At 45.9% G+C, this 285,758-nt stretch overlaps 8 protein-coding genes and 3 long non-coding RNA genes across 38 annotated transcripts; 7 read left to right on the forward strand and 4 right to left on the reverse strand.

Annotated features, from left to right (window-relative positions):
* Positions 1-10,376: 10,376 nt before the first annotated feature.
* On the reverse strand, positions 10,377-57,671 carry CCDC15 (coiled-coil domain containing 15). 5 transcript variants are annotated; one of them, XM_043873954.1, is made up of 17 exons: positions 57,592-57,671; positions 56,885-57,073; positions 54,498-54,647; positions 53,756-53,947; positions 48,897-49,010; positions 46,147-46,269; positions 43,899-44,015; positions 43,115-43,639; positions 42,070-42,189; positions 39,529-39,603; positions 39,105-39,227; positions 38,503-38,625; positions 31,972-32,064; positions 31,713-31,816; positions 12,460-12,636; positions 11,803-11,951; positions 10,377-10,525 (listed from the first exon to the last, which is right to left on the reverse strand). In XM_043873954.1, the coding sequence occupies exons 2-17, from the start codon at positions 57,062-57,064 to the stop codon at positions 10,404-10,406; spliced, it is 2,487 nt and encodes an 828-aa protein (XP_043729889.1). In that variant the 5' UTR covers positions 57,065-57,073; positions 57,592-57,671; the 3' UTR covers positions 10,377-10,403. The 5 variants fall into 5 exon arrangements, with proteins under 5 accessions (XP_043729889.1, XP_043729873.1, XP_043729898.1 ...); XM_043873938.1 differs by lacking the exon at positions 57,592-57,671 and adding an exon at positions 57,398-57,539; XM_043873963.1 differs by lacking the exons at positions 39,105-39,227; positions 57,592-57,671 and adding an exon at positions 57,398-57,539.
* LOC122675368 lies at positions 57,453-63,740 on the forward strand. 2 transcript variants are annotated; one of them, XR_006335239.1, is made up of 3 exons: positions 57,453-57,583; positions 59,907-60,101; positions 61,283-63,740. It is a non-coding gene; the product is annotated as an uncharacterized LOC122675368 (long non-coding RNA). The 2 variants fall into 2 exon arrangements; XR_006335241.1 differs by lacking the exon at positions 57,453-57,583 and adding an exon at positions 57,756-57,802.
* A 14,378-nt stretch (positions 63,741-78,118) lies between these two features.
* Positions 78,119-96,003, forward strand: HEPACAM (hepatic and glial cell adhesion molecule). 5 transcript variants are annotated; one of them, XM_043874031.1, is made up of 7 exons: positions 78,119-78,634; positions 89,119-89,460; positions 90,382-90,663; positions 90,958-91,057; positions 92,149-92,378; positions 92,477-92,591; positions 93,801-93,881. In XM_043874031.1, the coding sequence occupies exons 1-6, from the start codon at positions 78,550-78,552 to the stop codon at positions 92,581-92,583; spliced, it is 1,146 nt and encodes a 381-aa protein (XP_043729966.1). In that variant the 5' UTR covers positions 78,119-78,549; the 3' UTR covers positions 92,584-92,591; positions 93,801-93,881. The 5 variants fall into 5 exon arrangements, with proteins under 5 accessions (XP_043729966.1, XP_043729940.1, XP_043729930.1 ...); XM_043874005.1 differs by having other exon boundaries at positions 78,125-78,634; positions 92,524-92,591; positions 93,801-96,003; XM_043873995.1 differs by having other exon boundaries at positions 78,130-78,634; positions 92,521-92,591; positions 93,801-96,003.
* A 13,872-nt stretch (positions 96,004-109,875) lies between these two features.
* Positions 109,876-124,499, forward strand: ROBO4 (roundabout guidance receptor 4). Of its 2 annotated transcripts, none has more exons than XM_043874046.1 (18): positions 109,876-110,032; positions 110,601-110,930; positions 111,117-111,274; positions 111,453-111,573; positions 112,086-112,213; positions 112,306-112,534; positions 112,791-112,903; positions 113,599-113,767; positions 113,910-114,095; positions 114,226-114,268; positions 116,614-116,750; positions 116,874-117,137; positions 121,094-121,201; positions 121,395-121,533; positions 121,667-121,912; positions 122,068-122,426; positions 123,484-123,696; positions 123,834-124,499. In XM_043874046.1, exons 1-18 carry the CDS (start codon positions 109,969-109,971, stop codon positions 123,842-123,844), a joined length of 3,018 nt encoding a protein of 1,005 aa, XP_043729981.1. In that variant the 5' UTR covers positions 109,876-109,968; the 3' UTR covers positions 123,845-124,499. The 2 variants fall into 2 exon arrangements, with proteins under 2 accessions (XP_043729981.1, XP_043729990.1); XM_043874055.1 differs by having other exon boundaries at positions 116,614-116,738.
* Positions 124,500-126,149: 1,650 nt separating this feature from the next.
* ROBO3 (roundabout guidance receptor 3) lies at positions 126,150-144,686 on the reverse strand. 3 transcript variants are annotated; one of them, XM_043874068.1, is made up of 28 exons: positions 144,264-144,686; positions 140,984-141,310; positions 140,532-140,689; positions 139,703-139,823; positions 139,466-139,604; positions 139,032-139,159; positions 138,518-138,642; positions 136,684-136,855; positions 136,177-136,382; positions 135,557-135,638; positions 135,085-135,250; positions 134,720-134,886; positions 133,744-133,865; positions 133,340-133,565; positions 132,994-133,115; positions 132,583-132,754; positions 132,290-132,475; positions 130,403-130,426; positions 130,270-130,312; positions 129,917-130,056; positions 129,180-129,374; positions 128,876-129,014; positions 128,491-128,703; positions 127,967-128,115; positions 127,728-127,838; positions 127,380-127,547; positions 126,722-126,906; positions 126,150-126,403 (listed from the first exon to the last, which is right to left on the reverse strand). In XM_043874068.1, the coding sequence occupies exons 1-28, from the start codon at positions 144,421-144,423 to the stop codon at positions 126,392-126,394; spliced, it is 4,158 nt and encodes a 1,385-aa protein (XP_043730003.1). In that variant the 5' UTR covers positions 144,424-144,686; the 3' UTR covers positions 126,150-126,391. The 3 variants fall into 3 exon arrangements, 2 of the variants coding, with proteins under 2 accessions (XP_043730003.1, XP_043730010.1); XM_043874075.1 differs by lacking the exon at positions 129,180-129,374; XR_006335251.1 differs by lacking the exons at positions 126,150-126,403; positions 126,722-126,906; positions 127,380-127,547 and having other exon boundaries at positions 128,491-128,498; positions 128,639-128,703.
* Positions 144,687-165,329: 20,643 nt separating this feature from the next.
* Positions 165,330-168,812, forward strand: LOC122675410. Its single transcript, XR_006335252.1, has 3 exons — positions 165,330-165,482; positions 168,147-168,276; positions 168,633-168,812. It is a non-coding gene; the product is annotated as an uncharacterized LOC122675410 (long non-coding RNA).
* Positions 168,813-188,989: 20,177 nt separating this feature from the next.
* MSANTD2 (Myb/SANT DNA binding domain containing 2) lies at positions 188,990-220,501 on the forward strand. 16 transcript variants are annotated; one of them, XM_043874126.1, is made up of 6 exons: positions 196,392-202,513; positions 204,998-205,076; positions 209,149-209,284; positions 213,103-213,202; positions 214,883-214,943; positions 218,966-220,501. In XM_043874126.1, exons 4-6 carry the CDS (start codon positions 213,127-213,129, stop codon positions 219,816-219,818), a joined length of 990 nt encoding a protein of 329 aa, XP_043730061.1. In that variant the 5' UTR covers positions 196,392-202,513; positions 204,998-205,076; positions 209,149-209,284; positions 213,103-213,126; the 3' UTR covers positions 219,819-220,501. The 16 variants fall into 16 exon arrangements, 11 of the variants coding, with proteins under 11 accessions (XP_043730039.1, XP_043730050.1, XP_043730123.1 ...); XM_043874135.1 differs by having other exon boundaries at positions 209,149-209,238; XM_043874157.1 differs by lacking the exons at positions 196,392-202,513; positions 204,998-205,076 and adding an exon at positions 205,175-205,364 and having other exon boundaries at positions 209,149-209,238.
* LOC122675459 lies at positions 210,688-227,292 on the reverse strand. Its single transcript, XR_006335278.1, has 3 exons — positions 227,150-227,292; positions 222,145-222,228; positions 210,688-211,059 (listed from the first exon to the last, which is right to left on the reverse strand). It is a non-coding gene; the product is annotated as an uncharacterized LOC122675459 (long non-coding RNA).
* On the forward strand, positions 224,945-233,656 carry ESAM (endothelial cell adhesion molecule). The gene is made up of 7 exons (XM_043874229.1): positions 224,945-225,176; positions 228,639-228,835; positions 230,142-230,346; positions 230,504-230,659; positions 232,058-232,180; positions 232,474-232,600; positions 232,823-233,656. The coding sequence occupies exons 1-7, from the start codon at positions 225,107-225,109 to the stop codon at positions 233,136-233,138; spliced, it is 1,194 nt and encodes a 397-aa protein (XP_043730164.1). The 5' UTR covers positions 224,945-225,106; the 3' UTR covers positions 233,139-233,656.
* A 147-nt stretch (positions 233,657-233,803) lies between these two features.
* Positions 233,804-240,003, forward strand: VSIG2 (V-set and immunoglobulin domain containing 2). Its single transcript, XM_043874241.1, has 7 exons — positions 233,804-234,820; positions 235,177-235,340; positions 236,119-236,326; positions 237,112-237,270; positions 238,220-238,339; positions 238,682-238,826; positions 239,819-240,003. Exons 1-7 carry the CDS (start codon positions 234,757-234,759, stop codon positions 239,946-239,948), a joined length of 990 nt encoding a protein of 329 aa, XP_043730176.1. The 5' UTR covers positions 233,804-234,756; the 3' UTR covers positions 239,949-240,003.
* Positions 240,004-240,235: 232 nt separating this feature from the next.
* Positions 240,236-248,755, reverse strand: NRGN (neurogranin). Its single transcript, XM_043874257.1, has 5 exons — positions 248,649-248,755; positions 247,547-247,732; positions 241,709-241,935; positions 241,477-241,494; positions 240,236-241,066 (listed from the first exon to the last, which is right to left on the reverse strand). The coding sequence occupies exons 2-3, from the start codon at positions 247,559-247,561 to the stop codon at positions 241,714-241,716; spliced, it is 237 nt and encodes a 78-aa protein (XP_043730192.1). The 5' UTR covers positions 247,562-247,732; positions 248,649-248,755; the 3' UTR covers positions 240,236-241,066; positions 241,477-241,494; positions 241,709-241,713.
* Between the last annotated feature and the right edge of the window lie 37,003 nt (positions 248,756-285,758).

The following is a 285,758-nucleotide window of genomic DNA, read 5'->3' on the forward strand; positions in this document are numbered from 1 at the left end:
AAAAAAAATCTTAAAAGACCACAAAATGCTGCAGCCTCTAGGTTCTAATCACCACCTGAAAATAACAATCATGTCAGAAGTCACACAACTACAAAAATTAATTTTTAAAAAGTCACGCAACTAAGGGATATTACTTCCCTACCTAAACTTCCTATTATTGGGGAGGGCGGTGGAAGGGGAAGGGGAAAGGGAAAGACATTTTATAAGGCTAACAAGTTTATTTTAGTCCCAAGTTTTTTTTTTTTAATTACTTTAAAAAAATTATACAAAAATAGAGTGAAGAGCACAATAAAAACTCAATATACCTGCCCCTTAGATTCACTATTATCTAAGTTTTGCTGCACTTCATCTATATCTTTTGTCCCATTTTGCTGCACTATTCCAAAGCAAATCTCAAACATAATTTTATTTCATCCCTGTATACTTCAGTATCCATTCTTGTATAGATCTTTTCTTATATAACTATAATACTACTGTTATCTTAACAAAATGAATAGCTTAGACTATTCAAAATTGCTTCATACACACCTTTTTCAGACTCTTTTGTTTTGTTTTACATCAGGATCTAAGCAAGGTCCATACATTATATTTGAGGGTTGTAATCTCTATGAATCTGTCTTAATCTAGAGCTACCTTCCCAATTTTCAAATTCAAGCCATTAACTTGTTGAAGAAATTGGGTCAGTCTTCCTACAGAGTGGTCTCTCCTCTGGATATCTGCTTTCTCATGGTAGAATTTGTTTCCCTCTCTCTCCCTATCTCCTATAAAGGGAATTTTCACCATTTTCCTCTTTACATATTCTTTTCATTTAAACTAGAAAACACAGAAAATGATTTGAGACTGTTTTCTCAACTCTCCCAAGGAGGGTACACAGCTCGTGCCATTTTAAGCGTGTAACTAAAGTGAACTTGGGTCTTATTTGCCAGACAAGGAGTTGAGCCCACTCACTAACACCAGGGTGTCTTGAAGGAAATGACAGCATTTGTAAGGTGCCAAGCAAAGAGTGCAGAGTAGCTGGTGCTCAAAAGACCTGAATTCCCCAGTGGATTTCAGGGACTGATTTTTCAAGACAACCTTAGGGGTGGAGGTTGCAGGGAGCGTGATCAGCTCATGGACTTTCTTCTGATTGGCTGGTGATGAGGTAACAGGGTGATGTTTCAGGAATCTTGATCATCAATCTTCTGGTTCCAACCAGTCTGGGGTCTGTGTGCCTATGTTCAGCATTTAGTTACCATCCTCCACCTGGGTGGGTGGGGGGCTCTAAGCCCCAGCAGAACAACTCAAAAATACATGTCAGGAAATAACGTACCTTCCTGGAGAAGGAACTAGGACTCTCTTTTATTGCTGAACTACTGGTAGACTGCTTTTCCTTTGTTTCTGTGCTCCCTCACTTCCCCAATTAGCAACTGATTGAGTCTGCTCATTAGAACTCAGGGAAGTTTTAGTAGATGAAAACCTTTTTCTACAAGAAACCAGGGACACAGAGGGACTTTTGTGCCCGGGAGCACCCCACCATCCACAGTTTCAATCCCCTTTTCTTTGATACTCTTCAGTTGTATCCAGTTCCCCTAGGGGACTAGAGGCAGGACAAGAAAGGGAATAACATTTTAGATAAAGAGGTAAATCATAAACTCGTCCAGAGAACTCAGTTTTAGGGGGACTTTGTTTCAATTGAAGGATTCCCTGGTGGCTCAGCTGGTAAAGAATCCATCTGCAGTGCAGGAGACCGGGGTTCAATTCCTGGGTGGGGAAGATCCCCTGGAGAAGGGAAAGGCTACCCACTCCAGTATTCTGGCCTAGAGAATTCCACGGACTGTATAGTCCATGGGGTCGCAAAGAGTTGGACACGACTGAGCAACTTACACACACACTGGTGGCTCAGATGGTAAAGCATCTGCCTGCAATGTGGGACAGCCGGGTTCAATCCCTGGGTCGGGAAGATTCCCCTGGAGAAGGAAATGGCAACCCACTCTGTACCCCTGCCTGGAAAATCCCATGGACGGAGGAGCCTGATAGTCCATGGGGTCGCAAAGAGTCGGACACAACTGAGCGATTTCACTTTTCCTAGAGAAGGGAATGGCTACTCATTCCAGTCTTCTTGCCTGGAGAATTCCATGGACAGAGTGAAGAGAAGTTAATTTATTATACATAGTAGATTCCTTAGGGCAGTAGAACTTAAATTTAGAACCCAAATGAAAAAGGTTTAAAGTCTTGATTATTTTGTTTCAATTTTTTTTTTTTGCAGAAATACTCCATTGAAGGCACTGAATGCTTCATACTGCAGGTTATCATGAGGTACAATGTCTATTCTCACTTTTAGTGACAGGAAGATGAATTAATGGGTTCAGATGATGACAATGACTAATAGTTTCATCCATTAATGATTGCCATAGATATTTTGAGGGAGGGGGAGGAACCTAAGACAAGAATTGAGTGAAACATTTACCAAAGGTGATCTCATCTTAGGGCCTGGACAGGATGATGACTCATGCAGCACACAAAACACCAAACTGTCTTCATCAATCTTAATCAAAAGAAATCAATCTGACTTCTCCCCATCAGCACACCCAATAATAGTGGTCAGTAATACTGAGAGCAAGACTAGACACAAACCATTGATTTATACCCTAAAAGAGCTTAAAAATCAAAATCAACATATTCAAAGTTTTTTACCCAGCAGAACGGGCATAGCCGGCCAGGAGAACATTTGTGTTTATCTTCCTCTATAGTATTTTCTGGGCTTCCCTGGTAGCTCAGCTGGTAAAGAATCCGCCTGCAGTGCAGGAGACCCTGGTTCAATTCCTGGGTCAGGAAGTTCCCCTGGAGAAGGGACAGGCTACCCACTCCAGTATTCTTGGGCTTCCCTGGTGGCTCAGACGGTAAAGAATCTGCTTGCAATGTGGGAGAACTAGGTTCGATCCCTGGGTTGGGGAGATCCCCTGGAGGAAGGCATGGCAACCCATTACAGCATTCTTGCCTAGAGAATTCCATGGAGAGAGGAGCCTGGCGGGCTACTGTCCATGAGGTCGCAAAGAGTCAGTCATGACTGAGTGACTAAGCTCTGTACAGTGTTTCCCTGGTGGCTCAGATGGTAAAGAATCCACTTGCAATGCAAGAGACCCAGATTTGATCCCTGGGTGGGGAAGATCCCCTGGAGAAGGAAATGCAACCCATTCCAGTACTCTTGCCTAGAGAATTCCATGGACAGAGGAGTCTGGCATGCAAAGAATTGGACCCAACAGAGCGACTCACACACACACACACACACACACACACACACACACACACACACGCATGCTTTCCTGAGAAGCAGGGGAGAACACCCAAGATGGGACACACAGTAAACTGTGATCACTACACTTAAAGGGACACTAAAGGAAATATTTTGCTTCCAGGAACCAGAATCTAAGTAAGTAAACAAAGAAACAGCATACCTGCTACCTATCATACCATAAATTGTTGGAAGATACAAAAGAAAGCAGCAGTTTCTAGCCTCTGCACTAAGTGGGTAGTCAATAAAGTTGTTGACAATCTTATTCCTGCCCGTCATAAAACAGCTAAGAAAGTAAGGGTAAGTGATACTGGACAACTTCCAGTAACACACTGGAGCAATGCCAGGGAGAGGACACAGAGTTCATTAAATCAGAGCAATTTGAGAAAGCTGTTTTAGGTTGAACTGCCTAGGAAAATATGTCACGCATCAGCTTTTTGATCATTATTGCATGAAAACGAGTACATGAATATCCTCTGCAACTACCATAATCCTGGAATTGCCTCTATCACATACATATTCCGTCTCTTGGCCTGAATTCTCTAAGTTGATAAAGGTCTCTCTGGGGAACAGCACAGCTGAGCTCTGGGGTACTGAACCCCTCTTACCGGACACACACTGATAGTGTCCTACACCCTCCTGTCCTGCTGTCCTAGTCCACTATGACCCTACTGAACATGCATTTACTCTGACAAGATTAATATTGGAGTCAGAGTTGAAGAGAGTGAACTTGTCTAACACCATCGTGCTATCTACAAGTAAAATGTACCACGAGTCCACAACTCGTCATGAAGAGCAAATGAAATGGAGAATTAGTGAGGTCAAAGGTGTAAAACATAATTAATGAATTTGTAGGATGTTAGAGCTACAGGGGAGATTGAAGTTCACTTAGTATAACCCTCTTTACAGAAAACTGTAGCCCGGAGAAATTAAATTACTTGCCCTGAATTACAGTCATAATTATAGAATGAAAAACAAAGTAAAATGATGTCTGTAAGGACGTCAAAAACATTAGGTAAGACTACTAATCATGTAGGAGCATTTGGAATTTAAAAAATTCAAGTCTGTGTATTTATTTAACATTTACTGAGAGCTTGTTACGCATCAGATACAGCATTGAACAAAAATAGGCAAAAATCCCTGTGTCCATGAAGTATACAATCTAGTAAAGAAAATAAACATTAAGTAAACTATACAGTATGCCACACAGCTGTGGAGAAGGAAATGGCAACCCACTCCAGTGCTCTTGCCTGGAGAATCCCATGGGCAGAGAAGCTTGGCTAGTTACAGTCCATGAGGTCACAAGAGTCGGATACAACTTAGTGACTGAACTATACAGCTGTAAATATCATGAAGAAAAATAAGGCAGGGGAGGGGAGACCTAAGGGGAGCAGGTGGATAGCAGGGTCACATTTTAAAACACGTGGTCAGGGGCTTCCCTGGTGGCACAGTGGTAAAGAATCTGCCTGCCAATGCAGGAGATGCAGGAGACACAGGTTCGATCCCTGGGTCAGGATGATCCTCTAGAGAAGAAAATGACAACCCACTCCAGTGTTCTTGCCTAGAAAATTCCATGGACAGAGGAGCTTGGCAGGCTACAGTCCATGGAGTCACAAGAGTCAGACACAACTGGGTGACTGAGCGCGCGCACACACACACACACACACACAGAATGTCATCTAATTAAAATATACTTGATAAGGTAATAAAGTGATCCAAAAATTATCTGAGGAAGTGTCTCCAGACAGAGAAAGAGCTAATAAAGAAGACGTGAAGCAAGAGTCCCTGGAATGTCCATCCAAATACCAGGTCAATGCAGCTCAGCAGAACAAGCAAGGAGGAAAGCAGTGGGAGATAAAGTTTGAGAAGTAAGTGGGACCAGATTTTGTGTGTGTTGTGTGTAGAGAGTGGGGATCATGAGGTTTGGTTTTGGATGTGTTAAGTTTGGCTGCTGTATTGAGAAAGTGCACAGGTACAAATAGAGATTATTTTGTTGTTGTTTAGTTGCTGAATCATGTTTGACTCTTTTGTGACCCTTTGGATTGTAACCCACCAGGCTCCTCTGTCCATAGGATTTTTCAGGCAAGTACACTGGAGTAGGTTACCATTTCCTTCTCCAGGGGATCTTAACAGCCAGAGACTGACTGAGCCTGTGTCTCTTTCATTGTAGGCAGATTCTTTCCCAGTGAGCCACCTGGGAAGAGATTACTTAGGAAGTCTTAAGTTAATCTATGAGAGACGATGGTGGTACGGACCAGGCATCTCACGGCAGGAGTAACGAGAACTGGAAATGTATTTTGCAGGTAGAGCTGACACAGTGTGCTGATGAAGTGAAGGATTTTGAAAGAGACAAGAGTGGGGAAAATCAATGATTTCTTCAAGGTTCTTGACCTCAATAACTAGACACATGGAATTGCTAATTAACCAATATGGGGAAGACTATAGGAAGAGCAAATTGAGGGGAACCAATGATGAGGAAATGTTAAGTAGGCAGTTAAGGTTAAAAGTTTGGATTTTCAGAGAGAGGTCTATGCCAGATATATAAGTGTAGGAGTTATCAGTATATAGATAACAGACCCATGAGACTAAAACAGATCACCAGAAGAGCAAGTGTAGATAGTAAAGGTGGTCGAGGGACTGAGCCCTGGGATACTATTAAAACTTTTGGGGTTGTGAAAGCCAGGTGTAAGATATTTCAATAAAAAATGGAGTGATCAATTGTGTTTAATTCTGATGGCAGGTCAAGATAAACTTTGAGAATGACCATTGAATTTAGCAATGTGGAAATCACTGATGGCTTTGAAAAGCCTCTTCACCGGAGAGGTAAAGGCAGATAAGTCTTACTACAATATATTCAAGAGATAATGTGATGAGAACAGGAACAAAGACATTAAAAATTAGTTCAGAAAGGTTACAACATACAAGACTGAAAAATGAAAGTCAAAGTTCTCAGTCGTGTCTGACTCTTTATGACCCCATGAACTATAGAGTCCATGGAATTCTCTAGGCCAGAATACTGGAGTGGGTAGCCTTTCCCTTCTCCAGGGGATCTTCCCAACCCAGGGATCGAAACCAGGTCTTCAACATTGCAGGCAGATTCTTTACCAGCTGAGCCATAAGGGAAGCACAAGAATACTAGAGTGGGTAGCCTATCCCTTCTCCAGGGGATCTTCCCGACCCAGGAATTAACTGGGGTCTCCTGCACTGCAGGAGGATTCTTTCCCAACTGAGCTGTCACAATACACAAAATTCAACTGTATTTCTATACACTTATGATGCACAATCAGAAAATAAAATTAAGGAGATAATTCCATTTAAAATAGCATCAAAAAGAACAAAATACTTTGGAATAAATTTAACAGAAAAGTACACATTATATGCTCTGAAAATTAAAACACATTGTTGGAAGAAATGAATGGAAAGACATCCCACGTTCATGAATCAGATGACAACTCCCAAACTGATTTATAGATTCACTGTGACCCTTATCAAAATCTCAACTAGCTTTTTTTGCAGGAAGGTGATCTTAAAATTTCGTATAAAAACGCAAGGGACTCAGTATAGCAAAACAATCTTTAAAAAGAACAAAGATAGAAGCCTCATGCTTCTCAATTTCATAACTTGCTACAGTAATCAAAACAGAATACTTTGGTTTAAGTATAAATACATAGATTAATGGAATAGAAATGAGATTTCAGAAATAAACCCTAATATTAATGGTCCATTGATTTTTGACAACAGTGTCATATCAATTCAGTGGAGTGAATAATAGTTTTTTGAACAAATGATCCTGGGACAACTAGTTATCCTCATACAAAAGAAGGAGGTTGGATGCCTATCTAATGCTATACATAAATATTAACTCAAAACAGATCATAGACCTCAGTGGAAGAGCTAAAACTACAAAACTCTTAAAAGAACACAGAAGAGTGAATCTTTGTGAGCTTGGATTGTGTGCACAGGTGCTCAATCACTTCAGTTGTGTCCGATTTTGCGACCATATGGACTGTAGCCCGCCAGGCTCCTGTCCATGGGATTCTCCAGGCAAGAATACTGGAGGGGGTTGCCATTCCCTCCTCCAGGAGATCTTCCCAACCCAGGGACTGAACTGGTATCTCCTGTATCTTCGGTACTGCAGGCAGCTTCTTTACCCAGTGAGCTACCAGGGAAGCCCTGAACTTGGATTAGGTAATGACCAAAGCAACTAGAGAAAAGGCAGATGAATTGGACTTCCTCAAAATTAAAAAATTGTGTCCTGCAAAGGAAACCATCAAGAAAGTGCAAAAGCAATCCCCAGAACAGGAACTGTTTGCAAACCGTTAAGTCTAATAAGGGACCTTATGCAGAATATATTAACAACTCTCAGAATTCAATAATCAAAAGATAAATAACCCAATTACAAAATGGCAAAGGATTTGAAAAGACAGTTCTCCAAAAAAGATATACCAGGGGCTAATAAGCACGTGAAAAGATGCTCACTATTGTTAGCCATCAGGAAAATAAAGACGCTCACCATTGTTAGCCATCAGGAAAATCAAAATCACAATGAGATACCACTTCATACCCTTTAGGATGATTATAATCAGAGAGATAGATAAGGATAAGAGTTGGAGAATGTGAAGAAAATCTGAACCCTTATACATAATTGGTGTGAATGTAAAATGATGCAGACGCTTTGTAAAAGTTTTCAGTTCCTTAAAATGTTCAACATTAGGCTACCATATGACCCAGCAAATCCCCTCCTGGGTATATAGCCAAGAGAAATAAAAACACAGCAAAGCGTGTCCACAAACGTTCATAGCAGCATTATTCACAGCAGCTAATTGGTAGAAACAGCCCAAATGTTCATCAACTGGGTAAATGAAATGGAGTATATCCAGAGTGGAATATTATTCAGCAATAAAAAGCAATGAATTACTGATATAAGCTACAACATAGATAAATCTTTAAAACATGATACTAAATGAAAGACTCTAGTCACAAAAGACTATTTATTACATGACTCCATTTATATGGCAAGTCCAAAATAGGCAGATCTATAGAGACAGAGTGGGCTGGTGATTGGCTGAGAATGGGAAACAACTGCTAGTGGGTATGGGACTTTTCTCTTCTATACCAAAAAATTTGATTATTGTTAAAAAAAGCAACTATAAAAATTACAGTTGTAACCAATTTTAAGGATACTTTTCAGTAGTGTATCTTAAGTGTATTTATATTCACACTGTTGTGAAAGAGACCTCTGGAACTTCTTCATCTTGCAAAACTGAAACTCAACTCATTAATAACTTCCCATTTCCTCCTGACCCCAGATCCTGGCAACCATTACTCTACTTTCCTTTTTTAAATTTTGGCCGCGCTGGGTCTTTATGCAGCACATGGGCTTCTTCTCTAGTTGCGGCATGCACACTTCTCTTGTTGCAGAGCACGGGCTCTAGAGTGCGGGGCCTCAGCAGGTGCAGCCCGCGGGCTTAGCTGCCCCGCAGCATGTGGGATCTTAGTTTCCCAACCAGGGATCGAAGCCGTGTTTCAAGCATTGGAAGGTGCATTCCCAACCACTGGACCACCAGGGAAGTCTCCATCACCCTACTTTCTAACCGCTTGAATTTGATTACTCTAGGTTGCTAGCATGAGTGGAATCACACAGTATTAGTCTTTTTGTTCCTAGCTTACTTCACTTAAGACAATGTCCTTAAGGCTAATACAGGTTACACTACATGACAGGATTTCTTTCCTTTTTAGGGCTGAAGAGTATTCCACTGTATGTATACACCACATTTTGTTTATCCACCCATCTGTTGATAGAAACTTAGGTTATTTCCACCTCTTGCCACTATGAACATATCTGTTGAAGGTTCTGCTTTCAATTATTTAGGATATATACCCACAGTGGGATTGCTGGATCACACTGGCATCTCCTTAGAGTGACAAGTGTTCTAAAATTTGATAGTGGTAATGGTTGTACAACCATAGAGTATAATACAAACCACTGAATTGTACATTTCAAGTCAGTGAATCAAATGATATGAATTATATCTCAATGAAGGTGTTAAAAAATACAACTCAGAAAGGCTAAAGCAAGGATTTAGTTGCATAAAGATTTTGACTGAACTGGATAATTAATCTGATTAAATAACCAGTCAATCTTGTCACACGAGTAGTTCTGACACTAATTTTCAATGACCTAGCTAGACGTTTAGGTGTTTTCTGAGACATAACTTAAGTGCTTTTTCAACACTGACCATTAGAAGCAGGAAAAAGAAAATGTCAGTACCTCTCAATTCACAATATTAAAACTTTTCATATTTTGTGTCAAGAAACACTGTAAACAAATAACAAATTGATACTAACTATAGCAATTTTTATTTCACCTGCTCTGTAGGTATGGCATTCACCAGATTTTTTAGAGATAGGAAAATACAGTAGGACTTTACTCTCTTTGACTTCCGATTTACTTTTTGAAATGTCGCTCACAATTATTTCACATAAAAGATGCTCAAAAGGCAGAGGGTTTATTTGCCTTTTTTTGCTATAAAAATTATAAAAGTAAAAAGTCCTGTGTTCATCATCACTGAATGGGGAAAGAGGTAATAAATTTAAAAACAAGAGAGAAAAAATTTTGAGGAATAAACATACATCAAATTCAGATTATTCTCATCTCTAACTACTGTACACAACCAGAAAAGCTAACAGCAATATGGCCACTGGTGCTCAGAAATTCATTTCTTCATCTTCTCTTCTCCTTCATCCAAACATTTTTAATTTTGTCAAGATTCAAGTGGTACAGTTATATAAAGATAATAAATGAGATAACCTCAAAGATTTTTAATAATCTCTTCTAAGCAGAGCAGAGCAAAGTGAGAGAAACCTCACCAGTCTGAGTGATCATTTTTAAAACAATACACACCAGATTGTTTACAGTAATGAGACAAGTCTGGAACCCAATTTTCAATCTTGGTCCCAAGCACAGAGTGAAATAATGGTCATGATTTAATTAAAAAGATACCAATTGTGTGGGACAGTCTTTCTTTCCAGATTACACATCTTATACACTTTGACAATTTTTCCTAAAATAATCTCTTGGGGTAGATTTTAAGTGAAGGTTGAAATACTAACAGTTGATTTCAGATTCTTATTACAGGTTTTTCAAAGTCCGTCTATGTGCAGAAGCAAAATTATGAATGGCAACTCGAAGATCTGAGTTCCCCTCAGGGATGTCACAGGAATTGATGACTGAATGTAGTGCCCGGGTATACGCTGCAAATAAAGATTAACATAGTGATGAATGAAGTAGGATTCTAAACAGTTCTCCCAACCTCTTCCTATTAGTACTGCTTCTCTGCCCAGTCTCATAGGCATTAACTTTAACAACCCATTGAGTAAGTATTGAGTATTTACCACATGCCAAGTACTCTATGATTACAGAAAAGATCATGAGAGGATGGACACAAAAATTAAATTGCAGTGTACTATTTCTAAACCAGAGGCATATACAAAATGTCATCACAGCATGAAGTTCAAAATGAGAAAGAAACTAGGAGAGGATGAAAAAGATTTCCAGAAGTGGCAACATTCCAAAAAAAAAAAAAAAAAAGAATCAGTAACATTTAAGATGGTCTTGAAGGATTAATAGAAGTAAAGAAAAGAAGGTCTTCTAGGCAAAGAAATGAGTGTGTGGGGGTACAAGGATATATTAAAAAAAAATGTGGTGTGTACTGACAATAGCAGGTTCGATATGGCTGGAGTGTTGCCTGGAGCCAGAGAGAAAATATGCTGGCTATGCACTGTATTTTGTACTTCAGTGGTAAGTCCTACAGGTCTGATGATAGGGGAACGGCACAATCAGAAGTGTGTTTTTAAAACATAATTCACAGGACTGATAAGAAACTCATATCGCAGATGGAACATTAGGAATACAAACACCGCCAATATTTTCGGTGTGTGTATGAAGCCTCTATAATCTCTATACTATGTAAATCAATACATTTAAGAATGGACAGGAAAGAGAAATATTAGTGACAATAGGAAATGACTCCATTTCTTCTAGCTGGTATTCCTAACAGAGTTTATATTGGTCCTCATGTTTCTCAGTGACCCCTAGCAGAACTGGCAGTCTAATGTGGATATACACACATTATAAATAATATACAGATGATAAGTCTATGTTAGATAACATTCAAGAATTTGGATAACAGGGTATTCAACTGGACAGAGGCCTAACTTAGATAGCTATAAACCTCTAATCTTCTTCATTTACAGGAGGACCTGCAACCCTAGTCTCATTACTGTACAATGGGCTAGAACTATTTCCCCAGCATAAGTGAAGACAAGAAGATAACATATCTCAAAGAGAAATATAACTCACTATAACTATTTTTATTGCCTCAGAGTTGTTTTGTAAAGGGGGTATAACAGTCTTTGATATATAATAAGCACTTAAGTCAATAAATGCTAATTTCTACTACAATCACTTCTTTTACTCTTGTTATTTTTTATCTGCCACCAGGCCCCAACCATTCCTTGAAGACACTTACCTTTGTGGTTTTTATAGAAAATACAATTGTTGGCACAGGTATCAGGATGAGCATCCCAAAAATCAGGACCACAGCAGCAGAGTGGAGGTAAAGTAATATTATATAGCCGCATTTTCTCCTGGATCTGGGCTCTTAAAGCTTCTACATATCTACAAAAATACAGAATGACCAAGCAAAGTAAACCACTAGGAAGAGAATGAGCATGAGTCCTTATTTGACTCCTAGCTCGAACTGTTAAAACTATTTCGTATCACTGTGCCTCAATCCTTCCTCTGCGTACTAGGAAGCAGTACAAGGAAAAATGTAGTGCTCTCTGATTCCAGAGAGGTATCAGGCAATCAAGAAATCTGTTCACCTTCTGATGCACAGGGTGAGGGTTCGATCCCTGGTCGGGGAGCTAGGATCCCACATGCCTTATGGCCAAAAACAGCCAAAGAACATAAAACAGAAACAATATTATAACAAATTCAATAACGACTTTAAAAAATGGTCCACATCAAAAAAAAAAGTCTTTAAAAAAAAAAGAAACGTGATGAAGTTCTGTACCTCCTAAAGCATAAAAAGACATAGTCAATTCATTTTAAGGAAAATGAGAATACCGACTTCCTAACAAGTCTCCTCCAGGGTCAAAATTTCATGTAGAACTTTCCAAAGTACCTTTGGTATTCTTTTTCTTTCTGCTGTTGTTTTTCTCTGGCTCCTTTTATTTCCTCAAGCTGTAGTTGGGCTAATATATCACTCATCTTCTCCTCTGAACATGGTTCTTCATGGGATTTCATTCTTAATATCCTCTGTTCTTCAGCATAACGTTGCTGCTCTTTCTTTTTCTTAATTCTGAGAATAAAATCATAACATGGTTAGGAATTTCATCAAATCATTATTTAGAATTAGCTTTTAGATCCAAATACCTCAAGAAATTCCCAGAAACAGGGGAGTCAGGAAATCAGTTTAACAACCCTAGAAAAGCTTCAAAACTCCCTGCTGGCTGATTTAAGTTTATCTCATTGCTCATGCGTACACATAGTCTCTTGAATGGAAATGACCAATAGTTACTACTAAAAGAGTGTTCCTGTAAAAATTCTAACACAAGAACTTTCTGAGGTTAAAATTACAAGTAGACAGGACTTCTGCTTTTAGCTAAAATGGATTAACGGGGATTGGATTTGCCCTACCACCTTAAAAAACCAAATAAATAAAACAACAAATCAACCCAGAAACCAACCAGACCAAAAACAAACAAACAAAAAAAACAATGGTTTGCTAGACACTGGATATTCAGCAATGAAAGACAGTGATCTTTGGCAGATGGAGAACAAATGCAGTGAGTCCTACAAGTGCCCCAGCTCACTGCCTTGGAAGTTTCCAGGCAGCAGCAGCACAGGGCAGGCGAGTTGAGGTGGGGCCTGGTAGATCTGCTGAGCTGGGGAGACGACGCTGAAAGTGCAGGGACACAAAAGCAACCAGAGTAAACCCAGGGGAGAGAGCTGCTCAGAGAGAGAACCCCAGAGATCTGGGGGGGCTCCTCCGAATACACAGCAGAGCACTGAGCATGCATGTGAGGACAAGATCTGAGACCAAGGACAGAGCCTTCCAAGAGAGGAACAGCGAACAGTGTCCTGTGCTCACACGGCACAGAATGGAGACTGTTCCCACCACGTTAAGCCTTGAGAAACTCACCATGTACAGGCATTGGGTAGAGTTTTCAGGAAGACTCTACCTCAGCAGTGGGGAATAACGATTGTTCCAGACACAACCAGCACTGTAAAAGCAAAGCCCCAAAGCAACTTAAACAAAAGTGCTCGTTGTTCAGTCGCGTCTGACTCTTTGCGACCCCGAGGACTGTAGCCCACAAAGCTCCTCTGTGCATGGGGTTTTCCAGGCAAGAATCCTGGAGTGGGTTGCCATTTCCTTTTGCATCCCTAAACAAAGCTCAGAAAAATTTTACAAGAATACAAAGATAACCAGTAACCAATGAGGTAAATTCAATGTTGGACGTCTAATCAAAAATTACCAGGCATGCAAAGAGGCAGGCAAATACAATTCATAATGAAGAGAGTAATCAACCACTCAAAATCAACCTAGAATAGACAGCGATTAGAATTAGCATAGAAAGACATTAAAACAAGATAGTAAAACTATTAACAGATCCTGTATGTTCAAAAAGTTTAGACATAAAGAAGACTGAAATCAACTTATCAAGATGAAAACTACAATTTCTGAAATAAAAAATACACTGGAGAATAAGTCTATGTATTAAAGAAATAGAATTAATAATTAGTAACCTTCCAAAACAGAAAGCCCCAGGCCCAGATGGGCTCACCAAGCAATTAAGGAAGAGATTACACCAAACCTCTTCAATCTCTTTCAGTGGACAGAAGCAGAAAGCATGCTTCTTAACTCATTCTATGAGGTCAGCATTACTCTAAAATCAAAACCAGATAAAGATATTAGAAAGTATTACCAATATCTCTCATGAACAAGAGGCAAAAATCCTCAAAAATATTAGCAAATCGAATCTAACAATGCACACATATATCACGATCAAAAGGAATTTAGGCCAAGAATGAAAGGCTGGTTCAACATGAAAAAAATCAATTAATGTAATAGATCACATCAAAAGCTAAATAAGAAAAATCACGATTCTATAAAAAGATACAGAGAAAGCATTTGACAAAATCAAACACCACACAATCCAGCAGTACCCCTTGGTATTTACACAACTTACACCCACACAAAACCTGCGCATGGATGTTTGAAATAGTTTATTTGCCAAATGCTGGAAGAAACCAATATGTCCTTCAGTAGATGAATGGATAAATAAACTGTTGTACTTTCAGACAACAAAATATTATTCAGTACTAAAAAGAAATGAGCTATCAAGTCATGAAGAGACATTCAACGTAAATGCCTATTACTAAGTGAAAGAAGCCAATCTCAAAAGGCTACATACTGTATGATTCTAACCATATGACATTCTGGAAAGAGTAAAACAATGGAGACAGTGAAAGATCAGTGGTTGCCAGAAGCTGGGGTTGGAGAGAGGGAAAGAAGGTGAGCAGGCAGAACATAAAGGAGTTTCAGAGTAACTGAGGAAACCAGATCTGAAAGAGACACGTGCACCCCAATGTTCATCGCAGCACTGTTTATAATAGCCAGGACATGGAAGCAACCTAGATGCCCATCAGCAGATGAATGGATAAGGAAGCTGTGGTACATATACACCATGGAATATTACTCAGCCGTTAAAAAGAATTCATTTGAACCAGTTCTAATGAGATGGATGAAACTGGAGCCCCTTATACAGAGTGAAGTAAGCCAGAAAGATAAAGATCATTACAGCATACTAACACATGTATATGGAATTTAGAAAGATGGTAACGACAACCCAATATGCAAAACAGAAAAAGAGACACAGAAGTACAGAACAGACTTTTGAACTCTGTGGGAGAAGGTGAGGGTGGGATGTTGCGAAAGAACAGCATGTATACTATCTATGGTGAAACAGATCACCAGCCCAGGTGGGATGCATGAGACAAGTGCTCGGGCCTGGTGCACTGGGAAGACCCAGAGGAATCGGGTGGAGAGGGAGGTGGGAGGGGGGGATCGGGATGGGGAATACGTGTAAATCTATTGCTGATTCATGTCAGTGTATGACAAAACCCACTGAAAAAAAAAAAAAAAAAAAAAAAAGGAGTTTCAGAGTAGTAAAACTATTCTATGTGATACTTAATGATGGATACAAGTCATTATACATTTGCCCAATCCCATAAATGTGCAACACCAAGAGTGAACCCTAATGTAAATTATAAACTTTGGTTGATAATGATGTATCAGTGCAGGCTTATCACGTGTTAGTTGTACCACACTGGTGGGGAACGTTGATAATGGAGGAGGCTCTGAATGTCAGGGGACAGTACATATGGACAATTGCTCTACCTTCCTCTCAATTTTGCCATGAACCTAAACTGCTCTATAAAAATAAATTCTTTATTAAAAAAAATACACTGGATGGGATTTCTAGCAGGTTAAACATTGCAGAACTAAATCTGAAAGCATAATGATAGAAATTATCCAAAATAAACCACAGGGAGACAATCCAAAAATTTAACACAAAAAAGCAATGAATCCAATAAAAGACTGGAATAGATATTTCTACAAAGATGATCTATAAATGACTCACAAACATAAGAAAAGCTGCTCAACATCACGAATCTTCATTCAAATGCAAATCAAAATCTCAATGAGATTATCACCTCATACTATATTCACAACAATATGGATATGTTTATTTGTTTATGAACACTACTGAACTGTACACTTAAACATGGTTACAATGGTAAATTATACATGTTTTTTTACCATCAAAAGACAAAAAAAACCACGTCACATAAATAAATGAATAAATGAAGGGAAAAAAATGAAATCAGGTTGTTTCTAGATGTTCAAAACCTGAAAGAATTCATCCCCAGTATGGGCATAACCCAGAGACAGTACAGGCGTGGTTCTGGACCACTGTAATAAAGGGAAGCTTGAGATAAAGCACATCACATGAAGTTTTTGGTTTCCCAGTGCATATAAAATTCTGTTTACACTGTAGTCTCTTAAGTGTGTGGTAACACAATGTACATGCCTTAATTTAAAACTAATTGGCACCAGCAGACTAGCTCAACACAAGGTTGCCACACACCTTCAGTTTGTAGAAAAATGCAGTATCTGCAAAGTACAGCAGAGCACAGCACAGGAGAACAAGGCATGCCTGGAGGCCCACAGCGGCAGGGAATGTTGAAGGTTATCTTTCAGACAAGAACGAAAGGACACTTTAGGGAATATGTGTAAGGTTCTTATTAGTTAAATCTCTTTTAAATAGTAACAGACTTCTTTAACAAAAATAACAATGTATTTCATATGTAAAAGTTAAATGTATAACAATAGTATAAAGGTTGGATGAGAGAAATGGAAGTACACTACTCTAAGATTCTTACATTAAAATGTTTACATTATATGTGAAATAGTATAATATCGTTTAAAGGTAGAGTGTGAAGAGTTAAGAGATGTACAACTATAAACCCTAGTGTGTGCATGCTCAGTCTCTCAGCTGTGTCCAGCTCTTTGCAACCCCATGGGTTAGAGCCTGCCAGGCTCCTCTATCCACGGAATTTCCCAGGCAAGAATACTGGAGTGAGCTGCCATTTCCTACTCCATGGGATTAAATCTGAGTCTCATGCACTAGCCGGTGGATTCTTTACCACTGAGCCACATGGGAAGCCCTATAAATCCTAGAACAACCAATAAAATAACAAAAATGTCATACATAGCTTACAGGCCAAAAAGGGAGATGCAATAGAATCATAAAAATATAAAAGTAATTCAAAAAAGGTATAAAAAGAGAACTAAGGAGAAATGGGACAAACAGCAAGGTAACATATCAAACCCTACCAATAATCATGTTAAAAGTAAATAATCTAAACACCCAATTAAAAGGAAGAGATTGTCAGATACAAAAAAAATTGTAGGATTTGGTTTTTGTTTGATGTTTTTTCATTTATTTTTATTAGTTGGAGGCTAATTACTTTACAATATTGTAGTGGTTTTTGCCATACACTGACATGAATCAGCCATGGATTTGCATGTGTTCCCCATCCTGATCCCCGCTCCCACCTCCCTCCCCATCCCATCCCTCTGGGTCTTCCCAGTGCACCAGCCCTGAGCACTTGTCTCATGCATCCAACCTGGGCTGGAAAAATTGTAGGATTTGATTCAACTACACACTGCTGACAAGAAATGCACTTTAAATACAAAGAAACAGATTAAAAATACAAGAAATGCAAAAAATATGCTAGCACTAGTTAAAAGAAGGTTGGAATAGCTATATTAATATCCGACAATGTAGATTTCAGAAAATAAACTATCAGAGATAAAGGTCATTTCATAATTACAGAGTCAATTAACTGAGAAGACGTAACAATCCCAAACTTTTATGTATCTAATAAAAGAGCTTCAAAATACGTGAAGCAAAGGCTTATGGAATTGCAAAGAAGATACTATAAATCCACAGTTAAGGCAGAGATTTCTAATACCCTCTCTCAATGATTGATAGAAAAACCAGGCATAAACATGGCAAAGATACAGACTTGATCAATATCCTCATGAAATTAAAAGACGCTTGCTCCTTGTAAGAAAAGCAATGACAAACCTAGACAGTCTATTAAAAAGCAGAGACCTTACTTTGCCTACAAAGATCCATATAGTCAAAGCTATGGTTTTTCCAGTAGTCATGTATGGATGTAAGAGCTAGACAATAAAAAAAGCTCAGTGCTGAAGAATTGATGCCTTTGAACTGTGTGCTGGAGAAGACTCCTGAGAGTCCCTTGGACTGCAAGGAGATCAAATCAATCAATCCTAAAGAAAATCAACCCTGAATATTCATTAGAAGCACTGATGCTGCTGAGTATATTTTCAAATGCTTATTAGCCATTTATATATTATTTCCTGAGGAGAAATGTCTATTTAAATCCTTTGTCTACTTTTTAATTGGGTTATCTTTTTATTACTGAGTTGTAAGAGTCCTTTTATATATTCTGACTCCAAGTCTCTCATCAGATAAATGATTTGCAAATAATTTCTCCCATCTTTAGTTGTTTTTTTCACCTTCTTTATAGTTTTTAATTTTGATGAAGTCCAACTTATCAATCTTCTCTTTTACTGTTCGTTGGACAATTGACTTTTGACAAATGCACTAAAGTATGCAGTGGAGAAAGAATAACTTCAGCAAGAGGATATCCATAAACAAAAAACACCACTTCACACTACATATGAAATGAACTCAAACTGGATCACAGACTTAAATGATAATCTTTCTAGAAGAAAATAACAACAAATTTTTGTGACCTTGGGTTAGGCAATGATTTCTTGACTATGACACCAAAAGTACAATCTCTTTAGTCATTTAAGAAATGTAAACTAAAACCACAATGAGGTATCACTACATACCCTATTCAAATGGCCAAAATGAAAAAGACTGATCATACTAAGTGTTGGCAATGATGTAAGGGAACTTGAACACTCTTACACTGCTGGTGCTAACATAAAGTGGTACAACTACTTTAGAAAACCATTGGACAGTTTCTTTAAACACTGAAATATATACCTACCATGATGATCCAGTCCACTCTCAGGTATTCACCCAAGAGAAAAGGTAACATATTTCCAAAGACTGCAGCTTTATCTGTACTAGCCCCAAACTGGAAACAACCCAAATGTCCATCAACCTTTGAATGTATAAACAAATTGTGGTATATCCAAACAATGGAATACTGTCTTATAAGAAAAAGGAATAAACTCTTGATACCACCACAACAAAGACAAATCTTCAAAATAATTACTCTGCATAAAAGGAGGTAGGCCAGGACTTCCCTGGTGGTACAGTGGATAGGAGTCTGCCTGCCAATGCAGGGGATAGGGGTTCAATCCCTGGTCCTGGAAGATCCCAACTGCAGCAGAACAACTAAACCCATGAGCCACAACTACCGAGCCTATGCTCTGGAGCCCACAAGATGCAACGACTGAGCCTGTGAGATGCAACTACTGAGCCCGTGTGCTGCAACGACTGAAGCCCTCACACTGACAGCCTGTGCTCCACAACGAGAAGCCACTACAAGGAGAAGTCCACACGCTCCAACTAGAGAGTAGTCCCCACTCTCCGCAACTAGAGAGAGCCCACACACAGCAATGATGACCCAGTGCAACCTCCACAAAATAAAATTAATTTTTTAAAAAAGGAACTGGGCCAATCCCACTCCTAGGTATATATCCAGAGAAAATCATAGTTTGAAAGGATGCATGCACTCTTGGTGTTTATTGCAGCACTATTTAAAATAGTCAGGACATGGAAGCAATCCAGATGTCCATTGACAGAGGAATGGATAAAGAAGATGTGATACATATATACAACGAAATATTACTCAACCATAAAAGGGACAGCATACTGCCATTTGCAGAGATGTAGATGGATCTAGAGACTGTCACAGAAGGTGAACTCAGTCAGAAAGAAAAAAACAAATATTGCATAATATTGCTTATGTGTGGAATCTAGAAAAATGACAGAGATGAACTTATGTGCAAAGCAGAAATACAGTCACAGACACAGAGAACACACTCACGGGTGCCAAGGGGGATGGGATGGACTGGGAGACTGGGACTGGCATGTACCCTACTAAGTACAGAGCAGGTGACTTGAGGAGAGCCTGCCACACGGCTCAGCGGGCTCTGCTCAGGGCTCTGTGGGGGCCGGGGGAAGGGAGCCCACATAGGAGGGGGCACGTGTATGCGTGTGACTGACTCACTCTGCTGGACAGCAAGAAGCGAACACAACACTGTACAGCGACTACAAGCCAATGTAATTTATTTAAGATACAAGGCGCTGGGCACAGGAGTCCACGCTGCACACTGGTCTACAGACACACAGCGAGCAAGCAGCTGCCTGAGGAAGCGCGGGCTGCGCAGGGAGAGGAACCGCCAAGGGCACGCGGAAGCCTGAGGGTGATCGGCGTGTTCACTGTCCTGACTACGACAGTCATTTCACGTGTGTGTCTGTGTACGTGTGAAACTGTATGTGTGCAGTTTACTGAACATCAATTATACTTATTTTGAAAAAACACCTTCTAGCAGAGAGCAAAAAACACCTTCTAGTTGTACAATGAGAAAATTGTCAGAAAACCTAACTTTAGAGCTTTTGTTAAGAAATATAACTAATTCAGGACTTTCCTCATGGTTCAGTGGTAAAGAATCCGCCTTGCAATGCAGAGAACACAGATTCAATCCCTGGATGGCAAGCTAAGATCCCACATGCCACCAAGCAACTAAGCCTGTGCCCTGCAACTACTGAGCCTGTGCCACAATGAGAGAACCCACGTACCTCAACGAAAGACCCTGCATGCCACAACTATGACCTGACACAGCCAAATAAGTAAATATATTTTTTTTTAAAAGCAACATAATTCAAGACTAGAACTTACAGATGTATGCTGATAATGTCAATTGCTAAAAATGACTTTGAAACAAATGAGCTGCTATTTTCTGAACACTAGTATTAGGTCAACTCACACACCTCTTCAACAAAGCATGGTCTGCTGAAAATTCTGGGCTTCTATCCATTTGTAGCAGCCTGTTTACTCCAGGGGAATTCTGGGCTTCCTTTGTTAGATTAATACAGGTATACAGTAAAAACCAGGAAGCTGTCCTACAAAGGCTCAAAGATCAGGCACTGGAAAAGTACAAGAAACTTGATGTGCGACTAAGTTCATCCAGATTCTGTCACCTCAGTAGAGGTGACAAGTCCACTCTAAACAAAGATTTTCTTATAACTGTTGGGCACACTTGCCATTCTTTCTTGAGCTATAAGTCTACTAGGAGTATTCCTCAAACAGTCTACAACATAAAAATAGCTTTTATGGTATGTTGTTGTCATTGTTTAGTTGCTAAGTCATGTCTGACTCTTTGGGACCCCATGAACTGCAGCACACCAGGCTCCCCTGTCCTTCACTGTCTCCTACTGAGTCGGCGATGCTATCTAACCATCTCATCCTCTGTTGTCCCCTTCTCCTCCTGCCCTCAATATTTCCCAGCATCAGGGTCTTTTCCAGTGAGTCAGCTCTTTGCATAAGGTGACCAACGTTTTGGAGCTTTAGCTTCAGCATCACTCCTTCCAATGAATATTCAGGGTGGATTTCCTTTAGGATGGACTTAGGATTGGACTTGAGGTTTGATCTCCTTGCTGTCCAATGGACACTACTCAAGAGTTTTCTCCACACCAGAGTTCAAAGGCATCAAGTCTTCAGCGCTCAGCCTTCTTTATGGTCCAACTCTCACATCTGTACATGACTACTGGAAAAAGCATAGTTTTGACTATACAGGCCTTTGTCGGCAAAGTGATATCTCTGCTTTTTAATACACTGCCTAGGTTTGTCATAGCTTTCCTTTCAAAGAGCAAGTGTCTTTTAATTTTAAGGCTTCAGTCACTGTCTGCAGTGAGTTTGGAGCACAAGAAAATAAAATCTGTCACTGCTTCCACTTTTTCCCCATCTATTTGCCATAAAGTGATGGGACCGAATATCATGTTAGGTTTTCAAATGTTGCGTGTTAAGCCAGCTTTTTTACTTTCCTCTTTCACCCTCATCAAGAAGCTCTAAAGAGCTTCCTTCATTTTCTGGGACGAGGAAAAAAGTTCCTCTTCAATTTCTGCCATTAAAGTGGTATCATCTCCATATCTGATGGTTGATATTTCTCCTGGCAATCTTGATTCCAGCTTGTGATTCATTCAGCCTGGCACGTCACATGATGTACTCCACATAGAAGTTAAAAAAGCAGAGTGATGATATATAGTCTTGTATTCCTTTCCCAGTTTTGAACTGGTCAGTTGTTTCATGTCCAGTTCTAACTGCTGCTTCTTGACCCACATACAGGTTTCTCAGGAGACAGGTAAGGTGGTCTGGTATTCCCATCTCTTTAAGAATTTTAGACAGTATGTTGTGATCCACACAGTTAAAGGCTTTAGTGTAGCCAATGAAGCAACAGTACAAATTTCTCTGGAATTCCCTTGCCTTCTCCAATGAATGTTGGCAATTTGATCTCTGATTCCTCTGCCTTTTCTAAATCAGCTTATACATCTGGAAGTTCTCAGTTCACCTACCGCTGAAGCCTAGCTTGAAGGATTTTGACCATAACCTTGCTAGCATGTAACATGAGCACAACTGTATAGCAATTTGAACATTCTTTGGGGTTGGAATGAAAACTGATCTCTTCCAGTCCTGTGGCCACTGCTGTGTTTTCCAAAGTTGCTGACGTACTGAGCACAGCACTTTAACAGCATCATCTTCTAGGATTTTACATAGCTCAGCTGGAATTCTATTACCTCCGCTAGCTTTGTTCATAGTAATGCTTCCTAAGGCCCACTTGACTTCACACTACAGGATGTCTGGCTCTAGGTGAGTGACTACACCATCATGGTTTTCAGGTCATTAAGACGTTTTTCGTATAGTTCTTCGTATAGTTCTTCTGTGTGTTCTTGCCACCGCTTCTTAATCTCTTCTGTTTCTGTTAGGTTGCTTCTGTCCTCACTATCGTGCCAATCCTTACATAAAGTTTTCTCCTGATACCTCCAATTTTCTTGAAGAGATCTCTAGTTTTCCCCATTCTGTTGTTTTCTTCAATTTCTGTGCACTGTTCATTTAAGAAGGACTTCTTGTCTCTCCTTGCTATTCTCTGGAACTCTGCATTCAGTTGGGTACATTTTTTCCTTTCTCTCCTGCCTTTCAGTTTCTTCTTTCCTCAGCTATTTGTAAAGCCTCTTCAGACAACCGCTTTGTCTTCGTGCATTTCTTTTTTTTTTTTTTGGTAATGGTTTTGGTCACTGTCTCCTGTACAATGTTAAGAATCTCCATCCATAGTTCTTCAGGCACTGTCTACCAGATCTTATCCCTTGAATCTATTCGATCCTCCACCGTACAATCATATTGGATTGGTTTAGGTCATACCCAAATGGCCTTGTGGTTTTTCCTACTTTCTTCAATTTAAGCCTGAATTTTGCAATAAGAAACTGATGATCTGAGTCACAGTCTGTTCCAGGGCTTCTATTTGCTAACTGTATAGAGCATCTCCATCTTTGGTTGCAAAGAATATAATCAATTTGATTTTGATATTGACAGTCTGGGATGGCAACCCCTGGTGGGTCAGACGGTAAAGAATCTGTCTACAATGCAGGAGGCCCAGGTACGATCGCTGGGTTGGGAAGCTTCCCTGGAGAAGAGCATGGCAACCCACTCCAGTATTCTTGCCTGGAGAATTCCATGGACAGAGGAACCTGGCTACAGTCCATGGAGTCCCACAGAGTCAAACATGACTGAGCATGCACAGAGACCATCTGGTGATGTCTATGTGCAGAGTCATCTCTTGCGTTGTTGGAAAAGGGCGTTTGCTATGACCAGTGTGTTCTCTTGACAAAACTGTTAGGCTTTGTCCTGCTTCATTTTGTACTCCAAGGCCAAACTTGCCTGTTACTCCAGGTATCTCCTGACTTCCTACTTTTGCATTCCAATCTCCTATGATGAAAAGGACATCTTTTTTTGGTATTAGTTCTAGAAGGTGTTGTAGGTTTTCACAGAACCGGTCAACTTCAGCTTCTTTGGAATTAGTGGTTGGGGCATAGACTTGGATTAGTGTGACACTGAATGGTTTACTTTGTAAATGAACTGAGGTCATTCTGGTGTTTTTGAGACTGTATTCATGTCCTGCATTTTGTACTCTTTTGTTGACTATGAGGGCTACTCCATTTTTTCCAATGGATTCTTGCCCACAGTAGTAGATATAATGGTCATCTGAATTAAATTCACCCTTTCCTCTCCATTTTAGTTAACTGATTCCCAAGATGTCGATGTTCACTCTTGCCATCTCCTACTTGACTACGTCCACTTTACCTTGATTCATGGTCCTAACATTCCAGGTTCTTATGCAATACCGTTCTTTACAACACTGGATTTTACTGCCACCACCAAACACATCTGCAACTGAGCATTGTTTCTGCTTTGGCCCAGTCGCTCCATTCTATCTGGAACTATTGGTAATTGTCCTCGGCTCTTCTCCAGTAGCATACTGGACACCTTCTGGCCTTGGGGGGGATCATCTTCCAGTGTCATATCTTTTTGCTTTTTCATACTGTTCATGGGGTTCTCACAGCAAGAACACTGGAGAACTGGCAAGAATACTAGCTATTCCCTCCTCCAGTGGACCACATTTTGTCAGAACTCTTCACTATGACCCGTCTGTCTTTGGTGGCCCTGTATGGTGGCTCATAGCTTCACTGCGTTACATAAGCCCCTTCACCACGACAAGGCTGTGATCCATGAAGGGGATCACAATCAAACGCAAATGCAATATAAAGCTGGAACAAGGTAGAAGTAAGAAATCTCAATACTCCAACTTGTGTAGAAAGATATTTTATTCCTAGTAAGGATCAAGATATAAAGGCGTATCAGGCAGTGTACTAGGAACATGAGAAAGGTAACGTGGAAAAGAGCCACAGCACACATAATTATTCACATCTGAATTTTCTTTTTTTGGCCATGCTGCTCAGCATGCAAGACCTTACTTCCCTGACCAGGGATTGAACCTGTGCTTACTACAGTAGATGTGCAGAGTCCTAACCACTGGACTGCCAAAGAATTCCCCACAATTGACTTCAAAATATACATTAATTTGTTCTCTTAAAATATAATGCATGATATAAGTAAGAGAACAAAAGGAAGAGGTTAAATAAGTATAAAAGTTTAAATACGAGCCTAGGATCATAGGTGACCTTCACTAAGGATCTATTTACATAAAGATCTTTTCCCAAAGAGAGCCAGTTTAAAAAAGTAAATGTTTTGAGGACATTCATATGTGATTAATTCAATAACTCCTGAGCTGGTGAAAAATACAAATATGAAAAGATTTTTCTACAGATGAGAAATCGAACTGAGGTTTTCGATTGTTGCTGTTATTTAGTTGTGTCTGACTGTTTTGCAACCCCATGGACTGTAGCCCACCAGGCTCCTCTGTCCATGGGATTTCTCAGGCAAGAATACTGGAGTGGGTTGCCATCTCCTTCTCCAGGGCATCTTCCCCACCCAGGTATCAAATCCTCATTTCCTGCATTAGCAGGTGAATTCTTTATCACTGAGCCACCAGGAAAGCCTCAGGTTTTCAAGAGTGAAACTTAAATGGAGCCAAGTGACTAAAAACAGACAGTTTAGTTGCTGGTATAATTCTCCACAGGCTTCCCAGGTAGCAGTAGTGGTAAAGAACCTGCCTGCCAACGCAGGAGACATGAGACGCTGGTTCGATCCCTGGGTCAGGAAGATCCCCTGGAAGAGGGCATGGCAACCCACCCCAGTATTCTGGAGAATACTGGACAGAGGAGCCTGGAGGATTGCAGTCCACAGGGTCACAAAGAATCAGACACGACTCAAGTGACTTAGCACACACACACACAATTCTCTATACCATTTATTCTCTATACCTATAAACTAAGAGCTAAGGAAACATGTCAGCGTTGTTTCTCAAACGTGGGTAACAGGAAATTACTCGAAATTGTTGGTAACAGGACAATCACTAGCAGTGATGGACTCAGCCCTTTCCCCTTCTCCCCACTACTCAGTCCTCTTCTTATAGTCAAACATCTTAAGAGTTCAGCCTTTTCCTCTCTGATCTCCTCTCCCCTCCAATATGGCTTTTAAGACCCATCAATCACTCCACAAAAAAACTCTCTCTAAGGTCATTGGTGGCCTACAGGTTAATCCATATAGCATTTACATTCTCAACAGGGGTAACATTATACCCAAGGCAGCAAAAATTGATTCGAGGGAGCAAAACATCTTAGATGTTAAAATAGTTTGTGGCCCTCAAAAAGGTCATAGTACATAAGCAGAAGTATACCATGTCTATTTCTTACCCTAGAAGAAGGCATTCTCCATTTCTTATTCTATGACTTCTCCCTAGGTGACTTTTTGCATACTATCTGCTTCTGTGACCACCCCTATCATCTGTAACTCATTAAGCTCCAGCTCCAGCATAGACCATTCCTCTGAGATTTAAACCTATTTAACTGCCTGCCAGTTTGACATTCCACTTGAGTATCTCAAAGGTATTTATCTGGGAAAAGGATCCACAGCTTTGGTTTGATTCTCAAGTGAAGAACTACTGCCACACAGCAGTTTCAGAAAGGATCATAACCACAAAAATTGGCAAAACCAACTTAAAAAGTTGATAAAAACAATTACTTTATAAACCTCTCAAATGTCTTTAGAGCTTCTTGCATAAATATACCTTTTAGTTGATACACACAACAGAAACTTAATTAGGTTGGAAATCAAAATGTCAACATAGGGGTTTTTCCCAGGGCACTGACGTGAATACAATTACAGTGGTTCTCAGGTCATGCTAAACCCAGTGTCAAACTTTCAGTAAAAGAGAATTAGAATATAAAACTCTGCAAATTGATTTGTCAACTTGCTACACTGAGTGTTTGCATAACAGCAAGTAGATGGCAATATTTACATTTTGAAAAGAATCCTTAAGAGAAAGCGGTATCACAGGCAAAGTACACTAAAAATACATTCTTATAATTACAACAACTCAAAAACTCTCGTTAGTCATCTTTCATATAAGGTCATGCCACTAATCCTTTACAAAGTTAAACTTTGTAATAGAGATTTAGAACTAAAATTGAAGACTTTTTGGCTCTATGAATTCATACTTCTTGAGCAATCACAGAAATCTGCCAACACTAACACTGTCAAATAAAGGGAACTCTGCATTCAAGAATAAGAAGTAGCTTTATTTTAGGGGTTAAAAGAGGTGTCTGCCAGAAAAATAACTTCCTAAGGAGATGAAAGAAATCTTCCTCTTCGGTACAACAGGATTAAAGTCTAATCTAGCACAGTCTAAATCTCTGCCTGCCAATCCTGTTTTCCTGTTCAATCTTTTTCTCTCTTTCTTTATTCTGATAGTATTCCTCCTTAGTGATTTCTGAAATCATTACTAAAAATAACATAATATTTCCTACTGGATGCTCTACTTGAATTTCCTTTAGGCACTTCAAATCCAATTTGCCCCAAACTAATCTTCTCCACCTCTACCTCCTTGCTGGAACATCTGTTTCAAAGCAGTTCATTAGGTAAATGGGCTAAGGGTGGCCTAAGCCATAAACCTGGAACTTATCTTTGAATTCTCTAGCAGTATCTTATCAATTCTATGTCTTTTGCTCTTAAAACTGCCTCCTCCTCACTGCCTCCCTGGCCCTGGCTTATAACTTATTAAAGTTACAAACTTCAAAGCAATTAGGTGATGGAATTGAATAAATTCAGGATTGAATCCCAGTTCTGCCACTGTTAAGTATGATCTTTATCTTAGGCAACTTAGTTAACCTCTCTGGGGCTCATTTTCTCATCTGTAAAATAAAAAGAATAATCTCCTAACATCTAGTCTCAGCCATTTTACCCATTCCTCACAATGTGTCTAAGTGGCTCCTGTTTTCAGGATAAAATTCCAAATCCTTCTTATAACATACACAGTTCTTTATACTCTTTCCTCATTTTATAAGGCCTACCTCTTGCCATTCTATTAGCTCCAATCACATCCACTCAGACGGGTCATATTCTTTCTTTCGTGTTACGCCTTTTACAGTGTGAGTCTTTCTGCTGGAGTTCCTACCTTCTCTTGGTCCACTCAGTCCCAGCTGTCTCATACCCTTCCGCTATCCCTTCACAGCTCAGCCCGGGAAGTCTTCCCTGTGCTGCTATACCAGGACCCCAATTTTGAGTTCAAAACAGTCTCTGTGCTCTCGTTCCTTCTTATAGTTTTTTCCTTCTACTGACATTAGAAGAAAGATTTTATTTTACTTGATATTTTTACATTTATGTTGATCAAAGAAATTAGTCTGTAATATTGCTATCTTTTAATATCCAAGACAGGTTGATTTTAAGGTTATACTGGCTTCTATAATTATGTGGCAAGTATTCCTGTTTTCCATTCTCTGGAATATTTTATGTAAAACTTAGTGCTATTTTTTCCCCTTAAATATTTGGCAACTAACATTTATTGAGCATGTACCACATGCCAGATTCTACACTAAGTTCATTTGCCATGTTACCTCATTTAATCCTCACAGCAACTTTCTGAGGTGTATATTCCTCTTATACCTGTTTTATAGAGAAGAAACTAGGACTAATAGAAAGTAACTTTCCCAAAGTCACAAAGCTGGTGGGCAGCAGAGCTAGGACTTGAACACATATCTCCCCAGGTTCTTAATCACATGCTATATTGTCTTGTAATACTTAACATATCACACTATAATTATTCATTTATTTGCCTCTCCATTAGTCAGTGGAATCTATCTACTAAGATCCTTGAAAGATGTGATCATATCTTCCATATTTTGTATGCTTTAAATCTAGCATGTCTACCAATTAATAGATTCTCAGTAAACAGCTGCTAAATGAATAAATGAAGACATATCATTTGATTCTCATAACAACTGGGTGAGCTAAAGTGGTTACTATCAATTCCTATGTAGAAAGCAGGTATATGTTTATTTTAGAATGCTGCTAAAGTGGTTTTTGTCTTTAAGTTAAAACAAATAACCCCCATGCAAAGAAGGGCATAAATTTCATTTCTTCAACAGTAAAAAGCAAAAAATAATTTTATATTATTTGCAAACTGTCATTGACAACAGATTTAATGTTCTGATACCATCTGTAAGACAGAGACCTTCATATTTCTTCTGGGGTCAAGAGTATAAATCCAACAAGAAAAAGATTATCCATTGAGAAAATGGCAATAAAACAAAAGCCTTAAGCAGAAAAGCTTTCAAAGAAGGTCAGCAGAACAGCTACAGAAGAATTCCCCACTGACTATACCATGTGGTAGGCATGTCATAAGAAGATTTAAGGTAGACATAAAATACCCACAGCAGAGCTGTCTTGGCTTCAATTAGATGAACTACAATTTCCATTCTGTGTTTTGCCTGATAAGTCTGTAAAAATGCTTATATATGGGCACCACAGAATTCAGATTTTTTTCTTTTTGATGGAGATGAGATCATAATTATGGCAAAATGACTAAATTATAGTATGACAAATCTGGCTTAGATATGAGAATGGACTTCCTGAGAGCCAATGTCCTTAGATTCTGAAACTATTATCCAGGGTATTATATAATTACAGTCCCAAAGAACATTAAGAATAGAAAAGATCCTTGAACTATTTAAACAGAATTCTGCCTAAAAGCTACCCTACATAACTTCATGAGGATTGTTCCAAGCCTCTCTCTTTTAATCCCAATCCAAAACACACATACACATACACTTTTTTACTGCAGCAGCTTTTGCCAAGTCGCTTTTAGGACAACAATATTATAACATGTCTCAAAGGGGGAAAAAAATGTGAGAATAAAAACATACCAAAGGAACTACTAAACACCTCACAGGAAAACCATTCTCACCAGTGGACTGCCACATAAAAATTTAAGAAGTCTTTGTGGTCTTTATAGCAAAAAAACAAGACATTAATCTAGGGGGCCCTTACTGCTTAGGCTCCCAGAATCATATATATAAATAATAAAAAATTGAAATGCAGAAAGAATAGAAAAAAATTATTTATTTCTCCCAGTGAAAGACAATTCTTAAACATCCTGGAATGTTTAATCACTGTGTTCACCATCATTGTTCTTGCAAAAAGTTTTGCTTCCATTGGGTCCACGGCTTGGGAGAAGTTCAGGGGTAGTTAAGAAGCCGTCCTGGGGAAGAAGGCAGATGCCTGGGCAGAAGCCCTAAGGTCAGGGGCTAATAGGTGAAGCAGTGCCCCTAACAGGCCACCAGGTCTTCTTATTTTAATTTAAAGTAAAACTGATGTTCACGAGAGAAATTAAGTCTATAAATGTTGCTTTCTTATAAAGTTCTTGTCAGGTTGGTACTAAGATTATGTTGGCCTCTACAATTGTTTGGGAAGTATTCACTATTTTCCATCCTCTAGAATAGCTTAAATAAACCCCGGTGTTATTTTTTCCCTTAAATATTTGGGATCCCCTAATGCAGACATCTGAGTCTGGATCTAAACTTGAGTTTTTCTTTTTGGTAAGATTTTTTTCAAAAAGTGATTTAATTTGTTTACATTCCATAAATGATTTTTTTTTGTGGGGTTAGTCAGATTTCTATTTCTTCTTGCATTCATTTTGTTATTTTTAAGAGTTTATCTATTTCATCAAAGTGTTCAAATTTTCTAATGTCTTCTTATCAACATTTAATGTTTCCAGGCTCTGTAGTAATGGCTTCTTTTTTATTCCTAATATTGGTAAATGATGCCTTCTTTCAAGTAACAGTTTTAATTCTTCCGTTCCAATTTAATGTCTTTTATTTATTTCTCTTACCTAACTGCTCAGGCTAGGATCTTCCTATACTATGTTGAATAGAAGTGGCAAGAATAGGCATTCTTGTCTTGTTTCTGATCCTAAAGGAAAAGCTTTCAGCTTTTTACCATGGAGTATGATGTCAGCTATGGACTTGTCACATATGGCCTTTATTATGTCAAGGTAAATGTCCTCTATATTCACTTTGTTGAGAGCTTTTATCATGAATGAATGTTGAATTTTGCCAAGTGCTTTTTCTGCATCTATTGAAACAATCACATGATCTTAATCATTCATTATGTTAATCTGGTGTATCACACTGATTGATTTGTGGATCTGAACCACCCTTGCAATTGTAGAATAAATTCCACTTGATCCTGGTATGCAGTAGTTTCTTAGAAAAATGATCATCCTCTTACCATATAATCTAGCAAACGTGCTCATTATTTACCCGAAGGAGCTGAAAATTTATGCCCACACAAAACCTACACATGGATGTTTAAAGCAGCTTTATTATAACTGCCAAATCTTGGGGGAAAACGAAGATATCCTTCAGGAAGTGAATGGACAAATAAACTGTAGTACATCCAGATATTAGAGTATTATTTGTCCATATGTAAAACAGGGTCATGATGTGTCCGTGTAGGTTCACGAGTTGTAACAAATTCACCACTATGGTACAGGATATTGCCAGTGGAGGAAGCAGTCCATGTGTGCGGGTAAGAAGTAAACGGGAACTTTCTGGACTTTCTGTTTAATTGTGCTATGAATCTAAAACTATTCCAAAAAAATAAGTTTATTAAAAAATATATATATATAACTCTTAACCATCTTTTAACATTGCAACCCAGATCAAAAATAGTTGTTTCCACTACGGATAAGAAGGTAAAACCACTGTCTGACTCTTTCTAAAATTCAGCTTCCAAAATGATCTTAGCAGGTAATTTACAGCTCACAATGAGGGTCAAAGAACTTACTTTTCAATTTTCTTCTTATGTTCTTTTTGCCTTTGTTGTTCTTTCACTTGTTCTCTTTCAATATCCATGAAAAGTCGTCTATACCTCAGGTATTGCTTTTGACGCTAAAGAAGAGAAGTAAAAACTTTTAAGACTCTGCTCTCAGAGACTTTCCAAGAAAGGAAAATATCTTTAAACTACTAGCTCAGTATGTTAGGACACAACCAATTGCTTCCAGTCTCACATATACTGATGTCCAAAAGCCATGACCACTACATACCTCTTTCTTGTCTTCCTCTTGACTTACTCCAGACTGAAGTGCCAGGGGAGTTTGAAATTCAGTGTTCAATCTTGATTGATACTCATCACCAACCTGTTAGGAAGTCCAATCACACAAAGTGACAAGACTGCCAAAAGCTAGACCTGTGAACGCTTTTGATAATTTTATCTACTAATTCTTTCCTCCTGCAATCTTGAGCTTAACTAGATTTAAAAAGTTAAACATATATATATATAAAAGAATAAAATTTTAAGAAAGAATAAAAGGAATTAATCAAACAAAAACAAAAGACTCAGGTCAAAGACATGGATGAATTCATGACAAATCAAAATGTTCAGAAGCCTTCTAAAATAGTCACTTGAAATCATTCTATTATGACTGTGTGCTTGGGATCAAATATAGGATATAAAATTAGATCTCTTACTATCTCATATCTATAATAATTTTCAATTTGTACACATTCTTGATGGTGTGAATTTAGAGAATAAAAGTTTGAAAGAAAATATTATAGCAATCAGCTGTCATGGCAGGGAAGAAACTAGAGCTTATTTTCTCCCAAAGTACTAGGAAAGCCTGTTGACATAATTTAGTATACTTACTTTGACATTATATGGTTCAAATTATGATCTCTAACTTTTAGAAATACAAGTTTTAAATTACGTTGATCTTTTTAGCTGAAAAGTTATTTATCAAAAAGAAGTTATTTATCTGTTAGCAAAGTTGCAAGATACAGGATCAGTATGCAAAAATCAATTACATTTTTATGTACCTGCAATGAACAATTTGAAAATGAAATTAAGGGTAAAATCCATATAATACACCATCAAAACACACCTTAGGAATAAATTTAATAAAAGATATAAATTATATACACTGAAACCTACAAAAACATGTTAAAAGAAATAAAAGATCTAATTGAGTGAAAAGACATCTCTTGTTCACGAATCAGAAGACTTAATATTGTTAAGATGGCAAATGAATCAACAGATTTAATGCCGTCTGCATCAACATTTAAGTTGATGGGGCTTCACTGGCAGTCCAATGGTTAATATTTCACCTTCTAGACTTCCCTGCTGGCGCAGTGGTTAAGACTCCACCTGCCAAAGCAGGGGACATGAGTCTGACCCTTGGTCTAGGAATATTCCACATGCCACAGGCAAACTAAGTCCATGCCCCACAACTACTCAGCCCACGCTCTAGAGCCTGTGTGCCACAACTACTGAAGCCTGCACACCCAGAGCTTGGGCTCTGCAGCAAGAAAAGCCATGGCAATGAAAAGCCTGTACACCACAACTAGACAAAGCCTTCCTGCAGCACTGAAGACTCACCTTCCAATGCAGGAGATGGGGGTTCGATCCCTGTTCAGGGCACTAAGATCTCACAGGCCTTGCAGCACAAAAACCAAAGCATAAGACAGAAGCAATATTGGAAAGAAAAAAAAAAAAAAAACACCCCTCAAAAAAGACTTCAAAAATGGTCCACAGAAAAAAAAAATCTTAAAAAAAATTCAGTTTACTTCTCTGTAGAAGTTGACAAGGTAATCCTTAAATTCATATGAGGGACCCAGAATAGCTGAGACGATCTTGAAACAGAGAACAAAGGTGGAGAACTCATTCTTTTCAATTCAAAACTTATTTAAAAAAATAAGCTGCACTAATCAATGCAGTGTGGTATAGCGTAAGGACAGACCCACAGATCAGTGGAATAGAACTGGTAGTTCTATTATAAACTCGTATTTACAATCAACTGATTTTTGACAAGAGTGATGAGAACTCAGTGGGTAAGAAGAGTCTTTTCAACAAATGATGTTGGGTCACCCTGGATACCCACATGCAGAAAAGAATGAAACTGGACCCCTACCCAACACCATACATGAAGATTAATGCAAAGTGGATCACAGACCTGAATGCAAGAGATGTAAGACTCTTAAGAGAAATACAAAGGTGATGGTTTCTTAGATATGACATCAAAAGCACAAGCCACAAAACAGTAAATAATATGGACTTCATCAAAATTAAAAACTTCTGTGCTGCAAAAGAAACCACTTACAAAGTGAAAAGACAACCCTTAGGATAGGAGAAAACACTTGCAAATCACAAAATAAATAAGGGTGCTATGTGTAAAATATATTAAGAACTCACATAACTTAATAATCAAAAGACAAATAATCCAATTAGAAATTGGGCAGAGGACTTTAATAGTTTTCTAAAGAAAATACACATATGGCCAATAAGCACATGAAAAGATGCTCATCATTAATCATTAAGAAAATGTAAACCAAAACCACAATGAGATATTATTGCATACCCATTAAGAGAGCTATAATTAAAAAGACAAAAGACAATAACAAGTGTTCGTGAGGATGTGGAGAAACAGAAACCTCATAATACTGCTGGTAAGAATGAACAGCACTGTGCCACTTTGGAAACCAGTTTGGCAGTCCCTCCCCAAAGGTTAAGCATATGGATACCATAAGTCTCAGCAATTTCCCTCCTACTTATACACCCAAGGAAAATGGAAACACGCATCACAGAAAAACATACAAACAAATGTTCACAGCAGCACTATTCACTATTAATAGTCAAGAAGTAGAAACAATCCAAATGCCTACCAACTGATGAATGGATAAATAAAATATGCTACATGCATACAATGGAATATTATCCAACAAATACGAATGAAGCATTGCTACATGCTGCGAGGTCTATGAACTTGGAAAACATTATGCTAAGTGAAAGAACTCAGTGATAAAAGGCCATTCTATGATCTCTTTTATATAAAATGTCCAGAATAGGCAAATCTAGAGAGATAAAAAGTAGACTAATGGTTGCCTAGGGCTGGGGTTGGAGGTAAGGGGCAAAAGGGAATGAAAGCTTGTTAAAGGTATGTGACTTCTGGGCAGTGATGAAATATTCTAGGAGTGACTATGGTAAAGCTTGCACAACATTCTGAATATAGTAAAAACACTGAATTGTATATTTTCAATGGGTTACCTGTATGGTATACAAAGCAGCCAGGCTTCATTATTTGACTAGTCCTTATTTGTGAATTTGCCTATTCACCAAGATGTATTTATTATCACAGAATTAATGCTCACAGTGCTTGTGGTCACCTCTAGACATGAACAGTGTTGTGAAAAATCTGAGTCATCAGATGGACATGCTGCCAGCTAAGGTCAAACACTGCGATGCTCTGCCTTCTTGTTTCAGCCTTCATACTGTAAACAAGTATCCTTTCAAATGTACATTGAGTGCAAAGCTTTTTGCATTTTTGTGCTTTTTTTGTTGATTGTGCTATTTAAAACACCCCTCAAGCACAGTGCTCAAGTACTACCTAGTGTTTTTAGCATAAGAAGGTTGTGATGTGCCTTATGGAGAAAATACGTCTATTAAATAAGCTTCATTCAGGCATGAGCTATAGTGCCGTTGGCCCTGAATCCAATGTTAATGAATCAACAATACATACTAACAAGGTGTCTACACAGAAATTCACACAAAACAGTTAAGCAATGGTTCAGTATTGACTAAAATTCAGTTGCACTATTTATGGCAAGTTTATAGAACATAACTATTATGAATAAAGAGAACTGACTACATACCTAAATAAAGTTTGTTTGTTACAGATAAAATCTAAAAACAATATGTAGCAAAAGGTTAATGGTGGCTATCTCTGTAATTTGGGGTCTTTCTTCCTTTTTATTAGTTATTTACTTTTTGCTGTAATAAAAATGAAACTATTTTTTCTGCTTTCGTAAAAGTAAGAAAGGACTTCCCCAGTGGTCCAGTGGTTAAGAATCTGCCTGCCAATGCAGGAGACACAGGTTTGATCCCTGGTCCAGGGAGATTCCACATGCTGTGGAGCAGCTAAGCCCGCGCGTCTCAATCACTGAAGCCCATGCCCCTAGAGCCTGTGCACCACAACAAGAGAAGCCACCACGATGAGAAGCCAGCACTCCACAGCACCAGAGAGCCTGCGTGCAGCAACCAAGACCCAGTGCAGCCAAAGAATAGGAAAAAGCATTTTTTTAAAGTAAGAAAAATTGGACTTCCAGCACCGGCCAACGAGTAAGCCCATTCTGAGCCTCTAGCTCTCTCTCACTGATTCTAAGTAAAAATTGTAGGAAATGTGGCTCTAAGTATCTGGAGAGTATATGGGTGGGGTACCCTGAAAAGGGGTGAGTTTGGAACGCTACTCAATACTCAAAAAGAATCTAAAAAAGAATGCAGATATGTATACGCATGACTGAGTCACTTTGCTGTGACACCTGAAACTAATATAACATTGTAAATCAACTATAATCCAATAAAAATTAATTAAAAAAAAAAAAGAGGAGTGAGTCAGAAAAGTGGATTCCTTAATTCTGTGTATGAAATGGCACACACCCCAGAATCACCCCTGAGCTGTGCTGCCTGGGATGGACTTAATGGAGTATAAAGAAGTCTTTGAGAACTGAACTAACATTGGAGCTGCTGTTCACAGAAGATGAGAGAGAACTTGGAGCCTGAACTTAACCAAGTCAACTGCCTGCTAGAACAAAAAAAGGAACGTTCTTCAGGGGATTTTAACAGTCAGTCAGTCTCACATTATAATGTTCAAAACTGGACCCAGAAGAAAAACATGGAAAGCAAATCCAGAATATGGATCCAAAGAAAGACAACTCTAGGATGGGACATTCCTGGTGGTGCAGTGGTTAAGACTCCCCACCCCCAATGCAGGGGGCCTGGGTTTGATACCTGGTCAAGGAACTAAGATCTTGTGTACCACCCAGTCAAAAAAAATTAAAAAAAAAAAAAAGACAATTCTTCCTCTGAGACTAGTAGAAACAAGAATGACAAAAGAGTAAATGGTCAAGGGAGTTATTGAATTATGGCCTCTTTTTTAATGAAAATCAGAAAGTATAGGGGTGCAGAAAGAACTTTATGGAATATTTAAGGTTTGGAGTTATCAGTGTGGGCCATGTGTGAGGGAACTAACAAGTGGCAACTAGGAAAAACACTAAGCAGCACTGGGGATCCAGTAAAACCCTACGTATGAATGTGTATAAATCTACACCATTAAAGAGGTTTTTTTTTTTTACAATAAACCTGGATTATTCAGGAGTCTGAAAGGTGAAAGGACTGATCTAGGATTTTCAGGGCTGGTGTGACAGAAGGACAAGAAGAAGAGGTTCTGACTATTAAAGTGGCACCCTGAATCAAACAGTCAGGATTAGGTACCCCTCTTCCTGCTCAGTTAATGGCCTATCCATTCTCTACCACTAATTACGTTGCTTCATAATTATCGCTTATTTGCCAGTCTCTCTTCTTCAGACGGTCTGAAATTTGAGTGCTAAGTCTTATTCACAGCTATATCTTTAATATTTAAAACCTAAACAATGGCTAACATCAAACTGGTGCTCAATAAACGTTTGATTGACTGACCAATTCTTTCTAAACAAACTTAGCAAGAGGCAAGCAGGTACTAGGTACCAAGCTAAAGGCTGTCCACACTCCAATAAACAAAACAGGTGCACTCTCTCTCTTCATAAAGCTTACAGACTACTGGAAAACATGGAAGTAAGTAATTACCAACTGTCTTGTGTATAGAGAAGGAAACAGAATGCAGGGACAGAGGAAAAACACAAAAGGGGAGGAGGCCTAATCTTGATAAGGTGATCAGAGAAGTTGAAGCTGAAACCTAAAGGATGAGAAGGGACCAGCTTCGCAAAGAAAAAAAGAGAAGCCTCTCAAAAAGAGGAAAAAAATATGCAAAGGACCGGAAGTAGAAAGGGCTTGCAGAATACAGAAATGGCGATGCAGAATAAAACACAACAGCCTTCCCTTAGGCCAACCTTAGACCCGAACCAAAAATAACAAAGAAGCTGCAGCTTAGTCTGAAAAGCTCAGCCAAGTCCTTCTTTCTGCCTTTCTTCCTCCTTTTCTTTCTGCTCTCTAAAAGGACCAAGGGAAAATTTCTCTTTCTCTCTTTCATACATTCTAACAATGCTGGTTGCCTGAAGGCTCTGTTTCTAAAATAACAAAAAACCACGAGTTAAAAATTATGCAGACAGTGTAAAATTCTGATGGAAATAAACTAGACTTCAGCCATAGGGAAAGCTTAGTAGGCCAGAGTACCGTAACATTTTCTTGGAAAACATAACCCTAACAAGTTCCAGCCTAAATGTCTTAGTGATCCTGCCTTGTGCTCTACCAGGCTCCTGATGGGGATCTAGTCCTGGCTGTTGGGTGCAAGATCCTCCTGACCCCGACCCTTCAGGAACCACTTACTTCTTCGCTTCTCATAAAAGAAGAGACACTGAAAACACACCTTTTATAAGAGAATACACATGTAAAAAACACAATTTTCCCAATAGGCAACAAGTGTTTCTGACAAGACCCTAGCCTTCAGGGAGTAATCGTAGGTCAGGACAGGTTTCACACACCACGAAATAAACCAAGAACCTGCTTTTTGCTCAGCCTTACTGTTCCCAGCTCAGTAGGTACCTATGACCCTATCTAAATTCCACTGCTCACACTCAACAGTCTGCTCTACCTGTCTTCTGCCGGAAGCCTCTCTCTGCTGCTTGGGTGCAAGATGCTGATGGCCATCCAGAAGCAAATCTTCCTGCCATCTTTCAGCTGTTTCAGCAGATGGTTGCTGTATGGAGCATAAGCTCTGAAAGATACAAAGGGTTCACCAAATTGCATAAGTAGTGACATGATGCTTGTGAAAATACTTTAGGCTGCAGGGATAGCCCTGATGTAATCTAAACCCGTCAGAAGAATCTTCTGATGCATTAAAGCATGAAAGCAGACACTACACTTCTTGCCACTACTGTAGATCTTAACCGCATCTGCGAAGAAATCCTAAGTTTCTCTATTGGTAAAACAAGGATAATAATACCATCGATCTCCCAGGGTTATTTTGAGAGTTTAATGAGACAACGGATACAAAGTTCTAGAACCACTGTGGCTATGGTAAATGTTTAATGAATTTAAGCTGTTATTCATAATGACACTAATAACATTACTAATACTATTAATAAGAGATAACACTATCATCATTGCTTGCTAGCAGCGCAGCTCTGGCAAGCCCATATCAAACTCTCACTAATTGACTTTCTGCTGCTTACTCTTCACTACACTAAGCTCTACCTGCTCTCTGGCAGAGACTGGCTCCTGGATGTCACGAATGACACATTCACAGCGCTCCAGAAATAGCTCCTTTCTCCATTTCTCATCTGTCACATTATGCGAGGCCTGCCCGTAGTTCCTGTGCTAAAAGAAAAGAAACCTTGAACAACTGTCCAAGAAGTAGCATCAGGCCAGGGCCCTAGCAAAAGCTTCAGTGAAGAGGCCAGAACCAGTCTCAACAGGGCAGAACAGCCACAGAACAAGAGGACATTATACCTTTGCCCATTGTTACTGACCTTAACACTAAACCCCTGAAGCAGTTACGACTTTGCCCTGCCAATGTGGAATTCAAACCTAAGGAATCTACTATCACTTACTCCCCACTATATTCTGTTCTACTTACTCGCTTGGAAAAGCTAGGTCTTGAACACGGGGTGAGACATACCAACCACACTCCAGAAGCAATTCCTCTTCCAAGCTCCCATTTCTTGAAACATGAGGGTTGCTTAACACACTTGCTCTAATGGAACAACAAAATACAAAACTAATTGAGCAAAGATAATAGGTTAGTAGTGCACACTTCACTGACAACCCAAAATAATGATACTAGGGGAGGATAATTTAACAGGTGTGTGCATGTGTGTATTTAATATAAAATTTCCAAACATACATCAAAGTAGAAAAAAAAATAGTATAAGGAATCCAAAGATACCCATCACCCAGTGTCAGCAATTAGCAACATCATGTTTTTTCATATATCTTTTCTCCCACATTTTTCCTAGAGTATTTGAAAGCAAATCCTAGATTATTCTGGGTTTTTTTTTTCTTTTTTTGCATGGGGTAACTCTTTATTCAACAATACATTTAGAATAAGATAAGGCAACAAGAAAATATCTTTATAAAGTTGCCAACATTTTCTCAGGTAAAGCCAGGAAACAAGCTTAAGGACACCTACTCAATGTCCCCGATAATTCCATGTACAAACACTAGAAGTGGTGCAGTCTGGGAAGTTTTGAGTGGCAAACAGCTTGTTTTGTTCATTATCATAATTGGTCTGCAAACTGGATGTCTGGCTTTGGTGTACTGCTTCAGCTGCCCAAGAGTAGAATTCCTTCAATGTACAGAAGACTAAATGTCCAAACCCAAATTTACTGAAGGACTTGAGTTTACCAAGAACTATTTACTGACAATCAATCAATATTATGTAAGTAAAATCTATCTCTTATTTGGCCCAAATGACAGACATATGCTTTGTCACCTGGACTTTCTTTAGATCTGACACAGTTTGAAACAACTGATGACATCATACTCTTAGCCTAATGCCAGAAGCTTTAATTCTATGCAGCCTACACACAAGCTAGCTTGACAAGCTCTAGCCCAAATCTCAGTTCAGTCACTCAGTCATGTCCGACTCTTTGTGACCCCATGGACTGTAGCACACCAGGCCTCCCTGTCCATCACCAACTCCCTGAGTTTACTCAAACTCATGTCCATTGAGTCAGTGATGCCATCCAACCATCTCATCCTCTGTCGTCCCCTTCTCCTCCTGCCTTCAATCTTGCCTAGCATCAGGGTCTTTTCCAATGAGTCAGTTCTTTGCATCAGGTGGCCAAAGTATTGGAGTTCCAGCTTCAGCAGCAGTCCTTCCAATAAATATTCAGGACTGACTTCCTTTAGGATGGACTGGTTGGATCTCCTTGCAGTCCAATGGGCTCTCAAGAGTTTTCTCCAACACCACAGTTCAAAAGCATCAATTCTTCAGCACTCAGCTTTCTTTATAGCCCAACTCTCACATCCATACATGACTACTGGAAAAACCATAGCTTTGACTAGATGGAACTTTGTTGGTAAAGTAATATATCTGCTCTTTAATATGCTGTCTAGGTTGGTCATAACTTTTCTTCCAAGGAGCAAGCGTCTTTTAATTTCATGGCTACAGTCACCATCTGCAGTTACTTTTTTAGAAAGTAGACAGTGTTCCCACTGTCTTCTGCTCTACCTGCTCTCCAGGGGGTGGGGGGTGGTCTTACATTGTAGGTTTAATACACTGATGACACCCCAGCGTCAATTCATCTTTCTTCTCACATTAGAGATGACAGTTGCTTCAGAAATACATTTAAAAGAAACAACAAAAACAGAAAGCATATCATATAACCAGGGCAACATACTAACCTTAACACTCTGGGCTTCAGTGAGAACGCCAGGAAAATGGTACCACATGAGGGTATTCTGATACATTTTAGTTTGAACAAGGATGTTAAACTTTTAACCCAACTCTATAGATCTTAATTTTTAATCCCGAAACATTCACAGTACAGTCTGACAACCCCCTCAAAATTTAAGTAATTTAGAATCCGCTAATTCCCCTACATTGTTCATGTAAGAGCAGTATACCTGTGGGAACAATGCCTCACCAAAAGCTATAGCATAATCTTAATAAATTAAAATAGTCTGATTCCACAATAAGAATACAAGTGTGATTTATCAGCCTTCTGAATGACAGAACTGCTTTGACTGATACAGTCCACTAAACAAGGGTCTGATTCTATATTTCACATTACCAGTTGTTGGAAATGTGTAAAATCCAGTTGCTTTATTTTCCATCTATCTCTTTTTTTTTCTGCAGGGTGGGGAGGAGGGGCACACCTCAGAGCATGTGCGATCTTAGCTCCCCAATCAAGGACTGAACTGCACCCCCTGCAGAGGAAGTGCAGAGTCTTAACCACTGGAATAGTGTTGTCACTCAGTCGTGTCTGACTCTGTGACCTCATGGACTGTAGCCTGCCACGCTCCTCTGTCCAAGGGTTTCTCCAGGCAAGAATACTGGAGTGGGTTGCTACTTCCTCTGCCAGGGTATATTCCCAACCCAGGCACAGAACCCAGATCTCTCGCATTGCAGGCCGACTCTTTACGGTCTGAGCCACAATGGAAGCCCACTGGGCCGCCAGCGAAGTCCCCCATCTATATCTTTTTGATTGAGCTCTACCTGATCTCTGATGGAGGCCTGGTCCTGAAGTTTAGGAGGCAGATACTGATAACTTGCCAGAGAAAAGTCTTTTCTCTTCTCACTCATCATATCACAATATGTCTCCTTGAAGCATACCTTCTAAAAGACAAAAAAAGCATAAATTGTCAATTGTTCAATGGGAGTAACATGATAGAAATAATAGTCCAGGCTTTACTAGGAGCCTTACAGTAATTTTTTCAACTCCAGATAATGTGAAACAATATGGAATAAAACACAAACCGCACTTCTTGAAATCTATCTGAGAACAATCTTGGAAAGCTCCAAACTAAGCCCAAACAACACATTTCCTCATGTTCTCTCCTTTTTCTGCTCTACCTTGCCACCGATGAAGGCCTCATCTTCATGCCTGTGTAAAAGATCCTGACAGATATCCACAGGAAACACCTCTCCCCGACTCCTACCTATCAACATTGATACTGCTGGCTTCAAATCTGCTTTCCAAAAAAGAACAAATATAAAATAGCAATTGTTCAGTTAAGAAACACAAGGTAATCAATAATACTTTAGGTTGCAGTGAGAATTCAGAAGTTAACTGAGGCCATCATCTTACAGAATAAGTTAATACACTATACTCTGTGCCACATAAGCCTAGCCACAGCCCTAAGTAATTTACTTCCTGTTGATCCCTTTCTTTTCCTCTTAGTCTAATCAATCTTTGCTGGAGGGCTGGCCTTGGGACCTGGGTTAAAAATACTGTTGGACACTTGTGGTCTACTCTTTTTTCCCATCTTTCAGCTCTCAAAACAGATGATAGCTCTGAGAAATACTTTACCTAATGAAGAAAGTTTTTTTAAAAAGTAAATTGTCCAAACAGGGGTAATATGTTGCTGCTAAGAATTTTAACACTTAATAAGAATGCTGGACATGTGAGAAATCAATCAGGCAAGTTATTTTTTCCCCAACTACGACTCTCTAAATCTGCTGCAATAGTTCTTGCAAATCCCACTACAAGCCTTAACATGCTTCTTTCTTTTTGTTGTATCTTCTTTCCACTTTATTTTACCTGATTGCTGGGTAGAAAATCCTGGTCCTGACATTTGTGTTGAATATTCTGGTCTTTGGGGAGAACACACTGGTCTCTGGGTAAAACACCCTGGTCTTTGGGTAGAAAATCTTGGTCTTTGGGTAGAAAATCCTGGTCCTGACATTTGGGTAGAACATTCTGGTCTTTGGGGAGAATGTGCTGATCTGTGGGTAGAAAAGTCTGATTTCGGAGTGGAAAATCTTGTACTTCCAAGGCAATATCCCCATCTTCTAATCCAATAGTCTGGTCTTTCAGCGTAACACTCTTAGCTTTTGTCTTAACGGCCTGGGCTTTGGGCTCAACAGTGTGGCCTTCCAGATCGATATGCCGGGTACTGAGCCTCGGCTCACAGCGCTGGGCTTCCCACTCAGCATCGAGGACACTTGTCAAATCCCCCTGGGCTTCTGGAAGATAATCCTGGGCTTCCGGCAAGACGTCCTGATGTAACTGCTTTACTTCTTCCTCTTCCATCACATCAAATAGTGGGGTTTTGAACTGTACTTTCTAAAAGTGAACAGAAACATTGAATATAGAATGCCAAGTAGCAGTAACACTCAGGTTTTCTGTGAGATTCCTAAAATAATCTTAAAAGGATATGGTAGTCAAACAAACTACTAAGATAAAATGCAAAATTACAGTCTTTGCTCAACTCAACAGAACCTGAATCTACAAGACCAAACCAGGCACAAGAATACCAACAGCCCAAGTCCAAATCATAATTACTTTCATTTCTACTATACCATCTCCCTTCCCTCTGCTTTACCTGAACTCTGCTGAAAGGTATATCTTTGTCTTCAGAAAAGAGATCCTCCTGGTCCCCCCAAGACAAATGCTTTTTCCCTTTCTTATCTATCATAACAGATGAAGATTCCTCAGGTTCCTAAAGAACATACAAACAAAAATGGAAAAACAAACAAACAAACAAATGTATCTATTACAGGTAGAAACAAGAATGCATGTAAAAGAATCAAGTTAGAATTCTTCCTCACACTATATATAAAAAATAACTCCAAATGGATTATAATAGCTAAAATTATAAAATTCTTAAAAGAACACATAGAATTAAGCAATGGTTTAATAGATACTACACCACAGCACAAGCAGCAAAAGAAAAAGATAAATTAGACTACACCAAAACTAAAAATTTTGTGCTAAAAAATGACAGCATTAAGAAAGTGAAATGAATATTTACATTGATGACAATGTTGATGGAATTTCATTGTTACATTGATGGAATGTCAATCTTGTAAATATGGTTTTGGAAACAGAAATTTTTTATTGTTTTAAAAATATTTGTATTTTGGTAATTTTTTTTTGATGAATTGGTGGAGAGTCGTTTGAGGGCCTTTAAACTGCTTACAAAAAGGTGGGATTTTTGTATAGTGGATAAAATGAGTAATTGAAAATGTGTCCATAGAAATCAAAGGTAAGTGGGGTCTTTGTGAGTTGAGGAGTAGTTTTAATGTAGAAAGATATATTTACAATGAGTCTAAAATTTCAAAAGAATTGGAGGAAAAAATCTACTATGAGAATAAAGCAGTGACATGGTTAATTGGAACTTTTGTTCTCACACCAATGAAGGAAGGTACCCCAATAAAGAGGCTTCTCGCACATATACACACACAAAAAATGAAATAACCACCCAGAGAATGGGAGAAAATAGTTGCAAATCATGCAACTTTAGGGATTTGCATTCAGAATATATAAAGAATTCTTGTTACTGTTTATTCGCTAAGTAGAGTCCGGCTCTTTTTGCAACCCTCTGGACTGTAGCCCGCTAGGCTTCTCTGTCCATGGGATTTCCCAGGCAAGAAGACTAGAGTGGGTTGCCATTTCCTTCTCCAGGGGATACTCCCAACTCAGAGATCAAAGCTGTCTCCTGCATTGCAGGTGGATCCCTTATGGCTGAGCCACAGGGAAGCCCAAAGAATTCTTACAACTTGATAATAAAAAGACAACACAACTTAAAAATGGCACTACATTTGAACACAGATTTTTCTTCACGAGAGATAAACAAATGGGCAATAAGCACATGAAAAGATACTCACGACCACTAGTCATCAGGAAAATACAAACTGCAAGTATGGTGCGATACCACTCCAAACCTACTCAGGAGGCTATGAAAAGATGGGCAACAACAAGGACTGAAGAGGATGTGGACACACTGGAAGCCTCATATGTTGCTAATGGAAAACAGCTTGACAGTTCCTCAAAATATTAGGCACAGAGTCACCATGTGACCCAGAAACTCCATAACTAGAGAAATGAATGTTCACACAAATACATGTAACTGCTTATAGCACAATTATGCATAAAAGCTAAGTGGAAACAATCCAAATGTCTATTAACTGATGAATGGATATACCAAGTATAATATACTGATGTACTGATACATGCTACAAGGTGGATGAACTCTGAATACATTAAGCAAAGTAAAAGAAGTCAGTCGCAAAAGCCCCATTTTATATTATTCCATTTATATGACACACACATTTACATGAAATGCCCAGAGTAAGCAAATCTACAGAGACAGAAAGTAGTTTAGTGGTTGTTTAGTACTGCGGACAGAAACAGGAAGGGACTAGGGAGTGACAGTTAGTGGGTACAGTGTTTCTTTTAAGGACAATGAGAATCTTCTGAATTAGACTGTGGTGATGGTTGCACCATCCCCCTCCAGTACTCTTGCCGGTAAAATCCCACGGACAGAGAAGCCTGTCAGGTTACACTCCATGGGATCGCAAAGAGTCAGACATGACTGAGCAACTTCACATGATGGTTGCACAATCCTGTGAATATACCAAAAACCTCTGAAGGGTACACTTTAAAGTGGGTGAATTGTGTGGTATGTGAATTATAGCTCAATAAAAAAAATTAATAGATATTAATTAAAAAATTAAATAGAAAAAAAATTATTGGATATTATAATCCCAATACTTAAGTCCATCCTTAATTATGTATGGTTAGTTCTAACAGGGTGTCTTTTTACCCCTCTACTCTTTATATTTACCTACCTGATCATCCATAAATTTCTGGTAATCTGCAGGAGTTAAAAGACCTTGATGGATCTCCAAGGGCAGTTCTCCTCTTATGCCTATATTTATCCTGGTAAATGATGGCTTCCTACAAAGTGCTTTCTGCAAAAAAGAAAAATTAATACAAATACAAACCATTATGAGCAATACGCTCATAACACTAAGTTGAGTTTTTGTGAAATATCTGATACAATCTTAGCAGGTAACAGTAATCTAATACAGAACAGAGAGTTCTATTTCACGTATACAAACAAATCATTTACATAACAAACGTTAGGAGTGAAATAAGATGGTAGAAGAATATTTTAACTTACTTTACAATTTGCCCCTATCCTAGCCAGTAACAACTTCAGAAGGCTTATAATTTTGTCTTGGTGATCTAACAGTGGGCAAACAAAACTATTTTCTACGTGTATCTCTAAATCCAGTACAACATTAACAACCAGACAGATTCTAATATCAGTAAAAATAAGTCTAACAAGCAAATGAAACCAGAGCTCAACTGGGTTATAGGTGGTTCTCCTTTCTGACTGGCAGATTCCTCCTGCTCACAATTGAGTGGGTAGAAAACTGTTCAGATTTAAAACAAAGACTACATACTCGATAAGAAATATTTCACTGTCAATTATATGGCATAGATTTGTTTGTGATACTTTACCTGAAATAGCACATGCATTCTTTGAAAGCAAGCAGCTAGCCCAGAGTCATCATCATTATCATAATGAACTACACTTAAATGGCACCTTTGACGTATAAAATTGGTTTATACAAGGATTTTATGTCAGACTTAACCTCCTCCCTTCTACTGGATAATTATTTCAGTCAGACCTAGGAACAGTACTCTTCCTGGAAAAACACCAATTGAAAGGTTTGAATATGTTCTGCACAATATAAAGTTATCAGTCTCTAGGATCTGGTCATCCTTCTTTTTCTGGTTTAAATATACTGGGTCCAACCATCTCCTTTTAGCAGTACCAGGAAGTCAGTCTTATGGACCCAAACTTCAGTACTGCCAAATCTGTGGAAGAGGTATGAAAATTGTCAAGAAATCAAGTCAAGAATTTAGTTACAAAAGAAACTCTGTCTTGAGTCACAACAATGCAATCCTAGAGGTAACCACACTTAATGCATCTAAGATGGAATGCAATATTAAGCACACCCATGCCTACTTGCTTTTTATATTTAAATATGTGTCAGTCACTTAGCCATGTCCAACTGTTTGTGACACATGGACTGTGGCCCACCAGACTCCTCTGTCCATGGGATTCTCCAGGTGAGAATACTGGAGTGGGTTGCCACTTCCATCTTGAAGGGATCTTCCTGACCCAGGGATCAAACCCGGTCTCTTGCATTACAGGCAGATTCTTTACCATCTGAGCTACAGGGAAGTATAGAGGAAGTATTCTACTAACTACAAACATAGAGGCGTGTCTTTGATGGTTGCTGGTTGCACTGAGATACTTAAGGAAAAAATACAAAAATAAAATATAAACATACATGTAATCTAGGAAAATGTAAACAAAAAAAAAATACCAATTAGGTAGAAAAACTGAGAGAGAACTAAACAAGAGACAGCTGATAAAGGTACCAAAAAAAGTAAAAAAGACATTAATGATCCATTTTATCGATGCTACCTATCAAAACTTGAAACTATTGCCAAAATTAAGAAAACATAGGGAAATATATGGGTTTAGGATCCAAATTTGTGAACATGGAATAGGGAGACACCAAAACAATTTAATTTTATAAGCACAGCTTTAAATATTCTTTTAAACCTAACTTAATATTTAGGTTCCAATTCGATCTAACTTTATTCTATAGCTTTTCTCACTGCAATCACAGTCTTTATTTTCACTGTGGTAAAATATATACCAGGAAAAATATATACCAGGGACATCCAGAAAGTTATTCTATATTTTGAAACAAAAGGATTTCTTTCTGGACTTCCCTGGTGGTCTAGTGATTAAGATTCCATGCTTCTACTGCAGAAGGCACAGGTTCAATTCCTGGTCAGGGAAGTTCCTCATGCTGTTTGGTATGGCGAAAAAAAAAAAAAAAATCCAAAAAACTAAGAGAATTTCTTTCTTTTTAAAAAATGTCACTGACCTCTTCCTTCCTGATTAAAATTTAAAATATATAATTATGGAAAATTTCTATGATTTAAAAAAAAAAAAGAAAAAAAATCACTTGTAATAACACTACCCAGAAATAATCAGCATGAACCTCTTGGTCCATTTCTTTTCAGGCCTTTGTCTATGCATAGAGCATTCTCTCCCCATCTCGATATTTTGCTTTACACTTATCATTGGAAATAATATTCTGCATTTGTGTGCTTGTTTAAGAATATGCTTTCCTACTAGCACAGGAGCTCCTTGAGGGATCTTTTCACCAGTGTTAAGTTCTGCTTCTAGAACAATGCCTGGCAACTACAGGTAGTCCATAAATATCTATTGAATGAATGTTTTAAATTGAGCTTATACTGTATCTAATTTTATATCCTACTTTTTCCACTTACGTTCATATCACAAACACTTTCCCTAGGCTTCAAATATCCTTTGAAAGCATGATATTTTTGATAACAGCTATATATGGATATATCATGTTTGTAGACTACTCCCTACTATTGGAAAATTAAGGTCATTTCCAATTATTTTTTAGTTCTAAACAATGCTGAGATATAAATTAATCTTTATCCTATTTTTTACCTGTATTTTTAGAACTTAAATTACCTCCTGGGTGGGAAAGCTTTTCTTTATATCATCTGGAAACTCTGGTGCATCTTTCTGATTCACAGTTTTAAATGATGCCAGCTGATGACGTGCTTCTTTCATGCTTTGACTAAGCTGCCAAGGAAAAGGGGAAAAAAGAAAACAAAAACAGGCTAAAGTCTTAATATCAAATTCGCTAAGTGTTCCAACAGGAAAACAGGCCCCTATTATTAAAAAATGCCAGACCTGAGACCAGAGGATTACCTGCAAAGAAGACTTTCTGATGCGCTGATAAGCTTTTACAACACTTTTTATTATTCTAAGAGACTGCATTTCATAACTTGATTTAAGTGCTGTTACTCAAATCATTTTTTAATAATGTATGCTTTATATTAAGTAAGTACACAAAAATATTAGAACCTAAAGATCTGAATTTGGAAATGATTCAGCAGATATATTCTTTACCTTCTACCTATCTTCTTAATAAAGAGTTATTTCTTCAACTTGTCCTTGCATGCCTGATCACTTTTATCACTCCTAGTCCCCTAAAATTGTTTTTTCTTATTTATATGGGTTACTTCTTCACCTGTAACATTTGAAGACTGTACTTACTTGTCTTTTCTCAAATGTCACTTCTTCCAGGAAGCCTTCCTACATTAATTTAGAATACAAATTCAAACATCTCAACAGAACCAATTTGTTTCAAGTACTCTAGACAACAATTAGTAATAAATATTAATATTAAATATGTTAATTTTGTTTATTCCCTTATTTCTACCTAGCAATTTCAGTAAGCACCTACTTTGATTTCTTTTTCAGGGAAGCACTGCCTATTTCACACTTCCCATATCTGCACAGAATGTTCCTTTAAGGAAAATCCAGGTAAGCATATTCCTATACCATTCAGTGAAATTATGGCAAAGCCAGGACCAATTTCAACCCATCCAGTGAAAGTTTAACGACATCATTTCTCCCTTACAGAGAAATAATGATTATGGTTTACAGATATAAATAACAAATATTTTATGATATTTACTAATAGTGACTAGAGATGAAAATTCTGTTACCAGTCCAGTTTCCTTACAGCATATTACCTCTGTTTTGACCTTGCTTCTAAGAAGGTCTATACCTCTAGCCAGAGAAACCAGCTTGAAACATTATACTTTATTCTATTAAAAGGAGGACTTTTAATTTAGTTAGAGTAGCTAAATTTAGTTAGTAGAGTAGCTAAATGGGTCAAGATAGAGTTAATCACAATGCAAAAAGATACAGTATATTTGCAGCTGAAGTTTCGAAAAAATACAGAGCCACGAACACGCCTGCTTTAACTCACTGTCAGGTATGACAGACATAACTGCCCTGTATAATGGGACCAAGGATGCAAAATACTTGGTGTGACAGATTTAAATAAGAGTTACTTATGTATTCTTCATTTTCCATCAAGTCACACCTCTATTAGAATCACAGATTGATTTTAGTCCTTTAAGCAGGATATTTCAACTGGTCCAGCAATTGGACTATACCTAACATTCAGTTTCTCTGTCATTAAATCAACTCAAAAGCCCTTTCAATGACCTGCTATGAGGATGTAGTATGCTGAATAACAGTCACCCAAAGATATCAAGAGGCTTTCAGGTGGCGTCAATTGTAAAGAACCCATCTGCTAATGCAGGATGTACAAGAGATGTGGGTTTGATTCCTGGATCAGGAAGACCCCCTGGAGAAGAATGTGGCAACCCACCCAGTAATTTTGTCTGGAGAATCCCACGGACAGAGGAGCCCGGCAGGCTATAGTCCATGGTGTCCCAAAGAGTTGGACACAACTGAAGCGACTTAGCACGCACACAAAGGTATCAGGTCTTAATTCCTTAGACTTGTAATTGTTACTTTATAAAGAGAAAGGGCCTTTGCACATGTGATTAAGTTAAGGATCTTGAGATGATCTTGGATTATCTAGACTAGCACTAAAAGCCATCACAAGTGGTTTTTATAAAATATATTAGATATGAGGAAAACCAGACATACAGAAAAGGTGATGTGAAGATGGAGCCAGAGATTGGTTTGATGTGGTCACAAGCAAAGGAATGCCAGCAGACACCAAAAGCTTGAAGAGTCAAAGAACAAATATTCCCTAGAATCTGTGGAAGGAGCATATCCCTGCAGACACCTTGATTTTGGCTCAGTGAAACTGATTTTGGACTTCTGGTCTCCACAACTGTGAGAGAAAAACTTTTTGTCATTCTAAGCCACTAAGTTTGTGGGCTTACAAATCCCCCTATTTGTTAAATGTTCATTTTAACAATTTGTTAAATGTTCATTTAACAAATTATGTAAAATGAACAGGCATACAAAGAGGCTAAAGGAGTTTTAAGTATGCCAAAGTTGTGGAGCTGTGATGATGAGAATACCAGTTTGCAGTAGAAAAGTAAGTAAAGAAGAGAGAACACGTGTAGAGACAGGCTGACCAACTGTCGCAGTTCGACTGGAACTGTCCCAAAGGAGTTACTGCTTTGGACACTGTCTCACTGTCTAGTTCTTGGTGACATCTAGTGGATAGAAAGTGCAACAGAAACAGTAAGATTTAAAAAAAAAGTTGAGCTACTATTGTCACGGATTGCATAAGCAAAAGTTTATAGGCTTAGAGTAGTTTAAGTCACTGAATATTCCTCAGGAGCTCATCTTCTTTTAAGAAAAAAACAGGGTCGGGACTTCCCTGGCGGTCTAATGGTTAGGACTCCTTGCTTCTACAGCAAGCAGCATGGATTTCCCCTGGTCAGGGAACAGGAAGATCCCACAAGCCCCAAGGCCCAGCCCAAAAAGAAAAAAAAAAAACAGGGTATAAAAACTTTTATATTCTAGACTTTTTACTGTTCCTATCTTAAAATTCTTTTGAATTTACCAATTCAACTCAGTTTACCAGTTCAAAATATACAGCTCAATTTCACCTCCTCTAAGAATTCTTCCCCAACTATTTCTTTAGAATTAAAACATTTTTGAACTTCCACTGCACAAATTTATCACCAAATGCAGCAAATATTTCCATATTTTAACCAACAGATTAGGAGTCTGTTAGCTTTGTACCTCTACTTGGAAATGTAAACCCATGAAAGGTCCTATTTCACATATCATTAGTAACCGTACAATGCTTAACAAATGCTGTATATTCAAATATCTGTGGACTGATGTGTCCTATTTAAGTATTATACAGATGAAGTACAATCCTCACTACAATGGGATTTATAGCTACAAGCACCATGAAAGCAAGGGCTGTGTCTGTCTCGGTCAATGTTTTATCCTTTGTACTTTATGCAGTGCCTGGCTCAATAAATACTGGCTCGGTAAATTGTTCATAATAGTTAAAAGAAAATAAAAAATGATCACTACAAGCCAAACAATAACAAGAAAAAGTCATAGTCTGGCAAAGAGAAAAAAATCTTTTTAAAAAGTATCTCAACACAACATGTACTTATAATAAAGCTTTCTCTATTTATCCTAACAGCACAAAAAGATTTGCTCCATATTTATGACCAAGCATGTTAGCATCACACAACTTTTATTTTCACATAATCGTAATTTTCCACATTTTTTTCCTCCTCTTACTAACCCTTTGGATTACACTTTAAAAGGATAAGACAGGAGAAGGAAATGCCAACCCACTCCAGCATTCTTGCCTGGAAAAGTCCATGGACAGAGGAGTCTGGCGGGCTGAGGTCTATGGGGTTACATGACTGAGCACACATGCATAAGGAGGGTGGAGGGAGATGGGTTGGTAGCAATAAACTGGTAGAACTAAATAAAATAAAATAAAATGATAAGATGAAGGATTATTCCCACAACCAAGTTGAAGAACATGATCAACTGAACAAAAGCCAAGGTACACTAAGTAGGGTGGGGGTGCTGATTAGATGGCGTCAAGTGACTTGAGTGGATGGAGCTATTCATGGTGGTTAATTTTTAAATATTAGGTATACAAAGTGAATCACTGAAAAGTTATATTAAAAACTTGTGAGTACGTCAATTTAGAGTTTACTTATTATTACTTGACTTACAGACCAATTTATTGTGATAATCAGATTGAGGGACAGAAAAAAGAAACAAAAACAATCATTGAAAGTCCCATATATGTACTGAACCTTTGTGCAATAGAGGTTAGGAGTCATTTTTGTCCGTATGCTACAAATTGAGAGTCACTTACCCACAACAACTTAAGTATAATTGGAAAATCTACATTCTTTGACTTAAAGTTCTTTCTCATAAGTTTTGAACTCTAATACTTTGGTATCATAAGTGTCCAATCAATAAATAAAAATTTTTGTTGCTGTTGTTCAGTCACTAAGTCATGTCCAACTCTTTGCAACCTCATGGACTACAGCACGCAGGCTTCCCTGTCCTTCACAATCTCCTGGAGTTTGCTCAGACTCATGTCCATTGACTCGGTGATGCTATCCAACCATCTCATCCTCTATCTCCCCCTTCTCTTCTGCCCTCAACCTTTCCCAGCCATCAGGGTCTTTTCCAATGAGTTGGCTCTTCACATCAAGTGGCCAAAGTAGTGGAGCTTCAGCTTCAGCATCAGTCCTTCCACTGAATATTCAGGGTTGATTTCCTTTAGGATTGTCTGATTTGATCCCCTTGCTGTCTGAGGGACTCTCATATAATTTTAAATATAAATTTAAAATGTATATTAAAAATAAACATCATCCCATTAATCTTCACTTTACCAAGGTAAAAAAAGGGGGGGAGGTGATAAAAGTTGGGGAAGGTGATAAAAGTTGAAGTTGATGTGACACTTCCTAATCTCTACATCATAGGCCAGGTATGTCATATATCTAAAAAAAAGAAAAAAACCAGAGACATAAATAAAATGAATATGTACTTACAGCCTGGGCTTGTTGTTGGAACAGTTCATACTGATTCTCTCTGTCTTCTATTCCACCCTCAAGCATCTGGGGAGGAGGCAATCTGGCACTTCCAATAGCAGCATTCAAATTGCTTGGAAAAACGCTTGTTCTTTTAGGAGTTAAGTGTGCAAGATCTGAAGAGTGCATGGCTATAGAGCCTTCTTTCTCTGCCTACACGAAGGAAGAATGAGTGAGATTCCTCTAGTGAGACTGATTCCCCCCAGCCCAGTATAACCAACTGATATCTACAAGCAGTCCAAAAGTCTTAAAACCGGGGTTGGGGAGAGGGATGGGAAATTTTAGTTGACAAAGAAACTAACATTTACCAGGCACCTACTAGGTGCTAATAATCTATATTATCTAATTCTCAAAACAACACTGTGAGACAAGAACTATGTCCCCACTTCACAGATAAAGAAACCACAGCTGAGAGAATTTAAGCACTTCGCCCAAGGCCACATAGCTAATAGGGAGCAAAGCCAGAATTTAAACCCCAACCCAAACTCTGACATTATTTATAACTATCTGGTGAAAGCAAGAGGTCATCAGAACAACACAGGAAAACAGAAACAAGTTTCTCTGCCTACAAATCTACTGCCCTCACTAGTTAATGAAACAAAGCCTGGAATCAAGAAAGGTGATTCTGTTGTTTCCTAATTGCATTTCCCAAAACAAACACATGTTCCGTCCAATCTTTACTCAGGCTCACTTTTGAACTTACAGCTTCATAAGACCTCTGAAGTTGTTGCTTTTTTCTCAGCCGAACTTGCTGATTTACTCGGCTTTTGACTTGTCTCTGAAAACGCTTCAGAGCTTCTTGTTTCTTTCTTAGCTGCTCCTTCAGTTCTTCTTCAATTATATATGCTGAAGTCTTTAAAGATGAAAGATAGAAAATAAATTTAATGTCCCACTAGTTTTGCCTACTGTAAACACAAAGTGGTCAAGATACAATCCCGAAAAAATAATTCAGTTCTATAATCCAAAATTCCCTGTACAGTGAAGAAGTCACAGTAGTTCAGAGCTGATAATCTAAACATAGCTGTGCTGTGCTTAGTCGCTATGTCATGTCCAACTCTTTGTGACCCCATGGACTATAGCCCACCAGGGTTCTTTATCCATGGGGATTCTCCAGGCAAGAGCACTGGAGTGGGTTGCCATGCCCTCCTCCAGGGGATCTTCCCAACCCAGGGATTGAACCCAGGTCTCCTGCATTGCCGGCAGATTCTTTACCATCTGACCCACCAGGGAAGCTCAAGTGAGTACCAAGAACTGAAACCAAATCACAAACTAAAACTTAGAACCTGTGAGCACAAAAATCAAATCTTAATTTTTCATGTACTGAGAACTAAAAGTATCTTCATTAATTCTTAATGAACCAATTCAAACCTATCTTGTGCTTCAGTTTCTAAAGTGAGTAAAATAGTCCACATATACCAGATTGCTCGACTTCCCTGGTGGCTCAGATGGTAAAGAATCTGCCTGCAAGGCAGGAGACCTGGGTTCGATCCCTGGATCGGGAAGATTCCCTGAAGAAGGGAGTGGCTACCCACTCCAACATTCTTGCCTGGAGAATTCCATGGACAGAGGAACCTGGTGAGCTAGTAGTCCATGGGGTTGCAAAGAGTCTGGCATGACTGAGAAACTAACATTAACATATCAGATGGCTCACCACTCACCCACCATGTGCTATTATAAAATGAGAATTCTGCTGCATTTTTAACCAAGCATGCCCTTCCTGTCATCTCCACCTAGAAAAGGCTTACTCAGTCTCCATGAATATCCAATACCCCTCTGTTACCTTTCATTCTTGGAAAAGGAAATGGCAACCCACTCCATTATTCTTGCCTGGAAAACCCCATGAACAGAGGAGCCTGGCAGGCTACAGTCCACGGGGTCCCAAGAGTCGGACACAACTTAGTGACTACACCACCACCACCACGCACCACCTCTCATTCTTACTAACATTGAGTACAATAATTCTTAACTCCCTATTAGATTATGACTCCTTTGAGGGCAGGAAATGTGTTTCATTCTCCTTTGCTTCCCCTACTATAAGGGAGCCTAGAATACAAAAGTACTCAATATTTATATAAAGCTTAATTCCAAAACAATCTGGAACGTTTTATTACATTTGAGTCCTTGATCATTGTTCACTTCCTCTAAGTGTTCTGAATGGCAAAGAATGAAAATAATAGTAGTCACCATGATTAAAGATCTATTAGCATAAGCACTTTAACTTCTATCACTGAATCCTCAAAATTAGCTCTAATACTAGGTATTCTTATCTCTTACATGAAAGATGAGGAAATGGGCTCAGAAACATTCATCTTTAGTAGCAGCCAAAGATCCTACAGCTGGCAAGTAGCAACGCTAGAACATTCTCTGACTCCAACACTTACGCCCTATACTGTATTGCTTTTCTCTGGACTATGTTTCTCTTCCATAAGGAATCGCCAAATTAAATAAACCCATCATATACCTCCTGTCTATCCGTTCTTCTAACACCGTGATACCAAATTCTAATTCTGAGGGGTGCCTCAAATTATTTCACAGTCTTTAAATTCTCAAAATCAAGTGAATTTAAATTCCAATTAAAATTATGAGTTCCAAGAAATCTGTCCCATAAACTATTCTAGAACATATGTACCAGAGAGTAGAATGTACAAGTATCAATGATTAGGTAACACAATTCCAAAGGAGAGATATATACATCAAGTCTGGACAAGTGACTCGTTAACTCAAGCCCAGACAAACTGAAGCCACCTGCGCCTCTTTCCTTAACTCCCATTGTCTGCCTGCCCTCTTTTGCCCTCACCTTGAGATTACCAAACATTTTCCTGAAGTGCATGACTGGTTCCAAGTTGTGGCTCTCAAGTGTAAACCAAAGATAAGACTGTACCACATTTAGAAACAACTAAACATCTTTGTATAATTTAATTAACAACTACGTATTTGTTCAATAACCCTACAGCAAAAACGTAACTATTTATGACGGAATACAAACAGCATCCTCAGACTGCTTATGCGAGCACAAGGAATTAGGGAAGGCTAATAAAAAGAAAGATGGGAGAAGAAACCCCACCACATTGGCATCAAACTGACACTCACAGCTGCCGGGACTTCTGAACTATCTGGCGGGGCAGGCTCCACCCAGGCCCCAACGGGTGCTATGGCCTGGTTCCTCTCAGCCAGCACTGCCAACACGTCCTTGCTCTTCAAGGGGTTTAAAGCCAGGGGCAACTTTGTGGTATTTCGAGGCTTCTTGAGGGGGGCCATACTTCTTGGCATCTATGACTCCTGGTTAGGAGAGAGGAAAAGCTCAAAATCTTCAAACGACCGCCTTAAAAAACTCAATTCCCTAACACCTGTGCCACAGAATCCTGACAAAGACTTCCTTCTGGCGAAGGAAGAAAGGAAGAGGGACGATACAAATAAAGTGTTGTAAAGGAAGGAAATGTTTCAGGATCGCCCTCGAAAAGCAACACGGAGGAGCGCGGGGAAGAAATAAGAATCTGACTGAGAGAAGGAAACTGTGCCATTGGGGGCACAGCGACAAGAGAAAGGGAGGAAAGAGCGTAGCAGCGGGAGGGCGACGGGACTGGGAGGGTGCGGGGTGGGAACCTGGGTCTGACGCCGAAAGTTCAAATAATTGGTATCCGGTTATGGGGGCAGCGCTGAACGCCGGGGAGTCCCGGACCAGAGAAAAGCCTGTTTCTCAGGCCTCGGGGTCACACTCTGGCTGAGACTGCACCGGCCTAGTAGTATTGATCGCAGCTGGCCACAACTCAAGCTAACATGGATACTAAGGTAACTACCGCCAGTAAACCGCCGCTTTGGAGAAACCCGCGTCGCGCTGCCCCACCCCGCCCTTCGGCGCCCTAGTATCCGCCTCTACCGGGCTCACGTCATCTCCCGGGGACTGGAAAAGCGTGAGGGGCGGAGTTAGCGTCCAGATGTGCGTCACCTCCGCTTCGTCTCGCTGAGGGGGTGGGACTTGTGAATGCTAGTGGAATGGGTGCGGCCAGGGTGAGTTCCCCCGGCGGCTGGGAAACCGGCCAGCAGAAATGTGGGTCTGCCGGCGGTGCCTGAATATCCCAGCGCCGGGGATGTCCGGCATCTTCAGGCAAAGGAATACGTTGGGCTGAAAAGCAGGTTGACTGAGCGGGTTGTTGTTGATAAGTCGTGTCTGACTCTTTTGCGATCCCATGGACTGTAGCCCGCTAGGCTCATCTGTCCGTGGGATTTCCTAGGCAAGAGTACTGGAGTGGGTTGACATTTCCTTCTCCAGGGGATCTTCCCGACAGGGGGGATCGGACCGGGTGTCCTCCTTAGCAGGCGACTTCTTTACCACTGAGCCATAGAGAAGCCCATAACTGAGCAGATCAGGGGCCTAATTGAAGGAAGCACAGGAAAAGGGCGAAGGCGGGCCTGGCAGGGCTTCCTTCAGGAACGAACTAAGCCAGCAGCTCAGACCATAAAGAATCTGCCTGTAGTCGGGAAGAATCCCTGGGTCGGGAAGATCCCCTGGAGAAGGAAATGGCACCCACTCCAGTCTTCTTGCCTGGAAAATCCCATGGACAAAGGAGCCTGGCGGCCTACAGTCCATGGGGTCCCAAAGAGTTGGACAGGACTCAGCAACTAACACTTTTCAAGCCAGTTGTAAATCATGCTGATCCTTTGTACACCTCCCTACATTAGTAGTGCTATTTCATACATGTTCTTATACATAAATATGGTCTCCCTGCCTGCTCCAAGCTTTCATTATCCCTGTGAGATACCCATTCGTTCATTCATGTAACTTACAATTGAGAGATTTTTTGTATACCAGTACTGTTTTAGGCACTGGAAATGTATAGCAGTGAACAAAAGAGATAAATATCCTTTGTTCGTGGGAGTGACAATGAGAAATAACAAAATAGATTCATGAATAAGTAAACAAATGTGTTCAGGTGATGAGCATTGTAGATTAAAAGCTGAGGATGAGGATAAAAAGTGTGTCGGAGGGTAGGGGAGATGAAATTTTAGATAGGATGACCAGAGAAGGCTTCAGAGGTAATTTTGAGCAAAGAATCCAATGCACATTTCCATGGAATAATGAAACACTCCTAATTTTCACTGGAGAGCTTTCTAAAAGTTCAGGCAAAGTGAACTGCAAGTACAATCTCTCCAGAGTGGGTGCCTGCCTGGCTGAGAACCTGAGCCCTGGGGCTTCCTCACATTAAACAGACTGGGAAGAAGAGGGGAATGCAAAGAAATTGGAAGGATCAGCCTGTAAGCCTAGGAAGAAAACCAGGAGTGTGTAATACCTTGAAGAAAATGTTTTATTGAAGAGGAATTTAACCTGTGTTAAATTCTGATAGGTCAAATAAGATGATGACTGAAATTAACTGTTGGATTGAACAATATGGAGGTCATAGATAACTTTTATAAAAACAGTGTTTTGGGGGTAGTTTGAGATCAAAAGGCTGCTGGGTAGGCCTAGAGAGGGAGGAAGAATTGGAGACAGCCATTTTAGACAACTCTTACAATGAGTTGAATTGTAAAGTGACACAGAGAAAATGTGTATCTGAAAGAGATAGATCATAGGATTCTTTTCTTTAATATTGCAGTCCGTGTGTTCTGTTGATGCTAACTATCCAGTAAACAAAAGAAAACTGACAATGCAGGAGAGAGATGGAGGAATTTTTGTATCTGTGTCCTTAAGTGGGTAAGAGGGAATGGGATCTAGTGAACAGTTGAAGGCATTGGCCTTAGATAGCAGGAGAGAGAGTTCATTATAACACTAGCAGTGAAGTAGAATATATACTGGTAATTGGCTAATATGGCAGTGGGAGCTTGTGGAAGTTCCTTTCTGATTGCTCTGTTTTCTCCATAAAATAGTATTTTTGTTAGCCTACAGGGTGACTCTAATGATCCCCACCTCCTGGTATTCACACCCTGTGTAGTCCCCTTTCACACTGTACACACCATGTAGAATTGTTCTGTGTGACCAATAGTATATGACATGTCACTAGAAATTAGGTTATAAAATAATGCTGTGTTTCTCTCTCTCCACCATGTACTCTCATTCTTTCTATCTCTCACTCTTGCTGTGATTCTCACTCTTTCCCAACACTTGCTCTGGGGGAAGCCATTTATGTCATGGGAAGTCATATAAGAAGGACCACATGGCAGTGAACTGAAGGCTGTTGCCAACAGCCTGGTGAATGATCTTGGAAGTGGATCCTCCAGCCCCAGTCAAGTCTTCAGAGACCGTAGTCTTGGCCAACAACTTGACTGCAATCTCATAAGAGACCCTGAGCCAGACTATCCAGCCAGAAACTTTGTGAGATAATATTTGTTCTTTCAACATGCTAGATTCTGAGGTAACTGGTTACACAGAAAGACATAACTATTACAAATAGAAAGCAAATTCATCAATGAATAAAATAGAGAAAAAGAGATGCTGGACGTTTGAAAAAGGTGTACAGTAGTTGTCCAGAAGAGGAGAAGTATGAACTAGAAACATGTACAGTTGCCAGACAGCCTTAAGGACCCATGTGAGGTTCCTGATTATGAATTTAAAGTGAGACTAGTCAGCATGTTTGAGGGTTTTCCTTCAGTTGCGTGGTTACAGGCATAATCATAGGTGGGGGTTTTAATTTTAACCAGGGTTGAGTTTTTACCGAACTATTACTTACAAGCAAGAAAGGTGCAAGAGAGTTAAAGATGAGTGCAAGGGAGTAATTAAATGACTGGCCATGGTATTGAAACTTCCCTAGTGGCTCAGATGTTAAAGAAACTGCTTGCAATGCAGGAGACCTGGGTTCGATCCCTGGGTAGGGCAGATTCCCTGAAGGAGGGCAGGGCAACCCGCTCCAGTATTCTTGCCTGAGAATCCCCATGGACAGAGGAGCCTAGAAGGCTACAGTCTGTGGGATCGCAAAGAGTCAGACATGACAGAGTGATTAAAAATCATCTTACCTACTTGTCACCCTTTCCCATATTTGTTTTGTGTGCTCAGTCGCTTAGTCATGTCCGACTCTTTGCAATCCCATTGGCTGTAGCTGTCAGGCTCCTCTGACCATGGAATTCTCCAGGCAAGAATACTGGAGTGGATTGTCATTCCCTTCTCCAGGGGAATTTCCCAATCCAGGGATCGAACTTAGGTCTCTTGCATTGCAGGCAGATTCTTTACCATATGAGCCACCAGGGAAGTTACTAAGTAGATACGGGACCTGGTAAAGTTGGCAGGATCAAGACCTTGTAGGGTCCAGTGGTGGGGCTAAGGTTTGTTAGAGCGAGATGCACTGAAAAAATAAGAGCTGGTTGAGGGACTTCCCTGGTGGTCCAATGGCTAAGATTCCCAGCTCCCAATGTAGGGGCCCAGGTTCCATCCCTAGTCAGGGAACTAGGTCCCACATGCAATAGCTAAGAGTTCGTGGGTCTCAACTAAAGATCTCACATGCCACAACAAAGACCTGATGCAGCCAAATAAATAAATAAATACCTATTTTTTTAAAATAGGTGGTGATCTCAAGATGCTTGAAACTGCAGATATTGGTACTGTCCAAGTCTATGGTATGACCAAGGGAGAGAGTGCTGAGGTAGAAGAACAAAACTGCGGCAGAAGAAGTCACAGAAATGAGGGCAAGAGCACTTAATGGACTATTCCTGAGGTTATTGAAATCACCAAGATCCATGACCAGAATAGTGTTGGTGAGAGCCAGGAGCAACAGTCTTCAAGGAATTCCAGGAAAAGACCTGGAGGTTGGTGGATGACTGTAGCTGGCAAATTAGTACATGGCATAACCTAACATGGAGTCAAAGCGAAGGGCGAAGCAGAGAAAAAGGAGCTCCCTTTTTATAAATAATAGAATTAAAAAAACAAATGGTTTTAGATAGCACTGAGTAATGAAGTAACAAGAAGGAAACCCAACATTGTAGGGCAATTATCCTCCGATTTTAAAAAATAGTGTAAATTTTTTATGGTTAATTTTAAAAAAAAGAAAGTAAGGGGAAAAAAAGAAAACCCACCCCACATCCACCCAGAGTGGTGAGAAACAGAAAACAGCTACTGCTGAAGAGGGCCAGAGGGAGATGGATTTGTGCACCTACACACACACACACACACACACACACACACACTCCAACACTAGGAAGAAGTGTTATCAGGTAGCTTCTCTAACCTGCTCACTCAGGTCTGTGCCTCCCACTAGCTACTGTGGCTTCATATATAAATCTATATTCTTGCATTTCCAGAGAGGTCTCATCTTGAGCCCAGCTCCCATTTGCTGATGTTTTCACAAGGCTTATCTTCCATGGCCAGAGTTAGTTTCTTGGCAAGGGAACTGTTTGCTTAGAAATGTCTGTCTTCTTCAGAAACTTAAAAGAACGAGTGTTGCTGGCACCAGAGTCTTGCGGCCCTGCTTCAATCACTCCTCCTCGGGGGGACGCCCTCTGATGTGTGTGGCTGGCGGATCCCTGGCCATCAATGCGCAGAGCTCTGAGTCACTGGGTCCTTGGCAGCGGTCCACCCCACACAGAACTCCAAAATGTGCTGCTTGATCATCACTAACCTGTTTGTGGCTGACTGACACCCCCCTCTCCAACCTGTAACACATTGGAAAACGTGGTCACCTGTTCATCCCAAGGGTCTGTCCTAAGGAGAACCTTTCCTGAAGTGGGAAAAATGGCCTGTTCCCCCCTCTAGGGACCTGGAAGCTCAACTGCTGAGTCATCACCCACTTCCACTCTCTTCCTCACATTTGAGCAGGATTCCCCAGTGTTAGCATCCAATGTTCTGGGCTGTTTCCTCCAAGTCTTCTGTGTTCCTCCTCCCCTTTACCTAACTCTTGATGCTAAAAGCTCAATTCCTCTGTTCACTGGTGCCGAATTAAATCTTGGACAGAATTTGGGGGGAAGCAGAAAAGAGTAGCTTTATTGCTTTTCCAGGCAAAGCGGGCCACAGTGCACTCATGCCCTCAAAACTGTGTGTCCCCACTTGGGGAAGACAGTGACAAGTTTAACAGTAAATGTCAGCTCCTGACATTCTTCTGATGGGTTGGTGGGGAGGTAAGTGGGTGTCAACATTGTCAGCCTTCAGGTCCAACTGGTCTGGGGTCAACAGGCTTGTGGGGAGCATACCATAACTTCTCCCACCTGGAAGGAGTTTCCATAGCTAAAAAATACCTCCAAGATATTGTTGTGTGTCTTCTGTGATGGGGAAACAGAACCTTGCCCCAAGGCTGCTCTTGACTGTTTCTACCTGGTCTTGCATCCCCTCCCTTCCCTAATTAACAGCTGTTTGAATTTACCCATTGGAACTCTGGGAAGGTCATGAAGACTGAATGAAGGCTGTTTCCTGTGATCAAGGAAATGGGAGACACAGAAAGGCTCTGTCCCCAGGAGCCCCACATGGCCCAGCTTGGTATCAATCCCAAAATAACCTTTCTAACTGAAATCGTTGGCAAGGGTCCTTCTGCTTGTTTGTGCCAACCAAGTTTTTTACAAAGTGTTTCCTTGTAAATGGCATCAATAACAGATTGTTCCAATTAAGCCCACTTGTCTCAAGAGCATCTGCTGTACTCATCTTTGCAAAAAATTCTCTAAATTTATCAAAGATAAAGAAGCATTTTCCCCTTTCTCTTGGTGGGTGATTAAAAAAAAATTAACACAAGAATTTCATTGTCCTCCATATTACCAAATGCTCATCTCACATGGACATAGAGATGCGCTTCCCAGATCCTGAATCAAGGAAGGACTTGATGGCCTAGCTTCTGAGAGTGTTGTAGCCCCTTGAGCTGTCAGCTCCTTAAGGGACATTAGCTTCAGAGAGCAGCCTTGCTCTCTGAGGAGGAGACTCATCCCAAGACTGATGGTCTGGAAATGTAAAGACAAGGTGCTTTTTGTTTATTATTATTATTTTTTAAACTTTTTATTTTGTATTGAGGTGTAGCTGATTACCAGTGTTGTGATGGTTTCAGGTGAACAACGAAGGGACTCAGCCATACATACACATGTACCCACTCTCCCCCAAAACTCCCCTCCCATCCAGGCTGCACATGACATTGAGCTGAGTTCCCTGTGCTATACAGTAGGTCTACACTGGTTATCCATTTAAAATATAGCAGTGTGTACATGTCCATCCCAGACTTCCTAACTATCCCTTCCCCACAGCAACCCTACATTTGTTTTCTAAGTCTGTGAGTCTCTTTTTGTTTTGTAAGTAAGTTCATTTGTATCATTTCTATTTCGATTCCACATATAAGTGATATCATATGATATTTTCCTTTTCTGTCTGACTTGCTTCACTCAGTATGACAGTCTCTAGGCCCATCCATGTTGCTGCAAATGGCATTAATTTCATTCTTTTTAATGCCTGTGTAATATGCCATTGTGTATATATATACCATGTCTTCTTTATGCATTCCTCTGTCAATGGACATTTAGATTGCTTCCTTGTCTTGGCTATTGTAAACACTACTGAAATGAATATTGGGACGCATGTATCCTTTTCAGTCATGTTTTTCTGCAGATACATAAGGCGTGGGTGTTTCTGCCTAACTTGGAGCAATTCTGATGAGCCATCATTTCAGCTGCAGAGCTCCCCATGGACTTGGCTGAGGCTGTCCAGCCTGAATCACAGCTCAGTCAATCCCTCTGCCTCCTCCTATTTCCTTCTCCTCCCTTCAACAGGTGTCAATATCCAGTCCCTGATAAAATCCTGAACTTGAAACTTCATTTCAGAGTCTGCTTCCTGGAGAACCCAACTACAACCTCTGAGTGTTGTTGCACCTCAGGGACCAAGGCACGAACAGCTTTCAGGCCATATCACTCCCAGTGTAAAATCCACAGATAGTCTGTGTGTATGTGTTAAGTTGCCTCAGTCTTGTCCGACTCTTTGCAACCCCGTGGACTGTAGCCCCGCCAGGCTCCTCTGTCCTTGGGATTCTCCAGGCTAGAATACTAGAGTGGGTTGCCATGCCCTCCTCCAGGGGATCTTCCCAACCCAGGGATCAAACCCCCATCTTTTATGCCTCCTGCATTAGCAGGCATGTTTTTTATCACTAGCATCATCATTATTCTTTTCTTATTCATCAAAGAGACTGGCAACATTTCAAAGAGATGGTCTAACCACAATTTAAAGTCCTTCCTATTCTCTGTTGTCACTTTTGAGCCTGTGGATTAAGCTAACTCTCGCAGTTACCCCACCTCTAGACTATAAGCGAATGTGAGCCAATAAAGTCCCTTATCATCAATGCCATTTTGCATTAGGTTTTATGTTGTTTGTTAACATAGCGCCTAGGTGAGCAAAATAGAAGGATGCTATTGGTAAAGGTAAGAGAATGGAGCAGATAAGCAGAAAGATTCAGAGCTGCCCACAAAAACTGGTTCCAGTGTATGAGTGCTACAATTCTAAACCCATGTGGCATGCTTCGCCTCTGATGGTAACTTCCCTGGGATGGCTATTCTTTGTAGTCAAAGAAGCTTCACTAAGAGACTTCACCTTAACACAAAGGCAGTTTGGGCCAAAATTATTTTATCTGTCAATAAATTGTTGCCTATATTATTCACCATATTTTGACTTTTTTAGAAAATGTACTCCTAAAATACTAGTGGTAAAGGACCCACCTGCCAATGCAGGAGACACGAGAGGTGCAAGTTTGATCTCTGAGTCAGGAAGATCCCCTGGAGGAGGGCATGGCAATCCATCCTAGTATTCTTGTCTGGAAAATCCCACGGTCAGAGGAGCCTGGCAGGCTACAGTCCACATAGTTGCAAACAGTCCGACACGACTGAAGTGACTTAGCACCAAAATACAAAAATTGCTATCTTAAAAGATACTTTAAAAAGTATATTGAAGGGTCTAAAAACAATTTCAAAAGAAGAATTTCAAGAATGTTTTATAGGGAACTTCCCTGGCTGTCAAGTGGTTAAGGCATCAAGCTTCCAATGCTGGGGACCCAGGTTCTATCCCTGGTCAGGGAACTAGATCCTACGACTAAACTAAAAAATTCTGCATACTGCAACAAAGATCGAAGATCTTGAGTGCTGCAACTAAGATCAGGCACAGTCAAATAACTAAATACACATATATAAAGAAAAGAAATTTTGTCTCTCCCTACGTTGAATCCCATGTATCATACATTCATTGTCTTAGTGTCCTCAGAGTCACCACTGGGGACTCAGTCATTCTCCTCCTAAATCTTTCTTTTTTTCCCCTAAGTTCCTGTTGGTTGCCTTTATTCTTCCTTGTCTCATACCTTGTGTCAGAGACATCCTTTTTCCTACCCACTTTTTACTTCTGGGCCTGACTGGAAGCGACCTCTTTCAGGAGTGTAGGGTGTGAACACTAGAACAAGAAGCTGGGGCTGAGTGTACACTATGTTGACATAACCTGTGTGACTTGGAGCCGGTTTCTTAACTTCTCTGAGCTTCATGTCCCTCCTTGTGAAAAAAACTCTTGCCACACAGAGTTGTTAGAATAAGACAATATTCTAAAAGACAGTCTGGCAGAGGGATGGAAACAATCATTAGTTTTTAAGCCAGGGAAATTTGGGGATCCTTTAATCTTCTTAAAAAAGCAGTGCTATTCTAGATAAATAAATGTGTAATCCCCCTTTGTTTGGGGTTTTTCTTTTTTTTTTTTAGTTTTAATTAGCCCAAGGAAAAGAACATATCTGTGGCAAACTCTTTTCCCCTCTAATCCTCAGTTTATGCTGCAGGCTTCAGTTTCTTCGTCCCTTTCTGTAGTAAAGAACCTTAAATTAAGAGGCAATGGAGAAGAAAAGAAATCAGAAAAAGAGACTAAGACATCTAATTAGTAGAGTGTTAACAATAAAAAAAAAATAAATAAAGATAAAAAAAAAAAAGAACCTTAAAGTCACTGCAATCTTCCTGTGGGTATTTGTACTTTTAGACAAACAGCACTCTTTTAATTGGGGCAAATAACCCATGTAAAAAATGTACCTTTTTCCAAACTTGTAAATAAAAATAACCTTAAAAAAATAATAAAAGACAAACTGTAAGGGCAGTAGAGCTGTATTATCAACAGCATTGTAGACTTATTAATAGATGCAGCTTTCCCAGGTAAGGTTAAATACCTCCGCAAGGATTATGTTTTCTGTTACTTTCGAACGGGTCACCTGCCCCACATCCCACTCCTCTTACTAAAGTCTGGAACACCAAGTGCCTTTCACACAGTAGGCAGTTGACTTCCATCTCCGAGCCTCCCTCTTTGGGAGGAGGGCAGGGGAGGGAGGATGGGAGCAAACACTTTCCCGGATACCATTGGTGGGAGGACACCATTTGAGCATCTAGAAGAGAAACAATGAAGCCTTTGACAAACTGAGGGTAATCTGTGGCTTCCCCATGATTTTTCAACCTCCTTTTGTTTGAGCACTGAAACTTTGTTGTTGATTAGTCCGCTCAGTCATATCTGACTCTTATGACCCCATGGACTGCAGCCCACCAGGCTCCTCTGTCCATGGGATTTCCCAGGCGAAAATGCTGGAGTGGATTGCCGTTTCCTTCTCCAGGGGATCTTCCTGAAGCTTTACATGAACAGAAATCCAGAGATGTTTTCCGCTGCATCTTAAATAGGTCAGCGAAAGCTGGATATCTCCATGCTATAATGCCAGTGAATTGCTCCTCTTTGTTCCTCTGGAGAGTTGCTGAATAGGGCACGTTCATCGACTGTGGACACAAGCCTGAGTTCCTCTCAGCTTCTGAGGGGGCAGGAATTCTATTCAGAAATCAAATATTGACTCTCAGCATAAAACACTTGGATGCTTTTCAGTATTCTAGTTTGGAACTGGGAGCTCCTCCTCCCAGCCTTATGGAAATCTACCCCAGGACCCCATGCTCTCCCAGAATCACACACTTCTCCTAATAAGCCCCACGTCTTTTTGAGACACCCCATCTCTGCAGAGGGCTCCCCTGGGGGCGCAGACGGTAAAGAATCTGCCCACAGTGCGAGAGAACTGGGTTCAGTCCCTGGGTCAGGAAGATCCCCTGGAGAAGGAAATGGCAACCCCCACTCCAGTATTCTTGCCTGGAGAATCCTGTGGACAGAGAAGCCTGGTGGGCTATAGGCCATGGAGTTACAAAGAGTCAAGCACGATTGAGCGATTAACACACACACACATCTCTATAGGATGCTTTTCGTCCGGGTTAATCCTCACAGTTATAGACATCTGCAGGCAGCAAAACCAACCTGCAGGGTGCAGGCCCCAGGAAGGGCAAGGGAGTTTTTGACACCCACCCACCCTATCTCCATTCCTTTTTGATGTCTCTTAGAAGTGAGCCAGAGTTGGAGAGCTTTAAAAAGAAAAAGGAGAAGAAAAAAAATGTCCTTGGGGAGGGCCATTCCTCACTGTCCAGGCCCACAGAAAGCTTGTTTTGTTCCAGAGAGAGCTGGCCAGCTAATCTGTCTCTTGTTCTGCAGTTGCTGGAGCAGCGAGGCGCTGCCTCCTCCCCACACAAAGCCTCACACAAATTCCTCGTTTCCCAGGCAACGTGCCTCAGCTCCACAGACTCTCCGGTCCTCCCGCTCCCTCCACTCTGGCAAGCTGAACTGATGGTAGGGACAAGCCTGGCACCATTCACATACAGGTTTATGGAAGCAAGAATCAAAAGTAGCTTCAGCCACAAGAGAGGGCCCCAGGAGTGGGCAGAGAGGTCCACCTTACATCCTGGAGCTTAGTCAGAGGGTAGGTCCTGGGAGCAAAGGTTAGACCAGGAGGTGGACTTCCAACTGATGACTCAGAGAGGTGGTCAGAAGCCTGAACTTCGTTGGTGACCAACTTGCGTTTCTAATCCAAGTTCTTTTTTTTTTTAATTGGATGATTATTGCTTTACAATGCTATGGTCTCTGCCATACATCAATATATATCAGTCATAATTATATACATATCTCCTTCCTCTTGAGCCTCCCACCACCATTCCACCCTTCTAGGTCATCACAGAGTGCCAGGCTAGATTCCCCGTGTTGTAGAGCAGCTTCCCACTGGCTTTCTGTTTTACACATGACAGCGTATATATGGCAATGCTACTTTCTCAATTTGTCCTACCCTAAGGAATTGGAGAAGGAAATGGCAACCCACTCCAGGGTTCTTGCCTGGAGAATCCCAGGGATGGGGGAGCCTGGTGGGCTGCTGTCTATGGGGTCGCACAGAGTCGGACACGACTGAAGCGACTTAGCAGCAGCAAGGAATTGGCAACCCACTCCAGTGTTCTTGCCTGGGAAATCCCATGGACAGAGGAGCCTGGGCAAGGGGGGGGGCAGGTGGGGGGTGGCGGCAAAAGGGACTTAGCAAGTAAACAAAGCAACTGCTACTCTATGACCTCGGCAAGTTGCTGACTTCTTGAAGTTTTAGTCTTTCTTGTCTGTAAAACGGGGTGATGATGTCTACTGAGAAGAAGATACTGGGAGGATTAAATAAACAAATAGATATAAAGTGCCTGACACGAGGAGTAGCTTGCACACACACACACATTGAGAGCTGTTAGAGAAGGGGAGAAGGCTTGGACAGTATGCCTCTCTGAGAATGTCACCCAGAAGTCTGGGGAATTAATTTCTCCTTACCCATCAGAAGCAGCCTTCAGCCCAGATCTGATGGCAGTTGGTAGATAAACATTACAGTGGATAAATGCCCTTTGGGGATGATAACTCTGGGGCTTGTTCATTATTTCCCTCTGGATTAAGCTCTAGCTGCCCACAGTAGTAATCTGCATGATGTGCAGCCTTCCCTGGCTTCCTTCACTTTGCCTGTCTCATTCCCCCAATATCCAACCTGGTTTTCTGGGGTCAATTTTCAAACAAAATATCTATACTTGACTTTTAAAAAAAAATTAACTTGGCTGCGCTGGGTCTTAGTTGTGGCATGTGGGATCTAGTTCCCTGCTGGGGTCCAGCCCCAGCAGGATCCAGGGGAATCCTCAGGATGAACGGCGTCGGTGAGAGAAGACACATAGGACCGGCCTTAATAGGGCCAAGTCTGCGAGGGAGAGAGAGAGAAAGAAAGAGACCAGACCAGGAATGTGCAGCAGAGTCTGGCAGTTGCTTTATTTTTCACCGTCTCCTTTATACCCTAAGTTGGTACACTTCTAAGGGGCAGATAAGCATGCAGACTTAGTTTAACTTTACATCAGCTTGTCCTTCACGAAACCAGGCGTGCTCTGTATATTTTTTGTTTATGAGAGTCTTTTCCCATAGATTTTTTGTACAATATCTCCTGGCCTTGAGGTTAGCAGAAAACAGAAAAGTGGCAGTCTCATGGTACAGCAAGTTGTAACATAATAGAAATACAATCCTGTTAACATAAAAGTCAGTCTTTTTGCAGAAATTCTCAGCTAAATTTATCTAAAAAGTTTAACACACAAAGACTCTGTGGCTCTGGAGAGGCAGCCCCTGTTTAGCGCTCTTGGTTAAAATTAACAATTATTTTATTGTTTTCACACTAGGGCTAAACTCTTATTTTACTAGATCTCCAACTGTATTAACAATAGTTTCCAGTGCACAACCTCAGCACATTAACATCAACCAAACGTTGATCTAATAACCACTTTTAAAACAATATTTTTTGTATTTTCTAATAGGGCTTCCTCACCCCCCAAAGGGCTCTGTGCCTATTAGGGCCTTTTTTATGGTTAATCTCTATGTATAATATCTTTTGGCTTTCAGGCCTGTTGACAATTTATGGCTTGCACCTGGTGCAACTTTAAGCAACTTCAGTAGCCGACCCTGTCTTTTTTGTGGTTAATCTATTTTCTTTCTATTAGGTGTCATCTCCATGGGAACTAGATAGGATTACATTTTTTACAGAACAGAAATGCAAAGGATTGCAAAAACAGCAGATATGGCACAAAACAGGCTCTTAGTCCAAAAGTTAATTACCTGCAAGAAGTCACCAGCTAATCTCTATCTAAACTATTTTCTATTAGGCGTATATGTGGCTATAATATTTGTGGGCTTTTCTCACCCTGAGGAGGGACCTATGCTTAATAGTTTCTTTTGTTAGTGTACTGTGCTAAGGATGTTTAGAACAATCATGAGCATTTTGTGCAATGAGAGCACATATTTATCAAACAAGCCAGAATGCCAGCAAAAGGGTTTGAATTGAAGCATTTCCTTCATCCCTGGCCCCTTCATAGGGCAGCAGCATCCAGGAGATTTATTAATTAGGGTTTTAAGTTGGTCCTCATTCAGTGAAAGAGGAGCAGGAGAACTCTCGGCAGGCAACACAAGAATCTGCAGCAGGGCAAACAAGAACAACAGCAGAAAAAGGGGGGAGGATACAGGGTGGGGTAGAGGCCGAGGCCAACCTGGAGGGTCCCTTATCCTAGACGGCCTTGCCTGTCAGGTTCTTTCCTCGTGACCTCGTCATGGATGGGGTCCTGGACGTCCTTGCCTGCCCGGTATTTTCTTCATGACCTCATCACGGGCGGGACCCCCCATAACGGCTCCCGGCAGTTCCCTGACCAGGGATCAGATCTAGGCCGCCTGCATTGGGCCTGCAGAGTCATAGCCACTGGACCACCAAGGAAGGCCCTTGAAATTTAACTTCTTGACTCAGTGTTTGCCTCTGGAGGTTTGCTAAGATGCCAATATTTCTCCACATTTCTGAAGGCTATGTTCTCAGGACCATCGCTGACTCAGGACTCCTGCTTCAGCTGATTTAACCAGTTCAGAGATCATTTCACTGTTCTATATGTGCCGCCTTCCTACCCACAGTGGTGATCCAGACCAGGAACTCAGTCCTTGGTCTCAGTATATAAACACACACACACACACACACACCTGTATTAGTTTTCTATGCTGCATAACAAATTGCCACAAATTTAGCAGCTTAAAATAACATACATTAATTTTTTTAGTTTCTGTGGGTCAGGTACAGCTTAGCTGGGTTTTCTGCTCAGGGTTTCATCAGACTTCAGTTAAGATGTGGGTTGGTCTGCATTCCCTTCTGAAGCTCAAGGTCCTCTCCCAAGCTCATGTAGTCATTGGAATAATTTGGTTACTTGCAGCTATGGGACTGAGGTTCCTATTTTCTTGCCAACTGTTAGCTGAGGGTAGCTCTTAGCTACTATAGGCCCCTAGCTTTCCCTTGCCATTAGGCTGTTTCACAACAGGGAAGTTGACTTCATCAAAATCAGCAGAACCATCTGTCTCTAATGTGCTAAGTCAGAGTCTTAGATAACATAACCCAATCAAGGGAGTGGCTATTCTATCACCTTTGCCATATTTATTAGCTAGAAGCACACACACACACACTCCAATTGTGTATAGTAAACTTTTCTGAGAGTTTTGATGGAGACAGGGGAGAAAGAGTTTTATAGTATAACAATGTAAGCTGTTCTTTCATAAATGTATTTTATTTTGCTATTTTATTAATTTATTTGGCTACACCGGATCTTAGTTGTCGCATGTAGGATGTTTAGTTGCAGCATACAAACTCTTAGTTGTGGCATGTGGGATCTAGTTCCCCGACCAGAGACGAACCTGGGCCCCTTGCACTGGCAGCATGAAGTCTTAGTCACAGGGCCACCAGGAAAGTCCCCAAACTGTTCTTCAATTTTCTTCAGCACCCCACCCCTTGTTGCTCCCTCCCCCCACCTCATTCCTTGATTCTCTCTCTCTGCTCTTTCCCCATCCCCAAATTCCTGTCTGTGTCTGTTACACAGCAGTTTATCTTTTCATGCCTTGACTCCCTCAGCTTAAGACCTTGCATTCCATTCCATGTGGCATAGTCACATATTTTTCTTGCTAAAGACAATTCCCTCTGCAAGAATTTAGGTGCCATTTGTTAAAGTTTTTTTTTTTCTTTTCATTATGCTACCAAAGATTAATTACAATTTCGTGGAGGAGACAGAAATGACTCAATTAATAGCAGGATGTGAATGAGGGAAGGAGGGGGAAGACTCTAACTATAAAATCACCACTGATGTTAGGAAGGACTGAACCCACTAGCAGTAACAGTGCCAGAGCATTCTTCCTGGAGCCTGTAGACAAAAAAATAAAAAATAAAACAGGCCAAGTAGTTGGGAACATTCTTAAATCTAATGGTGAATGAAGTGAAGTTGCTCAGTCATGTCCGACTCTTTGTGACCCCGTGGACTGTAGCCTACCAGGCTCCTCCATCTGTGGGGTTCTCCAGGCAAGAATACTGGAGTGGGTTGCCATTTCCTTCTCCAGGGGATCTAATGGTAGGGTTATTAAAATTGGTATTTATTTATGCATGATTTGTGTATATGTGTGCGTGTTTTGCCTCTTCTTGCCTGTACTGTTAAGTAACTTTAGGAGTCCCAGATCTGTTGTTAAATAGCATTTTAACTCTGGGAAAATTCCTTAACGTCTCTGTCCCTTAATCCGTCATCTGAGAAATGAAGAAGTGAGACAAGGTCGTCCTAAGTGTCTCCTGCAATGTGGTGAGTCTGTCGCTCTGTGACTGTTCTGCCACTCCTACTAGACCTTCAGTTCTTCAAGGACAGAGATCATTTTATAAATTCCCCAGTCAGCTTGATTTTTTCCCCGAAATTCACAGAGGTCTGTATGAAGTGGTGACTCAGTCGAAAACGGTGCCGCCAATTCTGGAGAACAGAACACTTCTGAGTTTAAGTCAGCAGGGAGGGGTGTGTTTGTGTGTTGTGTGTGTGTGTGTGTGTGTGTGTGTGTGTGTGTGTGTGTTGGGGGAGGGTTTCCATTCCAAGCTGCAGGACCACCGGTTGCTCAGGACAGGGCCTGAGAACAGCAGGCCGGGGCCGCCATGAGTGCGGGGTGGAGGGTTTCGGGGGGAGGTCAGAATCCCAGAGCAGGTGCCGGATGAGAGTGGCCTGAAGTCACCGCGGGCAGCAGAAGGGCCAGAGGACTGGGTTGAGCCGCTCAGGAGAGGAAGATGCCCATGGAAATGCATCTGCTCAAGTGCTCAGAGGAGGGAGGGGCATGGGCCTTGGCCGCCATCAGTCAAGAGGTGTGTCTCCACCGTTGTTTAACAGCCACATTATGCAGCTCTCAGAACTGGGTCCCGGGAGGAGACCCATAAGAATGAAGAGCTACAGCCCGGGCCCTGAAGAGGTCTCCCAGGCTAATGAGAAGATGGCCACAGTAACCATATTTTCTGATTCCAGAGAGGGACATGATGATTGACCAGTACAAATATACTTTCAAAGTTAAAGTCATGTAATATTTATAATCAGGATATCCCTACCGATAAAACACAAAACCTCAGCCTGAATCATCAACAATTAGCTGGAACAGACACACCCGCAGGGAAAAACCCAGGCGACGCCCGGGAGGTTAAAACAGGGTCAGCCAGGGCAGGTGAGATCACCGGCACGTGTCGTGTGTGAGCCCAAGTTGACTGGGCTGTTAACTATGTCTTTGTGACCCAGTTGCCTAGTGGGTCAGTGGCCGCCCGCAAAGTGCGTTCCAGTTATTTCTGGGAATTCACCAAGGAATGCCTCCTGTGTGTTCACACCCCGCTCTATTCTCTGCAGTTGCTATTTGGTGCCCTCCTCGCTGTCACCCCTCTGGTCCAGCCCCAGCACACACAGCTGCCCCTTATTCCAGCCAGCCGCTTGAGAACTCCTGCAAGTTCTCTCCCGTTCCGTGTTCAGCTTTGTCTGCCGAGTACCTACTATGTGCCCGCCCTGTATAACACAGTAGGGCTTCAGAGGCCGATAAGACACGGTCCTTCTCTGTTCTTGAGGAGAGAAGAGCCCAGAAGCAGATGATATGAGGTTCTGTAGGGCTGTGTGTATGTGTGTATATCAGTCATTCAGTCATGTCTGGCTCTCTGTGACCCTGTAGACTGTAGCCTGCCAGGCTCCTCTGTCCATGGGATCTCCCAGGCAAGAATACTGGACTGGGTTGCCATGTTTCCCTCCAAGTATCTTCCTGACCCAGTGATCGAACCTGTGTCTCTAGCTTAGCCTCTGCTTGGATCCATCAGTCTTTTCAGTTTCCACCCCCAACCCAGCTCCTCTCTGAGGTTTAGGGTGAGCGTAGCTGAGATCTTGGCGAAGCAGCAGTGAGTGGTTTCGTGAAGTGAGATCTTAATTCCTTGCTCAGGAATTGAACCTGGGTAGCCTGGATGAGAACCAGGAATCCTAGCCACAAGACCAGCAAGGGCTACAGGCTAGAAGCTATTTGTTCCTGGATCTTTGCCCCCAGTGAAAAATGTATCTATCACGGAGGCAGGTACAAAGTTTATTATTAGAGACACAGCGCAGCAACAAGCTGCAGCGCTCACAGAGAAGCGGTTTGATTAGTTAAAACAGAAGCGAGACAGAGACGCACACCCAGAGAGGAAGGGTGTGGGCATCCCCTCCAGTGAGGAGGAGTGAAGTAAAGAGGTCATTTATATCAGGCAGTTCTTCCAGGTCTTTGTCTTCCTTCAGGCCAATTATCTGGTTTCTTTTTCTACACCTGACCTACCCTGGGACACTCCCCTGGGTGTGCACACTCCCCTCAGCCAAGATGGACCTCCAAGTGAAGGCTTCTGGGAGGAGCAAGACTCATTACGGCCTGGCATTGTCCTTTGACTTTTGACCCACAAGGAGCCTTTCGGTGCATGTGTAGTGTCTCCCTTGTCCCAAAAAAGGGGGACGCGGAGATCCCTTAATCATTTACTAAAACAGGGTTTTGCCTCTCTTTGTCCTTGCCATGACTATTACCTTGACTATTGCTGTGACTATTACCTTAAGGTGTTTATAAAAGACAAACATTGGCTATTTACCCTGTTTCTTTTGTTGCTTCCCTTTCGGAAGGCGAACAGGAGGCCGACTGTAAATACCTTAACTGGAGCCCACCCGTCTCTTGTCTCAAGAAATGCTGAAGAGCTGTAAGTATCCAGCCTGAAGCCCACTTCTTTGTGCCCCATGAAATGCAGATAGGAGGCCAGTTGTCAACGTCTAGCCTGGAGCCCATCTGTGTCCTGCAGCAGCTGGTGTGGCCTAGGACTCCTTGTGAAATCAGAGGAGGCAGTGCCTGAGGACCTGTGTGGCCTTCAGGACTCCCACTGGTCTCTGCTCGAGTCTAGGTTGCTCCCTGGTCTGAGGGGCAGTTGCTGGCCTGGCCTCGCCTTCCCAGTGCAGCCCCTTCCCTCCCTGTTCTGCCTTCTGCTGGTTCTTTCTCTCCAGCACCTCCGGGTCCCCTCAGGAAGCGTGTGGTTCTTTGGGGGCACTCGTGTACTCTGTGTGGGGGTAAGGAGCCTGAGGTTCATCCTGGGGTGGGGGTTGGAGGGAGAACTTATTTCCTGCTTCTGTCTTCTGTCACAGTTCTCTTTCCATAATCCTTCATGCTGAAAACGGCAGACTTCAGGCTTTCTATTTCCTGAACGTCATATCCTTTTGTGCTCAGTTGCTTCGGTCCTGTCTGACTGTTTCCGACCCCGTGGACTGTAGTTTGCCAGGCTCCTCTGTCCATGGGATTCTTCAGGCAAGAATACTGGAGTGAGTTGCCATGCCTTCCTCCAGGGAACCTTCCCAACCTAGGGATGGAGCCTGCATCTCTTATGTTTCCTGCGTCGGCAGGAGAGCTCTTTACCACTGAGCCACCTGGGAGCCCCTCATATCCTTTTACCTCAGACAATAAGCCTCCAGGTCTAATCATCACAAGCAAAAGAGGCTGTTTCTACACTATAGAAGGACGCTATGATCCGGTCCACAGCCTGCTCTCCATGATACATCAAAGGAACAGATAAAAGAAATTAAAATATCCTTTAGTTCCTTACAAAGACTGGCTTTCAAGCCTTTCATCTTACTACTGACTCTAAAATACTATTTTAAATCTCAGAAGATGAATATTGCCTTTCTCTTTTTCATTGTATTCCTGCTGAAACCCCACTAACTCTACCAGAGGCAGACAAGTGCCATAAGCTGTCTAGGAAGACGTCACAATCATAAGAGATGCAAAAGGGAAAAAAAAAATCTGATTTATGCATTTCAGAATATTTTCTGGAGTTCCTCTGTGATGTTCAAAACCAATACTATCCGCCTCTTTTGCCCCGTCCTTCGACTCAGATGGACCATGCGCTAAATCTTCAGTTCTAGAAACCTGACTTGATACTATGTATGAAATAGATAATAAGAACTAATAAGAATTAATCAGAACCTACTGTATACCACAAAGAACCCTACTCAGTGCTCTGTGGTGACCTAGATGGGAAGGAAATCCGAATAAGAGGAGTTATATGTATACATGTCACTGATTCTCTTCGCTGTACAACAGAAACGAACAGTGTTATAAGGCAGCTATACTCCAATAAAAATTTTTAAAAAATAGAAACCTGGCTTAACCAGGCTTTCTCTAGTATGTAAAAAGAATACTTTGAAAGATAACTTCTACACTTACAAAATTAAGACCAGAGTTTCAGTGTTTAGAGACAACTAAGAGGAGGCGTTGTAAACTTTGGTCTCACCAAAATATAAAAGTCCCCAAAAGAATTAAACAAAAGAAGAAGATTTTTCTTTTAAGTTTAAAATAGCACCTCTCCAGGGCTCCTCAGGTGTTGCTGGTGGTAAAGAACCCGCCAGCCAATGCAGGAAACTCAAGAGATGCAGATTCGATCCCTGAATCTGGAAGATCCCCTGGAGGAGGGCATGGCAGCCCACTCCAGTATTCTTGCCTGGAGAATCCCCTGGACAGAGGAGCCTGGCGGGCTACAGTCCACAGCGTCGCAAAAAGTCAGACATGACTGAAGTAATCAAGATGCACACACACACACACACACACACACACACACACATACGCATTCACCTCTTCAACAAAGAATTTTTTAGGCGCTCCACTGGACTAAATCTTCATCAATCCTCTCAACAGTTTCTACAAGGAAGCTACTGCCCCTCCCCCCATGTACAGATGTGAAATTAGAGAATTAACAAGGTTGTATGGCTGTCTGCCCCAAATCACACAGTGAGCAAGCAAGCGTTCCACTGACCACCCACAGGAGAAGCTGTGGACGTGGTAATGGGGGGGTCAGGGCAGAGCTGGGGTGCTTCTCTTCATCACACCTCAAGACTTGAAAAAACCAGCTGTAGCTGGTGGCCGAACTCCAGGCTCTTGGGGGTATTACCATCATCTTTGCTCTGACATGTTCTAGAAAACGGACTGGAGGCTGGGGATTGAGCAGAGTAGCTGCTGGAAAAAGATCCCCAGCATCTACAAGATTCTGTGATCGGAGAGAGAAGCCCAAGCTTGACAGCTATGATAATAATACAATTCAAGCCATTTTCCAGTCTTCTTGTTTTGGGGTAGAAGAGGGGTTTTCCGTGTCTTCAGCCGTTTCTGGAATCTCTCATTCCAACCCTTCAGAAAACTCCTCTCCCTGCCTTTTCAGAGTTTGTTGGAGGTGTGTCCGTGGCATGCACCCTCCCTCACAGGAATGAGGGGCAAGAGGTGGAGACAGGACTTGCTGGGACACACAAGGTCCAGTTTAGTGTGGATCCCAGTTCCCTCCCTGAGCCCAGATTCTCATCTCCCCCGGGGAGTGGGGTTCAGCTCAGGCAGGTGAAGAACTGCTGGGACCCCTCAGACTGGAAGCTGTGCTGGAGAGGGTCTTCCAAGCAGATACCCTCTTCCCAAGCCGGGATGCAGGGTTTTGAAACCAGAAAATGCCAGGTCTGAAAGAGAGGCAAGAACAAGTCCAGCAACACACAGACCTCTGTGTATTCAGAGGGAACTTGGCAGGGTTGTGTCCGGGCAGAGAAACTCCGAGTGGTACAAAGGGACGTGCCCGGAGTGGAGAAATCATGCTAATTGTCTGCACCAGAGCTGGAGAACGCCACCCAAAATGAAGAGAGAAAGGGAAGCCCCGTCCAGGGCCTTCAGTGCGCGGCGCCTCGCTCCTTTTGTCTACCTGCTTCTGATCCAGACAGGTAGGGGAACCGGAGGGTAGGACGGGGTCCGCAGGAGGGACCCGGGGCTTTCCAAGGAGAGGGAGGGGGGAGCTGCGGGCCAGAACGCCTCTGGGGCGGGAGGAGGGGAGAGTGCCCAGCCACCGTGGGAAGCGCCTCAGTGAATTCAGGCATTCGTGTTGAATGTATTTCTTCATTCTGTGTGCCTCCTGCCTGGCCCCTGCCCCCCAGCCCCCAAAGCCTGCATGACTTTGGAGCTCCCACGGCATTCAGTGCTTTAGATGGAGGGCAACGAGCCATTGCTTATGGGACGTCTTGTTGGCGTGGGCCTGTTGGGCATTCTTTATAATTCGCAGTCGGGATTATGGTGGGGCTTGGAGGGGTGGGGAAATCTTGGTTTTGTGCCTCCTCAACCCCCGACCCTGGCTTCTCTGGGTGTAAAACAGCAAGGGAGATGAAAGAAGCTTTGGAGATAATGAGTCTCCCGGCTTGGGACAGTAACACCAACCTATCCATAACTCAGGCACACCAGAGACACCTATCTTCTGTACTGCCCCCTACCAACTCCTTGGAGAAATGATCTGATTTTCAATACATGTGCTTATGTGCGCGCGCTCACACACACACACACACACACACACACACACACAGAGGGTTCTCAGGTGGCTCAGTGGTAAAGAATCCGCCTGCCAATGCAGGAGATGCAAGAGACTCGGGTTCAATCCCTGGATCAGAAAGAGCCCCTGGAGTAGGAAATGGCAACCCACTCCAGTATTCTTGCCTGGAAAATTCCATGGACAGAGGAGACTGGCAGGCTACAGTCCATGGGGTCACTAAGAGTCAGACATGGCTGAGGGATTGAGCACACACGCATATACACACACACAAACTATTCCAGAGAGCCTAGGAATTTACAGTTTCATTGGACAAATAGACGCAGAAACCATTTTAATAAAATACAGAGACTACTATGGGTCAGAGAGGCAGAGAGAGGTCACCTGCACCGTCAGGAAGCTGGTGCTGGTGGTACAGGATACGAGTAGGGGAATATCAGGGGAAGTTACTTGGGAGTGTCTGCACTGCATTTTAAAGGATGAGAAAAACAGGTAGGTGTGGGAGTGAGCATTATAGTTAGGAAAATGGGCCAAGGTCAACAGCTTGAAATGGTATCGGGTGTTAGGAGCAGCCCAGTCAGTCACTCCTTCTGGAGAGGAAAGAGTGAATGGAGTTCGGCGAGATATGTAAACCTTGCTAAGGAAATTGGAAGATAATCTGCAAACAATGGTGACCGGGAGGGCATGGAATGGTTTTCAGTCTGGGAACCAGCAGGGCCAGAGATCGCTCACCCTGCGTGGAGGCGTTGGAGGCGTTGGAGGCAAAACTGGAGGCAAGATGGGAAAGGAAGCCTATATCCGTTATCCATTTGGTGGAACCACAAACTGGATGACTTCAACAACAGATGTGCATTGTTTCACAGTTCCAGGGGGTAAAATTTCAAGATCAAGGTGGTGGGAAGGCTGTACACCCTCTGAAGGCGCTAGGCAGGGTTCTACTCTAGGCCTCTCTGCTGTCTTTGGGTAGTTCCTTGACTGTGACAGGTTAACTTTAATCTTCACATGGCATTCTCCCCGTGCTTGTGTGTATATTCAATTTCTTCATTTTATAAGGACACCAGTCATCTTGGATTGGGCTTCCCTGGTGGCTCAGACAGTTAAGAATCTGCCTGCAGTGCAGAAGACCCAGATTCAATCCCTGGGTGGGGAAGATCCCTTAGAGAAGGAAATGGCAATGCACTCCAGTATTCTTGCCTGGAAAGTTCCATTGACAGAGGAGCCTGACGGACTACAGTCCATGGGGTCTCAAAGAGTCAGACACAACTGAGCAATTAACACTTTCACTTTCATCTTAGATTGGGGGCCCGCTCCCTCCAGTATTAGCTTGTTACCTTGACAATGACCCCAATGCCAAATAAGGTCACATTCTGAGATACGTAGGGCTTCCCAAGTGGCTCAGTGGTAAAGAATCCACTTGCCAATGCAGGAGACATAAGAGATTGTGGGTTTGATCCCTGAGTCAGGAAGATCCCCTGGAGCAGAAAATGGCAACCCACTCCAGTATTCTTGCCTGAAGAATTCCATGGACAGGGGAGCCTGGCAGGCCACAGTCCACAGGGTCGCAAAGAGTCAGACACATTTGAAGTGACTGAGTACACACACATTGAGATACTTGGGATTAGGACTTCAAGACATAAATTTTAGGGGGCACAATTCAACCCATAACAAAGCTACTGCAATAGTTCAAGAGAGAAATGAACCAGGCTGGAATTAGAATAAAGAGAGAGGGAGGGAAGGATATTGAGATAATATTTTGGAGGGAAAATCAGGACCTAGTGATTGATAGGAAGTTAAAGAATCTAGGGAAGGAGGTAGGATTTCTGTGTGAAACATTAGCTTTAAAAATGGGCAAGATTGGGAGATATAATGATTAGTGTTACTCATGTTGAGGTTGAAATGGCTGTGAGACATTTGTGGGGAAATGTTGAACAACCTAAAACTGGAGGGTTGGGAAGTGGTGTTTGGAAGCTGTCAGCTAAGAGGTGAGATTTAAAACAGTAAGAATAAAGAAATACCAGCTTACAGGAGCAAATGAGCTGAAAATGGAACACTGAGGAACCCCAAGACTTTTTTTTAAAACCAATGCAAACTTTTTTATTTTTTTACCTTTTTATTTTTTGTTGGAGTATAGCCAGTTAACAATGTTGTGATAGCTTCAGTGGAGGGATTGGGCCATACATATACATGTATCCATTCTCCCACAAACTCCCCTCCCACCCAGGCTACCACATATCATTGAGCAGGGTTTCCTGTGCTATGCAGTAGATCCTTGTTGGTTATTCATTTTGAATATAGCGGTGTGTACATGTTGATCAAACTCCCTAACTATCCCTTCCCCCCAGCAAGCATAAGTTCATTCTCTAAATCTGTGTGAATCTGAGGAATCCCAAGATTTGCAGAGGAAAGCAGAGAACAAAAGCCTATTGAGGAGGCGTGGAACAATCAGAGATACAGAGGGAGATCTTGAAGACTGTGGTGTCCAGAAAGTGAAGGGAGTCGGGATATTCCCAGAGAGTCAACATCAAATGTATCAAGGAGCCTAGTGTAATAAGGACCTAAAAGAGCCCATCTGATGTGGCCATAAAGAGGTTACCATTAGCCTTAGTGAGAGCAGTGTCAGTGGACATTACAATGAATGGAGGAAATGAGAGCTGATGGTATGGAGACAGGGAACCGGGAATAGGAAATGTACAATGACATGTACAAATCAGAGGTGTCCTTAAGCTCTTTCAGGTCATCACATGGTAAAGAAAAAAAATTATGGAAGGATCTTGTCAGTCACTGTGATTAGGCAGAAACAAAAGGAACTTCTGTGAGAGACAGTGTAATTGAGTATTATTTAACAAGGGGCTTCCCTGGTGGTTCAATGATTAAGACTCCATGCTTCTGCTGCAGGGGGCACAGGTTCAGTCCCAGGTCCAGGAACTAAAATCCCACATGCTGCATGGCCACAAAAAATAAAAATGTATAAGAAAAAATTCTAACTATAAACTACGCTAATAAGATATTAGTTACAAACTAAGATAGGTAAGAGGTAAGTGTGGGGTCAGGCCATTGTACTGCTGTGGACTCAATAGCAATACAGGCTAAGATTCTATGAGGAATTTCTGCCATCCTCAATCTATTAGGAAAATGTCGGCTTCTGTGACAAATAAATTCCAACATTTAAGTTCTCCTGACATTAACCCTGGAGTAGCTGGTACCGTTTCAAGCAAGGCCTGGTATGAACAAAGACTGTTCCATGAGGTTTTCCAGAGACCAAGCTCATGGAGCTCTATCAACTTTCACATGTGTTTCCAATGGTCAGTCTGAGATTTATCTCTATTTCTTTTAGGTAGAGGATTAAGGGAAAAACAGAAGAAGTACACCAGCCTATAAGTGGAACCTACCACTTTTACTAGTACTATTGGGTAGAAATCAGTAGTGACACAGCCATACTCACCTGCAAGGGAGGCTGGGAGACATAGCTTTAAGGCTGGCACTAAAAGGGTGGCCTGGATCATGTGACTCTGGCTCCCAGAGATCTGCCTTAATCCCTTGCCATCAAGGAAATCAACCCTGAATACTCATAGGAAGAACTGATGCTGAAGTTGAAACTCCAATACTCTGACCGCCTGATGCAAAGAGCCAACTCATTGGAAAAGACCCTGATGCTCGGAAAGATTGAGAGCAGGAGGAGAAGGCAGGCAACAGAGGATGGGATGGTTGGACGGCATCACCAACTCAGTGGGCATGAGTTTGAGCAAGCTCTAGGAGTTGGTGATGGACAGGGAAGCCTGGCCTGCTGCAGACCATGGGGTCGCAGAGAGTCAGACAAGACTGAGCGACTGAATAGCAACAATACTCCCTTATGGCAGCAACCACCTTACTTGCCTCAGGCAAGTAGACTTAGTCCTTAGTGCTCTGAACCTCAAACGAACTAAGGAGGCTTCCCTAAATTCATCACAGCCCTATTCCTGGGACATTCAAACACAGTTTTTCTAGAGGCTAGAATACTAATTACAATCATAAACACAACATGCCATACATCTAGATAATCTGATTTGCAAGCTGTTACTCTCTGGGATCCTAGAGCCAGTCTGTCCTCTAGGCTCTCATTAGGAAGAAGTTCCTTGCCTAGGTTCCACTCTGAGTTCTAAGATCACCTTCCATATTTTAGGTGCTGTATTTTTTTTTTTATTGCAATTGAGAGTTATATACAGGAACATGCAATTTTACATAAGGATACAGTTTTATGAACCTTTAAAAGTGAATAAATCCATTTAATTAGCCTCCAAGGTCATGGAAAAGAACATTTCAGCACCTGAGAAATACCTTCTTACTATATCGTTATAGTAAGTACTATATAGTAAGTACTATATCTTACTCTATCGTTACTATTTTCTTCCCCCCAGGGTCACAGTGGTGTACTAATTTCTAATACAGATTAATTTTGTGTGTCTTTGAACTTCATAAAAGTGGAGTTATATCTATGCACTCTTTTAAGCCTGGTTTCTTTCACTGAACACCAAATGTGTAAGAGTCATGCATGTTGTTGAAATTGTAACTTGTTTGATCTCAGTGCTATATAGTATTCCATCATAAAAATATACCAAAAATTTGTTTACCTATTCAATTTTGATAGACACTTTGGTTGTTAACAGTTTGGGCCTTTATGAACAGAGTTGTTAAAACCTTTCTAGTAGATGTCTTTTGGTGAACAGATATACCCAGGAGTAGAATTTGCCGAGTTATGTGTATGCGGTTAGGCTTAGAAGACATAGCCAGAGTTTTCAGAAGTGGTTGTATCAAGCTACATTCCCACCAGCTCTGACTGAGAGTTCAGATGTTCTTTCATATATTCACCAATAACTGAATCTTCTGTTTTTCATTTTAGCGATCCTAGTATGAGGTGGCATTAAATTATGGTTTAAAATCGCAAATCTATGATGATGAATGCAGTTGTATCTTTTTCATATACTTATTAGCTATTTGAAAATCCATGTATTTGTAATCCATGTCTATTTGTAAATCCATGGCTGATTCACGTCAATGTATGGCAAAAACCACTACAGTATTGTAAAGTTATTAGCCTCCAACTAATAAAAATAAATGAAAAAAAAAAAAGAAAATCTTTTTATGTGAAATACCTGATCCAAATCTTTTGCCCATTTTCTATTGAGTTTCCTGGATTTTTTTAAAAGTGGTAATTTGTAGGAGTTTAAAATATATATGTTGGATACGAGTCATTTACAGGATATATGTATTACAACTATCTCCCTCCGTGTGTGCGTGTGTGTGTGCGCTAAATCGCTTCAGTTGTGTCGACTCTGTGCAACCCGATGGACTGTAGCCCACCAGTCTCCTCTGTCCATGGGATTCTCCAAGCAAGAACACTGAATTGGATTGCTATGTCCTTCTCCAGGGGATCTTCCCGACCCAGGGCTCAAACCCACATCTCTTTTGTCTCCTGCATTGGCAGGCAGATTCTTTTTTTTTTTTTTTAATTTTATTTATTGCTGGTTGCACTGGATCTTTGTTGCTGTGCAAGGGCTTTCTCTAGTTGTGGTGCTCAGGCTTCTCACTGTTGTGGCTTCTCTTGTTGCAGAGCTCAGGCTCTGAAGTGCGGGCTCAGTAGTTGTGGCACCCAGTTTTAGTTGCTCCGAGACATGTGAAATCTTCCCGGACCAGGAATCGAACCTGTGTCCCCTGCGTTGGCAGGCAGGTTCTTTTCCACTGTGCTACCAGGGAAGTCTGGCAGGCAGATTCTCTACAGCTAGTGCCACCTGGGAAGGCCATCTCCCACTGTACAGTTTGCCTTTCACTCTCTTAATGGTGTCTCTTGATGGACAGAAGTTCTTAATTTGATTGTCCACTGTATCATTTTCATCTTTTACGGGTACCACCTTTGTGTCCGTCGAAAAATCTTTGTCTGTCCTCAAGTCACAAAGATATTCTCCTATGTTTTCTTTTTAAAACATTGTTTTACCTTTCACATTTAGGTCTACAATCTACCTAGAATTGGTATGTGTGTGAGATGTGAGGTAAGGACCAAAATTCATTTTTATTCCAACGTGGCCCAGCAATATTTATTAAAAAAAAAAAATCCTTTCTGCACTTCACTGCATGTCACCAGTGGTTCAGTGGTTAGGACTCCAGGTTTCCACTGCAGGTATCATGGATTCAGTCTCTGGTTGGGGAACTAAGATCCCACAACCCTCACAGCAAAAATAAAAAGTCAAGCTATCATGTTTAAGTCTGTTTTTGGACTCTTCATTCTGTTCTGTTGATATACTTGTCTATTGTTGTGCCAAGGGTAAATATCTTGGGATTTTTATCAGTATTTTTTTTTTTGGATTTTTATCAGTATTATAATAAATTTATAAGCCAGCTTTGGAGAATTGACAGTTTAACATTAATAATTACTCCTATCCAAAACACGGTATATCTCTGTGTGCTGTCTTTATATTTATTAGCTAGGAACATGTTACTGAACACTGGCTTTCTTTACAGGGTAGGAAAAAAGCTACCCTTCTCTTCCTGGATCCCAAGGGTCCTCTTTACAATTTCTGTATCCTGATTTTCCCTTATATTCCTGAGTGATTGACACTTAAAATGAGTTCACACTTTTGTAGGCCTCAACGTAGTAACAAGAGAAAACTCTAACACAGTGACCCCAACAGTGAAGCTCCTCTACAATAGGGGCAGAGAAGGGGGGTTGTTTTCTCAGAGCATTTAATATTCATTATTATTAATTCGTTCAGAATAATAAAAATGAAAAGCGAAAAGTAGTATTTTTTGCTTTTAGAAAACCGTGATGTATGGGACTTCCCCCAGCAGTCCAGTGGTTAAGACTCTGCCTTCCAAGGCAGGGGATGTGGATTCACTTCCTGGCTGGGGAACTAAGGCCCCTCGTGCTGTGGAGTGCGGCCAACAAGAAAATAAAACCATGCTGTGTGCTGCCTTTGGGTTATTGTATGCAGTTCTGGTCACCACACCTCAAAAAAGAAATAATAGAATTGGAGAAAGCCCAAATAAGGGTATTTATACTAGCCCAAGGGAAGGAGGGACTTCCTATAGAGACAGATCCAAACAAAACAAAAAGCCCTTCAGGTAAAAAGGGACATAACTGCAGTCCGGGGTATCATAGAGTGTGGATTAGGTGTAACATGTTTCACAGTATCTCATGAATGCTTTTGAGATGGTTAGATAGCATCACTGACTCCATTAGACACTAATCTGGGTAAACTCTGGGAGATGGTGAAGGACAGGGAAGCCTGGCTTGCAGCAGTCCATGGGGTCACAAAGAGCCGGACACACCTTGGTGACTGAACAACATTTGGCTGCGCCGGGTCTTAGTTGCAGCACGTGAAATCTCTAGTTGCCACATGCAAACTCTTAGCTGTGACATGCAAACTCTTAGTTGTGGCTCATGGGATCTAGTTCCCTGTGCTGTGCTGTGCTTAGTTGCTCAGTCATGTCCAATTCTTTGCAACACCATGGACTGTAGCCCACCAGGCTCCTCTGTCCACGGGATTCTCCAGGCAAGAATACTGGAGTGGGTTACCATGCCCTCCTCCAGGGCATCTTCCTGACCCAGGGATCAAACCCAGGCCCCCTAAGAAAGGAGTCTTAGCCACTGGACCACCAGGGAAACCCCTCTCACTGATATGTTTAAAAGGTAAATTTAAGGCAAATACTGGTAATAGAAAATCTTTGCCCACCACAAAGGGCATATAAAAATGAACAGATGATGGTTTAAGGAAGTGGCCATTAAGGGTCCCCAAGGCTATTGGCAGGTACATTCTTATAGTTTAAGCTTGACATTCTTTGATGTCACAGCAGGTTTAAATCCTAGTTGATGAGGGCCACCTCCCTGGTCCAGTGTGGCTGTTTGAGTTGGCAGGGACATCTTGCAGCGAGGTCAATTTCCTTCTGTTCAGCCTCCAGCGGGAACAGAGACTTTTCTACCTAACGATGCTTCCGAGACTTGAGGACGATGATTAAGTTAATCGTTTCTCAAGGTTGAAGAGTTTTAGTTCCTTTTATTTGCACCGTTAGCCATTTCCTCGCTTCTATGTCCTTCCTTGGCACCTGTCCTAGTTCTCTATGTCCCTTGAAAGTTGTGGGACCCTGACCTTAAAACCAACTCCAATTTTGGCTAGATTTTGGGAAACAGTGTTTGCTCAGCAAAAATGCTCTTTGTCAGCTTCTGGAAGAGACTGCTCCCTCCACTTCTGAACATGCCTACATACACCCCTATGACTCAGGGGCGATATTCGTTTGCAGACCCGTGGAAGGCACCCACCAAGAGGAGGGGGAGGCCAAGGGTGATCCATATGCAGTAACTTCTCCAAAGGTTTTATCCAGAAGAATCATGTTTATTTTTGTTTTTTAAATATTTATTTATTTGACTGTGCCAGGTCTTAGTTGGCAGGCAGGATCTAGTTCCTCAACCAGGGATTGAACCCAGGCCCCCTGCATTGGGAATGGGAGATTTTAGCCACTGGATCACCAGAGAAAGTCCCCAGAAGGCTCAAATTTACACTGGTAGAAAGAGGGACTTCTCTGGCAGTCCAGGGTTGGGACTCCGTGCTTCCACTGCAGGGGACCCTGGTTCAATCCCTGGTCAGGGAACTAAGATCCCACATATTGCTTCATGCAGCAAAAATAAATTAAAAAATTGGTAGAAAGAGCAAACTTAAAGGGGGAAGGGCATCCCCACAGCACTACTGGGACCTTATATGGGACGAGACAGAGTAGAAGAGAGAGCAGGAGAAACTCAAGGGAGGGTCCGAGAAGACAGAAGTAGGGAGGGGAATTCATTCCACTTTTCCTTGGGGCTGGGACTGTCATAGCCCAGCCTCCTGGAAAGAAGATATAAGAACCTAGGAGCTTGAGGTTGCTAAATCCCAGGGTGGTTCTGCATACATCACCCTCATGTGCTGACGCCACTGCTTCAGACTGGGTCCTGAGAAGCGGGGTAGATGTTCCCATCCTGGCCCTTAATGAAGCTCACTGATTTTTTCCAGAGCCACTTCGAGTCACCTACACCAAACCCTATTTGCCTGTTTGGGGAAGTTTGAAAGCTTGTGTTTTTAAGTCAAACCAAGCCTGGGACCTAGCACCTGCTAGGCAGGAAATCCCATCTAAATAATCCCAGAAACCAAGAGCTGGAGAAATCTGAAGGATCATGAGGTCAAGCAGATTTCAGTCTGACATACAGAGCCATAGAGATTCCCCAGCAGCACACCAAGATCCCGGGAAGGACAGGACTCAGGTCCTCACCTCCTCTTTGACTAAATCAAGTGAGCTAGAACTAAATTTCATTTCTTTTCAATTTATATAGGGTTTTGTGGGAACAAAAATACCTTTAATAGGAAAATTTGAAAATACTTGGTTTTGTCCATTCTAACTCCCCGCCCCCCATGACAAGTATATAATATTCATGAATACGGTGGCTTTCATCATTGCAGTAGTGTCTTCCACACCTAAGGTTTTATGATTATAACATTCTTGACACATGATGACAGACTGTCAGGATTGCAATGTCAGGTTGCAGATTATCTGGTCCTACTACCTCATTATTCAAAGGAGAAAATGAAAGCACAGGGAGGGGAATGAACATTCAATTGGCCTTTCCTTGATTACTTCTAAAGACGGGGAGCTCACTACCTAACAAAGCACTTGTTCCCAAAATGGATTGGATATGTTTATTAAATTGAATTTGCTTCGATCTGCACAACTCACCTTTTCATTTCACTGCCTTTTGGCTTGGAAAAAAGGAAGAACTGTTAGGAAGGGAAGAGTCCAGTGTGGTGAGGCATGGAGAGATCAGAGGACTCAGAGATGAGAAGGGGGTAAGGAGCCAAGGCCTGACATTGCCCTCTCGCTGTGGGCTTCTGTTCACAGAGCCCCTGACAGGGGTGAACATCACCAGCCCGGTGCGCCTGATCCATGGCACGGTGGGGAAGGCCGCCCTGCTCTCCGTGCAGTATAGCAGCACCAGCAGCGACAAGCCCGTGGTCAAGTGGCAGCTGAAACGGGACAAGCCAGTGACTGTCGTTCAGTCCATCGGCACCGAGGTCATTGGCACCCTGCGGCCTGACTATCGAGACCGCATCCGCCTCTTTGAGAACGGCTCCCTGCTTCTCAGCGACCTGCAGCTGGCCGATGAGGGCACCTATGAGGTCGAGATCTCCATCACGGATGACACTTTCACCGGGGAGAAGACCATCAACCTCACTGTAGACGGTAAAGTCTCGGGCAGGGAAGGAGTGAGTGCCAGCAGCTGGGGTGGGGGCTAGGGTCCACCCGGTACCCTAGCTAGACCCCAGGAAAACCCACACAAGAGCCAGTGGGGAGCAGAGAGTGAGCCAACTGGACCTTAGAGACTGGCAGATAGACCACAGCTAACATGTACAGGGTGCTTACTGTGAGCCAGAAATGATTGTAAGTTTTTGCCTATGTTGACTCATTTAATGCTTATAATAATCTAGGGATAGTTAATGTCATTGGCCCTGTTTCAAGAGATGAGAAAACTGAGGAACAAGGAGGTTGAATAATTTGACCAAGTCCACACAACTAGTAAGTGATAGAGTCAATATCTGAACCTATTTGGAGCTTCCCTTGTGTCTCAGCAGTAAAGAATCCACCTGCAGGAGCCTCAGGAGACCTGGGTTCAATCCCTGGGTCAGGAAGACCCCCTAGAGAAGGAAGTGGCAACCCACTCTAGTACTCTTGCCTGGAGAATCCCATGGACAGAGGAGCCGGGCAGGCTACAGTCCATGGGGTCGCAAGGAGTCGGACACAACTTCGTGACTTAGAACGCACAGACCTAAACTTAGCCCAGTGAAAATATTTTCCAGGCTGGTCAGCTTAAGACATCTGGGAAAGGTATTTGAGAAGAAAGAAAGGGAAGATCCAGAAGGGCAGGGACCATGGGTGTCTTGTTCTGCATTGTATCCCCTGTGCTCAATTAGGTGCTCAATAAATAGTGGGTAAATAAATGAATAAATGGATGGATGGATGGATGGATGGGTGGGTGGGTGGTGGTAAAGCGCTATACTGAGACCTCTGAAGACCACAGATCGAGCTGGAAGGTGGGCAGTTAAGAAGGGGAAGGGAGATGCTTTTTGGCCACTGGCTCACAGGCTCCCCCACCCCCGGGCTCAGTGCCCATTTCAAGGCCGCAGGTGTTAGTAGCATCAACCACAGTGCTGGAGCTCAGCGAGGCCTTCACCCTGAACTGCTCACACGAGAACGGCACCAAACCCAGCTACACCTGGCTGAAGGACGGCAAGCCCCTCCTCAACGACTCTCGGATGCTGCTGTCCCCAGACCAAAAGGTGCTCACCATCACGCGCGTGCTCATGGAGGACGACGACCTGTACAGTTGTGTGGTGGAGAACCCCATCAGCCAGGGCCGCAGCCCGCCCGTCAAGATCACCGTGTACCGTGAGTCTCCCGCTGCCCACCCTGGGGACCCACCACCCTGAGAGGCAGGTGCCCACGAAAGGCTGAGGACATCCCAGACAGAGTGCCACCGGGGTGGGAGAGAGGCGGAGATGGGCCAGGTCTCCCTGGAGGACAGCATCGGTGGGAAGTGAGCTCCGGGGAAAGTCCACCACTGGCCAGCCCTGCTGCCGGGGGCTCCTTTTCTCTTCCTTCGGCCCCAGGAAGCTCTCTCCTGCCCACACCCACCACTTACCCTGAAACCTCTGCCACCTCTCTGCCTTCCTCTCTCTCTAGGAAGAAGCTCCCTCTACATCATCTTGTCCACAGGAGGCATCTTCCTCCTTGTGACCTTGGTGACTGTCTGCGCCTGCTGGAAACCCTCCAAAAAGTCTGGGTAACTCTCCAAGTTCCCCTCCCTGAGTATCCGAATCCTTCCACCCACTCCAGCCGAGTTCCGTTCTTTCCTTAGTCTCTCTCTCTCTCTTTTAAAATGATTTGTTTATTTGTATTTATTTTTGGCTTTGCTGGGTGTTCATTGCTGCACATGGGCTTTCCCTAGTTGCAGTGAGTGGGGGGATACTCTGTAGTTTCAGTGGGTGGGCTTCTCTTTGTGGTGGCTTCTCTTGTTGCAGAGCATGGACTCTAGGGGGCAGGGGCTTCGGTAGTTGCAGCCATGGACTCAGTAGTTGTGGCACATGGGATCTTCCCAGACCAAAGTTCGAAATCATGTCCCCAGCATTGCAAGGCGGATTCTTAACCATTCACTGGACCACCACTAAGCTCCTCTTGGTCTCTTTATTTATTTAAAAAAAAAACAAAACTATTTTTTTTTAATGTGGACCATTTTTAAAGTCTTTATTGAACTTGTTACAATATTGCTTCTGTTTTATGTTTTGGTTTTTTGGCTGTAAGGCATGTGGGATCTTAGCTCTCCGACCAGGGATTGAACCTACACCCTCTGCATTGGAAGGCAAAGTCTTAACCACCGGACCACCAAGGAAGTCCCCTCTTCTTAGTCTCTTTAAATGCCTTTCCTCCCAGGGCCCAAAGCTCTTCCTAGGAGATCCATCTTACCATTGCATGCATTGTATATGGAATTACATCCTGTAATTCCTCACAACCCCAACAATCCCAGCATTGTTAATAACGGTTTCACTTGCACATCACCTTCTGTGAATCAAGCACTGTATTTGTGGTTAGCACACTACCTTTCAGTGTGATTATCTTACAATGTGATTCTCTGCAGTTTACAGATACTGACTCTGGACTCAGATGAGTTAAGTGACTTGCCCACGGTCACAATGCCAGGGCCAGACTCAGGCTGCAAACCTAGATGGGATATACCCCATCCCACCACACCCAGCCCATCTTCCTATTACACGGCCTCATTGATGGCCATCAGATACTGCCCCACTGTGTCCCCACGCCCAGAACTTCTGCTCACACTCAACAGCTGTGTTCACCAGATGCTGGGTTGATTTACAGGAAGAAGAGGAAGCTGGAGAAGCAAAACTCCATGGAGTATATGGATCAGAGTGATGACCGCCTGAAACCAGAAGGTGAGCTCCCAGCCGCCCACTCACCCGTCCCATCGTCACTCAGAGCAGTGGGCTGCTGGGAAAAGGCAGATCTGGGCGACAAGGAAGCCAGCTCTGCAGGGCCCCTTCCTCCACCAACTGCACGAAGACTGCAGAGCTGGGAGAGGAGCACCCGAGGTAGGACCCCGGGGATGACGAATCCTTTGGTGGAGGTTGTGGCGGGACCCCGACTGGCCACTGGGAAGCAAAGAGCGTAGGTGCTGGCTGGTGGAAAGGGTTCTGGACCTGCGCCAGCCGCCCCCTTCTTTGCCCTGTGCAGCAGACACCCTCCCACGAAGCGGAGAGCAGGAAAGGAAGAACCCCATGGCACTCTACATCCTGAAAGACAAGGTGAGTAGCTCTGGGCTGAGTGCCCCACGAACACCCCATCAGCCCCTGCCGCGTTCTGGTAGTACCGTAGCCCCGCTATGCTGACATCCTTTTCTAGGACTCAGAACAACCCTGAGAAATATTTCTGTCACCCACACTTGAGAGATGAGAAAAATAGGGTAAAAATAATTTTACCCTATTTTATTTATAATAAAATACAGTAAAATGACAGGGGTAAAATGACTTGTCCATAATCAAACAAGTAAATCGGTGGTGGTATGTGTCTGTGTGTTAGTCACTTAGTTGTGTCCACCTCTTTGCAACCGCATGGACTGTAGCCTTCCAGGCTCCTCCATCCATGAAATTCTCCAGGCAAGAATACCAGAGTGGGTTGCCATTTCCTTCTCCAACTGGTGGCAGTACTAGCCTTCAAATCCAGATCTCTGGACATGGGGCTTTGGGTGATTTCCCAACTATTCCACAACCAACTCTGTACCACGCTGTCCAAGGCAGGTGGAAAGTGGAGAATACGTGGTCAAAGCACTCAGTTTAATGCATTTCAACATTTAATGAGCACCTATTATGTGCCAGGCACCATGCTAAGTGTCCTTCAGTTCAGTTCAGTCCTCAGTCATATCCGACTCTTTGCGACCCCATGGACTGCAGCACGCCAGGCTTCCCTGGCCATCACCAACTCCTGGAGCTTGCTCAAACTCATGTCCATTGAGTAGATGATGCCATCCAACCATCTCATCCTCTGGCATCCCCTTCTCCTCCTGCCCTCAATCTTTCCCAGCATCAGGGTCTTTTCCAATGAGTCATCTCTTCCCATCAGGTGCGCAAAGTATTGGAGTTTCAGCTTCAGCATCAGTCCTTCCAATGAATATTCGGGACTGATTTCCTTTAGGATGGACTGGTTGGCTCTCCTTGCAGTCCAAGTGACTCTCAAGCGTCTTCTCCAACACCACAGTTCAAAAAGCATCAATTCTTCAGCGCTCAGCTTTCTTTATGGTCCAACTCTCACATCCATACATGACCACTGGAAAAACCACAGCTTTGTGTCCTATGTTACAAGAGAAACCAGACCTAGGTCTGCAGCCTTCCAGGAGATCAGAGTGTGAAGGGGGCTGTGTCTCTTTCACCTTGGTATTACCAGGGCCCTGGAACACCGGGCGTGCTCCCAGCCCTGGCCAGCTGTCCGCTGACCCCTCCTGGCAACTGTCTTTGCAGGACTCGCCGGAGCCCGAGGAGAACCCCGCCCAGGAGCCTCGGAGCGCGACGGAGCCCGGCCCGCCCGGCTACTCCGTGTCCCCGGCCGTGCCGGGGCGGTCGCCCGGGCTACCCATCCGCTCCGCCCGCCGCTACCCGCGCTCCCCGGCGCGCTCCCCCGCCACCGGCCGGACGCACTCGTCCCCGCCCCGGGCCCCCGGATCGCCTGGCCGCTCGCGCAGCGCCTCGCGCACACTGCGGACTGCCGGCGTGCACCTGATCCGCGAGCAAGACGAGACGGGGCCGGTGGAGATCAGCGCTTGAGCCTCCTGGGGTCCCCGGAGGCGCCCGCACACCGAGGCCCCTGTCCAGGGGAGGGCGGGGCAGCGGGGCTGCGGCCCGCGAGGGGCGAGGGATTAGGCGAGGTCCCGCGGGGCAAGAGGATAGGGCGCGGGGGCCACTGTGAGCCTGCGGAGTCCGGGGACTAGGCGGGAATGGCGGAGGGTGGAGCAGATTGTGAAATCGGGGTGCGTTTGCTCCCTGATCACTGGCTGTGTTCTCAGTGGGTGTGGGTTGTGCCCTCTTAGGACCATATAGATTATTAAATTTACGGCCCAGTCCCCGGAGAGGCTTATGGAAACTAACATCAGTAACCTTACCCCGATGACTATCCCGTGTCCTTCCTAGGGCGCATTTATGCTTCCCACCCACCCTCTGCCCTTGCTATCCAGGAACGAACTCCCGGTTCCTGGGGAACTTCCTCGGCAAGTCCAGATTAGAGAGGCCACTTGCCTCAAAGGTACAACTGTTCTCAACTACGGGGGAGTCCAGAAAATCACTGTGAAGACAGGACCTTGGGGCACCCTTCTCGGGCATCTGGGACCTGGGTACCTACCAGTTGGCCAGGGAGGAGCTCAAGGGCATTTCTTTGCCACCCCCCCTCCCACAACCCGGGTCTAGCCAGAGCAAAGGATTCAAGCCTCCCAGGCGTGGCCTCCTCCAAAGCGTCCCTCAGCATCGTGCCCAGCATTCTTTTCATCTCTGGTCCCTAGAGAAGGGGCTCCTCACTCATTCCCAGACCGAGAAAGCTAAATCAAGTGAGGATCTGTCTTTTAACACCTCCTATCTACTGCTTCTCCCTGGCTTTGCACAAAATAAGCCTTTCAAACAATCACTGTCCCCGGGAAAGGTTGTCGAGCTTCCCGTAGGTTTAAGAGGATGAAGTTCAACTCTCCCCAGAAATGGTGGAAGGAGGAGGTAACTCACCGCTCTCCCCACCCACCACTGCGTCTTAGAGACCGGAGGAAGCCCTTGGTCTCCGGCCTCTCACCTGCCCTGCTCCCAGGTATGCAGGGCCCAGGAGACAGGCCAGGGCAGGCTCTCTAATTACACACACCTGCAGAATACGGAGAGATCGGTCCGCTGTGCAGCTAGGCCATGCCCGTGCCACCACCACTTCTTGCACAGTTTGGAGGAAAGACAGTCATCTGCCTTGTGAAGAGAGAGGGCGATTAAAATGATGCAAGAGAAGAAGGCCCTCTGTGTGTGCTGACCTCTCTTCCCTGATGCCTCTAGTGCATATCTGGTCCCTCCTCAGCTTCTTGAGCTCCAGCTCGGACCCTGCACCATCCCACAGAGGAACTCCCTAGGTCCCAATTCCCCACCACTCCATGTGGGACAAGTTTTGTCCCAGCCCAAAGGCAGCAGCATTTCCAGTTGATTCCCCCCAATAACCTACAGGTCGTGGTCCTCCCAGCTCCCTGCCCCTATGCACTGCTCCAGGCTCATCTGCACAGGTATGCCTTTGCAGCTCTGCTTCCTCACCCCAGAACTGCTCCCCTCACTTCCCCAGGTGCCTGATCTAGGAGACAAGGCATGTGGGGGCGGGGAACACCCACACCCACACCCACCCCACCCCCCAAGTTGCTCAGGCAGGTGGGAGACGCAAGATGTGGTCTCAGACAGGTACATCCCAGTCAACCTGGAGAGGCAAGGGTGAAGATTGAGGTGAGATGAGGGCAAGCTGTACTCTAATCCCCAATGCTGCATCCCTGAGGGGCCTGCTTCCCAGGCTGAAGTCAAATCTGCCTTAAATGGGGGGAGGGGGGTGGAGCAAGGAAGTGGTTTTGTTTTTGTTTTGTTTTGATCTTTATCTTTGTATTACTGGCATCTAGCAGAGTGCCTAGCACATTCTGGATGCTCAATAAACTTTTGATGAAATGAAGTGATAACTTGGTTTCACTTAATCAAGGAGAACAAACAAATCGCCTAAAAATACCAGTCGTTTCCCTTTTCTGTTTTCTTCTCATCTTCCTTCATTATCCTTCACCCTCTCTGGAAATCCCAGATTGTTGATTCCAAAATCATCCCACACTCATTCATTCATTCTGATGTTCTTTCTTTTATTCAGTAAACATGTCTTCATGGACCATGAAGTATGCTAGACGCTGGGGAGACAGTGTCCTGGAGGAACACAGATAATAAACAGATTATCATAATACAGTGTGGAAAATGCAATAACAGAGGTAGATACAAGGTGCTCTAGAAGCATGTAAGAGCAGCATCTAACCCAGATTAGGGGTTTTCAGCAAAGGTATCTTAGAGGAGAAGAAGCCTGACTTAGTCTTAGAAAGATCAGTTAATCGGGTGGAGGAAAGAAAAGGATGAAAGGACACATATTCCAGACAGGAGCAGTATGTAAAAAATGCTTAGTAAGTAGAGTTCTTACTTCTTAGCACTTATAAAATGTGGATCAACCACGGGCAAGTGTTTAAATTGGGCTTCCCTGGTGGCTCAGACGGTAATGAATCCACCTACAATGGAGGAGACCTGGGTTCGATCCCTGGGTTGGGAAGATCCCCTAGAGGAGGGCATGGCAACCCACTCCAGTATTCTTGCCTGGAGAATTCCATGGACAGAGGAGCCTGGCGGGCTACAGTCCATGTGGTCACAAAGAGTCAGACACGACTGAGCAACTAAGCCCAGTACAGATGTTTATGTTAGCACTGACAAAGATCAGACTTGTGCCAGTGGCAAAGTGCGGGAGTTTGAACCCGAGACTCCTGGACTACGTTGGTACTGGCCCCCAGTTTGTAGCATCCCAGGCTCCCAAAATAAAAACTTAAATCCTCTGTGAAGAAAACCATCTCCTTAAATTTTCAGAGACTAAGACCAATCAAAGATGAGTTGACAAGGAAAGGACATGAAACACAGAAGGAAACAAATCACCAAGAATGAAAGTCAGCAAATGTAAGAAGTAATATATTTAAGGCCACCAAGGTCTTCAAATATTGGAATTATCATACATAAAACATAAAATAATTATGAAATGCTTGAAGAAATAAAAGACACTGTTATAAAAATGAACAAGCAACAAGACACTATCAAAAGTGATCAAGTTTGAAAAGGAACAAATCGAACTTTTGTACATAAAAATATGACTTATTGAAATAAAAATGTAAATAAAGAGGTTAAATACATTAAATACAGCTGAAGAGAGTTAGTTGATCTGAAAAAATTTTACAGAATAAGACACGACAGACAAGGAAATGAAATACATGAGAAAAAGAGATTAAGGCTCAGGTCATGTAGAATGAAAAGGTCTAACATTTCATCAAGAGCTCAAAGGGGAGAAAAGAGAGATGGAGGAGAGGCAGTATTTTGAGAGTAATGACTGAAACTTTTGTAGAACCCATGACAAACATACACATTCAAGGTTAACACATGAGATACTTTTAAAGGTTTCCACATCTACCTAAAATGTAGTAAAACTAGAGTATATCAAAGAAAAAGAGACAATCTTGTTGACTGAAAAAAATGCGCAGTGTGAGAGTTGTGAGTTAAGTTTTATTTGGGTCAAAATGAGGACTGTAGCCTAGGAAACAGCATTTCAGTCCTGAGAAACTGCTGCAGAGGCAATGGGGAAGGTGAGTGTAATATGATTTTAGTGAAGGGGGGATTCCTGCAGTCAGGCATACATTTTGGCAGAGGCTTGCTGCTAGTCATGAAGAACAGATGTCTCTGTTAATGATTTTAATGCTTTTCTAAAAGATACGAGGAGATGCAAGAATTGAGCTCATGGGGACTCCCTAGTAGTCCAGTGGTTAAAAATCCACGTTGCAAAGCAGGGGACGCAGGTTCAATCTCTGGTTTGGGATCTAAGATCCCACTGGCAGTGGAGCAACTAGAGCCACAACTACCAACTCCTGGGCACTCTAGAGCCCACATGCCACAGCTAGAGAGTCCATGAGCTGTAAAGACCCCTGTGCCCCAACTAAGATCTGACGCAGCCAAATAAATAAATCATTTTTTTTTAAGATAAAGAATTAAGCTCATAAAATCTCCTCCTGAAAATATCTATTGGAAGACCTGTTCTGCCAGTTTTTCCCAGAACACAGAGTGCTTCATTCCTGATCTTCACCCTGAGCTCCTCTCAGAGGAATGTTGGTTTAGCAGCTGCAGTGTCTCATGACTGAATCCTTGTAGAGGTAGGCGGCAAGTGCCAGTTTATGGTCGGCAATCTTAAAGGCTGTCAGAGGGAAAAAGGTCTTACACATTTAGACAATAATAAAGGAAATCATTAGAAAGTGAACAGTAGCTTCAAAATGATGGGCAAAAATAATTATTAACCCAGAATATTGTACCTAGCAGCACAGTCTTCCAAATATGAGGGTAAAATATATTATCAGATGGACAAAAACTACAGTTTACCATCAACACTAAAAGAACTCCCAAAGACACATTTTAGGAAGAAGGAAAATTATTCCAAAAGACAGGTTTGAGTTGAAGAAAGAATAATGACAAAAGAAATTAGTAAAAATGTTGACAAATTAAATAGTACCTTATAAAATGAAAATAATATCTATTTGTGGCTTTCAAAACCTTATAGATAATATACAGGAAAATAATAGGATGTAAATCAGGAGGAGAGTTATCAGAATTAAATTATTCCAAAATCTTTAAATTCTTTTGGGAGGAGAAGGTGGTTAATATATTAATATTCAGATTTTATTAAGTATTCAAGGGAACATTATCAGGGTAACTACAAAAAGAAGAAAATAAGAGAAATGGTACAAGTTCCAAAATGATAGATTAAGGAAACAAACACAAACTCAATTTCTTTTAAAGCCACGAGAAGAAAAAAAAAAAAAAAGAAGCATAGAAAATGGGAGAATAGAAAGTGAAAAAAAAAAGATGATAGAAACACAGCTAAATTATAGATTATAAATAAATTATAAATGGCCTGAAGTAGTTAAAATGCAACCTGATGGACAGCATTTTTTAATCCAGCTATAATGTTGTTTAATTAAATGATACACATCCCAAAGAAAGACTTGGAAAAGTTGAAAGTGCAGTGCTGCAAAAAGATGTGCCAGGCAGATAGTAAGCCAGAGGAAGCGGGGGTGGCTAGAAATATGAGATAAATGGACTTTAGGACCAAAAGCCTCATTATAGTAGGATGTCCCCACATCGTGTCTGCTGAGACAGTCCTGGTTCACTCCTGTTAAACAGATGTCTCCTTTGTTACTAGGAATAAATGGGGTACTTTGAATTTGAGTGCAAATTGTTTACTTTAGGAGACATCAGTAGAGGAGTAAAGAAATGGATCGGCAAAGAGATCAAAACCAATAAGGGATATGTTATCAAACCAGTTAATACTGTGGAGCTCAATGCTGCTGGGAGCCCTGGGAGATGGCGTTAAACAGATTTGAGGATAATCCCCACTGACAGGCAAGGAAACTGGGGTGTCGATCCAGTGAATCTCCATCCATCATTAGTTTAGGGCTTCTTCTATGACAATTCCTGGTACTCCCAGCCTGACTTTCATGTATCCAAATATATTCCCCAAACAGAGTTGCAGGTATGCACACAAAATAGTTTTCAGTGTAGAGGGAAATTCTGGGGAATTGTAAGTGAAGCCTCAATAGTGTCTGTAGCTACATAATATCACAAGGCTTGTTTCCACCAAAAACAAACACTAAAATTGAATTATGTGCATCTAATTAATTAATTTCAAACCATATGAAATAAAAGACTTCCCTGGCAGTCCAGTGGTTAAGACTCTGTTCTTCCAATGCAGGGGGCCCTGGGTTTGATCCCTGGTAAGGGAACTAGATCCCACATGCTGCATGGCCAAAAAAAAAAAAAAATATATATATATATATATATATATGAAGTACAAATTGATACTGTTACAGAGAGAAATTTGCCAATCTATTTTTGCAGTGGAAGATCTTAAAGCATCTCTTCGATTAGCAGTTGGTAAAACAGACTTTATTTATTTTTTTTTTTTTAAAACAGACTTTAAAAGATAGTAAAGATTTGCAAGATTTCAGTAGTTTAATACACAACATTTGTTTTGAAAATATATAAAGATCTATGCCAATGAAAGAATATATAGTCTTCTGAAGAATACACAAAATATTCTCCAAATATTGACCATGTGCATTGACTAGGGCATAAATCTCAATAAATTTTGGAGGGTTGTTATCACGTAGATGTCATTCTCTGATCACTAATTAAATTAGAAAGCAATAGTGAAAAGTTAGATAAAAATTCCATTCATTTGTGTATTAAAAAGAACACTTCTTAATAACTCATGTGTTAAAGAAGAAATTATGATAGAAATTTTAAAACTTAAATCTGCATCAAACTTAGAAACTCCTAGAAGGGACCTCTTTGGCCGTCCAATGATTATGACTTCTCACTTTCACGGCAAGTTTCAGTCCCTGGTCGAGGAACTAAGATCCTGCATGCTGGATGGAGTGGCCAAAAAAAAAAAAAAAAAACACAGCCTCTTAGAAGACAACAGAACACCTAGATGACCCTGGATACAGCAATGCTTAAGATACAACACCAAAGACACAATCCTTGGAAGACATGATTATAAGCTGGAATTCATTAAAATGAAAAACTCCTGCTTTCTGAAAGGTAATGTCAACAGAACGAGAAGATAAGCCACAGACTGAAAGAAAATATTTGCAAAAGACATATCTGATGAAATATAAAAAACAAAATGCTGTTACCCAATATATACAAAGTTAATATATACAATAATATACCCAATATATACAAAATTAAAATTCAACAGTAAGAAAACAGACAACCTGATTAAAAAATGGACAAAAGATCTGAACATATACCTCACCAAAGAAGATATACAGATAGCTAGTAAAGACATGAAAAGATGCTTCATCTCATATGTCATCAAGGAAATGCAATTTAAAACAACAATTATTAAAAAAAAAACAACAACTGCACAACTATTAGAGTGGCCAAAATCTAAACACTGACAACGCCAAATGTGATAAGGATATAGAACAATAATTCTGATTTATTGTTGGTGGGAATACAAAATGGTACACCCACTTTGAAAAAAGTATGGCAGTTTTAAACAAAAGTAAATATATTCTTACCGTGTGCTTAGTTATTCAGTTGTGTCCAACTCTTTGTGACCCCATGGACTGTAGCCCTGCAGGCTCCTCCTCCAGTCCACGGAATTTCCCAAGCAAGAATACTGGAGTGGGTTGCCATTTCCTTCTCCAGCGGATCTTTCTGACCGAGGGTTCAGACTAGTGTCTCCGGTGTCTCCTGCATTGCAAGCAAATTCTTTACCCACTGAGCCATCAGGAAAGCCCTATTCTTACCGTATGACCAAGCAACTGCACTCCTTGGTATTTACCCAAATGAGCTGAAAACATATCCACACAAAAACCTGCACACAGATACTTATAGCAGCCCTATTCCTAACTGCTAAGACTTGGAAGCAACCAAGATGTCCTTTAGTAGGTAACTAGATAAAGAAACTGTGGTACTCAATTCAGTTTAAAAATATTAAAGAAAAAAATTTATATCATCTCAAAACAAAACAACAACAAAACACTGGCAAGCCTAAGAAACCATCACAGGCAAGAAGAACCTAGAGAGACAGATGACTAAATGTAATGTGGTGTCTTAGATAGCATCCTGGAATACAAAAGGGACATTAGGTAAAAACCAAGGAAATCCAAATAAAGTATTGATTTAGTTAATTAAAAAAAAAAAGAAAAAAGCTATGGTACTAATCATCCAGGAAATGCAAATCAAAACCACAATGAGCTATCACGTCATAGCAATGAGAATGACTACCAGCAAAAGGAAAAAAAAAAAAGAAGACATAAGTGTTGATGAGAGAGCAGAGAAAAAGGGGAACCCCAGAGCACCATTGATGGGAATGCAAATTGGCACAACCACTCTGAAAATAAGTGTGGAACTTCTTTAAAAAATTAAAAATAGAATTACCATATGATCTAGCAATCCCATTTCTGGGTATATATCCAAAAGAATTGAAATCTAGATGTGTAGAGATATCTGCAACCCCGTGTTCATTTCAGTCTTCTTCACAATAGCCAAGATATGGAAACACCTAGGTTTCCATATTCATGCATCAGGGGATAAATGGATAAAGAAAATGTGGTATACACATGCCCTGGAATATTATCCAGTGACGAAAAAGAAGGAAATTTTCCTGTTTGTGACAACTTGGATGGACCTTGAGGGCATTATGCTAAGTGAAATACATCAGACATAGGAAGATGAACATCTTTCTATATTTATATTTCTATAAGTATAATATTACTTATATATAGAACTTTAAAAAGGCAAACTCAGAGAAACAGAAAGTAGAGTGGTATTTACCAGGGGTTGAGGGGTAGGGGAATGGGAGATATTGGTCAAAGAGTACAAACTTCCAGTTGTAAGATCAACAAGTTTAGGGATCCCATATACAACAGAATTTTAACCAGAAAAAAAAATTAAAATCCTCCTACAAAGAAAACATTAGCTCAAATGCTCTTATAAGTAGGTCCTACCAGTTGTTCAAGGAACAGATAATTTCTACGTTATACAAACTCTTCCAGAAAATAAACACAGAGGGAATACTCTTTAACTCATTACATGAGACTGGTGAAACCCTGATAACAAAATGAGACAAGGAAAATATGAGAGGAAAAATTATGAGCCAATCTCATGAACATACATACAAAATACCCTAAACAAATGTAAGCAAAGGAATCTAGGAATGTGTTAAAAAGGGATATATATATCATAACCAAACTATATTTATGCCAGGAATGCAAGAACAATTTAAAATTAGAAGGTTCCTAAATGATATCCACCACATTAACAGAAGAAAGGAGACAAACTAGATACCTGAAAAAACATTTGGAGAACTTGATAAAAGCATTACCAAACTAGAAATAAAAAACTTTTAAAACCTGATAAATAATACCTAAAAAAAAAACCAGCAAGCCTCTTTCTTAATTGTGAAACATTAGATATATTCCTTTTAAAATGAAGAGGTTAAACAAAGATACTCATATTCACTCCTGGTTTCAACATTGTACTGGTAAAACAAGAAAAAGAAACCAAAATGCATAAAGGTGAGAAATTTAAAAGCCAAAAATTCAAAAAAAAAACAAAAAAAAAAAAAACAAAAAAAAGCCAAAAATTCATTTAGATTACAAAATTTTCTGTATACAAATTTCAAAGGAATCTACAAACTACTAGACATAATGCCATAATGTCTCATTTCTTTATTGCTCTGTAGCAAGCCACTCCAACATTGAATGACCTAAAAGAATAGCCATTTTATTCTGTCACAATCCTTTGTGTCAGTGGGTAGGGCTGGACCCAGCTAGGCAATTCACTTGCAGGTGCCGCATGAGGTCATTTATGTGACTGTGTCATCTGGCATCTTGAACTGCAGCTGGAGCCTAAGATGGCCTCACTCACAAGTCTGGTGGTTGATACTTATAGTTGGCTAGCAGGTTTAGGCATCAGCTAGAATAGCTTGTCTTTACTCTGTGGGGGTAAATTGAGCTTCTTCATATAATAGTCTCAGGGCAATGTTTCAAGAACAGAAGCTGCAAGACCTTTTGAGGCTTAGAGTTGGAAATTCCACATATCATTTCCACTATATTCTGGTGGTCAAAGTGACTCACAAGGTCAGCCTAACTCCAGGGTGTTGGGGAAAAAATTCCACTTCCTTATGGGAGGGACAACTAGTATTGCAAAGGGACAAGCATACGGGTTGGGAGAGATTCTTGCATTTATCTTTGCTAATAATCTCAGCAGGAGGTCTAACAATTTGGCTAAGAATACACTAAACAAAATATGTGCAATATCTATATAGAGCAAATTATGAAGCTTTATTAAAAGACATTAAAGAAAAGCCAAGTAGGGACTTCCCTGATGATCCAGTGGTTAAGAATCTGCCTCGCAACGCAGGGGATGCGGGTTCAATCCCTGGTCAGGGAGCTAAGATCCCACAAGCAGTGGCACCACTAAGGCAGCGCCACAACTAGAGCATGTGAGTGCCACAACAGAAGATCCATGTGTCACAACGAAGGCCTGATGCAGCAAAACAAATACATAAATATTTTAAAAAGTAATTTTAAAAAATAAAGAAGACCCAAATAAATTAACAGGTGTACAAGCTCATGAATAGGAAGACTTAATGTTATAAAATGTCAGTTTTTCCTATGCATTCAATTTCAATTCCACAAAGCTTTCAAAGACTTGATAAGCTAAAGGTGCAAGAATAGGCAAGACAATTTGAACACTAACTGGGGAGGAATCACTCTGCTAGGTAGTAAAATATTATCCACCTCTAGTAACTGAGAGAGCATAGGATTCGTGCAGAATTAGACAAATAGACCAATGAAACAAGCTATACATGTATATATGGGTATTTGATGTGTGACCAAGGAATAATTGCAGGTCACTGGGACTAAGCAATAAGTAATGCTGGGATAATTAGTTACCATCTGGAAAAAAAAAAAAAAGTATATCCCTACCTCAAGCCCTAAAAAATAATCAATTCATGATAGATCAAAGACTTAAAAGTAAAATCTGAATACTTGTAGAAGAAACAATGGGAGAATATTTTCTTATTTTAGTATAGAGAAAATTTTCTTCAAAAACAGAAAAAATGCACTAAACATAAAAACAAATATTAATAAATATATTTATGAAAAATTAAGAACATCTGTTACAGCACAAAGAGAAAATATGAGGCCAAACTTGTTCTCGCAATATCTCTAATTCACAGAGAATTATTTTCCAGGCTATATAAAACTCCTGGAAGTTATTGAGAAAAAGACAAATAAGCAACAGAAAAATGAGCAAGAGATAGAAATAAATACTTTCCAGGTGAAAAACACAAATGGTGGATAACACTTGAAAAGATGCTTAGCTTCATTATTTAATCAGGAAAATGCAAATTAAGACAACAATAAAATATTATTCTGCATACCAGACTGTCAAAAACTAAGAAATCCACCAACTATTATGAAGATGTGGCTTTAAGGACATTGGGGCAATCAACTGATTTAGAAAACAATTTGTCATTTGCATCTGAAATTGAAATTTGTATGCCCTAAGACAGACCCAGACATTTGACTACTAGGTTTAGGTATTCTGTAAAGAAAATCTTAATTATACTAGAAGACATAAAATAAAGATTCCAAGCAGTAATGTTTATAACAGAAGGGGAAGAAAAAGAACCATTTGATACACTACACAGTAAGGAAATTATTAAAGACGTTCGGCTGCAAAGAATCATTGAATTGTCCTAGATCCCCAACAACAACCAATTTAGAGCAAAGGTCTGCTTCCTATTACCCAGTCAAAGCCCAAATCTTATAAGAGGTTCTGACACCTTCTTACTAGAGCTTCCCAGGTGGCTCAGTGGTAAAGAATCCTCCTGCCAAGCAGGAGACGCAGGTTCGATCCCTGGGTCGGGAAGATCCCCTGGAGGAAGAACGGGCAACCCACTCCAGTGTTCTTGCCTGAGAAATCCCATGGACAGAGGAGCTGGGTGGGCTACAGTCCATGGGGTCACAGAGAGTCAGACTTGACTGAGAACGAATGCACCTTCTTACTGAGGCACCCCATGATATGCACGCCCTTAGCTGCAAAGAGTAAGAAACCCAACATGTTAACAAGTGTGTTCCCGGTGGTCTTTTCTTTGGCTGGGTTAGCTGGGGGATGAGTGGGGGGTAGGCACTGACAAGCTGAACACAAAGTACAATAACTGCTCTGGTCTCTTTTTCTTCTTGGACACAAGAGCAGACAAATAGTGACATCAACAGCCTTTGAAATCTCCACTTGGTCCAATCTCCAATGTGTGATCTAGATGTGACTCGCAGACACTGGTGCTAAGGAAGTCAAGAAACTGTGGAGTTGAGAGTATTAGACGTGATTTCCACATGGACACTGAAATTGCCTGGGAATGAGGGGACAGAAGCTGAGCCAGTGAAGTGATGTCTGGGCAACTTCCCCTTCGGCTAAGAGGAGATCATTCCTATCTCCTCTTTTGTCTCAACTTCCCTCCGACTTTTGGCATCTTGGAATGGAGGATTTGGAAATTGGGACCAAACTCACACAAAGAGGGAAACAAACCAAAAACAAGAAGACAGAAAGGGTAGGATCTCAAGGCCAAAGAGAGTGTCCTGGGTGGTGGGGGCTATGGTTCTAGTGGTCAGTGAGGGGCTATACCCTTTCCAGAACACTCAAGGGCTGGTTTAAACACATGCCTAGTGTTTTCATAGCACCACTGTCCTCAAACCTCATACAGAAAATTTATAGATGAAGAAAGTGGGGCTCAGAGATGTTATGTGACTTATTCAAGGTCCCTCTGCCAGTAAGTGGTGGAACCAAGACTGAAACATCCAATCCCACCTGAATTAGTACCATTTACCCCACCAGCCTGGTCAACAGGAGTGCTAGCTTCATTTTCAGAAAACATAGAGGAAGCCAGAGAAGCCAGGAGCCGGAGGTAGGAAGAAATGTCCTCTGGAGGGTCCTTATAAAGAGCACCTTATAATCTCTCTCCTCTCGCTTCCCTCTTACAAGCAATTAAAGTGTTACGAAAACACAAAACTCTAAAACCAGGGGGTAAGAAAGATACTGTTTAAAGTGTCACTGGTCAGCACATCACCAGGGTCCCAAAGCAGAGCCTCCTCGAGATAGCTGGAGGCAGCTCCCATCCACCAACGTCATTCCCATGACTCACATGGTCAGCTCTTCCTTAGTGTGTGGGAATGAGACAATCAGGATGCCAGGGGGGGGCGGGGTGGGGGGCAGATTGCTGGAAATGAGCATCACGGTCTCTGAGAGCCATCCAGACACGCCTTGCTATTGGGAAGTCCCCTTGGCCTTCACTCCAGGGATCCCTGAGGGCCCTGGAGGCTTAAACTGAGAGAGGAGAAAGCCTTAATATCCGAAGGAACAGCTCAGAGTGAAGGGACCCTTCAGTCCCCATCAGTTCTTAGCACTTGGGTCTGCAGAGTCTGGGAATGCAGAGGCTGTGCTGACAGCATCTCTAGGGAGGGGTCACGTGACCGTGGGGCAGGGAGTCCTCCCCCAGCTGCAGAGCCTCCAGGCATTTTCTCCTGAGTCACCTGTCCATTCCTACCCACCTGAGGACCACCTAGTCATGAATCTGAATTCCTTTGAGATTTGTCCTTTTCCCCGAGAGAAGGACACCATCTTTCCAGAATGTAGAGATGTGAGTCAAATCAAGCTGCCATTAAATCATTAGGAGAGAACTTGGTTAGTCTCCCCAAGTCTGATATATAAGCCAAAGAGAATAGAGAGGACCGTTAAGGCAGCATTCCTGCAGGGCAGGCAGTCACGGAGTCAGACAGGCTTGGGGGGCTCTGCACCTGGGAAATCCCAAATTGGCTGGATGTGCAGTAAATCCACCTTTCCTTGTCGTTTTGCCGAAAGTTTTCAGTTTCGCCTCAGGTTCAAAGGTTATGTTAACAAAATAAGCCACTTGTTATACACAAATAAATAATACCAATATTTATCAGAGAATCACCTAGCTTACTTTCAATATAGTAACATTAAAAGAAAAGCGAAATAGAAACAGCAGAGGATACATCACCAAATTGGGTTTTGACCAACATCCAGACTCAAATAGCGCTGGGAAGTCCCATGTCACAGCACATCTGGAGTCCCAGTTGGGAAAAGGTCCCAGGCAGCTCATCCGCTCAGTGTGAGACTCCAAAGATTGCGGTTTGGGGTTCCCGTTTATAATTTCAGGATGCAAACTGATATCATCATCAATCTGAGCAAATTGCATCTCTGGCTTCTTGTTAATGCTGTTTGTTTTGTCTTGTGAAACTTGGAGTGCTGTTAAGCCTGGGGCTTGGTTGACCAACCCCCATCCAAGGACTCAAAAATTTCAAGATTTGTCCCCTATCTTATCTACGGTGCCACAAGTCTTGCACTCGCATCAGGCAGTCAGGGCACGCACAGTCAGGGCAGTGTTGAGGCAGGTTAGAGGCAAGGTCAAAGGCCTGCTCTGCTTTGTCTCTGAAGCCTAGGCAAAGCTATTTAATTTCCCTAACACTTGCTCATCCTTGGCTGCCTTCACTATCCATCTGAATACCCCCTTGCTCATGCTGACCCCACAGATCCTTGACCGCATAAATTCTACTCTGCTCTGCCTGGCACACATATACCCTGCATGCCCCATGGAATTCGTCACTTCCCTTTGCTCCTCCACTTCTGAAATACCAAACTCTGTTCTCTGACACCAATCCCTATTCTCCCAGCTCTGACACTCTGTTAGTTTCACTGTTTGTTCTTTACCCCCTTGGAAATGCCCACTTTGTAGAGAACAGTGTTCTCTTGCCCTGATTGTCTTAATCAGACTTGTTCTGCGTTTGAAGGGAGAAGAAGGCGTGAGGGAGGCCTTCCTCTTTCAGGCTGTGAAGTCTGGGGCTGGGAATGGGGCTGGCGTGGAGGCCAGGCTGGGACGGGGGAGGAAGGGAGGCAGTCGGCTGGGTTAGGGGCCCCACAAAGGAGCTGGCCAGGAACAATGGGGAACAAAGGCTGGACATTCTTCCGCTGAGCCCCCAGAGCCTGGCCTTGGTCTTCCGGGAACAGCTCCAGGAAATGTCTGAGATTCCAGATTTGGAAGGAAGAGACCTGTAAACAGGAGCTGGGCTCTGAAAGGGGAGAGCAGCGTATCTCTAGAGAGGGGGTGGGGAGAAGCGGGGTGTGCGCTGACATTGCAGGCTCATAAACTACGGGTCTGTCTGCTATAAACACAATATTTCAGGACTGGGAAAATGATTTATTTTTTTGCCACACGCATGTGGGGCCTGAGTTTCCTAACCAGGGACCGAACCCTCACCCCTGCATTGGAAGGTGAATTCCCAACCACTGGACCACCGGGGAAGTCCCAGGGCTGGAGAAAGCTCTTAAAGGCCATTTACTCTAACCATCTTTCCAGGGCCTGAAAAATATCCCAGCCAAGGATGCTTGAATAGTTTCAGTGATGGGATGTGGATAAAAATAAATAAATCATAATATTAGCTAAGCTTTACTGATCACTTACGAAGCATTAGGCACTGTACTAGGTTGATTCTATGCTTCATCTCTTCTCTTATTCCATCTCTCAAGGTAGGAACTATTATTGCTGTTGTTGTTATTATTCCCTCTTTACAAATAAGGAAACTGACTTTCAAGGATGAAGTCACTTGCCCAAAGTCTCCCAGAAGTTTATCTGTCTGTCTCTGAGCTGACTAGGAGTGAACTGTAGGCATCTCCCAGACTGTCCCAGAGTCTCTTATCTTCCTTATCTTCTGGCTTACCACCCCACCTCTCCCTGGGAAATGGACATGAGACACTGCCCCCCACCCAGTTATCTTCCTCGTTGCTTTTCTCTACCCTTAGCCTCAGAATGCCCGTGCCCTGAGATTTCACCGCTGAGTTTCTAACCCACTCTAGCAGTGGGGTAGGGGTGAGGGGTGTCATCTGGAAAAAAAGGAATTGGGATTGGGGTTGAATGGTTCACTAGAGGCTTGGAATTAAAGGATCGAAACTCCTGGAGTTAACGGTCAGGGTGAGGATTACCTCTAAGAAATCCCAGACTAGGGTTTGAGTTTAGAGTCACAGGTTATGACTAAAGGGTCAAGGTCATAGAGCCTCTCTCCTCTGGTCTCCTCCCAGTTCTCCAAGGCCCTGAAGGCCGGGCAGGAAGCATCGGTTTCCTCCAAGCTGCTTCCCTCCTGGGGCAGAGTCTCGGTCACAAACAACCACCACCAGCCCGCCCCGCCCCTCCTTCCCCCGCCGCTGTGAGCTCAGAGCAGTAGGACCAAGTGCTGCGGACCAGGTCAGAGCCCCGCGAGCAGGCATGGGCGCTGGAGGAGCGCACCTCCTCAGGGTCCACTGGGCCCTGCCTCTCCTGCTCCTCACGGGTGAGTAGGACCGGTTCTCCCCGCTCCTAGCCCACGCACCCTTGATCCGAGGCCTGGCCGAGGCGGGGGAGGCCCTTTCGCCTCTGTTTCCCTTTGGCAGTGGGGGTAGCAGAGACAATGGTGATGATGGTGGTGGTGCTGTTAAGTGTGAGAGAAACAGATTGAGGGCTCCACGGGCCCTCACTGCGTGCCACGCGTGCACACTGGCCCTCTCGCCTCCCTCCCAGCATGTTATCTAGGAGCTTGTTTGGAGGTACTAGCAGGAGAGTCCACCTTATACTCTTGACCGAAGACCGGTCCCTCTCTATCGTGGATGGTCATCCTCTTTGACTGATGGCATAGCTTCAGGCAGGACAGACATGGAGTGGTGAGGGAAGAAGGGGACACCCGCCTGGCCAGCCAGATTAGCCGAATCAACCCTGGGGTGACAGCTGTCATAACCAGATCGCCCTCACGTCCCCAGTATGTTATTTGGGAACTCATTTTCAAAAGGAGGCAGATGAGACATGAGGGGTTTGGGGGCCCTACTGGTAGTTAGACTGGGCCCCGCCTCCTTTTCTCTCCCCAGGAAGCATGGCCCAGGACTTCCCACCCCAGATCCTAGTCCATCCCGAGGACCAGCTGTTCCAGGGCCCCGAACCAGCCAAGATGAGCTGCCGGGCCTCAGGTCAGCCGCCTCCCACCATCCGCTGGCTGCTGGATGGGCACCCCCTGAGCATGGTGCCCCCAGACGTTCACCACCTCCTCCCTGACGGAACCCTCCTGCTGCTGCGGCCCCCTCCCCGGGGACGTGCCCACGATGACCGCACCCGATCCACGGACCTGGGAGTCTACACCTGTGAGGCCAGCAACCGGCTGGGCACGGCAGTCAGCCGGGGCGCGCGGCTGTCCGTGGCTGGTGAGGCCTGGTGGGGAGACTTGGGAGGGGAGGGCTGGGTGCGGGGCGGTCCTAGATGGGAGACCTGGGAGGTGGGGCTGTGAAGAGTCAGCACAAGGCAGAGCCCAGAGGCAGGTGATACAGTGCAGGTTGGAAGTGCCAAGGTGGGACCTGGATGGAAGGGCCAACCCTCTGTCCTCCCCACAGTCCTCCAGGAGGATTTCCAGGTCCAGCCTCGGGACACGGTGGCTGCAGTGGGCGAGCAGGTGCTTCTGCAGTGCGAGCCGCCCTGGGGCCACCCAGAGCCCACCATCTCATGGTGGAAGGATGAGAAACCCCTGGCCCTGCAGCCAGGGCGGCACTCGGTGAGCCCCTTCCCAAACCTCATCCTGTCCGGGCCTCAACTGTGCACACCCAGGGGCCTGACCCGCTCCCCCCGCCCCCAGCCCCATGTCTCCTGCAGTAGTTGAGGAAGGGGTGGCCGTGAGGCCTTAGGCCTTCCTCCCCACATGGGAGACTTTATAAGACACCTGGTCCTGACAGGTGTCCCAAGGCTCCCTGCTGATGGCAAGAGCAGAGAAGAGTGACGCGGGGACCTACATGTGTATGGCCACCAACAGTGCAGGACGACGGAAGAGCCGGGTGGCCAGGGTGTCCATCCAGGGTAAGGGGAGGGCGGTCGGCTAAGGTCAGGGCCAAGGTGGGGGGCACCAGTTAGGGTGGTGTGCTCTGGTTTGGGCTGGGGTTAAGGGATGTGGGGGTTCAACCCGGGATATGGGTCAGAGTGGTGGGGACCTCATTGAGGGGTGGTTCCTCCATCCAAGGGCTTCCCTCATAGCTCAGTCAGTAAAGAATCTCCCTGCAGTGCAGGAGACCCAGGTTTGATCCCTGGGTCGGGAAGATCCCCTGGAGAAGGGAAGGGCAACCCACTCCAGTGTTCTTGCCTGGAGAATCCCACGGACAGAGGAGCCCGGTGGGCTACAGTCCATGGAGTCACAAGAGTCGGACGTGACTGAGCTGCTAAATCATCATCATCTTCCATCTGAGGATAGACATTGGAGAGCTCACGACCAGGGCAGTCTGGGAGTTCTGGCTCCTCTGTGGCCTAGGGATGCTCCACTCTTTAATTTCTTCCCTCTGACCTATGGGCCCATCCCCAATGTGTGCGCCCCACAGAGCCCCGGGACTACAAGGAGCCCCTGAAGCTTCTGGCTGTGCACATTCAGCTGGAAAACGTGACCCTGCTGAACCCAGACCCCAAGAAGGGCACCAAGCCTGGGCCAGCTGTGTGGCTCAGCTGGAAGGTGAGGCCCGGGACCTGGGGTGGAACAGGCACAGCTCTGGAGAGGGCTGCTCACGAGAGCCCTGAGTCCTCCCCTCCCCCCGCCTTCCCCAGGTGAGCGGCCCCGCGGCACCTGCTCAGTCCTACACGGCCCTGTTCAGGACCCAGGCCGCCCCTGGGGGCCAGGGCGCCCCATGGGCAGAGGCCCTGCTGGCTGGCTGGCAGAGCGCAGAGCTTGGGGGCCTCCACTGGGGCCAAGACTACGAGTTCAAAGTGAGACCATCCTCCGGCCGCGCTCAAGGCCCCGACAGCAACGTGCTGCTCCTGAGGCTGCCTGAACAAGGTCAGGAACAGATGCTTACAGAACCCAATGATATACCCCCAGCCCCTTTCTGTCCCTCTGTAGTCAGGAGGAAGAGGAATAGCGGCTTCCACCCCTGGGCCCCCTCTTGTCCTAGCTCTGAAAGCAGAGCTGAGAGAAGCTCTGGTTCTTGTCAGCATGGCTCGGACCTTATGACCCCAGCCCTGCTCTTTTCTCTAGAAAGGGAGTCCCTAGGATTCCTTCAGCATTCCTTACCGCCTGTTTCCCTCCCCACCAGTGCCCAGTGCCCCACCCCAGGAGGTGACCCTAAAACCTGGCAATGGCAGTGTCCTTGTGAGCTGGGTCCCACCACCTGCTGAAAACCACAATGGCATCATCCGTGGCTACCAGGTACCCCCCGCAAGCTGACGCACCGCTCCCCTGTAGTGCCAAGACTTCCCTCTTCCCTGGCTCTGGGCACTAAGAAACGGTACCTGCCCAGCGAAGCAGGGACTCTACTGTTTGCCAGACACTGCCACGCGCTTACCTACATGATCTCATTTCCTCTCACAGCCCATGCTGGGTTGTGATCCCCAGTTTACAGACATGGAAAGTGAGGCTAGGCTCACGAGTGCGGGAAACAGGACAGGGACCAAACCAGGCTGTGACTGACTCTGAGTTTCTAAGGCAGAGGTGCCAGAGTGTGATTCCTGGACCAGCAACATCACCATCATCTGAGAACTTGTTAGGATACAGATCCTTCAGTCTATTGATAGGATTCGTGGGTCAGAATGTCAGAGATGGGCCTGGCCATCCAGATTTTAACAAACCCTCCAAGTGATCCTAAAGCACATTGATGTGTGTGAACCACTGGTCTAACACCTACTTCGGAAGATTGCTTTTGTCCCTCTTCTGTCAGTCTAGAGAGAAGTCTCACCCACTTTGTAGGGAAGAAGGAAATAGGAAGTGTGGGTACATGTGGGAGTGTCTCCAGGTAAACCCCAGGAGAGAGTGGCCACATACCCAGAATCTGATCTGCAGATGAAGGGGCTTAACTGCTGTGATGGTTTTGGAGGCGGGCAAGCTCACCTCTGTTTGTGTCTCAGGTCTGGAGCCTGGGCAACACCTCATTGCCCCCAGCCAACTGGACCGTGGTGGGTGAGCAGACCCAGCTGGAGATTGCTGCTCGCATGTCAGGTTCCTACTGTGTGCAAGTGGCTGCTGTCACTGGCGCGGGCGCTGGGCAGCCCAGCAGCCCTGTCTGCCTCCTATTAGGTGAGGACAGTGCCCTCTGGCCCCACCCAGACCCCATCCAGGCCCCCTTTCCAACATTCTCTCTCCCTGCTCATGCTCCCAGCTCCTCCCCCCTTGTCTACCCACCTTCATTGCCTCGTCCTGAGCTCAAATTCCCTTACAGGGCAGGCCATGGAGCGAGCTGCCCAGCAACCCAATGCGCACAGCCCATGGACCCTGGAGCAGCTGTGGGCAGCCTTGAAGCGGCCAGAGGTCATTGCCAGCGGGGGTGTCGTGCTGTGGCTGCTGCTGCTGGGCACGGCTGTGTGCATCCACCGCCGCCGCCGAGCTGGCGTGCACCTGGGCCCAGGTGAGAAGGTGATGGACTCGCAGGTGGACTGGCTGGCCTTCCCTGGGTCCATCCAGGATGCAACAGAGCTTTGGGCCTCTAGCCAGGTGCTGGAGACTCTGGGCTGACCCTTCCTCCTGCCTTCTCTCAGGTCTGTACAGGTACACCAGTGAGGATGCCATCTTAAAACACAGGTGAGACAGGAAAGGGGCGGGGGTGAGGGAGGGGCAGAGGGGCTGAGGGACAGTGGAGTTGGGACAGAGAACTGGCTGGAGCATTTGTCTCCCCTGCATGCGTGCATTCTGTGTTGCATGAGTCGTGTCTGACTCCTTGCGACCCCATGGACTGTAGCCCACCAGGCACCTCTGTCCGTGGGATTCTCCAGCCAAGAATACTGGAGTGGGTTGCCCTGCCCTCCTCCAGGGGATCTTCCCAACCCAGGGATTGAACCCACGATTCTTACATCTCCTGCATTGGCAGGTGGGTTCTCTACCACTAGTGCCACCTGGGAAGCCCCGTCTCCCCTACTGCCAGGCAATTTGTCATCCTAACACCTGAATCTCCCCTGAACTTCAAGTGAGAATTAATTTCTCTTTCATTAATGTCACTATCACACCATCTGACAGGTAAGTAACTGGCCCCACCCAGACTTCAGTGACCACCCAAATTTACATGGCCAGTACCTGCCTTCTGAACCCCTAATCTGGTGCTCTTGTTACCGACCTCTCATTAATACTGACTGCACTTTCCCGCTGGATAGAGAATAATAGCATGGGAGGACCAGGCTGATTTCTAATTCTCTCTGTACATTCAGCATCTACCGAGCGGTACCTTTGAGTTCAGCAATCACCTACCCCCACTAAGGCATGTTTCTTTCACAATAATCCACCCACAGTTCCAGCAGAGGGCACTCTGTCCCTATGTGATTGCTTCTTCCTCCTCGTTCTCAATAACCCAGCCCTCCTGCGGGTATACATCCATCTGCTCCGAGTGTGTTCGGTGGCCAGAGCAAGTCTCCAGTTATGAGACAAGACACTAGGAAACAAAACATCCTTTTTTCTCCTACTGGCTGAGTTTTTCACTAAACCATTTCATCTCTGCCCACCTTCTCCTGCTCTTTATCTCATTAGATTTCTTCTGAGAGATTTCACATTCCAGATCTGCATCTTTCAACAGGAGTATATCAAGCACCTCTTATGTGCCAGCTCTCAGGCTACCATTTTGCTGTCAGTTTCTCAGCCCAGAGCAAGGTTCCGTGCTGGCTGTTGCCGTGTTCCTGTGTTATCCCGTGCTCCCTGGCCTTTCTCTTCCAGCCACTTCCTGGGCTTAGCCTGCACCTTCCTGAACTTTCTCTGTCTCCCCTGGGACGTCATCCTTTTCCTCAAGGGAGATTCCATTCTGATCACCTTGTTCATTCATTTCTTGAGAAGAGTCACTGTCTGCCAGGAGAACACTCAGTCTAGCCGAGACAGGCACATGAGCATAAATGCAATCCAGAGCTGGGAGTACCAGGAGGGGGCTGGGTGGGGAACTACGGGAGGAAGATCTCACATTTCCCCTGACTGCACGTGTAAAATAGCGAGCTGGTGGGAAGCTGCTATAAAGCACGGGGAGCTCAATGCAGCGCTCTCTGGTGATCTAGATGGGGTGGGATGGGGGTCAGGGGGAGGCAGTTCCAAGAGGGAGAGGATATTTGTAAGTATGTGGTTGACTCACTTCATTGTACAACAGTAACTAAAATAACATTGCGAAGCAATTATATTAAAAAAAAAAAAACCCAAAAAGTTAAAGCTGAAATAAAGGGGGAAGGCAAAGGGAATAGCAAGAAATAGCCTGCTTTATAGAGAAAGACAAGCCTTTTGGTTGGGCTGGGGCCTCCGGTATAGGATGGATCAGAGCAAAAGATAAAGCTGAGGAGCTGGAAGCTAGGCCAACGAGGGCCCTGTTAGCCACACTAGGCAGCTGGGCTCCATCTTGGTACATGGGGAGCCACTGAGGGTTTTAGGCAGAGAAGTGCTTTGGTCTGATCCCCACCGGCATGGCACCCCATTCAAAGGGAATCAGGCTAGAGACAGAGAAGCCAATATCCAGGCAGCAAACTCCTGCGCTGCTGGCTGAGTGATCTCTCACTTCTTCCTCTCAGCTTACAGTATCAGCCTCGTAAGGAAGTCTTACTGTTGGAGGAACCAGGGCTTAGAGAGGCTAATAGACTGAGCTGACCCAGGGTTGCACAGCCAGGCAGCACCAGATCTGGCTCCCAATGTGTATTCTTTCTGTCGCAGCACACAGCCATCTGTCTGTGATACCTCCCAGCTCTGGGGCAACTTGGCCGTCCTTTGATCTCAGGATAAGAAAGGGGCACTGCGTTTGGGACAGCAGATCAGAGATCTTAAGGAGTCTGTGGGGGGCTGAAAAGCAGTGAGAATAAAGCTGGTACCACCATCTACTCTACCCCTTCTGCTACCTGCTGAGCTCGAGGTCTTGACCAATCACGTTTTCCCTCCACCTGCGTCTCTGCCCCGCACCCCTCATTGTCCAGGATGGATCACAGCGACTCCCCCTGGCTGGCAGACACATGGCGCTCCACCTCTGGCTCTCGAGACCTCAGCAGCAGCAGCAGCCTCAGCAGTCGGCTGGGAGTGGACCCCCGGGACCCGCTAGAAGGTCGCCGCTCTTGTGAGCATGCCCCCCCACCCAGGGGTGCGGGTAGGGGGCCTAGCAGTTGAGTGGGGGTGCTGGACAAAAGGGGGCGTGGGTGAGCTGCATTCCCCATAATTGCTCTGTCATTTTTTACCGCAGTGATCTCCTGGGATCCCCGCAGCCCTGGGGTGCCCCTGCTTCCTGACACCAGCACTTTCTATGGCTCCCTCATTGCCGAGGGGCCTTCCAGCCCCCCAGCCCGGCCAAGCCCCCAGGCCCCAGCGGCCAGGCGGCTCACACCCCAGCTGGCCCAGCTCTCCAGCCCCTGGCCCAGTTCAGACAGCCTCTGTGGCCGCCGGGGTCTCTCTTCCCCACGCTTGTCTCTGGCCCCTGCAGAGGCCTGGAAGGCCAGAAAGAAGCAGGGTAAGGTTTCGAGGATGCACGCAGCCTGAATCAGGGTATGGGGGACAGGAGTCTCGGGGCCAGGTGTGGGCTGCCCTCCACCCACAGTCTGTCCTGATGGACACCTATTACCGTGCACCCAGCCAGGAGTGTGGAGGAGGAAATGGCAACCCACTCCAGTATTCTTGCCTGGAGAATCCCATGGACAGAGGAGGCTGGCGGGCTACAGCCCGTGGGGTCGCAAGGGTCAGACGTGACTTGGAGACTAAACCACCACCACCACCGGCAGCCAGGAGTGTGCTGGCCTCAGTTTTTCTTTCTTTCGCTCTTTGGGTCTTCGTTGAGCCACGCAGGATCTTCTTTCATTCATGCGGCATCTTTGCTTCTGTGCACGGACTCTCTCTCCTGTTGTGGGGTAGGAGCTTCAGTAGTTGCAGCCAGCAGGCTTGGTTGCTCCGAGGCATGTGGGATCCTACCTCCCCGACCAGGGATCGAACCCGTGGCCCCGGCATTGCAGACAGATTCTTAACCACTGGACCACCGGGGAAGCCGCAGGCCTCAGATTTTCTTTACACGGGGCTCTTCTTTGGGTTTTTCACACCAGCAGTGAGCCCTGTTTCTGCAGTCAGCTCAATTCAGCAAACACTGAATAAGCACCACTAGGGGTGGGAGAGGGGAACACAGTGATACTAAACATAATCCTTGCTCTCTACTAGCTCCAAGTCTAATGAAAGTGCATGACCAGCATGTAGGTAATTCTAGAACCTGGAGGAGAGTGACCAGTGCTAGCACAAAACCTCAGGCTCACATAACCTCTGTACCGTGTATTGTGTACATATGCGTTATGCACGATGTATGGGTCCTGCCCAGGTACCAACTCCCAGCTTGCTTCCCAGAGAATGAGCATTTCCTTTCTGTCAATTTCTCTCCTGACTTTCGACTACCTGTTTTGACTCTCCGGAGAGAAATACGTATACTCTCTATTTCTTTAGCAACTACTCTATGTTAGGTGCTTTACTCATATTTGTTACATCATTGAATCCTCACAATATATTGGCAAGGTGTTATTTCTCTAATTTTACAGATAAGGAAAGAGGATCAGAATGGGGTAGCTTGTTTAAAACCCTACGTCCATGAGCTGCAGATCTCAAATTTGAAACCAGAAACTTCCAAAAGTTACTTTGAATCTCTCTGGGAGCACCCCTGGGAAACTCTGTTCTCTCGATGACTCTGTTTCTCCATTTCTGAACATTGACTTCACGCTCCGCCATCTCCATGAGCCTCCTGTACTGATTAGTTAAGATTTATAAACATTCAGCAGCCGGTTTTGTTAAGTGGATATAATCCAACTTTTATCAAGATAAAGATGGATTTAGAGTAATTAAGGGCTTGGCCAATATCCAGAATTTTATGACTCTAAATATTAGCGAAGCTGGCATCCTTTCCAGCTTTGCCTCAGAGCTATTGCATTAGAAATCCTCTGTGATCATGAAATACCAGCTAAAAAGAGGTTGCATAAATCTCATTTAAAAAGTAGCTTTTTCATGGATAACCACACTGATTTGAATATAATGTATGTCCCACTTGAAAACATTAATGCTACCCCGAAAAGAGGATCAATTTTCTAAGGTCAGTTGTTAAGAAAGGTTCCCGTTCTGAGACGAAGTTTTCTAATCTCACTTAGAGATTTAGGTCCTCATCACACCCCTTTTCTCCCTCATCTGGCTCCACGCCATCACTGCTCCAGGATGGGGTGAGCATAGTAATTCCTCCAGGCTAGTGGGCAACAGCAACAGCCGCAAGATCTCATCCAGAGGGACTTTCCTTGTGCTCCAACAGTTAAGACTCCACACTTCCACTGCAGGGGTCACAGGTTCAATCCCTGGTTAGGAAGCTAAGATCTCACAGGCCACGCAGTACAGCCTGATAGTGAAAAAAGAAAAAATCTCATCCAGAGGCATGGAGCTCCTCTATGGCTATCGTCTAGTCCAAAAGTCTGCTGATTCTTTGTCTTCGAACTCTGGCAGTCTCTCAGTGCCCCCCCTTAAGCTGCTTATTCCTTTTTCTTATTATCTGAGCCTAGTTGGGTTTTTTACCTGTGTACTAATACTCTGACAACAGCTGTCTCATCCATTATGTCAGATTCTTAGTTCACTTTGCCGATACATATATTAAATATCCTCATTAAATAATTCACTCAAATATCTATCACAAGTCAGGTGTACCCAACAAGATTCCACCTCACTTTGATAACATTAGTGTATAGTTTAATTCCCTCCAGTACTCTTGCTTGAAAAATCCCATGGACGGAGGAGCCTGGTAGGCTGCAGTCCATGGGGTCGCTACGAGTCGGACACGACTGAGCGACTTCACTTCACTTCACTTCATAGTTTAATTCAAATAATATTGACACTAAATTCAAGTAATTCCAAGCAAGGTGGAAAGCAGTTTTCTTTTTTTGGTTACCAAAAATCCTTTAGAAGAAATAAAGTGAGCTGGGATAAATACAGTCTTTTCCCTTCCCCTTCCACATAAATCAACACCAATAGCATGTGCCCCAACTTCTGAGCTTAGGCAAGAAGCCAGGCCCAAGACAAGACAAAGCTGGTGAGAGTGGGGGTTGGAGTACTCAAAGCTGGCCTCCAGGACTTCTTGGGTCATACGACAATTAAAGGAAATGAGTAAAAGCTAAACCAGCCAAAGTACAAAAGGAAACTCTAGTGGAGGAAGTCTAGCCATTGTGTGGGTTTTCATCCAGTGGCTTAGAAGGTCCAGCCAGTGTACATGGGTTTCTAGGACCCAGATGTATCCTTGATGAATGCCTTGTCCTCACTCTGAACCTGCCCATCGTGGCCCCCACATCTTTTATATTAGGTTGACAAGATAGCTCTGTGTCGAGGTCCTGCCTGGTCTCTGCTCCCCTTTCCTAACTGGGCTTTGGGCTTTTGATCGTGTGGCCTTAACCTGAAGGTTATTTCTTTTCTCCTTTGATTGATGTTCTCTTATTCCAGGTCTTGGGGAAATCCCTTCTCTTTATTACTCTGTTTCTCTTCTGGCTTAAACTTAGATCCATTTTGGTTTTGGCCTGACCAAGTCATTGCACACACCTGGGGCTTCTGTACTGTCACGATTTACTCAGAGCCCTGTCTCCTAAGTGGCCACATGGGCCTGATGGTAGCTGCCATCTCATACATGATTCTTCTCACTTTGTGTTTACAGCTGCATCTCTAATGTCATCCATCCATTCACTCATTCACTCAATACATCTTGACTATCCACAGGCAAGGCGTTGCCCACCTGGGTGAGACCAACCCTCCTTCCTACTCTAAAGTTCCTCTTCCCATCAGCTGACTCTCTCTCATCATACCTGGCTGGTCTGGGGCTCCCATCTCTTGTCTTCCTCATTATTTTTAAAATATTTTTTAAAAATTATTTATTTATTTGGCACTGGCTCCTAGCTGCAACACGTGGGATCTTTTATTATAGTTGAAGCCAGCTCTTAGTTGCAGCATGTGGGATCTAGTTCCCTGACCAGGGATCAAACACGGGCCCCTTGCATAGGGAGTGCAGAGTCTTAGCCTCTGGACCACCAGGGAAATCCCAAGAGGTTGTTTTTAAAATTATCTGTTAGATGCCAGCAACTTTCCAATCTGTTTTCAATTGCTTGGTAAAACCATGCTTTGAAGTGGCTGCTTACAAATGAAACAGGCTCGGGAAGGTCGATGCGTTTATCTGAGGTCACACAGTTAATACACGGTGGAGCTGGACTGTGAATCAGGTGATTTAACTCCAAGTCTAGTGCTCCTTCACTGTTATATCCCAGCTGCCTGGATGGAGGGAGATTCTTCTCTCTTCTTTCTGGATTCAGAGAAAAGCTTAAGTGAACAATCAGGCTGAAGACAGAGCCTGTGGCTGGACTCTGAAAGGCCCACCTGGATTGGCCGCCAGCCCCACAAACAAAACTCTTCGTTTTGCAGAGTTGCACCAGGCCAACAGCTCCCCACTGCTCCGGGCCAGCCACCCTGCGGAGCTCTGGGCCTGCGAGTCGAGCAACAGAGGCTCCAAGAACTTTCCCCAAAGCCCAGGTGAGTGGAGGGCCCTGGGAGGCGAATGAGGGAGTGAGGCGTGGTGTGGGGCCCGCCAGCCCCTCCATCTGGCTTCTCCTGTCCCTGAGGAGGCTGGCTCGGTGGGGCGGGCGGACAGGACGCTGCGTGGACAAGCTGCGGCCTGGGGGCTGTGAGGGTTCTGCGATCTCACGCCCAGGCTCTTGTTCCCCAGGAGCTGTGCCCCGTGCTCTGGTGGCCTGGCGGGCGCTGGGACCACAGCTCCTCAGCTCCTCCAGTGAACTGATGACTCGCCCTTTGCCCCCGGTACCACTCGCTCCCCGTGGACCCCCCACTCAGAGTCAGCAGACCCAGTAAGAGGGCCTGGGGTCAGGAAGCAGGGCGGGGCACTGGGGATGTGGGAGGTGCTTGCTGGGCGGGGCTGGGGGAGGGGTGGCAGGGACCGGAAGAATTGCGCTAACCATCCTGCTGTCTTACCCCAAACAGGCACTCGGTGGAGCCCCCAGCCCCCACCTCCCCTCCACCGCCAGCAGCCCCCCTCCCCGCCCTCCTTCCCTCCGGTACCCTCCGCCCCTCCAGCCCCCAGGCCTCCTCCCTCTCTGGTCCCAGCCCAGCGTCCAGCCGCCTGTCCAGCTCGTCGCTGTCTTCCCTGGGGGAGGATCAGGACAGCGTGCTGACCCCTGAGGAGGTGGCCCTGTGCCTGGAGCTCAGTGAGGGGGAGGAGACCCCCAGGTGAGTGGCCGGAGGGGAGCCAGAGGATACAGATAAGCGGGAGACAGAGGCGTGCTCACCTCTCCCGCCTCCACCTTCCTCACCGGACTGTTTCTGCCCCTCCACGCCCTGCCCCTGCCCAACAGCATGCCATCTCCCCTGTGACCTCTTCCTAGGAACAGCGTCTCTCCGATGCCAAGGGCGCCCTCCCCTCCCATCACCTATGGCTACATCAGCGTGCCCACGGCCTCGGACCTAGCGGACATGGGCAGGCCTGGAGGAGGAGTGGGGTCCGAGGTGAGGGGCTTGCTGTGCCCACCTCGGCCCTGCCTCACACCCACCCCCAGTGAGGGCTCCCTGGCCAATGGCTGGGGCTCAGCCTCAGAGGACAACGGCCCCAGCGCCAGAGCCAGCCTGGTCAGCTCCTCTGACGGCTCCTTCCTCGCTGACGCGCACTTCGCCCGGGCCCTGGCTGTGGCAGCAGACAGCTTCGGCTTTGGTCTGGAGCCTAGGGAAGCAGACTGCGTCTTCACGGGTACGTGAGATCACTGTTTCACTCCCACCCCCCGGGAGGGGACACAGCTTCTCCCCAACCAAGAGTCAAGCATCCTCACCATCGTCACTGTGTCCCAGCCCCCGTGCCAAGCGCCTTACATACGTTCAGCATTAGCAGCAGCTCTCTGAGGAATATTCTTTATCATTCTTTTCCAAATGAGGGAGCTGTAAGTCCCATAGGTTTATTAACTTGCCCAAGATCACCCAGAACAAGGATAAACTGTGCAAGTTAAAAGCCCAGAGGCAGGGACTAAGTGGCTAAGACTCCATAATCCCTATGCAGGGGGCCCAAGTTCAAAACCTGGTCAGGGAACTAGATTCCGTATCCCAACACTAAGATCTGGCACAGCCAAATAAATAAATATATCAAAAAAATAAGGGGGGGGGGGCCCAGAGGCAGCCAATTATATGGTCCATTCTGCTACCTCCAGGACCTTCCTCTTACCAAATGTGGGGTGCAGGAAAGGTTGCCCTCCCCAGCCCAGTGACAGATTCATCCACTGTGGGAAGTTCTGTTCTGTCTCTTACATTCCCCCTGAGCTGTCAAAGCCTTCTTCCTCTCCCATCTATGGCCAGATGAGGCAAGACTGGGCTTCCTGTTTTGTGTGTCTAGCAGGTTGGGACCATCATTCCCGAGTCAACGGCAGGTAGTGAGGGCTCCTTCAGCCCCTTCAGTGTTCCCTTCCTTGGACATATATCCCCAAGACCTAGTTTTCAAACCTTAACTCTACATTCTTCCCCCTAAAAAAGCAGTCAGGATTGTGACGAACAGGAGAGCAGGAATTACCTAGGACAGAAAGCCAAGGCCGAGCTGGGAGGAGGGAGTTCAAGCTGTTCTCTTGAAGAAATCAGTGAACATCTTCCTCTCCCTGGGGTGGAGGACCCTGGGGATGTGGCCACTGGGTTGATGGACCGAGTGGGACTGGGTTATGTCTACGGTCAGGTGTATGCCTTAAGCAGCCCCACGCCTTCTGCCCTAAACTGGTCCCCAAGGGTGAAGGCCAACCCTCCACAGACATCTCTATCCTCCCTAACAGATGCTTCGTCACCTCCCTCGCCCCGGGATGACCTCTCCCTGACTTCTACCCTTTCCCTGACCCCGTGGGAGTGGAGGTCAGACTGGTTGGAGGACATTGAGAAAAATCCCACCCAGTGGCTGGGAAGGGGGCTGCCTCCCTGGCCACCTGAATCTCGGCTCTCTTCCCAGAAAAGTCAGCTCAAGCTCAGCTCTCCTGTGCCCAAAGCTGGCGGTAAGTGTCTGGTTGGCTGATGCAGCGATCCATCTTGACCAGAGGGGTTTTGTTGCGGTTGGGGACAGCCAAGAGGGGTCCAGAAAGAGCGATAAGGAACAGGGGGGATAACTCCACCCTCCTTCAACTTCTCCTAGACTCCTCCTGAACTGACCGCCTGACTGCCAAGATGAGAACCAGCCCTTCCTCACCCATCAGCCACTGGCCGGGGCTGTGGACTGCGGGTCTTGGCTTCGCTGCAGCTAGGGGGGTCCACCTTGTCTGACCTCTGGCATTCTCCCTCCCAGATGGTGGGAACAAATGAAAGCAAAACAAAATAAGAACAGAGCGGACCTGCAGCCTCCAGGAGCAAAATGTCAGCTCCACCTGGCTTGCAGCCCTTGCCTTTCCCTCTGGTCCATCCATGCCCACAGTCAGGTCATTTTGGCCTGAGAGGCAGCCCTAAATCCTTTGTGTTCCCTGCCCCACCCCTGCCTGGGTCACAGGAAGTGGGGGACCCGGACGTCTTCCTGGAGGACAGCGCTGGCTCATGGGAAGGGACTGCGGAGGAGGGAGCGTCTCGGGGCCTCCTCTCAGCCTTTTCCAGTCCATTCCTGGCCCGCCCCAACCACAGTGTGAAGGGACACAAAGAGGGGCTCCACTGAGGCATGAGGCCCGAACTTGGCACCAGGGCAAAGGGTTCAAGATGGATCGAGGGAGGAAGCTGAAGTGGGACAAACGTGGGACGAACGCACCGTCCCGATCCTGCTGTCACTATGAGTTGTCACTGAGGGATTTGATACCATAAAGCTGTGATGACTTGAGTTCCGTGAGATCACTCCGTGGAGCACCGTATCCTGCAGAGGGCACCTGGGTTAGGACAGCATCAGGCACTCACTGATCCTCCGGTGTTACTCTTTCTGTTCTGTCATCAAGGGGAGAATTACCTGCATCTTTCAGATTTTAAGCAGAATCCAGAAAAGGCCGGGATGGGGGTGTTTCCGGGTTCTGCAGGTCTTAGCAACTTGTCCCGTGAAGATGATTTCTGCTCTTACCAATCCCAGCCCCCAAGACCAGTTCCCAGATAGTTTCTTAAAATGAAGTAGCTCCATTTCACGAAAGGTAGGAACCACCTGTAATGGTTGGCTGGTGGGCACCCTTCAGACAAAGAACAGGACAGAGAAATGGAGGAGGAGCAGGACCTGCAGAGCCTGAGCCACAGAAAACCACCGGAGGCCAGGCAGGGCTTTATCCGCCTCACTTGGCAGGGAAGGTCGGGGGCAGGATCCACACACTGCGAGGATACTACTCAGCATGACCAGGGTCGTGATCTCAGGATGAGGACTCAGCGCCCTGCCGGATACACATCCGTTCCACTCTGCCTGCTTTTCCTTTTTAGGATTTTGTTTTAGTTTCCTGGTCAAACCCCTCTTGAAAACATGCCAACTTCATATGCCAGAGCAAATGAGAAAAAGAGATTTGTATGCACTTTGGTCAAAGTGGCAGAGGAGGTCAGAGCCTGGGGTTGGGGGTCAGCCATCATTCCCTGAGAGCCCCAGGCAGTCACTGAGCAATACCCAGGTCTATGCAGTGAGTGGTGCGGGCCTTGGGATCAGGAGTGATGGTGACTATGGTATTTGTGGCCAAAATTTTCTTTTTTTTTTTTTTAATTTATTTAGGTCTACTTCCCCAAGCAGGGATCAAACCCCAGCCCCCTGCATTGGGAGAGTGGAGTCTTCGCCACTGGAACACCAGGGAAGTCCTGTGACCAAATTAAAAAAAAAAACTTCTCTGCCAGCCTAACCAATTATTATGTAATAGGCTCTTAGGAGCCTAATCTGGCTAATTGGGCTTTCCAGGTGGCACTAGTGGTAAAGAACCCCCCTGACAATGCAGGGGACATAAGAGACGTGAGTTTGATGGCTGGGTCGGGAAGATCCCCTAGAGGAGGGCATGGCAACCCACTGCAGTATTCTTGCCTGGAGAATCCCATGGACAGAGGAGCCTGGTGGCCTACAGTTAACAGGGTTGCAGAGAGTCAGACACGACTGAAGCAACTTAGCACGCTAATCTGGCTGAGAGGTGGCCTTCTGCACCTCTGTGAAAGGGTGGGGATGGGTGTCTGAAAAAGCCTCTTTTTCCTTCTTGGCCAGGATTTCCCCCTTGAACTCATCCTTTCTTTGAGTTTTGAAAGACCGCTGTTGTTGTAAAGGGTGTATTTCCCGATTGTGGAGGAGAGCACCGAAAGAGGGGCTCTGGGACGGTTGGACAAGTTTCTCGAGGTTGGGTTAGTGGAAAGTCCCTCTGGTGGTAACTGGGGAGACAGTGGTTCAGCTCCTTCTGGAGGTAGGACAGGCGGTATCTTAGCCCTGCCCTCACCTAGTGCTTTCGACTGAAGTTCAGAGGATACACACACACTCGCAGCCCCCTTCCTCCCTACGTCCTGCAGAAAACCCGACAAACAGGGCTCAGGTCTCTGATCCGTTCTTTTTATTGTGTTTTTTTATGAAAGGGTCTCAGATGGCAAGGAAAGATCTGGCTCTCTGGCTTCTAAGCCAATTCCTCAGGGAGCCCCAGGCATCATGGCGAGAAGGAGGAGACCCCCTCCTCGCTCCTGTCTGCTCAGCCCTCATTCACCAGGTGGAGGGGCTCACGTGCAGATTCCTGGCCCAGGGACAAGCCCTTCCCCGTGGAACTTCTAGCTTATCGTCAAAGGTCATCTTGGTTCCTAGAAAGAGAGAGAGGCTGGCTTGCAAGGCTGTGGCCCAGGGCCAACAGGCCCCAGCGGGGATGTGCCTCTTCTCTGGTCAGCTCCTCTCCTGATCCTGCTCCCCTGTGGAGCCCAGGCCCCTCTGTTAGGTCATCTGTGTCCATCCTTTGTCACCTCTGCTCCAGGCTCCTCCCTTCCTCCTTACTCACAGGGTCCCTTCCTTTTGACACTCCCCCACCCCACCCCAAGCCCTTGATACCTTCTTATTTGTAATCGTCCCTTGGCCCAACCTCCCTAGCCCTCCACTCTCATTTTTTGGCCAGCCCCGGCCCCCACCTCTCCACGCTTCTGTCCGGGCCTTTGGCTCTGACTCCGGCTTCGGCTCCGGCTCCGGCCGGGGCCCCGGGATCCCCGAGAGCTGCCGGAGCCTCTGGAGGAGTTGCTGCCCGCTGTGGAACAGGTGCTTGTGCCCTGGCCCCGGGACAGGAAGCTCGGTCGGCTGTAGGGGAGCCAGGCTTCTTCTGCAGCAGGAGACAGAAGGGCAGCTGGACTCAGGCAGGGGGCCGAACAGGGCTGCCTCCCCCCGCCCCGTGCCGCCCTGACCGCCACCCCAGCTCTGGAAGAAGAGTGGAGGGCGGACCATCCTGGGAACTGAGAAGCAGCAGCAGCCGGCCCAGCCTGTGGCCCTGATGTAACACGTGCTCAGAAGCCTGCAGGGAGCCCCCCACGAAGAGAGGGCCTTGGGAAAGGAGGGACAGAGTGCCCAGCCCCCACTCTGCACCTGGGCTCCAGACCTGGGGAAGGATATGATTTGGGAACTGGAGGAATTTCTGCCCAGAGAAAGCTAGAGAGACAAGTGACTTTGATGTTGATGCATGAACCCAGCTGGAGGTCAAGGGTGAGCTGGCTGGAAAATGAGCTCACCCTTGGCACCCTCCAAACACTAGGCTGCCCTCCCAAAGCCCGCCCTCTTTGTAGCCGTGGCCCTCCTTACCATCTGGGTGGGGGCGCCGCTGGCCCCCCAGGGGCGCGGCCTGCACCAGTCTCCTCTCCCCACTGTGCTCCCGCTCCCGTTCCAAGGAGGACATGCTGCCTGCTGCCCTCAGCCCCAAGGCCCAGCTTGCCTCTTCCTCTGGTGGCGGCAGGGGTGGCGGAGGCAGGTCTGGGGAGAGACCCGCTGTCAGCAGGGTCCCCTGCTTCTCCTGACCCCAGTCTTTCTCCTACTCCCACTCCCTGGCCCCGGGAGGCTGTGAAGGAACAGCCTGAGGTTTGGGTTCACTGGCTCCCTCCTCTAGCCTGTCCCCACTCCTGTCACCGTCTCCCAGGCTCACGGACCCCTCACCTCCAGGACTGTGCTCCCGCCTATAGGGAAGAGCCTTGGGTTTCTTCCGGATTCGGGCGCGGGGCCCGTGCAATGGAGGAGTCAGCTCTCCAGGCACTGGCCGGGCTCTCCCTGCGGCATCGGGAGACGGGACGGGCGGACAAGAGAGGGGGTTAGGAAAGGGGCTTGAGGGTGAAGGGGAAACAAGCTTTCGGGAAGATGGGGAGGTGTGGGGCAAGCTGAGGGGTCTGCAGACTCACCGGGGGCACTGCCGGCTGTAGCAGGGATGGGGCTGGGGCTGTGATGGGGGCCGGAGGGAACAGCACCCAGGCCAGCGGGCCTCCCTTCGTGGCTACTCAGGGTGGGCTGGGAGACACTGAGAGGGGAGCTTGGCCCGAGGGGCACCCTCCTGCAATGACACGAGACTGCATTTGTTTGCTCAGCAAACACTAAGTGCCTACTCTGTAGCAGGCACTGGGCTAATCAGTCAGCCTAATACTCAGATGAATAAGACACAGCATGCCCCCGACAAGGCTCCCACCCTAGTGCAGTATGAGGAAAGCCATCTCTGAAATGCCCGAGGAAGCTTGCAGGGTCACTCTGATGGAGAAAGTCTGAAGGGAGTGAGAGACTTTGTCTGTCTCCACATTTCTCCCCAGGTCACACTTCCACCCCAATATGGTCATGAGACCTCCGGACCCCAGATTCATCCATCCATCCATCCACACACTGAGTAAATACATACAGAGGGCTGTAACATGCAAGGTACTATATACCTCCCTACCTGGGCATCTGGTGGAGATGGGGAAGGTCAGTGGGGGGCTGGGGAGGGTCAGGAGGTGAAGGGGTGAGAGTGGCCGTGGACTGCTGCCCATAGGAAGGTGTGGGAGAGGGGGTTTCTCCTCGGGACGCAGGGACCAAGCATCCCCCACCGGAGCTGGGCTCTGCCGCATGGCTCCTCTCAGGCATCGGTGGGCACCACTCCTCTGGGTCTGAGCTGGGGGCAAAGAGGCGGGAGGGTAAGGATGACTGAGTAGCTTCAGCCCCTCCCTTTGACCTTCCGTTGCCCCTTCCCTTCTTTTCCCAGCATCTTCTCCCTCCTTGCCCTGGCAGGAGGCCCTGGGCTGGGCCCTTGTGTACAGGCATCTGCAGGCAGCGAGCATCCTTACCTGCCCTCCAGCTCCTCCTCAGGCCCCTCTAGGCAGCTCAGTTCACAGGAGGGGGGCGGGGGAGGCAGGGCTTCTGGCCAGTTGAGAGAGGGCATCTGTACAGGCTTTCCCAGAAGCTTCACTTTGCCTCCCCTGGCTCCTGAGAACAGGATGGGGGCGCAAAAGACACAGGCAGGAAAGAGGCAGAGGTGAGACACATCAGAAGGAAGTGCTGCGCTAGGTCCCAGAGGGGAAGGGTGGGGGATGCTCTTGGGGAGGTGCTGCTCATGGCTCAAAACGGGGGTGCTGGGAACTGGAGTCATACCACTGTCCCCCTGGCTCCATTCTGGGGGAGCATACGGGCTCCAGGTGCCTGAATCCCCTGAGGGATGTGGGGGGAACCCCCCGTGGAACGTCTGCAGCTCCTCTCCGGCCGGGTCAATGGTGCTGTAGACAGGACCCTCAGCAGAGGCGGCTGTGCCCCGGGCCGTCTGAGCCAGGTAAAGGGAGATCCCTGCTTCTGAGCGGGAGAGAGTGGGAGGCCCAGGGGAGCAGACGGGGCAGAGACAGGAAAATACAGGATGACAGGAGAATGGAGGGAGAAAGGAGATCCCACTTCTTCCCCCCACCCCAAGCTGGGGGTAAAGTTTGTGTGTGTATTAGTTGCTCAGTTGTGTCCAAATCTTTGGGACTCCATGGACTGTAGGCCACCAGGCTTCTCTGTCCATGAAAGTCTCCAGGCAAGAATACTGGAGTGGAGAGTATTCCCTTCTCCAGGGGATCTTCCTGACCCAGGGATCGAACGCAGGTCTCCCACATTGTGGTAGATTCTTTACCATCTGAGCCACCAGGGAAGCTGGTGATCTTCCCCACCCCCAAGCCAGGGTAAAGGTTAGGCACGAGAGAGTCTCCCCCAACTCCCAAGAGCCTCCCAAGGACGGAGCAGCCTCAGCAAGACAGAGACGCCCTGGCCCCCTTCAGTTTACACCAGCAGTGGAGAGGAGAGGGGGTGTGGGGCCTCCTGCTGCTGCCCCCTCCCCGGAGGGAAGCAGCCCTCCTCACCATTGTAGTATCTGTCATCCGGGTCAGGGTTGCTCGGGCAGCAGCTTCCCCTGGGGTCCTGGGCTGAAGGGCTCCGAGATGAGTGAGGCCACGAGTCTGCCAGCCACGGGTAGGGAGCAGGGCCAAGGCCCATTGGTGGCCTGAGGGACAGCAGGTGAAACCTGGGGTCAGAGAGCCTGCAGAGGCCAGCGAAGTAAGGGAGGCAGGGGTAACGGGAGCTGAGGACCGGAATGGGGGGTGTGGGGGTGGGAGGAGGGAGAAGCTCAGCACCAGGAGGCAGACGGGTATGGGGACAGAGGGACTGGTCTCTTGGGGGAGGGGATCATCCTTGGGAGCTGAGCTGAGAGAATTACCTGGAACCGGCCGCCGACAGGCCCTCTGAATGTGGGAACGACACTGGGGAAGATGAGGGGGAGACTGTGAGAAGCGCCCCCACTTGGGATCTGAACCCCACTCCCCACCCTGGAGGCAGAGCTAATGTCTTACCTGCAGGTGTGTAGGCAAAGGAGGCTTCCGAAAAGGAACCCGTGGGAGAAAGAAGAGGGGAAATGGGAAGAAAAGTCAGAAATATCCATATTCCTGTCCACTCCCTGGCTCTGGTCCTAATTTCGCCACTCAGGCGGTACCCTGGACCAAGTTCATCAGGATTCCTAGGGCTTTGACTCAGGCATCAGTATTTTTCTAAAGCTCCCCAAGTAACTCCTGCATGTAGCCAAGACGGAACCTTTTGATCTAAGAGACCTCAGATCTTTCCAGACAGGCCTCATCCCAGGAAGAAGGAGAACTCAAGTCTCCTCCTTTCAGTGGGCCCCCCCTCCCTTCCATCCAGACCTGCTTGACAATTTACCACCTGGGATCCTGGCCACAATCCCTCTTCCAGCCCCCAGGCTCCAGGAAGTGAGTTTCCCTCCCTCCACCAGACTTGCCCCTTCTCTACTGAAAGTGTTAGTCACTCAGTCGTGTCCGACTCTTTATGACCCCATGGGGTGTAGCCTGCCAGGCTCTTCTGTCCATGGGATTCTCCAGGCAAGAATACTGGAGTGGGTGGCCATGTCCTCCTCTAAGGCATCTTCCCAACCCAAGGATCGAACTCGCATCGCTTACATTTCCTGCATTGGCAGGTAGGTTCTTTACCACTAGCGTCACCTGGGAAGCCCACTTGTCTACTGGGGCTGACTGCAGAGCTTGTTCCTCCACATACACCAGGAGTCTAAATGACAAAATCTCACCTCTCTCTGCAGACTCCGCCCCCTCTGGACTCCGCCCCCTCTGGACTCCGCCCTTTCCCCCCTCCCCGCAGTCCCGACCGCTGGCGATTCCATCGTGGGCACCCTACTCTGTCCAAGGGGCTGAACTCAAGTGAGACCCCTCCCGTGACCTCTCCCCCATCCCCCCCGCCCCCACCAGCAGCTGAGTCCCTCCTGAAGTACAAGCTGGAATCAAGATTGCCGGGAGAAAAATCAATAACCTGAGATATGCAGATGATACCACCCTTATAGCAGAAAACGAAGAACTAAAGAGCCTCTTGATGAAAGTGAAAGATGAGAGTGAAAAAGTTGGCTTAAAGCTCAACATTCAGAAAACTAAGATCATGGCATCTGGTCCCATCACCTCATGGCAAATAGATGGGGAAACAGTGGAAACAGTGACAGACTTTATTTTTTTGGACTCCAAAATCACTGCAGATGGTGATTGCAGCCATGAAATCAAAAGACGCTTGCTGCTTTAAAGAAAAGCTATGACCAACCAAGACAGCATATTAAAAAGCAGAGACTTGACTTTACCAACAAAGGTCCGTCTAGTCAAAGCTATGGTTTTTCCAGTAGTCATGTATGGATGTGAGAGCTGGACTACAAAGAAAGCTGAGCACCAAAGAATTGATGCTTTTGAACTGTGGTGTTGGAGAAGACTCTTGGGAGCTTCTTGGACTGCAAGGAGATCAAACGAGTCCATCCTAAAGGAAATCAGTCCTGAATGTTCACTGGAAGGATTGATGGTGAAGCTGAAACTCCAATACTTTGACCACCTGATAAGAAGAACTGACTCATTTGAAAAGACCCTGATGCGGGGAAAGATTGAAGGCAGGAAGAGAAGGGGACGATAGAGGATAAGATGGTTGGATGGCATCACCGACTCGATGGACATGAGTTTGAGCAAGCTTGGGGAGTTGGTGATGGCCAGGGAAGCCTGGCGTGCTGCAGTCCATGGGGTCGCAAAGAGTCGGACACAGCTGAGCGACTGAGCTGAACTGAACTCTCTTTCTCTCTTTCCATCTTCCGCGCCTCCCTCCCTGGGGGAGCGAGATCTCAAGGCTCCGCCCACCCCTCCTTCGAGTCTCCCAGCCGCCCGGGTACCCCCGGGCCGGGCTCTCACCGGTGTAGTGACTGAGCTCCTTGCGCTGCCTCTGGCGCCGGTAGAGGGCGGCGCAGAGCCCGAGGAGCAGCGCCCCGCAGGCGGCGCCGCTGCCCGCGAGGAAAGCGGGTTCCCGCAGCACCCTCGCCAGCCGCTCCCCCAGCCCCGGGCCCGCCTCGAGCCCGGGCTCCAGCTCCGGCGGGGACGCTGCGGGGGTCAGAGAGGTGAGGGGAGTAGAGGCACCCCTACCCCAGGACACCCCCCACCCCACTCCCGAAACCCCAGCTCCTCCCTCCCACCCGCTCCGGACTCACGCAGCTGCACCGACACCGGGGCGCTGGCTACGCCCACGCCCGCGCTGGTGGCCGCCGCGACCTGGGTCCGGTAGAGGAGACCGGGAAGCAGTCCCCGCAGCACCGCCGAGCGCGCCCAGCCCGCCGCGGACCGGTTGAGATGAAAGCGGCTCTCATTGCCCAGGCACCAGATCTGGGGAGGCCGAGACCCGGGCTTAGAGAGTCAGAGTGGATCTCTGCATGGTGGGAATGATGCCTCAGCCAGGCGTAATTCACTCGGAGAGAGCACTCTGAAACCTCTCTCCTCTCCCCGGACCTCACCTCCAGTCCCAAAGCCAGTCCTAGGATCCCTCCTCCCTGATCCTAAACCCGAGGTCCTCCCTCTCCCTTCCCCGCCAGCCGGCCCACCCGGGCCCTTCTCAACCCCTGCACCTGGTATTCCTCGATGACCCCATTTTGCTGTGAGGGGAGCGGAGGTTCCCAGGACACAGTGATACTGCTGTTGCCTTCACCCTCCAAGGCCACGGCCACTCCCTGGGGGGGACCACTGGGGGCTGGGCCAGGGTGGAGCATGGTGAGAAGGACACAGACAGTCATTGCAAGCTGCCCCTCCAGCCCCAGCCTTGCTCATCCTCCCAGGTCTAACCTCTTAGGGAACTGAGAGGCGTGTCTCCTCCCCCCACCCCCCATCCCTTGCCCTCCCCAGGCAAACCTTCCTCCTCCCCCCTCTCTCTCTCCCCTCCTGTCCACCCATCAGCGCTGTGACCCACTCCCTCACCCTCCTCAGGAGTGCTCCTGGTCACCAAGGGGCTTTCAACCCCCAGCTCCTCCTGGCCTTGAGCTTGCACCTTGATCTGGACTTGGGTCCCTGGGGGGAGTCCCCTTAGCACAGTACTTTGCTGGCTTGGGGATGGTAGGTCCAGCACCGACCAGCTTCCCCCATCAGGACCTGCTACCCTCCAAGACACCCGGAAACCTTGCACCAGCTGGACTGGGCCGTCTACCTATGGGAGACAGGACAGAGGATGCCAGAGAGGGGCTGGAGGCAACAAGTCCTCCTGTCCCAGCCCCTCCTCCGCTACCTGTCTTCCCCAGCCACGCACCTCGCACACTCCCATACACGTTCTCCTGTGTCCCCCATCATCATGCCTGCCCTCACGCTCATCCCTGGGCCACACTCACGGTCCAGGACACCTGCAGAGTCCGGGGCCCAAGGACCACGGGCTCCTCCAGACGCACAGCCACTTCGGCCAGTCCCTGCTGGCCTCTCCATGGGTCCTCCACTGGCCTGGATGGACTGCTGTCTGTTGACCAAACAGCCCACTCAGCAAGGGCCTCTGGGATGGGGGAGTCAGGACTGAGGGCCTGTGTATGTCCCACCCCTGCCCTGCCCCACAAACTGCTACTTAATACTTTGGAGCCCATCCCAGGGTCAGGAGAGGGCTGGTCAGGGGAAGAGTTTCCAGAGGTGGGCCAGGGTATCCAGCTTTCTGCATATATTTGTTGTGTTATCAGTTGCTAGCTTGTGTCCAACTCTTTGAGACCCCACAGACTGCAGCAGGCCAGGCTTCCTTGTCCTTCACTATCTCCCAGAGTTAGTGCTCAGATTCATGTCCACTCTGTTGGTGATGCTATCTAACCATCTCATCCTCTGCCACCCTCTTCTCCTTTTGCCTTCAATCTTTCCCAGCATCAGGGTCTTTTCCAATGAGTCAGTTCTTTGCAGATTTATGTGTTTTTTCTTTTTTTCTTTGCCTCAATGCATGGCATGCAGAATATTGGTTCCCTGAACAGAGGTTGAACCTGTGCTCCCTGCAGTGGAAGGAAGCATGGAGTCCTAACCACTGGGCCGCCTGGGGATTCCCTATATGCATCTTTAAAGGCCTTGTTCCTCATCTCTTACATGAAGATGTCCCTCCAAGTTTCCTTCTAGTCCTGTTAGCTGTAAGTAAACAGAAGGGAGGAGCTACCAAGATGACTGAATCAATCTCTCTCCTCTTCTCTTGTCCCCTCAGTGAAAGGGAAGCATGACTTCCTATTCCAGGCCCAGCCACCAGGACAGAAGCTGGAACCAGGTAGGTGCCATGACTTGTGGGCAGAGGGTGCTCTGGGGCATTGCATGCCATACCTGTGATCCAGAGATCCGGGCCTTACTCACCCTGGGTGCGGACAGGCTCAGAGACAGGGCTGGGCTCACTGAGGCCCCAGGCTCCCACCGCTCGCACCAGGAAGAGGTAGGTGGTACTGGGCTGCAGACCGCTGACCGTGTGTGTCTCTAGCTGCACGCCATCCGCCACGGTCCGCCACGTGTTACCAGCGGCTTGGCTACAAGAATGAGGTGACAGGGCTGTGCCAGCCCAAGCTGTCTGTTCCCTCTCATCCCTCTCTCTCGCCCCCCTCTAACTGCTCCTCAGCTGGGGAGACAGAACTGGTAAACCTCTTCCCACCACAGCCAAGACTTTTGAGGACGCAGGGGTGCCTCCGGGTAGTTTTCCAGGTTTGCATGGGAAACTTCCTCTGTACCTGAAGGCCTCTATCACATACGAGGTGACTGTGGCCCCAGCCTGTGGGTTGGGCTTCCAGGTCAGAGTAACGCTGTTCTTGGTGATCTCAGTGACCACAGGCTGCGATGGAGGTCCCGGAGGCATACTGGGTTCTGTAGGGGGGTCTGGTGTTGCTCCCCAGTCTTCTGCAGTGAGGAGATAATCTTTGAGTAGAAGGGTGGGGAAAAGATGGCCCCGATGTAATCGTCCTCCTTCCCAGAGGAGCCTTGAGAATGGTGACGCAGGAGCGGGGGACAGAGTGAGCTGACCCTGCTCACATCTGCTCCCACGGGTACCACTTCTGTCCTCTTCCCCACCCCCACAGCCACAGCCATGGCCTTTGGAAGATAAAACCAGTTCTGGGGTTTGGTGGGGAGGTATTGACCACCTTTGAGGCCAATTTGGAGAAGAGTGGTGCTGGCAAAAAACGAGAGAACAAAGGAAAAACTCACCCCGCCTCCTAAGCCAGCCACTCCAGGCGGCCTCCCCCGTGGAGCTCCTGGCCACACAGCTATAGAATCCCATGTGCCCCTCCTGCAGGAGAGGGTGAGGGAACTGGCACGCTGGGAGTGAGCAGGGCAGGGCGAAGGGTGGGGGTGGGTGTATAGGAGGATGGGGAGGATGCTGTCCCACCAGGGACCAGTGCCAAAATGGAAGACAACTTTTCCATGAATAGGAGGGTAGTTTGGGGATGATTCTCATAAGGAGCACGCCACCTAGATCCCTCCCATGTGCAGTTCACAGTAGGGTTCACACTCCTGTGAGAATCTAACGCCAGCCACCGCTGATCTGATAGGAGGCAGAGCGCAGGCGGTTATGTGAGCAGTAAGGATCGGCTGTAAATACGGGTGAAGCTTCACTTGCTCACCTGCTGCTCACCTCCTGCTGTGGGGGCCGGCTCCTAAGAGGCCCGGACCAGTACCGGCCCATGGCCTGGGGATCGGGGACCCCTGCTCTAGGTGGTCTGAGAGCAGAGGGGCAGAGACGGAGTTCAAGTCGCAGCAGGCACTAGAGTGGGGCACACGGACCACACGGCCGTTCTCAGTACTTGGGCTCCAGGAGTGAGACTGACCTGCATGCTGGCGATGTACAGGGTACCATTGGCCATTACACTGAGTTGGACGTCATCCCCTTGCAGCCACTGCCCATCCTTCTTCCACTGGACACTAGGCTGGGGATTCCCGCTCACTCTGCATGGCAGCCACACGGAGGAGCCCAGTGCCAGCGTCTGGTTGGCTGGTCCCTGGAGGATGATGGGAGGCAGTCCTTCCAGGGAAGCTGAGAGAGGAAGAACTTGGGCGTCTCAGGGGAGGGTCCTGGGTTCAGGCAACCAGCCCCTTGTCCTCGTCTCTACCCCTTCACTTCCCCTCCCCTGGATATTGGAGGGGCTTCCATAACCATGTGTTGTCTCTGCCTGGGATCAGCCATCCATTAGTGGCTTCTCTACCTGATCCCCAAACTTCACGGACATGTGCCAGGAACATGCCTCTCCCCGTGCAGACATATTACATAGAATTCAAGAAAAACAGACCTGTTTCGGCTATTATCTCCTTCCAGCCCTATCTCCATGGGCACGTACCTCCTTTTACCTCCAGCAGAGCCTTGGCCAGGACGCTGCCGGCCACACTGACAGCCTGGCAAACGTAGTAGCCTGCATCCCTGCTCTGCACTTCAGTGATGTTGAGCTGGCCTCTGGGAGAGACTGAGAAGCGCCCCGTGGGCTGAAGCGGCTGACTGGGGAAGAGCAGAGCCTGGGGACAGAGCAAGCAACAGAGCCCGGTGGCAGCTGCCAGGGAGAGGTCCGCATTCTCAGCAACCCCAGGATCCAGAGGATTCCTGAGGTTCTAGTTCATAACGCTGTCCCTAGCCAGTTTTGTGGCCTAAGGCAAACTAATTAAGCCTATTCACAACAGTAAGGGAGTTTTATTAGATGATTTAGGGGTACACATCCCAGCTTTACTAGTTGGGGAAATCTGAGCAAGCTAGTTAACCTTCCTGAGAACCAATTTCCCCAAATTTGACTCTTAGAGGATAGTTTTAAGGATTAAATCAAGTAATTACCCTGAAACTCTTTCAATAGATTGAGTGAGAAATATTAAGTATGTTCTGCTTCTTTCCAGTTCTAACATTTTACCTTAGATGCACAGAAGGTAGGGAAGCAGGTTTGGGTTTCAGGAAAAATGACACCACGCTGAGCCCCTGACTGATACCTATTCCCACCCTCTATTACCATCAGCATTTTAAAAAATATTTATGTATGTGGCTGCACTGGGCCTTAGTTGCACCGGGTCTTTGTTGCAGCATGTGGGATCTTTAGTTGGGGCATGCGAACTCAGTGGAGGCACATAGGATCTAGTTCCCTGACCAGGCATCAAACCCAGACCCCCCGGCATTAGGAGCGCGGAGTCTTAGCCACTGGACCACCTGGGAGGTCCCTATTATCAGCATTTTCATTCACTTAAGAATATAATTTAAATTGTAGCAGTTTGCAGTGCTAGAAAAGATATTGAAAAATTGGGGCTGTGGATATGCAGTGAGGTGGTGGTGACCTGGTTTCCTAGTAGGGTGGGTTTAATCAGACTTAAATTTTGTTTTATGGGCTTCCCTGGTAGCTCAGCTGGTAAAGAATCAGCCTGCAATGTGGGAGACCCCGGGTCGATTTTGTTTTATGCTGAGTTCCATACCAAAGCCGCTCAGGGTAGAACATGACAGGCTCATCTCAGAATTCTGAGATTTGCCTGTGAAGGTTAAAGCGGGGTGAGTGTGAGCTCCCCCTGCTGGAAGTCTTTCGCAAGTAGGTGAGCCTGTCACGTTCTACCCTGGGCTTTGGTATGCAACTCCCTTGCCAGAGCAGGATATTAAAGTCCAGGCCCAGGCGTGGGGAGGAGGAAGGATCTAGTTGGATCTGCCACATCCTCAGCATATGCGTGTGTGTTAAGTCGCTCAGTCACGTCTGACTCTTTGTGACCCCATGGACTGTAGCCCGCCAGGCTCCTCTGTCCATGGGGATTCTCCAGGCAAGAATACTGGAATGGGTAGCCACTCCCTTCTCCAGGGGAATCTTCCTGACCCAGGGATTGAACCCCAGTCTCTTATCTCTCCTGCACTGGCAGGCGGATTCTTTAGCACAAGTGCCACCCAGAAAGCCCACATCCTCTGGATAGCCTTGTCCAAAACAGAAAGATTCTCCAAGGAATTCCCATATAGGACTGTTCCCTGCCACCTAACTATATTCTCCTTTGTTCCAAGCCTTTTATATTCCTTTTCTTATTTAATCCTCCCAAATAACCCGCACGGGTTTCTGGGAGGAAAGGTAAGGCCGAAGCCCAGAGAGAAGCTTGCAGGATGTAAGAGGAGGGAGGCTGAGACCCAGAGGAGGAGCTGCGGACAGGCCCTGGGAGCTGGCCACCTACTTGACTTCCCTCCTTCTGCCAGAAGATGGCAGGCGGCGGGTTTCCTTTGGTCTCGCACTGGAAAGCCACGCTGTCTCCAGGAGCCACCATCTGGTCCTGGGGTTGGGTCACCAGCTGGGGTGGGACTGGGAAGGAGAGGGAGATAAAGGAACAGGGAGTCAGGGGCACTAAGAAGGGAGGCGGAAGGAACAGGAGAGAGAAGCCTGAGCTCGGCTTAGGCAGGAGCAGATGTCTGTCTCCTGCTCAAGCCTGTTTAGCTTTCTCCTCCTTCCTCTCCTCCTAGAAGTTTCAGGGTGTGTGTGCTTAGTCGTGCCCAACTCTTGGCGACCCCAGGGCCTGTAGCCCGCCAGGCTCCTCAGTCCACGGGGATTCTCCAGGCAAGAACACTGGAGTCTCCGGGGACCCACGCATATCTCCTGCTCTGTCCTTTCTCCGCATTCTCCACCTCCACCCATCCTCCATCTGCCCCTGTCCCATGCCTGCCAAGGCCGGCCAGGGTGGTGGAGGCGCTCACCGTGAACGATGAGGGAGCCGGATGCTTCGGTGCGGCCCACACTGTTCTCCGCCACACAAGTGTATGTCCCCTCGTCTTCAGCGCTCACACGCCCGATCCGAAGGCTGTGGTCGCTCTGGATCTCGTACCTGCTCCCCTCCCCACCCCCAGGCTGGGTTGGCCACAACTACAGACCCCTTCTCACATCCCTCAGGACGGACACCAGAATCGGGGTACATAAGGACAAGGTAGACCTCTGCAGGGACAGAAGCTGGTACTCATGGACCCGTGAATGGAGGTGGAGACTGGCTGGGGCAGGGCCACAGGCTCTGGGAACAGACTGCATGGTCCAGTGAGAGGCATCTACCTTCTTTTTCTTTTTCCAGTTTTCTAGGGCTGGGTATGTTCTTGAGCGGATTGGGTCTCCTTACAGGCAGTAGGAGGGGGCTTCTCACCTGCCTGTGGGCAGTTCCCCATCCTCCTTGCGCCAGCGTAGATGAGGAGGGGGATCCCCTTGCACCTCACACGGGAAGTCCACGGGGGCACCAGCCAGGACCACCTGATTGACTGGTCTACGCAGGAAGGAGGGACGCTCTGTGGAGGGGTGGGGGGAGTGAAGAGTCCGTGGGTCTGCACAGCTACTCACTCCCCGGGCTGCCCACTCCCGTAACTCCCAACCTGCACAAGCCTACCCAGGACCACAAGTTTGGCTGCCCCACTCTCCCGTTCTCCTGCCATGTTGGAGGCCACGCACACATACATCCCTGCATCGCTCTTGAAAGTGTGTGACATCATCAGCTTCCCTCCACGGATCTGCAGAGTAATCAGGGAGAATTTGGTCCTTTATAGCCATGAAAGCACACTTGTTTATTTGATCCTCGCAGCAAGCCAATGAAGCAGACCAGTGAAGCTGACCCACTTATAGTAGTAGTAGTCGCTGAGTCGTGTCCAACTCTTTGTGACCCCATGGAGCCTGCCAGGCTCCTCTGTCCATAGGATTCTCCAGGCAAGAATACTGGAGTGGTTGCCATGCAACCCACTGGAGGATCTCCAGGGGATCCTCCTGACTTAGGGATTGAACCCAGGTCTCCTGTACTGCAGGCAAATTCTTTACCATCTGAGCCACCAGGGAAGCCCTCTAAGGAATCCTTAAGTGATTTGCCCAAGGTAGGGCTCAGGTGTATCTTTGCTCCCGTAGCCCAGACCACCTCCCACCAGTCCATGGGGCATCATACCCCCACCTTCTTACACCAATTCCATCCTACCCATGCTGATTTATCCCCCACTCAGTAGCTGACTCTCAGCCTCTCGTCAGCTAATGCCCCAATTTAAAATCTCTTACTGCTTCCAGGACATTTCCCCCCTCCCCCCCCCCGCCTCAACGCTTCCAAGACCTTTAGATTCAGACCTTCCTCCTTTGACACTTGTCCCAGACCTCTAGCCTAGAGGCCTGACCTTCAGGATGTTCCTGGTCAGGACCTGGCTCCCAGTGAGATCCCCAGCCCTGGTCTCACCCCTCACCGTGATCCTCCCCTCCTCCTCCTTGAGTCTGACACCATCCTTCTTCCAGGATACAGAAGGCTCTGGGTGGCCGCGGGGGGGCACGCATTCCATTACGGCTGGCTCCCCCACTGCCACCACCGCATTCCCAGGAGACTGCCGGAAATCATCTCGGAGGACTGGAGAGAGGAAGAAAGAGAGAAAGCCAGAATGAATGACCAGAGGAATAAATAGGGTGTGGGGTGACATAACTAGGTGAGGACCCAGGAAAGTGTTTGGGGGAAGAGCTGGATCACCACCGCAGGCCGGAACTCTTCTCCGGCCGCGACAAGACCAGGCCCGCTTCCTCCTCTGGCCAAGGAGAAGGTTTAAGGGAGGCTGCTGATGGGGTGAGGTTGGGACTGGCTTCGGATGGGATTACCCGCTGCCCTCCCACCTCCCCGAAGCTCTGGCAGCGACCAGCAGACTCCTACCTGCCACTTCTAGAGAGGCGTTTCTACTAGCCGCTGCCCCCAGGTAGTTGCGCGCCACGCAAGTGTAGACACCCTCGTCTGGCCGCGCGCGGCGCCCGTGCACGATGCGCGGGAAGAAGAGGGCGCCGCTGGGTAGCAACAGGCGGTGGGCGCGCGGGTCCTCGCGCGCCGTGGCCACGCGCGCCCCATTCTTGTACCACTCGATGTTGGGCCGGGGCCGGCCCTCCGCGCGACAGGGCAATGTGGCCGGCTCGCCTCGGGAGACTAGCAGATCTGGCGGCTGCTCCACGATGCGCGGCATCGCGTCCTCCGGCCCGATCCTTGACCCTGAGGTGGGGTGGATGGCGCAGAGTACTCAGACCCGGAGATCAGCGGAGAGCCCGAGCCACCAGAGAGAAAAAGAACCCACCCGCCCACCCTCTCTCTGGATAAGGTCGAGTTTCTCCTTCTAGGCATCTGCCCCGCATGTTCTTAGGCAGGAAAGGAGACGCCTGCGAACAGGGATCAGTAGAGGACGCAAGCTCCTAGGAAGGCTGAAGACCCCGGCCTCCTCTCCTGCCAAGTTCAAGTGCAAAGTGACTGGATCACGGCTTGGCAAGTAGACCACGACTCTAGTCGACTGGTTTTCAGTCCCCCAGCCGAGCTGGTTCGCGGATCATCCCTGATCTGTGAAGAGCTGACACTTGGTTGTCCACTGAAATGGAGAGACTGAGGCCCTGTCTGGGGATCTCCTTAGGAAAGGGAAGAAGCGAATGGTGGGCTGTGGCCTGGGACTGGAAGCGGCCCTTAACCTGGGTTCTGTAACTGGGCACAGTGCCCTTCTCACAGACACCCCCTGATAACCACGTTTCCTGGTCTTTTTAAGTCACAAGAATTGAACGCAAATGAGGATGGAAAAGTGAGTAACGCTCCTTTTCTGAGAAGGCATAGTTTTCAACAGATTATTCTACAGGTTGATGTAGCCAAGAGAGACTAAGAATCCTCTAATTTTTCTTGGTCATTCAGATTCGTTCACCCGCATGTCTGCTCCTGCCCCTCACTTGGTCTACAGACTTTGGCTCGCTTTTCATCTTCAGTTTGGGACCCAGGATCCAGGAGCTGGTTGAGCTCAGATATGCCACCCCCAGCTTCGTCAAAAATGGATTTGTAACCCGTAGTGGCCAGTAGGCGTCGCTGCCGCCTCACCTAACCTGGTGTCCTTAACTAACCAAGGACCACTCCACAGTTCGGTTCTCTGCCTTCCCGCCCATCCCCACCCTGGCCCTGTTCCAAAACCCACGGGGACCTCTTGCTTCCAGTCACTGATTGGTACTGAGTTTCATTTTCAGCGCCGGCTCTCAGAAGTTCTTGAGACAAAGCTGCACGGTTTGCCCCCAGCCTGGTGCTATCCTGGGGAGAATGTATTTAACTGGTTTGGGACAGGAAGATCAGTTTCCCTCCCATTTAGGGAAGGAAGAAATTTTTCTTGATTTCCTCCATCCTGGATGGAAATCTCTGTTTCTCACTCGTCTCTTCTCCTCTATCCCATTCCGGTCCCCATTCAGGCAGACCAGACCCTCGGTGGGCAGCCCTGTAGTGGTTAATGCTCAAGAAATGTTATGGAGCTGACCAGGGTTGGAATCTCAGATGCCAACACTTCCTAGCTGTAAGAACTAGGGCAAATTATGAACTTCTCTGGGTCGAAGTTTCTTTACCTATAATGTGGGAGTTGTGATGGGTTGTCATAAGACCATGGTGTATGTAAAGAACTTGGGAGAAGGTGCCATGAATATGGCTAATCTACCCTTATTTAAGGGCTGTTTCTCCCTGGCCCACCTTACCTTATCTTGATCTCTACAGTTTCCACCCGAATCAGACTTTTCCAGGCTCCAATATTCCCTTTCCGCCCTTCACATAACCTCGGGTGTAATGGGAATTGGTTGTTGTCAAACTTTACACTGCTTTTGTGACTACTGGGATATTATTCATCCTTTCTGAGTTTGTTTCCTCGGTCGCAAAATGTGACCATCAACGCACCTCCTTACATTTTCGAGTTTAAAGGAGGCAATGTGTGGCGACAACACTCTATAAGAGCGCTGGGGGAGCAGAGAGGTTTCCAAAGTGTCTGTGGGGAGGGTGCTGTGCTTAATCCCCCTAGGAACCTAGGAGGGTCAAGAGACTGGGGAATCCCAGATCATTCCCCAATTTCTTCCTCCGTGCTCCCTCCACACATACCACGCCCTTCTCATCGGCTCTTTCCCCTTAATTCCTGTAGACACAGCTGCGGGCGCCCTTTCTCTGGAATTTCTTCCCTGTCATTCCCGGTCTCAGGAGATGCTTCGCAGCAGCTAATGAATAGCTAATGGCCATGCTAATGGGGCTCTGGGACTCCTCCCCCAGCACCTGGAGCACCCCGCTCACAAACACACTCTTGGCCGGTCTTCTTTCTGGCCACCTTGCAGTCCCCAGCACGGTGCTGATAGATTGGGGAGGGTAGAGGCAGAGGAGGATGGAGGCTGTGACCTCCAAAGAGGGATCAACCGCAAAGGTGTTCAGGGAAGCGCGAGTTTCCGATGTGGCCGGCAGGGGCGCCATCGGGCTCTCTCCAAGCCCCCGGCGGTGCCCTCTCGCCGCCGCCCCGCCGCGCTCCGGGATAGCGCGCTGTCTCAGTCATTTATTAATCACCGTAATTAGAGGTAATGACCTCCCCGCCGGCGCTGCCCGCCTGCCGCAGCTCTGCCGGGGTGGGCCTGCAGTGAGTTCTACCTCTGAGGGGCAAACTTGTAAGTTTCCCTGAAACGGCCGCCGCCGCTGTCGTCTTCTGTAGCAAACACATTAAACATTTTGGCGTCATCACCCTCGTCCTAAGTGAGTTCTTAGAAAACTTAGGCTCCAGAAGGGAAACCTGAGGCCTGGGTGGGTCACCGAGTGGCCCGGCTTGGCCCAGGCCCTCGGGTGACCGCGCCCCCTCCTCTACCCTCGGCGCAGTGGGTCCGGGCCTCCCATACTCCGGTTCTTCTCACCTGGGGTGGCCGTGGGCGTCGGTTGGGGAGGTGAGAAGTGGTGGACTCCGTAGCCATCTCCTCCCAAACCCTCGACCTCCCGACGATATCATCACTAAGATGTGTTAAGCCCCAAACTACCCATTGGTTCCCACCACCCGGGAGGCGCTGGGAAGCGCTGGAGAGCGCCGCTTGGTCCCGGACCTTAAGGCAGGAGCGCTTTGGGCTTCCTCGTCCGCGCCTCCCTCGCACCTTACCCCCATCCCTGGATCTGAAGTCCCCGTGGGGCAGGGTCTTACCGTTGAGAGAAGGATCTCCGGGGGGCACCAGGCTGTGGTTGAGCGCCGCCACTGAGGAGTTGAAGCCAAAGAGCAGGTCGCTGGAGTTGGAGATGTCCCCGCCCAAGGAGTCCGCGAACAAGTTCATCTGCAGCAGCGTTTTGAGCAGGTAGCGCAGCATGGCGCGACGAGGTGGGGACCGGGGCTGGGGGCTCGGGGCCCAGCCCCTGGGTCTAAGACCCGCGGGCCGGGAGCCGTAAGCCCCTCCACAGCCTCTACGCGCTGCCCCAGCCACGGTGCCGCTCTCCTGCCGGCGCGCCTGGGTACCGTGCGTGCCTCCGCGCGCCCTTCCTCCTTCCTTCTCTCTCCACCCCCCAGAGCCGGGGTCCCCTGGGAGCCGGGCGGGCAGAAAGCAGGTGCCACGCCGATCACCGCGTAATTAAGGGATTAATCCGCCTCTCTCCGCCCTCCCACCCCCACCCCGACGGCCACTAGCAGGGCCAGACTACAGTCGCCTAGCGCGCAAGTTGGAGTCCCCGCCCCGCGGCCTGCGCCCGGCTCCAGGCGTCCCGCGTCGGTTCTGGGCACCGCAGGAGAGTTTCTCTCCTTTCTCAAAGCATCCAAGATGAGGGATGAGACTGTCGGAGTCTGCCCCTCTGCCTCACTTCAATGGAGGAGACCCTTCTCTCTGTTCTCAACTCTTAGGAAACTGAGGCAGCCCTAGATCGCGCCGCTAGCTCTCCAAGTCGTGACTGCCACTTCCTCCCAAGTCGCTGGTTTTTGCGGCGGGAGTGCGGACGGCTGGGTGGTTTGGGGCGGGAGTTGCGGCTGGGGGGAGAGTAACTCCGCGGCGCGTCCACCGCTTTGCCCAGCAGTCGCTGCTTTGTAGTCGAGAGACCCCGAGATGAGGCGGTGCGTCTTGACCCCGGAATCCTTACCCCAGACCTCTTAATCTTGTGGTTCTTGCAGGATACTCCACCGGGATAAAAACCTGAGGGGAAAGCCCAGGGAAACCCAGGAGCAGCTCACATCCATTTGCACGCTTTTGCATTGCTCTGTTCTGACTTACTTTATGCTCTGACTTATTAAGTTGTTTTACTTTTTGGAGGAGACTGAAGGGGAACTAGGGTGTCGGGGCTAAGACAAAGATCAATATTGTGTTTGTAAAGGCAAGTGCAAGAGAAGAGATGGGGTTGATGGAGAACTCGCAGGAATCTGTTCAAACTTAATAACAATCCTCCTCGGTGGGAAGGGGGCCACAACAATCCCCACCCACCCCACACACACACCCACTCCCAGCATGCTTCCAACTTTCCTGGAGTTCTTAATACCTGAAGACCTCCAAGTCATACCTACCTATCTACATACACAGACACAGTTTCCTAGGCTGTAGGTGGTCTTGGGATGTCAGGGGAAGAGAGACCAGAGGCATTCTATTAGCTAATATCTGAGCTAAGGCCCTGAAGATGGTGGGGTTCCAGTTCAGTCAGAGGGCTCTGTGATGAGATCAGCTTTGGGGTGGCTGCTTTCCAAGTGGGAGGAGGCAGGGGAACAGGTCAAGACCGTGAGGGGGCATGAGTACCACACAGAGGTAGACTCCAGACTAAGGTAAATCGAGTTGAGTATTTCAAGCAGGCAGCTCTCAAGTGAACCAGAGACTTGGTCAAGGGGTGAGAGCTTGTCACAAAACACCTCCTTCAATCCTCAGGGCAAATGAACAAATGTTTGGGTGTCTTCCTATCGCAGTCCCCTCCCTCTCCCCCAGCTCTGCCCCAAGCACGAGGTTCAGAGGTGGGGGATGGGGGAGAGAAGGACACCGCACCCCCCACACCCGCCAATCGGAGGCTGCACCCTGGGAACTGTTCTTTCAGCACCCCATCTGCCCTTGCTGGACTACGGATCTGGGGCCCCCCATATGACTTAAATCCGAGCCGACCCTGAGATGGGGTAGGTGGGAGAGGGGCTGGTGACACATTCATTCTAAAGCACTGGATACTAAGAGACAGGATCAGGTCCTTGCTCCAGGGCGAAGTTGCATTCAGATAAGAGAAGTGGTAAGGGATAGATTTTTCAGTCGGATATCAACCCCTTCAGGAATGACAAACCCAAATACAATGCTCTATTTGCCTATGGAAAGACTTCACACTCCGGACCAGTCTGCTGGTCTGTTCAGGAGAAATTGGACCACTAGCTCTGCTCTGATGCTTCAGGAGCCCTCTGCTCCCACTCCTGCGGACGCACCCGGGTCACCTGGGTTCCATCACACCAGAGGCTGAGCTGGGACAGGAATCTAGCTTCCTGGCCCCAATCCTGCTCCAGGGTGGGGAGGGCTGCGGCAGACAGGAATCCACATCCTGCCATGTGGCTCCTGCCCTATCCTAATCCCCTGATTTGCTCCCGGTCGGCCTCTCAGCAAACACAGGGCCTGCCAGCGTCTGGGGGCTTGTCACCCTGTTAGCGGATTTGTTCCCGGAGACAGCACAGTTAATTGGCCCTTTATGTGGGGATCAGGACTATTTGCTCAGGGTTCCCTGAGCGGAGGCTGTGACTCAGCCCATGGGCAAGGCTGCCTCCTAATGCCTTGCATCCTAGGTGTGGAGGCTGGACAAAGTGGGGCCACTCTCTTCCTTTCCCAGACTCTCCTGGCCCAAATCTCCTGGCCCTCTTCTACACCTCACCTCTTCTCCATACCCCTTTCTCTCTCGCCCAACTTTTTGTTCTTGTTTCTCTCTGCTCTTTTCCTCCTTGTACTTCTTTGTATCTCTAGAATATGCTCCCTTTGAATCAGCTCAACTGAATACCAAGAGGATGCAGTACTCAGCTGGGGTGTACTGAAGAATAAATACTTCCCAACCACAGCCTAATTCCCAGCCCCTCCAGGCAGGGTCCCTAGAGCCATGGACGTAGTGGAGGGTGGGGCAGAGGGTGGGCAGAAAAAGCCCAGCCTCCGTTTCTTAAGGTCAGATGGACAGCCTTGACAGTAGCCCTGCACCATTTTTTCCCTTTTTTTCTTTTTTGGCCACCCTTCATGGTACATGGGATCATAGTTCCCTGACCATCCGATCGAACCTTGGCCCCTGCAGTGGGAGCTCAGAGCCTTAACCACTTGACCACCAGCCAAGTCTCTGCCCTGTGCCTTTTCAGCCGTTTCCACAGGCAGTTCTGGAAGGAGTTGGCCTCCTCTCTGTCTCCTCACTGCCTGCGCCCCACCACCTCGCCCCACACAAGACCAATACAATTCTGGTTTCTACCTCTTAGAGAGAGTAGGTAACTCACTGCATCTGTCTCTGTTTCCTAACCTATAGTACATGGGCACTGGGACAGCATCTAAAGCACTCCAAAAGTTGGTAAAAAGAAGAGAGAGTGGCAAGAAGCAGGGAGTGTGGGGACAGCAGAGACTATGGAGAGAGAGGGTAAGTTTCCTCTGATGGGTTATGGCAGCTGGTGGGAAGAAATGCGTGTCTGGGGCAGGGGTGCGTGGCCATGGCCGTGGGTGTCTATGGAGAGAACAGCTACCCCAGGCCAACCTCCTTGGCCTCGTGCCATCACATGAGGCCGGAGAATGTAGCTGGGGGTTTTCAGCGACTGAGCTGGGGGCTGCATGGGAAGCTTCTTGGAGGTTCAAAGCCTGAATGCCAGCTGGTCGTGGATGAGCTGCTGGCATGTAATTGTCCTCAGAGTGCCCTCCTCTCTCACACTGATTACTGCCCCTGCCTCCCTCTCCCCAGTACACACACACACACACACACACACACACACACACGCCCAGTCCATTTACATCCCCCCAGAGCCTGTAGCCCCCCATCACTCTCTCTGCCTGGATCCCTTCCCGGGGCACTGATACACAGTGAGCATATGTGTGTGTTTTGGTTGGGGGAGGGGGGACAAGGATCGAACATCTGTCCCCCACTCCTACCAGGCTATGCCTGTGAATGGCCCAGCAGGCTTGCTGGCTTCAGAGCAGTGATGCCAGGGGGCAGTGACCCAGCCAGCAGGGTCCAGAGGGCCAAACAGGAGGGGGGATCAGAGAGCAAAGAACAGGCCCCCGGCTGGAAAGCAGACAGCAGGAGCCTTCCCCCGCCAGGAGCTAGGGTCTGTTGGCTCAGCCCCTGGAGTTGCTGAGATAATAGGCCGGGGCCCCCTGTCCTAGAGCGTCCCCGCCCCCCACCCCCAGGGTTCCAGTGGAGGAGCCTGATGGGAGTTTACTGTGCAACGCATACCACCAGGTCTGGAAATCTGGAGGCAACTGGGTAGAAATGTCCACATCCCAGTGCAGGTGGAACAAAGGCTAGGGAGGACAAGAGCTTCCCTGGTTCCTGTTGTTAAACTTGGTACAGAGCAAGCACTCCATAAATATTTGTTTAGTGACTAAATCCAATAAACAAATATTTGTTTAGTAATTCCTCATAACAACTGCCCCCTCAGAGCCCACTAACCTGCTCTCTCTGCCTCCTGTTCATTCTCATTCTCCTTCTGTCCCCTCACCCTTTCTCTCTCTCATTTTCCTAGGGCTGGTATAACAGGAAACCACAAACTGGGTGCAGTCGTAACAGTGAACGTCGTGTCCAACTTTTGCGACCCCATGGACTGTAGCCCGCCAGGATTCTCTGTCCATGGGATTCTCCAGGCCAGAAATCTGGAATGGGTTGCCATTCCCTTCTCCAGGGGAGCTTCCTGACCTAGGGATTGAACCTGGGTCTCCTGCATTGCAGGCAGATTCTTGACCAGATGTCTGAGGCACCTAGGAAGCCCTAGGTAGACTACAGCAACACAAATTTATTCTCTTTCGCAGGCTGCAAGTCTGAGCTCAAGGGCTGTGCTCATTATGAAGGCTCTTAGGAAGATTTCTTTCTTGTCTTTTCCAGCTCTGATAGTTGCAGGTAGTCATTGGCATTCTTCAGTTTGCTTATGCATCACTCCAACCTCTTCCTTTTTCTTCACATGGCATTCTGCCCTGTGTGTGTATGTCTAAGGACACCAGTTACTGGATTAGAGCCCAGCCCAATCCACTGTGACCTCTTCTTAACCACTGCAAAGTCCTATTTCCAAATAAGGTCACGTTCTGAAATTTAACCTAATCCACCTTCTTTTTCTGTTTTTCTTCCAATAGTAACCCACTCCAGTATTCTTGCCTGGGAAATCACATGGACAGAGGAGCATGGCAGGTTACAGTCCATGGGGTCACAAAGAGTCGGACTCAACCGAGCAACTAACACTTTCACTTTCGCCACTCTATTATTCCTGATACTCTCCCAGGAACCCTATTTTGCTAGTTTAAGATATCAGTTCAGTCGCTCAGTCGTGTCCAAGTCTTTGCAACCCCATGGACTGCAGCACATCAGCCTTCCCCGTCCATCACCACCTCCCAGAGCTTGCTCAAACTCATGTCCATAGAGTCAGTGGTGCCATCCAACCATCTCATCCTCTGGCATCCCCTTCTCCTCCCGCCTTCAATCTCTGCCAGCATCAGGGTCTTTTCAAATGAGTCAGCTCTTCACATCAGGTGGCCAAAGTATTGGAGTTTCAACTTCAGCATCAGTCCTTCCAATGAATATTCAGGACTGATTTCCTTTAGGATGGACTGGTTGGATCTCCTTGCAGCCCAAGGGACTCTCAAGAGTCTTCTCCAACACCAGAGTTCAAAAGCATCAGTTCTTCCGCACTGAGCTTTCTTTATAGTCCAACTCTCACAACCATACATGACTACTGGAAAAACCATAGCTTTGACTAGACGGACCTTTGTCGGCAAAGTAATGTCTTTGCTTCTTAATATGCTGTCTAGGTTGGTCATAGCTTTTCTTTCAAGCAGAAAGCGTCTTTTCTTTTTCTTTTTTTTTTAAATTTTATTTATTTATTTATTTATTTTTATTAGTTGGAGGCTAATTACTTCACAAGAAAGCGTCTTTTAATTTCATGGCTGCAGTCGCCATCTGCAGTGATTTTGAGCCCCTTAAAATAAAGTCTCTCACTGTTTCCATTGTTTTCCCATCTATTTGCCATGAAGTGATGGGACCAGATGCCATGATCTTAGTTTTCTGAATGTTGAGTTTTAAGCCAACTTTTTCCACTCTCCTCTTTCACTTTCATCAAGAAACTCTTTAGTTCTTGCTTTCTTCCATAAAGGTGGAGTCATCTGCATATCTGAGGTTATTGATATTTCTCCCGGCAATCTTGATTCCAGCTTGTGTTTCATCTAGCCTGGCATTTCGCATGATGTACTCTGCACATAAGTTAAATCAGCAGGGTGACAATATACAGCCTTGACATACTCCTTTCTCAATTTGGAACCAATCTGTTGCTCCATGTCCAATTCTAACTGTTGCTTCTTGACCTGCATACAGATTTCTCAGGAGGCAGGTAAGGCGGTCTGGTATTCCCATCTCTTGAAGAATTTTCCACAGTTTGTTGTGGTCCACACAGTCAAAGGCTTTGGCGTAGTCAATAAAGCAGAAGTAGATATTTTTCTGGAACTCTCTTACTTTTTCGATGATCCAACAGATGTTGGCAGTTTGATCTCTGGTTCCTCTGGCTTTTCTAAATCCAGCTTGAACATCTGGAAGTTCACGGTTCACATACTGTTGAAGCCTGGCTTGGAGAATTTTGAGCGTTACTTTGCTAGCGTGTGAGATGACGAATGCAATTGTGCAGTAGTTTGAATATTCCTTGGCATTGCCTTTCTTTGGGATTGGAAAGAAAACTGACCTTTTCCAGTCCTGTGGCCACTGCTGAGTTTTCCAAATTTGCTGACATATTGAGTGCGGCACTTTCACAGCATCATCTATTAGGATTTGAAATAGTTCAACTGGAATTCCATCACCTCCACTAGCTTTGTTCGTAGTGATGTTTCCTAAGGCCCACTTGACTTCGCATTCCAGGATGTCTGGCTCTAGGTGAGTGATCACACCATCATGGTTATCTGGGTCATGAAGATCTTTTTTGTATAGTTCTGTTTATTCTATTTGTTTTTTTTTTATTTTTTAGTTCTTTTTTTTAGTTGTGTTTATTCTTGCCACCTCTTCTTAATAGCTTCTGCTTCTGTTAGGTCCATACCATTTCTGTCCTTTATTGTGCCCATCTTTGCATGAAATGTTCCCTTGGTATCTCTAATTTTCTTGAAGAGATGTCTAGTCTTTCCCCTATTTTCCCCTGTTTTCCTCTTTCTTTGCACTGATCACTGAGGAAGGCTTTCTTATCTTTCCTTGCTATTCTTTGGAACTCTGAATTCAAATGGGTATATGTGTCCTTTTCTCCTTTGCCTTTAGCTTCTCTTCTTTTCTCAGCTATTTGTAAGACCTCCTCAGAAAACCATTTTGCCTCTTTGCATTTCTTTTTCTTGGGGATGGCCTTGATCACTGCCTCCTATACAATGTCAGGAACCTCTGTCCATAGTTCTTCAGGCACTCTATCAGATCTAATCCCTTGAATCTATTTGTCACTTCCACTCTATAATCATAAGGGATTTGAATATAGTTTAAAATATTGTTTTATTATGTAGGCATAATACATGCTCATGGGGCTTCCCAGGTGGCGCAATGGCAAAGAGTCTGCCTGCCAGTGCAGGAGATGCAAGAGATGTGAGTTCAACCCTTGGGTCAGGAGGTTCCTCTGGAGAAGAAAATGGCAACCCACTCCAGTATTCTTGTCTGGAGAATCCAATGGACAGAGGAGCCTAGCAGGGTACAGTCCATGGAGCCACAAAGAGTCAGACAGAACTGAGCGACTGAGTGCACACACACACACACACACACACACACATACACACACACATATACACATACACACACACACAATACATGCTCATGCAAAAATATTCAAGCAGAATAAAATAGTATAAGGTGAACAAAGTGCTCACACCATTCTTATCCTTCTTTAGCCTGGGGTAACCACAGATGGCTTCTTGTGTATCCTTCCAGATTTTATTTTACTTTTAAAATATTTATTTCTTTGGCTGTACTGGGTCTTAGATGTGGAACCCTGAATCTCCGATTTTCCTTGCCTCAAGCGGGATCTTTAGCTGCAGCATGCAAACTCTTAGTTGTGGCATGTGGGATCTAGTTCCCTGACCAGGGATTGAACCTAGGCTCCTGCGCATTGAGAATGCAGAGTCTTAGTCACTGGAACATCAGGGAAGTCTCCAGATTTTAAAAAGCTTATATATAATATATATATACACACATATATATATATCCTTCTTAAAACACAAACATGATCATATTATTTGTTCTGTTTTGCAGCCTTTTATTTTTAGCTTACCAATATATTTAGGGTATCCTTTCACATCAGTATATATATATAGTCTCCATCTTTTTTACTTGAATGACTGCCTAATATTGGTCATTGCATAAATTTATCACACGCTTGTAATCAGATCCTTATTTATGGAAATTTGGGTTGCTTCTCAATTTTTCGTGTAAACAATGCTACAAATAAACAACATATATATATATATATATATATATATTTGCACATATGTGTACCTGTAAGCTAAAGTCTTAGAAGTGGAAGTATAGAGGTGACTAACAGCTAACAATAGCTAATGTTTACTGAGTGGTTCTATTCATTCATCTGTCTAGCAGATGTTCTTGCATGCATGGTAAGTCGCTTCCATCGTGTCTGACTCTGTGCAACCCTATGGACTGTAGCCCACCAGGCTCCTCTGTCTTTGGGATTCTCCAGGCAAGAATACTGGAGTGGGTTCCCATGCCCTCCTCCAGGGAATCTTTCCCACCCAAGGGTGGAACCCGAGTAACCTGCTTGGCAGGCATATTCTTTACTGCTGAGTCACCTGGGAAGCTGCCTTTCTAACCTCCTTATATCCCCCCTCGTAAGTCCTGATCCTGAGCATGCTCGGCCAGTGAGTCTCTGAGCTACTTCACCAGCTCTGTCCCTCCGGCCCATCTCCACGGCCACTGCCTGAGTCTAGGTTCTCACCATCTTTCACTCTGACTCCTGCAAAGTAACTCTGCGTTCAGTCTCCTACTGGGAATCCATCACCTACACTGCTGCTTTGGGGAGCTGTCATCTATTTGTTCAACCCCCATTTAGTAAGCAACTGCCAAGTGCCAGATACTGAGCTATGTGCTCATCTCTGATGTCTAAATCTGATCATGTCAGTCGTCTACTTAAAAATTATAATCCTAGAGGAAGTGGCAACAAGTGTTGCCATAGTTCAGATAATGTCTGCTGTGTCCTGGTCTTCTCTGTTACCCCTCCCCTCACTCTATCCCTCTGGCCATCTACATCCCACCACCAAGCAGCCTTTTTCCTTTCACGAACGTCCCCTTCGAGAGCTGGAGCTACATCTTACTCATCCTTGAGCCCTGGGTGCCTAACATAATGTGTAGCATGGCATTTATTGTGAACTTAAAATTGCCAGGTCTGTTCTAGGTGCTTTTTTCGTATAATTCTCCTATTAACTCAATAAATAGGTGCTGTCGTTACCCTCATTTTACAGACAGGGAGACGTAGGCACTGATTCAGTTGAGTAACTTGCCCGAAGTTACTTAGGTGGCTACTAAATGGAGGATCCAGAATTTAAATTCAGGCTGTTCCTACACCTGTGTGATTGGTACACCACCTCTCTGTGAAAGACCTGCATCTGAGGATAGCGAAGGAAGACTCCCCTGCTCCCCACCCCCACGTGCTTATGTATAATTCATAATTCTAGTAACAGAATGGCCTCTACAATCACAGCGCTGAGTATAATCCACTAAGACCTCCAGATCTTTTTCTACCGTTCCGTTTTTAGTTCTGAAATCCCTTAGTCCCTGGTATCTATCAGCCTTAAACGTGCTGTTCTTTGTGTTCACGCATCTCTATAATTCCTGGAACTTTTGCAGTTTCAGGGAAGTCAGAAATGGACTATGTTCTTCATCACTATCTGTCTTAATTTCCCAGTCTCAACCTTTCTCCGTCTCTCTCTCTGCCTCTCCCTCTCCCGCTGTCCCTCTGTGTGTGTGTGTCTACATGAGCATAAAATGCACAAAGAAAGAGACCAATTAAGATCTTCATATCCCCTGCCTCCAAGAGAGGGTGTCTCATTTTTCAATTAAAGAGGACTATTCCCCGGCCTCTAATGATTTACATTCAGAGGGAAATGCTTTTGCATTAAATACATGAGAAGGCTTTCCACTTTACATCACTGGGTCTTTAGTCTCTGTATTCCTTGGGTTGCTACCTGTGTTCATAGATTTCTTCCAATTCATTGTGAATAACAGACTGATTTCCAGTGTCTTCAGGGCTCCCTCTGCCTTGGACCCCTACCTGCCACTGCTCTCCATTGATTTTTGGTTTCCTATGCCAGAAGAGCCTCTGTTTCACCGACATATCCTGGAGCTCAATTCCTTGGAATGAAGATGACTACTAGATCTCTCTCGGCTTCCATGGTAAAGCCATGGAAAAGTCATTGTGATCTCATTCCCCATTTATAAATGCAGAGAAGTCACTATTCTGACAAGTTAGAGGGCTCTAGTCTTCCTTCTCTATGTCCTTCTCCTTTACCATAGCTTTTCTTCCATATCTCTCTCTCCTTCCATCTTCCCTACCCCCATCCTGCTGCCCGTTTATTTTTAAAGCCTTACCTCCTAGTCCTGCTTGCAAGACTTATAAATATTCAACATTTCCTAGAAGCAGTCCCTGAATGATATTTCACTACTCAGTGTTGTTAACCCATCCAATCAGAAATGGAGCTAGACTTTCCTCAGGGTTGCTTCCCTCCACCCCCTTGAGCCTGCACTACCAGCATGGGGGCCTTATTTTTCTCTCCAAGGTCTTCATCATAAAGGGACGACCCACTGTGACTTTGCAGCCCTTTATGGATTCCAACCTTGGCAGGCGCTGAGACCCCCATCTCTAAATGTGAGAATTTCCAAATAGTCCCTCACAGACAGTTTACTTATTCCAGAGCAATAATCCTGGCATTTAAGGAGGAGAAGGAAAAATAGATCTGGAGTTATAATCCAGGTAGAAAAACTGTAAGCCCTGAGCCTGGTGCACAGAAGACATTCAGTAAATATTTTAGTTGTGTTGAGTGATTTCTATGCATATGAAAAAAATGGAAAAAAAACTAAACCAAACTATAAGCAATGGTTGGTTGGGAATGAGGGAACATATGCAAATTTTCATCTTTCTTTCATTTAAAAATATTTTGTTAATAATGGAAAATATGAAATTGTCATTTTTTAAGTTATTTTTAAAATAATTTTATTTATTTACTTACTTTTATTTTTGGCTGTATCAAGTCTTCCTTGCTGCACAGGCTTTTCTCTAGTTATGGCAAGTGGGAGCTTCTCTCTCGTTGTGGTGCTCCGGCTTCTCATTGCGGTAGCTTCTCTAGTTGCAGAGCATGGGCTATAGTAGCTGCAACATGTGGGCTTGGTAGTTTGGGCTTGCTGGCTTAGTTGCTCCGAGGCATGTGGGATCTTCCCAGATCAGGGATTGAACTCATGTCTCCTGCATTGGCAGGCAGATTCTTTACCACTGAGACATCAGGGCAGCCCTGAAATTGTCTTTTTTAAAATCTTTATTTTTTGGTCACACCCACACAGCGTTTGGGATCTTAGTTCCCTGACTGGGGATCGAACCTGCGGCCCTGCCTTAGGAGTATGGAGTCTTAACCACTGCAACCACCAGAGAAGTCCCATAAAATGGTCATTTTAAAGGGTTCAGTGCCCAAACCCAGGCAGCAGCCTATCTCTTCTTACCTGCACGGGTTTGGAGAAAGGCTCAGCAAACCCACAGCTCTTTCTATTGGAGGGAAGAGAGATGTGGGAACAGAAAGCAAGTGCAGGGAGTCAGAGAATGGTAGGTCCCTTTGCAAAGATCCTCCCTAAACTTTTCTGCTCATCCAGGCTTGGCTTGAATCCTTCCAGCAACAGGGAGCTCAAAACCTGATGGGAGGGGTTTCCCTGGTGGTCCGGTGGTTAAGAATCTGCCTTGTAATGCAGGGGACACCCGTTCGATTCCTGGCCTGGGAAGATCTCAAATGCTGCAGAGCAACTGCGGCTATGTGCCGCACCTAATGAGCCTGCACTCTGAAGCCTGCGAGCCACAACTGCTGAGCCCATGCACCACAACTCCTGAAGCCGGCACGCACTGGAATCTGTGCTCTGCTACAGGAGAAGCCACTGCAGTGAGAAGCCCATGTACCACAACTAGAGAAAGCCTGCGAGCAGCAATGAAGCCCCAGCACAGCTCAAAATAAATAAATAAAATATTTTAAAAAACCAAAACACCTGATGGGATACCTAGGCCAAGACAGATGGCTCCAACAGAGAGAAGGGCTCTGGTCTGTAGATGCCTGCCTCATCTTTGGGGCTGTGTTCTAGCTCAGCCTCTAACTAAAGAATTGGTTGGGAAGTGGGTAGGAAGAGAAGTGAAGTGAGGTGAAATTCGTTCAGTCGTGTCCAACTCTTTGCAACCTCATGGACTATACAGTCCATGGAATTCTCCAGGCCAGAATACTGGAGTGGGTAGCCTTTCCCTTCTCCAGGGAATCTTCCCGACCCAGGGATCGAACCCAGGTCTCCTGCATTCCTGCCTGGAAGAATCTCCAGGCAGATTCTTCACCAGCTGAGCCACAAGGGAAGCCCAGGGTAGGAAGAGAAGTAGAACTGAAAAACAGAGATTTAAGTATTTAAGGAAAAGAAAATAGCTCGGTGAGATCCCAACATTAGCTGAGTTAAGCTCATCTTTTAACGCTGTCTTGACCTGTCTTTGCCCAAGACCCACATGGGGACTTAGGTTGGCAGGGGTTGGGGATGGGCTGGGCAGTAATGACTTGTGCCAGCGTCCGAAGAAACAGCTTTTCAGCACAGCTTAGAGGGAGACGGAAGTAGGGAATATTCCACAGGGCTATTTCAGAAGGCCAGGGCAGCTGTCAGAGGAAGCTGCAAAAGTGCGTGTGTGTGGGAGGGGGAGGGTCGGTGTGGAGACAGGGCTCATGTGTTTGGGGCTCTATTAACTAACTCCCTCCCATCCATCACAGCCCCCCTCCCAGGTTGCTGCAGCCCTGGCAGCTGGGCTACCCCGGGGAGGCTGGGCTGAGGGTCCCTAAAGGGAGCCAGGCTTCAGGCAGAGCAGCGGAGACACATGTGTGCCTGGTCGGGTTGGGGCTGGCGCCTCATTGAGAAGGGGGCTCTCCAAGCTGGGCTTCATTAGGGCAGTGGCACTAATAGGGGAGGGGGTGCAGGGGGCTGGGCTGACAGCCAATTACTTGCTCGTCTGCATTATGGATTAACCCATCTGGGTCTGGGAGATTGGCTCTGAAAGGGGCACAAAAGGGGGGGCGTGACCACAATCACACACCGAATTATCCAGTCTGAGCGCAATTGTCGGCCAACAAACGGGGCCTCAGGATGGGTGACCCCCTTGGGTTCTCCCCGTCCCCCACCCCTCACCCTGCAGGAAGAGTCGGAGATAAACTGCCAGCTAGTTAAAAGGCAGGATCTGGCATGAGGAGGAGCAAGGATGCCCCTCCCGAGAAGGAGGGGATTTAGGGGAGACAGGCCAGGTTAGAGATGAAGCCAGAGAAGTCAGAAGCCAAACAAAACTTCTCCCAACAGACTTGATAACTTCAGTCCTCTAGTTCAGAGACAAAGGATGACGTAAGGAACTTGCCCATCTGAAATACCGGACAGAATCAGAGAGCAGAGGGCCTTAGCCAAGTCTAGGGGAAAGGACAGAAGGACTCTCAGAGTCGGGGGTCTCCATCTCACCCATCACCCTTTCTGAGGCTAACTGATTCCAGAGATGAATAAGGGGCTCTCAGACGGGGTCTTGGAGGACCCCTGCCCTGCTCTGGCATCTCTGATGCTCTCCCAGTGGGAGCGCCCTGCACCCTCCCCCACACCTCCTTCTCTGGGAATAAGCCCACCATGCAGGGTGATGGAGGGAAAGACGGGAGGGGGCGGCAGGCAGGGGGGCTCTCTACCCTGGCTAATCCCCTCATTACCATCTCATAATCAGAACCACGCTTTCAATGTAAATGGGGATGTTAAATATTGGTTTCTCTAGACACAAGCTCCTTTGGAAAAAATTACTGATGCTCCTTCTTTTGCCAGCGCTGGCTGGCTCCCACAGTGAGCGGGGGTGGTGGCAGCGAGAACTAGTGAGGGCTGGGGGCTTCCGAGTCTGGTTGGTGGGGAAGGTGAAGGTGAATGATGAGCAGGGGTGGAATGATTTGGTTTTGGTTGATCTGGGCAGCCTCCATTTTCCTGATTTGGCAGAAGAAACTCACCAGGAGGAAACTGGCTCATTTTGAATTCATCAAGACTTTGTCGGGACTGATTGGCTTCTGGTCTCCAATCACTCTAGACTGGAGATCAATACGGAGTTGTAGATCCCAAAGTCAGATTACTGGGAGAACAGGGGTGTAGTCATCGGGCAGTTTAGGCACCTTGCCCTTTGCCCATTGCTAGAAACCCCTGGCACACCCCTGGACAGTGACCTGGACTCCCCTTCCAGCCATTTCTAGATACAAAGCACAACGTAAGGTGACAATGACTTTTCACATGCAAAGGTTCATGCTTGTCCCTTTCCAAGCAGTCCTGTGAAACAGCTATGGCTGTCATCATCCCAACTGGCAGATGGAGTTCGGGGTCATCAAGTGACTCACCGAGGCCCACGTGGCTGCTCAATGGCAGATTCATACTGGAACATGCTTCGTCCAGGTCCAAACTCAGCCCCATCCCCTTGTGCATGCTCTAGCCTTTAAAATCAAGACAACTATTCCTGTGCCATTTGTGGGGACACAGAGAGCATTTGGTGTGTCTGCAGTCTGACCATGGAAGTGTGAGCACTGAGAGGTGGGTATGGGGGCTCTGGGCTTCCTCGGTGGCTCAGTGATAAAGAATTTGCCTGCCTGTGCAGGAGACGCAGGAGACAGGGGTTCGATCCCTGGGTCAAGAAGATCCCCTGGAGAAGGAAATGGCAACCCACTCCAGTATTCACCCACCTGGAGAATTCCATGGACAGAGGAGCCCGGTGGGCTCTCTGCAGTCAAACACGACTGAGTGATTGAGCGCGCATGCACTCATGGCGGCTCTGCCAGTGCAGTTAGGACACAACGCTGCAGGCTGTTGGCAAGGCCGTTTACCCCGTGTTCTCTCTCTCTGGTCAGGCGCCCCATCCCTCATGGACCTGTCCCTCTCCTGGGTCCAAAACCAAGTGTGAAAAGAATAATGATGACAACAACAGGGGCTTCTTCCCCCATTTGCTTAGTATCTTACAGTTCGCAGATCTTTTCCACGTGTTATGTGGTTAGACCCTCACAAGTGCCTTCAAACTAGCACTGGTGCTTGATGATAAGGACCCGGGCTCCGTAATCACATGGTAGGTTCACTGCCCAGCAGCACTTAGTAGCTGGGTGGCCTTGGGCAAGTCACCTCAGGATTCCCACCCCCATGTCCTTCTCTATGGAATAAGAAGAAAAGACCTGCCTCCTAGAGTCTGGGGGAGCAATAAAGATTACACATGCCATGCGTTTCATCACCTGCTTCCCTGAGCTGCTAACTGGTTTCTTCCCACCTAAAGCAGCAGGAATGTGCCTTCAGCTACTGCTTCCTCTTCACGACCATATTCCTATTCTACACATTTCTCTTCCCCAAAGTAGCATCTTTCTTCCCTCTTATTGTAAAGCTGTATTGGAAGGAAACAGACTCACAGACATAGGGAAGAGACTTGTTGCCAAGTTGCCAAGGGGGAGGAGATGGGGGGAGGTTCAGATTGGGAGTCTGGGGTTAGCAAATGCAAACTATTGCACATAGGATGGATAAACAAGGTCCTACTGTGTAGCACAGGTGACTATATTCAGTACCCTGTGATTAACTGTAATGGAAAAGAACATGAAAAAGAATGTACATATGTAGAGCCATACATCAGCTTTTCACATACAGCATAAGCTAACACAACATTTTAAATCAAATATACTTGAATAAAATAAATTAAGAAAAAAAATTATACATGCCGAATGCTTACAGGAGTGTCTGGTACATACTATTAATAATATCTCAATCAACCTTAGCCATTTTGTGGTGGGGTAAGGAGTATGATCCCATTTTACAGATGCAGAAACAGAGGCTCACCGGACTAAGTAATTTGTCTACTGGTTTAGTTCAGTCGCTCAGTCACGTCCGACTCTTTGCGACCCCAGGAACCACAGCACGCCAGGCCTCTACTGGTTACTCAGTAAGGGCAGAGCTGGTTCTTAATTCGGGTCCGGAAGGAGACCTGCCGGTGGTCTGGGACTCCTGCCAGACAATGAGAAGGACGGCGTCCCGAGGTCCTTTGTTGGGTTTTAGACAGGAAAGGGCAGTTTCTCTCTCAGTTGAGCGAGGCTGGGCACACGCGGAGGAAGGAGAAACGAGTTCTCCAGGGCAGCGACCCCTCCTTTTCCCCCCGGAGGAGCGAGTGGCGCCCGGGGCGCGCTGCGCCTTCCCAGAAAAGAGGGGGTGGGAGATGCCTTCGGAAGCCCCCTCCTCCCTAGGGCCTCAGACGGCTTCCGCTGCTCGGCTCCCTCCGTTTAGCTTTCTTCTCATTAACTCCCCGGCCTCATTAATCAGCCCGGATGAAATGCGCCCCCGGGAACACTGCCCGCCCGCTCTGCCGTTTGGCGCTTTAATTATCCTCCCAGCGGGATGAGGCAGGGTGGCCGACGACCGTGTGGGTACACACATACACCACACACACACCCACCCACCACACCCACCACACACACACCACACACACAGACACACACACACACACAGACACACACACACACACCCCTCCAGTCCAGGACCCCGTGGCATCAGCCCCAGGCCCCTCCGGTACATACACACACACACACACACACCCACCCCTCCGGTCCAGGACCCCGCCGCATCAGCCCCAGGCCCCTCCGGTACACACACACACACACACACACACACACACACACACACACACACACACACCCCTCCGGTCCAGGACCCCGCCGCATCAGCCCCAGGCCCCTCCGGTACACATACACACACACACACACACACACACACACCCCTCCGGTCCAGGACCCCGCCGCATCAGCCCCAGGCCCCTCCGGTACACACACACACACACACACACACACACACACACACACACACACACACACACCCCTCCGGTCCAGGACCCCGCCGCATCAGCCCCAGGCCCCTCCGGTACACACACACACACACACACACACACACACACACCCCTCCGGTCCAGGACCCCACACACACACACACACACACACACACACACACACACACACACACACACACACACACACACACCCCTCCGGTCCAGGACCCCGCCGCATCAGCCCCAGGCCCCTCCGGTACACACACACACACACACACACACACACACACCCCTCCGGTCCAGGACCCCGCCGCATCAGCCCCAGGCCCCTCCAGTACACACACACACACACACACACACACACACACACACACACACACACCCCTCCAGTCCAGGACCCCGTGGCATCAGCCCCAGGCCCCTCCGGTACACACACACACACACACACACACACACACACCCCTCCGGTTCAGGACCCCGCACACACACACACACACACACACACACACACACCCCTCCAGTCCAGGACCCCGCCGCATCAGCCCCAGGCCCCTCCGGTACACACACACACACACACACACACACACACACACACACACACACACACCCCCTCCGGTCCAGGACCCCGCCGCATCAGCCCCAGGCCCCTCCGGTACACACACACACACACACACACACACACACACACCCCTCTGGTCCAGGACCCCGCCGCATCAGCCCCAGGCCCCTCCGGTACACACACACACACACACACACACACACACACACACACACACACACACCCCTCCGGTCCAGGACCCCGCCGCATCAGCCTCAGGCCCCTCCGGTACACACACACACGCACACACACACACACACACCTCCCCTCCAGTCCAGGACCCCGCCGCATCAGCCCCAGGCCACCCTAGCCTCTGCTTAGCATCTGTCAGTTTACTATCACATAGTGTCATTTGCATCCAGCCCCCTCCTTACTGGAGAAGGGGGAACTTCCTTCTGTCCAAACAACTCCACAAAGCTTCATCTCTCTGATCTAATTTCATTTTCTAACCAAATCCTTGCTGACCTGCCTACTGAGTGCTGCGCTTCTAGTGTTGGAGGTACAGACGTACCGCCTGTGAGGCCTCAGGAAGCGCCCACATCCTCCAGGTGGCAGACAAGTGGAAGGAAAAAACAACCTAACTTAAAAAAGAAAATAGGAAAATAAAAAACCCACACAGGGGCCACAGAAGTGCAGAGCAGGACAGTGAATGGAGTCAGGGCCTGCCCAAAGCAGGTTTCCAAAAAGACCAAAGCTTGAAGGGAAACTTTAAAAAAAAAAAAAAAACTTTTTATTTTGTATTGGCGTATGGTGGCTCAGATGGTAAAGAATCTTGCCTGCAATACAGGAGACCCAGGTTTGATACCTGGGTTGGGAAGATCCCCTGGAGTAGGAAATGGCTACTCCCTCCAGTATTCTTGCCTGGAGAATCCCATGAACAGAGTCTGGCAGGCCCATGGGGTCCCCAAGAGTCGGGACACAGAGTGACTAACACTTTCATAGCTGATTAACAGTGTGATAGTTTCCAGTGAACAGACAGCAAAGGGACTCAGCCATACATATCCATGTATCCACTCTCCCTCCAAATCCCCTCCCATCCAGGCTGCCACATAACATTGAGCAGAGTTCCGTGTGTTCTACAGTAGGTCCTTGTTAGTTATCCATTTTAAATATAGCAGTGTGCCCATGTCCATCCCAACTTGAAGGGAGACTTTTTTAAAAAATGATTTTATTATCCTTAACTTATTTATTTTTATTTTTTGGTCATGCTGTGGGGCATGTGGGATCTTTTCCACTGAACCTGCACCCCCTGCATTGGAAGCATGGACTCTTAACCACTGAACTGCCAGGGAACTCGCCTGAAGGGAGACAAACTATAAAAGAGAATTAGCTGGGGAAGGAATGGGTGCTTAAAGAAGCAAATAGAAAACGCAGAGGACAAAGTACAGACTGCACTGTGGGTGCAAAGTCCTGCAGGTAATTCCCTCTGGCTGGAGGATGGGGTCGTGACAAGGGAACAGCATGTGGTAAGACACAACTCCTGGGGAGCCTTGTATGGCATGCAGAGGAGGCTGGCTTGTATCTAACCTGAAGGCAATGAGAAGTTACTGACAGATCTTTAAGCCAGAGAGTGACATGATTAGATTTATGGTTTGGAACATCCTCTTTTTGATGAGGAGGACAAATGGAGGAGACAGGAATGGAGGCAGGAAGGCTAATTAGCAGGCCAGGTGACTGACTGGGTGTGGGAGGCAAGAAAGAGAGAGAAGGATTTGGAATAGTATCAAGTTTCCTCTGCAAAGTGTGTTTTGGAATTGGGAGGGAGCTTGTCTTGAGGTGTTTCAAGGTCTCTGACTCAGCTCAAGTGAAAGGTAAGGCAGAGAATTCCCTGGTGGTCCAGTGGTTGAGACTTCACCTTCCATGTAGTGGGTGTGGGTTCAATCCCTGGTCAGGGTGCTAAGATGCCACATGCCTTGTGGCCAAAACATAAAACAGAAGCAATATTGTTGTTATTCAGTTGCTAAGTTCTGCCTTACTCTTTGCATCCTCATGAACTGCAGCACCCAGGCTTCCCTGTCCCTCACTATCTCCCAAATTTTGCTCAAACTCATGTCCATTGAGTCAGTGGTGCTATCTAACCATCGCATCCTCTGGCGCCCCCTTCTCCTTTTGCCTTCAATCTTTCCCAGCATCAGGGCCAGGAGACTTGTCTTCTCCTCCTAGGTAGGTAAATTACTTCACCAGCTCTCTCATCTGTAAGATGAAATACAGATTGAATCTGATTTACAAACCCACACCCTCAATGTCCAGGCAGGTAACAGAAGAGATCTGAGCAGATCAGGAGAAGAACGAATGTCCACTAAGTCTGGATGGGAGGGGAGTTTGGCAGAAGATGGATACATGCCCTTCAGCCACAGACTAGCCGTGTGGGAAAGGGCTCAGCATTGCCTTATCATCCTCAGGAGAAGACAGAGCTTGGTATTTTTATTATGGTGTCTCCTAATTTAAAAATACTCATGTAATAAAAAACATACTCGCTGTAAAGTCCATCAAATATATTTAAAGTCTTGAGTTTATAATGAGTTTTTAAAATCTTGCTTACCTTTAGAGGATGCTAAGGAATTGGCTCATTATTTTGAGAAATAATAGGCAAAAGAAAAGAATCGAGAATTTATCCTACCTTTTCTATTTGGATATACCCCAACATAAAGAAATAGTTGATGACAGGTTTTCTTTAGAGAAGTATTCCAGCTAATAAATGAAGATGGAATTACAGAATTAGAATGTCACAATTTGGCAACCCCTAATGAAATAGTGGATCCAGGCAATGATTCTTGCTGGATGGTGATATATCACAACAACAAACAAAACAGACAAGCAGACATGACTGCTGTCACAATTACACAATATTGCCTATGAAGTATTCTAGTGAAAAAATATCAAGCATTAATTGATCAAGCCTCTATATCTAACAACCAATTTACAGGAAATATAGGGGCATAAGAACATGTTAAATGACACCATGGGGATACATTCAACAAAATTCAGAGTGTGGAAAAATTTTCAGAACAAATGACCCAGTTTTGTCAACAGATAAATTGCAAAGAAAAAAGAGATAAAGAGGTGGAACATCCAGTTAAAAGAGACATGACACTGTATAGTCTCATCTGGATCCTCATTTGAACAACAATAATGAATAAACATAAAACAGTTGGGGAAGATTCAGTGTTGATTATATATTGGATGATATATTTCAGGCGTGCCAATGTTATTATTATGTTATTTAATGAGACCTTACCTTTTAAGACTACACCAAAATATTTACAGAAGAAATATGATTTCTCACATTTGCTTCAAAATTATGAAGGGAGAGAGATGGGGCCAGATAAAGGAAGACTGTCTTTAAATGGATAAGTGCTAAAGCTGGGTAATGGGTTCATGGGGTCTCATTCTATTTTTCTAATTTTGTGTCTATTTATTATACAGAATATGCAACTTATCCATAATAGGATGCTGAAAAATACTTAAAGGGTCAAAAAGTGTCTGTCCTCTCGATTTGGCCCAGCATCTGCCAGATTGTGGCCTCTATATCTAATGAGCTTCAGCCTCCACTCAACTCTGCCTTCACCCCCGAACCCTAAGTGGTAAGGCCCTTTATCACTAAACCTGGCTGTCCCAACCTTTCTCTGGCCCCTTTTCAGGTCCTTTCCCAGAGACGCCCATCTCCCAGCGACGGTGACATCCTGGCAAAGAGGACCATGAAACAAAGCCACAAAGACCAGGGCGGGTTCCCTGAGACGGAAGACATCCCAGGATTAGGGAACTGGGTGTCAGGGGCCATCACAACCTAGCGCCCTTCGTTCAGTTCCCAACTCCTCTGTCCAATTCTTTAGCCTCAACGTCAAAGGTACACACACACATCTGTCCAGATCGCCCACCTTTTCCTTCAGCATTCCAAAGCCCGGACAAAGGTATCGACCGACCAGGAAAATAAAAAGAGGGCATCTCTCCCGGAACAGTTCGGGTTAGAGAAGAGAGTCGTAATCTGGGGAGATGGAGCCTTTGAAGCGCGGGAGGGGAGCGGGTCCCCTGACCCGCAGGCCTGAGTCAGAGACCGCGTTGGAGACAGGCCGGTACTTTTTTGTGTAGCCTCGGCTAGGTGCATCCCCTCCCCACCCCTCCCCAGGCTCCCTCCTTGAAAGACCCTTCCCCCGGCGCTCCCCACGGCCCTAGCTGCTCATTTCGAACCCACGAGGCCAGCAGAGAGAAGGCTGTTACTCCGGCAGAGCGCGGGGGGCGCGGAGCCGACGCGGACAATGGGCAATCTGCGAACCCGCTGCGCGCGCGCTACTCGGGCGCGCCCGTCTCTGCCCAGCCCCGGAGGGCCTCTCGTGGTTCCCTGGCTCCTCCTCCCGCCAGGCCCTGGGGGCCCAGATTGGCTCAGGCGTCGGGGGTTTGGCTGGGGTCGGAGATCGGCTGTAACTGGACGGGCGTCCACCGTGCAGGCCTCGCCCCTCCACACTCGCGCGCTCCGGCCCGGGGCTCTGGCGGCCGGCCCTCCCCCGAACCCCCCTCTTTCCACACCCGCTCCCCGGCCGATCTGGGTAATGAGCCGCCCTCGGCCTGGCCCCCGCCCCATTGTGTACAATATGGGGGTGAAGCCGGGTCTCCGCGTGCGATGGAGGGTGACCGCGCGCGCGGCTGCGACCCCCGCTTCACACCTGCTCCCCGCCCCCAGCCCGGGGCCGCCGGGGGTGTGTCCTCTCCCTCCCCGCGGGAGGGGCCTCAGCTGGGGCTGCACTTGGTAAAGAGGCCGTGGAGAGGCCGGCGGCGGCCCGAGGAGGGGCTATAAATTTGGAACAGATGCGACCTGACAGCCCCCAGCCCGGGGAGGTGGCGGGGGGCGGTGCTCCTGTTCCCCTCCCAGGTCCCATCTTGTCGTCTGCTGCTGAGTTAGACTGCGGACGAGGTGACCCGGGAATTTGGACGTACGGAGGCCTTCTCCCCCTCACTACCCACCCCCGCCCCCGTCCGTGTCACCCCTCTTCCGCTCTTTGTGCCCGCGTGTGGGGAGGAGGAATGGAAAGCAGGGAGGTGCCTGAATCACCATTGCTTTCCGCTTTAAAAGAGTGATTTCTGCTTAAGAGATTGACAAAGTCTGGCTCTGGCCTGGCACGTTTTGGCAGCAGCTATAGAAAAATACGGCAGACAGCAGAGCATGCTTCGCCTGTTCATTCCACACCATTTGAAGGCCCGTTTTGGCTTCCCTGGTGGCTCAGCTGGTAAAGAATCCGCCTGCAATGCGGGCAACCTGGGTTCCACCCCTGGGTTGGGAGGATCGCCTGGAGAAGGGAGCCACTCTAGTATTCTGGCCTGGCCATGGGGTTGCAAAGAGTTGGACACGACTGAGCGACTTTCACTTTGTGCTAAAAAACCCAAGGTAGGGAGGCACAGGCAGCCGGGATGCCCGGAGAGTAGGAACCAAGGTCAGAAAAATGCTAAGGAATAATGCCTGCCCCGAGGGCTTCCTAGGTGGCTCAGTGGTAAGAATCCTCTGGCATTGTCAGGGGATGTGGATTTCATCCCTGAGTGGGGAAGATCCCCTGGGGAAGGAAATGGCAATGGACTCCAGCATTCTTTCTTGGGAAAGCCCATGGACAGAGGGGCCTGGCAGGCTTCAGCCTATGGGGTCACAAAAGAGTCGGACAAGACTGAGCAACAATGCCTGTCCTGCTCTAGGGACTTTAGGTGATTCGTTGTGTACGTTTAAATAGCATTTCCCTTTGGTAAGTACAGTCCTCCCTGGATATCCTCTGGGGACTGGCTCCAGTACCCCCATATCAAAAATCTGACACTCAAGTCCCTTATATAAAATGTCCTAGTATTTGCATATCGCCTATGCACATCCTCTTATATACTTTAAATCATCTCTAGACTACAACTAATACAACAACTCCTGTATGCACGCATGCTAAGTCACTTCAGTCGTGTCTGACTCTTTGAGACGCTATGGACTGTAGCCAACCCTGCCCCCCCCAGGCTCCTCTGTCCATGGGGATTCTCCAGGCAAGAATACTGGAGTGGGTTGCCATGCCCTCCTCCAGGAGATCTTCCTGACCCAGGGATCCAACCTACATCTCTTATGTCTCCTGCACTGGCGGTCTGGTTCTTTACCACTAGTACCACTTGGGAAGCCCACAACAACCCCTACTACAGTGTAAACGCTATGTAAGTATATAGTTGCTTTCCTGCAGCAAATCCAAGGTTTGGTTTTTAGAAATTTTTTTTTCTGAATATTTTCAATCCAGGACTGATGGACTCTGCAACTGCAGAACCAGCTGATCCAGAGGACCCACTGTAGTATTCTCCCCACGCAACAGAGGAGGGAGCAAGCTGCTGATGCTGCCTGGGGTTTAATGGAGTTCGTTTTCAATCCAGGTATCCCAGCCCCACGCGGGGGAGGTGAGAGGGGGAGCTGATGGGAGCCTGCCAGTACACCACACTGCCCAGGAGGTGAGGTGCGCCTGTCATGGATCCGGACGGAAGTGGAGAGAGTTGAAATTGAGTGTTGGTTGGCCCAGCCCTTGCTTATCTTATCAGTCCTGAACGCTGTGCAGCTACTGTTCTGGAGTAGCATGATTTGAAGGCTGAGCCAATGTCTAAAGCCAATCGGACCTAGGGTAAATTTGGGGGTTAGTGTTTACAACAATGGTGCCAAGCGGAGCTGGCAAAAGGCACTGCGGTGCAGTGTCATCTCCCTTTACGGATGTTCTCTGCTTCCTCTCCTCTTGCAGGAACCACCACTTCTTCTCTTCCACCCCACCAGTCTCCCTGGTCCATACCCACATGGTTTTGTAGACTCAAGGCTCTCAAACTTTGGCATGCATCAAAATCACTTGGAGAAAAGTAATTAGCCTCCAACTAATAAAAATAAATGGAAAAAAAAAATCACCTGGAGAGCTTGTTAAAAACACTCCCAGGAAAAAAAAAAACAAAACACTCCCAGAGGGACTTCCCTGGTGGTCCAGTGGTTGAGAGTCTGCTGGCCAATGCAGGGGACATAGGTTTGATTTCTATGGTCTGGAAAGATCCCACATGCCTCAGAGCAACTAAGCCCATGAGCCTCAACTACTGAGCCTCTGCCCTAGAGCCCCAGAGCTGCAACTACTGAGCCTGTGTACTTTAGAACCTCTGCTCAGCAGCAAGAGAAGCCACTGCAAGAAGAAGCCTGTGCACCACATCTAGACAGTAGCCCCGGCTTGCCACAACCAGAGAAAGCCCCCATAGAGCAATGATACACAGCAGCTGAAAATAATAAATAAATAGTTTTTTTTTTTTTTTAAATTGCCAGAGATTCTGATGTATTTAGTCTGGGAAGTCACGGGACCTGGGAATTTGCATTTCTATAAGTTTCCCAGGTGAGGGCAGTGGGGATGCCTGGGGCTGCAATTTGAGAGCACTGGCCTGGGTGGAAGGAAAAGTATGGGCTGGTGAAAGAGGAAAGAAGTGATACATGTGCAGTGCTGGAGGATATTATTGAAAGTTCAAGGTCCCCAGAATCCTGGGGTATCTTTACTTTCTGTGAGGGACAGATAGACTGAAATCCTCAAGCAATCCTGGGCATATTCCAGAATTAGCCTAGGGCATGTGTGTTTTGTCTGGAGATTTAGCACTCCCCCTAATGGACTCAAACAACTCTGCACCCTCCAGTGAAAACCAAAATTACCTAATTTATTTTCCCAACCTAACTTGGTCATCTATTCATCTCTTTGGCACTAAAGGTGCAGGGATGTGATCTTACACATTTTTGTTTCCAAACTGATTTGCATGTTTTTCTTTTCGTGGAAAGGCATTTTATTTTGATGAGCATGGTTTTTGGTGCTCAATGGTGCTCAACTCCATGGATGATGGTGTATGCATGAATGAATGCTTTCTTCTTTAGGAGAAGCCTATCACCTACCAGTCCCCTCCTTCTTACCTTTGCTTCTTCTCCCGGCTGTTCTAAAATACTCTGAAAGTGATTTAAGATCCAGATATTTGCTGAAAAATTCTCCTCAATATGTCAGCATCATTATCAAGGTAGGAGAATTTGGCTGGTGGCTAAGCAAGCCCAAGTTAGAGGCTGAGGATGGGTTCTGTAAAAATATGTGTTAAGTCGCCTCAGTCATGTCTGACTCTTTGTGACCCCGTGGACTAAACAGTCCACAGAATTCTCCAGGCCAGAATACTGGAGTGGGTAGCCTTTCCCTTCTTTAGGAGATCTTCCCAACCCAGGTCTCCTGCATTGCAGGCGGATTCATCATCAGCTGAGCCACAAGGGAAGCCCTTGTAAAATATATGATTGTTCAGTTCAGTTCAGTCGTTCAGTCTTGTCCGACTCTTTGCGACCCCATGAATCGCAGCATGCCAGGCCTCCCTGTCCATCACCAACTCCCGGAGTTTACTCAAACTCATGTCCATCAAGTTGGTGATGCCATCCAGCCATCTCATCCTCTGTCGTCCCCTTCTCCTTCTTCCCCCAATCCCTCCCAGCATCAGGGTCTTTTCCAATGAGTCAACTCTTCGCATGAGGTGGCCAAAGTATTGGAGTTTCAGCTTCAGCATTGTATATGATTTTAAATATATATGATTTAAAAAAAAATCAGTATAGCAAGAAATTAGATGAGAAAAGCAGGTGACATTTTATTTCTTCCCACCAGGTGGCAGACCTTGCCCAATCAATGAGAATTAACCCTGCACTTGGAGCCTGGCCTATACTCGACATTTTTCCACTCAGAACCAGGACAAAGGGCTGTTTCTTTACTTAAATGACTTGGGAATTGAAGCAGGAAGAGCTGTTATTGGAAAATACCTCTGTAACAGCTGCCGAGGTACTTGGTGATCCCTTGAGTTTTCCTCAAGGGCTCTCTGAGATGTCTTAGTTTTTCCTTCTGGGAAAGAGGTCCACCCTGCTCTAGATGTAAGAAAATGGGTTACTTAACTAAGAAAAATGCAAAGAATGTAACTTCAGACCAGAGGTTTCTACATATGAAGCAGCCCTGAACCACTTTAAGGCCCAGGGCTTGGCTTCTTCCTCCCAGGTACCCTCGGGCGGTCAGCCTCTATTTCCTACCACCCATGAGTTCTTTGTTCTCTTGCTGGTATTGAATCTTCCTCAAATTATTAATAAAAATGACCGCTTTATTTCAACTCTAAAGTCCACTCTGGGACCTTTTCTTACTAAATTCCAGTTTTCCATCTAATGGACACAAGCATGTTCTCTAATATACACCCAAGTGATCATGACCCTCCCTCAGATGATACTCAACATGTTACAAAACCTAAATCATACAGTAACTTTAGCAAATTACATGCTCATAGCAAGAATATACATTGTTATTATTGTCCAGTCACTAAGTCCTGTCTGACTCTTTGAGATCTCAAGGACTGCAGCCCACCAGGCTCCTCTGTCTCCCAGGCAAGAATACTGGTGTGGGTTGCCATATCTCCTCTAAGGGATCCCTGACCCAAGGATCGAACCCCACATCTCCTACATTGACAGGTGGATTCTTTACCACTCAGCCACCAGGGAAGCCCAAGAATATTCATATGTGTGTTAAAATATATACACAGTGTCTTACAGGAGAACTCAATGAATGTTTTGGGAGATGAGCAGGTGAAGATTCTGTTTTATGCACTGTTTTTATCTCAGTTGTATGTGCAACAGATACTGAGAATATAATAGTACCCACTCCAGGGCCAGAGTCAGAGCAGATCATACCTACACAGGAAACAGGAAGTTGTGAGATTGGATTGACACATATATACTATTGATACTATGTATGAAGTAGATAACTAATGAGAACCTACCCTCTAGCACAGGGAGCTCTACTTAATTCTCTGTGGTGACCTGCAGGGGAAGGAAATCCAAAGGGGAGGGGGATGTATGTACATGTACGACTGATTGATCCTGTTGTATAGTAGAAACTAACACAGCATTGTAAAGCAGCCACACGCCAATAAAAATTAACTTAAAAAAGAAAGAAAACAGGAAGTTGCCTATACCATTGTCATGTTCTCAAACACAGGTGGGACTCAGCTTATCAGCTTGAAGCACCGTTGTTCCATCGCCAAGTCATGTCTGACTCTTTGTGACCCCATGAACTGCAGCACTCCAGGCTTCCCTGTCCTCCACTATCTCCCTGAGCTTGCCCAAGCTCATGTCCATTGGGTCAGTGATGCCACCTAACCATCTCATCCTCTGTCATCCCCTTCTCCACTTGCCCTCAGCCTCCCACCATCAGGGTCTTTTCTAATGAGTCAAGTCTCCTCATCAGGTGGCCAAAGTATTGGAGCTTCAGCTTCAGCATCAGTCTTTCCAGTGAATATTCAGGGTTGATTTCCTTTAGGATTGACTGGTTTGATCTCCTTGCAGTCCAAGGCTTGGGGATGTGTAAATCCCAGGTAATCGTGACCACTTTAACTAAAACTCAGCCCAGAAAGCTTCAGTGGGCAGTTCCCTGATTCTGCAGAAGCTCCCTTGGTCATCTTAAATGTTTATAGAAATCTTGCGCTAAAGACAGAGACTATGAGGGAAGAAATTAGATAATTGAAATAGTACCCATTTGGGTTTTTTTCTCTGTGGATTGTTAACAGAGTCAGTCAAACCCATGTTTATGGAATGCCCACAGGGCATATAGTAGAGTACTTCACCCTCATTGAAAATCCATTAAAACAATTAGTAGACCATGCTTAGAAACTTTTTCTCCACAAAGAAATTTGATTTAGTTGCTGGGGTAGCAGGAACTAATTTGAGATGTAAAACTAACAACCCCCTTTTGCACTAGGAAGGCTTTATGTAAACTGTCACATACTACAAATTATATATGTGAATTTATTTGTACCTGTGTCTTTGTATATGGACTTAAAAGCTACAAACGTAATAGGATATTGACATAAGGGGAAAACAATGTTAAAAGTTAGTGAATCATCTTCTACTAATGCTCCAAAGTTAAATGTTTACCTGGGAGGTTATGCCCTGGTTATAAGCCATTAATAACCATCAATAAATAAGATTGTGTTCACATCTACACTTATGGAATGTCATATTGTCTTGACTCACACACAAAAACTAGACTCAAAGAAAACCCGCTTTGGGGCTTCCCTGGTGGTCTGTCTAGTGGTTGAGAATCCACCTGCCAATTCAGAGGGCACGGGTTCCATCCCTGGTCTGGGAAGATCCCACATGCCTCAGAGCAACTAAGCCCGGGAACCACAACTACTGAAGCCCACGTGCCCTAGAGCCCATGCTCCCCAACAGTAGAAGCCACCACAAAGAGAAGCCCGAAACTAGAGAGTAGCCCCTGCTCACTACAACTAGAGAAGATCCACGCAGCAAGGAAAACCCAGCACCGCCAAAAATAAATAAATCTTCTTTTAAAAATCCACTTTTACCAAGATACTGTTGATCAATGCAAATGGCTAGACTCATTCAAACCAACATTTGATCATTGAAATTAATTTCTAAACATAAGGAGATTTCGTAAGTTTGTTTGTTGCCTTTTCCCACTGCTAACTTTAGCAACCTTTATTAACATATGTACACGTACACAGTTGGTTCTGCCTTTTTTCAATTATTAGTTCAACAAGGAATTTCCATCACATACTTAGGGCACTGAAACAGAACTTGTTGCAGGGAGGAAACCAATTCTGACTCCACTTGGAACTGTCTCCTTGACTTGCTTTTCGTTGCTTTTGTTTTTATAATCATACAGAATGGTTTGCCTCAGAGAATCCTGCCCCTCCGCCTGACTGTTAAACTAAAGTGCCCTTGTTCAGAACCTTGTCCACCTGTGGGTGGCAGGAAGGAAGAAATTAACACATCCCCTGTCTGAGGCTTGCCATTCTAGATGTCTGCAAGATTAATGGCCTTTTTACTTTGCTTCCTCACCTCCCCTCTTCTCTAATCTATAAAAGAACCTGGCATCCAGACCCCATACGATGGTTATTTTGAGGTGCTACCCTGCCATCTTCTTGGTCTGCCAGCTCCCCTATTAAAGTCTCTTCCTTGCCTCAACCCCTGTCTCTTGGATTCATTGGCCTGTCCTGCAGCGAGCAGAGCAAGCTTGGAGTCGGTAACAGGCTTACCCCCATATCCTGCAAAGCCCGAGTTATCTAGTAGAGCGTTTCGACTTGAGGGAGATGCGGGGTCTTGTTGATGGTGCCTGGTCACAGTAGGGTCCCTCCATGGCTACTCCTGTCCCATGTTCTAGTCCCAAATCTTCTCTGCAAACAGCATCCGACCCAAGACTCTCTACAGAATCCCCTAGATTCTTTAAGGAAGAAAGAGAAAGAAAGCAGACATGGGCAGAGGGCCTTAGAATTTATTCAAAAAATGTATCCACATGTGAGTGTAAGGATATCTGCTGTATATATTGAAAACATTGTCACGATATAACTCTTTCCATTAAGAGATGAGTCTCTTTTTTAATATTTTTATTTATTTATTTGTGGCTGCACCAGGTCTTGGTTGCTGGGTGGACTTTCCTCTCGCTGTGGTAGGGAGGGCTCCTGTCTAGTTGTGGTGCTTGGAGTTTTCATTGTGGTGGCTTCTGTTATTGCGGAGCGCAGGCGCTTGGGCATGCGGGCTTCAACAGCTGTGGCAGGCGGGCTCAGTGGTTGGGGCTTCCGGGCTCTAGAGCACAGGCTCAGTAGTTGTAGCACACTATATTCGTTGCTGCTCAGCATGTGGGATCCTCTAGGACCAGGGATCAAACCCATCTCTCCTGCATTGGCAGGTAGATTCTTTACCACTGATCCACCAGGGAAGCCCCCAAGAGATGAGTCTTAAAAAGTGAAAAGAATACACTTTGCATCAAGTGGTAGAACTGCAGTGACAGACATATGGAAAAGAATATAGGTTTAGAGCATAAGCTGAGGTCAGACAGTCCCAGCATCAAAGTTGAGATTTATCACTTACCAGTGATCTCCTTTTGGAAAAGTGACAACTTCTCTGACCTAAGGCTAAACTTCTCATTTGTTACATGAGGCTTCAATTAGACAAATACGTAAAATGCGTAGTATAGTATCCACCAGAACGCATCAGTGAGTGGAAGTTCTAGGCATCCTGCAAAGCTCCATGAGAGTCGAAGCCTACTTCACTTCTGATACTTCAGGTGGCTTCTGGTTGATCTTCACCTCTGATCAAGAAACTATTGGGTTGGCCAAAAGTTCGTTTGGGTTTTCCATGACATCTTATGGCCAAACTTTGTGGCCAACCCACTGTGCATGCAGCATATCAGAAAGCTCACTGATCTGCCAGTAAGTCAGCCTACCCCATCATAGAATTTTCTATTTGGGGAGAAACTCTGTGTGGGATAGGTGTCATAGGTGAGCAAGATCCTTTCCTTTTTTGGTAGGGAAATTATTGGTAGGTTAGATTGGATCTTTCAGAGATAGATGCTGAGATAAGGATTAGAGTGCAAGCAGTTTATCTGGGGAAGACAGTCACCAGCAGGGAAATGGAGGTGTTTGAAAGAAAGGAAGGAGGCAGTATGGGTGAGTGTGGACAACTGGGGTTTAATCCCATCAGGGAGCCCTGGGAGATGGTATAGGACACACTTTGGAGCTGCTCCACCAGGAAGAGCAAGGAAGTTGGGATATTTATTTACCGACTTCTCATCATCAGTTAAGATCTGCTTTCAGGAGCATTAACCTTTGCAGCAGCGCCATGCAGCAGAACCCTGGAGGTCTACACGACTCTTTTCCCAGTGGAGCTTGCAAAAGACTCTACATGGCATACAGCTATAACACCACTAGCACCAAGGAATCTACTGGTCATAGGGCCAGGCAGCAAGGCCACTGAAACTGCTCTCAGAACCTGCTGAAGGTCTGCTCTCGCTCTGGCCCCCCTCAGAGTGTGTGGTCTTCAAAGTCACCTAATACATGGATTGGAGCAGTATTCCCAAATGTGATACATGTTGTCTCTACAATCCGAAGAAGCCTACCATTACTGCACCCCCACATGGTATAAGGAGCAAGATGCAGGAACTTGTCCTCAAGCTTGGAGTGGACCTCTTGGGGATGCCCAAGACAACTGAACCTTAAAAACTTCACTGACGTGGCAGGCCTGCCAATCATTTTAGGGCTTATTTCCTCCCTGCTGGTATTCAAGTGATTAACACGCTGCTATCAAAATAGGGGAACTTGGGACTTCCCTGCTGGCCCAGTGGTTAAGAACCCACCTGCCAATGCAGGGGACACAGGTTCGATCCCTGGTCTGGGAACTAGAATCCCACATGCCATGGGGCAGCTAAGCCTGAAAGCCAAAACTACTGAAGCCTGTGCACCCTAGAGTGTGTGCTCTGCAACAAGAGAAGCCACCGCAATCAGAAGCCCAATCACCACAGCCCCTGCTCACCGCAACGAGAGAAAGCCCTCAGGCAGCAGCAAAGACGCAGTGCCGTCAAAAATAAACAATTTTTAAAAATATAGGGGAATTTGGTGATGTTTTGTGTCATATGTACCAAGGCAATCAAGGTCTTTGGGGTAATAATTTGGAGGTGCTGTGGGAAAACATCCTTAGGATTCTCAGAAGCCCTCGATGAGAGTGCATTTATCTTAAATCATTCAGGAGTCTTCCCAGAGGTCCTTCCAGCCATACCCTTGATTTGATATTTGGCCTCGGACTCCTTCAATGCTGAGAAATATTTACCAGCTGGGAGAACTGGAAATAACAGTCAGTTCTATCAGCCAAACCAGCCAGTCCTGGCGCTTCTGTGTCTCCTTCAGATTCTGCTTACAAATTGCACGATGCCTTCTCTTGCTCATCCCTCTCTTACTGCATGTTATCAGACTCCGTTAGAAGAAACCAAATGGCACTTTCAACATTCTGTCTGGAAAACTCCTTATCATCTATTTTAAAGTTTACTAGGTACATTTTCTATCTTCCAAGTTGCCACATGCAACATTTCGCCAATTATTCCATCACACTTAACACGTGTTGTCCTTTCTCCAGCCTCTAATAACTTTTCTCGCTGCTTCTCAGCCTCCAGCAACTGTTTGCTCACCATCCCTCCAGGCTTTGCTAACAACCTCTTTGGTGTTTTTCCAGCTTCTAACCACCAACTGGTCCAAGGGCAGAATTCCAAGAGCAGGAGAGTGGAAGATACAAGCCTCTTGAGGTTAGGCTCTGGAACACTTCTGCTACATTTTATTGCAAGCAAGCCCCTGGGGCCATTCCAGATTCAAGGAGTGGGGGAAACAGACTCATCTAGTAATGGAAAGAGTTATAAAATATTGTGACCATGTTTTTAGGTATACAGCAGACATCATTACACATGTATCCAACCACAGGTATCCAACATGTGGATACATCTTTGGAATACATTCCCAAAAGTGAACTTGCTGAGTCAAAGGCTAGTATGCATTTGTGAAATGTTGCCTAGCCACCCTTCATAGAGGTTATACCAGTTTTGAATTTCACCAGCAAACTAGGAGGATGCCAGATGAGGTTTCCTCAGATTTTCCAAGACAAGGTATTATCCAACTTTTTTTCCCCTGCCATTATAACAGGTAAAAATGACATCTTTGGACTTCCTTGGCAGTAGTACAGTGGATAGGAATCTGCCTGCCAATGCAGGGGACACCAGTTCAGTTCCTGGTCCAAGAAGATTCCACATGCCGCAGAGCAAAGGCCCGTGGGCCTCAACTATTGAAGCCCGCGAGCCTAGAACCTGTGCTCTGCAGCAAGAGACATCACAGCAATGAGAAGCCTGTGAACCACAACAAAGAGTAGTCCCCTCTTGCTGCAACTAGAGAGAGCCCCCATGCAGCAATGAAAGACCCAGTGCAACCAAAAATAAAAATTAAAAATAAACAAATAATTTTAAATGACCTCTTATAGTTTTGATTTCTATTTGCATATTATAAGTGTGATTAGAAATATTTTATAAATTTACTTAAGAGCCAATTGCATTTTCTCCTTGAAACCGGCTACATTTGCATTTTCTTCTTGGGCTGTAGGCTTGGCTTATCATCTTTCAACACACTCAAGAACTTGCACATGTTAGTAGTGAAATACAATTCTGGGACAGGCTCTCGAGTCTCTGAACTGTTTTCTTACATACCTGGTTTTGGTCTTTCTAAGGGAAACAAATTCTCTCCTCCCTGGGAAAAGTTAATAATATGAGATCATGATGAGCTCTAAGGGAATATGTGGTTCTCTAACTGGAGAAGACCTGGGTTTCTAGATATTTTCCCCCAAATTTCACTGTTCCCAAAAGAGAAAGTCACATAGGTGGAAGAGAATCCTAAGTCTGGAGGGACCTAATTGCCTTCAATTTCCTAATGAAGGCTTAGGGAGAAGTGATCATAAAGATATCCGTGTTTATGTGTTATAATTGACTTCTGTACTTCATGCACACTGCTATAAAGAGTTCCGCATGGGGCTTCCCAGATGGCACTACTGGTAAAGAACCTACTTGCCAGTGCAGGAGACACAAGAGATGTGGGTTCAACCCCTGGATCAGGAAGATTCCTTGGAGGAGGCCTGGCACTCCAGTATTCTTGCCTGGGGAATCCCATGGACAGAGGAGCCTGGCGGGCTACAGTCCATAGGGTTGCAAAGAGTCAGACACATCTGAAGCAATGCATGCCCACTAGTGGATGAAAATAGAAATGCCTTAAAGAGTTCTACATTGAAGTAGAACATGCGTGTTTGAGTCTAGTGCCCTTGGACAAGCGTCTCCCTTTCACTTCAGTTTCTTTGCTTGTAAAAGGAGGATGATGTTACCTGTCTAGAAACTCAAAATTGCAATTTGCAAAGGTAAATTTTACAAATATATGGTGTTAGGATGTTCACCTAAAGGTACTGGCTACCATCCAGAATCTAATGCAGGCTGTGGAAACTCAGTGGTGTTTTCAAGGAGTGGGGGAAACGGACTCATCTAGTAATGGAAAGAGTTATAAAATATTGTGATGATGTTTTTCGGTATACAGCAGACATCATTACACATGTATCCATACAGATGTATCCAACATCTTTGGAATACATTCCCAAAAGTGAACTTGCTGAGTCAAAGGCTAGTATGCATTTGTGAAATATTGCCTAGCCACCCTTCATAGACATTATACCAATTTGAATTTCACCAGCAAGGTTAAGAGCGCAGACCCTCTGCCTGAGACTTGAGGCACGAGCTGCAAGTTCAGAGATCCCTAGGGCCACCTCCAATTCAGACCAGCTGGTTACAAATTAGGAAGCTCCTATGACCACCTTCAGGTTCCATCCTTTGTTAAAACGACTCAGTGAACTCAGGACTCATGATTGTATAATTTTGTTATAATAAAAGGATACAAATTAGAACCAGCCAAAGGATGCGATACATATGGCAGAATGTAGAATGGAGTGGGTCCCAAATGTGAAGTTCTGTGTCCTCAAGAATGTGTTTCTCTCCTGGCATCAGTGTATGGTAATATGCAGATTATTGCCAACCCAAGAAGCTCATCCACACACTTTTTTTTTTTTTTTTCCGCATGCTTTTTATATTCAAGAAACAGCAAGAAGGCCAGTGTGACTGTCTAGGGAACAGCGATATGAGATGAGGTCAGAGAGGCAACTGGATGGGAGCAGAACTTAAGCAGCTATTCAATCTAGGCAAGAAATAATGGTGACTTGGAACTAATACTACTGAAATATTAATATTCTTTGATGTCTGTAGTTTACATTAGCATTGACTTTTTGTGCTGTAGAGTTGTATGGGTTTTGACAAATGTATAATGCCATGTATCCTTGTGTGTATGTCAGTATCACAGAGAATAGTTTCAAAGCCCTAAAAATCGGTCATGCTCCACCCATTCATCCCTCCCTCCCTTCCTGCCCCACCTCTGGCTACCACTGACCCTTTTTTTTACTGTCTCCATAGTTTTGACTTTTCCAAAACATCATATAGTTGGAGTCACACTGTATGTAGCTTTTCAGACTGGCTTCCCTCACTTAGCAGTATGCATTCCTCTGTGCCTGTTCATGGTTTGATAACTCACTTCCTTTATTTGTTAAATAATATTCCATCATGTGGATGTACCAGTTTGTTTTTCCATTAGCCTACTGAAGGACATTCTGGTTGCTTCCTGTTTTTGGCAATTATAAATAAAGCTGTTACAAACATTCACATCTGAGCGACTAAGCACAGAGGCACGCACGCAGTTTCTGTGTGGATGTAAGCACCATTGTTGGACCAGGCAGCAAAAATACGTTTAGCTTTGTACGTGGTTGAATCAATTTGCATTCCCACAAAAAATGAATCAGAGTGCCTGTTGCTCCATAACCTTGTCAGCATTTGGCATTGTCAGTGTTTTAGATTTTAACTATTTTAGTAGGTGTCTGGAGGTATGTTGTCATTGTTTCAATTTGCAGTTCCTCAAAATATATGACATTAAGGATATTATCTGATGCGAAGAGCTGACTCATTTGAAAAGAACCTGATGCTGGGAAAGATTGAGGGCAGGAGGAGAAAGGGACGACAGAGGATGAGATGGTTGGATGGTATCACCGACTCGATGGACATGGGTTTGGGTGAACTCCGGGAGTTGGTGATGGACAGGGAGGCCTGGCGTGCTGTGGTTCATGGGGTTGCAAAGAGTTGGACATGACTGAGTGACTGAACTGAAGGATATTTTAATGTGCATTTCCATCCATATATCTTCTGTAGTGAGGTGTCCATTCAGGTCATTTGCCCATTTTTTAATTGGGTTGTTTTCTTGTTAAGTTTTAAGTGATCACTGTATATTTTAGATGAATCCTTTATTAAATATTAGATTTATAAATATTTCCTCTCAGCCTTTGGCTTGTCATTTCATTTTCTAAAGCCTATTACTCTTGATTAACAAGGCATACTGTGAACATCTCTCTAAGTTCACTTATTTACTAGAATACTTTTCTTGTCAGAATAGTATTTCATGGAATGATCATAGCAGTATTCATTTAGCCAGTATCTTACTGCTGGGTTTATAGGTCCATTCTAACTGTTGGTATTGCACACCATGTAGTGGCAAACCATCTTGTAACTAAATCTTTGGGTACAATCTTATTTTCTCAGTATATATATATCTAGAGGTGGAATAGCTAGCTGGATTAAGGAGTTCTTATTTTTTTCAAGCTCTTGTAATTTATTTATTTATTGGCTGCCCCATGCAGCACGTGGGATCTTAGTTCCCTGATCAGGGATGGAACTCAGGCCCCCCCTGCAGTGGAAGCAGTTTTAACCACTGAACCACCAGGAAAGTACATATTTATTACAACTGCCCAACAGAAAATTTCTCCCAGTGTACATGCTTATCAGCAGTACAGAGAAAGCATCTATTTCCCCAGGCTTTTAAGGAGGTATTACAAAATGCTTCAGAATTTGAAATAGCTTTCTTTTTCCTTCTGGATACAAAAATAACTCATCCTTATGTTATCATTTAAAACTATTTGCAAATTAAAAAGTTAAAACTAGTATTTTATGCCTTTAATTTGTATTTCTTTGATAACTAAGTTAAACATTTTGTCAAGCAAAACATCTTTAGTCCCACTTAAATGACATTAATATAATGGGTATGTAATAAATGTGCCATGATAATATTTATACAGCATCATTTGAATACTTGGTATTCAACATGGTACTTTGCTGGTTATTACTAAACATGTATAGAGGAATGAATCCCTAACCACTGTGGTGCTGGGAAAACTAGACAGTTACATGTAAAAGAATGAAATTAGAACATACACAAAAATACATACACCATACACAAAAATAAAATAAAAATGGATTAAATACCTGAATGTAAGGCCAAACACTATAAAACTCTTAGAGGAAAATATAGACAGGACATTCTTTGACATAAATCATAGCAAGATCCTTTTTTGACCTACCTCTTAGAATAATGAAAATAAACACAAAAAATAAGAAAATGGGACCTAATTAAACTTAAAAACTTTTGAACAGTAAAGGAAACCATAAACAAAATGAAAAGACAGCCTGCAGAATGGGAGAAAATAATTGCAAAGAAAGCAACTAACAAAGGATTAATCTCCAAAATATATAAGCAGCTCATGAAGCTCAATATCAAAAAAAGCAAAGAACCCAATCAAAAAATGGGCAGAAGACCTAAATAGTTATTTCTCCAAAGAAGACATGCAAATGCCCAACAAATACATGAAAAGACGCTCAACATCGCTAATTATTAGAGGAATGCAAATCAAAACTATTCTGAGTTATCACCTCACACCAGTCAGAATGGCCATCATCAAAAATCTACAAACAGTAAGTGCCGGAGAGGGTGTGGAGAAACGGGAACCCCCATACCCTGTTCCTGGGAGTGTAAACTGACACAGCCATTATGGAGAACAGTACGGAGGCTCCTTAAAAGCTAAAAATAGAACTGCCATATGACCCAGCACCCCACTCTTTGGCACAGATACATGCACCCCAAGCTTCATGGCAGCACTGTTTACAACAGCCAGGACACGGGAGCAACCGAGATGTCTATCGACAGGGGAATGGGTAAAGAAGATGTGGTGCAGCTATGCAATGGAATATCACTCAGCCATTAAGGGGAATAAAATTGAGTTACTTGTAGAGACATGGATAGACCTAGAGTGTCATACAGAGTGAAGTAAGTCAGAAAAACAAACATCGTATATTAATGCATGTGTGTGGAATCCAGAAAAATGGTGAAGATGATCCTATCTGCAAAACAGAAGTAGAGACACAGACATAGAGAACAAATGCATGGATCCTAAGCGGGGAAGGGGGTGGGAGGAGTTGGGAGCTTGGGCCTGACACTTGTACGTTATTGATACTATGTATAAAATAGATAACTAACGAGAACATACCCTACCGCACAAGGAACTCTACTTAATTCTCCCTGATGACCTGAGCAGTAAGGGAGGCCAACAGAGAGGGGATACACATACAAGTATGACTGATTCGTTCTGCTGGACAGTGGGAGCTAATACAACACTGTAAAGCAACCATACTCCAATAAAAATTAATTTTAAAAATCCCTAACCTCTAAGGAATCACAGTCTGAGAAAACCAACAGTCACTCAATAAATGTCTATTGTCTTTCTGGAACTATATTTTCATAGCAACTTTACTGAGATATAATCAACATACAATGAACTGTGCACAATTAAGTGTACGATTTGATAATCACGAACATATGCATGCTCCAGTATTCTTGCCTGGAAAATTCCACGGACAGAGGAGCCTGGTGGTCTACAGTCCACGGGGCCACAAAGAGTCGGACACAACTGAGCGGCTAGGCACACGCACACAAGGAATGCACGCACCTGTGAAACCATCCCTGCAGTCGCCTTGTTTGTTTCCCTTCTCTTAGGTTCACTGTCCTTTGTTTTCTGATGTCCTTTGTCTCGAAAGCCATTGTTTCATATGTTTTGTCTGGTTTTCTAGTGATTCAAGGGAGGAGGGTGTATCTGGTTCCGGCTGCTCATCTTGGTTGATTATGAAAGCCTGCCTGGACTCTTTTAAGTGCTGGATCCAGTAGGAAGGAACAAAATGGATAAAATCCTTGGTTTCAAACAGCCTACATTCCAGACCGCACTGACAGTAAGTATATGAAAGAAAAGTAAATTTGCATAAATAAATGATTTCAGAAAATGTGTGTCGATAAAATAAGATGGTAATGTGATAGAGATGCAGAAAGGTTTCTCTCGGGAGGCAACATTTGAGGAGATGACTTATGAGAAACAGGCTGTCATTTGAAGAGCTAAGAGTGTGTTCTAAGATAAGGAGATGTGACAAGTCCAAACAGAAATAAGCTCGGCTTATTTCAGAGGGCAAATACAAGGCCAGTGTGGCTGGAGTGTATTTGAGATGGGAGATGAAGTTGGGGCCGTAGGTAGATTGTTGTTGTTCAGTTGCTCCGTTGTGTCCGACTCTTTGTGATCCCGTGGACTGCAGTACGCCAGTCTTTCCTGTCCTTCACCATGTCCTGGAGCTTGCTCAAAGTCCTGTCCATTGAGTCAGTGATACCATCCAACAATCTTCATTCTCTGTCGTCCCCTTCTCCTCCTGCCTTCAATCTTTCTCAGCAACAGGGTCTTGAGCTTAGAGTAGAAGAGTCTTGTAGATCAGTGTTCCAACTACCAACTGCTGCATAACATAGAACAACAATCATGAGCATTATTCACGAATCTAGGGGTGCTTGAGGTCAGCTAAGTGACTTTTGTTACGGGTCTCTTTGGTTGCAATCAAGTGATGGGTGGGACTGGAGTCATCTCAAAGATTCCTCATCCCCCTATTTAGAACCTGGGCTACTTAGACAAATAACTAAAGGATAGAACATTTCTAGTTCCTTGGCGCTCTCTCTCTCAACTTACGTTAGCCCAATTTTTTACATGGTGGCTAAAGGTTTTCAGAGCAGAAACTGGCAAGAGCTTCAGGGTATTTCCAAACCTAGCCTTGAAGTCACACAATGTCATTCCCACCACATTTGGTTTGTCAAGGTAGTCACAAAGATTCACCCAGGTCCAAGGGGAAGGAACAAAAATTCAACTTCTTATTGGAAGAGCATCAAATAATATGTGGATATGTTTTAAAACTGGGATTCCCAGGTGGCGCTAGTGGTGAAGAACCTGCCTGCCAATGCATGAGACATAAGAGACACAGGTTCAATTCCTGGGTCGGGAAGATCTCCTAGAGGAGGACATGGTAACCCACTCCTGTATTCTTGCCTGAAGAATCCCATGGACAGAGGAGCCTGGTGGGTTACAGTTCATAGGGTTGCAAAGAGTTGGGATACAACTGAAGCAACTTAGAATGCATGCATGTTTTAAAACCATCATACTCATGGCAAAGACTTTGGGTCATATTTTTATAATAGGAAGCCATTGGTGGGTTTTTAACAAGGGAATGATACAAAATGATTTGCAATTTTAAAAGGTCAGCTTGTCAGGATTACTAAGATGCCAAATCAACATGCAAGCATCAATTGTGTTATTATATAACAGCAAAAACAATTAGCAAATTAAGTGTTTAAAATGATACAAGAGTGTTTTGAAAATACCAACTAAAAAAAAGTGAAGTTGCTCAGTCGTGTCTGACTATTTGTGACCCCATGGACTGTAGCCTACCAGGCTTCTCCGTCCATGGAATTTTTGAGGCAAGGGTACTGGAGTGGGTTGCTATTTCCTTCTCCAGGGGATCTTCCTGACCCAGGAATCAAACCTGGGTTTCCTGCATTGCAGGCAGACGCTTTACCCTCTGAGCCACCAGGGAAGCCAACTACCTAGAAATAAATCCAACAAAAATACATGTAAGACTTTTATGCAGAAAACTACAAACCTCTGTTGAGAGAACCTAGAGACTGAATAGATGGATTTACTATTTTCCGGGATTGTATGACCAATTATTATAAAGATGTCAGTTTTTCTTAAATTGGTCCATAGTTTCAGTGCAATGCCAATCAAAATATCCACAGCTTTTTTCTGTAGAACTTGACAAGCTAATTCTAACAATGTATATGGTAATGTGAAGGATCAAGAATAGTAAGCCACTCTTGAAGGAGGAAGAAGAAAAGTGGAAGAGGGATTTTCTGTCCTTGATATAAGACTTATCATAAAGCCTGTGTCATCTGCTATTAAGGCAGTGTGATATTGCCATGAGGAACACAGATAGAAAAATAAACAGACCAGCGTAATAGAAGAACCCAGAAATAGACTCATGCACATATGGACACTTGATTTATGTCAAAGATAGCACTGTAAAAGAAGGAAAGGATGGTCTTTTCAGTAAATGGAGTTGGAGTAATTATGTATCCACATGGAAAGAAAGAAGGAAAGAAGGGAGGGGGAGGTATATAGTCTGCAGAAATACTTGCGCATATGCACTGGGAGACATGTACAAGAATGTTTGTAGCGGCATTATTCATAATATCCTAATTTAGAGACAACCCAAAGATTCAGCAGTAGGATGGATAAATAAAATGTGATATATTCATAAAACAGAGTATTTTACAGCAACAAAAATGAATAAACTGCAGCCTCATACAGACTAGATGAATCTTAATTGAAAACAGAATATTGAATGAAAGAAGCCAGACACAGAATACATGTGATTTCATTTCCAAAAATTTCAAAACTGGGGAAAACTTTTAGCGATGCATAACCATGGACAGAGGAGCATGGTGGGCTAAGTCCATGGGACGCAGAGTCAGACACGACTGAGCGACTAACGCTTTCACTTTTTTCAATCATTCGATAAAACTGTAAAGAAGGGCAAGCCTGCATAGTGGTTATTTTTATGAGGAAGATAGAGTTTAACATTGGGAAGGGGTTGTAGGGTAGAGCTTCTAGAGTGCTGGCTATATTCTATTTACTGTCTTGGATGTGGTCATATAGTATCAGTTTTATAAAAATTCATTTAGTAGTTGTATATGCATGCTTTATGTACTTCTCTATACATTATATTTCACAAGAAAAAAGTTTTAAAATACCAAGTTCACTCTGGCTACTGTGTGAGCATGCAAGTATGTAAGCAGGAAGTCCAGTTGTCCAGTAAAGACACGATAGAGGCTTGGACCAGGGTCGAGAAGTAGTCAGATATAGGAAATAGTTTAGAATTAGAGGTAACAGGACTTGATGTGGAATATGAAGGGCAAAAAATACAGCAACAAACACACTGAGTCATAAAACACAGTGAGAGTACGAAATGGAATCAACTAAGCTTCTGAAACAGAAAACGTTAATGTGAAGTGCTAAGTTGTGTGAATGGGTATCAGATGGAGGACTTCTGTCTGACACATTAGGGAAAGCTTCATAGAAAAGCTGGGAAGGAACTTCCCTGGTGGTCCAGTGGCTAAGACTCCGAGCTCCAAATGTAGTGGCCGGCCAGGGTTCCATCCCTGGTCAGGGAACTAGATCCCACATGCCACATCCGAGAGAGTTCACATGCTGCAACTAACACCCGGCATGGCCAAATAATTAAAAATAAATATACTAAGTATTTTTTTAAAAGCTGGGAAAACAAACAGTTGAGGAAATGGATGAGGGGTTATACAGCTAAAGGAGATTAGTGGATCGCTTACAGGCAGGAGTTTTGTATTGTCCTGTACTCTTTTGCACATTATTTTATTTTTGAGGCATTTCATGCATTATCTCTCAAATAAGTTTTTATCTACTTATGACTACCATTTAGATCCACAATAAAAGGTGTTAGCAAATGACTTCAAAGGCAGCAGCCATTCCACAAGTCCTGAATGAACCATGAAGTCTTGAACAAGTATATCACACAACTCCTAGAAGCCAACACCACGGTCACATGATCCTAGTGATCATATGGCAGTGCTTCTACACTATAGAATGGAATATGTATTAATAGCTTTTACATTATTGGCTTCATTTTACCTTCAAGATGTTACTGGAAGTTTTATTTTTGATACAAGCTTTTCTCATTGGATAGACTGATGGGTGTTGGAATAAAGGGTGGGGGGGGGGATATATAGAAATAATGTCTAAAACAGAAGTTAGTGGGAAGGGAGACTTCTCAGTCAACCCACTTTATCTAGGAAGGCTTCCTGCATGAGTCAGAGTGATTTGAGGATCATCCAGAATTAACAATAGAAGGAGGGAGCTTTTTTTTTTTCAGGCTTGTGGAAAAATAAGAGTGGGAGAAGCAATGATTTTAAAACTCTGTGGCGTTTCTGATTTCATGTATGATTTTAGGCACATCACTCTCTTTCATCAGGGCTTCCCTGGTGGCTTAGCTGGTATAGAATCCGCCTGCAATGAGGGAGACCTGGGTTTGATCCCTAGGTTGGGAAGATCCCCTGGAGAAGGGAACATTTACCCACTGCAGAATCCTGGCCGAGAATTCCATGGACTGTATAGTCCATGGGGTCACAAAGAGTCAGGCATGACTGAGTGACTTTCACTCACTCTTTCTCTTTCATACACACTATACACCTTGACATTAAAAAAAATTACTGTTGGGCTAAATGAGAGTGAGTTTTACTTTCATAGGTGTCTAAGATTCCACTAGAGCCCATGAGGGAGTTGGAAATGAGAACACTGAAAACCAGAAGTAGGAAGTGAAGGGGGAAGATTAGATTAACTGGAGTACAAGCAAAGTGATGTGACAGCCAGTGCTCACACATGCTTGTGAGAACCAGGAACCGTTGGCAGAGTTTTATCTGTATTAATGCATTTACTCTCATGACAATGCTGTGAGGTCATCCTCACTTTACAGCTGGAGATACCATGACACCAAAAGGTTGGGTAAATAAGTTGGCTGAGGTTACAGAACTGGAATTTGAAGCCAGGCTTTCTGAGTCTAGAATTCATACTCTTAACTGTGGTGCTAGACTATATATATATATATATATATATATATATATATATATATATATATATTTTGTTGTTGTTGAAAAATGTGAAAAATTTATTGCTTTGAATTTTTTAATTGGAGGATAATTGCTTTACAACATTGTGTTGGTTTCCGTCCTATAACAACAGGAGTCAGCCAGGAGTATACATACTTCCCCTCCCTCTTGAGCCTCCCTCCCATCCACCCCAGTTTTGAATTTTTATTGGAGGAGAGCTGATTTACAGTGTTGTGTTAGTTGCAGGTGTAGAGCAAAAGGAATCAGTTATACATCTACTAGACTATAACTTTTTCTTAGAAAAAAAGGAAGAGATAGCATAAATGTTGGAATTTGTGTTTCTTCATATTCCTAGCTTATAAAGTACGGTGACATTTTAAAATGGCATACAGAGACAATTATCTCCTCTACTTTGTCCCTGTTGCTTATTCCTTTGGCTTTCCAATGACAACCCTGTCATTCTCCGGGGTGATTCTGAGCTTATTTTTGGCTATGCTCAGGTCTTCCTTGCTGTACTACTTTTCTCTAGTTGCCAGGAGCCCAGGAGGTCTAGGTGGCCGTGTGTGGGCTTCTCATTTCGGTGGCGTCTCTTGTGGCACACAGGATCTAGAGGCCCTGGCTTCAGTAACAGTGGCAGGCTGGCCTAGCTGCTCCACAGCATGTGGGATCTTCCCCCATCAGGGGTTGAACCCACGGCTCCTGCATTGGCAGGTGGATTCTTTACCACTGAGCCACAAAGGGAAGCCCTGATTTTAAGTTTAAAATGCAGTTGACCTCAGCTTTTTTTTTTTTAAACCTAACATATATTTGCCATTAAAAGAAAAAAAAACACCATTGCATAGCTTATTTATATTTGAAAAACAACCACCACCACCACCACCACCAGCTGGGGCATTCAAGTTTAGCATCTAAGATTAGATGTTTGGCTTTGAAGAGTATTGAAATAGCTAACAGCGATGTATTGGGCTCGGGGTGTTTAACGTTCATTAAACTGCAGCACTTTATGGAACGATTACCACTAATTACTGGAGTTCACAAGAGCCATCATAACTGACAGTCTTTTTTTCGTCGCTTTACACTGGAGAGTATGAAAAACTGTCGGAAAAACGATGTAACTTCCCAATTAGGGAGATGGAGAACGGTATGGGAAAGTAACTTTTCTGCTGAGGCTGTGAGTTCATACTCATTTAAGCTGTAGACAGATCGTGCAAGCGCAATAAAGACGTCTAACTGTTGTACAAACCGTCACCCCCATCCAGACTAAATGGAAAATAGAACTGGAATAGGAGTTGCTCTTCAAATACTGCGCTTGGGAGTCTCGAAAAGCTACAGAGCACAAACCAAGCCTGGTTCCCAGATGCTTTTTAAGTCTTCCCCAGGAATGCTCTCCCAGTAGCCTCGGCGCCTTCCTGGCTGAGCCCGGCGCGGGGCTCCCCAGCCTCCGCCCGGGGCGTTAGCCCCGGCACCCCGAGGCCAGTTCCGAAGAGGGGAGCGGCAGAGCCGAGGGAGGAGAGCGAGAGAGCGAAATGGTCAAGTCCTCCTTAACTCCGGGCCCCCTCGCGGGCCTCACCCCTCCTCCCGGGGGCTGAGATTGGAGAGGAAGTGGGAAGGTTTCAATCTGTTCCTCACACCGGCGCCCTCATGCCCCCACCCTTCTCCTCCGCTCGGGGATCCAGCGAGCCTCATTCCCGCCCCTCGCCCCGGGAGAGGAGCGCGCGCCGCGGCCGGGTGCGCGGAGAAAGGCCGGGGACGGCAGGCGGCCTCCACGCGGCCGCCGGGGCCCGCAGCCGTCCGCCCTCCAGCAAGCCAGGCCCGAGGGCAGCCCCGGAGTCCGGGGCGGCCGGATGTGAGGGCGCGTCACTTCCGGGCGGTGCAGCGGCGGCCGCTTGGAAGATGGCTGCGCCCTGTGGCTCGGAGCTGCCCGCCAACTCGCCGCTAAAAATCCCGAAGATGGAGGTGCTCTCCCCGGCTTCTCCTGGTGGCCTGAGCGACGGAAACCCATCGCTGTCCGACCCTTCCACGCCTCGGGGTGCCTCCCCGCTCGGGCCGGGCAGTGCGGCGGGCTCGGGGGCAGCGGCGTCCGGGGGTCTCGGGCTGGGGCTGGGGGGCCGCAGCGCCGCCTCGTCCTCGGTCTCCTTCTCCCCTGGTGGCGGCGGTGGTGGCGGGGCTGCGGCAGCCGCCGCCGCTGCATGCCGGGGCATGTCGTGGACGCCGGCAGAGACGAACGCGCTCATCGCTGTGTGGGGCAACGAGCGGCTGGTGGAGGCACGGTACCAGCAGCTGGAGGGAGCCGGCACGGTGTTCGGCAGCAAGGCCCCCGGGCCGGCCATGTACGAGCGCGTGTCCCGGGCCCTGGCCGAGCTGGGCTACGAGCGGACCCCGTCCCAGTGCCGGGAGCGCATCAAGGTAACCGGCCGCCCGGCCTGGGGCAGCAAACCAGAGGCAGAGAGAAGGCGGGGAAGCGGGCCTCGGGGGCGGGGGCCGGTCTGAGCGCAGGGCTCCCCTCCGGGGCCCGGTGGGCCATTCGCATCTCCTCCGCCTTTTTTCTTCTCTCCCTGGGAAGGGGGGGCTTTTTTTTCCAGATGGCCGCCAGCCCGTAGGTTTTCTGAGTTTGAAGTTGGGCGTGCCTGCCGCCGCCCCTCTCTCTTGCCAATCGAGGATGTTCTTGCGCTCTGAAGTTGGTAGTTTCGCATTGTGCTCCCGGCAGCGGTCCCATGCAGCCGGAGCCGCTCGCCCCCACCGCCCGGGCCCCTCGCTTTGTTCCAGGCCGGGGGGCTCCCAGGCAGAGGCTTACCGGCCGGGGCGGGATGGAGCAGGGATAGACGCGGGGGAGGGGGGGAGGTGCTGAGCTCCCCCCGCTACCCCCCAGTTTAGGAATTTTCAAGTGAGTGGCAGGGGCAGAGCCGTACGAAAGGCGCCTTCAGACGATGGCCTTTGTGTCAGTTGTCTTGCTTCTGCCTTGAGCTTGCTATCAAGTCTTGAGATGCTTTGGAGAATTGGGGAGGCTCGGTTGTAGCCAGATACTGTATTGCTTTTGTGGAGTTAGGGCACAGTTAAAGTTGGCCTGGCTGATACTTGGCCCGAAATTTGAGTGTGTTGCCTCCAGAGTTACGTTGGCTTGAGGCCCTGCAGTGTTTCTGACGAAGCTCCTTCTTGAAAGCCTGTTGTTTCCCTGCCTTAGCTGTTGTGCCGGATGTGGTGACAAGTGAAGCTCTCACTGTGCGTCTGGCCATCCTTGTGTACCTGAAGGTTTCAGTACAGAGACTTAATTTGGGCTGGAAATGTTACCTCCAGTCGGTTACTGTTTTCTGTTCCTGCTGACTTAATCTGGGAGTTCAGGTTTGTAGTATTGGCAGATACGGAGTTGTTTTTTAGGTAAGTTGGTTGGTGCCCTCCTCGCAGTGTCTGCTAAAAGATTCTGGTAGAAGACTTTCCCCCTTGTTCACGGAACTACTACTTGTTCAGAGTTACGGGATCAGTGTGCTTCATTTCTGGCAGGGCTGACACTTTTTTGGAACTCCATGGCGGGGTAAAAAACCCAGTAGGAACTGTCATACTCACACTGGAGAAGGAGATGGCTCCAAAATTCTGGAGATCTTGTCTCAAGTGTTCATTTGAGGACATTGTGGCTTAGAAACTTTGGTCCAGAAACCAAGATATTTCAAACCTATTAACTATTTTTAGGGAATCTTGACACCCGTTTCTCAATTAGAAAATTAGATTGGTTTACCTGATAACATGTTATCTCTGGGCCCCCCTCCCTCTCCATTTTAGACAAGGATGTCATGAAAGTAATAGTTTATAGATAGGATAAATAGTAGCTAATAGTAGTCACTGTTCTCTGAATCTCATTCCTTGTTCTATTCAAGGTTGTTAAGGTTAAGTTCAGGGGAGTTTTTGCATTGTGCTGTTTAGCCTCTATCCGTGAACTTTTTTGGGTTTAGAAGTGCCCTTTAGGCGTTTGTAATTGTTTTAGCTTCATTGATTTTTTTTTTTTTTTTGTCCATAGAAATTTCCCAATCAGAAGGACAAAGGGTGTTATCCAAAGCTGCTTATGAATCTCACTGATTATAAAATTGTTTCTCAAAAAGCCAGGAAATCTCTAGTTGGGTTGCGTCTTTGTCCAGTTATGAGAAGCATAACCTAAAGCAAAGAAAGGAGACTGGGCTTCTCTGAAGAATTTTCAAAAGAGGATGGTTTTCTTTGTCTCCAAGCAGATAAGATCAGATTGACCTCAAGCTCTTAGAATATTTTGAGACTATATGGATGTTGATGATGGATTCTCTAATCCACAGTAGCAGTTGATGAGGCGACCAGATCACTGCTTTTTGTTTTCTTTTTTAAGTAAACAATTCCTTAAGTGTGATTTCAACTAAGGAACCAGACTTCTTCTTTAATAGCATTGGTCTTTCCTATCGGAATTATAAGCTCCATAAAGACAAGTTCTGATCTCTTATTCCCAACAGTATGTCCAGTGCCTAGGACATAAGTAGGCACTGGATACATATTAAATTCACCAAATAAACAAAGCCTTGAAGGATAATGTTGGAAAGTATAAAAATCTAGAGCAGTGTTCAGATTTTAACCTCAAAACATAGACTTTGAAACCCAATTTGAGAAATACTTCCTTAAAAACTAAACTCTGTCCCTCTTGGAGACTTAAGATGAATGTAATCTTAAACATGGATACACACGTGGTCACTGAAATCATAGGCTTACACAGTTATGAGGTGGATGTTTATGATTATGTTCCAGATTATGATTATGAAAATCAAAAGGCAACCGTAGAAAATTCTCAGAGAATCATCCCAAACCCCTGAAACAAATCTTTCAATCCCAGTTTCAGAAATGCCAATTTAGAACAAGTAATTCAGAGATCTCTTTCACTTGATTCTGTTAATGAGAACCACAAAAAGAAATTCAACAATCCTTTTTGCTTTGGAATTTGCAAAATAGAAACAAAGTAGTTCAGTGAGATATGGACGTGGAGGTATATCTTGTCCAGAATAATGCAGCTCAGTTAAGTGTGAACTCACGTCAGAGGCTCCCGGGGAGGAGCGCCTTGTGCATCAGTTACATTTCTGGTCCAATGGATTTATTTAAATAGCTATCAAGATTCAACTATGAAGACCCAGTAAATAATTTCTTCTAAGTTTGAAAGGAAGGATGATATATAGTAACTTCAGTTTTTCCCTGAAACTTCCCCTGAATCATAGTTTCAATATGTTGATGTAACAACCTTGTCATATGGTGACTCTTAGATTTTGCTGGCAAAGTACTATTTTTAAATACTATCCAAGCGAATATATATATTTCTAAGTGCACAGGATTTTAACTTAAAGTCAGATATAAACTTTTTTTTTTTTAATTGCTGCAAAGTCTGACATGTCCTGTTTCTGGTATTGTTCAGTTTTTTGGATAAAATGGGTGTGTTTGAGACTGGCTTGCTACACATGTTTGGTATCGTTTGGTTCTGAAGTTTTGTTTTCTGTTCGTTTGCCAAGAGAAAATGAATCTGCTAACAATTCCAGCCTAATTTTGGAGTCAGATAAACAAATGGGTGGTTTTCTGTCCTTTTCTTTGCCTTGTCGTCATCTCCATTTTCTAAATGCTTGCGTGTTTACTGTCTGCTTGGTGGAGAGAAGAACTGTAAGACAGAGTCCAAGAGCTTACAGTGTAGTTGAAATTTGTATACCCACACCTAAGAGTTAAAAAGCTGTACCAGACAACACAGGGGGTGGTATGCAGTGCAGTACTTAGTATGGAATGACAGAAGCAGACGCAAGTGTGATGACTTACTTCAAAGGAGGAAGAGGGCTCAGCACAGCCCATACTGTCGTAGTTGAGAGACCTACTTGGAATTCGAGCCAGATGCCGGATTCACACTTAAGTCAGTTAATCCAATGCCCTGCAAAACTCATTCTCAAGTCCCATATTTATGGGTGTTCTCCAAAAATTTGGCTGTTGAGAGTTGGCTTTTTGTCTCTCAAACAGATGCTTTAGTCTGGCTCTACCTGAAGATGAAATGCAAGGTGATCATATGACCTAAAGAACTTGTCTTTGCTGGGTCAGTGCTGGTTGTTTATCAGATAAACTTATAAGTGATGGGGAGTCTTCTGCCTAGCAAGCAAGATGATGAACTTTTTAGAGACATTGTCTTGATCTATATTCATCAGTAATTCATCGTAATCTTTGGAACAAATATTGTACTTAGGAGACAAATCACAGTGTGGTATATTTGATCTTTCGCTGTAACTATCAAGACTTGTCATTATCTGTCCTGTGAGAACAAATAGGGCAAAGATAACTTGGAGCCCACAAATACTGTTGTCCGTGTGTGAACATTTTAAGACTGCCTGTCTCTAAGGACTTTTCTGATGTTAGCACACCAGACTTTCTGCATTATCGTTGAAAGATTTTTCAGAATGTGGTCTGCCACTCAAAAGTGTTCATACGAAAGATTTAGTCAGATTTATCTCCTTCCATTTCTTTCATTCCCAAGCCATTGCCACCAGAAAACTTGTGTGTTCCAGTTTTCTTGTCTGCTTTTGAATCTGATGAAGATTTGATATATATACTGAAAGAATAGACTCCCAGCCATACAAACGTATATTTAGGCTTTTGGTTTTGGAAGTGAGGACTCTAGTAAGCACATCTTAAAACTGTGCGTGAATAGGCACCTGAGTTTATTTCCTGGCATTTTGGGAGATCTACTGGAAAGTAGAGTGAAATATTCTGGATCCTTCATTAAGAGGTATGTAAAAAAGGGAAAGAAAAAAATGAGGAGACCCATAGTATAAAGCAGTGCTGTTCAATAAAACTTTCTGTAATGATGGAAGTGTTCTGTATCTGCTGCAGTTCAGGGCAAAGTTCAGTTCAGGCCAAAGGCTGTTAAGCTTTTGGAATGTGGTTCGTGTGCTTGAGGAACTGAATTTTTAATTGTGTTTCATTTTAATGAATTACGTTTTAAATTATACATAGCAATGTGTGGCTAGTGGCTACCATATTGAACAATATAGGTAAAAAGTTGTTATTCAGAATATTAAAGAAGGCTTTATTTTATGAAAGGATTCTCTTGGCTACACCCTCAGACCTCCGAGGGGCGGGGGTCTTGTTGGAAGTTCGTTCTTCTTGCCCTCCCTGTTGCTTTACCCCTGAGTAGGATGAACCTTGACAAGTCAAGAGATACGGCTCACCATTGTAGGAGGAGGAGCTTTTCCTGTAAGGAATAAAGTATTATAATCTCAGTTGACTGGGGCAAAACATATCTACACTGTCTAGCAGCTACTGTGCAATAGCTGCTGGCCACAGGCAGTAATTGAACACTTGAAAAGTGGCCAATGTGACTGTGCCACTGGATTTTTAATCTCAATTTTAATTCATTTATATTTAACTAATACAACATTGTAAAGCAACTATAATCCAATAAAAATTAACTTAAATAAAAGTAAGTAAGTTTAGTGGCTATTATATTGACCAGAACAGCTTTGAAATTATAGTGTTCAGTTTTTTTGCTGTGTACTCCCAAAAGAGTCTTGAAATCCATGCGCTCTCTTGAACATTTGAAAGCTGACATTAATGTTTTTTCATCGTGTGTTTTAAAATGTACGGGACGTTAATGGGAGCTTCCCTGGTGGCTCCGATGGTAAAGAATCTGCCTGCAACGCGGGAGACTCAGGTTCAATTCCTGGGTGGGGAAGATCCCCCGGAGAAGGGAATGGCAACCCACTCCAGTATTCTTGCCTAGAAAATTCTGTGGACAGAGGAGCCTGGTGGGCTACAGTCCATGGGGTCGCAAAGAGTCGGACATGACTGAGCAACTAACAGGACGGAACAGGATATAGGACGTATTAAATCTAGTGTGAGTGAGATGAGATTGATGTGACACTTACTGAATAATGTACTCTGACTCTGAAGGATTCACCCCAAATTCTTATCGGTTCAGTCAGTTCAGTCACTCAGTCCTGTCCGACTCTTTGCGACCCCATGAATCGCAGCACGCCAGGCCTCCCTGTCCATCACCAACTCCCGGAGTTTACTCAAACTCATGTCCGTCAAGTTGGTGATGCCATCCAGCCAGCTCGTCCTCTGTCACCCCCTTCTCCTCCTGCCTCCAATCCCTCCCAGCATCAGGGTCTTTTCCAATGAGTCAGCTCTTCGCATGAGGTGGCCAAAGTATTGGAGTTTCAGCTTCAGCATCAGTCCTTCCTTCCAATGAACACCCATGACTGATCTCTTTTAGGATGGACTGGTATCTATAGGTTTTATCAACTATATCTTGAAAATGTTGATGATCCCACAATATTCCACTTATACTTAAAATAAACAGTATGATTAACCTGTATTCCTTTGACTATTCTAAATTCAGCAGCCAAGCTTCGTGCCTAAAAAATATATACAAGACAGAATGACAGGAGTCCCTAAGGTTTAAGGTGCCTTGATCAATCATTCAAGAAGGCATATGGGCACTACAATTAAAGACCCCTAATTTAGAACTTTGAGCATCTTTTCTGTTTCTTTCTTGGCTGATGTAGACCTCCCAGGCCCTTGGAATTCCACTGCCCGGAGGAGCCAGGAGAGATTTGGAACTTAACTCTTGGCTAAAGGCCAGGCATCTGGGGAGGACTTGGAAATCTTACCCATTCCCTTTCATCACACTCATCTGACAGATTCATCACAGGGTTTCTTTAAATACTAAGGTCTGAAATAAGAACTTTCTTTTGTTTTTTCTCGTTATTCATCAACAGATACTTGAGGGCTTTCTGTGTGAGGCTGTTGACTTACCGCAGTGTATCATTTACCGTCAGAGTCTCCCTCCCAGGGAAGAAGGAGTCAGGATACTAGAGCACCAGTTCCAGTATTGTGAGCATGGTCTATGGATTGTGTGGACATTAAGCTCCTGGTGCTACAACCTGTTTAAAAAGTCATGCCTTTCACTTGAAAAACCATATGCTGTAGTGCATGAAGGTATGCCCTAGACCCCACATGCGAGACTGGTGGGGGGGTGTCATCCAGGACCAGGTCAAAGGGTGGAGTCACCGGTTTTGGGACAACAGCAGATGTACCAGTTCTAGAAATTTATGTTTCCATAAGTAACTTTTCTATAGTTTGAATTGCAGTTATATCCATTATATATCTCATTCCTTAATTTATATACTAGAGAGAAAAACCAAAGCCATGCCTCTTTTTGAACATACCAGAAGAAATGTATTTTACCCTGTGGCCTGGTACTCACGTGGCATACACATATGAGCATAAATAGATGTTTGTGTATGTGTAACCAAAGCACATTTCACAAAACAGTAATGCTGATATTGCATCTAGAGTGTGTCTGCACTGTTCTAAGCGCTTTACAAATACTAACTTAATTAACTCACATAGTGACGCTATACTTAACTGTGCAACACACTCTGGTTGGTTCTTTTCTACTTGAACCCAGATCTTCTAGCCCCAGCATCTCTTGAGTGACATAGTCTACAGCATGTGTCTGTACCTGGAAGGTCTCTCTTTTCAGCCCCCTCCCCACACCCTCCTTCCCCCGCCCCCCACCACAGTGCTTTTCAGCATCTCCTCCGCTTGCACCCCAGTCCCTCTGGCCCTCATCTTTCCTCTACCCCAGCCACACTCTCATTTGTCTCCAGAAATTCCCTCACCTAAAACAGGTGCCAAGAAAACCTGGGAGGATGGGGGTGGCCACTCCCACTGCACTGGGTAGCAGGCTTACTCCTTGGGGACTGGCCGCTCAGGGTCACATTGGTCCCTACGCGGGCCACACCTCTGAGGTGGCAGGATGGAGGAGCTGGGGGAAGGGGAGACAGGCTAAATACTCACTTGCAGGGGACCAACAGCTCACAGAATAGAGACAGGGCCTGGAGTCTTTCTCCTACAGGTTCCACAGCCACAGTGACGTGTTCTGGGAGGGTATGGGGTGGACCAGGGATGATCTAGGTTTGTTGACATGACCTCACTGAGGTGTGCCAACACCTGGTGGGGGCAGCAACACCTCCCCATTATCACGTGCCGGCACTGTGCCTAGGGCTCAGCTAGTACCCCTCCCCCAAACTGGGGGTCCTCACATATCCCTTACCTGCACCGTCCCCTCTAACCTGTAGCAGCTCTGCATCCACCCTTGTCTCCCTAGTCACCCTCTCACCGCCCCAAATCCTCTGCACCAGAACAGGTCCTGTTCCCCTGGTTGGTTACCCCTTCATCTCCCATGTGGGGTGTTGAGACAGGTGCCCCCAACTCATTAAAATTGATTACCAACCTGCTAATGGGCCAGAACCTGCAGTTAGATAGAAGAGGAATAGAAGAGAATGAGGTGACATTTAGTTTTTTCAGTCATTGTGCTACTTTAGACTCAAGGTATCAAAACTCCAGAAACATCATTCATTTGGGACAGGTCATGTCCCAGATGTTGTCGTGAAATGTTTTATCCTGTGTAGTTCTAGAGACCTAGAACCTATGGCTTGAGGGGAAGGTGAAAGGAGGTGGGAAGTGGTAAGAAATCAGACTAGAGACAAACAAGAGGTCAGAGGATGGGCCAAGGAGTTTGGACTTTGTTCTAACTTAATAGCGAGTTTTCAGCTGGGGAGTAACATGGTTTCCCTTAGGTTCTCGAACTAGCTGTCAGGTGGAAAATGAATTGGAAAGGCTAAGACTGAAAGTACTAAGATTTTTTAGAGGCTCCTTGCAGAAACCTACACAGGAGGTGAAATAGTGGCAGTGAAAAGGGAGAGAACAGAACAGATTTCAGACATAATCAAAAGTAGTGGAGCTGTTTTGGAGAATCTGAAAATTTAGATTTGCTAAATCTTAACCTGGCTACACAACTCACTGTGTACTTCTCTACCATTGTACACAGAGGATGCTAATTGCAGTCCTCAGAGGTCATCACAGTACTTCATTGCTTAAGTTTTAAGCTTTAAGTTGGTTCTTTTTTTTTTTTTTTTAAGCTGTGCTACATGGCAGGGGGTCTTAGTTCTCCCTACAGGGGGTGGGCAGAGTCCTAATGACTGGATCACCAGGGAATTCTCTAGGTTTTGTTCTCAAACCCAATGGAAGTGTTAGTCATTCAGTCCTGTCTGACTCTTTTGTGAGTCAGTGGGCTGTAGCCTGCCAGGCTTCTCTGTCCACAGGATTCTCCAGGCAAGACTGTTGGACTGAGTTGTCGTTTCCTTCTTCAGGGCATCTTCCTGACCCAGGGATTGAACTCAGGTCTCCTCCATTGCTGGCAGATTCATTACCATCTGAGGCACTAGGGGAGCCCAGAACCCAGTGAGATCCAGCTAAATAAAACACTGCTTTAGGACAGTCCTGTCTGTGTTATCCAGACTCCCTTGGGTTCTGATCTGCTCCCCAGGCTTCTTAAGTGATGGTCCTGCCTTCTTTTTTCCTAACATTACCAGAGGGCAAGAACTAAAATCAGATCTAAAATTTCAAATGTAAATTATCATGCATTCTCTCAGAAGTATGCTCATGTCACTAGGATGAGGTAGAATAGCGGCCCCCCCCGCCCCGCCCCCCTACACTTTGGATGGTTGTATCTGTGTTGTGTTTGCAAAATGTTTTTTAAAAAAAGGGAGGGGGGAGGAAAAACTTTCTGAGTTTCAAAAACGAATACCAGTACCATTTTTTAGATAGTCGATTGTTAGGATTGCCCATTGATGATTAGGTTCTGTTTAATTTTATTTCTGTTGTCGGGTTTATGCAGTGTGTTCTGTCTACTATTTACCATTGCAAAAACTTCCTTCAGTGTTGAAAATGAATGCTCAATGAATCTGTGCCTCCTATACTGCATATGTTACAAGTTATCTGGGGTTTGTAATCTATGCGGAGTCTTCCCCGCTATTGTTCTAAAGAATTGAAAAATGCCTGCATACTGGAATAAGGTGTATATTTAAGTCTGTATAATTCTTAACCTATCTGTAGTTGAGAGAGTCTTTGAGAGCCAATGGAAATACCTTTTTTCTTGGCGATAATCAAATGAGTGCTACTTTGTCACTTAGTGGGTGGGGTGTGATATTATTTCCTAATAGAATACAGACCTGTGTTTATTCTCAGACATTTTAGGAATAACAGCCATCATCTTATTTTTATATATGTGTTCTTGGCTGTATCCATAAATTACATTTCTTGAGCTACCAAATAATAACTTCATTCATTATAAAGTGATGAAATAGAATGGAAGTTATTTACCTAGATTTATTTTCTAGTAGCATTTTCTCAGCCTGTGTAAGATGACTTTGTTGTAACAGCCTGAATTTTTGAAACCCACAATGTTGTTTCTCTAATATCTACCTTTAGATTACTACATTTATCCAAATAAGTCAATTATGTTTGTACTTGATATTAATAAAACCAGAATAAAGTTCATATCTACCAAAACCTGCTCTTATCATTATTATTTAAAATTTACAAATACTTTTCTCTAAATGGCTGGAGCTGCTTAATGACTTAGAAAAAGGAGTGTGATAGGCCAGAAAGTACCTTGACCTTGTAACTCTCAGCTGCCACATACAATCTTAGGAGTTTCTGTCATTTACTCATCCCTTTAGCAAAAATATATTGAGCTGCTTCTGTGTGCCAAATATTTGATTTAGGTTCTAAGAATACATCAAAGAGTAAAACTGGGGGAAAAAAACAAAGACAAACCCACCTGCCTTCAAAGAGGTTATATCCAGTAGAAAACAATATGAATACTTTAAATATGTTAATTCAAAACTATTAACACAATCAGAAAAACCCTCAAATAAGATATTCTTTTATATTAGCCTTATTGACCTTAGAAGGTTTCAGCTCTCAACCTTCCACTATGCATGGGAAATAGAAATTCCTTTGCTTTGGCTTTATTAAGAATGATCTACATGATTTTTATATTATGACTTCTTACTGTGATATGTCCGGTTGAGTCTTGCCCCTCCAAGCAGCAAAGTGCCATGCTGCCTGGTATTCATGCTGTCATTAGATAATGAGCACATCTGTGCTGGTCCTGGTGGCACAGCCTTCAGCAGAAATAGATAATGTTCCTTCTCTCTTGTATAAATTAGGAAATATGGTTAATAGTTGGATTTGAGAAATCAGAGTTTTGCCAGCTTTAGAACAGTATAAAATAATTTTTGACATAAGTTATATAAACCACATTATAAAACTAAGGAAAAAGCAAGGGAAAGTTTAACTCTTCTTGATGATAGCATATCTACAAGTCTGTGAGATGTTATTTTTCAAGAAGTGGTGGTGAAGCTTATTTTAATTCCAGTAAGATTTCCACTGGAGAAGGAAATGGCAGCCCACTCCAATATTCTTGCCTGGAAAATCCCATGGACAGAGGAACCTGGTGGGTTACAGTCCATGGGGTTGCAAAGAGTTGGACATGACTGAGCACACATGCAAAATTTCCATGCACCAAAGAAGAAATGAGAAATCTACATGCCTTTTGTTTTATTGAACTCCGAGAAAGTATATATAGGTCATTCATGCTTCTTTCTTGATTCATGCCTGCCTCCTACTTCTTGCAAACAGGTTGCCCAGTGAGTGAGGCTAAGTCCTCACTCTGGGTGGGTAGCGAGGATTCCTTTTTCCCCTTGTTTATATGTCACTGTGTTAGTCACCATATTCTTGCTCAGAGTATAAACCTTTGAAAATGGCTAAATGATTGGCTTTTAGCCATAGAAGAATGAATATGAGCGAAGTTATGATGACATAGCCAGGTGTTGGTGAAATTTGAATAATGTATGGGCAATAACATACTCATTTAACAATGTTACCTAATATGTAACAAACCTAAATCTAGGTATAAGCACCTTTTATTAATACTTAAAGATTTCACATGTTGTCAAAACTTGATACAACACTTTAAGTACTAATAAAGAGGTGAGCATTCTTTTAATATTGGGTGATGTTTAGCTGAAAGTTACTTGCTTTTCTAAACAAGGTTCTGACACTGATCGCTACAGTAAGGTTCTTTTGAGTTTGTTATTCTTATCATGTGCTTAATGATAAAGCTTTACTGCTACTTTTTCTTTCCTTGAACTAACCTTCACATAAGACACCTTGGCTTCCAGGTGGCGTGACTATTCTTGTTGTAATAATAAGAAATATTTAACATTTACTGAATACAAGCTACTAAGCAAACACTGTTTTAAATTCTCTACTTGAATTTTTTTATTTAACACAAATCTGTGATGGAGGTAATGGCCACATACTCCAGTATTGCCTGGGAAATCCCACGGACAGAGAAGCCTGTCGGGATACAGTCCATGGGGTCGAAAAGAGTCGGACACGACTGAGCAACTATCACTTTCACTTCATGATGGAGGTACTGTTACCAGCTCTACCTTACAGATAGAGAAATTGAGGTACAGAGCGATTAATTTTTCTAATGTCACAGAGCTAGCAGGTGGTGAAGCTAGACTAAGTCTGACTCTGCACTCTTAATCACTTGATTATGTATTGCCCCATTGTGAATTATCAGTCCACCTTTATTAAAATTTGACAGTTGAAACAGTATTTTGGCAACAATGAAATCATAAATTCATAAATGCCAAAATCACACAGCAACACACAGATGGACCTCATAGGGCTCATATATGTGTCTTGGCATAAAAATGGAAACAGAAATTTTAAAAATCCTTGCAGATAATTCATGGTGTCCTAAGATTATAAACATAATGAGAAACATTGATTTGAAAGTCCCAAGAATTTAAAACAAAGTGTCGAAACATAAATAAGACTTTTATTGTAGACAGCTCATTCAGTCGTTCATTCAGGTCTTTATATATGTGATGGTATTTGTTGGACTACCAACTCTTCTTAAAGAAATTAAGTTTGAGGCTAAAGAAGGAGAAACATTTACAAGGTAGAAAGAACTTTTTGACGGTAAAAGTGGGTAAGGATGTGGCTTACTGAAGGAGACCACAGAGTGACCGTTACTTTATGCCTCTGCTTGTTCACCTAATGTGTAAATGACTGGGTACTCTTCTCCTCAGAGGTGATGAGGGTGAGATGGACTGTTTCGTAATGCGTGATATAAATATACGAAAAGGAGACTATGCAGATGAAGAAAGCTCAAAATAGAATCAAGAAGTGAGAAATCAAGAGAGTGCAGGGAGTATAGCAGTACCCAGGTAAATGTGGTTACTTAGCTAAATGTGAAAATGAGCTATGAACTTCCCGGCAACTATGGCAAAAAGGTAAATACAGTGATTTTTCTGTACTTTTCATTGCCTGCAGAAGAGAAACACACAAGGTCCTCGTTTTGAAACCTAAGATGAACTTTCATTAAGGACACTCGGATAGCGACCTTGGATACGCTCTTGCCTTTCTCTTCATTCTCTTTTCTGTTAAATAGGGCAGCATGACGTATCTTCTGTGTATATGTAATACCCTGCCCGGACCCCTCCCCCGGGGAATGAGACTGGCGCGTCTCCACCAGCTGCCTGAGTGGTGATGGCTTCAGGAATCCTCCTGAAGGAATCCTCCCAGGAATGTCTGGCTGTCCATGGCTAGGCTCCCTCTCCCCTGGCAGCCTGGACCCAGTGACTGGTCAGTGCTGAAATTCAAAAGTCCAGCTGCCTTGCCTTAAGTCAAGGGAGCTCTAAGTATTACTTTCAGATTCCATACTTCACTTTAGGATTGACCAAGACCTCCGAGGCAGCCATGAGTTACTTTACCTCTGTCTTCCCCATCCCGTGCTCACAAATGCTGTTCTGAAGAGCTCTCCGCTATAAACGTCCTGCACAGCCTCCTCAGTGTCTCTCCTGGGACCCTCTCTTTTAGCATCATTGTAAAAATTAGAAATAATAAATGAAAACTGCTGACCCCAACTCTCAGCACATGGTAGAGACTGAGAAGATGTTAGTTATGGTTTACTTTCATTGCATGGGACATTGAGCCACCTATGGAAAATGTCTGATTTCTGTAGAAGGTACAGACATTTTTTCATATGGTAATTCCTTTTAGCAGTCCTCATAAAGGTAAGAATAAAATATTAAAATGCTACCAACTGAGCTATAAAAAGTGTTACGGTAGATTTTCTGAGTTTCCAGCAACTTTCTCAGAAAGCTCAGGTTGCTCAAAGACAGGTGCATAAACTTAAAGCAGGCTTATTTTCAGATTTTTCATAGAAAGTTTATATGTCAAGATACAAAAATATTTTATTTTCATGCTTATACCCTGTAAATGCAGAAAGAAAAAACCCTTTTGAAATCACTTAATATTTACCAGGTTTTAATAGTCAACTGAATCTTAACCTGACGCTTGTACCCAGGTACCTCTGGAGGATTTCTAATCTTACTATTTAGGTGATTTTGTCTCAATGTCCAAATTATTATTTTTTTCACAACCAAATACCTAAAATTTACTAATGGGAAGAAAAACTATTTTAAGTTATCTTTGCATCATAGATGGTAGTTTTCAGTAAGAAGATAACTACAAAATTGAGAATCACATGGTCACCCTATGAAACAAAATCAAGTGGCCTTTTTCAGAGGGGAGCCTGGTCTGCCTAAACCTGGTCTCATGAATCAAAGAAAGTACCTCTGTGTTTGGAAGCAGTACAATATTGTAATGATGATGCTCCGAGGATGTTTGGAACACGTTCATGTGTGGTAACTTTTAGACACTGTTGATTATGGAGTTGTCAGTGTTTAATGCAGGATGTTTGTATGAGAGAGGACTTTAAAGATGAGTGGCTCTCACCGCTATCCTAGATAGATTTTAGATAATTCTCTTGAATGTGTTTTTTAGTTATCACATACTAATAAAAGCTGCCATTTTAACATCATCCAAATACTGCTTTTAGGTGGTGCCCTGGGATGTGACGTACTGAGAAAAGATTCAACAGAGATGCTAATGTAGCAACGTCAGCGCTGATATAGGAGGTCAGATGAAAATAACCTCTCATCCAAGTCAGTGCTTTTCGAAACAACTGATTTTTTTCCCTTTCAAGTGGTGGGTGGGGGTGGGGGAAGTTCTAGATACATAATGTTATCTGACTGGGTTTGATGACTGTTTGACTGCTGCCTACATCTGAAATAATTAAGTAGTTCAGTAAACTCTAGTTTGTTTGTTTTTTTTACTTGTCTTAAATAGAGAAACCCTTGAGGATTCCATATCTAGAAAGACTCTTGTATCCCAAAGAAGCCCTTGAACCTGACCATGCACACTAGGTATGGTTTATCTAGTATTGTGACCAAGATGAGATTTTGTATGAGTATCCATATGATTTATAGACAGTGTAGAGTTAAAAGCTTTATGGCCATATGAGTTTAGTTTCTTGAGGAATGGAAGATGTTTAATTTTGACAATTAGTATTGTCCTCCTCGAGGGCTTTTTTCTTCATTTTTTTTTAATTCCATTTATTTTTATTAGTTGGAGGCTAATCATTTTACAGTATTGTAGTGGTTTTTGCCATACACTGACATGAATCAGCCATCGATCCACACGTGTTCCCCATCCTGTTGCCCCCTCCCGCCCGGCTTTTTTCTTCTTACTCGGAATGGGTAAGACCCTCAGCTGCTAGCATGGGGGAAGCTAGAAAGCTTAGAATATGCGCTGAGAAAATTTCCTGAATGATTTGTTCTATGCAAGAATTTCTCCCTCAAAGACACACTGATCAGATACAGACATAAGTGAGTCACTGATAGCCAGATTTGGGATGAAGTGCAGCTGATAGAACTCGATCCTGGGCAGTTCCCCACAAAGACTGAGGCCCTAGAGAGGTAAGAGCTCTTGGTTTCTGGTGGTCATTCTTAGGTTTGACCCTGTTAACATCCAGGAAGCAATCAAGTCTTTTTTCCTTTTGTATCTTTAACTGAACTACTGTCAAAGAATATTCTTCACTATTTAATTTGTAAGGCATAAGAAATAATAAAATTTGGACAGGGTTTACAGAGCTCTATTTGGCAGGTAATCCGTCCTCCCCCACCACCCCCCATTCCCCACCAAAGAAAAGTGTGATAGGAATGGTAGATATTTTAAAATAGCCTTGCCCTCTGCAGTTAGTCCTCCAACAAAGAAATTAATTTGCTCTGCTAATGATGGTGGTATCTGTGTTAATACCTTTTGCCACTCCTGCTCTTTTCAAAAGGTTTTAGGACTCCTACCTACCTTGGATTTATTGACTTTAATACATTTAATGCATTGTATGCTTAAACAGTGAGTTTCCCCATTTTCTTTGCTAAGAAGATTTTCACCTTCTTGCAAGTGATTTAATACTTTAAAATTACCTTAATTCGTTTAATAAACATATTGAACAATCCTTACATGACAGGCACTGTTCCGGGCTCCAGGAAACAGGGAACAAGGCAGACAGCCTTTGCCCCTTGAAGTTTACAATCTAGCGAAATAACTTTTTTAGGATACAGTAACATTTTAGAGTGTCATTTGGTAATTTTTACAAGCCAAATCTCTTCTGAAGGAACACTTGTCTTGGGGTCTTGACTCCTCATTTGTTAAGTGAGGAAGTTGGACTAGATGATCTTGAGTTCTTTTCCATTCAAAACTTCTGTAATGTTTTGGAAGTTGGAACCTGGTTTTCTCTGAGAGCCTTGGGCAGCCCCACCTACTCTCTGTTAATCATTATATTAGGGACGATTTTACAGAAGAGGCACTTGGCAAGAGTAGTGACAGGTATAGGTAACGAATAGTATCAAGTACCGCAAGAAAGTCAAGATGAGTTAAGGACAGAGTTTGAGGACCATTGTTCTTAGTAATTAGAAAGGCATTGCTGACCATGGTGGTTTCAGTGGGATAACAGATCAACTTTGATCCATGGAGTTAAGGATTGAGTTCCCATAGACATTGCCTATTCCTTGGAGTCCCTTTAGCCTTTAGGCTGTTAAAGTGGGGAGATGTTAAGGCTTAGCCATTGTCCACTAAGGAAGGTAGTCAAGACTTAACGTTCCTATACTTGGTTCTAGGTGTGTGAATTTCCCTGGTCTAAGTGGTTACCTTAGGTGATTTACCTAGAATCTCAATTGATATGTTAATCAGATAGTGAATGATCAAGTACTTTGTGATACTGCTGGAACAGATAACATAACTTATGAATCATTTATTACTGTTTCATTGCCACTACAGAAAAACATTTCTTTCCCAGTAGGTAGGAAAAAAGTGCTATATTTTTGTGAAGAGTAAGTTGATACCTTTGTATGCTTTTACCTATAGAAATTGTTTCTTTCAGGAAATGGGAATTTTGCTAATTTACGTCTTAAAGAAAGTAGTAAGGCTGCTTTATCTAAATGAGCAGGATTCTGAGGAAGCTGGGGAAATTGTATTTGAATTGGTCCCAGTCTTCAGCCTGTCTTGTAAAATGTAAGACACAGACTAAGTCTACCTTATTTTAGGATTTCTGACTAATATGTTACATATTCTTTTGTGGAAGAAAAAAAACCACGTGGCATAGAGCAGTTTCTTAACCCAGGGTTCTTGTGTGAGCTCTTCAGGGAGTCCAGGTTCCCCTTGACATTGTATGGAACAGTTCTGTACAGGTATTCTTCTTGGGAGGGGATCCAGGACCCAAAAAAGCACCTCTGCTCTAGAGAGGAAAAGGGCGTCTTGAGAGTAAAGATTTCTCACTTGCCAGATCTGTAGTGCTAAGAACCAGGGGGTGTGAAACAAGTGCTGTGTTTTTTGGTTTTCTTTTGTTGGGGTTTTTGGTAGATTGGTTGGTTTTAAATGACTTAGGTTGATTTGAAGGATTAGGTGATTGGCAAGTCAATTTGCCAAATTTTAACGTACAGAAAACCTAAGAAAATAGTAAAAATTACACTGACCGTGGATGGATTTTGCTTTAACTGATTTCTTCATCATTAGTTATAATTCTGTCTATATATATATATACACACACACACATATATATATATATAAATTTATGCTATATTCTTAATATTCCTTTTACTGTGTGCAGAAATGTTTTTACAGTTGTTTGCCATTTCAGGCTTCCCCCCACCACCTTTGTGCTCACAGTAAGAAAATTAAGCTAATTTAAGACATTCTGAATCTTTCTTAGAAGTATTGAAATAAACTCAGTATTGTTCTGTTGCCTCAATTAACTAAGAGCAACTAATTGTAACACAGTAAAGCAGCAGCTTTAGTTTAAAAGATGACAGATCTGTTTCTTTTGCTTTACAGTACACATCAGCTTAGGCTGAAGTATTGTTTTTCTCACTTTTTATAAACAATCACTAGAGATTTGTTCCTAGTGTAATTTCAGCTATTGCTTGTGGAAATATAGTATGTGATTTTTAAGACTTTGTTTCCAAATAAGTGTATCCTTTATTTAATCATTTGGGTTAAAGAGTCTTAAATTTATCATATTTAGTTGGCAGAGGGTTAAGATAAACTATAAGCCATTTCTAGTATGGCTAATTTGACAACCACGTTTGAAAATCTGTTTCACTGCTTGTTTTTTTCTTATAACATTGTTTCCTGCTGTTACAACTAAGCTGTCCTCCCTGCAATTTGACTATTTTTCATCTGACATCTTAGACTGATCATGCAAGTGTTTTCTAAACAAAACATTGTATGGCAGTTATGCCTTATCTCTATTCCTCCCTGTTATATACCCTGTTCCAGTTATAGACAGTTCTGTTAGAACAGTGGTTTTGTCATGGTGATGATTTTATGATTGTATGAAATGGGGCACATTTTGAGAAAATGCTGGAGCCAGTAGCAGAATTAGGTGGCGTATGCCCATGTAATTTATTGAGCTTGCTTCCTACTCTGCCATACCAGGGAAGAGTTCTATTCTTCCCCCTTCCTGAAAGCCAAAGGAGGAATTGGAGGACACTGAAATAAAAAGAAGCCTTACTTTTTGACCCCCACAGTAGCTTATATAATGTCAGGAAGGGCTTTGATGAAACCACTGGCCCTACTTAAAGATCTTATTTTCCAAGCCTTTCATTATTTTATTTGCCCTTTTCTGAACTCTGCAATTTCCCTCTCTTGTAGCTGGTTCGATGCCCAGAACTGAATGCTGTGTTCCAGCTGTGGCCTCACCGGTGCTGAATAGAGAGGAAGAGCCACCTCCATAGCTTACATGTGATTCCTCTGCTTATACAACCCAATACTGGATTTACTTACTTTGGCAAGATAGCTGCATTGTGCACTGTATTTAATGTTACGTGTACTGTAACCCTGGGTCTCTCTCTGCATTGCTGCCGTTAAACCCCCAATCCTGCCAATCTTAAAGCTCCTGCCTTTGTTCACCTGCCCCGCTTCCCACCCCCCAGACTGCCCTTACATTCATCCACAATGAATGTCATCTTTTATTCTCTCATTTCCTCTCACTGTAATCTTAAACTTTGGCAAAACCTTCCCTCTGTCTATGAATTGTCAGTTGTCAGCCATCTGATTTTTTCTCCCTGCTTTGGTAATGGGACATCTCTCACTTCTCTCTGGCATGGTGGATGTATCAAGCATTCACTTGGCAGTTCTTCTGAATCAGATACCTTTGGATTTCTCTGATCCGACCACATGGTCAAGTTGTTTTAGTTCTTCTATCCAGGTTTTCTTGACTTCTATCCATGTGACTTCATTCAGGATATAGTATTATCTCATAACTCCTGGGGGAGACAGTAATAGAGACTTAGCATGGACATTTCTAACAATAAAGGAAGTGTTCTTCTTCTTCACTGTGAATAGAATAGTCTTTAATAATTTTAAGCAAATTCTTTCCTCTCTGACGTCTTAATTTTTTGAAAAATGCTAGAGCCAAGTGACTATAAATTTGTAAGATGGGTGAGATAAAGGAAGAAAGGAAGGGAAACAAGGTTTCTCTGTAGAACAGGAAATGGTTCTCAAAGGAAGTGGAATTGAGGTTCTTGTTGGGCTTGGTACAGCTTTCCAAAATGGGAGGCAAGTTTTTCCTAGATATCATAGCATTATCTAATCTAAGATGCACAGTAGATGTTTAGTTGGTTTATTGAGAACTGTTGTTACAGACATACAGACTTTGTGCTTTGGTTAATCATTTAGAGTGTGGAAAGTGTAACCTTTTCTGGTTTATTATGGATGATAAGAATTGGAAGTCCTCCATATGTCCTTTTTATGCATTTCTAAAGTCCCTCTAGCTTATCTAAATACCAGTGTTTGTTAGAGTAGCAGTCAAGCTGATGTTTCTTTCTTTGTTTTCTATCTCAGTTGATATATGCTATTTAAACAGCCTCTGCTTGGATCTGTGGTCTTTACTGAACCCAGAATGTACCTCTTTTGTGTATTTACGTCTCCAGAGAGTTGGAAATCTTTTTAACATTGTTTCGATACATCAAATTCCCATCTTATGGATTTAGATGTCACCAAACACTTTTCATTCAGACGCCTAGTGGATATTTTACATTTCATCATATTACGCTATTAAAGTATATTTCAAAATTACACTGCAAAGTAAGAGGTGACAGGATCTGTTAGACTTTTTTTTGATGGAATATAAAATATATCATCTGACTGTTCTTCCATATCTAGAACCCTTAAATACTGCTGGTTTCCTTATTCATATACAGAAGAAGTGAAATGTTAAGCTCGATTAGATGGTTTCAAAGAAAGTAAATCTTCTCTGTAGTTTCCCACCAAATATAGTGTCAAAGATTGGTCGCTTTGCTCACGCCTTGGTCACATCTAAGTGTGGCACGTTCCTTCAGAGGAGTGTTAGTTTCGCTCCCTGACTTCCAAAGTGACCCTCAGTGACAGATCCATGGGGGTTCTTTGTGTGCGGAGAGCTGTGCTTCAGGCAGCCAGCAAGTAGTGAGCGCTGAGTGGTGTGGTTTCCATCTCCATTTATGGCCTTGGAAGGGTGAGAGGGACAAGGCTGGGACTCTCCATTTACGGTCCTTGGAGGAGCTGAAAAGAGCAGTTGGGGTGTTCCTGGAGGCAGAAAGTAGACATTGTGAGATAAAAATAAATTGGCAGGATATGTTTGCAATTCAAATTCCAGTTCCCACAAGGAGGGCAGAGGGTGCCGGGTAATGGGGTATAGAACGTCACGTGAGGTCAGCTGGAGGCATTTGTCCCCTCCCATTTGAAGAGTTGCCCATGACACATTTCCCAGGTTCATTTCCGATTTGTTCCAGAAAGTTATGTGTTATGTACTTGTGAGTATCCTTTACAAAGAGGAAGAAGGAACACTTTTAAAGAGTGTGTGATCAGAAACCTCACTTCTTTAAGGCATCCTTTCAGGCACCAAAAGAAATCTCCAGAAAGGAAGAGTGAGGCAGGTGCTTATGCAGGGGACAGGCTGGCTGGTTTCAGGGTGGACGACTCTTAATTGCTGCTCTGTGTCAGAGGAAGATCGTCATGTGTGTTTTGTGTTTATTATTCTCTTTGCCTGTCTGGATTTCTGGCCTCAAGGGAGAGATCTGCAGTGTTTGACAGAGTGTCTTCCTGTAGTTTGTCAACTGAGATTTAACAGTACTGAACTTTCGAGGAGGCTCCATAAAGATTATTCAGAGTTGTTTTCTTTTGGCGAGAGTAGGTGAGGTATTGGCTTATGGAAAGTCATCTCACATTCAGGAAAAATTTACAGTCTGGCTGATGTGTGTAAATTAAGTCTAAGGTAAGCTAGTTTGGCACAGTTGAGTTTGAAAGCATTTGGAGAAAAAGAGTCTTGTCTGCCGTGAAAAGTCTCAAGAGTAAAACCCAGTAAAGTAGGAAGGAGATTAAAAGGAACGGAAGGAGGCAGAGATGGGACAGAGAATGAATATAATTAAACTAAATTTGGAACTGAGGCGCAAGGCCTGGGACTAAATCCTTGATTTATCTTTTGAAATACCATGTAAGATAGCATAAGATATACCATTAAACTAAGGAAACTGGGTTAATTATCAGAAATATTAGAAGACCATGAAGCAGGTTGAAGGGTTGTGCAAGGTAATAAAATTATACAGGTTTTGTCTGTGGATTTGCATAAGGATATGTTATTTGCTCTGTACCACGAAGCAGAAAAAGAAGTGAAATAACACCCTTCCACCTCACTTTCTGTGACCCTACCTCAGAAGAAATGATTGGCATCTCTTGTTGGTGTTTGGTTGGCAGTTTGAGTTGGTAGAATAGGCTAGTATTATCATTGGCTGATTTTTAGATGTTGGTATCAGTGTCTTGTTGTTTCTTGATGATTGAGACAGCATCTGTAGCGTTATTGATTTGGTCTCTTTTAAATTCAATTCTGGCAACTGCCCCAAAGTCAGAGTGAGTTAGTAAGGAGTATGGACTATGCAAGTAGTTTGTTTTACTAGCTAATTCGTTTAGGCAATTGTGTTAACCCTATATTCTTTCTTAATCAAGAGTAAGGAAGGGTACATTCTTTGCTTTGGGAAATTCTTCTTTCTGTCCTCCCTCCCCTCACTTTTTCCAAATTCTGGGCACAACAGCAGCTCTTCCTTTTCTGTGGCAGGTGTGCATCCTATTGGCTGGCTGGTATTTCTTGTTTTCTTTTTTTTTTCCCTTATTCTTTTAAAAATGGGGGTGGGGGTATAAAAATATGTGTATGGGATACATGCAATAATGTTGTAATGTTTCTTGTTGTTTAATGGATAATTAATTGCAAAATAATTGTTTGAATTATAACATGTTTGAGTAAATGCTAAATTAGTCATTTTTTTTCTAATATAATAATGAATTTAAAATCTAGCATTCCTGTAACAATGTGTCTGTGTTTGTCTGTCCGTGTCTGTCTAATAGTAATTAATATCTGTGGTCCGTACCTGGAAGAGGAAGTACAGCTTTAAAGGAATAACAAAAGACTTTGTGTCTTAGACCCTTCGCAGGTGTTACAGTCGGGTGAAAGAACATGGTGTTGGGAAAAGAAAGAGCAGTTACACATTTGAACAGTTGGAACAGGTGTTTGGTCAGGGAGGATGGGATGCTCAGCCCTGCCAGCCTGTACTTATTAACAGTAGTGGCTTGTACCAGGAGCTGGAGTCAGATGGCAGCACTATGGAGGAGTATTCACAGGAGGACTGGGGAAACCACAGTCAGGATCTCCATGGCTACCCCACAGATCAGGAATTGGGTAAGAAAGCCAGTATCTGTGATACTTGCGGTGTGTGTGTGTGTGTCTACCTGTCTTCACATGTGCTCAGGTGTTTCATATCTGTAACGCTTCTTTTACCATTCCCACTGATAGCACAGCACACGTAGCCAGTGTCTGTCTGGGGCGACTTGGGGATCCTTCGATTAGCCTTAGACTGCCAGCTGGCGCCTGGTGCCTGGGGCTCCACAAAGTCCCTAAAGACACAGAAGAATTCCTAATGCCGGGCTGCAGAGGGAAGCTCAGTGACAGGCTATGCAATTAAAAATACCCTGCACCTCTGTGTTCTAAGATGACTGCTAAGAGTATTGACTCCTGGCTCAGCTGGTATAGATATAACTGTCGTTTCCTTCCTTTATCCCCAATAATTTTCCTCCACCCCTGTTTGTAATTTGGCAAAGGTCCCTTCCCAGGCTTCAGTCTGAACAATAAATGAAGGAAAGCCTTGGTTTGAAAGGAGCTGATAATTGAACTTCATCAGGGATCATACTCCTTCCAACTTCTTAAAGGCTCACATCCCAACAATAGTTGGAATGATTTATTCACTATCTTCACATTAACTCCTGGCCATCAAATCTAAACTTGTATGGACTAATTAAGAGAGTATATATATGTAGTTGGCTTGGTTTTGTTTTTTTTTGTTTCGCAATAAATGTTCTGGTTTTAGTTTTCATAATTTGCCAGTACTAATCAAGTGTCTGCTGCAGCCTTTGTACATTCATAGCAAGTTGTGTAATGAGTGCTCACTTGTAAGTGAATGTTCTTACTCTAGTGAAGCACTCGGGCAGCCCCCAAGGAAGGATAAGTAGAATTGGCTCTATAAATATGCCTCCCCAGCTTGAGACAAAAGCCCACGGGCACTGTTTTACAGATCTCCTATGACAGAGAAATGTTGATTCAAAGGAAAAGGATTAAATGCTAGTATTGAGTTGGCCAAAACATGCATTTGGATTATTTCATAAAATTGTATGGAAAACCCAAGAGAACTTTTTGACTGACCCAATATTTCTTGCAAATGCTGTTTCTAAAAAAAAAAAACAAAACTCAAATATTGAAAAAGAGAAGGAGTGACGAAAGTGGTTATACCATAAGACTAACACTATGTAAGAGAATTGATTACTGGAAGAATAAAAAGGGCAGATGCTAAGTGATCACTGCCTCTTAATTTCAAAACAGTTCTAAGGTCTCAATTACTTTGGCATCCTGTAACTCTGGTTTTGCCGGAGAGAGTTAAGTCACCCAAATCTTTGGGACAAAAAAAATATATAGAGCATATTGATCCTGATAATTGGGCTGGGGGAGAATAATTGCTCTATAAAACCTACATAGAAAATCTAAATAGAACAGAATACCTTTCATTCTCGTTCCTTTAAAAATCATGTTTGCCATGAAATTAAGCTTTAAGCTCCTAGCTAGAAATCCACTAGTGACCTTGAAGAATTTTATACTCATAGAGCTGGTTTCTGATCTTGCATATAAATGTATACATCTCATTATATATGAGTTACATCTATAAGTCTGGCATTGGACAGTGTTAGACACTAGAATTAAGTTCTCACATTGGAAAGTATGGAACAAACAGTAAACTTACAGCTACTCATCTACATAAATACATGTCACCACTTAGGAAAATATAATGTTTCCAAAACCTCTGTTTTTCAGATGAAATACCTGTCACAAAGAGAACATTAAAAATAAAACAAGAGTCTTCTGAAGAAGCACAGTAAGTAGATGTCCCCCGTTTCTAAAAAGTGTAACTACCTAAGTTTAATGTCAAAAGTCTTGCTGTAATTAGATGTGCTGTGAAAGTTAGGGGCTTCCCTGGCGGCCCAGACAGTAAAGGACCTGCTGTGCCGCCAAGGGAGCGTGTCTCCTTCTTCATCTTCTTGCCCAAGTTTCCCAGGGCTTAATCCAGAAATGCTGAGAATTTTGTGTATGACGAGAAGAAAGAGATATATGAAAATAAGTGTGTTTATGGTATTTGTGTGGATATGGCATTTGGATGTTTAAATATGATATAGAGATAAGGTTTAGGGCCCAGAGATTGTCTGGGGTTAAGTGAAATGATAGTGGGGCCAGAGGAACACTTAAATTACAGCTGTCCCCAACCTTTTTGGCACCAGGGACCAGTCTTGTGGAAGATAACTTTTCCACGGACCAGGATGTACAGGATGGTTTTGGGATGATTCAAGCGCATTACATTTATTGTGTACCTTATTTCTATTATTATTACATCAGCTCCACCTCAGATCATCAGGCATTAGCTCCCAGAAGTTAGGGACCCCAGATTATAACATTCCATTTTGGGAATCAAAAAGTAAGTTCTTAGGAACTGCACGGTAGGCCAACTGATGTAACTAGAAATGAACTCAAGCTTCACAGAATTGGTGTCACCAGTATCAGACCCCCCTGAACTTTTCCCAGTTGGAACTTCAGAAATACAGCAGACAGTTCTCAGGAACTGTTTAAATAGCTGGGTCTAGTTCTCGCTGTGTTCCACAGCTGTCAAAAGCTGGTCTGAGGCTTGAGCCCAGGGAGCTTCAGGCTGAGGTCAGATCAGTGGGGCAGGAAACTGGCAGACTCTGCAGAAATGCCCAGCATGGCTGCCTCTTCTCCAAGATTCAGCTCACAGGGTGAGTGGGTCCTAAGAGGCGACTCATTTCCCAGTGTACCAGTTTCCTAAGAACTGTTCCTTATTGCTGACTTAGGGCTGTGACAGTGCCAAATATGATAACTTCATTTGGGCACTGGATTTTTTCACTCTTAAGTTTAGATGGAATTCACCTGAACTAACTGATGGATTCTTTTACACCAGTCAGTTGTTACCATCCTTTACCCAGGAAGAAGAGTCACCACTTATTTATCAAATACCTATTGTATGTCAGGCATTGGGATACGGCAGTGAACAGAACAGACAAAAGTCTCTGCCCTCCATCCCACCTCCTTAGCCTAGTCTTCCTTGAGATCAGTAAAATATTTTAAAAGAGGACAAGGAAGAATGATAGCGTTGAACAATGATTTCTTTTTTAAAGCATCGACCCGTGCAGAAACATGGTCCTATATCTTAGCCTCACAGACACCACATCCTCAACATTAACAAAGTGACTGAGTGCCTGTGTGCACTCTGAGAAGAGGAACAGTCCCCAGAAATGCAGTGATTTCATCTGCATGGCCACTCAAGTACTTGAGTAGCTTTCTAGACAAACTAAAGTGCAGAGGGTGAGTCCAGGACAGTCGCTGGACCAAGAAAACTGACAACAAGACATTCGCTCTTTGTCAGCTTGAAAAGAAAGTAAAGGAAAGTAAGAGAATGGCTATGTGGAAGATCCCCCAGTTTGTTGCAAAAGCTCTTCTAGAAGGTTTGAGAATTTAAGAGGAAAGTGTACAATCTGTCTTCTACCAAGAAGCTGTTCACAAACCACCATTACACCCTCTTATCTTGCCTGCATTTGATTATATGTGAGTGTGGTAGTTGAGTACTTTTGTAGTTTAAACCTGTGATTGTTTGCTGCCAAGTTACCATTTAACAAACTTCAGTCTTCTGATATCAGAGTTGTGCCCTGAGAAACAAATATCTTCATTATCGATATAAATCATTTATGAAGTGTCAGTTGGAATTACTTGAATTAAGCAGCATGTGAAACAAGAATTTCCATGCATTTGTCTTATTCTGTTAACTGTCCAAATCAAAACTGAAATAATTTCTATGCTTTTGCTTCCCTTTATAAAAATATATTTTAGGACAATCTCAATTCATTATCTGGAATTTTTCTTTCTTAAAATAGAAGCTTAGTAATGAAACTTTTCCATCTGAATTCTCAGATCTTAATTCTGTGCTAAACTGTTCTTTTAAATTTGGGAGTAGGAATGTATTTTAGACAAATAGAGGAAAATATCCTTTTTTCATGTTTTTGAATCAGATCAATTCAGTTCAGTCGCTTAGTCGTATCCGACTCTGCGACCCCATGGACTGCAGCACGCCAGGCCTCCCTGTCCATCACCAGCTCCCAGAGCTTACTCAAACTCACATCCATTGTGTCGGTGATGCCATCCAACCACCTCATCCTCTGTCGTCCCCCTCTCCTCCCTTCAATCTTTCCCAGCATCAGGGTCTTTTCCGATGAGCTGGTTCTTCGAGTCAGGTGACCGCTACTAGAGTTTCAGCTTCAGCATCAGTCCTTCCAGTGAACACCCAGGACTGATCTCCTTTAGGATGGACTGGTTGGATCTCCTTGCAGTCCAAGGGACTCTCAAGAGTCTTCTCCAACACCACACTTTAAAAGCATCAATTCTTCGGCGCTCAGCTTTCTTTATAGTCCAACTCTCACATCCATACATGACTACTGGAAAAATCATAGCTGTGACTAGATGGACCTTTGTTGGTAATGTAATGTCTCTGCTTTTTAATATGCTGTTTAGGTTGGTCATAGCTTTTCTTTGAAGGAGCAAGTGTCTTTTAATTTCATGGCTGCAGTCAACCATCTGCAGTGATTCTGAAGCCCAAAAAAATAAAGTCTGACACTGTTTCCACTGTTTCCTCATCTATTTGCCATGAAGTGATGGGACCAGATGCCATGATCTTAGTTTTCTGAATGTTGAGTTTTAAGCCAACTTTGTCACTCTCTTCTTTCACTCTCATCAAGAGGCTCTTTAGTTCTTCTTCACTTTCTGCCATAAGGGTGGTGTCATCTGCGTATCTGAGGTTATTGATATTTCTCCCTGCAATCTTGATTCCAGCTTGTGCTTCATCCAGCCTGGCATTTCACATGATGTACTCTGCATATAAGTTAAATAAGCAGGGTGACAATATACAGCCTTGACATACTCCTTTCCCTGTTTGGAACCAGTCTGTTGTTCCATGCCCAGTTCTAACTGTTGCTTCTTGACCTGCATACAGATTTCTCAAGAGGCAGGTCAGGTGGTTGGTGTTCCCATCCCTTGAAGAATTTTCCTCAGTTTGTTGTGATCCACACGGTCAAAGGCTTTGGCATAGTCAATAAAGCAAATGTAGATGTTTTTCTGGAACTCTCTTGCTTTTTTGATGATCCAACAATGTTGGCAAATTGATTTCTGGTTCCTCTGAGTTTTCTAAATCCAGCTTGAACATCTGGAAGTTCACAGTTCACGTACTGCTGAAGCCTGGTTTGGAGAATTCAGATCAATAGTCGTAATCAATTTCATGTTTTCCTATGGCCAGCATGTATGGGCCAAACTTATTTAACTTTCAGAATTTCCAGGTTAGAAATTAATCTGTTCATTCTTTTAAGTGATTCTGATCACCTTTCTGAATACAGCAATCTTCACCTAATTTTGATAGGTCTAAAGGCCATCATATGCACTATTATACACACACACACCCCACACATTACTCTTGAGTTTCTGAAATCCTAGGGTCTTATGTATCAATAGTTACTAAGTGTAATACAACTAGACTATAGAATAATGGAAAGAAGTTCATCACTAGTTCCTAGAAACTTCCTAGGGGTAAGCATGTCTCAGATTTTAATACTATGATTATCTGGACCTGCACAGTCCAATGTGGTAGCCACTAGCCATCTGTGGCTATTTAAATGTAATTTTAAGTTCATTAAGAACATAATACCTCACTCACAGTAGCCACATATCAGTGCAATGGCTAACATACTGGACAGCACAGACACAGAACATTTCCACCATTGCAGAAAGTTCTGTTGGACAGTGCTCATCTAGACACCTGAGGAATCTGACTTTTATCTCTCTTTCTAGGAAAAGAGACATCATGCAGAATATTGTACAAATTTTGGAGTCAGTACAGTTGAAATGGGAACTGTTTCAGAGCTGGACAGACTTTTCAAGGCTTCACCTTTCTAATAAACTGGCCATTTTTGGAATCGGTTACAACACCCGTTGGAAAGAGGATATCCGTTACCATTACGCTGAGATCAGCTCCCAGGTGCCCCTTGGCAAGCGACTCCGGGAGTACTTCAATTCTGAGAAACCCGAGGGCCGGATCATCATGACCCGAGTGCAGAAAATGAACTGGAAGAATGTATACTACAAATTTCTGGAGATCACTATTAGCGAAGCTAGGTGCCTGGAGCTGCACATGGAAATTGACTGGATCCCCATCGCCCACTCAAAACCAACTGGTGGGAATGTGGTTCAGTATTTATTGCCAGGAGGCATTCCCAAAAGCCCGGGTCTCTATGCCATTGGCTACGAGGAGTGTATTGAGAGGCCTCCCTCCCCCCATGTCGAGCGACGTACCCTGGACCCCGGAAAGGAGGGCCGGGTTGACTTGGAAACCCTTTCAGCACAAGCCTCACTGCAGGTGGAGATAGAACCCACTCGAATTATCTATTGCTACCTCGGGATCGCTGAGGTCAGGACTCTGCAGCAATGCTTGTTTTTACATTTCCAAGCAAATACCAAAACCTTCAGCAAGGATTGGGTTGGTATAAATGGGTTTTTGTCTCAGAACTGTATTGTGGATCCCGGTGTGTCCCCCAAATCCATCTACATCAAATTTGTAGAAGTCGAGAGGGATTTTCTTTCTGCTGGCTCGTTAGTTGAGTGCCTGGAAAAAGCCATCGGGTACCCCTTAAAATATAACAACTGAATGTCATCCTTCATAAGGATCTGGGCTCTTACCTCTCTCTTCTCTACCCCTGTCCCATGACCCAGACTGTCCCTCATCCAGATGCTGCCATCGACTCTTCATGGAAACTCTTTCCACGATCGGGCCAGTACAACTAAGAAACCCTAGTAGACCTTGGGCAGAAAACACAGACCTCACCTGAAAAATGCTCATTTTGAGCAAACAAGCTACACAGCAGACTTGTGTGGTGGGTCAGCTGTTTTCTTTTTTAAAAACAACAAAAAAACAATTTTTAAATGAATTTTAGAGCCCTAATGTAAACAAATGTAGGTACATTCCATATTGGACAAAACTTATACTTTGAGTTTCATATGAAATTGAAAAATTGTATTTTTTTCACGATGTTTCATTTTTACACATCTCTATGTCTCTATATAAGTATTATTTACAACCTTGAATAAATAAGCAATAGATAATGGCAAGTAAAATCTTGAGTCACAGTGAGTAAGACTGTTTTTCAATATTACCCTTTAGCTACTATTGTATATAATTTAGTTTCCTTTTTTTTCACCAACCAAATGTTTTGCTCTTCCCAGTCAGTGTTGCCTGCAAAGCCCTCTGTTTCTGTGATGTACCAACTTTTGGTTGTGTTGCCATTTAAAACTTTTTTTAAAAAAATATTAAAGTAATTCCTGGCCTCTTGGCATTGTAGTAGTGGAGCTTTTTGTAGCGGAGTGTGGTCGCACTGGCAGTGACTGTTCTCTGACTTTACGGCAAGGGATGAACAAAACAGAGCAGGGTAGTAGCTTCACTTCCTTACTCAACTTCACTGTCTGTACCCCGCTGGCCAATGTCATTATCCGTTTTCCGAGTCCCGAAGCTCACTGGGACATTTCATTTTGTGCTACTTTTTAAAAAGCTACAAAAAAAAAAAAAATTAAATCTACAAAAGGATATTCCTTTTGGCCCTCGGTACATAATATTTGCAAGAGACTTTCATTCCTCATCTTTATACTCAGTAATCAGAGGCAGCTCTCTCAAGAGCACAGGTGGAGGACTGACATCATACTGCCTAGAAAAGGAGAGAAGATCTAAGAGAAACGTTCATACAAAAATTTTAAGTGGTCCATAGGATAGGGAATGGTAAAGTGTTGATTCATTAGGAGGGTAACTATTATGTTCAGATCTTTTCAGAGATTTCTGTGCACTCCACATAGAGGTTAGTAAGCTCAGCTAAGAACTAGCTTACCAGTAGTGTTGTGAAGGGTTACTTTAGTCTCTAGGCAGGGATTTGTTAGATTTATTTACCTTTAATGAGTCCCCCAACATCTCTCAGGTTTTCTACTTAAGTGGTCTACAGGTCCAAGTAAGAGCTATAATTCTCCCCATTTTTCTTGAAGGTAAAATTGCATATTGATAAAAAAAAATGTTTCTTGTAGCCTGAGTGGCTTTATATTAGTAATTTTTCTCATTCTGGTTGTGAAAATTGCTCAGTGGTATCCGACTCTTTGTGACCCCCATTGGCTATACAGTCCATGGAATTCTCCTGGCCAGAATACTGGAGTAGGTAGCCGTTCCTTTCTCCAGGGTATCTGCCCAACCCCGGAATCAAACCCAGGTCTCCCACATTGCAGGTGTGGGATACCTGCAATGTGGTATCCCACATTGGTATTAAAGATACCAGCTGAGCCACCTGGGAAGCCCTCATTCTGGCTGGTCAGTGCTTATTTATTTGTCTAATGACTAGAGTGCTTATGATCAATGAGATGACTTATTAATGTCATTTGAGGCTAGCTCTATGGAGTTGGCGGTTTCCCGACATGAGATGCTAAAATGGGTGCTAGCTCAGGGAGTGTGTAAATAGTCGGGAATGTTTGAATGCAGCACATCTTGCCAGGCATGGGCTGTAGGAATGGGCCTTAGGAAGTTCTCATGAGTTAGCTCTTCTTTGGAACTCGGAATTGTCCTGAAGACCAAGGCTACATTGACCATTTTGTGGCAATAATGTCATAATATCAGTGCCAAGTGCTGCAGGAAAAAGCGTTATTGCCAGGAGTAGTACATGGCATTCCCCAAGCTGCCACTGGTCAACCCTAAAACTAACATTACACGTTTTCTCCCCATCCCAGTTCTCACTGCTGTTGGTTACGTAGCAGGGGTAGAACATTTCGGAACACTTAGAGAGGATGTTTGAGATTTACCTACTGTTACTAAGAACACTGTGAGCAGCATGGAGAATGTGGCGAAGGCCGATCTTGTTTGTGTTTTCACCATGTGGCTTGAGATGGATGAGGAGTCGGGGCAAGAGGACAAAGCTGAGCGTTGGGAAATGGAGATTTGAAAGTACCTTGCTGATCCTGAATGTCCATTCTTTTTGGCCGGAACAATCCAGAAAAGGGGACAGCAGGGTGTCACATAACTATGAGTATTCCTAAAAACAAAAAGTGGACTATTTAGACCTTAATGAAGCCTTATAACTGATTCCAGGGGAATGGAGACACTATATTCAAATATAAAAATCAGCATTAAAAAAAGTACTGTAGAGACTTTCCAGGCGATCCAGGATGTAAGACTTCGTCTTCCAATGCAGGGGGTGTGGGTTTGATCCCTGGTTTGGGAGCTAAGATCTCACATGCCTTGGGGCCAAAAAAATTAAAACAGAAGCAATACTGTAACAAATTCAATAAAGACTAAAAATGGTCCACATAAAAAAAAATCTTAAAAAAATATACTGTAGAGGTAAAAGATGTATGACTGGGAGAAACACTAGTGAACTACAAATCTCTTTAACATACGAACTTAGCTTGTGCAGATAACCTGTTGTGCAAGCAGCTCCCAGATCACTCACAGATCATCTTCTAATATTCCCATTTTACACAAGGGTAAAGAGAAATGTTCACCTTAAATTACTACATCTCAGCAAAAACTTCCAGGAAGTAATAGAACTGCTCTGCTAACTTCTACACTTGACCCCCTCAGGGTCAGCAGGGGAAAAAAAAAGTGGTTGGAATAGGAGATAGTGTAGAAAATTCTTCTAATGGATGAGAACAGTGAGAGTCCTGAAAGCAGCGTTTCTGTGTCACTTGGAGAGGATCACTGACTACGAATCTTTATTTGTATTTTTACATCTTTTTTTCCCTTAAGAAACTTTTTATTGAAATAATTTGGGATTTATAAAACATTGTATAAAGAGTACAAAGTATTCCCCTATATATTCACTTGTTCCCATAATATTAATATTCTTGCCTGTAACGATGATTACTGTGGTAGTTGCCAGACAAATAATATTTGTGTCTTTACTTCTGATGTAAATTACCGGGGGTGCAAATTCTGAAAAGTTAGCTACTGAGAGTGAATGTTGAGGTTCTAACTTACGTAGCACTTGATTACAGCCTGTAAACAGATGCTTTAGTGCCCCTGAGACAACCAAGAGCTCTGTAATGCTCTTCTTGGAAGGAGTTATTTGGGATAACCTAGCCCTGACCTGGAAGTAAAGGAGGGATGTTTGCAAGAGGTGCTTTGCAATGAAGACTAAAGTTAAGAAAAAAAAAAAAAAATGACTGTGATAGACTAGAAAAACTAAACCAACAGCACCCCACCACACACACACAAACACACAATCTAGTTGACCGTTTCAAGCCTGTAGCCCTTGCATAAGGGTATAAGGCTAGCAGTTACCTATTACTACTGCCTTTGCTGTCACTAAGCTGCCGAGTACTAGATTCCAGGGATTGCATGAGCAGTCTAGTGTTTGCATAGCCATTTCTCAACGCCACTGCATGGCAGGTATTTAAAGAGTAGTCACGCAGGTCATACGAGGAAGAAAGAGCTGAGAGGGTCAGTGTATTCAAAACAAAACAAAACCTTGGTGAGCGCAGGCTCAAAGACCGCCCTGAGAACCATGTGGAGTAAATGGAATCCAGGAGACCTGGCATCTTTTTGCCCAGTCAGTTATCACCCGGAGCAGGCAACGCCAGGGATTCGTTGTTATGGTTTCTGTCCTCGGTGACCTTGACTCGGTGGTTGAGCTGTGCCGGGACGTTTGAAGCATCTTTATTTTGGCTGTCCGACAGAGAAGCCAGAACAGGTGCGTGCCCTTCTCTAAGAGACCTGCGGCCGCCAGAGGGTGCAGAGGAGCATTTGATCGACCGGCGCGGGGAGATGGGGGCGGGGAAGGGACGGTTAAATTAAATTTCACTAGAACATGATCTAGCCCCGGGAATTAAAAGATCAGAACGCGCTGCGGGCGGGATGGGAGGCAGCGAAGACAGAGGCAGAAATAAACCGAGGGACTCCGTCCAGTCTACCTTCCCGCAGCTGCCCCCTCCTCCCCGGTCTGCCTAAGGCTTTTCAGAGTTGAGAGGGGAACTTGGCTTTCTTCTGTTTCCCGCTCAGAACCTGGGGTTCCTTGCGCCAATCGTTTCCCTGCTTGGGTTTGCGGCACAAGGTCCGAATGACCCTGGGGTCTGCCTTTTAGGGAGCCTCGGGGAACCTGCTGAGAGGTCCGATCTACGCCCGCAGGTCCTCGCATCCTGCCCCGCAGCCTACAGATCCCGCGACACCTGCAGGGATGGGCGGGGGCGGCCGCGACCGCATCCCTTGGCCGCCGCTCTCCCGGCCGGCTCCCGCGGCCAGCCCGCCGCTGGCACTGGAAAACTGATCGTTTCGGTCAGCAGGACCGCGCCCGCGCGGCCGGCACTCTGGCCCCTTCCTGCCGCCCCGACCCCCACACCGTGAGCCCCAGTGGCCCCGGGGAAACAAGGCTGAGGACGCGGTACCCGCAAGCTCCCCCAGTGGGTTAGTAGGGCGGGAACCCCAGCCGCTTAGGGTGGCCCCTGGACGTCGGACAATCCCCAAACCTCCCTTCCTTCCTGGCCCTCCTTCCTAGCTCACGCAGCGGACGGGGGAGGGTATGGCGTGGTCTGAGAGGTCAGGACCCTCTCTTCTGCCCTGGACCCCCGCGGGCTGCGAGGGCCCCACGACTCACTCGACCCCACCCTTTGTCCTGACCGGGTGGAGGCCGCCGGATCTGGCCGTCGGAGCGCGAGGATCGCCCCCCTGCGGCGGGTCACCCTGGAGCCCCGCCCGGGAGGACGGCGACCTCTCCGCCCCCTCGAATGCCCCGCCCCCCAGTCCCCGTCGGTCCCCACCCCGCCACCGGCACGCACACGCAGAGACTCTGGCCAGAGCCGCCCTTGGTACCAGTGGTCCGATTCCCGCGTCCGCTCCGGCTGCCGGGCAGCCTGAACACCTGTCTGTCGCGTGTCCCCAAGCCCGCGCCCCTGACTCCGTCGGGGCCAGGGAAGGCCATGATTTCTTTGCCCGGGTCTCCTGCGACCAGCTTGCTGCGGGTTTTGTTCCTGGGGCTGACTACTCTCGGTGAGTGAAAGCCTGGACATGGAGGGGACATGAGATGGGAGATGGGATGAATCCCACCCGAGGCGGGTGGTTTGGGGCGCTGATGAGGAGCTGGGTGGGACAGGATTCCCGCCTCGGCTCCTTCCCTCCCAGCACTTATACTTTCCCCTAGGCTGGGTGTCACTGGCGGGTGCTGATTTCTGTCCCCTGTGTTGGGGATCAGCCACCACTTTGGGCGCAGTGTGTTTGTGGCAGGGGAGACCGTTTGTTGGAACCATTCCTCACCCCCACTCCCCACCTCCACCCAGCAGAGCCAGATGAGCTGGGCTGCTGCAGGAGACACTGGCTAAAGAGCTTAAGGACTTAACTCCAGCCCCCTCCCAGCCCCCCACCCCACACACAAGCTGATGTACTAGAGCCCCTGGGGAGTTCCCTGGTACCCCAGCTTGACACATGCACGAACTTCACCTCAATTCCCAAGCCTGGATCCTCCCGCTGGCCCCCTCCTCCTGCTTCCTGCCCTGGGAATCAAGGGAGGTGCCCCCAAAGCTTGACCGTGAGGTCATGTAGGACACAGGAAGTGGAGGAGGGGTTCGAATGCCTAGAGGAGCAGAATTGTGACACCCCCCCCTCAGAGGTCCATCACCCACCCGTTGGTTCCCTGAGCCAAAGGGACAAAGGAAATAGGAGGAGGGCCTCAGAGAGTCAGAGAGGAAGGCCACCTCCTTGGGGCAAGTGCTTGAGGCCTATGTGAAGGCCTCCAGGAGCACCCAGAAGCTGGGGTGGCCTGGTGCAACATTTGGGAGAAAAGGACCCACAGGAACGAAGCTCATTATAAACCATTTCTCATGCTGCCTCCCAGGCTTTCTTGCTATACTTCAAGGATCCCGAATGAGGGTGAAGGGTGGGTTTGTCCAGCTCAGCTTTAACTCCTCATTTCTCTCAGGCTGGAAGTCTCCAGGACATGTAAGGCTTGGAAAGAACCACAGTGATGGAGACTGAGATGGGGACCATCTAAATCTCACCCAGATGATCTTTAGCCCAATCTGTGCTGCAAGGGTGTCAAGGCAGGACCTATTAGGGTCCCCAGACAAAGTAGGACTCAAGACCAGACTGCCAGCCCCTCTAGGCTTGGTGGGCTTGCTGCAGGATCCCTCCACTTCTCAGCCCCCCCCCTCCCAACTTCAACATCCACTGTCTCTTTTCCTGCATTCTATCCTCAATTTCCCCATCCCCCTTCTTGCTGGGGAACTCTGAAGCAAGGCAGAAAAATTCAAGTTAGTGTCCAGGGCATCATCTGATCATCTGTGGCTCTCCTGCAACCCATCCTCTTTCTATCCGAGCTCTGATAACTCTGAGCTTCAGTTTTCACACCGAAGGTCCAGACTTCAGCATCCCTACCTCTCCCCACCCCTACCCCCCACCCACCACACCCCACCCCACCCCCGCTGGGGGATTGCTGAACTCTCTCTGGTCACTTGAGGGTTAAATGGTCCTCTGGATGGTCAGCACTTTGGGAGATACCGGCTCCACTGGTCTCTGCCCGCCCGGGTTCTACCCGGAGGCCCTTATGCTCCCTCGTGGCTCAGCGATGCTGCCCCTGGGGCGTGAGAAGCCCGCGGGGGGAGTTTCTCAGAGAAAGAGGGAGACTAAAAATAGTAGCCCTGGGGAGCCAGCCCAGAGCCCATTTTCGCTCTCCTTCGCTCTTGCCTGCTCCACAAGTTGGTCTGGAGAGGCCCAGAAGGGTCCCTTCCCTGCCCGGGGTTCCTTCACTCAGACCACCCGGCCCCTTTCCTCTCCCTGTGGCCCCTGGGAACAAAAAGGGCCGAAGAGTTGAGGGGTTGCTGGTCCGGGGGACACTCAGGATCAGAGCAGGGAAGCCTGGGGCCCTCTCCAGCTCCTAGCTGACCCGTGTCCAGGCCCCAGGGTGTCCAACTTACTACTGACTTACCCTGCCCACCCCCCTTTGTAAAGTGACATTATAAATGCAGGACCTGAGCGAGGGGCGCCTAGGGCGGAGGCGGCTCACTCTTCTCCTGGGACCCCAGCAGGTTTCCGGCGGGAACTGTGTCTGGCCGCTGGGAGTGAGCGGCAGGAAGGCCCGACCAGGGCCTGCGCCCCCCGCAGGCCTCTCTGGTGTCCCGGCCAGCCGGTCGGTCCTCAGCGGGCGGCGGGCTCCTTGAGGTGGACGTTGTTTTCGCCTGCAGAGCCTCCGGTCCAGCGGCGCCCTCCGCATTGTCTCCTGGCTTATCACCGGGCACAAGTTTCCTGCTCAGCCCTCAGGGACCCCGCCAGGAAATGGGGAGGGGGGTGCTAAGAAGGCCAAGGAATTGGGGTGAGGGTTCTGTAAAGACGCGCAACCAGGAAGCGGAGGGGGGTGGCGCGCATCCTGGCCGGATCCGCTCCTGGGTCCTCAGAGGCCTTCAGCCGGCCTCTAGGAGGGTGGACCGCCCGGCCTGTGCGCGGCCTTTGTCCGCTCGGCGGCCCCCTGACCACTGCGCAGAGACGGCATCTCAGACTCCAGTGCAGACCGTTGAGGCCGAGAACTCAAGGGCCTCAGCAAGAGCTGGGTGAAGGTCTAGAGCCGCCAGCATCCTCAGGCCTGGCTTCGGACAAGTCCAAGGTTATTCCCCCAAAGGACTTTTGACTGGGCCTCTCCACTGCCTCTGCAAGGGGCAGGAAGGGAGTGCCTGTGGACGCCATGAGGCAAGCTCCGATTCGGCAGTCCCCTCCCTGACACCTATACCCCCGGCCACCTCCTGAAGGACAGCCACAGGCAGATGGAAGCTCTGTGCTTGATCATTTTGTACCTGGAGACTTTCCTTCTCCTCCTAGCTCTGCAGAGGTTCCCAGCGACTTCAGAGCACCACCCCCCATCTCCCCTGGGCTCTCAAAGCGCCTTTGGGAGGTTTCCTGGGGGGAGCCCACGTGTGGAGCCCAGCAGTCACTGGGCCGCACTGGGCACTGGCCGCTCCAGACGCTGGCTCAGAGTAGTTCTGAAGCAGCCGCGGGGTTAATTGGTAAACGATTAACCCTCCCGCTCCCCTCTGCCCATCTGGTGGAGAATCTGCAGGAGATGGAAATGCTGTTGATCCTGACCCTTGTCTTTCCTTCTTGGCTCATGCCCCGGGGAAACTGCGGGAGCAAGTGGCTTAAGTAGAGTGTAGATTAAAGGTATTAAATCCGCCCTTCCTCGTGGGTGTCTTCCCCTTCTCGCTGGAAATCTGCCCCCCTCCACTTGGTGCTCTGAAATCTGTGCCTCTGAATACAAATAAATGCACAGACACGGGTCCTATCCTTGCTACAAGCCCGCGGGGCTGAGGCTGGGGAGAAGACGCGCTGATGGAATCGACCATCGCGGGATCGCAGGCCAGCGGGCCCTGGGCAGTCTTGGGAGAGACCCGGGAGAGGTTTGTCCTCAGCTGCTGCTGCGCTAGGCAGGGTCCCCGGACTCCGCGCTCACCCCCCTTCTCTCCTCCCCAGCGTCCCCCTCACGGGCCCAGCTGGAGGTGCACGTGTCCGGCAGCCTCACGAAGCTGCAGGCGGTGGAGGGAGCGGAAGTGGTGCTCTCAGCGTGGTACAGCCTGCATGGGGAGCTGTCTCCGACCAAGCCCAAGCCTTGGGAGGTGCCCACCGTGATGTGGTTCTTCCTAGAAGGGAAGGATAAGAATATGAGCCAGGTGAGGGAACATCTGGGCAGGAGGCTAGCTACCTACTCCAGGCGGGGCTGAGGGGTGCAGAGTGGGAGAGGGTTAGGGGGAGGGAGCAGAGAGGGGTGGGGGAGTGGATTGGGAAGAGCTGGCAACGGTGGGAGGGGTGGCCAGGTATGTTAGGGAAATGCAAGCTCCGAGTCAGAGTCACGGTTCAAGTTTTGTTTTGATCTTGGAGGCTTCCCCCCACCCACTCATTTCTCCTTTTCCTAGGGTTCCCTAGAAACCCAGCACACCAAACACTGCCAACTGGACAAGACTTTTACTTTGCTGGGTGAGGGAGAAAGTGGGGACTGAGGATACGGGAAGCAGGAAGTTTTAGGGCAGGTGTCACACAACTTTTGAAAGTTGAGCATCTCCCTGTTTTCGCATTATCTGTCCTTTGGACGTAGCCACAGGTCACAGTAAGCCCACTCCCAGATGACTATCTGCCCCCCCCACCCCTTTATAACCTCCTTGAGAGGCAAGGGTGGGTCTCTTCCTACAGTCTCTCACCAGTCCTCCTTTCCTAACATCAGAGGCAGATTTACCCAGAAGCCAGTGACATGTCATTTTCAGAGCACCTTTCTTGCATGGGCTCCCTGCAAGGGCTAGGAAGAGTGTTGAGAGGGGAGTCATTTGATAAATAGGGGATGAAAGCATATGAAATATGCAAGCAACTTAGATTGCAGGACGGGGGCTGGGATTTATACACTGGAGGGGAGGGTCTTCAAGAAAAAGGAAATTTTATAAGATATTTTTTCATTTTGACTCTCCCCCTGCAGCCTGTTTCTTTCATACGTTCTCCCCTTGTTTATATGATCCCCTCCTGGTGGCTCAGATGGTAAAGAACCTGCATGCGATGCAGGAGACCCAGGTTCGATCCCTGAGTTGAGAAGATCCCTTGGAGAAGGGAATATCTACCCACTCCAGGATTCTTGTCTGGAGAAGTCCATGGACAGAGCAGCCTGATGGGCTGCAGTCCAGGAGATCTCAAAGACTAGGACATGACTGAGCAACTAACACACATCCATTTTTACCACTTTCTAAACACCCAAGTGGGAGATGAAGAAACAGTGTCCAGGGGAAGAGGACCTGTTCTGATGCAGAGGATTTGGGGCAGTGAGAGAGTGGCTAGGGAGACAGAGGTGGATGGGGAGCTGCTACAGGTTAGAGGGGACAGTGCAGGTTAGGGGTATTTGAGGGCCCCCAGTTTGGGGGAGGGGCACTAGCTGAGCCCTGGGCACAGAGCAGGCACGTGATAATGGGGAGGTGTTGCTGCCCCCCCCCCCCCCAGGTGTTGGTGTACATGAATCAGGTCACAGCAACAGATGAGCCTCGAGCATCCCTGGTCTACTCCATGCCCTCCCGGAACGTGTCACTGCGGCTGCGGAACCTGCGGGAGAAAGACTCCGGGTCCTACTTCTGTTTTGTGACCTTGCAAGACAATCAAGGCACTGTTAAAGGTCAAAGCAGCAAACATTTAGAGCTCAGTGTGCTGGGTGAGCGAGAGGCACCGGTGGGAGGTCAGGCAGGCCTCTCCCCCAAATGACTGAGGGAGAAGGCTGGGGGAGGGGCAGAGTGACCGAGGGTCCCTGTGTGGGAGGGGGAGCTCCTGGTCCCCTGATGTGCGTGTTTAACCTGTCTCCTCTCCCCTAGTCCCTCCAGCTCCTCCATCCTGCCATCTCCGGGGTGTGGCCCACGTGGGGACCAACGTGACTCTGAGCTGCCAGTCCCCGAGGAGTAAGCCTGCTGCCCAGTACCAGTGGGAGCGGTCACCCCCCTCCTCCCAGGTCTTCTTTGCACCTGTTTTAGGTGAGGGAACTTCCAGAGGCAACTGAGAGTGTGGCTGGGGTAGAGGAAAGATGAGGGCCAGAGGGACTGGGGTGCAAGGGGAGGCGATGCTGAAAAGCACAGTGGTGGGGGGCGGGGAAGGAGGATGTGAGGAGGGGGCTGAAGAAAGAGGCCTGCCAGGTGCAGACAGGTGCTGAAGACTATGCCACTCAAGAGACGCTGGGGCTAGAGGATCTGCCATTCACTACATGTGTGACTTTGTGACTGTCTCCTCATCTGTAAAACGGGAGTATCAATAGCCCTGAATTAGTACACCAGCTGGCTCAGTGGTAAAGAATCTGCTGGCCAGTGCAGGAGACGCAGGAGAATGGGGGTTTGATCCCTAGGTCTGGAAGGTCCTCTGGAGGAGGAAATGGCAACCCACTCCAGTATTCTTGCCTGGAGAATCCCACGGACAGAGGAGCCTGTCGGGCTACAGTCCATGGGATTGCAAAGAGTCGTACATGACTGAGCATGCACGCGTGAATACCACTATAAAAAACACTTGGAGGCAGCTGGAACTTTTTTTTTTTCAATTTTATTAAGATTATTGATGGAACAATTTTAATATTGTATACCAGATACTTTGGAAGAATTATTCTTAATTTATCAGCTGTGGCAAAGGTATTGCAGTTATGTGGGACAGTATCCTTCTGTTTTGGAATTTCATGCTGAAATGTTTATTATAAAATGTCTTGAGAAAAAGAGAAAGAAATGAAATAAGTGTAGCAAAATGTTAGCAACTGTGGGTATATGGGTTGTCATTTTGTTCCTCCTACTTTTTATTTGACCATTTTTATAATAAAACTTTTTTTAATTTTTTTTTTACATAGAGCTTACATAGTAGGTTTGTTGTGAGACTTTTATAAATTAGTACATGTAAAGAACTTAGTCTTTGGTGAAGAGTAAGCAGCCAATAAACTTTAACTGTTAAAATCATTAGATTATTTCATACATTCCTTTCAACACCATCAATTAGGTCATATCACCCCATTTTATAGATGAATAAACTGGGGCCCAGAGATAGCAAGTAACTTTCTTAAAGTCCCATGGCCTGTTCTGGATGCCATGTTTTCTAATTCCTCACTCAATGTTTTTTCTCTCTCACTCCTCAGAAATAAAAATAAAAATTGGGTTTCGGTTTTCTTTGGCATCACTTTCTCATTAGCCTTCTTTCAGATATCACTTGGGAACACTGAGTGGAAATGAAAAAGGATAGTGAGCTAGCAGTTTGGCAACTGACTGTCATACCTTTATCTTTCATTGGGGATTCAGATAGCTAAGTCTCCCAGAGAGTCAAAATAGACATTCCAGAGGAAGGGTGATTTTTTATGGGAAAGGGGATCGATTCTTGGACTGATGGCCAAATTGTGTCCACAGATGCCATCCATGGGTCTTTAAGCCTCAAAAACCTGTCCACTTCCATGTCTGGAGTGTACATCTGCAAGGCCCACAATGAGGTGGGCAGTGCCCAGTGCAATGTGACCCTGACTGTGAGCACAGGTCAGTGAGGGGTAAGTGTGGTCAAGGAGAAGATTGATCAGTGGTGGGGGAGGGTCAGCAAGAGAGGGGAGGAGGGCTGTCTGCTGAGGCCTCTCGTTATAACAAGACAAGGTGGTTGTCTTGGTTACGCATTTGTGCAGGTGTTTGGTCAGTGACCAGTTACTGCTTGACAATCACCTTCCTCTTAACAAAGAGAGAAACTGGGTATGGTGGCGGTGGGGCGGAGGGGCAGTGGGATTGGAAAGGACTGGGGAATGGCTGAGAGTCCGCCTCTGACAGTAAGGTTTTTCCAGGACCCAGGGCTACGGTGGTTGCCGGGGCTGTCGTGGGCACCATGGTTGGACTGGGGCTGCTGGCAGGGCTGGTGCTCTTGTACCAACGCCGGGGCAAGGCCCTAGAGGAGCCGGCCAATGATATCAAGTAAGTGTCCCTGGTCTCTGCCAAGATGAGGGCTCTCCTTGGGGATTCAGGCAGCTCCCATCTAAGGTAGGGATGGGCAGTGGCTGAGACATCACTTCTATGGGCAGATTTTAAGGGAGGAGAGTGGAGAAGAGGAGAGGCAAGAATAAGACAAAACATATGGAAACTCTCCCCTCCTCCCCCTTCCACCTTCTGACCCCTTATCACTTCTTTGATGACTAGGGAGGACGCCATCGCTCCCCGGACGCTGCCCTGGCCCAAGGGCTCAGACACAATTTCCAAGAATGGGACCCTTTCCTCTGTTACCTCTGCGCGAGCCCTCCGGCCACCCCAGGGCCCTTCCAGGCTTGGTGCATTGACCCCCACACCCAGCCTCTCCAGTCAGGTCCTGCCCTCGCCAAGGCTGCCCAGGACAGATGGGGCCCACCCTCAGCCTATACCTCCCGGCCCTGGTGGAGTCTCTTCCTCTGCTCTGAGCCGCATGGGTGCTGTCCCCGTGATGGTTCCTGCCCAGAGTCAGGCTGGGTCTCTGGTGTGATGGCCCAGCCACTCGGTGGCTGAGCCATTTGGTTCCTCTCCTTCCTGCAAGGTTCGGACACCCCTGGCACAGAGGCCTGAGATCGGGAGGGTGGCCGCCTTCTAGATCTGTAGTCCTCCACCCTCACCTTTCTTTACTATGGGAAAACTGAGCCTCAGTTGAAACCCAAGTTTCCAGGAAGTAGGAGAAGAGGAAGTCGACCTGGGATTAGGAAGCACTCCCATCCTGGGTTGTCTCTAAGTCTGCAGTGGGATGCTGCTGAAATTGCTACCGCTGCCTCCCCCCCAACCCCCAGTCAACCAGTCCTCCAGGCCCCCTTGGTCTGTACCCCACCCCACCTAACCTCATCCTTCAGTCCCCCCTCCAGCTCCTTGCATTAATATAACCTACCCTGCTGGCTTGGTTGGGTTTTGTTAGGACAGGGGATAAGGAAGATATTTTCTTCAACTAACTTGAAATGCATGATTTTGTTTTTATTTTGCCAACTTCAATAAAGATACATTGTGTTTGTATGGAAAGTGAGAGTCCAGTCGCCTTTTTAAAGTTGGAATTCCCAGGGAGAAGCTGACTCTCAGGATGATGCAAAGAGGACAGTACCAGGATTGTGGACCCAGCAGGGCTTCACACAGCCTCCGACTTGGCTTACTGGCTCAGGATGGCTCTTCTAGAGTCTTTACAAGGGTCGTGTGTTGTCAGGCGGTGGTGGTGGAGAGGAACAAGAACCTGGGGCGGGGAGATCCTAACTCACTTTGAGCAGCAAGGGGATGACATTGGTGACTTTGTGCTGGAGCTCACAGCTTGGGTGCCTGTGCACTTAATCTTCTGCTTCCTCCTCGAGGGCAGGGCCTGAAGAAACTGACCCCTCCTGCCCTCTCCCAGACTACTGAATCCTTCCTGTCCATGTCTATCCAGCAGTGATCCCCCTGTGCTGAGGCAGAGCCAGGCACAGGATGTGGGGCTGGTGTGTCTACACCAATCCTGCCACACCCTTTCCTACCAAGGGCGGGGGCTTCTCTAGACTTCAGTTTCTCTGCCCATGTAATGGGGTGGCTCTGGGAAGGGGGCAGGGTTATAGTTTCCATGGAGACTCCTTTCTCAACAAGGGATGCCAAAAGGGCCAAAGAAAGGGTCTCAGGGGAGAAAGGGATCTCCGAGGGGCTCAGAAAGAACAAGACTCTGTGAAGGGAGTGGAAGGGGAAGGTGGGGTCTTAGCCTGGGGTTCAGGCTCACAGTGTGAGACCCCGAAGTGGAGACATCATCTCAGGTTATCAGGATGCATCTCTTTTCCTCCAGGGTCACTCTTTCCCTGCAGAGCTCCCTCTCTGATCCCTCCCCTTCCCTGGAGTGCCCACCCCATCCCAAACCCAGCCCTCTCCCCGCCCCCCATGCCTGACAGCTTCAGAAATTGGGGGGAAAGGGACAACACAAGGGGTTAGGGTGAGAATGAGTCCCGTTTTGGGCCTGGAGGAGGGAGGAGCCCTTCCTTACCTGAGGGCCCGGCCGGCCTCTCCCCTTGTTTGCTCTGAGATAGCCAGTCTCGCTCGGCCCAGCACCAGCAGGCTGCGCGGTGGGCACTCCCTTCCTTCTCCCAGACCCAGACGGACCAAGAGTTGGCAGGATGATGACCTGGCTCCCCGGGGGCTTCCTCTGCAGGTTCCTGCTGGGCTGGGTCGGCCTGAGCGGTGAGGAGGGGGCTGGCGGATAGGGGTGAGAGCCAGCGGACCGCGGACGGGGAGGGGACGTGGAAGGCTGCTGGGAGGGTCGAGGACAGAGGCTGGAGGACAAGTTGGGCCTCTCTCGGGAGGGTTTAACCACCACCCGACTTCTGTTTTTCTTTGCCCGACAAACACACCCTGGGACCTGGCCCAGCCTTGGTCCTTTCACCCACCAACCTGGTGGGGACGTGGGCTCCTCCCTCCCGGAAACCTCAGGTTTCGGAAAGGGCGGGATGGAGAGGAGGGAGCTGAGCTCTGGCGGAGGGAGGGCACCCAGACCGGGTCATCTGAGCCCTTCCCCCGCGGGCCTCTGGCACCCCCAGCCCCCGGGTTGGCCGTGGAGGTGAAGGTGCCCTCCGAGCCCCTGAGCGCACCGGTGGGCAAGACCGCAGAGCTGGCCTGCAGCTACAGCACCTCGGTGGGAGACAACTTTGCCCTGGAGTGGAGCTTCGTGCAGCCTGGGAGGCCCGTCTCCATGTCCCAACCGGTGAGCTGGGGGCACCTTCGCGAGTGGGGGGCCTTCCTGCCTTTGGTGGACTTGACAAGGAGAGGCAGGACCAGGGGACCATCCTAGAATGAGGGCATGGGGTCAGAGAGAGTGCATTTGGGGATGAAAACACTTGGATGAAAAAAAATCAGTGGATTCTTTCTAGATCTTCTTAGGAACACAGTCTGCATGACCCTGTATCACATACACAGTCCTGCAGTTTGTAACTTCCTCCTCCATAGCTGGACTTCCCTGGTGGCTCAGTGGTAAAGAATCTGCCCGCTAATGCAGGAGATCGTGGTGCGATCCCTGGGCTGGGAAGATCCCCTGGAGGAGGAAATGGTGCCCACTCCAGTATTCTTGCCTGGGAAATCCCGTGGACAGAGGAGCCTGGTGGGCTGTAGTTCATGGGGTCACGAAGAGTCAGATAGGACTTAGTGTCTTCCCTATGTGAGTGCAGCTGCCGTGTCAGTTCACAAACTCACGGAGGCTAAGCTGCTGTGATTAAAAGCAGGATAAAATGCTGCCCCTTCCAAGAATATTTGCTCTCCCTCCCCGCCCCCCACCCCTGCATTGAGAGCTTGCGTAGCTGAAAGCAATGAGTCTAGTTCATTCAGCCCCTGGGAAGGGATGATATCTGGGGACAGACAGATCTTCACGGTTCTAGCTACAGGGTATCAGCTTCCCTGGCTGCTTTAAGGGAGGGTCTCTTATACCTGCTTTGAAGGACTGTAGAGTTGACGCCAGGTGGCAAAAGGCACATTCTGCTTCTCCACAGATCCTGTACTTCACCAATGGCCAGCTGTATCCAACTGGTTCTAAGGCAGAGAGGGCCAGCCTGCTTCAGAACCCCCCCACAGGAGGAGTGGCCACCCTGAAACTGACCGATGTCCGCCCCTCGGACACTGGAACCTACCTCTGCCATGTTAACAACCCGCCAGATTTCTACACCAATGGATTGGGGCTAATCAACCTTACTGTGCTGGGTAAGGCAGGCTAGGGACCCACCAGCCACCCACATTACCTGAAAGATTGCACTGGCCTTGCTAAATCGCCCCTCTCCTGCTTTCTAGCCCAAGCACCTAACTGCACCAGAGACCTTGAAGGAAAATACCCCCTTCCCAAAGCTGTCTAATCTTACCCTTGCTCCACCCTCCACAAAGAATGCCTCCTTCCTCAGTCCCTAGTAAACCTCTCCCACAGATAGGGATCTGAGTCAACCCCCAACAGCTCCCTCTTTAGGGGAACCTCCCATTTGCAGCTGGATTCTGTTCCTCTCTAGCAGAGAAAAGGTACGGCCAATTAAAGGAAGAAGGCACTCCATCACTAAGCACTGACTTCCTGTTCAGAGCATCCATCTCACCCCAAACTAGAGCCTGATTGGAGATGGGCAAACAGAAGAAACTATTAAAGGGGCTGGGGATGTTGACATGGAAAAGAGAAGACTTAGGTGGTGGTGTGTAACAGCTGCAATCAAATATCTGAAGAGCTGTCTTACAGAGGAGAGATTTTTTTCTTTTTTCTTTGTGGGCCCATAGGGCAGGAATTGGGACCAATGGGTGGATATCATATTAACACAGATTTGGCTTGACATATGAGGAAGAATTTCCTAACAATCAGAATTTCCAATAGTGGACATCACTTCCTGGAGATGATGTGGTGTGTGAACAGAAGTGATCTGCTAGGTGGTAGGAGTATTAAAGCAGGAAACCTAATGCTTCATGAAGGTGGGGCTAGAAGAAAGCTAAGGTACTTCTTGTGATTTCTGCAGTGCCCCCCAGTAGACCCTCATGCAGTCAGAGTGGTCAGACCTCCGTGGGGGGCTCTGCTGCCCTCAGATGCAGTTCTTCCACGGGAGCCCCCAAGCCAGTGTACAACTGGATCCGCCTTGGAGCTTCTCTTACACCTTCTCCTGGCAGCATGGTGCAAGGTAAGGGTGCAGGCCAGCAAGGAAGACGGGACTCAGAGCCTGGGCAAATCTGACCTCTAAACTCCACACACCCACAGTACAAGTTCCATGCCTGCAGGTATGAGACACATGGCTATATCTTTCCCCTACTTCTTCCTTGGCTGCCTTTACTGTTCTATCCTGTCTTCCTGTACCATCTGTGGCTGTGTGGTCCTGGGAGCATTTCTCAAGCTAAACGTATTTCTGATATCCTGGAAGACAGTGGAAGGCAGGGGGTATTCTGTGACTCCCACTTGTCTATTTTGGGGCTTGGGGTTCCTTGTAGATATCTTAATGGTCATGAGTCATTTCCAAACTTGCTAGTGAGGAAGCCAAGGCAGAGTAGCAAGGACTGGCTTGAATCTTCTTCAGGGGATCACATAGCTGGCTAAAGGCCTTGGCTTCTCAGACTCCTCATGCTGGCTCCAGTGCCCTGGCTACCCTTTCAACCCCCAGCAGAGCCCTTTACCAATCCAGAGAGCCCCCAGGCCACCTCCCGATGTGTACTCCTCCTTGTAAAAGGAAGGTAAGCAGCTTAGAAGAGCATTTGGGTCAGCTTAGAGCCCGCTCCAGAGGACACAATTTCTAGCAATCAAACCCTTTCCACCAACCAAGAAGCTGACATCAGCCAGTAGGCAGCCCACCGCAATTCCACTGCGGTTTCTGAACCTTTCATCTGTGCCGTTTCCCCTTCCCTGAAAAGGCAGCTGTGTAGGGTGGAAGGAGTACAGAACTTGCAGTGGTTTGACACCTCCTCTCTGGATCACCTCGGGCAATTACTTTCCTTCTCTGAGCCAGTTTGCCCACTTATAGAACGAGGTTAGTTCCTTCCTGATGGGATTGTGGTAAGGATGAAGTGAGATACGCTTTGGTCATAGTGTAGCTCCCTGCGAGTTGAATGAGTGATGGACACTTCTTCTTTACCCTTTAGATGAGGTGTCTGGCCAGCTCATTCTCACCAATCTCTCCCTGGCTTCCTCGGGCACCTACCGCTGTGTGGCCACCAACCAGATGGGCAGTGCGTCCTGTGAGCTGACCCTCTCTGTGACTGGTAGGGGATACTGGGCAAAGGCTGGGTTGGTCTGCCTGGGTTGGGGGTCGGTGTGAAGCCATCTGGGGCATCAAGGAAGGTCTGCTGCTCTGACGATCATGTGTCTCCTTGTGTATGTGCTAAGTCACTTCAGTTGTATCCGACTCTGCGACCCTATGGACTGTAGCCCCCCCAGGCTCCTCTGTCCATGGGATTCTCCAGGCAAGAATACTGGAGTGGATTGCCATGCTGTCCTCCAGGGGGTCTTCCTGACCTAGCGATCGAACCCAGGTCTTCTGCACTGCAGGCAGATTCTTTACCATCTGAGCCACCAGGCATTTATCTCCTTATGTGTCTCCTTAGACCCTTCCAAAGGCCGAGTGGCTGGGACTGTGATTGGGGTATTGCTGGGCGTGCTGTTCCTGTCCGTGGCTGTGTTCTGCCTGATAAGGTTCCAGAAAGAAAGGAGGAAGAGACCCAAGGAGACATTCGGGGGGAGTGACCTACAGTGAGCAGGAGGGCTGAGGGCTGGTCAGGGTGGGAGGAAAGGGCTTAACAGTTGGTGACTGCAACTCTCAAACTCTAACACCTTAAGAGGTGTTTCAGGGTGAGGGGCATGGCTCAGCCCTGGGCTTTGATTGTGCTGTGGGTAAAGTGTGGCTTGTGTATTTCAGCATGTGAGTGAAGTGTGCTGGGTGGAGGGCTTGGTTCATGAGCTGCTCTCTCCCTCCTAACACTTAGAAGAATGTTTTACTTTTCACTTTTAAGGAACTTTTACATACATCCACAGGCCATGGAGGGTGGGAATTGTTTGTTCTGAGCTCTCAGCTGAGTCTAGTTCTTCTGTGTGGGGAAGAGAGAGGTAGTAAGGAAAGGAGACGCAAAAGCTGCCTGTCATCAACTTCAGCTGTCAGCTGTGGGGTCCAGAATCGTGCATCATTTCTCCAAGTGTGGTCCTCACATTGGGAGAGTGCCTATGTGCTAAGCTGCTTTAGTCCTGTCCAACTCTTTGTGATCCTATGGACTGTAGCCTGCCAGTCTGTCCTCTCCAATCCCTCCTCTGTCCATGGGATTCTCCAGGCAAGAATACTGGAGTGGGTTGCCATGCCCTCCTTCAGGGGATCTTCCCAACCCAGGAATGAAACCTGTGTCTCTTATATAAGTCTCCTGCATTGGCAGGTGGGTTCTTTTCCCACTATCGCCACCTGGGAAGCCCAGTCCTCAGATTACCTGAACTAGGAGCTTGTTAAACATTCAGATTCAAACCACTTCCTATTCCTCCTGAAGCAGAATCTCTCTCTCTCTCTCTGTGTGTGTGTGTGTGTGTGTGTGTGTGTGTGTGTGTGTTGGGGGAAGCGATGGGGCCAGGAATCGTCATTTCAACCAAAATTCCACGAGGATTCCTACGCACACTAAAAATGAGAAGTCTCTGGGTTAGAGGATGGGTGTGCTCTGAGGGATGCGCCCAGCTTTCACTAAGAATTGCCTGTATCCCATCAGGGAGGACGCCATGGCACCTGGGATTTCTGAGCAACCTTCGGAAAGGGCAGATTCTAGCAATGGGCTCCTGGAGAGGCCCCCGTCTGCCAGCACGGTGACGACCAAGTCCAAGCTCCCTATGGTTGTCTGATTTCTCTCCTGATCCCCGAGGGGGAATATCAGAAATTAAAAGTTTTTGGCTACCATACTGTCTCCCTCTTCGTTTTGCCGGTTTAGCAAATTCCTCTAGGCGGCCCAGAGTATTCCCAGAAGGGATGCTGTAGGCGGGAAGTTTGATTCCCAAGGTACCTTCTAACCTTGGTTTCCCTCCTCCCTTCACCGTTCCGCCTCCACTTTTTGGTTTGGTCAAAGGAGACTTGTTCAGATTTCCATTGGTGGCCTCATGCACCCAAACTCCCTCCCTTCTGGCACCCTCTGAACACTTGGACATTCCTCTTTATTGTTCACATTCCAACCCAGCACAGTCACATGCACACACGGAGATAAAAACCCTCCCGGCCACAGCCCCAGGAGCCCGTGGGGGCGGGGCCAGCAGGAGCAGGGGCGGGGCCGCGGAAGACTCCTCCTACCGAGCCGTCCCCGGCTCTCGGCGTTCGCGTAAACAAGCTGAGAACTGGAGAGGCGGCTCTCGGGGTACGCTGGGGAGAGGGGAGGGCTGATTACAGGCAGGCGTGGGGTTGGGGCGTGACAGGGCAACTTCCCTTCTGATCACCGCCAGGGGCATCCGACATCATAAAAACCGTCCTCCCCTCTCTCCTCGCCCCAAAGTTCTGGACTAGGCTGGGGCGTGAGCGGCGCAGCAGAGACGCAGGGGTGCTCCCTTTAGCTGCGCGCGGAACTAAAGGGATTTCTTTTTTTCTTTTTTGGAGTGTTCTTGGGCTACGCTTAGGGCGCCCTCCGCAGTGCGCGAAGGGAAGCACGCGGAGGCTGCTGAGAGAGAGCTGCATGCTGGGTGCGGGGAGAGGTGGGCGAGAAGCTAAAGAAGAAAGATTTGGGCGCGCGAGGATGGGGGGGGGGCGGGTCAGGGTGGGGAGGAAGGGCGAACGGGGACCGTACTAGACTGGAGAGCTAACTAAAAGGGCACGGCCTTAGCGACTGATGGACGAAGTGTTCCTGGGAGAGGGAGTCTCTGGGGGAAGCAGAGAGGGCTCCTGAAGCTGGCAGGTTGGTGGAAAGGAGAGGATCACAGACACGGCAGGGAAGTCTCGTCACTGCGAAGGGGACGCGGCATCCATCTGTCTCGGGAAACTGAGCAAAGAGAAGGGGTGAGCACCTGCCCGCTCCCAGTACTTTATTCTCTCCCCTCCGTCCTGAACCGGGGCACCCAGGGCGGGGAGCATCGGGGACCCCGGATCACCCGGGACTGCCCACCCGGAGTCACTGGGCTGAAATGAGCCCGCGGCCGGTAGGTGTGCGAGCCGCGGGGTGTTTGTGACGCCCGGGCCCGACTGGTGCAGTCCAGTGCGGGTGGCAGGCCTGTCGGTCCAGGGGCGCCCCGTCGCAGCGTCAGGTGTCACCAAGAGTTAGAAAGCCCGCAGGCGCAGGGGCATTTTCCCTGGCTGGGAGGAGGGTGGGGGCGGTCGAAGGGAAGGTGTGGGTCTGGGGCTTTTCTTTCACTCAGGGGTCCCACCCCGCTGCTTCGGAGTCGCATCCATTACCTTCGAAAATGCTCAGTCCTTCGGTCCGGGGCGAGGCAGAATGGAGGATGGAGATAGAAACAGGTGAGCTCTCGAGCCCGCAGCCTCCTCCCCACCACGCGCCCCCACCCCACATCGCCAATTTCCTTGGCTCCCTCCACTCCCTTCTCCATCCCCCAGTGCCCTTAGTCATCCTTGCACCTTCGGAGGAAGGGGCCCGGTGTCGGGAAGGAGAGCCTGCGGCCCGCCTCACCTGGCCTAGTCTCCGCTGGGACCGCCGCCCGCGCCTCCCCGGGCGCCCCCAGCTCCGCCTGGTCCCCCGGGGCCCGGGCCCTTCCGGCCGCGCTCTCCGCTCTTTATCTTCTTCCTCGCCATGTGGCCCCGGAAACTCGCCTGGATTTTGGCAGCGGCCGCGTTGGCACCCGGATCGTCCAGAGGGATGTCTAGAATGTCGTCGTCCGGCTTGGAGCAGGCGCTCTCCTGGGGGGCGGGGTAGCGGGGGGGGGGTGTCTTGTGGGGTGACCCGGCCGAGATCCCCGAGAGGGTGGGGTAGGAGGAGAGACTTGGGGGACTGAGGCCAGGACGACGCGGGAGTGGGAAGCTCAGAGGGGCTAAGGCAGGGCCCGCACTGGGGCGGGGGGAGGGGACGGGGTGTGTGTGTGCGTGTGTGTCTTGGGCAGCGGCAGACAAAAAGGAAGGTTCGGGGTCAGGTGAACACAGTTGTGTTCTCAACTCAGGAAAAAGAAGCGCACAGTAGATGTGCTACAAGACAGCCAGGTGAGTGAGCCAAGGCCCAGCCAGCAGCCCAGTGAAGGGGGCCGGCTGGCTGTCTGGAGGGTGCACACAATTACTGGAGAAAAGCAAAGTAAACCACGCCGGGACTCCGGGACATGGCTGCCTTTCCCCCATCCTCAGAGGGTGCCTCTGGCTCAGAAGGGTCCCTGCTGAGTCCAGGATTCCCTGGGAGAGGGTTTAGAAGAATCAGCAGGCTGTCCCTTCGCTAAGTAAAAATCACCCCAGAGCTCAAAGCTGGGATGAGGGTGAAGATGGGGCTTACCCTGCAGTGGGGTAGCCCCCGCCCAACCCAGGGCTAGAGGCCAGAGACTGTTCCCCCATTCATGCTCCATTCTGCACTGCTCCAAACACAGGAGAGAGGGAATGGTCTGCAAGAAGCTACAGAGAAAAGGCTTCACTTCAAAAAAGGACAAAGGAAAGATAAGCAGGAGCAAGAAGCCCTTTCCATGAGGTGCTCAAGAGAAAGAAAAGAATCATGACAATGGTTCCTAATACTATCGAAGCACTGCCCTTGTTCCAGGCATGGCAACACAAGGTTTTACAGATGTTATTTTATTTAGCCCTGGCGACAACGCTATGACGTACCTTTTACTGTTATCGCAGTTGACCCCTAATCAAACTGAGTTAAGTGTTGAAAACCTACCTGAGGTTGTGCAGGTAGTTATCAGGACCAAAGAGTCAAGCCTTTTGTATGTCAGAGTCCAGAGTCTATTTTTAACCCCTGCCTGTGTATTTGCTAAGTCACTTTAGTCCTGTCCGACTCTGTGACCCAATGGACCATTGCCCGCCAGGCTCTTCTGTCCATGGGACTCTCCAGGCAAGAATACTGGAGTGGATTGCCCTGCCCTCCTCCAGGGGATCTTCCCGACCCAGGGATCGAACCTGGGTCTCATGTGTCTCCCGGTTCTTTACCACTAGCGCCACCTAGGAAGCTCCTTTTAACTCCTACTCTGCAGATAAGCAAAGGCAGTCAAGAAAATGAACCATGCTCTACCACTTGCTAATTGAGTGGTCTTGGGCAAGTTTTCTAATCTTTTCCTATCTCCATTCCTTCATCTGAAATCAGGTTCCTCTGGGTCATGGGGAAGAATAAACACTGTGATATGCAGAAAGTTTCTGGCACAATCTAGTCACTCGATTAATGGTAGCTATTATGATTCTTTTAAATAATGGTAAGTTGATGCAAGATAGTTGTTTCTGTAGGTTGAAGCAGTCATGTAAAAACAATTTCACAGGGAGCAACCGAAAAATAAGACCCAACCCAACAGCTTTGAGGTGAGGTGGGAAGCTTAAGGTTAACTATGGAGTTAAAAGGGCATTTCTCCTTCGAACTGACCCTCTAGCTTCTAGGAATTTGTCTTTTTTTTTTTTTTGGCCTGAGGACTTCCACTAGTTTCGCTGTGTTTTTGTTTCTCTGGCAGGAGATGACCACAGTCTCATGTACTAAGAGTAATTCAGTTCCATTCCTTTCTCTTCCCTCCATCACGTGTCCAGTTCACGGAATTAAGATGAGTGTGAGTGGGACCTCACCAGATCTCACCTCAGGACTTGCTTAGGTTTCAATCCCAGATGCCTAAGTCCAGGTTTACAAATGGCTTCCTCTCATCATGGTCCCCAAGGTTGTCTGCATTTTATGGGCTTCAGAGATCTTTGGTTTGTGCTCAAGATGTCCACAGTTGAGTTAAATATGGGTGAACGATGTTATCAAGGACTGGGGTGGCTGTGGAGGGGCCCAACACACTCTTTTTGTCTTTCCTGGGCCTACCACTCTCTCCCTGACATCTCATTCCCCACTTACAAACAGAAACCACTCTTTTTTGGATCCTCGATTCTCAGAACTCAAACCTTTCTTGGGGATATTCTTAGGGAACGGTGAAAGTTTCTTCTCCAAAGAGGACAGTGATCAAAAACGCATGCCCAACGCCCTCCCCTGAGCCAGCAGCTGTAGAGGTTGAGCGGAGGAAGGGGTATCTTCCCCCAGACATGCTCAGACCCACCTGCTGTCACCACCCACCCCAGCTGCATCCAGAATGGAACAACAGGCAGAGCCACCCCCAACTCACTGCTCCTCCCCAGAGTCCACTCCCTCTCCCTCCAGCTGAGTTCTCAGGACAGAGCTGGAGGGACAGTATAAAGACCTAGGAAGGGTGCCCAGGTTGGTGCCTTCCAAAACCAAGATCTGATGGTGTGTGCCTGAGAGCTCTGCATGAACTAGGGGGCTTCTGGGAGGGGGAGGCGGGCAGTTGTGGGCAAAACACAAGTCATGGCTCTTGGTCCCAAACATCACTTCAGCTCTGAGGTTCTCAATATCTTCAGCCACATCTAGAAGTTGGCCCCAATTAATGCAGTCTCCTTCAGCTCCCCTGTCCTAAAGGTTTTAAGAATTATCCCTGCCTGCTGCTTGTCATATGCTGGGTCCTGTGCTAAGCACTTTGCACCCATTGGTGGTGGTGATGGTTTAGTCAATCAGTCCTGTCTGACTCTTGCAACCCCATGGAGCCCACCAGGCTCCTCTGTCCATGGGATTTCCCAGGCAAGAATACTGGAGTGGGCTGCTGTTTCTCGCTCCAGGGGATCTTCCCGACCCAGGGATTGAACACGCGTCATCCGCATTGCAGGCGGATTCCTTACTGCTGAGCCATCAGGGACGCCCTCATTTAATCTCTATTTTCCAGGTCAAGAAACATCCAAGACATTTTGCAAATTACCCAAGGTCACAGAGCCGACAAATAGTGATGGGATTCAGAAACCTGTGATGTGAACCACTGCCTCAGGGCAGGTAATTATTTCTATGAGCTGGATCAAGTCAACTACACTAAGTGGAAAAAAAAAAAAAAAAAAGTCCAAAACTGTTTCTTTGCCTTTTTATATTAAGTGATTCAGGAAAAGTCAGATATTTGTGACTATGTAAATTGGCAACTGGTACATCTGAATCAACAGCTCTTGCTCTTAAAAAAAAAAAGCAGGGCTATTTTCTTCTCATTTCTGTTTGAGCCTCCTTACCAAGGAGGAAGAAGGGAGTAAGGGAGGACTAGGTGTTGCCCAAACACCAGGGTGGACAGTCAGCAGGGAGGGCCCAGGATGGAAGGTGAAGAGGGGCGGGTTCCCAACCTCCCAGATGTGCTGTTCACTGTGCATGTGCCAGCTTCCTCCCAGCGCAGAGCCCAGCCCTACACAGAATGGAGATGGGTAGGAAGATGCTCAGCCCAGCCCTGCCCCAACCCTCAGCCCTGTCACCTCTTCTTGGCCCCCCTGCTCAGCCTGGCAGAGAGTTATCTCTTGCTCAGCCCTTTAGCCCTGCACACCTAGGACATGACGGGAAAGGGGGAAGGCGCCTGGGTACAGAATGCACTGGAGGAGGTGACCCAGAATGCGGGGCCACTGGGATAATTGTGTGTTTGCCTCTGCTGTACTATTTGAGTGAGCAGCTTCTTCTTTTTTAGGGGACACTTATTCCAGCCATGCCCACCAGCCCCTCAGTATGGCTTTCTGGGCACTCAGGAACATGGTCCAGGGCAGACCAGAGTCCACAGGCAGGCACCCGACATCCTACTCTAATTAGTCCTGCAGGTGCCAGTGGGGACAAGTTACTCTCCTTCTCTGGCTTTTTGGAGTCTTTGCTCTCACATTTCTTTCCATTGACCATGCTTCCTGACTTATCGTCCCCACCATTCTTACCATCTGGGCAATATTTCCTCTCCCCCACAGACATACCCAGAACCCACCATGCATTTATTTTCTCTGTTTTGTAAAACACCACTGTGGGGTGAGGAGCCCAGGAACCTCCATTAAGAGCCCAGTTCTCCTTTCACAACCAAAAACTGCTTCCAGGAGAACAACAGAGTGGAAAGGCTGGAAGAAAATATGTTATCAGGGCTTTCTCCAGGGGTGGGATTGTAGATGATTGACATGTTTCTTTTTTTACACTTTTCTTCAGTTTAAATTTTTTTTTCTGTTATGAGCATATTACCTTTATAATGAAATATTGGAAATATTTATAGGAGAGGTTAAATTAACAGCTGTTGGAATCAGACAAGTCTAGTGTTCCACTTCCACACTTAGAAGCTGTACTTCCATGGGCAAGTCATTTAATCTTTCTAAACCTCACTTTGCACATCTATAAAATGGAAAAATATCTACCTCACAGGGTTGTCGTGATGGTTAAATATAAACTGTTATGTACATGGTAAGCATTCACAAATTGACAACAATTATTTGTATTAATAAGAGCTAAACATCATAACAACAACCACAACCACTTGCCCCTAAGTTCTTTCTGCCTCTTAGTACTCAGACACAGGGAAACCTCACCTCTTCTAAATTGGGCTATTCCTTCCATCCAAACCTAATTTTTCCCCTTTTCTAAGCCATACGGTGGAGGGTGGGGAGCAGGCAAAGTCATAACTTCTTGTGTCATTAGCTGAGTTGACCAAATGGCTGAGAATACAAGGACTTTGAAGTCGGACTTTCTCCATATGTAAGGACTAAAAATAAATAAATAAAAGTAACAAGTAAATAAACACAAACATATCGTATACACGTATGATCACCACTCCTCGGGTGTGCCAGGAGCCTGGTCCTGTGCGAGGCGCTTTCATGCCGGCACCTGCACAGCGACCTGCTTTGGCGTCAGGTCTCCTTGTGGCGCTGACAAATTGCAGACACTTCCTTCCCTCGCCAGCAGGGCTCTCTCGCGGTCACTTCACCCAGCCCCCTCCAGAGCTAGAAAGCGTTGGAGGCCGGGCCAAATCCCTCCCCAGGACCACACGGACTAGGCTTTCCGCTGCCCACCATCAGTACTAAGGTAACCACTATGAACTGACTATCTCACCCGGCGCTGCACAGGACGCCAGGGTCACCAAGGTCATCCTGTCCGCTCACCGACGGCGGCAGTAGTGGGACGGGGATTGGGGCGGGGGCCGAAAGCCAGGGGAAAGGAGTCGCGGTTGCTTCGCTAGGCGACGGTTTCCAGCGTCTCCCTGGGGAAGTTCCTCTTCTCATCTAACCTGCAGCTTTCCTGTTGCAGAGCCTTGTCGAGCTCCGGGTCCAACCTAGACTGCTTGGCGGATGGGCGCTCAGACGCCCCCGCGAGTTGGGGAGCATTTTTCCTAGGGCTTCCCAGTCAGGCGGGCGCCTTCCACCACCCACCATTCGCGTCTCAGCAGGCACCCTTAGGGCTCCTAGGTCTTCTGCACCCACTTCCATCCCCTCACTCCCCACTCCGCCTCCCGGAGCTTCTCGGTAGCCCCTTCCCCAGACCAAGCTGAGTGCCCGCCCCCCAGGCCCGCTCACTTACGGTGCAGCAGTCCATGTTTGATGTCGGGGGCCCTTGGCTGGGACGGAGGCTGGCGCAGGGGTTCTGCGCGGTGACGGGTGGGGACCCTGGGGCGGTGGCGAGGCAGCCGATCCGCGCCGAACCAGCCGCTCAGCTCTCGGGTCCTCTCTCCCGCGCTCCGCTCTGCAGGAGAAAGTATCCAGAGCCCTGCGGAAGAGAAGCCAATCAGGAGAAGCCCTAGGTAGAGTGGGCGGGGGGATTGGAGGCAGGGCCACGCCCCCTCGCGGCTCCCTCCTCCTCGCCCCGCCTCCTGCCCCAGCCCGTCTGCCTACACACTTCCATCCATTCCTCCTACACACCCCAGCCTCCCAAACTCACCACCAACACTGCTGCCGAGGCGGCAGACTGCCAAGCAGATGTATGCCGGCGCACGCAGAAGGAGGACCCCGACATCCCGGGCACAAAAACACTCGCATCTGGGCACAACACTCCTCCCACCCACAGAGAGAAAATCATGCACCCCTCACCCACACTTCCACAAACTAACTAGAGTCCCAGATATGGTTCCCTCTACCTTCCCTCCCCCCTCAGGCCTCAAAGAAATAAATGCACCCCTAGGACGTGCGGTTTAAAGGTGTCGTCATCACTCTGCGGTGGAATGGGGAAGGTGTGGGTACACAACCCGGTAGTGGGCACACGGAAACACAAAAGTTCACACCAGAACCCCACACGCCCATATATGATACTCCCCAGGCTCACTAAAACGTGCACTTCGACATGCAGACACAGCCTGCAAAAATAACTACACAGGCCTTGTACACAGGCTGTGCAGATACACGCAGACTCCCTGTTATGTGCAACCACCAGCACACATGTACACGGCAATCACTCTACTGGAAATGTCTGCATTACGTATCTATCTATCTATCCATCCATCCATTCCGTCTACATGTCCTGCACTAACAAGACAAAATCATATATGCACAACACCCATTTGGTGTGTGTGTATACATATATATATTATATATGGATATACACACCCTTCCTTCTCATTCCCCAAACCACACCTCCCCAACATCTTGTTCCATTGCTTCTGAATAAGACAAATACTGGCTACGCTCACCCCTTGCACCTGGGAGGGGAAGAAAATACTCTCAACCCCAGTGTAGGGAAATATCCGAAGTCATCAGTTCTTTGGGTCCATGGTGGAGGAAGGATGTGGGCTTTGTGAGAGGCTTGGGAAGGGAGATATGGGAGGAGGAGCCTCGTGGGAGAACAGCCTGGTGGGGGAACAGCTTGCCAACCTCCCCCAACCGGTCAGGGTACCAGAGCTAGCAGCGTGGCATGCTAGTGAAGAGGTTGGGCCACCTCCGAGAAAACTGGGAGGTCCTTCTCAGCTGATGTCCCAGAGGAGGGAAGGAAGCAAGGATGCCTGCTCTTCAGGTGTGTGGACTGGAGCCAAGGGGAGGAAGGGGAAAATGCTCTGTGGCTCTGGCTGCTACAGGGGATGCTGAAACAGAACTGATGCGACCCCACAGCCCCTCGCCTGTCCTAGCATGACTGTTGCATGCTTCCTTCCTACCTGAACATTTGGGCTTTGCTTGCCAAAGGGAAAATGAGTGGGAGGGAAATTCTGGTAGTCACTCAGGTTGGGGACAGGTTTAGCCAGCTTGTCCCCCAAGCTGAGCTGGATGCCGGCTGGGATTCCAGGCCCTGGGGTGTAGGGATGTCTCTCAGCAGGTTTGGGACTCACCCACCCTTGTAACTGAAAATCTGTTCCCCAGTCTGTCTCTGGCACATCCTTCATCCCCCCCCACCTCCACCTCCACCAAATGACAGAAAGTCCTGGGAACTCGGGCCCTTGCCTACATGAGGGCCTCGGGTTGTGTCAGTTCCCATTAGTTTTCAACTCTGGGTTCCAGAGGAGAGAGGGAAGGAGGACCTGGGGGGCACACTGGATATCAGGCCTGGACTCCGGGCTTATCTCTTCCCAAATTAGAGCTGAGGAATTCGGGATTGAGTGAGTTTGCAGTGAAGTCTCCCAAGTTGCTAGGCAACATCACTCTGCAGCCTGCATTGCCTCTGGGCCCTTCTTCCTGCTGGTCAGAGCTGAAGAGGGGGTATCTTACTAATGTACCCCTCTTCAGACCCCTGCACAGGCAGCACGCCTTTCCTCCTCCTGAACAACACCTTTGTGAGGAGGTGAGGGTGTCTCTGAACACCCGCAGGCCCAAGGGACAATGGCTACGCGACTGTGGTTCCACCCGGAAAACAACCATTTCAGCAACAGCCCACTTGAGGCGCCTACGCAGAACTGGCCACAGTGCTTGTCAGGGGGATGGGCAGGCGCCGAGGTGAGGAAAAGGTAGACAGACAGGAAGGCAGAGACAGAAATAGGAAGGCAGACACCCACAGACTCAAGTATCCAGAGGGGAGCAGCACCACGGATGTCCCCATGTAATGACACCTCCACGCACACACACACACACACACACACACGCACACACACTGGTCACACATCTGCAGAGACACGTACTGTGGGCTCCTCGCCACATGGGCACATCCAAAGACATGCACAGAAGTGGACCCCTCCACCAGCTCACATCGAGGGCATGCACATCCTCTGGTGAGGGGTTCCTCTTCTGGACTAGGTGACTTAGGCTGTTGGCAAGTCTGGCTGGGTAGATCTGTGAGCCTCTGATTCTCGAATCAATGAGAAGGAAAGGAGACTGGAGCAGTGAGAACTGAGGGGTCCCGCGACTTTGAGGACCTGGGGAGATCAGGTGACACTCCCCATAGAGAACTGCCTGGCCTGGGGCCAGCCTTTGGAGTGTTACCTGTTAACACACTGGGCTTGGCCCTGCATTTACCGTCCTCGACTTTTCACATTTCAAAAACTTCCCTGTCTTCACTGACTCCCACTGCTATTGAAGGAGGACTGCAGGCCTAGAAAGGAGAGGAAGTCTGCAAGGGCCTGGTTTGAGGGTGAGCTGGGGCCCATGGGTGCTGCACTCAGCTGGGAGTAGGGAGGTGGAGGGCACAGAATAGATGGCAAAGCTGGCAGAGGAGGAGATGGTTCGACACAAGAGAGGATAAAAGATGGATTAGTGGGAAGCTTCTAGGGTCCAGTACAGATCCTTCTTGGGACAGATGGAGGGGGATTTGGAGAGAGCTGGTCCTCGTAAGCAGAGACAAACGCCAAGGCACATGGCAAGCTATTTGCCAAGACTCGTGGCTTCCCCGCCTTGGAGTGGGCACTTTTTGAACATAACATCCTAGCTCTAACCCACAGCGGGACTCCACGATAAGACGAGGGTGGGACGTGGGAGGCTGTGCCTTTGGTGAAGCCGAGCTGGGGGCTTCTTAGGTCAGGATTTTGAGTGGAAGGGGTGAGGGTAGCAGGAAATTCAGTTTTCTCAGCAAATATTTCAGCTTTTGCTGTAGTCGTATTTTTAGCGACTTGGTTGGCAGAGGAGGAGCCCGGGTACAGTTTTAAAGGGGCCTCTACCAGACTGAAGGTCTCCTCCCACCCTCCCCCCACATGTCAGAAAGGCAAGGAGGAGAAGGCACAAGGGATTCAAATCTAAAAGTCGGTTTTGCTAGGCATTAGGCCACCGCAAAGGCATCTTCGCGGGCAGTCGTTGTCTGTTTTCATCAACATCATTCTCAAGAGCATCCTTATCAAGAGTAAATATTTCTCGAACTTCTGCCGTGTGCAGGGTGCTGCTCCAGACAGGATAGAAAAAGCTTACCAGGATACACTTGGTAAGACAGGGAAGGGAGCAAGACTTCCGAGTGAGTGCTGGGCGCTGTGTGTCGTGCTAGCCACGCTGTAAATGTGATTTCGTTTAATTCTGGTAACAACCCTGCAAGTTAGGACTTATCTTTCCTATTTTACAGATGAGGATGCGAAGACTTTCAGGGGTTGAAGAATTTACCCACGCTTCCACCGTCATGAAATGCAAGAGCCCGGATTTAAAACCCAGAAGAGAATGATAATATTATCCTAAATCTGAATAATGATTTACAAGGTGTTTCCACAATCATGATTTAATTTGGTGCTTTTGAGAACTGTGTGAGGAGGTATTAGTATTTTTAATCCATCTGAGCAGGAAGGGAGGCCTGGAGAGATTCAGGGGCTCGTGTCTTGTTGATACGAGTCTGGTACACTGCAGGACTAAGACTAAAAGGCAGGAATTCTATTATAGCTTTGAATTCTATGAGTATTCACCTCTACGACTCCCAGTGCTTACTGGGCTCGAAAGATGGGTTACAGTGGTTAACAAATCGTGAGCTGCCTCTCTTCTCTTGGCTCTCACAGTCTTACAGATAAAAGTACATATCTATATGTGTGTATATATATCTGTGTGCATATATAGCTTATGCTATGTAGATATAGATGTATATAAATATGTATCTACATGTACATGTATGAGATATATGTTTATTTCCTAAAGTAATAAATGATAGATGCCAAATGAATGATGTGGACAGTAAGTGTTATGAGAATTGAGATGGGGGAGAAATAATTGAAAATTTGGATGATCCAGGAAGGCTTCCTGGAGGAAGATGGTTTGGAGGAAGAATAGGACTCAAAGAACTAAAGGTCAGGGGACTTCCCTGGTGGTCCAGTGGTTAAGACTTCACCTTCCAGTGTGGGGAATGTGGGTTCAATCCCTGGTCTGGGAGCTAAGGTTCTACATGCCTCCTGGCCAGAAAACCAAAATAGAAACAATGTTATAACAATTTCAGTAAAGATTTTTTCAAAAAAAGTGAATAGGGCTAGAAGTAGGCAGAAGGACATTTCAGGTATGCATTGCATTTGGTGTCACTGTTAGCTTAATGCAGTCTCCCCGTCTAGAAAGACTGTGAGGACAGCAATTCCATCTCCTGCCCCCCACGCAGGGTTCATGTCTAAATCAGTACCCTGACGACACACTGGGGCACTGCCAGACCTCGAGGTCACGTCAGCGGTGTGCTTTTGCCCGGTCAGCCGCCCGCTGCTCCTCAGAGCTCTAACACACGCCTGCCCCCTTGCCCCTGTGCCAGGGGCCTGCCTCCTCCCCATCCACGCCCTGTTACTCTGGGTCTCGGTGTAGTTCTGAGTCCTGGATGTCGTTTGCTCCTTGTTCCTATATTGCCCCAAACATTTACTTATTCTCTAGCCTTCCATTTCCCTTTCCTCAGTTTGCTTCCCCGCATTTCCTGGTGAATAAAAGTCAGCGATGGCCTAGCGACACGTGTACCTGCGGAGCCTCACATCCCACCTGCAAACATTGGACCAACAAAAGTATTCTTATAACAAGCAAACAACCATTCTGATAATATTTTAAACTCCCACACAAACCAAAGAACCACTTCAATTTTGGTCCAGATAATGCCTGTTTTAATTGTTTGTTTGTTTTTATAAAAAGACTTATATGAGGTATGGTTTTGACCTTAGTCTGTTTGAAGACCCTTTCTCCTTTTGTGGTTCAGGTGGACAATGGATAAAAGCGATTCCTGGGACTTCCCTGGTAGTCCAGGGTTAAGACTCTGAGCTTCCAAGGCAGGGGGTATAGGTTCGATCCCTGATCAGGGAACTAAGATCCCGCATGCCTCATGGCATGGCCAAAAACTTAAAAAAATTTTTTAAAGTGAAAGAGGTTCCTTGTTCTTTCAGTAATGTGCGTCAGGTGAGATGCAGGCCGTTCTCCCTGCCATTGTCTACCTTAGGGAAGGAGGGGAAACATCCAGGAGATGGAGACTCTTGAAGTCACACAGAATGGGCATCTCTTGGAATGTGTGTGTAGCCAGCATTCCACGTTTAAGTTGCTCCACGCTACACTCTCTAGTCTGAGAGCTTGGGTGGCGTGGTGGTTCATCTGGATCCAGAGGCCATGGATGTCATCCATTTGACATCTAGCCACTATTGCCTTGTATTTATACTTAAAAAAAAATAACCTTTTGTGTTACTTTAGAAAAAACACATGCAAAAGTAAACGGAGTTAATATATGAAGGAACTCCAAGTACCCATCACTCACTTTCAATAATTCTCAGGTCATCACCAAATTTACCAATATTCCTCATGACTCCCCCATTATCATTTTATTTATAAATATTCAAGTATATGGGCTCCCCTGGTGACTCAGATGGTAAAGAATCCTGCTGCAATGTGGGAGACCTGGGTTCGATCCCTGAGCTGGGAAGATCACCTGGAGGAGGGCATGGCAACCCACTCCAGTATTCTTGTCTGGAGAATTCCATGGACAGAGGAGCCTGGTGGGCTACAAAGAGTCCATGGGGTCACAAAGAGTTGGACACAACTGCGTGACTAAGCACATATGTCCCTGAAATATCAGTTCAATCAGTTCAGTCACTCAGTTGTTCTGACTCTTTGGGACCCCACGGACTGCAGCATACCAGGCTTCCCTGTCCATCACCAACTCCCGGAGTTCGCTCAAACTCATGTCCATCGAGACAGTGATGCCATCCAACCATCTCATCCTCTGTCGTCCCCTTCTCCTCTCACCTTCAATCTTTCCCAGCATCAGGGTCTTTTCAAATGAGTCAGTTTTTCCCATCAGGTGGCCAAAGTATTGGAGTTTCAGCTTCAGCATCAGTCCTTCCAATGAATATTCAGGACTGATTTCCTTTAGGATGGGCTGGTTGGATCTCCTTGCAGTCTAAGGGACTCTCAAGAGTCTTCTCCAACACCACAGTTCAAAAGCATCAATTCTTCCACAATCAGCTTTCTTTATAGTAACTCCTGCATCCATACATGACTACTGGAAAAACCATAGCCTTGACTAGACTGACCTTTGTTGGTAATGGCTCTGCTTTTTAATATGTTGTCTAGGTTGTTTTAATATGTTGTCTAGGTTGTTTTTAATATGTTATATAGGTTGTTTTAATATGTTGTCTAGGTTTTCTTCCAAGGAACAGGCGTCTTTTAATTTCATGGCTGCAGTCACCATCTGCAGTGATTTTGGAGTCCAAAAAAATAAAGTCTGTCACTGTTTCCATTGTTTCCCCATCTATTTGCAATGAAGTGATGGGACCAGTTGCCATGATCTTAGTTTTTGAGTTGTTTTTTTTTGAATGTTGAGTTTTAAGCCAGTTTTTTCACTCTCCTCTTTCACTTTCATCAAGAGGCTCTTTAGTTCCTCTTCACTTTCTGCCATAAGGGTGGTGTCATCTGCATATCTGAGGTTATTGATATTTCTCCCTGCAATCTTGATTCCAGCTTGTGCTTCATCCAGCCCAGCATTTCACATGATGTACTCTGCATATAAGTTAAACAAGCAGGGTGACAATATGTAGCCTTGACGTACTCCTTTCCCAATTTGGAACCAGTCTGTTTTTCCGTGTTCAGTTCTAACTGTTGCTTCTTGACCTGCATACAGATTTCTCAGGAGGCAGGTAAAGTGGTCTGGTATTCCCATCTTCAAGAATTTTCCACAGTTTGTGGTGATCCACACAGTCAAAGGTTTTGGCATAGTCAGTAAAGCAGAAATAGATGGTTTTCTGGAACTCTCTTGCTTTTTTGATGATCCAACAGATGTTGGCAGTTTGATCTCTGGTTCCTCTGGTTTTTCTAAATCCAGCTTGAACATCTTGAAGTTCATGGTTCACATACTGTTGAAGCCTGGCTTGGAGAATTTTGAGCATTACTTTCCTAGCATGTGAGATGAGTGCAATCGTGCGGTAGCTTGAACATTCTTTGGCATTGCCTTTCTCTGGGACTGGAATGAAAATTGACTTTTTCCAGTCCTGTGGCCACTGCTGAGTTTTCCAAATTTGCTGGCATATTGAGTGCAGCACTTTCACAGCATCATCTTTTAGGATCTGAAATAGTTCAACTGGAATTCCATCACCTCCACTAGTTTTGTTTGTAGTGATGCTTCCTAAGGCCCACTTGACTTCACATTCCAGGATGTCTGGCTCTAGGTGAGTGATCACACCATCGTGATTATCTGGGTCATGAAGATCTTTTTTGTACAGTTCTTCTGTGTATTCTCGCCACCTCTTCTTAATATCATCTGCTTCTGTTAGGTCCATACCTTTTCTGTCCTTTTGAGCCCATCTTTGCATGAAATGTTCCCTTGGTATCTCTAATTTTCTTGAAGAGATCTCTAGTCTTTCCCATTCTGTTGTTTTCCTCTATTTCTTTGCACTGATCACTGAGGAAGGCTTTCTTATCTCTCCTTATTTTGGAACTCTGCATTCAGATGGGTATATCTTTCCTTTTCTCCTTTGCCTTTAGCTTCTCGGAAAAATAGGGACCCTTTAATCCTTATTTTCAAAGAATATGTTCTTTAGACTGAAAGCTCCATAAAGAAAGAAAATAGCTTTTTTAACCACTCTAACCTTATCTCGATGTATGGGACATAGTGGATACTTCATAAGTTCTTTTTTTTGAATGATTGAAAAAGGGGTGAAAGAATAATATTATCAACATGAAGTAAGGGGTAAAGGAAAGTGCGTATCTCTGTGGTCAGGCATGATCTAATTTGCAGTGGGCATAGATTCTGTTGGGAGCTTCCCAGGTGGTTCATGTGTAACCCACCTGCCTGCCAATGCAGGAGACACAGGTTCCATCCCTGGGTTGGGAAGATCCCCTGGAGAAGGAAATGGCAACCCACTCTAGTATTCTTGCCTGGGAAATCCCATGGACAGAGGAGCCTGGCGGGCTATAGTCCATGGAGTTGCAAAGAGTTGGACACGACTGAGACTCAGCATACACACACACACACACACACACACACACACACAGAGACATACACATATGATTCTGGTGGAGGCCCAGGTATGTCTTCAGCAAGAATGTAGTAGGTGGGCCTTAAATAGGGAGGCGACTCCTCCACTCTCCGAGATTCAGCCGCAGGGTTTCCACTCTGAGCAGCCGAGACTTTTGGATCTGTGTTCCATGGAAGTCCTTGTTGAGATCCCCCCTCCCCTCCCCTTCATGGGAGGAGCGTGGGAGACAGAACATGACCGGGCCTGAGAGCCTGAGAAGGAACTTTGCCTACAACCAGTTTATCTAGTTTCATGTTTCTCTTGCTGTTTTATGGTTTCCTTCCTTTAGCTTGGTGGAGCATTTGAGCTTTGTCTCAGCTATGCAAAAGAACATCGAAGGAAGCAGGACACACCCCAGGGCTGGAGGTCCAAAGGCCAGCTGGGTGGCAGCATCCGCGAGTAAGAGAGCTTAAGAGGAAATTGGCTGTCAGGGGATCAGAGGCTGACTTTGTGGCCTTGCTGTCCTTTTTTTTTTGAAAAAAACAAAAAACAAAAACTTTTTGGCCACTCCCCTCCACCTGTGGGATCTTAGTTCATTGACCAGGAGTCGAAAACACACCGTCTGCATTGAAAGGCAAAGTTTTAACCACAGGAACGTGAGGGAAGTCCGCTGTCCTTTTTTAATTTGGAGATTTTCTTTCCAGTGATAAGCTTGGAGGGTTTTCTTTTCATTTTAAAAAGTGGGATGTTTCTTTCATCTGGTGGTCTGATGCAGCTGATCCCTATTCCCCTCAACAATTTTCTGTGTTAATGATTTCTGCCTACCAGGCCAAAACCAAAGGCTGGTTAGATGGATGAAGATCAGCCTGCCACTGCCATTTATAGGAAAGCAAGGATCTACCTGGTGGCTTTACCCTGTGGCTCAGATGGTAAAGAATTTGCCTGTAATACAGGAGACTTGGGTTCGATCGTTGGGTTGGGAAGGTCCCCTGGAGAAGGGAATGGCAACCCACTCCAGTATTCTTGCCTGGAGAATTCCACGGACAGAGGAGCCTGGTGGGCTACAGTCCATGGGGTTGCAAAGAGTCGGACATGACTTAGCGACTAACACTTTCACTTTTCAAGGGCTTACCATGGTCACTTTTGTTGAACCAATACAGATCAGCCATCTGGCTGGAGATGGTGTTATCAACAATCATCTACTGAATTTTCATACGAGCTTGTGCGAGGACAGTTAGTGTTGGTGGGGAAAGGTTTCTTACCTAGACTTCTCGAGGAAGGGAACACGGGCAGATTTGTCCTCACAGACTGCCAGCCTATTGGATGGCATATTTGGCCCAGACATAGGAGAACAGATACTAGAATTCAGCCATTGTAGGGTCTAGATGGCAGGCCTTCTACGAGAAAAAGCTTCCTCAAGGGCTTCCCTGGTGGCTCAGTGGTAACGAGATCGCCTGCCAATGCAGGAGACACTGGTTCGATCCCTGGTCTGAGAAGATCCCACAGGCCATGGAGCAACTAAGCCCGTGCACCCCAGCTACTGAGCCTGTGCTGTAGAGCCAGGGAGCTGCAAATACTTAGCCCACCCGCTGCAACTACTGAAGCCCATGCACCCTAGAGCCGTGCTCTGCAACAAGAAAAGCCCCCTCAATGAGAAGCGCACCACAAGCAGAGAGCAGCCCTCGCTCGCCTCAACGAGAGAAAAAGACCTGTGCAGTAACAAAGACCCGGCACAGCCAAAGATAAATACATTTTTTAAATTATTAAAAAGAAAAAGAAAAAACTTCCTCAAGTGCACCACCCAATATGAAAAGCATGTCACACACCCCTCAGGTTAGATCATGACACAGGAATTTGATCATTTGGTCAAACGCCTTTCCCTATGTAAAGATGACAGACGTTCTACCCAGAGTAACCCTGACGCTGACTTTGGTGATGTTTCTTTGGTTTGACTTTTTCTTTTTTCCTCTTTTTGGTCAGACTGAAGCACTGGAAAGTAAAGGATTATTAACTACAAGCTTTTGTTATTCTGCTGTTTGGGTGGAATGTTTGCATTTAAGGAGGCAAGAACTGATCGTTATTTGGGTTGATATACTTTTGTTATTTTTGCTTTGCCTGCCGTGGGTTCGTGTGTTGGAGTGGAATGAGGGTGGGGAGTGCTGGAACATGAGCTGTTTTGAGGTTGGGTTGTTAGTGGAAATGTTCCTACTGCTTAGCAGAGAAGGCATGTTAGGTAAAACCACTCTGTCCCTTTGACCCTGAAGTCTTAAGGTATTTACATAGCCTTTCCATCGGTGTTCAGTGTTCACACATGCCTGGGAGACGGAGTCAACAATCTGTACAGTAGACATAATCCTGTAACAGATGTTCCTTGTAAGTGAGACTATAAAGCTTGGTTCTTTTCTTAAAAAATTATTTTATTGTGGTTGATTTACAATTTTGTGTTAGCTTCCAGTGTATGGCAAACTGATTCAGTTATATGTATGCACATATATACTTACATATATATACACACATACGTATATATATGTATGTGCTTAGCTGCTCAGTTGTGTCCAACACAATCTTTTTCATATTTTTTCCAATATAATTTATTACAGGATATTGAATATAGTTCCCTGTCCTATACAGTAGAACCTTATTGTTTATCCAACCTATATATACTGCTTTGCATCTGTTAATCCCAAACTCCCAACCCATCCCTCCCCTGCCAACCTTTCCCTTGGCAACCACAAGTCTATTCTTTGTGAGTCTGCTTCTGTCTTGTAGATAAGTTCATTTGTGTCAATTTTAAATTCCACATATATGTGATATCATAGGATACTTGTCTTTCTCTTTCTGTCTCACTTCACTCAGTATGATAATCTCCGGGTCCATCCGTGTTGCTGCAGATGGCATTATTTCATTCTTTTTTATAGCTGAGTAGTATTTCATGGCATATATGTGGGTATATATTTATATCACATCTTCTTTATTCATTCATTTGTTGATGGACATTTAGCTTGCTTACTTATCTTGGCTATTGTGAATCATGTTGCTGTGAACATAGGGGTGCATGTATTTTTTTGAATTATAGTTTTGTCCAGATATAGTCTTAGGAGTGGGATTGCTGTATCATAATGATAACTCTATTTTTAGTTTTTCTTAAACAATTTTTTAAAGTGTTTATTGAATTTGTTACAATATTGTTTCTGCTTTACATGTTTGTTTGTTTGTTTCTTTGGCCCCAAGGCAAGTGGTATCCTAGACCCTGACCAGAGATTGAACTGGCAACCCCAGCATTGGAGATGAAGCCTTAACCATTGGACTACCAGAGAAGTTCCCTATTTTTAGCTTTTTGAGGAAATTCCATACTGGCTGCACCAATTTACCTTCCTCCCAACAGTGTACAAAGGTTTCCTTTTCTCCACACATTCTCCAGCATTTATTGTTTGTGGGCTTTTTAATGATGGCCATTCTGACTTGTGTGAGGAGATATCTCGTGGTGGTTTTGATTGCATTTCTCTAATAATTTAATGTGCTTAGTCATTCAGTCATGTCCGACTCTTTGCGTCCCCATGGACTGTAACCCGCCAGGCTCCTCTGTCCTTGGAGTTCTCCAGGCAAGAATACTGGAGTGGGTTGCCATGCCCTTCTCTAGGAGATCTTCTTGACCCAGGGATCGAAACTGGGTCTCCTGCATTGCAGGCAAATTCTTTACTCATGGAGCCACCAGGAAAGCCCAGTACTTTAAAGCCTGGTTCTTAGAGAAAAGAGAGCACCGTCTGTTCTCCTGGGAACAGAACAGAAGAATTGAGCTATGTTATGATTTGCTAAACATATGTCAGATCATCACAACAGGAAAGGGACCCTGCCCCCACTCCCCACCCCCGTGGCCCAGTGGCTGGGATTTCACCTTCCATTGCCGAGGGTGCAGGTTCAAACACTGGTTGGGGAGCTAGTATCCCACATACCTCGTGGCCCAAAAACTGAAACATAAAACAGAAGCTATGTTGTAACACATTCAATAAAGACTTTAAACATGGTTCACATCAAAAATGTCTTAAGAAAAAAATAACAACAGGAAAGTTCCACATTTGGGATATTATGTGAGGATGTGTAGATCTTAACCAAACCATCATGGCAGAAGCTATTGGTTACCTAGCCAACAACCATGCACTTCCCCCTACTTGCTTCCTAACAGAACGGCAGTTTTATTGGAGCCTGTCATGGGTCTGGACCTGACAATGCGTCATAATCAGTCTAAACCTATTTCCACTTTCACAGCTTTTATGACAGCTAAGGCTGATCACACAGCCCAGATATGGCCAATGAGATATGAGCAGATTTCTGCTGAGAAATCTGGGAAAGCTCTTGCTCTCCAGATAGGAGGAGGCAGAGGCAGCTGGCATCACCAGTTCCTCTTCTTCCTGCCTTGAATACAGACTTGAAGTTCAGAGCTGCGTCAGCTGTCTTGACCATAAAGCAACATGCTAAAATCATGAGGAGACAACTTCTTATATAGTTAAGCCACTATCAATTCAGGCTTTCTATAAGATATACACGAATGAATCTCTAATATGCTGTAATAATACAAGAGATGTTTGAGTGCCTCACATTAACGTACCCAGCATTCTGACAGGACGGGGGCAGCAGGTGCAAGTTATTTCCAGGGATTCTTTGATGACAGACCTGAAGATTCTAAGTCGGAACAGCTAACATTTCAGACATGAGTTTATTCGATCTTGCGCAGCTGGGCTTTCTCATATGCTGTCCTAGATTGGCTCTGCTCAGTTGAGGAACCATTGTAGGATTCTGGGTGACCATTTATAGTTCCTCTAGTCACGCTCAAAGCCTTTGTCCCCTGGTCTGTCTCAGCACCTCTCTCCCTTGTCCCAAGTCTGTTGTGTGGGCTTGCTATACATAGACTTACTGGAGAGTCAGGAAAATTCCTTTAAGACAGAGACAAGAACCCAAAGATAGATGAGGACTGGATGGGTTCAGGCATTTTTTTCTCTAGTTAGATGGCTGATCTTTATTGGTTTTTAAAAATTGACAGGTCGGAGACCCTTTGTATGCATCTGTGTGCCCAGTCACATCCAATCCTTTGCGACCCCGTGGCCTGCAGCATGCCAGGCTTCCCTGTCCTTCACTGCCTCCCAGAGTTTGCTCAGATTGACGTCCATTGAGTTGATGATGCCATCCAACCATCTCATCCTCTGTCGTCCCCTTCTCCTCCTGCCCTCAGTCTTTCCCAGGATCAGGGTCTTTGCCAGTGAGTTGGCTCTTCACATCAGGTAGGCAAAGTATTGGAGGTTCAACTTCAGCTACTGTCCTTTCAATGAATATTCAGTGATGATTTCCTTTAGGATGGACTGGTTTGATCTCCTTTCTGTCCAAGGGACTCTCAAGAGTCTTCTCCAGTGCCACAATTTGAAACCATCAATTCTTCAGTGCTCAGTCTTCTTTATGGCCCAGCTCTCACATCTGTACATGACTATAGTGCAATGAAGCAAATACCGTTATCCATGTTTTACCAGCAAGGAACTTGTGGGGAAAAAGAGAGGTTAGGTAACTTGAATAAATCACATAAGCTGTAGGCAGCAGAACTGGGATTCCACTCAAATCTGTCTCACCGCAAAGCTCTTCCATTATGGTGCCACCTCTCCTGTCTTCGGGGCTTCCCTGGTAGCTCAGCTGGTAAAGAATCCGATTGCAATGCGGGTGACCTGGGTTCAATCCCTGGGTTGGGATGATCCCCTGGAGAAGAGAACGGCTGGCTACCCACTCCATTCTCCATTCTGGCCTGGAGAATTCTGTGGACTGTATAGTCCATGGGGTCGCAAAGAGTCAGACACAACTGAGCGACTTTCACTCACTCTCCTGTCTAGATGAATTTCTCCCCTACCCATGTATCTTTCAGTCATGGAGCCATGTAGCCAAATTGCTCTAAGTTTGCAGATTAGGCAACCACCTTCTGCTCCCTTCTAGGAAAGGATCTTGGTTCTGAGGGCTCTTGTCAGGCTTCGGTTTCCTTCTGGAGTTACTAGTTTCAACAAAATCAAGAATTTTATTGGACCACTTTCCTGGGCTGGCATGGGTGGACCCAGAGGTTTAGAATGGTGCTGTCAAGTCTGTTTCCCTTGCCATCTTTCAGCAGTGCTTCTCTTAGAGTCTCTCTGTGTTAGACTGACCCTCACATTGGTGAAGAGGCTGCAGACAGGCACCAAACTGCAAAATTAAAAAAAAGAGAGGGAGAGAGAGGGAAAGACCATTCTCTGTATGAATCCATATACCAAATTTTGAAAGGGTTCTGTGCAGTCCTTCTTGGGTATTTCTCCACAATACTGACATGCACTCCAGGAAAACGCAGACTGGACCAAGCCTAGGATGGGGTGCTGGCAGCCATATCAATGCCTAGCAAGGCGGAATCATAGAGTGGAGAGCTGTGGTCTGTTTCCTCCTTCTCAATATTACACCAGCACTTTATTAGCAGTTACCACCCTACCTAGAAGCCTCAGGGGTTCCCAGGTGGTGCAGTGGTAAAGAATCTGCCTGCCAATGAAGGAGACTCAAGAGACTTGTATTCCATCCCTGGGTTGGGAAGATCCCCTGGAGAAGGGAATGGCAACCTACTCCAGTATTCTTGCCTGGAGAATCCCATGGACAGAGGAGCCTGGCAGGCTACAGTCCATGGGGTCGCAGAGTCGGACATGACTGAGCGCAGCACACAAGCCCTGCCTAGGAATTATTTACATCTCATCTTCCTCACTAGGCTGTGAATACCTGTGGAACCAGGATTCCATCTTTCATTTTGACCTCTCAGAATCCAGCATATTGCCTGAGATAGAGGAACTCAAAACATATTTACAGAATATAATACAGGATAATGCTATGATTTGCAATGTTGTGGTTAAGAAAATATTCTCCAGAGGTCTGGCAGGCACCACAAGAATAAAAGCCACTCCTTAGACGCCTTGTATAATTTACAAAGTAAACGATAGCTACTTTCTTGAAAACTTTTATATGTGCATCTCATTTAAACCTGAACATAATGAGAATGCATGTACCAGTACTTAGAAGCCTTGCAGTTAGCGGGTGTAGAGGAGGGTGAGGGAGGTGGTAGAGGCGGAGGATGTGCTCTGTGAGGAGACAGTGGTCCTGAGGATAACTAAGGCAATGAGAAAATCACTAAGACAGTGGGGGACTAATTCCTTCATTCAAATGGTTGCTCAGGTGCTCCCTGGCGAAGGCCCAGAGTCAGCTCAGGTTCCAAGGAGGAACTTCGGGATCTATTCAGAGCGGAGTTAGAAAGGTGACAAGAAGATGAGCTAAAAAACATGACATGTATGGAAAGGTTAAAGGAACTGGGATGACTCAGGTTGAGAGGAGAAGGCCAAGAGGAAACTGAGTCATTTTCTTCAAGACAAAGAAGGGATCTCTCGCTGGGGGCTGGTGACCAGCTGTCCTCCGTTGCCTCTGCATGTGGAGCAAGGGGAAACGGGCTTAGACCGAAGGCAGGGCTAAGATTAGAGACAAGGAAGAACTTGGCAGTGAGGGATGTTGTATAACCTACTTTACAGACACTTGGGGACTGAGGAGACTCCCACATTCCTGGTCCCGGCCCAGTGGACTGGATGTGGGGATGGTCTGGCAGGCTGGTGGGGAACGGAGGAGGAAGGGATCCTGGGGGCCCTCCGTCCGTGGCCCGATCTTCCTCGGTGTCCTCAATTTCCCGTTGGAAAATTCAGTTCCCCAGTTTTGGAGCTGGCAAGGCAGCACCTCCCCCCCCCCCACCACGCACTGCACCAGTGTTCTGGGCTGGGTAATAATGCCTGTCATTTCCTCTCCCGGGGGAGTGGGGCTGCAACCGCCCTGACAGCCCCAAGGGATTGAAGGCAACTAAAAATAGTGCATTAAATATAATCTGTTGAGGGGCACGTTTGCATTGCTTTACTTTCCCCCTCCGGTCTTTTTATCCTGCTGGGCAGGCCAGGCCCAGGGCCAGCTCGGGGGCCCTGGGAATCAGGTTTTGAGCTCCAGCAGCTCTCATTTTGTCGCAGAAGGATTCTCTCGACAAGAGATTTGAGGGAGCAAATCCACAAAGTACAACCGGGGATCCTCAGGGGCCACCCCTCCTCACTTCCCAGGGGGCCCTCTGGGTCCTTCAGGGCCCGAAGGTACAAGGAGAGAAGCTGGAAGTGGGGGAGGCAGTGTTGAGGAGAGGCAGCTCCGGCTTTGTTCTCCCATCAGCCACTTCCGTCTGCTGCACAATCTCTCTGAGGTTAAATATTAATTAAGAGCAGAATGACAGTGAGCGCTGAGCAGTGTCACTTTCTGTCCCAACACAAATGCTAATTTCCTTCCCGGTATGGAGTGACTTTGGAGTGGGATTGGCAGCCCAAGGAGAAAAGCTGGTGGGGGGGGAGGGGAGGAGGAGAGGGGAGGAGAGATGGGTAGCCCAGCTTTAGAGAACTAAGAGGAATGATGCGACGGAGGGGGAAGAGAAGGGCTGTCAGGTAACAAAATGTGGTCCTGATGCCAGCAGGGCCCTGGGGGACTCCTGGGCACGGATGCCTTTGGTCCCCCATCCCTTGCAGGCAAGATTCCAGCCTCCATGACCTTCTCTGAGTTCCAGAAGGGAGAACAGTTTCTAATCAAAGGGGAAGCAACAATGAAACCCTGAGCCAGAGGCTCATCCAGAGTAGGAGTTGGCCCACCTAGGACCCTGCACACACCCTAATCTGTCAGCAACCCCGCCCTTTTGAAACTGCAGAAGAAAGGAGAATGCAAGATTGTTGCTGCCTTGATCCTTATCCCATCCTCCTGCCTGACTATATAACCTTTCCCTACTCACCAGGAAAGAGAGCACAGTTCTTGAGGCGCTAGCCTACTTACTGTGTTCCCCCTTTGCCTGGCAAAGTAATAAAGCCACTCTTTCTTTCTCCTCCATAATTCTGTCTCCATATTTCTGTCTGGCATTGGTGCATAGAGAACCAAGATTTTGGCAACAGTCACAACACAATCCTAGACTTTCTCCACTTTGTTTTTTTAAAAAGCTTTAAATTTTGTATTGGAGTATAGCCGATGAACAATGTTGTGATAGCTTCGGGTGGACAGCGAAGGGACTCAGCCATACATATCCATGTATCCACTCCCTCCCAAACTCCCCTCCTATCCAGGCTGCCACATGACATTGTGCAGAGTCCCCGTGCTCCACCATAGGTCCTTGATGGTTATCCATTTTAAATACAGAAGTTGTGCATGTCCATGCCTAACTCCCTAACTATCCCTTCCCCCGTCATTCCCCACTGGCAATCATAAGTTCATTCTCTTAAGTCTGTGAGTTTCATTCTGTTTTCTAAATAAGTTCATTTGTATCATTTCTTTTTAGATTCTGCATATGAGGGGTGTCACACGATATTTCTCCTTTCCTGTCTGATTTACTTCACTCAGTATGATCACTTTAACCTGATGATCTAAGAAGCTGGGGTAGAGCTGGGTGTCCCTACATCTATAAGCCAGGGTTCTTGACCTGGGTCCATGCATTGGTTTCAGGGCTCATGAAACTGGAAGTTGTTTGCAAAATTGTGTGTGTGTACATAAGCAGCTTTTTGAGCAGATTTCTGAATTTCCATCACAGCTGGTATTATGTTCCACAGGGTCAGCCCCAGTATGTGGTACCCATCTCATGGCTCAAGATGGCTGCTAGAACCTTAGCCGAACATCTGTCTTTTAGGCAGGAGAAGGAAAAAGGTGGGATGAAGAGGAGAGGCCAAAAAGTTCCACTCCAGTTTTCTGTCTCCCTATCAATGAACTGTCGCAGAAATCCATAGTGGCTCAAACAGTAAAGAATTGACCTGCAATGCAGGAGACCGAGGTTTAATCCCTGGGTCAGGAAGATCTGCTGGAGAAGGAAATGGTTACCCACTCTAGCCTTCTTGCCTGGAGAATCCCATGGACAGAGGAGCCTGGCGGGCTACAGTCCATAGAGTTGCAAAGAGTTGGACAGAATGAAGCAGCTGAGCATGGGAGCACCGGGAGAGGTTAGTAGAAGAGAGAGGGATCTAGGGAGGAATACTGATTTGTGTGAGGCCTTAAGACAAAATCAAGCCCCCATTTTTAGGGCAGCACCTGGGAAGGAAGGGGCAGGAGGAAGAGAAAACATAATCTTTGGAGATCAGGTGTTTTGGCAGGGCTGGAGAGTTCCTTTGGGAATCTAGAAGTGTTTCTATTTGTTTTCACACGGGAAAACTATGCTCTCTGTGTTGGGTTGAGTACAAGGCCTGACTTTTTTTTTTTCTGGAAGGAGACCGTGTTGTTCTTTTTTATTTTATTTTTAAAAATATTCTTTTGCATTTGCTTATTTGGCTGCCTACAGTCTTAGTTTTGGCATGTGGCATCTTAGTTCCCCAACCAGGGATCGAACCTGCAGCCCCTGCATTGCAAGGCAGAGCCTTAACCACTGCATGAGGGAAGTCCCTCTTGTTCTTATATAGCTTGAAGGTGCTGGTCAAGGTGTCAGGACAGTGAGATGGAGGTGTTCAAGGAGAGGAGGCGAGAGGCCAGGGTGGGGGCTGGGGTGGGGGCCACCTTGGTCCGAGTGTCTTGCAGGCCTCTGGGAAGGAGATCCCATGCTAGGTCCTTCCCTCGCCCTTCCTTTTTCTGTCTTTCTTAAAATACCCTGTGTCTCTGCAGCAGTGCGGCTGCTAATCTAAAATAAAAACAGCAGGAAATGCAAATGGTCAGGTTCTCCTAGCAACAGGAGCCAACCCACGCAGGGCGTGTGGAGCAGAGAAAACTGTCCTGAGGCTGAGATGTGGGTGGCTGGGCCGAGAAGCATGTCTCCTCTGACAGTCTCGCCCCTGTCACTGTCTGGTGGGCAGCCACCTGTTGTGCAAAGAAGCCCTCTGTGAACGGGATGGGGGCAAAGGATCGTGTGCTGGGGAGAAGGTGTGAGGGTAGGGAGACAGCAGCAGCCTTGGTTTGCTTAAGACATCTCCTAACCAACACAACACAAAATGTAAAGCCATTTTCCTCTGATAAAAAAAAAAAAAGACATCTCTTGATGACAGTGGCTGGTGTAGCCTCTTAGAACCTGACAGAGGGGGGTCTAACTAGGTGTGTGATTGGGAAGGGCCTTGATTTATGAACATGTTCCTATACGTCCATTTGAGTCAACACTTGGAGCCTTGCCATTCCTACAGTTATGAAATAAGGAAGGAGAAAACGGCTCAGATGCTTAGGTAAGGGGACCAAAACCAGGAGACTGCAAAGACTCTTAGAGACACCTGGTTTAGGGACTTTACTTGGTGGCCCAGTGGTTAAGAGTCAGCCTGCAATGCAGGGGACATGGGTTTGATCCCTGCTCAGGGATGATCCCATGAATGGTGAAGCAACTAAGCCCGAGAGCCACAGTTACTGAGCCAGCCCTCTAGAGCCCATGCTCCGCAGCGGGCTTAGGCAACTGACTTAGGTTCTGAGAATTGGATTCTTTATCTGTAAAGCAAGAGCAATTGTGTCTGTTTCACAGTCACATCTCGCAGAGGTATGTGAGGTGCTAGCACCGCCAGGCAGACAGTAGGCCCTCAGCAGATACTGGTTTTTGCGCCTCTTACTTGTGGTTGCGGTTGCTCAAGGGACCAGGTGGGAGCTTCGGCTGCTATTGCCAAGGCAGGGAATGCTATTTTCCAGGTAGCCCGAGATGGAGCTCAAAATGGAATTCTCCCCCCGCCCCACACACACAAAGGAGCTTGCCTTTATTGTTGATTAAACGGCTTTTTAATAGGTAGATCTGAGACCATAATGCCTATGTCTGTTTTTCATCATTGTGTCCTCAGCACCTGATACTCAGTAAACAATTTGTTGAGTGAATGAACCAATGTGTTGTTCCCGTGAGGAAAGGCATTTTAAATATGAGATAGCCAGCTTACAAAAGAATATTGAAGCATATGGATCCTGAGTTTGATCTGCTTAGGAAACCTCTCTGAGGCCAGGTCCAGAGAAGACAGGTCATGGTCCAGGGTGGGGACCTGACCTGCTAGTGGGTTTACCAAGCCGTGACCTGCAACCCTGCTCTGTGCAGTTTCCTGGCTCAGACAAGACAACAAGCTGTACTGATTCATATAAATGGCTGATGAGGGGGTAAGTCTTTTCAGGAGCTCTCTGATGGGCTGTTGGGGTCAGAAAAGTGGGTCATCACCCTTAGCCTTGGCAACTCTGTCCTCCACCCCACTCTTCTAGCAGATGAGGGGCATATGAGGCTGAGGTCACCTCCAAGAAGGGGTTTGCTCTTCTATCTTATTTGTAAACATCTCCCTGACCCTACACCACTGTCTCAGTCCCTCTCTGTGGTTTTTTTTTTTTAATTAATAAATTTGTTTGGTTGCGCCGAGTCTTAGTTATGGCAGGCCAGAACTTTGATCCTCATTGTGGCATGTGAAATCTTCAGTTGCTGCCTGTGGGATCTTAGTTCTCTGACCAGGGATCAAACCCAGGCCTCTTGCATTGGGAGCAGGAGTCTTAGCCACTGGACCACCAGGCACATCCCCTTTTTCACTTTGTTTTCTATCGAACACTTCTCTTTCTCTCTCTCTCTCTCCCACACATGCACACACATACAGGCACACGCATATGAATTTGGATATTGATTTTTACTATTTTAACTCCAGGCTCTGTTTTTCAAATATGGGTAGTTCCAGCTTATTCACTATTCCCTTGTTGCTGGGGCTGTCATAAAAATGAGTTTCCCGTTGCTGAGATAGTAGCCCCCTGTGTGTCTCAGGGAGATCAGCAAGGACAAAGACCTTCCCATCGGACCCCTGGGAAATCACAGAGGCTGTTGGAGTGTGGGTTCAGCATGTGAAGTCCTCAGGGAATTATGACCCACTCCTCCTGGGAATTGTGGACCTGCTGAGCTAATTTGCAGTCTCCGTGAATCCCAGACTTACAGGAGTGTTCAGAGTCTCTTCTTTTTGCTTCCTCCACTGAACACATTAAAGACCTACAAGAGGACAGAGTACCTAAGGAAGAGACAAAGTCTTTGGCCTTAGTTTTTCTTCTTTATAATATAAGGGTCTTAGTTAGCTCCCTAGAATCCAGCTGCCTGATATCATTATCCATGAAACAGGGGGAGAGTAAGAACTGTCTTTGTCTTCATGGGTAGGAAATCAGGTCATCCTCTCCAAAGGTATAGAATACTCCCCCAGGCTGTGGAGAGCAGGTTCTGGTTTCTACCCAGAAAAGCTAGAGAGGAAAACTGTGGCTGCCTACTAGAGTATCAGGGGAAAAAGCAGAGATATTTTTAACATACGGAATATCAGTGAACAGAATGCTAAGGAACTAGAAAACTTATTCCAATAAATATGAAGCATATGCTCTGCCTAAAGCAAACCCAGCTTCTGCTATATACAAATTTCAAGAAGGAAAAAAAAAATGTCGGAAATTGCAGAAATATCTGGCCTGAAGTGGGCTACAACCACTTACTGCAGGAGACCTGGAAGGCTGCAAAGACGGCCTGGGAACAGTGACTGGGGGGTCAGGGGTTCTTGGCCATCTTGTCGTGCAGGTTGGGGATTGTCCAGAGCCCTCTGGAGTCCGGGGAGCCCAGCTCAAGATGGACAGTCCAACACACAACCTCAGCTTGTAATGTCAGAGCATGCGTCACCAACAATTGGAACGTCCTCTCCAGCTCCGCTACCCAGAATCCCAAAACACAGAAAATGCCTTTCTGAGTGGCAGAGATTCCTGTCATCAAATGGCCTTTTTGGATTCTCTTCAACCTGTTTTTCCTCTTGCAAGCAGGAAAGGCGATTTGTATTCATCTCATTAGTAGGGTTTTGGTAACTGGGGCTATTATTAATAATTTCATTGCGAAACCTGACAAATATTTTACTCTCTCCTGTAGTGGGTAATTGCATCCCCAACAGCCTCTCTTTTTGTGCCGCCAGATGGAGAGAATGTGTTTGCCATTCTCATTAATACAGTTAGTACCTTAGCATCGCGCCTGTCCTCTCCCTAGCCCCACGCGCTCCCGTCTCGGGGTGGGGAGGGGAGACCGAGCTGGAGGCCTGCTGGGGTGGGGTGGGGGGCGCCTGGGGCCCTGGGCGGAGGTGGGGAAGGCTGTGGGAGGGGCTGGCGGGAGAACCCTGAGAAAGGCGAGGCACTGCAGGGTGCTAAACCACAATAACAACACCGCCGCTAACAACAGGGTGATGGAGGAGAAACAATCACGATGCTGCCTAAAACTTCCACTGCAGCATCTCAACCCCAGAACAGCTCTCCCGACCCAGGGGGCCGACGGCCGCCCCCGCAGCGCCGTCCCCCCAGCGCCACCCCCGCAGCCAGATTGCTGACACGGGGCAGCCACTCGCGCCCCCGGCTGTCCCCGCGCCCAGCACTTCGCTCCTCCCTGCCGGGAGATGCTGGGAGCCCCGTCGGGGAAGGGGGAGTGCTGACTCTCAGCAGGCTGGTATCTGAAAGCCTGTTCCTCTTCCCCCGGGAGGAGGAGGAGCAAGGATCGTGCTCTGGTAGTCTGGGCCTCCAAGTCTCTCTCTCCATCCCCCATCCGAAGACTGCTAACCTGGCCACATCCTCACGACGTTCCTGGCCCTGCCTCCTCAGCCCCAGCTGGCCCCTGACTAGCAGACGCTGGCCTGATACGGCTTCTCTCCCGGAGGGATGGGGACCAGGGCAGACGTCTGTGAGGGATGTAGTCCAGTCCGCATCTCAGGGTTCCTTTCTGCGGGGTGTCACAAATGAGACCCATGACACAATGGCTGGAGTCGCCTGGCTCCTGTCTTTTCCCAGTTGTCGGGGCGATGGGTGAGGGTTACCCCTTATTCCAACCTCGCCTACTCCAGAGGGAAGGCAAAACTAGGCAGGGTATCCTTTCTCTGGCGTCTGAGTGTGGATTTGGGGACCTTGAGGAAAGAGTCCCAGAGAGAAACCACCTGAGGCCAGCCATAGTCTACTCCTAAGAAGGAGTCTGTCCTTCAGGAGACCTAGATTGCTACAGAATGAAAACAATTTTAAAAAATCATCCTTGGGTATAGCAGCTAAGAGTGCCCATAATGCTGCTCCATCCAGGTTTGCCCCGGGGGCATCACTTTCTTTTCCCCCATTCTGGGTCACCTCCCAATATCACTTGAGCCAGATATGGCATTGGTGGTAAAGACTGTTACAGTGGGGTTTGGACTTGAAGAACTTGGACAGAAGCAAGCCTATGGTCCCTAATCTTGTTAATGTCACCATAGGGCCTGAAGCTCTGATTTTGAGTGACCTCGCTAATTTAAGACTGATACTTTTTCCTGAGCCTGAGGGTTTAAAAAAATTTTTTTATTGGAAATAAAATAAAATTTTTATTGGAATAAATAGTTGCTTTATAACATGTTATTTTCTGCTGTTCAGCAAAGCGAATCAGCTATACGCATACATATATCTCCTCTTTTTTGGGATTCCCTTCCCATTGAGGTCACCCTGTGTTGTACCCTAGGTTCTCATTAGTTATCTACTTCATATGTAGTATCAATAGTGTGTCTCCTTCATGGACCATAGCATTTGTTGTGAAGAAGCATCATCGACTCCATGGACATGAAATTGAGCAAACTCTGAGAGACAGTGGAGGACAGAGGAGCCTGGCGTGTTGCAGTCCATGGGGTCGAAAAGAGTTGGACACGACTTAGCGACTGAACAACAACAATCAGTAACGTGTATGTGTCAATCCCAATCTCCTGGTTCATCCCACTCCTTTACCTTCTTGGTGTCCATATGTTTGTTCTCTATGTCTGTGTCTCTATTCTTGCTTTGCAAATAGGTTCATCTGTACCTTTTTCTAGATTCCACATATATCGTTAATGTACAATATTTGTTTTGAGGTTTTGGAAACAAAACTGAATGAAAATACCTGAGTATTTTAGCGGTTTCCCCTGACTCAGATGGACTCATCTTTCCTTTCCAACATATGATCCCATACCTCTTCTTCCCCCAAGAAACTTTCCTTGACCTGTTCTTTTCCTGTGCTCTTTTCCTTGACCCGTTCTTTTCCATGACTTCTTTCCCATGAAGTCATCCTCATGGAGAAGGCACTACCTGTTTCACTCACCATTGATCTGGCAACCTTATGATGAGTTTCCTGATATGTGAGTAGGAGCAACACGATCATACAGTGGTGTATGTTGCCTCTAAAATTCGAAGAGGCAAGCATTGTGCTTGTCAGAGTATATCCTGACATGATCTAGACCTCTAGATCCTTAGGAATGTTGCTGATGTGGCGAGTCCTTGAGCTTTCTATCATGACACCAATGTGACGAACTAGTATGATGTTCTTAGAGTACCAAGACAATCAAGGTCTCCCCAGACTGTCATGAAAAAGAGCAGGTGCCTTTACAGTGAAATATATTGTTGTCTCCGCCGCCTGAAGTCAAATTGCTTCTGATTAACTTTGGCCATAGGAATGGGGAGTGGGGGAGAATTTGTTAGGCTAGCTGCATACCAGCTTCCAAGGGCTCTGTTGCTTTGCTCCAGCAAAGATATCACATCCAGAATCAGCTGCAAATGGCATCACTGATTAAGTGTGTGATAATCTATAGCCATTCTCCAAGACCATCTGTTTTTCGAAAGAGCCAGAAAAGGAAGTTAAATGGAGATGTGGTTGGAATCACACCTCTGCCTCTTTCAAATCTTTAATGGTGACACTAACTCTGTGATTCCTCTGGCATGGTTTCCAGCTTGTTTTTGGGTTACTAGCTCAGCAGAGGAGAATGGGTTGGGGTAAGGCAGTTCGAGGACCTTCTACTTGGCCCTCCTTTCTGTATGATAGACCGCACTTTACAGGTCATGGAACCGTTATGTTATTTTGTGTATCTGTTCCAAGTATATTTTCTGAGACTGGAACCATGAAAATAGATCCATGGTCCCACTGAGTTTCCAAGGAAGGTTGATCTTTTACCTGACTTTATAAGCACACTCTGACTAGTGGACCAAGGTGGGGGGCTTCAGATTTTAGGATCTGTGCGTGCATTTTCCAGGCAAGAATACTGAAGTGGGTTGCCATTTCCTACTCCAGGGGATCTTTCCGACTCAGGGATCAAACCCGTGTCTCCAAAGAGTTCTGCCAAGCATTGCGCCTGAGCCACCTGGATTAGATTACATTTACCACTGAACCACCTGGATTAAGGTCAGGTTAATTTATTTCTTAATTCCTTGAAGAATGGAATACCTTCCAGGAACTCCTGAGGAAATATGGCTGCCAGGTTGTTGAGTAGTTTGCATATAATAGATCCTTTTTAGCATTCTCACGCTCTTTAGCATTTAGACTTCTATCTATGGAATGTCTGATATTCCAGTCTTACTGGCTATAGCTTACTGTCAAGACCGGCCAAACTAGTTGAATATTATTACCTCTTCCCAAGTGCTCAAACCATAATATTACATCCTCTTTTCCAGTTGAGCACCCATTTTGAAAGATTTTAGGTAATCAGGCCTTCAATTACATTCTTGTTTGTCTAGCAACCTTAGAATCTAGTTAAATGCATGTTCCCCAGAACTCTTTACAGGAGTTGATGTAAGTTAATGAAATCCTGCACTTCTTTTGGCAAACAGTCTGTCTCCTCCAGGCACATGTCTTGTACTTTATGATCTGAACTATGCTGCCATTTAACCCTCCTTGGGCATAGTGGAGGTGGGTTCTGAAGAAAATCACATTTTCTTGGCGTGGTCATTGAAAGGTTTTCATTTGGGGAGGCTTAGGAGGATCTGAGTATTCAACATCTCAGTTTCATCATGTCTGCACACATGTCTCCATTCCATACTTTGGGATCTTCCTTCTTTCTCATCGGTGTGTGCATGCTCAGTCACTTGAGTCATGTCCAACTCTTTTGTGACCCCATGGACTGTAGCCCGCGAGGCTCCTCTGTGCATGGGATTCTCTAGGCAAGAACACTGGAGTGGGTTGCCATTTCCTTCTCCAGGGGATCTTCCTGACTTGGAGATTGAACCTGGGTCTCCTGCATTACAGGCACATTCTTTACCCACTGAGCCACCAGGAAGGCCTTTCCCATCAATACCCTCTGCTTATTGTAAGGGACTTAAACCAAAGGGTTTGAGTATTTGATTGGGTTGGGAACTCTGCCACACTAAAGTCATTTTCTAGACTTGATCCTCATCCACATCAATCCAGAGGCTACAGGAGGAGAAGTCTTTCTTTAGAGCAAACACAGAGACTTCCTGATTTTCCACCTGGTTCTGAGTTGGGTATTAAAAGTTTTCAACAGGTCCTTTTCCCTTCCTACTGTCTTTGGAGCCATCAGAAGCAGCCAGCTGACTCTACAATCTTTATAATAACTATTGTCACCATGGTGACTGAGTACCACAGTCACTTTATTTCTACTGCCCACCACCTGAACTTCATCCCTCGCAACACCAATGATAACTTGAGTCACTGTGATGCTACTGAATGCCATGGGTTACCAGTATCCCATTTTCTCCTGGTAAAGAAGTTAGTGTGTGCTTCTTAAATATGAGAGTAATAGAGATTTCTCTGGTGGTCCAGTGAGTGGGTAAGACTCTGCACTCCCAATTCTGGGGGCCCAGATTTGATCTCTGGTCAGAGAACTAGATCCCACATGCCACAACTTTAAAAAAAATCCCTCATGCCCCAGTGAAGATCAAAGATCTTGCTTGCCTCAACTAAGACAGCACAGTCAAAGAAATAAATATTTTTTTAAAAATGAGAGCTATAGAATATTAGAATCCCATTTTTGGGGACAGTTTTCTTGGGTCCTTGTTTGATATCTATTCTTACCTTAGTCTACAGCCTGGAAGGCAACATATGGCACACTTAAATAATGTAATTGAGGTGGATTTAATAAAAGGGGCTATTTATAATGACGAAGATGGGACCAGCAGATTGAATAACTGATTTCAATTCTTCATCCTTATTTTTATCCATATCCTTACATAGTATTGTTATTTGTAGAGTGTAATTCCTTGTCTCACTTCTTGGGCTTAGAGGACTTTTTGGCCAATAGCATGTGGGTGAAAGTGAGACCACGCCAGTCCCAAGCTTAGGCCTTAAGAGGAATCCTATGTTTTGTTTGCTCTTTTGAGGCTCTACCACTGTCATGAGAGAAACATACCTGCTGATCCAAGGAGGGTGAGAGGCCTGTGGAGTAGAGTTGCTTCCATCTCGTAGACCTCCAGTGAGAAAAGTAGCTGCCCCAGCTACCAAAGCATGAAGTAAAGAAGTCCAGCTGAGCCCATCCTAAGTCACCCCAGTTCTAGCTGACCTGGAGATCTGTCAGCACAAATGGCTGCTTTAAGACATGGACTCCAGAGTTGTGGACATGCAGCACTGGTATATGCAGCAAATACACAAGAATAAGTAAAAAACAGTGAGAGATGGGGCAGAGCCTCAGAGATGCTGATGGAAGGCTTAAAGGATCAAGGGGAGGGAGAAGTTACTAGAACTTGGACAGTAACTGTAGGAGAAGGTATTTGATGAGAGCTGTGGCCTTTGACAGAGGGATGTAGACAATCCACAGAACCCAAGTGAGGGGAACAAGTTTCATCCCTTTGCTCGTGTTGTGTCCTCTGACCTCCTGGTGTCTTTTGTTATCAAAACTAGAAGGCAAGGGAGCCCACTGGTGCAGACCATGAAAAAAATTCTCTGAGCATACAGAGCAAGATGAAGGTCTGGAAGGGACAATGGAAAATATCTAACACATTTTGCACGTCTGAGAACATCTTTGTTTACCCTCATACTTGTATGATAGCTTGGTGGAGTAGAGAATTCTAGGCTTGAAATGATTTCCTTTAGAAGTCTGAAGAAATTTCCAATACAGTGTAGCTATCGAGAAGCTTGAAATTCTTCTGATCTCTTACCCTGTATGTGGGACCTAGATGTATCCTGAAATGAGTAGAATCTTCTTTTCCCCAATAGTCACGAATTTTCTCCACATGCCTTGCAGTGGATTTACTTTCAGTCATTGTTCTAGACACCCGTTCAATCAGGAAACCTATGTCCTTCAGTTGTTTCTAGAATTATTTCATGGATAATTTCTCCTATTCTGTTTTCCTGCTCTCTCCAAATTTCTAATTTTCTCTCTTCTATTTTCCATCTTTTTCTTTTGACTCTCCTTTCTGGGGGCTTTCCTCAACTTTTCCCTTCAATTCTATTGGTTTTATTTTAATAGCATTTTAAAATTGAAATATGCCTCGTATAGTATATTTACAACATTAAAGTGTACACTTCAGTGGTTTTGAGTCTACTCACTATTTTGTGCAACCATCACTGCTATTAAATTCCAGAACATTCCCAACATCCCTGAAAGAAGCTCTGTGCTTATTAGCAGTTAATCCTGATTGCCTCCTACTTCCATCCCCTGGAAAACACTGATCTATTTTCTGTCTCTTATGGATTCACCTATTCTGAACATTTCATATAAATGGAATCATACAATATGTGAACATTTGTGTCTGGCTTCTTTCACCTGGTTCACCCATGTTCTAGCATTTAACAACATTTCATTCCTTTTTAGGGCAGAATAATATTCCTTTGTACAGTGGTCCCTCACTATCCATGGTGATCGGTTCTGGAAATCCCCATGTATACCCAAATCCATGGCTGCTCAAGTCCTCTATATAAAATGGCATAGAATATAGTCAACCTTCCGTATCCGAGGATGTGAAATCCACAAATAGAAAGGGCTGACTGCATTTATTGAAAAAAAATCCAGGTGTAAGTGGACCCCAGAAATTCAAACCTCTGTTTATCAAAGGTCAAACGTGTAGATATACCACATCTCGTTGACTCAGTCATCAGTTGATGAACATTTGGTTTATTTCCACTTTATGGTTATTATGAATAGTGCTGCTGTGAACATTCATGTACAAATTTTGTATAAACATATGTTTTCAGTTCTCTTGGGTATACACCTAGAAGTGGAATTGCTGGGTCATATGGCAATTCTATGTTTAACTTTTTGAGGAACTGCCAACTTCACTGAGTTTTAAAATTCTGTTACCAAGTTTGACATTTCTGAGAGTTTTCTTTTCATTTCCTGAGTGTTTATCCTTTGAAAAAAATTGATTGTAATGTCTCTCCTCTCTGAGGATATCAATGGAATAAAAAAAAAAGTTTCTTCTCCCTGAATAGCCTGTCTTGTAAAGCTAATTTAATTTTTAAAAAATTTCTGCTTTCTCTGGTGCACTGGGAAGACCCAGAGGAATCGGGTGGAGAGGGAGGTGGGAGGGGGGATCGGGATGGGGAATACATGTAACTCCACGGCTGATTCATGTCAATGTATGACAAAACCCACTGAAATGTTGTGAAGTAATTAGCCTCCAACTAATAAAAAAAAAAAAATTTCTGCTTTCTAGGGCTCCTTGGTGGTCCAGTGGTTAAGAATCTGCTTGCCAATGCCGGGGATACGGGTTCCACCCCTGGTCTGAGAAGATCCCATGTGCTGCGAGCAACTACACCTGTGTGCTGCAACTACTGAGTCCACGAGCTCCTGAGCCCGAGTGCCCTAGAGCCTGTGCTCTGCAACAAGGGAGGCCACTGCAGGGACAAGCCCTCACACCTGCTCAGGGCAACTAGAGAAAGCCCGTATGCAGCAAGGAAGACCCGGCACAGCCAAAAAAAATTAAAACTAAAAAAAACCCAAAAAACAACTCTGTTTTCTCTGTTAGTAGCTTTGACCAACTGTTTATATATCTCATAATCCTTGGCCAATCAAGAGTGATTTTATTCAAGAATAAAGAACCAGAAAACTGACTGGATTACATCTGTTATTACATGGGTCATCTTGTTGACTTTGAGTTTCAAAGTGATTTGATGGACTGTTTGTGGAGAACCCCTAATGTCAGTTATTTCCATGAGGGTCTTCAGAGAAGGACCTTCCAGTCTCTCATTTGGAAGGCTAGGATTCTTCTCCCTGTGCTGTAGGGGAGGAAAGGGAAAAAGGGTTGGATGTCTCTGGACTCACGAGTCAGTATGCTTGTGATCACGCCACACGCTTTTTTGGGCGAGGTGGTTCTGCCCTCAAGGGGGCCTGTATCTCCCAGTCTGGGGACTATTCTAATTTTCTCTGGATTGCAAACCTCCAGATTTCTGCTAGTGTGTTGGGGCAGGTTCCCAGTGGCATGAAATGGAGAAAGGAATCTAAGGATCTGACTGCTGCTCAAGCAGCTTTTAAGCCATTTTCTTTTACATCGCCTCCTGCCTCCCGCTTTAACTAATGAGTCCCGTATATTCCTGCCAATGTGGTGGTGCGAATTGTGTTGATGCTCAGCCTTCCTCGCATTAGGCTTGGGATTTAGAGCTCTTAGTTCAGCTGAATCTAGTTTCCAGCTTCTAAAATTTGTTGATTTTTGCCTCATTTCCTATTGCACTAACCATGCTTGGATGTCAAAAAAAAAAAAAAAAATCCATTTGCTGTTGCTTTTGTGGGGTTACTGGAGGATACAGAATTAGATGCATGTGTTCAGTCTTCCAACTTCATCCAGAAGTCTGCGTCCCACTCTTCTTAATGAAAAAAAACAACAACAACACAACAACTGATATTTTGATTCCCATCTGAATTAGACACCAAGTAATCACGGAACAAAACCCGCTATAGTTATCTTAATAGATAGAATGTAACATAAAGAATTGTTAATCAGGTGTAAAGAATTGTTAACACGGTGACTGAAAAAGTTAATAGAGGAACCTCAGCTATTAAGGAGATAGAAATTGCAGGAAGCAGCTACTAACTGTTAGGCCTGGAGGAATAAAGAGAAGAAACTGGAGTTTTGAAAACATAGACGAGACTCACAGACTTAGAGAAAAAACTTACGGTGGCCAGGGGGAAGAAGGTGGGGAAGGGGTAGTTAGGGAGTTTGGGGTGGACATGTACACACTGCTATGTTTAATAAAATGGATAACCAACAAGGATCTCCTGTAGGGCAGAGGGAACTCTGCTCAATGTTCTGTGGCAGTCGGGATGGGAAGGGAGTTTGGGGGAGAATGGATACATGTTTATGTACGGCTGAGTCCCTTCACTATGCACCTGAAACTACCACGACATTGCTCATCGGCTGTACTACAATATAAAAGTTAAAAACAAACAACCAAACTTAGAAGCATAGTGGAGGGGCCTCACAGAGCTGAAAGTCAGACCTCTGAGGAGGAACACGTCTGGGCTGGGGCTGGCAGCTCGAAGGGGGCACGCTGGGGCTGGCTGTGACTGTTGGAAAGCTGGGCTCAGCTGCTTCAGGACTGGACGCTGCCCTGGGGTGAGAAGAAGCACAGTGAAACCGACGGGCCAACAGGAAGTGGGCAGAAATGAGCACTTGTCACCTTCTCCTTCAGCCTTGCAGTCTCCCTCATGGCCTTACTGTAGGAGCCTAAAAGAGGTCCAGGGCTTCCCCGGTGGCTCAGTGGTTATAGAATTCTCCTGCCAATGAAGGAGACACGGGTTTGATCCCTAGGTTGGGAAGATCCCCTGGAGGAGGGCATGCAACCCACTCCAGTATTCTTGCCTTGAAAATCCCATGGAGGGAGGAGTCTGGTGGGCTACAGTCCATGGGGTTGCAAAAGAGTCAGACACAACTTAGCAACTAAACAACAAAAGAGACCAGCTTGCAAAGGACAGGTGTGAGGTGTGGCGTGCCACATCCAGTCCCAGTATCACAGAGCCAACCGGAAGGCAGGCTTGAAGCTGAGGGACAGTCTCTTAGTATCTAGTATAGCCTATTATTTCAGGTACTTGAATGCCTATGTATCCTGCTGAGCCTGTTGTGAGCTTTTGTAACAACAACAAAATCCACTCCATGTCTCCATCTTCTCCCAAAACCATCCTCACTCTCTCCCCAAATGGCAAGATGCCAAGTCCAAACAGCAGTTGTATTGATACGTGGGAGATGGTTTCACTATCTATTCTGAGCTATTTAATTGCCGATCATATTCACTCGCTCATTCGTGTCCGACTCTTTGCGACCCCATGAACTGTAGCCTACCAGGCTCCTCCCTCCATGGGATTCTCCAGGCAGAAGTACTGGAGTGGGTTGCCATTTCCTTCTCAAGGGGATCTTCCCAACTCAGGGGTCGAACCTGGGTCTCCGACATTCCAGGCAGATGCTATAACCTCTGAGCCACCAGGGAAGCCCAATTCAGCCACAGTCCCACCCAAATATTCTGTTTCTAAACAATATCTTTTGATCCTGGTGTTCCTCCTCTTTCTCAGTTGGTTCAGAATTTGCGATGGGAAGAGAGGGGTATTATATACTGACCTTCTTCCACACTAATGGGTGTGCTTATTGTCGACACATTTACCAGCTTCTGTGCCAATTTATATTCATTCCCAAGAGCAATGTGAGTTTCAACTGTTCCACAGCATCCACTCATTAATTACTGTCAGACTTAAATTTTGCCAATTTATGAATGAGAAATTGTATCCCATTATTGTTTAATTTACATTTTCCTTAATGGGGAGGCTGAACATGTTTTTGCTGTTTGCTTTTTGGACTCAGGTTTCTGCTCATATTTTTTGCCCAATTGTCTAGTTTTTTCTTCTTAATGAATTGCAAGAATTCATAAATTTTTTTGGTAAAATGTATATGAAAATGTATACATACGGCTGATCCATGTTGACTGTGAGGAGATACCCTATGTCCAAGGGCGGAGAAGCCCTAGCAAGATGGTAAGAGGGGCAAAATCACATTTAGAATCAAACCCCATGCCAGCCAGAGATGATCAGAGGGCTGAAACATACCTTGTGGGCACCAGGACCCAGACACCCCACAGAGAGTAGACAGAACTGTGTCTGAGTGTCTCCTGAGGAGGGATGGGTCAGCAATGGACTGTTGCAGGGGCGGGGGCTCTGGGTGCTGCAGACTTGGGTATGGCACAAGCCCTCTTAGAGGAGGTCGCCGTTATCCCTGCCATAGAGCCACCAGAACTTACACAGGACTGGGAAACAAACTCTTGGAGGGCACAACCAGAACCTTGTGTGCACCAGGACCCAGAAGAAAGGAGCAGTGACCCGAGAGACTGACCCAGACTTGCCCGTGCATGTCCAGGAGTCTCCAGCAGAGGCGTGGGTCAGTGGTGGCCTGCTGCAGGGTTTGGGGCACTGAATATAGTGATGTGTGCATGGGACATTTTGAAAGAGGTTGACAGTTTCTTCATTACCTCCACCTCAGGTCAAATAACAGGGAGGGAACACAGCCCCGCCCTTCAACAGAAAATTGGATGTCCTATTTTCTGAGCATGGCCCCACCCATCAGAACAAGACCCAGTTTCCCCCCTCAGTCAGTCTCTCCCATCAGGAAGCTTCCATAAGCCTCTTATCCTTCTCCATCAGAGGGCACACAGACTGAAAACCACAATCACTGAAAACTAACCAGTCTGATTACATGGACCACGGCCTTGTCTAACTCAATGAAACTATGAGCCATCCCTAGTGGGGCCACCCAAGACGGACAGGTCATGGTGGAGAGTTCTGACAAAATGTGGTCCACTGGAGAAGGGAATGGCAAGCCACTTCAGTATTCTTGCCTTGAGAACCCCATGAACAGTATGAAAAGGCAAAAAGATAGGACACTGAAAGACAAACTCCCCAGGTTGGTAGGTGCCCAATATGCTACTGGAGATCAGAGGAGAAATAACTCCAGAAAGAAGGATGAGATGGAGCCAAAACAAAAACAGGAGATGGTAAGAGTAAACATCGACATTTTAGGAAGCAGCAAACTAAAATGAACTGGAATGGGTGAATTTAACTCAGATGACCGTTATACCTACTACTGTGGGCAAGAATCCCCTAGAAGAAATGGAGTAGTCATCACAGTCAACAAAAGAGTCCAAAATGCAGTACTTGAATGCAATCTCAAAAACAACAGAATGAGCTTTGTTCATTTCCAAGGCAAACCATTCAATATCACAGAAATTCAAGTCTATGCCTCAAAGAGTAAAGCTGAAGAAGCTGAAATTGAATGGTTCTATGAAGACCTACAAGACCTTCTAGAACTAACACCCAAAAAAGATGTCCTTTTCATCATAGGGGACTGGAATGCAAAAGTAGGAAGCCAAGAAATAATAACCTGGAGTAACAGGCAAATTTGGCCTTGGAGTACGGAATGAAGCAGGGCAAAGGCTAATAGAGTTTTGCCAAGAGAACACACTGGTCATAGCAAATACTCTCTTCCAACAACACAAAAGAAGACTCTACACATGGACATCAACAGATGGGCAATGCTGAAATCAGATTGATTATATTCTTTGCTGTGAAAGATGGAGAAGCAAAAACAATACTGGGAGCTGACTGTGGCTCAGATCATGAACTCCTTATTGCCAAATTCAGACTTAAATTGAAAGTAGGGAAAAACCACTAGACCATTCAGGTATGTCCTAAATAAAATCCCTTATGATTATTCAGTAGAAGTGACAAATAGATTCAAAGGATTAGATCTGATAGAGTGCCTGAAGAACTATGGATGGAGGATTGTGACATTGTGTACAAGACCATCCCCAAGAAAAAGAAATGCAAATAGGCAAAATGGTTGTTTGAGGAGGCCTTATAAATAGCTTTGAAAACAAGAGAAGTGAAAGGCAAAGGAGAAAAGGAAAGATATACCCATTTGAATGCAGAGTTCCAAAGAACAGCAAAGAGAGATAAGAAAGCATTCCTAGTGATCAGTGTAAAGAAATAGAGGAAAACGATAGACCAGGAAACACTAGATATCTTTTCAAGAAAATTAGAGATGCCAAGGGAACGGACAGAGGTTTGTGACATTGCACAGGAGACAGGGAGCAAGACCATCCCCAAGAAAAAGAAATGCAAAAAACAAAATGGCAGTCTGAGGAGGCCTTACAAATAGCTGTGAAAAGAAGAGAAGCGAAAAGCAAAGGAGAAAAGGAAAAGTATACCAATTTGAATGCAGAGTTCCAAAGAATAACAAGGAGATATAAGAAAGCCTTTCTCAGCGATCAATGCAAAGAAATAGAGGAAAATAATAGAATGGGAAAGACTAGAGATCTCTTCAAGAAAATTAGAGATACCAAGGGAACATTTTCATGCAAAGATGGGCTCAATAAAGGACAGAAATGGTTTGGACCTAACAGAAGCAGAAGATATTAAGAAGAGGTGGCAAGAATATATAGAAGAACTGTACAAAAAAGATCTTCATGACCCAGATAATCACGATGGTATGATCACTCACCTAGAGCCAGACATCCTGGAATGTGAAGTCAAGTGGGCCTTAGGAAGCATCACTACAAACAAAACTAGTGGAGGTGATGGAATTCCAGTTGAGCTATTTCAGATCCTAAAAGATGAGGCTGTGAAAGTGCTGCACTCAATATGCCAGCAAATTTGGAAAACTCAGCAGTGGCCACAGGACTGAAAAAGGTGAGTTTTCATTTCAATCCCAAAGAAAGGCAATGCCAAAGAATGTTCAAGCTACCGCACAATTGCACTCATCTCACACGTTAGCCAAGGAATGCTCAAAATTCTCCAAGCCAGGCTTCAGCAATACATGAACAGTGAACTTCCAAATGTTCAATCTGGTTTTATTTTATTTTTTTTTTCAATCTGGTTTTAGAAAAGGCAGAGGAACCAGAGATCAAATTGCCAACATCTGCTGGATCATTGAAAAAGCAAGAGAGTTCCAGGAAAACATCTATTTCTGCTTTATTGACTATGCCAAAGCTTTTGACAGTGTGGATCACAATAAACTGTGGAAAATTCTGAAAGAGATGGGAATACCAGACCACCTAACCTGCCTCTTGAGAAACCTGTATGCAGGTCAGGAAGTAACAGTTAGAACTGGATATGGAACAACAGACTGGTTCCAAATAGGAAAAGGAGTCCGTCAAGGCTGTATATTGTCACCGTGCTTATTAAACTTATATGCAGAGTACAGCATGAGAAATGCTGGGCTGGATAAAGCACAAGCTAGAATCAAGATTTCTGGGAGAAATATCAGTCACCTCAGATATGCAGATGACACCACCCTTGTGGCAGAAAGTGAAGAAGAACTAAAGAGCCTCTTGATGAAAGTGAAAGAGGAGAGTGAAAAAGTTGGCTTAAAGCTCAACATTCAGAAAACAAAGATCATGGCAACCGGTCCCATCACTTCATGGCAAATAGATGGAGAAACAGTGGAAACAGTGGCAGACTTTATTTTGGGGAGCTCAAAATCACTGCAGATGGTGGCTGCAGCCATGAAAATAAAAGATGCTTACTCCTGGAAGGAAAGTTATGACCAACCTAGACAGCATATTAAAAAGCAGAGATATTACTTTGACAACAAAAATACGTCTAGTCAAGGCTATCGCTTTTCCAGTGGTCATGTATGGATGTGAGAGTTGGACTATAAAGAAAGCTGAGCGCCAAAGAATTAATGCTTTTGAACTGTGGTGTTGGAGAAGACTCTTGAGAGTCCCTTGGACTGCAAGGAGATCCAACCAGTCCATCCTAAAGGAGATCAGTCCTGGGTGTTCATTGGAAGGGCCGATGTTGAAGCTGAAACTCCAATACTTTGGCCACCTGATGCAGAGAGCTGACTCATTTGAAAAGACCCTGATGCTGGGAAAGATTGAGGGCAGGAGGAGAACGGAATGACAGAGGATGAGATGGTTGGATGGCATCACTGACTCAATGCACATGAGTTTGGGTAAGCTCCAGCTGTTGGTGATGGACAGGGAGGCCTGTTGTACTGCAGTCCATGGGGTTGCAAAGAGTCAGACATGACTGAGTGACTGAACTGACTGATATGAAATATACAAATTAGAATGGAGGATCTGCTGTTGTTCAGTCACTAAGTCATGTCTAACTCTGTGACCTCTGCAGCTCGCCAGGCTTCTCTGTCCTTCATCATCTCCTGGAGTTTGCTCAAACTCAGGTCCATTGTGTTGGTGATGCTATCCAAGCATCTCATCCTCTGTCACCCTCTTCTTTTCCTGCCCTCAGTCTTTCCCAGCATTAGTCTTTTCCAATGAGCTGGCTTTTAGAATCAGGTGGCCAAAGGATGGCGCTTCAGCATCAGCATCCGTCCTTCCAATGAATACCCAGGGTTCATTTCCTTTAGGATTGACTGGTTTGATCATCTTGCTGTCCAAGGGATTCTCACATGTTTTCTCCACCACCACAATTCAAAAGCATTAATTATCCCATAGCCTTCTTTATGGTCCAACTCTCACATCTGTATGTGAGTACTGGAAAAACCATAGCTTTGAATAGAAGATATTAAGAAATACTCTCATGTTTCCCTCACCCAGCTTCATTAAATTGTTGCATTGGTTTTCATTCATTGTCTTCATTTGCTTCAGATTAAAGAAAACAGAGAAACACAGTGGACCCTCTGTATCCATGGAGGGTGCTGCAACCAATTCCCCATTGGTTCCCGAGGGGGATGACTATACACTCTTGAGATCCCTTTGGTTCCCTTCTCTGCTTTTACTCTTCTCTGATCCTTCCACAGTCATCTCTATCATGGATTTAGTGTTTACCATTCTCATGCACAGCTTTTATACTGAGTAGGAGTTATATTCTGGAT

The sequence above is a fragment of the Cervus elaphus genome, chromosome 2, assembly GCF_910594005.1.
Source record: "Cervus elaphus chromosome 2, mCerEla1.1, whole genome shotgun sequence".
NCBI lineage: Eukaryota > Metazoa > Chordata > Mammalia > Artiodactyla > Cervidae > Cervus > Cervus elaphus.

Coding starts and splice junctions, on each gene's coding strand:
- CCDC15 (XM_043873954.1), bottom strand. CDS start 57,064: ATGCCAAGAAGTATGGCCCCCCTCAAGAAGCCTCGAAATACCACAAAG. Junction 31,817..31,971: donor AAGAGGAAGACAAGAAAGAG/GTATGTAGTGGT, acceptor TCTCTTCTTTAG/CGTCAAAAGCAATACCTGAG. Junction 10,526..11,802: donor TTTCTATAAAAACCACAAAG/GTAAGTGTCTTC, acceptor CTTTATTTGCAG/CGTATACCCGGGCACTACAT.
- HEPACAM (XM_043873995.1), top strand. CDS start 78,550: ATGAAGAGAGAAAGGGAAGCCCCGTCCAGGGCCTTCAGTGCGCGGCGC. Junction 78,635..89,118: donor CCTGCTTCTGATCCAGACAG/GTAGGGGAACCG, acceptor TTCTGTTCACAG/AGCCCCTGACAGGGGTGAAC. Junction 92,592..93,800: donor TCTACATCCTGAAAGACAAG/GTGAGTAGCTCT, acceptor CTGTCTTTGCAG/GACTCGCCGGAGCCCGAGGA.
- ROBO4 (XM_043874046.1), top strand. CDS start 109,969: ATGGGCGCTGGAGGAGCGCACCTCCTCAGGGTCCACTGGGCCCTGCCT. Junction 113,768..113,909: donor CCCTGTCTGCCTCCTATTAG/GTGAGGACAGTG, acceptor ATTCCCTTACAG/GGCAGGCCATGGAGCGAGCT. Junction 121,913..122,067: donor GAGGGGGAGGAGACCCCCAG/GTGAGTGGCCGG, acceptor ACCTCTTCCTAG/GAACAGCGTCTCTCCGATGC.
- ROBO3 (XM_043874068.1), bottom strand. CDS start 144,423: ATGCTGCGCTACCTGCTCAAAACGCTGCTGCAGATGAACTTGTTCGCG. Junction 134,887..135,084: donor TATGTGATAGAGGCCTTCAG/GTACAGAGGAAG, acceptor TCATTCTTGTAG/CCAAGCCGCTGGTAACACGT. Junction 132,755..132,993: donor GGGTCATCGAGGAATACCAG/GTGCAGGGGTTG, acceptor CGGCCTCCCCAG/ATCTGGTGCCTGGGCAATGA.
- MSANTD2 (XM_043874104.1), top strand. CDS start 189,838: ATGCCCCCACCCTTCTCCTCCGCTCGGGGATCCAGCGAGCCTCATTCC. Junction 213,203..214,882: donor CCCCACAGATCAGGAATTGG/GTAAGAAAGCCA, acceptor TCTGTTTTTCAG/ATGAAATACCTGTCACAAAG. Junction 214,944..218,965: donor GAGTCTTCTGAAGAAGCACA/GTAAGTAGATGT, acceptor CTCTCTTTCTAG/GAAAAGAGACATCATGCAGA.
- ESAM (XM_043874229.1), top strand. CDS start 225,107: ATGATTTCTTTGCCCGGGTCTCCTGCGACCAGCTTGCTGCGGGTTTTG. Junction 228,836..230,141: donor AGGATAAGAATATGAGCCAG/GTGAGGGAACAT, acceptor CCCCCCCCCCAG/GTGTTGGTGTACATGAATCA. Junction 230,660..232,057: donor CTTCTTTGCACCTGTTTTAG/GTGAGGGAACTT, acceptor TTGTGTCCACAG/ATGCCATCCATGGGTCTTTA.
- VSIG2 (XM_043874241.1), top strand. CDS start 234,757: ATGATGACCTGGCTCCCCGGGGGCTTCCTCTGCAGGTTCCTGCTGGGC. Junction 234,821..235,176: donor GGGCTGGGTCGGCCTGAGCG/GTGAGGAGGGGG, acceptor TGGCACCCCCAG/CCCCCGGGTTGGCCGTGGAG. Junction 236,327..237,111: donor AATCAACCTTACTGTGCTGG/GTAAGGCAGGCT, acceptor TGATTTCTGCAG/TGCCCCCCAGTAGACCCTCA.